This window comes from Mustela erminea, chromosome 16 (genome assembly GCF_009829155.1).
Source record: "Mustela erminea isolate mMusErm1 chromosome 16, mMusErm1.Pri, whole genome shotgun sequence".
NCBI classification, from domain to species: domain Eukaryota; kingdom Metazoa; phylum Chordata; class Mammalia; order Carnivora; family Mustelidae; genus Mustela; species Mustela erminea.
Genome location: NC_045629.1, coordinates 11,374,825 through 11,663,182, shown reverse-complemented (window position 1 = coordinate 11,663,182; position 288,358 = coordinate 11,374,825). Strand labels below are relative to the sequence as shown.

Below are 288,358 nucleotides of genomic sequence, written 5' to 3'. Positions count from 1 at the left end.
CATTCACACATGCAATACCAGGCCTCATATTCTGCTTCTTTCCCCATCAAGATGCCTTTCTAAGTCAAAGTCTTGAGTCATTTTATGTTGCTGATGGAAAATCAATCATAACCTTCTCAAGAGCATCTGGAAAGGGTTGTTTTTAGTTTTTAGCATTCTAGAAGGGAGTCATGATGGGTATCACCACAAACAAGAGTCAGATTCTACCATATGTGCCTGAAAAATCCCTGGCACATTAATAGGTATTCTTGGCTGAATTTCATGTAATTTAAAACAATTGTAAAAGCAATCAGGCAACAAATAGCAATTGGATGCTGACTATGTGCAAAAGATACCCAAAGGAAAAAATCTAAATTAGCACAACCATCTACTACAGAATTACCTATGCTTTCCCAAGCATCCCATGTCCCTTCGTATTTCTAAGATTTTCCATAAGCCCTTCCCCCTGCTTTAGGTGGGCTTCTCTCACTCTCCCGGCTCCAGCTAACTCTCAGGGTCCTTAAAGACAATACTCAAGCTTCACTTCTTTATATCAGTTAGGATGCTTTTGACTCCAAGTTATGAAATAGCTGAAAGAGGCTTAAATAATAAGGACTTATTATCTCATATAACAAAAAGAAAAAAATGATAGATATAGAAGATTCCAGATTTGTTATTCAGCAACACTATGTTATAAGTATATATGTAACAAAGACCCAAATTTCCTATCTCTACTATTCTAGTTTCAGCCTATTAGAGCTCACATTCTCAGGCTGTCCTTGCTTCATCACAACATAGATGTCACCTCTCAGGTATGTTGTCACACAGTTGTGATCAAAGACAGGAAAGAAGTTTCTCTTAGGATGTCTCCTTCTATCAGGAGAAAAGTCTATTTAGAGTCACATCTGTAGAATAATTCTTAAACCTCCCTCTCCAAGGTCATGTCACAGGCCCTCATCCAAACCAGTATTGAAAGTAAGCACTGAAGCGGCCAGATCCACTGGCCAACTAGGGACAACTATGTGGCTCAGTCAGTTAAGCTTCTGACTTCAGCTCAAGTCATGATCTCAAGGTCCTGGGATCAAGCGCCAAGTAGGGCTCTGTGCTCAGCTTGTAGTCTGCTTCTCTCTCTCCCTCTCCTTTTGTCCGTTTCCTTGCTTGTGCTCTCTCTGTCTCTCTCTCAAATAAATAATAAAATCTTTTTTAAAAAGGTAGTAAGCATAAGCACAAAAGTACAATGTTTGACAATGATTGGATTAGACTTGTGAACATTCACTTTCTGTGTCCAGCAAGAGAGAGGGAGAGTAAATACCATCATTAAATCAGGACTCTTCCAGCAAGGAAGAAAGAAAGGAGCAGGTAACCCATTGCATCAGCTCTCCCTTCTCAATCACAACCGACCATTACATCTTCTTGAGCTGTGTGAGTTGCTTCACCTCAGGGTTCTCATGGCAACTCACAATTAGTGTAATTGTAGCACTTATCACATTGTCAACTCACTTATCAGTTCTGCCTCCCTATGAGCTCCTCTAGGGCAGAGGCTATTTATTATTCATCTGTGTCTCTAGAGTTGGCTCAGTGTCTAGCACATAGAATGCACCGAGTAAATGTTGGTTGAACTCAAATAAGTTGAATTATGCAGGTCATAAAATTCTATCTATGTAAATGGGTATTAGCCATTCAGAAGAGTTATTATTTTATTATCTAACTAGATCACACTTAGACAGATGGTCTAAAATGTTTTTGCACAATTAAATCTAGCTATTTCAAAATGCCAGTGAAGCTACTGGTAAAATGGACATAAAAAAGCAAATGGAGCACTACTTTGTGTACCTCAATCCTATTAAATAGCAAATCTTTGTAGTTAATCATTTCATTTTTAGTTCTTTTATTTATGTCACATCTACATGAGGAAAAACATAAGTTTTGTAGCCGAAGTTAAAACAATTCTGGATTAAGTTCAGAAACATGTGAAAAGTCACACTAAATTTCTGTACTAATATGTGGGGCAACCTGAAAGTATAACAAACATTTTATGATCTTTATTTAACACGTGTTGGACTCACACTTAAGCCAAAATATAGGAGCAGGAACCAGACTTAGCCTCCACCTGAAAGAGCCAATAAACAAAGGTAGGTGAAATAGTGATTCATAAGACACTATGATTTTGAGAAAAACAAAAAATGAGGTCAGCCTTACAATGGCCCCAGCATAGGGCCTTGAGAGAGTTTCCAGGCAATAGTGCTGCTTGGGGGTCTGGTAGACCTTAGAGGGCTTGCTTGATTGAGGAGATGAAACTGAAGGTCTAGGGAGACCTAGGCAGTTAGCGTTCACAGAACAATATTGGAGAAGAAACAAAGACAGACTCAGAGAATCCCATTTACAAAGTCAGCTGAGTTCATGAGGGCATGCAAAAAAGGGAAACTCTCAGGGGCTGGGAAAAGAACCATTCAAAGGATCAGAGGTAATAGTGTCCAGCATTTACAGTGTGCCAGAAATAGTGCTTGTTCCCACCACCCAGACAGAAAAACTTTATAATTCATGGGACTTTGAGTGGAATACCCAGAAGAGACTTGCCTCGGTGGTGGGGGAAAAGTATGACTGGACGGAACATAGCTCTAATCCTACCTGACAGGAATTAAAATCAAGATCTGAAAGGATCAAACTGTTTACAAGTAACTTAACAATGATCCAGAAAAAAACAAACAAACACTCCAAGAAAATTTATAAGAATTGAAGAAAACCATACCCAAGAAAGAAAAATTTACAGTAGCATCCATCTAATCAGAAATTACTTGCAGATTCAATGCAATCCCTATCAAAATTCCAATGACTTTTTTTTTTCCATAGAAGTAGAACAAACCTAAAATTTGTTTGGAACCAAAAGAGACCCCAAATAGCCAAAGCAATCTTAAGAAAAAGAGCAAAGCTAGAGGCATCACACTCTAATTTCAACCTATATTACAAAGCTGCAGTAATGAAAACTGTTGGTACTGGCATAAAACAGACACTGAGATCAGTGGAATAGAATAAAGAGACCAGAAACAAACCCATGCATACAAGGTCAATTAATTTACAACAAAAGAACCAATAAACAACGGAAGGAGAAGAGTCTTTTCAATGTTGGAAATGTTGGAAAAACTGGACAGCTACATGCAAAACTATGAAATTGAACCCCTATCTTATATCATACACATAAAACCAACTCAAATTGATTAAAGACTTGAACATGAGATCTGAAACCATAAAACTCCTAGTAAAAATGTACAGGGTAAACTCCTACACATTGGTCATGGCAATGATATTTTGGGACTTGATATTAAAAGCAAAGCTGACAAAAGCAAAAATAAACAAACGGGACTACATCAAACTAAATAGCTTTGGGACAGCAAAGAAAACCAGCAACAAGGTGAAAAGACAACCTGTGGGAAAGGAGAAAATATTTGCAAATCGTATGTATAATTAAATGTTAACATCCCAAATCAATAAAGAACTCAAACAGCTCAATTTAAAAAAATAAAAGAATACAATAGAAAAATGAGCAGAAGACTTGAATAGACATTTTCCGAAGATACACAAATAGCCAACCGATGCACGAAGAGGTGCTCGACATCCTTAGAGAAATGCAAATCCAAACCGCAGTGAGCTATACCACCTCCACATATTATAATGGTTATCATCAAAAAGGCAAGAAATAGCAAGTGTGGGAGAGGATGGAGAAAAGGGAACTCTTATGCACTGCTAATTAGAGTGTAAACTGGTACAACAAGTATGGAAAACAATATAGAATTTCTGCAAAAAATTAAAAAAAAAGCTACCATATGATCCAGTAATTCTATCAATGGGTATTTATCTGAGGAAAATGAAAACACCATCTCAAAAAGATATCTGCACCTCTGTGTTCATTGCAGCATTATTTATGATAGCCAAGACATGGAAACAATCTGCGTGTCCAACGGATGAATGGATAAAGAAATATTATTTGGTCATGAGAAAGAAGGAAATCCTGCCATTAAAAACAGCATCGATGGACCACAGAGGCATTATGTTCAGTGAAAAGGTCAGACAAAGTAAGACAGATACTGTATGGATCCCACGGCATTTATAAAAAAGATGAACTCATATTTGCCAGAAGTGGGGAAGTAAGGGATGGCTGAAGTTGAAACGGTGCACATTTCTAGTTATAAGTAACTTCTGTCGATATAATGTGCAGAATGGTGACTACAGTTAACAATACAGTATCACACATCTGAAAGATTCTAAGAGTGGACTTTCAAAGTTCTCATCAAAAGAAATAATAAACGTAGGTATGTGAAGTGATTGGTGTTAACTAAACTTCCTACGGTAATCACTTTGCAATTTACACATATATGAAATCATTATATTTTATAGTATGCACTAGTACAATGTTATATGTCAATTTTATCTCAATAAAACTGGATAAAAGAAGAAATGATACAAGCAGGAATTCTATAGAACAAAGGTTTTAAAATATTAAAAGAAAAAACTGTAATTTTATTTCTTTCAATTTCACTTTCTTTCCAAAATGAAATAAAAATAAAGACATTTCAGATATGCAGAAGCTGAAATAATCATTACCAGCAGACTCACACTATAAAAAAATATTAAAGGAAATCCTTTAGGCAGAACAAAAAGAATACCAGATGGAACTCTGGATCTACACAAAGGATTGATGAACATAGAAAATATATAAGATTTTTCCATTATTTAAATCTCTTTTAAGAATAATTGACTATTTAAACAAAAATATCAGCAATATAGTATGGGGCTTATAACATACGGAAAAGTAAAATGTATAGTAATAGTGAAGTAAAAGAAAAAGAAAATAGCACTAAAGTTGGGGGGATGGAAAGTTGACTATCATAAATTTCTTATAATATATGTAGGGTGACCAACTGTCTCAGCTTCACTGAGAGGTTTCCTATGACACCAGACTTTCAGTGCTAAATTAAGACAGTTATAGGAAAACTGAGATCATTAGTCATCCTAACACACCAGGTGGTGTAATACCACTTAAATGTGGATACCAATAGCCAAGCTGACTTTAACCTACCAAGCCCACTTCTGTGTGCTTTAGTTTACTCATCTCTAGAATCAGGAAAAATAAAGTCCTCTTATTACTTTTCTTACAAGAATTTCATCATATGATGCATGTAAAGTGATAAGTAGATACAAAGGATTAATAAGTGTTAGCTGTTATTATTATCTAGTTTCAGATTTTAAAAAATCAAGGTTATAGAATAAAGAATGAATAAGAGAAAACATGACTGCAAGCAGAGAGAAAATTTAGAAGGCTCAAAGAGTAAATAGACCAGAGTCGATGAGGACCAGAACCAAGAAAGTGACATTGAAATGGAGACAAATGGAAGGACTCAAGAGAAAGTAGAATCCACAGTGTCCAGTGGTCCTTTCTTTAAATAAATGTTTATTGAACACCTACTGTGTTCCAGGCATTGAGGACACACATCCAAATCAGGATACTTTGGTCTGACTAAATCCAGTGTTTAGAACTTATTCTGTGTTTCAGATTTCATCCAGAATTTCAAATACTCATTACAGATTCAATCAATGAGTACCTTTTTTTCCTCTGTGTATTAAAAAACAATGTGAAGAGAAAGAAACAATATTTAGGTTCAAAATATGAAAACATTTTTTGACACAGTCAGGAAAGACCCATGTGAACCATCAAATCTTAGCAATTCCTCTCTTTTCATATATAATAAAATCATTTTTGATTTTAGATAGTCATTAAAATATATGATTGCAGTATTTGACATTGCCTGTGAAGACTTTTTTCTGTATTAGAAGAGACTGTCATTAAAGATGGGAGATTTTTGATTCAGAGCTTTTAAATTGTATTTTGTTCGATTTTAGGAAATACACCTGATGCTTTCTTATTGTTCTAATATTTCAGAAAATTTGTGGGGACTGCATGAAATACAGATTTGGCTCACATAGCTTATCCTAGCTGAATTAAGGTTAAAATTAATATCCCTCCTACATAATAATATTGCTTTTGGCATTTTGGTAAATGGCTGATGATTCAAGGAACATAAAGACAAAATGAGACCTACATTATAAAAAAGGATCAGATTTTATGTGCTTGGTTTTTTTTTTTTTTTTAGCTTTTTTTAAGATCAGATTTTACTATGTGGATTTTCATGTTTTCTCTTTTTCAAAGTCCAAAAGGTGTCCACTTATTCTATTGTAGTACATTTATTTTTTGTTTCATATGGACAACATTTTAAAACATAACAGACAACTCCAATTGTTTCCTATTGTCAAATAATACTGAAGGAGTGCTCACTTAAACTCTTTCAGTTCTTGAGGGAAATGAGCATTATCTGAATTATGGACAAAGCTGTGCTCCTTTGCAGCAAGAGGAAGGAAGTGGTAAGGAGAGCACAGTGTGGTGCATTATTTTTAAAAGTACAACATTTAGACTTAAAACCCTGTACAAAATGCATTTCATTTCCTAGCCAGTTGTTGACCTTTAAGACATGGTGACCTGAATTTATGTATGGACATACTAGACAACCAAACCCTCACAGGGAGAAAATTTTGGAAGATCGGGTCTTAAATTGAACAGAATGACAACTCATCATCCTCGTGTCATTGAATATCCATCTCTCTAAATCATTGGGTTTTCTGCTGTGAGGAACAGAGAAAATAAAGCACAGTGTCTGCTCTCAGAAAGCTTTCTGTCTCCCCCTGGAAACAGAGTTTCCCTCCTTCTGAGGTCATTGATAGGCAGAAACCACCCTGAAATCCTCACACAGAAGGGGAAACCCTTGCAGGATTTAGTTTAGGAATTTAAATGAAATATCTTACTTGGCGGCAAATCAGGAAAAGAGCCTGTTAAGGTTAATCTAAGAAAAGAGACCCTTGTAGCTTTCTTTTATGACCATTACTGGTACTCTGCGTAACACCAACAGGTTTGTCTATAGTTTTGTGATTCCAAATCCTGATACAATTAAAACAAAATTATTTCACTCAGAGCATGCATAGGACAACTTCTTTCTTTATAGCCGTATGTGATGTGAAGTAGAAGTCAAGGCCGCCTAATTTACTCCTTTTCAGTAAATATACCCAAAAAGAATGGTAGCCTCTTGCATTTCTTCTGTGTACCAGTTATCTTCTGTAGCCAAGAATCACTGCCCGTTGTTTACAGATAAGGAATAAAGCAAAGAGAGCCTTACTCTGCTTTAAGATCTAAGGGAAGATGCTCCTCCAAGAAGGAAAGTATCATCTCCTCCCCCTCCTTTAAATTACAGAACACAAGCGAGTATGACTGTATCCTCATTGCCAGATGGTTCTTCCCCTTTCTGCAGTGCATGAAACATGGCATTATGGACTGAATGTTTGTGTCCTCCCCAACAAAACAAATTCCTATGTTGATATCCTAATCCCTGATGTCAGAGGAAGAGGTAGGGCCTTTGGGACGTGGACAGTCATGAGGGTGGAGCCCTCATGAATGAGATTAGTGCCCTTAAAGAAAAGCCAGGAGAGCCTGTTTCCTCTCTCGACCCTCTGCCATGTGAGGGTACAGGAAGAAGACGTCCATCTGCAAATCAGGAAACACATTCTAACCAGACATTGGATCTGCCACCATCTTGATCTCAGACTTCCGGCCTCCACAACTGTGAGAAATAAAGGTTTGTTTTTTAAGCAGTTCAGCTGGGTTTGACTAAGACACACAGGCAAAATATTCTGCATTTCATTCTCGCCCCAAAAGAATTCAGTTAAAAATCTTGCAGGGCATATCTATAAATATCTATCAAGCCTGATCATCTGAAATCTTAGAGCCAAAGTTATTTTTCTAGGGTTCATAATTTGGAAGAAGCAAGAGGCAAAGGGGCATGAAAAGTTCTATTTGCCCCATAGAGTTTTAATACATCTTTCTTTAATTCTTAAAACCAGCTTTAATTCTTTGGGAATTTTTAATCCTTTTTTTCCCCCCTACAGAATGTATCTAAAACTCTCAGCCAGAAAAGACCTTTAGAATTCACAGGGTCTGAGATTATGAAAACACATTAATGCATCAGACATCTGTGGAAGATTATCCTTCATCTGATGTTAGCGTAGTGCCATCAAGTGGACTAGTGGAAGAAGTTTCATTTTTGAAGCTTTTTATTACAGTCTGACTTGTAGACACTTCAGCCCCCTCTTATGCCTGAAGGCATTTACTGAAAATGGAGTAAATTAAGGAAAATCTTGACTTTTAGTTTCACATTACATATGGTTACAATAAAAGAAATTGGCCCACATTTTCTGCAAAATTTGATAAAACAGATTGTCATTGTCAACAAATTTTGTTAAGACTCTTTTCTGTCTGCAACACTTATGAGAAAAAATATATGACTCTATCAAAGTTCAGAAAAGCCTAAATATGCAGGATTGTAAAAAATTAAGTATTTGGGCACACTGCATCATTTATCAATATTTTTGTGACACTAGGAAATAGTGATTTGCCTAAGAAAGCCTGAATGACTATCATTCTTTCTTTTTTGCGTAAATGTGTAATTTAACAATTATAAAATAGTTATGTAACCAATACCTAAGATATAAAATAGAGCATTCTCAGGACCCCAGAGGGGTCCTGGTTGCCCCTTCCCTCTTGTTTATAATTTAGCTTCAAAGTAAGTATCTCTAAATAAAATATTTTGCTTTTGCCTAAATACAATCACAAAGTATGTGGGGGTATGCATGTGTGTGTTTAAATGACTGGCTTTTTCCACTTAATTGCATGTAGATTCTGAAGATTCATCTACTTTATGGGTGTTTAATGAGTTCATTTTTGTTGCTATATTATCTTCCATTGCATGAATTATTAATCCATCCTGCTGTAGGTGAATATCTTGGCACTTCCTCAAGGATCTTATGAATAATGCTGCTGTGAATGTGTTCATCTGTTTTGGAACATCTACATACAATTCTGAAGGTGCAACTGAAGGATAGAAACATAGGAGCAGAATCACTCTGTCTTGGAGAATGCACGTCTTCAGTTTTACTAGGTTATGCCAGGAAGTTTTCTAAAGCAGTTGTATAAATTTACGCTAGCAATATGAGAACTCCTGGGGGTTCAGATCATGACCAAAGTCACTGTTAGATCTCTTTTTTCATTTATTTGAAAGACTCTGCTGTGTGGTAATGCTATTTCATTTTGGGTTTAGCTGGCATTTCCTTGACTAACAATGTGGTTAAGAATATTTTCACATGCTTCATAACCATTGTGATTTCTCATCTTCTCAATTATCGGTGCAGAGCCCAACATGGGGCTCAATCCCAAGACTCTGAAATCACGACTTGAGCTGAAATCAAGAGTCAGCCACTCAACCAACCAGGCCACCCAGACATCCCTCAACATTCTTCAAAGATTTAGTGATATTTTTTAATGAACTAGATGATTTCTTCCCTCCACTCTTCTATCTAACGCTCTCAATTAGAAAAAAGATGTATCCAAACACAGATAGCAAGGTCTTATTGTCCCATCAAGGAGTGGCTTAAAAAAAAATACTTCTATTAAAAAGAAAGGCTTCAGATAATCTATTTCAAAGTCAATGTTGTGCTTTTCAAAGATACTGTTTCACATTTAATGGGCTAGAAGCCTATTGCCTTATTGAGTAAACTACCACCCACTTACCAGGATATACATTACCCAGCCTGTTAACCTTGAAGGGTACTCTAGGTGATAGTGTTCAAAGATAAAGATTCTATGAGTCTTTTACTGAGAGTGTTTCTTTATGAGGGGTAGATGTTTGCTTAAAATTTCTTTGAGAAATGTTCAAGATAAAATGCTGCCACCACATTCTCTGCAATTCTGATTGTGTTATAGCAGACATCAAATAATTTTGAAGGATTTTTTCCATCATAAACTTGATAGATAGACAGAGATATATGGACATATTCACTGTAGATAGTACCCATAGACAGAGCAAAATTAAAATATTCATAATCCCAGAAACAAGGATAACCATTTTTAATAATTATCCTTACATATATTTTTCTATGTATATAAAAGTATTTTTTAAAGATTTAATTTATTTATTTGTCAGAGAGAGCACAAGCAGGGGGAGCAGCAGGCAGAGGGAGAAGCAGGATCCCTGCTGAGCAGGGAACCAGACCTGGGACTGGATCCCAGGACCCCAAGATCATGACCTAAGCCAAAGGTAGATGCTTAACTGACTGAGCCAGCCAGGTATTCCTAAAAGTATTTTTTTTAAATAGGATCAGGGCATATTGTTTTATATTCTGTCTTTAAACATCAACCAGTATCAGTAAATTATTATCTACAAAGTCTATTCATTTTTTTCCAAAATCTATTCTTTTCAAGATGGCTTTATTAAGATCTCATTCATATGCCACATAATCTATCTAAACTGTACAATTCAGAGGCACCTACATGGCTCAGTCAGTTAAGTGTCCCATTCCTGGTTTCCACTTGGGTCATAATCTCCACTGAGCATGGAGTCTGCCTGAGATTCTCTGCTCTTGCCTCTCCATCTGCCCCCTCCCCCATTCGCGCTCTCTGTCTAAAATAAATAAAATCTTTAAAAAATAAAGTGTACAATTCAATAGTTTTTAATATATTCACTGATATGTGCAACTATCACCACTGTCAATTTTAGAACATCTTCATGACTCGAAAGAGAAACCCTGTAACCTTTAGCTAGTACACTCCCAGCTCCCTAGACTCCCCTCTGTGTCTTACCCCTCAGCAGCCCTAGACAACCACTAATCTACTTGTTGTCTCTACAAATTCCAGTGTTCTAGACATCTCACATGAATGGAATCATGTACTATGTGACCTTTTGTTAGAAATGTCTTTCAGGTTTTGCTTGTTTATATTGTAGCATCTATCAGTACTTCAGTCCCTTTTGTGGCTCAGTAATATTCTATTGTATGGATCTATCATATTTTGTTTTTCCATTCATCAGTTGACAAACATTTGGATTGTTTCCTCTTTGGACTATTATAAATAATGCTAAAAAAAATAATGCTGCTATAAATCTTGTACAAGTTTCACCGTGGATATGTTTTCAATTCTGTTAAGCATATACCTAGGATTGGAATTTCAGAGTCATATGATAACTCTATATTTAATTTAAGGAACCATCAGATCGTTTTCCAATATGGCTGCACCATTTTACATTTCCACCAACAATGAATGAAGGATCTGATTCCTCTACATCCTTGCCAACACTTGTTGCTTTCTCATTTCTGTATTCTAGATATCCTAGTTGGTATGAATTGGTATATCTTTCATCTTTGACTGGCATTTCTCTGAAGACTAATGATATCATGCATTTAAGAAGACTGTCTATTCCATGATTGCTGGGTAGAGGGGTTCTACAGTTGTCTGTTAGGTATTGTTGGTTTATAATGTGTTCAAGTGTTGTCTCTTTTTTGGTTTTCGGTGTAACTGTTCTAACCATTGTTGAAAGTGGGGTATTGATGTCTCTGACTCTTGTTCTTAAGCTAGCTGTATCTGCCTTCATTTCTCTTGGTTTTTACTATTTTGGTGCTCTGTTATTAAATAAATATAAGTTGATAATTCTTATATCTTCTAGATAGATTGAACATTTTATTATTTTCCATCCTTTTATTTTCAATCTATTTGCATCTTTGAATCTACAATGGGTCCCCTACAGACCACTTACACTGGGATCATATTTTTATCCAGTCTAACAACTGTTTTTTTTTTTTGTATTATCTATTCCCTTCACATTTAATCTATATTAATACAGTTATGTTTGTGTTTTCCCTTTTTTCTTTTTTGTTCCTCTATACACTCTTTATTGTTTTCTTTTGCAGTAAATGGAAATTTCAAATGTAGCACTTTAATATCATTACTGATTTTTTTCACTGTATTTTTTTAGAAGTTTTTGGTATATTTATTTGTTTATTGGTTTCAGTGGTTGTCCCAGGGTTTACAGTTTACTGTATCAAAGTCAGTTTCAATGTTATATAAGCTTAATTCCAGTAGTATATAGAAATGTTACTCTATTACCTTTCTACTCTTTTATGGTATTACTGTTATAATGCTACACTCATTAACGGTTCAATCCAAGAATACGTTGTTAATTACTTTTTTTCTGTAGTCATTTCCTTGGCCCAACACAACTCTGCTCCCTCATACCTCCTTTGTGGCTGTTCTTGACAAATATACTACACGTATGTTGCATTTGTATATGTTCTAGGCCCAGCAATATATTATATACGTACTATCCTATGAAATTGTTTTTAAAGTCAGTTAACAGGGAAAAGGAGGAAAATGCGCATTTGTACTATCTTTTATAATAACATAATTATCTTTACCAGTGTTCTTTACTGAGTTGGGATGGGGAAGGATTCAAATTGCCATCTGGAGTCACTTGCTTTCAGCTTGAAGAACTACTTCTAATATTCCTTATAAGTCAGATCTTTCAGCAACAAATCTCTCAGGTTTTGTTTACTTACAAAGTCTTTATTTCACCTTCACTTTTATTTCACATTTGGAAGATAGCTTTGCTGAATACGGTTGATTTTTGTTATTTCTTTCAGCACTTTTAATATGTTATCCTATTGTTTCTGCTGAGAAGTCAACTATTAATCTTATCGGGGTCCCTTGTAAATAATGAGTTGTTTTTCTCTTGCTGATTTTCAGATTTTCCCATGTCTTTGACTCTCAGGATTTTTACTATAATGTGTCTCTTAATAGATCACTTTCAAGTTATCCTACTCGGAGTTTCTTTAGCTTCCTCCATGTGGAGGTTATTGATTTTTAATTAAATTTGGGAACTTTCAGCCATTTCTTTGAACATTTTTCTGCTTCTTTCTCTCCTTCATCTCCTCTCCAATTTTGTATGAATTGGTGCTGTTTATTGTGTCATATTTCTCTGGGGTCTCTTCATTTATGCTCATTCCTTATTCTTTCTGTTCTTCAGCTTAAGCCATCTGTACAGTCTATCTTCAGGTTCATGTATTCTTCTTTCTGCCACTTCAAATGTACTGGCGAGCCCTCTAATGAATACTTTTTAAATAGTAGACTTATTTTAAGAATATTTTTAGGGGGGCACCTGGGTGGCTCAGTGGTTTAAAGCCTCTGCCTTCAGCTCAGGTCATGATCCCGGAGTCCTGGGATCGAGCCCCGCGTTGGGCTCTCTGCTTGGCGGGGACCCTGCTTCCTCCTCTCTCTGCCTGCCTCTCTGCCTACTTGTGATCTCTATATGTCAAATAAATAAATAATTTTTTTTTAAAAAAGAATATTTTTAGGTCTACAGAAAAATTGAACAGGAAGTACAGAGTTCCCAAATGTGCTTTCTCCCTCAGCAGTCTTCTCTACTACAACATGTTGAATTAGTGTGGCACATTGTTGCAATTGATGAGTCAATACTCACACATTACTATTAACTGAAGCTCATAGTGCACATTAAAGTTCATTCTTTGTGCTGTAAACTTCTGTATTTCTGACAAATGTATACTGTAATGGTGGCTACAGTATAGAAGCATATGGCTTCTAGTGAGTTTTTTTATTTCAGTTATTTTCTTTTTCAGCTTCATAATTCTCATGAGGCTCTTTTTAAAATTTCCATTTTGTTATTGCTATTCTCTATTTGATGTGATAGTGTCATCATATCTTCCTTTACTTCTTCAGTCATGATGTCCTTTGAGTCTATGAACATGTTTATAAAGGCTATTTTGAAATCTTTTCCTGCTAAGTCTAACATCTAGTTACTCTCACTGAAAATTTTCGTCACTGTTTTTTTCCCCCGGTATATAGGTCATGCTTTTCTGGTTTTTTAATACTTCATAATTTTCTGTTGCAAATTGGATATTTTAGATAACATAAAATAGTAACTTTGGGTACTAGCCACCCCTACCATGAGACTTGTTGTTGCTATTTGTTTATTTGTTTATTTGTTTAGTGACTGTCTGGATGATTTTAGAGAAGTCTTTTTCACCCTCACACAGTGTAAGTTTCTGCTGTTTCTCCTCAGGGAGGCACAGACTTTAATATATCCATAGTCATCTGGGATGACAGTGGTTGTACGTGGTTCAACTTTTTTCCTTTTCTTTTCTTCACATCCAAATGACAATCTCCACCAATTATCAGCTGATTATCCAATTGTTTTCAATAATGCCCTGGGTCATGACCTGTTTTGAAAACAAATCCGACCAAATTATGGGTTCTCAGAATAGTTTCTGAGTTCTATTTTTTATATTTGCTCTGACCTCAGGAGGAGTCTTAGTTGATTCAGGCTGTATGACAGAATGCCATAAACTGGCTGGCTAAAACAACCGACATTTATTTCTCACCATTCTGGAGGCTGGAAAGTCCACGACCAAGACATAGGTAGATTCACCTTCTGGTTAGGGCCATCTTCCTGGCTTGTAGATAGCTGCCTTCCTACTATATCCTAACATGGTGGAGAGAGAAAGAGGAGGCAAGCACTCTGGTGTTTCCTTTTACAAGGGCACTAAGCCCATCATTGGGTTTTCCACTCTCATGACTTCATCTAAACCTAATTACTTCCCAAAAGCTTAAGCTCCTCATACTGGTGGTTAGAGCTTCAATATATGAATTTTAGGAGAACACAAACATTCAGTCCATAATGAGAGGTTTTCTGCCAGCTGACTTATTCCCTAATTCTCTTCTTCAAACTAGCCAGCCTACAGTTTAGTTTGTATCTTGAATCTCCTCCAATTGTCTTTCATCACAACCTCCACCATTTTTGAGGTCACCCCTAGACTTGACTTTTTCCATAATCTATTGCAAAGGGAGTTAGTTCCTTTGGGAAATGATTCGAAGCTATTTGTTTTATAGCTTGTCTCTCAATGTCAGACAAAACTCTAAGTCAGGGCCCTGGAGCTGAGGGTAAAAATAAAGGCAAGCTTCTCTCTGAGAGAAGAGGCATGTGAGAGATACATGTGTTTCTGAGAGACACATTCACTATAGAAGCTGAGCACTGGGGTAGAGGGAGGCAGGCAGCTGACAAAGGCCCTTTTGGCTTTCCTTTCCCAACATGTAACCACCATCTCATGAGCTGGGGTAAAGATGATCGGCGTCCCAGACTTTAAAGTCTGCTGTACACAAGGTATAGCCTACATTCCATGATGGAAGATAGACAATAGAAGGGAGCTCCTACCTCTCAATCACACTAACTCAGGACTCACCCCAACAACAAATAGTTGTGAGCAGAATGAGAAATGCCAACACCTTGCTCCTCCTTGAAAAAAAAAAGTTCCCTTTTTTAGAAGCATACCCTAACTCTAGTTTCCTGTAGCCTTCCTGTTCACCTAAAGGGAAAGATAACAGGAGGCAGGGCTTCAAAGAGATAGATGGGAATGCTGCAGCAGGGGAGGAAATAGTAAGCAGGGGGCAAAAGATAAGAGAGAAATGGACCTCTTCTAAAACTAAATGCTACTCGTCCCCCCACACACGTATAGCCTGAGTACACTACAGTACATTATAGCTATAAGGGATGAAAGACACAGAGTCTCCAAAGAGGAGTGCATAGGGAAACCCAAAGTCAAGAAAGAAGATAAAATTTGAGACGCTAGGGAAATTTGAACTTTCTGGTATGTATACCAACAACAGACATAAAACACAGTCCAATTCCTAGCCAGGTTAACATAAATCCCCACACCAAAGGAATATATACTCTATTCCTCCTATCTGGTATATCATGTCTTGCTTTTGAAAAGAAATTACAAGCCATGTTAAAAGGCAAAAGGAAAAAAAAAACACAGTCTGAAGAGAGAAGGTAAGTATCAGAACCAGAATAAGATATGGTAGAAACTTTGGAATTACCAGACCTGGAAATTTAAATAACGAGGGTAATATGCTAAGATTTCTGGTGGAAAAGGTGGACAATATGCAAGAACAGATGAGTACTCTAAACAGAGACATGGAAATTCTAAGAAAGAAGCAAAAGGAAATGTTAGGAAGTAAAAACGCTGAAACAAAAATGAAACATGGTTTTCGTGAATTCATTAGTATACAAGGTTGAAGAGAGAATCAGTGAGTTTGAAAATAGGTCACTAGGACCTTCCCAAACTGAAATTCAGAAGAAAAAAGAGTGAGAAAAAAAGCAGATCAGAGCATCCAAGAACCGTAGAAAATTTCACTAGAAGAAAAAGAATAAGGAGTAGAAGAAAAATTTAAAGAAAAAATGACTGAACATTTCTAAAATTACTGACCAACACCAAACTAAAAATCCAGGGAGCCCAAATAACACAAAGCAGGATAAATACTAAACCAAAAAACAAAAACAAAATCACCTCAGTTTAAATATCATAGTCAAACTACAAAACACCAAAAATAGAGGAAACTCTTGGGTACCTGGATGGCTCCATTGGTTTAGCATCTGCCTTTGGCTCAGGTCATGATTCCAGGGTTCTGGGATCCAGTCCTGCATTGGGCTCCCCACTCAGCAGGATGTCTGCTTCTCCCTCTCTTTCTACATTTCCCCCTGCTCCTGCTCTCTCTGTCTCACATGCACTCTCTCTCAAATAAATAAATGAAATCTTCAAAAAAAATAGAGAAAATCTTAAAAGAAGCTTGTTGGGGAGAGGGGAGCATCTTGGCCATAGAGAAGGAAGGATAGGAATTACAAAATCTTTTTCTCAGACCCTGTGCAAACAGAAAGTGGAATAAAATATTGAAAGAAAAAAATATACCAACCTAGAATTCCATATTTAGAGAAATTGTCCCTCAGAAGTGAAGGAGAAATAAAGACTCTCACAGAGAAAAAAACTGAAAAAATTCATGGCTAGCAAGACCTGTCTTTCTTTTTCTTTTCTTTTATTTTTCTTTCTTTCTTTCTTTCTTTTTTTTTAAGATCTTAGAGATCTTAGAGAGAGACACAGCGAGAGAGGAAATGGGAGAGGGAGAAGCAGGCTTCCTTCCAAGCAGGGAGCCACATGCGGGACTTGATCCCAGGACCCTGGGATCATGACCTGAGCCAAAGGCAGATGGTTAACAACTGAGCCACCCAGGTGCCCAAGACCTGTCTTTAAAGAAATGTCAAAAGAAATTCTTCAGACAGGAAGAAAATGAAATAAAGTGGGAAGTTGGAGTAGAAAGTTTGAGCCCCACATTGGATGTAGAGATTACTTTTAAAAAGAAGAAAGGAAGAAAGGAACGAACGAACAAACTTAGACACAAGTAAAGAAAGAAAGAGTGCTAGAGAAGGAATAAATAAGCCAAAATAAAATACTTCATTTTAATTCTTCTTAACTGATCTAAAATAAAACTGTTCAAAGTAATGATAATAACAAAGATTGGGCAATTCTGCCTTATGGATAAGCAAAATGAATGACAGCAAAGTTGAAAAGATGGGAGTTGAATTGGGCATTCTCTGTCATAAAATATCTGTACCACACATGAAACAGAATAGTGTTATTTGAAAGTGGACTCATATTAATTTAAGATCTACATCTTAAACTCTAGGATAACCATTAAGAATATTTTAAAATAAGAGGCTCCTAGATAGCACAGTTGGTTGAGCACCTGACTCTTGGTTTCAGCTCAGGTCGTGATCTTGCGGTCATGAGACCATGAGGACCCAGTGAAGAATTCTGCTTGAATTTCTCTCTCCCTCTCCCTCTGCCCCTAGCCCCACCCCACTCTCTTTCAAATGAATAAATGAATAAATAAATCTTTAAAAAAATATTTTAAAGGAGCACCTGGGTGGCTCAGTGGGTTAAACCTCTGCCTTTGGCTTGGGTCATGATCTCAGGGTCCTGGGATCGAGCTCCACATAGGGCTTTCCACTCAGTGGGGAGCCTGCTCTCTCTCTCTCTCTGCCTTCTTGTGATCTCTGTCTGTCATTAAATAAATAAATAATCTTAAAAAATATTTTAAAAAGAAGTATAATAACATACTGAGGGAGAAGATAAAATGGAAACATAAAATATTTAACACTTGAGAAAGCATAAAAAGAGAGAGAAAAAGGAAACAAACAACAAACACAAAACTTAAGAACAAAGAAATTCATCTTGAATATCAAGAGGCATTACATAATGCTACAGAGGTTACATAATTATCCAAGAATACATAATAATCCTCAACATGTATACACCTAACAACAGAGTATTGAAATATAAAACTACTTTTAAAAATGGAGAAGGAATAGATAAAACCACTGCTGTAGTTGGAAACTTCAACACCCCTCTGTTAGTAATTAATAAATCAAGCAAGCAGAAATCAGTAATGATATAGATGATCTGAATAGCACCATCAATGAAATTACTTTGACATTTGATTGACATCTAGCAACTACAAAATACACATTCTTTTCAAGTTCACAGGTGATATACAGCAACATGGACCACATTCTGGCCATAAAACAGACCTCAACAAAGTTAAAATATAAAAATCATATCAGGGACACCTGGGTGGTTCAGTTGTTAAACATCTGTCTTCAGCTCAGTTCATGATCCCAGGGTCCTGGGACTGAGTCCTGCATCAGGCTCCTGCTCAGTAGGGAGCCTGCCTCTCCCTCTGCCCTATTCCCTGCTGTGTACATTCTCTCTCTCTCTTTCAATTAAATAAATAAAATCTTTTTAAAAAAATCATACCAAATTCATTCTTAGACCATAATAGAATTAAGCTAAATATAAATAACAGAAAGATAGCTAGAAAAATCCCCACATAAACAGCACACTTCAAATTACCTATGACTCAAAGGGAGTTTTTTCTCAAGGGAAATGTTAAAATATTTTGAACTAAAGAAAAGGAAAATATGAAATATCTAAATTTGAAATGAAAGCAATGCCTAGAGGGAAACTTACAGCATTAAATATATCACAGTGTATTTAAGTAAGTCCTTTTGTTTAGATATTTAGATTATTTTTATTACTAATTATTTCAAGCATGCAAACAATGTTATATTAAATAAGTTGAATCTTAATTATTAAGATTATTAAGGAAAATACATAAAAGTATATTTATTGATTAAGGATATTTTTAGGTTCTCAATACATATTATCAAATTGCCCAGGAGAAATAATGTATTGGTTTGTACTCCCACCAGAAATTTCATTCAATTAAGATTGAGTATTAATTTTCTTCATCTGTGCAAATTAAAAAGATGAAACATGGTAACTCATTTTTCTTTGTATTTTCATTTTTTAGGTTACATGTATACTCATTCAAGAAACGCTCTCCAGAAAAATAGGAGTACAAATGAAATCAGGACAATATAGAGTCATCATAGCACAGTCCCAACATTATATATTGGCAATTGTTCTTTTGGTTGCTTAAAATCACATTATCATGACAAGTTTTCTGTAACAACTCTTCCAGCTAACTTCTAGCTAGACAAAAAAACAGACTTCAGATATTTATGAGGACTCTTACAATATTAATGAATTTCTACCAGTCCCTGGCTGCACACTAATTTACTCTTTCTGTGTTAGTCATCGACTGCTGCTTGACAAATTACCCTCAAAATTTAGTAGTTTAGGGACACCAGCCTGGCTCAGTTGGTAGACCATGTGACTCTTGATCTTGGGGTTATGAGTTCAAGCCCTGCATTGAGTATGGAGCCAACTTTATTTTTTATATTTTATTTTTTTAAAGATTTTATTTATTTATTTGACAGACAGAGATCACAAGCAGGCAGAGAGGCAGGCAGAGAGAGAGGAGGAAGCAGGCTCCCTGCTGAGCACACAGCCTGATGTGGGGCTTGATCCCAGGACCCTGCGATCATGACCTGAGCTGAAGGCAGAGGCTTAACCCACTGAGCCACCCAGGCACCCCTGGAGCCAACTTTAAAAAACAGTTAGTGGGGTGCTTGGGTAGCTCGGTTGAGTGGCACACTGGATTTTGGCTCAGGTCATGATCTCAAGGTTATGGGGACAAGCCCCTTCACAGGCTCCACACTCAGGTTGGAGTCTGCTTGGGATTCTTTCCCCTTCCTTTTTCCTCCTCCTCTGTTCCTCCCTCTACCCGCACACACTCTCTCTCAAATAAATAAATAAATAAATAAATAAATAAATAAAAGCTTTTTAGAAATTAGCAGTTTAAAACATTTATTATCTTGTGGTTTCTGAGTGTGAGGAGTGTAAAAGCAGTTTTACTGGGTGGTTCTGACTCAGGGTCTCTCATGACATTGCAGTCATGACATTGGGACTCAGGAGTCTGAAGCCCTAACTGGGGCTGAAGGCTCCATTTCCAAGGAGGCTAACTCAGACTTATTAGCTGTTCCTCCCCAGTTGTGGGCTGGAAGTCTTATTTTCTCACCACTTGGGCTTCTCCAAGGGCTGTCTGATTGTCTTCAGGACATGGCAGCTGGGGTGTCTGGGTGGCTCAGTCAGTTAAGTGACTGCTCAGGTCATGATCCCAGCGTCCTGGGATCAAGTTCCACATCAAGGTCCCTGTTCAGTGGGGAGTCTCCTTCCTTTCCCTTTGTCCCTCCCCCTTGCTTGTGCCCTGTCTCTTTCTCTCTTTCTCTCTCTCAAATAAATAAATAAAATCTTAAAAAAAAAAAAAAAGACATGGAGGCTGGATTCTTCCAAAATGGTAAGTAATGAGGGAAAGAGAGAGCACATAAAATGAAAGCCTCAATCTTTCATAACCTTATCTAAAAAGCATCATACCATCATTTCTACTGTATGCTATTGGTCACATAGACCAACCGTCCCCCCAGTTCAATATGGGAGAGAATGAAGCAAGATTAGGAGAAATGCTAGGAGATAAGGATTATTGGGGCATTGTGGCAGGCATAATCATGTATCTCTTTGATACTGCGGTTTGTAATAAGGATATATATTTTGTCCTTTCCCCATTCCTGACACACAGCTCCTAAAACCCCTAAAATTTCTTAAGGGACAGCCCTAGGTAAACTAAAGCCCTAGATAACATAAAATGGCAACTGGTCACCAGAGAAACCAACTCTGTGATTAGAGGGTTGGAGTTTCTAGTTCCACCCCGACCCCCCAATACATACAAACACATCTGCGAGGACAGAGTCTGGAGATTGAGGTCAATCATGAATGGCCAATGATTTCACCAGTCATGCCAACATAACAAAACCTACATAAAAACCCAAAAAGGCAGGATTTGGAGAACTTCTAGGTTGATAAATGCATGGAGATTTGGGGGACCAGCACACTCAGAAAGCATGCAAGCTTTCTGCCCCTTTCTCTATACCTTGCCCTATGCATCTCTTCCATTTGGCTTTTTGTGAGTTACAGTATATCTTTTTATAATACACCAGTGTAACCCCTTATAATCTAGCAAGTAAAATGATTCTCTGAGTTCTGTGAGCTGCTCCACAAATTAACTGAACCCAAGGAGGTGCTTGTTGGAACCTCTAATCTAAACCTCTAATAGCCCGTTGGTCAGAAACACGGGGAACACAGGGAACAAACCGGACTTGCAATTAACATCTGAAGTGGAAGGTGTGGACAGACTGTGAGACTAAGCTCTTAACCTATGGGATCTGACTCTATCTCCAGGTAGGTAGTGTCTGAATTGAGTTGAATTATAGGACACCTAGTTGGTGTTCAAGAATTGCTTAATGGTATGGCTGGCACGCATGCACACACACACACACACACACACACACACAAACACTCACACACTGTAATTGGTGTTAGAATCATACACCTCTCCCTCCCTTCCACCTCCACTCCCACCAAAAGTTATCAAGTCCTAATTCCTGGAAACTGTGATTGTTACTTTGTCTGACAAAGTCCTTGCATATGTGAATAAGTCAAGGATCCTGAAATAGGGAAACAATTCTGTACATTCCAGGTGAACAGCATTACTAAATGCCATCACAAGTGTCCTTATAAGAGTGATGGAGGGATTTTTCAGAGACTCACAGAGAAGATAATGTAAATGTGGAGCACAGAGAGATTTGGAGATGTGGCCACAAGCCAAAGAATGCTGAGAAACACCAGAAACCAGGAGAGGCAAGGAATGGATTCTCCCCTAGCACCTCCAAAGTAAGTATGGCCTTGCAAATACCTTGATTTTGGCTTACTGGTATATTTCAGACTTCTGCCCTCCAGGATGGTAGACAAATACCTTTCTGTTGTCTTAAGCCTCCACATCTGCAGTACTTTTAAATATATATATAACAGCTACAGTATACAAATACATCCATCCTAAAAGCTGACTATTACACACTCTATATCCTCAAATATTTCCTAAAAGATACATTAAACAACTGCTATGCAGTTGGCATTTTAATACTCAGGAATGCTCCATCTTGATTCTTTGCATAATTCAACACTTTTTTAGCCATTATAGGTAAAAATTATTTTCAAACACAAAATAAGTTGGGAAGCAATAAATATCACATTTAGCAGACTATATTTAATTTGGCATAGCATTCACTGGTTTAGAGCTCAGCATAATATGCCCAAGTTCATGTCTGAGTATATGATCCATTCTGTTTCTAGCTTTTTTTAGCTGAAAGTGTACCACAGACAGTAGCTGTTCTAGAAATACAAACTGAGGGTTTGGGAGGGGAAGGGGGTGGGGGATGGGTGAGCCTGGTGGTGGGTATTAAGGAGGGCACGTATTGCATGGTGTGGTGCATAAACAATGAGTTCTGGAACCCTGGAAAAAATTAAGTTAAATTAAATTTTAAAAAATTCAAATGGCTAGTGAAGAAAAATCCAAGACGAAGAGCATTGTAATCAGTTCTATTCCAGGTGGTATTATTTGGGGTACACGTATACTAAACCAGATAAACTTCTTTTTTTTTTTTTAAGATTTTATTTATTTGACAGACAGAGATCACAAGTAGCAGAGAGGCAGGCAGAGGAGGAAGCAGGCTCCCCGCTGAGCAGAGAACCCAATGCAGGGCTTGATACCAGGACCCTGGGATCACGACCTGAGCGGAAGGCAGAGGCTTTAACCCACTGAGCCACCCAGGTGCCCCACCAGATAAACTTCTTAAGGCTATTTTTGGACATTTGTATTTTCAATTCATGAGTTGCTAATTCTTATCTCTGGTCCAGTTTTCTATTATATTTATCTTTTTCATTTTTAAAAACATTGAGCTCATGTTTCTTAAATATATTGTTCAGATATTTTTCCCTACCTTTTCACCTCTTAAGCTTATTTAAGCTTAAACAAGGAATTTTTACCTTTTTTGGGTTGGGGAGGGGCAAAGGGAAAAGGAGAGAGAGAATCTTAAGCAGACGCCAGGCTCACAACCTGAGGTCATGACCTGAGCCCAAATCAAGAGTCAGAAACTTAACTGATTGAGCCACGCAAGCACCCCTCAATTTGACCTTTTTATGTGGTTATGTTGATCACTTTTCTCCAATTACAGGTTTTGCCTTTAGATAATCCTTAGAAAATCCTTCCCTTTAACTGCAAACTGGGAAGCCGCTCTGGAAAACAGTGTGGAGGTTCCTCAAAATGTTAAAAATAGAACTATCCTATGATCTAGCAATTGTACTACTAAGTATTTACTCAAAGAATACAAAAGTACTAATTCAAAGGGATACACATACCCCAATGTTTATAGCGGCATTATCTACAATAGCCAAATTACAGCCCAAGTGTCCATCAGTTGATAAATGGATAAAGAAGATGTGATATCTATATCTATATCTAGAGAGAGAGAGAATAGAATGTTCCTCAGCCATAAAAAAAATAATGAAATCCTGCCATTTGCAATGATAGGGATGGAGCTAGAGAGCATAATGTTAAGTGAAATAAGTCAGTCAGAGAAAGACAAATACCATGTGATTTCACTCATATGTAGAATTTAAGAAACAAAACAAATGAGCAAAGGCGGGGGGAAAAAGAGAAAGAAGCAAACCAAGAAACAGACTTTCAACTCTAGAGAAAAAAGTGATGGTTACCAGAGGGCAGGTGGGTGGGAAGACGGATGAAATAGGTGATGGGAAATAGGTGATGGGATTTACGCAGCGCTCTTGTTTTGTTGAGCACTGGGTCTTGTATGGAAGTACTGAGTCACTATATTGTGTACCTGAAACTAATATTACACTGCATGTAAACTAACTGGAATTTAAATAAAAACTTAAAAAAGAGAAAAGCCTCCTCACGAATAGTACATATATTCATATAGGCACATGTGTGCACGCACTCACATAGACACAAACACATTCACATACAGCCCAAACTATTCCTAAGAAATATCTGAAGTCAGCGTTAGGGAGTTCCTCAGTCTGCTACCATGTAGAAATATAATGGCCTCCTCTTCCACAAAGCATCCATCTTTCTTAGACTCCTCACTGTCATGGGAATATGTCAGCTGAAATAGGAAGCCCAACATATACCTGGTAATATAGACTCTGTACGATGGGTACTTTTTTTGGAATGTGTATTAATCAGTTTGGGCTGCCATAACAACATACCATAGGCTGGACAGTTTATCCAGAAATGTATTGCTCACTATTCTGGAGGCAAGAAGACCAAGATCAAGGTGTTGTCAGGTTTAATTTCCTTTAGGGCCGCTTTCCTTGGCTTGCAGTCAGCTTCTCACTGTATACTCACATGGTCTTTTCTCCGTGCACAAGCATTTCTGGAATCTCTTCTTCGTCTTATAAGAACACCAGTCTAATAGGATTAGGGCCCCACCCTCATAATCTTATTAAACCTTAATTTCTGTTTTCTTAAAGCTATATCTCCAAATACAGTAGCACTGAGGACTAGTGTTTTAACCTATAAATTCTGGAGGGGACACGATTTAGTCCCTAAGAGGGCATAATCTGAAACTGACTTCCCTTGAACACTTATGAAAAAAAAATCCTTTTTATTCCTTTTGGAACCCAAAGGAATAAAATTAGAGAACTATAGAAAAAAAAATTCTATTATATCAACAGGCATGAGAAGTAGCAAGAGCAAATGAGAAGTTTCAATGAATTGGTCAGACATGGAAAGCAGTTAGAGTGTATTGTGAGACAAAACATGGCAGAGGGACCAACCATCAAGAATATATCCCCAGGGTGCTGCCAGAGAAATGAGAACCAATCTGTCTTGGGAATATAGGACTTTGGACTCTGCATCAAATCTGAGAGAGGTCAGGAGTAAGAAGTGGGACCAAAAAAGGTAATTTATGAAAGGTTTTTGTACACAACGGATATACCCTCTGTGCCCCAGCCTAACAACTCAAAGTATTCAGAAAATTTAGCATTTAGTTCTGAGGAGAAAATGCTTTTGGAGAATTTTTAAATTTCTGGTGTGGGGGTGGCTGTCGAGAGTAATTACCTGATCTCAAGTGAGGATCTGTACTGATGGACCTGTAAGCCTTCTCTTAATACATATTGGTGGACCTGTAAGCCTTCTCTTAAATACAAATGTCAATCAGGGATCACTAAAAATAGGAGAAAACCCTGTAACATAAAAGTCAACTTGAAGAAAGAGAAAACAGATTTTTTAAAAAATGTTTTTAATATATTCAGGAAGAACTGATATTACAACAACAACAACAAAAAGAACACCATGCCATGAAGGGGAATAATCATAAAGCAAAGAAAGAGCCCTTGGGAAAGAGAATCTTGAATGTTAACACCAAAAGCAGAGTTTGTAGAACACAACAAATGGGTAAAGAAATCTTCTGAAAAGTATGGAATGAGAGAAAAGAAGCACAAAGGATCAATCCAACAGAGAAGGTTGGAAGATAAAGTTAAGTAAATATCCCAGGAGGTAGAGCAAAGACGAGAAAATGTGAGAGGAAATACAAGAAAAATAAAGGATCATTTCTTTCAGCTCAACATTTGAATGAATTCAGAAGGACTGGGTCTGAACAAGACCAACTGAACAGGGCCATGGAATGAGTGGGGAGAACATCTCCTCATATTGTTGTGAAATTTGGATCATCACGGGTAAGGAGAAATCCTTAAAAGCTGCCAAAAACAATAAATGGTTCCCTACACAAACTCAAGAGTCAGACTGATATCAGACGTCTCACCTTGAACACCAGATGTGAGAGTCATGGAGCAAGGCCTTCAACGTTTGACATAGAATAAGACTTAACCTGAAATTCTGAACCCTACCAAATTACCAATCACATCTGAGGGCATGATAAAGACATACTGAGACATGCAAGAACTTAAATTATCTCCTTAATGCTCTTCCATAGGAAGCTGCTTGAAGATTGAAGGAAATACCAGAAAGACAAAAACATTGGGTTTGGTTAAACCTTGAGATGTTGAGCAGTGAAGACACACCCGGAGGTGACACAGTTCAGCACATGGCCAGGTGGGAGGAGAAGACAAAGGGCATGGGGAGAGCTCCCCATGGAGAAAGGGGATCCCAGCAGAAGGACAACAGGTAGCATAACTGCAAGAACACGAAAATATAAGGATATTCACACTACCACTATTTTGTGAACAAAGGAATAAAAAAGTTTTAGAAACTCTAAGCAAGGGCGCCTGGGTGGCTCAGTGGGTTAAAGCCACTGCCTTCGGCTCAGGTCATGATCTCAGGGTCCTGGGATCGAGGCCCGCATCGGGCTCTCTGCTCAGCAGGGAGCCTGCTTCCTTCTCTCTCTCTGCCTGCCTCTCTGCCTGCTTGTGATCTCTCTCTGTCAAATAAATAAAATCTTTTAAAAAAAAAAAAAAAGAAACTCTAAGCAAAACCAAAAGCTGTAAGAGAAAATCATGGCCCATTTTAGCAAGTTCAAATGTATGATTTGTAAGTGCTTTGAAGAATGAATTCCAGCAGACTGTGATGTTAAGGACATCTTCCTTCAACTGGCTTATGGATGTGACCCACCAGGAAAGAAATATAATGCTAGCATACCAGTTGGTCTAAAAGTGAATAATAATTTAATAACCATAATAAAGTTAGCTGTTTATTTTTAATTAAATCAGCATATGAAAAAATAGAGGAGGGTCACAGAGCATAATACAGTGATAGCAACCTTCAGCGATATTTACAATGTGAACATAGAAGTATAATTCATAAAAGAAGGTGGATAAAAAGGGAGGAGACATAGAGATGTCAGTATTTCCATGCTAGAGGGGAACTATATAATGATAGAATATGAAATAGTATACACTTTTAGAAGAACTGAAAATAGTTATTAGTAACCTTAAAAATAAAACTGCCAGTTATTTTACCAGTACAAATGGGTTTATTCTGAAATAGCAGAGAATTAGAATCCAGTGCAAGCAAGCCAGAGCAAGAACCATAGGCAAATCGGCTGAACAAAGGGGAGGAACGCTCTTCAACAGAGAAAAGGGAGATTTGGTAGAGGCTGTTATAAACAAAAAGTCCATTGGAGTCAACAGGGACTCGGAAGTATAGCTGCTTCTCATCGGCTGAGTTGTGACTGTCTCTCACTGGCTGAGCTGTTAGCGAGGGGCAGGAAGATGGGAAGATCTCCTGGCAGGATGGTAAAGTGGTATCCACCTGCAGATTCCCTCAATTCCTGTTGGATTTGCAATCGACTATGAGTGGTAGGGCATGAAAGCTCCCCCTGTGGAACCTCCTGATTCGTTTTAGTGGAGGTTTCCCTTCATTCATCTTCATGTTATCAATCAACGAAGAACAGTGTCGCTTAGTTAAATCTACAATTAAAATTTAGACATTGTCTACAATTTATAAATCAAGAAAGATCTTTTTACCTAGTGTTATGAAAGTAACCACTCGAAGAATTTGATACACGGTAATAATTGCTTCTGGGGAATGAGTCTAGAAGGAAGGGAGGCCTAGGAGAAGATTTTTTTTTTTTAGAAGATTGTTGCTTATGTCAAAGCTGTTATCTAGTATTTGATATTTGGCTAGATGCATGTATTATTCTGAGAGATCTTATAAAAATATTTATCAGGAGTTATTAAAGGAAGCTGTTTTTGTGGAAGATTGTCAATCTAACCCTTCCTCCATCCATATTCTTATGGGCATCCTAGAGCTGGCTACATGGGCCATATTGCTTGGGTTCCCCAACCAGAACATTGCTTTTATTGAGCTGGTTAAGCATTATAGTATGAATCTCTGATAAGATCTTCCTCTCCATAAGAAACAGCCCTGAGTAAGTAATCTGTGTTTGCTATATGGATATTTTTAAAGACCTTGTTCAGTCCATTATCCCTGCTCTCCTGATGAGAACCCCCAGAAAAACATTTTCTTTGGACTTGGTGCCAAAAATAAATGTGCCTCTCCTAAGCATTCACTGGCTCGTATCTTATGATCACTGACTCAGTTAATACACACATTTCCTACTGTGTGCTATCTCAGAGTCCAATAAGTGGTCCACATCTAAATTCTCAAAGCAGTGTCAAACATTATTTCAATTCATTTTTCCTCCTTTGAGTCCCTCTTTGTCCAGATCTACTCCTTAATTACCTTTACATTTGCCTCGTTTTACTTGTTGCATGTCCATAAACTGCCTTAAACCCTTCCTGGAAAGACAAGAAGAGAAGGAAGGAGGCAAGGAGGAATATCCAGTGTACGGACTGAATAAAGGTTCTTAAAAAAATCCTAACACATTCAAGAAATTACTGACAAAGAGATGATAAAAAATAATCTCTCTTTATTCTAATATGAATATGTTTTCTGTCTCCAAATAAAAATCTTATTAATTTAACTCCACGATTAAGACATTGTTAGAATTTAATACATGAAAGAATAAACGTCTATAGTAGGAAAAAAGTCTCAGGGTAAAAATAAGTAATGTGTGACCTATAAATGGTATTTATGTAGCCGACAAATTCTCTGAAACTACAGGCAAAATGTTGAGATCATATCCATTTTTCTGGTGAAAGAGTTCATAATTTTCATTAAATTTCAAAAGGTTTTTTTAAAAAACTGATCAAAACTCACCAAAAAGTCCATTCTCACCATATATGTTCTTTAGTAAGAACATTTAGTAAGGCATTTGGAATAATTTCTTCCTGTATATATTTTCAAGAACTTAACCACAGCTAAAAAACAAAACAAAACAGAAGAACTCCTTTATAGCTCTTGAATCAAAGTCTCGATTCTAATATGCTAAAAATGTCTTTAAAGAAACCACAAACTCAGGGAAATGCGAATTAAAACTATGGCGAGGTAATACTAGCCACCTGGTAAAACCCAAAACAATGACAAGCCAAACACTGGGGAGGAACTCTCTTCCATTGCTGGTGAGAATACAAAATGGTACGGCCACTTTGGAAGACAGTTTGGGTGTTTTGTATAAAACTAAACACGCTGTTACCATATGATTCACATTTCTTGGTATTTACTCAAAGAAACAGAAACATAAAAACCTACACACTGATGTTTATAGTAGCTGTATTCATATTTGCCAAAACCTGGAAGCAACCCAAGCTGTCCTTTCGTAAATGAATGGATGAATAAACTGTGGTGTACCAGACAATGGAATATCATGCAACACTAAAAAGAAGTAAGCTTTCCAAACCATCGAAAGACAGGGAGGAAATTTAAATACATATCACTAAGTGAAAAAAGCCAATTTGAAAATGCTACATATGTATGGTAGGATTCCAATGATATGACATTCTGGAAAAGGAAAAACTATGGAGACAGTAAAAAGATCAGTGGTTTCCAGGGGGCTTGGGAGACAAATCGTTAGGGTAACCGAAGATTTGGGTTGGGGGGGACGGTCAGTAAAAATACTCTGTATGATACCAGAATGGTGGATACATGTCATTCATTACACATTTGTCCAAACCCATAGAACATACAATACCAAGAGTGACCCTAATGTAAACTACGGACCTCAGGTGATTATGACGTGTCAGTGTAGGATCATCCACTACGACAAACGTGCTGATGGCTGGTGGGATGTCGATAATGGGAAGGCTATGCATGTGGCATAGGGGATATGTGGGAAATCTCTATACCTTCCCCTTAATTTCACTGTGAACCTTAAACTTCTCTAAGTAAATAAACAAATAACCTCAATAAAAAGGAAAGAAACTACAGTTGTGAACTCAGCAATAAGTTCTTTTGAAATTGATTTTACAGGGGCACCTGGGTGGCTCAGTCAATTAGGTGTGTGCCTTCAGCTCAGGTCATGATCCTGGGGTTCTGAGATCAAGCTGTGGATCAGGTTCCCTGCTCAGCTAGGAGTCTGCGTCTCCCTCTGCCCCTCCCCTGCTTGTGTGCACACTCTCCCTCAAACAAATAAATAAAACCTTTAAAAAATAAAATTTTTTTAAGATTTTATTTATCTTAAGAGCAAGACAGAGAGACAAAGATCACAAGTAGGCAGAAGCAGGCAGAGAGAGAGGAAGGAAAGCAGGCTCGGCTGAGCAGAGAGCCCGATGCGGGGCTCGATTCCAGGACCCTGAGATCATGACCTGGACTGAAGGCAGAGGCTTAACCCACTGAGCCACCCGGGTCCCCCCAAAAATAAAATTGATTTTACAAATGACACCTTTTTCTGATTATCAACACATACCTGTTTGTTGTTTCAAGAAGAAAAGAATCATGTTACCATTCAACTATTAACAATTAGAGAGAAATATTCTTAAAGTCTCTCTTCCCATCCAACACTTTTTGAATGTTATGAGATTTATAGGTTTATGATAGGGGTATCAATATTTTTTTAATAAAGCAAAAATAACATAAGCTCTATCCCAAAGAATATGCCTGGAATGGCCAGTCACTGAAGGGTCATGGGAGTGCTAGAAGATCCCAGCGTTTGGTGTCCTGGGTTCAGATTTACCTCCCTCACAATGAATAGATGCAGCAACTTTAATAAAACACTGTACTTCCTCAGGTCTCCATTTTCTCATCTGTGTGTTGATAATTAATTATAATAATTATAATAATAACTAATATCTCTTTCACATACTTTTTATGGTTTGTTATGATCCTGTGAGAAAATATAAGTTAAAATGTGTTGTAACTTCTAAATAGCTTGCCCACATTTTTCTCTTTATTCCAAAAATGCTACCATTTCCCTAGATACTTTTTAATTTCCTCTTTTGGAATGGCTTGAAAAATCCATTTACAAGTTATGTGGGAAAAAGACATCTCATTAATTAGTAGTTGGGTTTTATTTTTGATCTAAGCACACATTACTCAGCATGACTGTCTATTTTATTAACTATTTCTCCTCTGTCAGTCTCCAAAAGTCAAACCTACTTCCAAAGACACATTATTTTTCAGCAATGAGAATATGACTAACATTTTAACATGCTCTCCAAAGTAAAAACCACAACTCTATTTTACTTTATTTTATTTTTAAGAGGGAGAAGTGGGTAGGGGCAAAAGGGAAATGAGAAAGCAAATCTTAAGCAGGCTCCATGCTCACTCAGCACAGAACCCGATACCAGGCTCGATCTCACAATCCTAAAATCATGAGCTGAACTGAAATCAAGAGTCCAAAGCTTAACTGATGGAGCTAACCAGGCACCCCAAAAGTCACAATTTTAGGTGAAATTTTTCTAAGTGTTTAACTTCCCAATATTGTGACTTTGGAAAGGGAAACACTTGTGTTGATACATATCTAGGCTTATTTTTTCCCTTTTTTTAGTTTTTCACATAGTTTTCTGGTTACATCATAATACAGGCCAATTTATTATTATAATTCTTATACATTTTATTTAATTTAAATATCACTTCTTAAGTTTTATTTTATAACTTGTATGAAATGACAAAAAGAAGGGTGTGAGAGAACAGATGGGCAAAGTCAGAAAGGCACAGAAACTGCACTTTAAAATGGTCAAGATGCTAAATTTTATGTGTTTTTGCCAGAATAGAAGACAAATAAAAAGAAGGGCACAGGCATTTAGATCAGAAGGCAAATGAGTAATTGTGAACACAAGCTACTGAGCTCTTTGTACTAACATTTCATGAAGAAAAATAAAAAATCTTAAAAGGTGCTAATAATCATATTGCCCTATTCTAATATACCTGTTCTGAAAAAGGCATTACTATGAGCAATTAACATGAGTGTTCATATTAATATGAACATAACACGAAACTAAAGCCCTTTCTCTGCCTTCACACCATATTAAAAATGTAGCCAAATTCAGCAAACAATAGGGATACAAAATGCCTCCTTTAGAACGTGTTAGTTCCAGGAGAAAGAATTGCCGTTTGTTAGAACAATTGTAACCTGCCTCCCAGAATCTCTCCTGTCCTTTCTCTGATGGTCACAAGTTGGATGATTATTCTTAATTTGTAAAGCTGAACATCATTCTTTCGAGTTCTATTGCAAATATGACTTCTGCGATTCTGTTTTGATGATTAGGTTTTAGCAATCACGGTGAGATTGAATGGATGCAGCTGCCGCAGATGGATGTGTCATAATAGCTTTCAACCACCAGAAGGAGCTCTAAAACAGACCATTGGGAAGTATTAGACCCGCTGGCAAAGAGGGGGAAATAATATATTGTCTACAGATGGAGAGCTTAAACCACATTAAAACTTAATAAAGGATTACAAAGTGGCTGAGGGAATTATAACACTAAAAAGTCTTCAGAAGACAGAATACAAGTGCCTGAAGGCATTAGGTTGGTACTGTATTTTTGTGGGTTTCTTTTTTTTAGAGAGAGAAAAAAATACACAAAAAATATTGATTCAATTAGAGAAGCCAAACAAGCCATGAGATTGCAAATGAGAGTAAATTGACACAGGGTTTCTCAACTCCTCCATCTGCCAGAATATTCTTTTCGGTGGAGCCAGCCTGATGCATGAGCTTTGGAGGATGTTTCAAAAGATGCCAGAAGTTTTCCTTCGTCAGACACCTCTCTTCTGATTAATCCCTAGTACCTAAAATTCTTGCATCTTACCTTAAGATCTGCAAGCTTTGTTATGTTTTAGCATTCTTACATGTTTAATGGTGCTAAGGCTTCACCTGGATTTGGATTGCTAATATCGATGATAGCAGGATTTAGCTTAAACAACCATGATCTTTTACTATACATCATCATATGGTGGGAAGGTAAGGCTTTGAGGGTTAACATGGTGATGATTTTTAATTATGGGGAGAAGACCAGGTGTGCAAAGCATGGTCTGTAGCCAGCGGAATATTGCCTCAGGAAATCTGCCAAGCCCAACCATGGGCACCTGGGAAAAAAGAACCAAACAGCGAAGAAACATAAAGATAGTAACAAACTCCCTATATTGGCTTGTTCCGGCTGTCACAACAAAGCACCAGAGACTGGAAGGCTTAACTAACAGAAATTTCTCCTCTCACAGTTCTGGAGACCATAAGTTCAAGGTCAAAGTGTCAACAGAGTTGGTTTCTTCTAAGTCCTCTCTCCTGTGCTTGTAGATGGCCATTTTCTCCTTGTATCTCACACGTACATGCCTGTGCCCAAATGTCCTCTTCTTGTAAGGATACCCATCCTGTTGGATTAGGGCCCACCCCGATAACCTCATTTTAACTAAATTACCTCCGGACAGGCCCTATGTCCAACTATGGTCACATTCTGAAGTACTGAGGGTTAGAATCTCAACATGAATTTGCGGGGGGACACAATCCAGTTCACGACACTCTCCTTGCCCATGTTGCCCATCCTTCTTAAAACACCACAGGGCAGGGGCACCTGGGTAGCTCAGTTGATTAAGTGTCCAACTCTTGATTTCAGCTCAGTTTGCTATCTCAGGGTCATGGGTTTGAGCCCCTCATGGAGCTTTTAAAAAAAAAAGACCAGGGCACCTGGGTGGCTCAGTGGGTTAATGCCTCTGCCTTCAGCTCAGGTCATGATTCCAGGGTCCTGGGATCGAGCCCCACATCAGGCTCTCTGCTCAGCAGGGAGCCTGTTTCCTCCTGCCTCTCTGCCTACTTGTGATCTCTGTCAAATAAATAAATAAAATCTTTAAAAAAAAAATTAGAAAAATTTTTTTTAAAAAGACCCAAAAAATCATAAAAACTACACAGTGTAGTGGACTAGCTATGAAGCAGTGGAGAGGGCCTGAGTGTGGGAGTTAGGCCTCTGTTAAGAAGCCAGCTTCACCATTTCCTAGCAATGTGACCTGGGGAAATTATTTAGCCACTTAGCCTTAGTTTCGCCATTTGTAAAATAAAACAAAAAATACCCTCCTCACCAGGCAGTGACAAAGTGGAAAGAGATGACTATTGTGAAAACATGGGCACAGACTCTCTCACATATGAGTGGAAGCCATTATCAGGCATTCATTGCCTTGGAGATATGACCCCCAAATCCTTTGCAAAGCCGACTAGATCCTGTGAGACCTGACTCCCTTCTTTTGTCAGCAGAGCCCTTCTGAGGTAAGAAAGGCCTGAGCCACATAGATTTTTCAATGTCTCTGACAGAAAAGGACCACCCCTTCCAAATGATAAAACAAGGAATCAAAAACCACGGTGTGTTTTTAAATGTTTATTTAATAAACCAATTTAAACCTCCACAAATAGTATGACTGTATGTAAAACCCCAACTGGGGATGAGATCAGAATGCTAAATTGGAAGCTGTTAAGGAACTTTCGTCACACGTCTAAGCACCTCACAGATTCTGGGCCCCTGCAACACCAGCTTCATTCACTTCGTTTGGCCAGGCTCCTGTCTGGGCTCCACGCACTTTCCTCACCACACTAGACAATGGATCACCCCGGTAGAGACTCCAACAGCTGTTCCTGAAGAAAGGCTTCCGTCATGCCTGCAGCCATTTCCCCTGTATGTCAGGGTGTCACCCACACAATCTCAGTCAGGGCACATGATCTCCCAGAAGCTCAGTACTTAATCTTTTCAGCAGTGACCACAATGGCAGTGAAATAATTCACTCCATAATTGGTTGGTTAATCTCTGTCTCTCCTGATAGAATGTAGGCTCCCTGCAAATTGGAACTTCATCCGTCTTGTTCCCCAGAGTCCAGGGAAGGGCCTTTCCTACACAGATACTCAAAAACTCTACCTGAGTCAATCAATAAGTGAATTTAAGGTGAATGTAACTGTTTAGGGCTTCATGCTGTGTATACAGACTTTCGATATTCTCAACTACAAATGTCAAGCTATATCCCTCCCCCCATTTAATCAAAAATAATCCCTGAAAACCTCCAATGTTTGAGATACCCTCATTATATATATTTATCCACATATATCATTTACTGTAAGAACAGGCAGTTGTGATGACTGGAGAGAGGGATAAAATATCACCAACAAGACAGATGGTGTGACTTGGTAGTCACTAATGATGAAGCCTTCTGGAAATTGTATCATTCAAAGCGTGTCATCTTTAGCATCTGTTGGATGATGAAATCTGTTGTTGCAAACATGTTCCTGGTCCTGTTTTCTGTTGATGGTTTCATTTTCACAGTGGTAAACTTGAACATCAGGAAGATATATATCTATCTGTCCATTTTTTAGGAAAAAAATGTATTTAGGAATGAAGAAACAAATACCAAGCTGCTGGAAACATAATTGCCACGGAACAGTGTTTCAGTCTGGTTCTCAGAGCCCACCATCCAGTCTGTAGGCAGAACATGTCCTCCACATTCTTTTTAAAACCGAGATAGCTCGCACAATTGAACTGGGAACCCAACAGGGTCCAAACAAGCAGTTACTCCCATTCTGCACCAGTGGCTCTGTTAATGAGTATCATTTAAAAACCATAATGAAGGGGTGTCTGGACGGCTCAGTGGGTTAAGTCTCTGCCTTCAGCTCAGGTCATGATCTCAGGGTCCTAGGATCGAGACCCACATCGGGCTCTCTGCGCAGCCGAGAGCCTGCTTCCTTCTCTCTCTCTGCCTGCCTCTCTGCCTACTTGTGATCTCTGTCTGTCAGATAGATAAATAAATTAAAAAAAAATAATGGAAACAAAATGCAGGTAATCCCATCATTTTCAACTGCTCAGAGTTAACTCTAGAAACTGGAATATACCAACAGAAGAAAAAGAGAGTCTGGCCTCTGTGGTAACATGACTTAGAGTTATCTGCAGTCAGCCTAGAGAAAGAGGGAAAGAAGGAAGGATTCAAGACATGACCAACTCATTCATTCAGCAAATGCTGACTTTGAGCCCACTAAATGCTGGGTTATGTCCTAGACCTGGCAGTGAAAACATGGCCCCGCTGGCACAGACCACACACCACAGTGAAGAGGGACCAGAGAGTCCCTGGAGCCATCACAGAGCTGTTTCCTAGCTGCCATCCAAGAGAATCAGGTCACCTTAACTCACTCCTTTCCTCCTCCCGCATTGTGGGTAGCTCAGAAGTTTGCTGGGGTAGCAATACCTTCCTGCCCTCAACAGAATCGTTATCTCCTTTCCCCAAACTTGCACATCATCCTGTTCTTTATCTTACTTAGTGGTATCACCACCCACTCCAGCACATTCTGTAGAGATTTTGTCTCCTTTCTAGCTGGTCTCCATTTCCCGTGAGTTACTTTTGTAAACTACAGGATTGGTCATTCTCTTGACTCTCTTTTCCTACCCAAAGCTGCGTCCAGGCTCTCCACAGCCCGTTGCTCAAAATCTAAACTCATCATTACTCCTTCACAGACACCCACAAGCTCTTCTCATGTCCTGCTCTGGACCTTTTCACCTCCCGTACTCATGCCAGCCACTCTGAACTTCTCGTTGTTGCCCAAACAGGCCACACTCTTCCATGGTCTGAATTTTTAATCTCCCTCTGTGTTCCCCCTGACTGAGATACCTCCCTCTCCTTCTTGAGCTCCAGAAATTCAATTTATTTTGAGGACTAGCCCCTTCTGGAACTTGTCAGCAGCAGGAAATTGCTGCTGCTTCTGGGACCCCCACAGTCCTTTGTTCATACCTCTATTGTAGCATTTACCATCCTGGTTCTGTTTAATTGTGTGTGTCTGTTTGCTCTGCTAGGTTATAAGTTCTTTGAAGATGAACCACCATTTTATTCTTATCTCCATATTTCCGTATTTCCAATATCTGACTTTAGGGTAATGTGCGACGCAGAGTAAGTAAACTACAGTGATTCTTGAATTAGGTCCTTTGTGCTCATGGGTACTCGAGGTGTTGGTGTTGACAGAGGTCTGGGGTATTTCAGCCAACACTCTCTCGCACACGATTAATCCTAGTGCTCTTCAGTCAGCATGAAATTACACACGCAGTTTTGAATCGCAGGTTTAACGTAGTAACACATGTATAGACAATTGTTTGCATTGGGGTTCCTTGGTTGCAAGCCCAAAACTGGATGTTTAGAATTTGGTTACCATAAACAAAAAAAAAAAAAAAAAAAAGAAAGAAATTTTCTGGAAATTTATTAGGAGTACTGAGAAGCAATCGGCAGGCTGGAGGAGCAGGGTTTTTATGGGCAAGAACCCATAAAAGAACCCAGGTGCCTCCAGGGACTGGTGCCCAAGAGAAGCAGGAATGAAGTGGCAGCAAGACCAGCTTTTCCTCGTTAGGGCCGCTGGAATCAACTGATTCATCATCTTCAGTCTGTAGTCCACTCGGGATTTAAGTTTCACGGCAGGTGCATCAAGTTTAGGTTATGTGTCCAGCCATTAACTTGGTGAGGAAAGAACATTAGACTAACGAAAAATGCCCCCAGAGTAAACTCAACAAGAGATAAAATAATCCTCATAAGGAATTCTTTTTAAAGATTGTGTTTATTCATTTGACAGAGAGAGAACACAAGTTAGGGGAGCAACAGGCAGAGGGAGAGGGAGAATCAGGGTCCTCCCTGGGCAGGGAGCCTGATGTGGGACTCGATCCCAGGACCCTGGGGTCAGGACCTGAGCCAAAAATGTCTACTTAACCAACTGAGTGACCCAGGGGCCCCCCTCGAAAGGAAATGAATAGTGATCTATGAGAAAGAGGCAGGGGATGCCAGTTGCCAAAAAGCCACCACTGGTCTTCTACGCTTTTATCCTAAAATTAATTTTAGCTCAATGCCGTAATAATTGTTACAATATGATCATCCCTAAACCATATTATTTTTCATCCATAGCCTTTCACTAAGAGAAAATAGACCCTTAACCCAATTTAAAAGCAGGCTTTGTATTTCTTCTAAACTACTAACCTATGAGACGCCACATGTGCCGTGATAGGGCCTAAGTGAATGAATGAGTAGTAAAATAAATGGCCGGTGGTAGGCAACCGCAGTAAGTTCTAGCCATCATCATCCGTCTGGATCCCCATCAAACCGTCATCGCTGCGGCAGAACCGTGTGTCGCCGTGGAATACTTCGACAGCCCTTCCGGGCCAGTCCGATGTCACAGCCCATTTAGCTCCAGCGTGCAGCTTGCGCAGCCTGTGCGCTGAGGGAGTCATTGGCTCAATTAACTGGCATTAAAGTACTGTACCTCTAGAATCATAATCGGGGGAACATGATCACTGACTCCCGAAAATACCGGAAACGTCTTCCCTGCTGGATGGAGAGGGAACATTAAATTACATGCAATAAACTCCCAGTTCTCCGTATGTGAACTCTCCACATTGCAGACTGCGGTTCAAGAACTGCGATTTGTCACCAGGGCCGTGACCATGACCCCGCTGCTCTCTGACATGCAACTGAGAAATTATATGGATCAGAAATAGGTTTTCTCTGCTGATTTGCATTGACAGTATACTTTATAGAAACTACAGGAATAAAGAATGTTTTTTAAACTAGAGGTTTTATTTAAATGGACAGAAGACTCTTGTTTGATGACTTCAACCCCGTTAGAGATTCCAGTCTTTCTATAATCTGTAATCTTGTTTATCACAAGTTTCTTAGTGACTCTTTTCTCTTAAGTGAGTCCCAAAGTCTTACCTTCTTATGTCAATTTCCATTCATCCACCCCCCCTTTCTTTTTCATAAAGTTTCGTTTTCTCTGATAGTGAAGGACCAAAATGTCTTTCATACTTTGCATGTTTTATTACTTACAGGATAAGAAAATCTCTTTGGTATTAATGTAACTCATTTATAATTCAGCTCATCATACCAACCAGAAGTCTTAGTAGTCATGTGGCTAACTGGAACCATCCTTAGAGCTGAGATGTTTTTAACCCTTCCTGAAATGAAAAAGGTACCAAACAAGACATCTCTAGCTAACAGTTTTTGACGTCTCTCTGTCAGAAGTTGCTAGGTTCTAGAACTTCCTGACGGTTTTGGTTTTTTAGTAGTTTTCAAACTTTTTGGTCTACCAACCCATTATGCTTTTCAAAATTATTGAGAATATTTGTTTATGTGGGTTATAGTTGTTGATATCCACCATATTAGAAATTAAGAGAGAAGAGTTTTAAAAACCATCTTAAAATAACAATGACATGCCCATTACTGGTGACTAAAAATAATATAGTCACAAAAAACCATGTTTTGTAAATAAAATTAATTAGAAGAATTGGGGTTTTTTTTTTTTTTTTTGTATTTTGGCTATTCCTTTAATGTCCAGCTTCATAGAGCAAAGTTGGATTCCCACAGTCTGCTTGTGCATTTAATGCATGTGATATGTTGTTTGGTTGAAGTAGATGAAGAAAATCTGATTTCACAGGGATGTGTAGTTAGAAAACGGAAGACTACTTAGGAGTTTCTTGTGTAACTGAATATTCTTCTTTGGTACTACATTAGAACTCAACAACTGGCAGCTTTTAAAAGAATGGTTGAATGTGGAAACCAAACCTAAGTGAGACAAAGTGAGCTTTTCTTCCCTCGTTCCATGAAAATTCATCACTCTCTCTCCCCCTCTGAATGGATCTTTGACACATGTGATTGTGTTACTTCCAAATGCTGACACATTTCATTATTACAATATCAAAAAAAGTCACACTTGCTAATATCCTCACTGATTTCACCAAGAAATTCTTTTGAACATTAGGAAACTATCAAGCTTTTGGTTTTATATGAAGGTTTTTAAAAATTCTAATTTTTGCTTCAGAGATGTGTGTGTGTTGCAAAGTAATTATTTTTTAATTTTAGTTTTTATTTTATTTTTTTTTTTTTTGCAAAGTACTTAAAAAGAGAATTTCTTACTGACTGGAAAACTTTTTCATGAGTTATGATTTTGAGTATGAATGACCTTTGAACCAGATCTTTCTGTAGGCAAATCATTTCTTTTTATGCCCACTTCCATTTTTTGCCAGATACTTTGTTAATATACAAAGTGATGTATATTTATCATAGAAAAATTAAAAATTAAACAAAGGGCACCTGGGTGGCTCAGTTGCTTTGGCATCTGACTCTTGATCTCAGCTCATGTTTTGATCTCGGGGTTGTTAAGTTCAAGCTCCATGTTGGGTTCCACATTAGGCAAGAAGCCTACTCAAAAAAAGAAAAAAATAGCAGGGGCACCTGAGTGGCTCAGTCATTTAAGCATCCAACTCTTAATTTTGGCTTAGGTCATGATCTCAGGGTCCTGGGATCAAGTCCCATGTTGGGCTTCCTACTCAGTGGGGAGTCTGCTTGCCTCACTCCCCCTGCTCTCTCTCTCTCTCATAAATAAATAAATATTTTTTTAAATTAAGGAAATAAAGAAATGGGAAAATAGATAAATAAATAAATATCCATAATCTCACTAACAGATAATGCTGTAAACATTTTAATGTATATTATATATTTGTTTCTATTTTGTCTTAAGCAGTCATTAGATCTACTTAGTAAAAGAATAATCAAAGGTAATTCATGCTCTAAGGCACCTGGGTGGCTCAGTCAGTTAAGTGGCTGCCTTTGCTTCAGCTCATGATCCTAGGGTCCTGAGATCAAGTCCCACATTGGGCTCCCCGCTCAGTGGGAAGCTTGCTTCTCCCTTGCCTTCTTCCCCTCCCCCTGCTCATGTTCTCTCGCATGCATGCTCTTTCTCCCTCTCTCTCTCTCTCAAATAAATAAATAAAATCTTTTTTAAAAAAGATAATTCATGTTCTAAAGCTATTTTCCGTATTTCCATGTAAGTCAGATACAACGCTTAACCAGATTTTCTTTTTTTTTTCTTCCTGGGAAACAGTTCCTCACTTTTTCAAAAAAGTCATATGTTATTTTCCCATAGATGCTATATCAAGTTACCATGAACCTGTGGCTTAAATCAGCACAATTTTTTTATCTTACTGTTATGTAGGGTCTCACTGAACTAAAATCGAAGTGTCAGGAAGTCGATGTTTCTCTCTGGAGACTCCAGGGGAAAATCTGTCTCTTTGCCTTTTCTGATTTATAGGGACCTCCTACATTCCTTGGCTCATGCCCACCCCCCCCAGCCCCCCCACCCCTGTCTCCAAAGCCAACCGGGTGGCTTTAGTTCTTCTCCTACTGCTATCTGTCTAATTCGTTCCCCCCTGGGCACATGTCTCCCTGAACACAGCTAGGAAAGGATTCACGTGATTAGATTGGGTACATCCAGAATATCTAAGATAATGTTGCCATTCTCTGCTCTTTAATTTAATCACATTTTCAAAGTCTCTTTTTCCATGGAAAGTAAATATTCACAGATTTGAAGAATTAAGATGTGGACATCTTTGGGGAGCTATTATTTTGCTTCCCCAATTACTGGTAGCATCTGAGGAGGTTTCATTATTTTCAAAAGCAATTTATATCATTTTAAAGGTAATGTGCCATACATGCATAGTGTTCACTGGATATATTATTCCTAAATCTGTCTTGAAGTAGACTTGTATGTTTTGTTTTGTTCTATGATTATTTTAGGGTTTAAGTTCTAAAGTCCACATTCTTTATGTGTCTAGAGACAGATAAGACACCTTTTATCTTCATCTCCGCCCCCCACCATCTTTTGTCAATACCCTGTAAATAAACGATTGCATTAAATATGGCCAGTGACACAATTCTTAGTGATTTAAGAAAAAAAAAAATCTGGTCTGTTTTGTAACTAAAATCTCTTGAATGTCAAGGCCATGTGTACAATGGTATTTTACATCTCTTTCATATGGACAACTGGGCCTGTTTTCGGTCAGCTTTTCAAGTCAGTCTTAAGGCCCAGGGAAGAAATTAAGAAATAAATGTAGAGTGGAGCAGTTACTACATTTTTACCAACAGCACAAAGGGGTTCTGTACTTAATTGTAGAGAGAAGGGAATTGAAGGGATTGGAATAATGGAAAAGAGAAGCTCCACTGAAAGAACGAGCCACAAAGTGTGGACTCTGGGATTTGCCAGGATAGAGACTGCATAGACACAGAGCACACAGATCTAAGCCCTGTGAGAAAAATAAGATAGATTTGATAGCTAAGTTCAGAATACTATTGTGAGGGGCACTTTGAAACTTGAACGAGACAAATACAGTAAATAAGAGAAAACAGGACAAGACAAAGCAAGTAAAAGACTACAGGAGCTGAATCTCTCCTTATTTCCTCAACTTTCATTGATGAGATACGGACAGGACAGAACTCTACTAATCCCTAGGAATCAGAAAGGAATAAAGTAATTTTGTCCTTGAAGAGATGTGACTGGAATAAGGTAAACAGGCATGTGAACAAATAGTTACATTATAGAATGATCTAAAATTAGACTAGGAACAAGCAGCACTGAGAATGCCGGGCATGCAGTATCTCCAGTGTTGGAGCTGGGGTGTGGCTGGGTAAAATGTGGTTGGCTCAAGGAGGAAGTGAAATTGGACTTGAATAGTGAGTGTGAAGTTGGAGGACAAACAAGTTAAAGAGGCCAAAGCAATTTTGCAAATGCTAGGGTGTGTGAGTAAGTATGCTCATGCTCCCAGGACTTGGGGAGACGCAGAAGTGAGCACTAGCCAGAAGTCAATGAGCCATGTATTCTGGACAAAAGACTACACTTTTTCCACTCATACCTCCCATTTCTCATCTCTTCACTTCTATTATAATAAGAAACCCAAACTCCTCATGTCATTGACTCCAAATCCGATCCCATCTTCCATCCCTTTTTTCTCCCCCAATTCTTAATCCTTTGTGCTGTGTTAATCCTGAGTTCTTACACCCCAACTACCTTTGGATCAAGAGGTAATTTGTAATTCAGCTGTCTTTGTGCAGCTGAATAGTTTCTCAGGAAAAAATTCCTAGGCGTGAATTCAGTGGGTCTTGCCACCTAACTCAGTTGCCCTCCGGAGGAGCTAGCTCTCTTGTGCCCCTCTCTTCCCAACTCTGTCTTCAGTGACATCATGTTGGTAGCTTGAAATTGGCCGTGACCAGGAGTACTTACACTGTGGTTATTGGCAAGCACTACAGATCAGTCTGTTTTCTCCCAGCTTGCTAGTTGCTGAACCTGTACCAACACACACTTGAAACAGGTACAGAATTTTACTATCAGTCGTTTCAGAATATACCCAATGCTTTTTTCACAGATACCCAATGCTATCATTAAAGCACCGATTATTTGCTAATTTGATATATGAAAATGGAATTTCATTTTGTTTTACTTTTCATTAATTTTTAAAATTTTTTTAAAGATTTTATTCATTTATTTGAGATAGAAAGTGAACAAAAAAGAGCACAAGCCAGAGAAGGGGCAGAGGTAGAGGGAGAAGCAGTCTCCTCGCTGAGCAGGGAGCCTGATGTGGGAATCCATCCCAGGACCCTGAGATCATGACCTGAGCCAAAGACCTGAGCACTTAACAAACGGAGCCACCCAGGTGTCCTTTTTCTAAAATTAAAAAATATTTTATTTAGTTATTTATAGAGAGCGTGTGTGAGCAAGAAGCGGGAAGGACAATGGGAAGAGAAGAGAGAGAATCTCAAGCAGACTCTGCACTGAGCACAGAGCTGAACGCAGGGCTCCATCTCAGGACCCGGAGATCATGACCTGAGCCAATATCCCAAGCCAACACTTAACCAAGTGTCACCCAGGTGCCCCTACTTTTTATTTATTTACTAATGAGGTTGACATTTCTGTATTCTGAAGGATATAACATACATCTTAAAGTCACTGTTTCATTTACCATTCGATGCTTGCCTTCTAATCTAATCCACATTACTCTCTAATGGGCAATGTGCCTGGTTAAAAAAAAAAAAAAAAAGTTGCTAGATCGATAAAGTACTCACTCATGCAGGGAAGACGCTCCGTGCAGATGACAGATTACAGGTGCCCTCTGACAAATGTATGCTGCCGGAGGAGAAGAAAACTGATGTAGTGGTGGGGGTATGCAAGTCCTGAGAGCACTGGGATTTTGCAACTGGCCATTGAAATCTGAATTTCAGAAACAATATTAACTGTATTGGGGGAAATCAGTTAAAGGATTTTAAAATCTCACTTATGAGAATGGCCTGGCAAGAATGTAAGGTACTTATTGCTCTACTGACCTCAACACTAACTCCTAGTGTTAGTGCCTAGTAGGCACGAAAGGGAATGGAAGAGGTACACGCCACATTACCAGAGTGGAAAAAGGCAAGTGCTTACGTGTCGTGCTGCTGTGAGTGACAGAGCTGGCATCTCTTCGCTGCCCCACAATCCGGTCTTTCTCCCATCCTTTCCACTTGTTTTTCTTCCCCTTCTTCAGTTAGCCACGCACTTTGGGGAAAACTCACTCCTAATGTTAGCTTTAGAGGTGGCCATGGTCTACATCCCATAGAACTTTCCATTTTCCCAAAGTTTTTGATTCAGAGAAGTCATGTGACCTAGGAGGTCTGATTGAGGGGAATCCCTGGGTTCTTGCTAGGACGCTGGGCTAGTTAGGGTCTCTCACCCAGAAGGAGAAAACCTATGCCACCTGTCAGCCCCGTGGGAAGGGGGAACCAAACTTACTAATTGGCTAATGATGCTGAAGGCCTAACACAGATGTAGAATAACTGTATCTTTGAGGAAAATGTTGAGCCACTGGATCAATAAAGCCCAAAGCCCGCTCTACCTCTGATTTCTGGCTACCCAAGCTGAATCTCTTTGTTATTTAAGGAAGAAACGAAAGAGGAAATAGCCAGTAACTGTACCTATCTAACTTTCAAAGCTGTCTACATAAGGTTCTGAGCTTCTATCAGGCTAGTTACACCATAGGAAAATTTAAACATTTAAATCAGATCAGGTCACTCCCCTGCTCTTAATCCCCCAGTGGCTTCTGCCATGCATTGTTAACAAGGACAATAACAATAGTGATGAATAGTCCAGTGCTCTCCCTGGCTTCATGGCTCTGGCCCCAACTGCCTTAGCACCCCTCCCTTGTGTGCTGGGTTATTTTACCTCGTGTCTCAGTGCTGCTGTGCTTACTGTCCCTTCTGTCTGAAATGCCTTTCCCAGCATCGTCACATTTATGTCTAAATCATTCATTTACTAGCTCAAGGATCAGCCATCCTTGAGGGGGTTTCAATGATGCCCTTACTGAATGCATTACCTCCCCCCCTTTACACTCGATCCCTTGTTCTGCTCTGTCCCTGTCTGTGATTGTCCCTGCCTGAATTTATATTATTTGCTTTTTAAACCTGTCCATGTCTGCAGAATGTAAGCTCCATAAGGGCAACGACTTTATTTTATTTACAACTGTGTTTCCAGCACCTGGAGCATTTCCTGGCACACAGCAAACAGTCAGTACATATTTGTTGTAGAAAAAATAAAGGAGAAAATAATAATCATGAAGAGTGGTGGTTCTTAAGAAGAACTATCAAGGGGCAACTGGGTGGCTCAGTCAGTTAAGCATCTGCCTTTGGCCCGGGTCATGATCCCAGGGTCCTGGGCTCCAGCCCACATTGGGCTTCTTGCTCCGTGGGGAGTCTGCTCTTCCCTCTCTCTCTCTCTGCCTACCCCCCCCCACCACCTGTTTGTGCTCTCTCCCTGTCAAATAAATAAATAAAATCTTTTAAAAAAAGAACTATCAAAGAAATGTCCTTGACTATTTTTTATTTTAGTAATGGGGTACATACTTCTGGTTGGGTGACTCAGGAACCATCCCCGGCCTGTTTCTGTCTGGCTGCCTTCCACGATCTTGCCTTCAAGGTTTAAATACTTCTTTTCTTAGTCTCCATTGCTGCCACAGGCCTGCCTATATAACAGTTCTGGCCAATGAGATATAGGTGCAAGTCTGGAGTATAGTTCTGGGGGTGTGTTTGGTTGCCCTGGTAAAAGGGACAAACAGCACTGGCTCTATCTTTCTTCCTTATTTCTGTTCAGATGCTGGGTATGATCATGGTGATCAAGCAGTGATCTGCGGACCATACAGCTATAAACCCAAGAGAAAAGTCATATCATACCACCGAGCTGTTCAAACAAAGCCAGTAGTGAGAAAAAGAACTTCAACTGTTGACTGGGTTTTCTATTACTCATAGTGCAACAAATCATAGCAGACACAGTGGTGACAAAAACAGTTACTGAGCAACCACTGAGTGCAAGACACTGTGATGAGCAGTGAATGTCGCCGTTCCTGTTTCCAGAGAGTATCCAACCTAAATGGAGAGAGAGACCCTAATACTATGAAGTAGACTGGGTTCACTGTTAAAATCTTCATCTGACCTTGACCTCGAGTAAAGTCACTATCCAGTGCCCACTATGATGTCTGACATATACTGGTATGAAATACACATGTACTGAGTGAATGGAGGTGAGATTAATTCCACCTGCGTGCATTAGGGAAGGCCTCAAAGTCTTTAGTGGCGACTTAAGTAGGTAGGATTTCAACAGGGAGAAATGTTGGGTGAAAGGTAAATTGGCATTTCAGGCAGAGAACAGGAAGCTTCAAATCATAATGGTAGCAAAACATAACAAATACAAGAGAACGATGATTGGGGGTGCCTGGGTGGCTCAGTCAGTCGGGCGTTTGCCTTTGGCTTGGGTCTGATCCCAGGGTCCTTGGATCAAGCCCGCATCAGGCTCCTTGCTCAGCGGGGAGCCTGCTTCTCCCTCTCCCTGCTGCTCCCCCTGCTTGTGTTCTTTCTCTGTCAAATAAATAAATAAAATCTTAATTTGAATCTCCCTGATGGTTAGTGATGATGAACATTTTTTCATGTGTCTGTTAGCCATTTGTATGTCTTCACTGGAGAAGTGTCTGTTCATATCTTCTGCTCATTTTTTGATATGATTGTCTGTTTTGTGTGTGTTGAGTTTGAGGAGTTCTTTATAGATCCTGGATATCAACCTTTTGTCTGTACTGTCATTTGCAAATATCTTCTCCCATTCCGTGGGTTGCCTCTTTTTTTTCTTGACTGTTTCCTGGGCTGTGCAGAAGCTTTTGATTTTGATGAAGTCCCAAAAGTTTATTTTTGCTTTTGTTTCCTTTGCCTTTGGAGACATATCTTGAAAGAAGTTGCTGTGGCTGATATCGAAGAGATTACTGCCTATGTTCTCCTCTAGGATTCTGATGGATTCCTGTCTCACATTGAGGTCTTTTATCCATTTTGAGTTTATCTTTGTGTATGGTGTAAGAGAATGGTCGAGTTTCATTCTTCTACATATAGCTGCCCAGTTTTCCCAGCACCATTTATTGAAGAGACTGTCTTTTTTCCACTATTTATTTTTTCCTGTTTTGCCAAAGATTATTTGACCATAGAGTTGAGGGTCTATATCTGGGCTCTCTACTCTGTTCCACTGGTCTATGTGTCTGTTTTTATGCCAGTGCCATGCTGTCTTGGTGATCACAGCTTTGTAATAAAGCTTGAAATCAGGTAACGTGATGCCCCCCCCCCATTTTATTTTTGTTTTTCAACATTTCCTTAGCGATTCAGGGTCTCTTCTGATTCCATACAAATTTTAGGATTATTTGCTCCAGCTCTTTGAAGAATACCGGTGGAATTTTGATCAGAATGGCATTAAAAGTATAGATTGCTCTAGGCAGTATAGACATTTTAACAATGTTTATTCTTCCGATCCAAGAGCATGGAATGGTCTTCCATCGTTTTGTGTCTTCTTCAATTGCTTTCAGGAGTGTTCTGTAGTTCCTCGAGTATAGATCCTTTACCTGTTTGGTTAGGTTTATTCCCAGGTATCTTATGGTTCTTGGTGCTATAGTAAATGGAATCGATTCTCTAATTTCCCTAACTTTATTTTCATTGTTAGTGTATAAGAAAGCCACTGATTTCTGTACATTGACTTTGTATCCTGCCACGTTGCTGAATTGTTGTATGAGTTCTAATAGTTTGGGGGTGGAGTCTTTTGGGGTTTTCCATATAAAGAATCATGTCATCTGCAAAGAGAGACTTCTTCATTACCAATTTGGATACCTTCTATTTCTGTTGTCTGATTACTATTGCTAGGACTTCTAATACTATGTTGAACAAGAGTGGTGAGAGTGGGCATCCTTGTCGTGTTCCTGATCTCAACGGGAAGGCTGCAAACTTTTTCCCATTGAGGATGATATTTGCTGTGGGTCTTTCATAGATAGATATCACCTTACACCAGTTAGAATGGCCAAAATTAGCAAGACAGGAAACAACATGTGTTGGAGGGGATGTGGAGAAAGGGGAACCCTCTTACACTGTTGGAGGGAATGCAAATTGGTGCAGCCTCTTTGGAGAACAGTGTGGAAATTCCTCAAGAAATTAAAAATAGAACTTCCCTATGACCCTGCAATTGCACTCCTGGGTATTTACCCCAAAGATACAGATGGAGTGAAAAGAAGGGCCATATGAACCCCAAAGTTTATAGCAGCAATGGCCACGGTCGCCAAACTGTGGAAAGAACCAAGATGCCCTTCAACAGACGAATAGATAAGGAAGATGTGGTCCATATACACTATGGAGTATTATGCCTCCATCAGAAAGGACGAATACCCAACTTTTGTAGCAACATGGACGGGACTGGAAGAGATTATGCTGAGTGAAATAAGTCAAGCAGAGAGAGTCAATTATCATATGGTTTCACTTATTTGTGGAGCATAACAAATAGCATGGAGGACATGGAGAGATAGAGAGGAGAAGGGAGTTGGGGGAAATTTGAAGGGGAGGTGAAATGAGAGACTATGGACTCTGAAAAACAATCTGAGGGTTTTGAAGGTGCGGGGGGTGGGAGGTTGGGGTATCAGGTGGTGGGTATTAGAGAGGGCACGGATTGCATGGAGCACTGGGTATGGTGCAAAAATAATGAATACTGTTATGCTGAAAATAAAAAATAAATTTAAAAAAATCTTAAAAAAAAGAATGATGATTGGCCATTTTGTCTGGGTAAAAAAAGTATGTGACCACTTCTAACTTAAGAAGGGGTGATAATTAAATATATATGCCTTCATAAGTTTTTTTAAAAAAATAACTCAAGCAGACATTCTTCAGAAATATGCATTAGTGAAATCTATTTTATAGATAAGGACAATGTTTTTGTTTACGCTGATGATGGATTCCTTGCAAATGGGAGGTACATAAATGTACAAATCTTCATCTGCAACCAAACATAATTTTATTTTTTATTTTTTTAAAAAGATTTTATTTATTTATTTGTCAGAGAGAGTGAGCACAGGCAGACAGAGTGGCAGGCAGAGGCAGAGGGAGAAGCAGGCTCCCCACTGAGCAAGGAACCTGAAGTGGGACTCCATCCCAGGATGCTGGGATCATGACCCGAGCTGAAGGCAGCCGCTCAACCAACTGAGCCACCCAGGCGTCCCCCAAACATAATTTAAAAAAAAAAAAAAAATGTTTTTTTGTTGTTGTTGTTGAGTACAAAGCTCTTTGAAATTTTTAGAGTCTGTAAAATAAAAATAAAAATATTACGCAGAGTTCAAAAATGTGTTTTGTGATTGCAAAATAGCTCTGACTGGAAACTGTTTCCAAAGAAACTCCGAACTGTTTCTGAGTTTTATGAGGATGATAGTGGGGGAAGGGATAGAGAGATGAGGTCTCTCCCAGAGCTTCGCCATATTTCCTGGGATGCAAAATCACCTTCATTTGAGGTGTGCGGCATCACCTCAAACAATAGTTGTAAGCAACTGAAGATCAAGATAAGATGGCCTTAGGGCTTTACTTGGTCTTATTGGAAGTCCAATGTTCTGTCCCAAACTTCCATTTCCTGAGGGACACACATTTCAAAGTAATCTTTCACTCATCCTTCACGGAAGTCGTTTACTGTGCTGCATCTCCTGAAATTTTCCCTCATGTCTTCCGTGGTCAATATTCACATGGTAGAGCCTTGGAAATTTGGTACTCAATTTAATTCACACACACCTGGACCTAAGACTTTGCACTGGTTCCTACTGCCCTTACCCCATCCAGTCATGGCACTGGTTGGAATGACCTGTACAGTGAATGCAGAGAATCAATGTTATGAAGTTAGGCAGAAGAGAAACCAACCAAGGATACTGAGAAAAGGGAAGAAGCAAGGTAAGAGATAAACAGTGAAACTGGGATCTTGGAAGTCATGGAGGGAAGGGCTCCTAGCAAGGATCTCTGTTGAATCCAACATTCAAGGATGCTGAGCTCTGCTGAGAGTTCAGGGGAGTTGAAAGTAGAAAAGTGACCAGTGAAGGCTGTGACTTGACAACACCCTGGTCAAGGGGTGGAAACAGAAGCCCAGCTGGGATGGCTTGAAGGAGAGGAAATGAAGACAACATGTATGGACAGATGTCTCACAAAGGTTTGCTAAGAATGGGGGAGCTGGAGGGAGTTAAAGGAACATTTTTTGAAAAGTATATTTATATTTGGTTGGGATGATTCAAAAGTGAGGGAAAATAGACAAAGCAAGAGAGAGAAAGGGAGAAGAGACAAAGCATAATTACAAAGGCTAAACTGTTGAAAAGGAAGAACAATTTCACAAATTGTTGAAAAGTTGCCTTTTGTAGGAGCAAATTTACCTCAAAATAGCAGTAGTGAAGGTAAGGGAGCAGGGTGGATGATTCAGTGGGTGGGGGGGGGAGTGTGGGAATGCTGAGGAGATTCCCACCTCAGTTCCGTCTTAATTCTCCCAAACACAAACTCTGTGACAGCAGAAACATCTCTCTTCTGAGCTATTGTTCAAAATAATCTCTTTGAGTACGTTTCTTCCCCTCCTCTTGTCAAAGATAAAAACCAGGGAAGTGAAAAATTACAAAGGGTTATTCAGTGTAGACGCTGTATCTCTACCTTCTAGCCGGCAATTATCTTTGGGGACTGGGAGATGGAAGCCGATCCTTCCTGATGACTACATTTCAAAGGAATGGCTTTCAAGTCCTTGAGAAAGGCACTCCTGAGTTGTAGAAGGTACACATATGTCTACCTCAAAGGTACAGAGAAAGAATTTACAACTGTAAGCCCTTTTTAGTAAATGTTCCAAGAAACAGCAGTCCAGGGCTTATGTGAAGTGTTACAAACAGTAAATTCTTTTGGCAGCCTTGAGCTTTCTCAGACAGGGACCTTACAAGGAGGCTAGGCTCATCCCAGGAATGAGGCCTTGAGCTGTTAGAAACTATGTTAGTGTTGGTTTAAGTATTTTAATGTGGTGGTGGCGGGGAGTGTGGACAAAATCATTTGTGCTGGGAGTCTGTAGTTTTTATAGGACACAGTTGAGGCCCAGCCGAGAAAGCTCAGAGAGGCCTGGCTCAAGTTTGGTCAAGAAAAAATAGTCACTCTCCACCTAGCAGAATCACATGACCCTTTATTGTTTAAAAGGAGAAAAGCTTAAACTGCCTGGGTGACTCAGTCAATGAAGCATCTGCCTTTGGCTCAGGCCATGATCCCAGGGTCCTGGGATCAAGTCCTGTGTCAGGATCCCTGCTCAACAGGGAGCCTACTTCTCCCTTTCCCTCACCCCCTCCACCGTTTATGCTATCCCTCTCGAAAATAAATAAAATCTTTTAAAATGACAAGAGGAGAAAATCTGCATGCTGTTTTCTTGCCTTATTCCAGCCAAAGTGATGGCTCTCTTCTGAATTCATACTTATTATAGTACTTCTCATATAGAAAGACATCATGTTGTGCCTCTGTGCAACTTTTATTATCCTGTTTCATTGTGTATCTGTTCATGTATTTTTCTGGATTCCCCAATTAGCCACAATTTCCAATCAGTGCACTGGGCTAATATCTCTGACATGTTTTTACAGTTACAGGTTCTGCACAGCACCTGGGCACATGGAAAGGACTCAATCCAACTTACAGGGTATCTATCCATTCACCTTCACTCATGCCAGAATGGTTGTAGTGGGTGCCCACTTCGTGCATTTCATTTTCCCAATGCTGCTGGGATGAAGCTCAGTAAGATCCATCCCTGGCTTTTAGTCTTGGCTCTCCCTCCTCTCTTCAGAGTCCTGCCATGTTCTATCCAGTAGATATACACATTTACTTGAAGCTTTTAAAAATTAGATTCTGGGGCTGGCTGGGTGGCTCAGTGGGTTAAAGCCGATGCCTTTGGCTCAGGTCATGATCCCAGAGTCCTGGGATCGATCTAGCCCTGCATTGGACTCTCTGCTCAGCAGGGAGCCTGTCTCCCCAGCCCCTCGCCCTGCCTGCCTGCCTCTCTGCCTACTTGTGATCTCTGTCAAATAAATAAATAAAATCTTTTTAAAAAATCGAATTCTGCAGAACCTGATCTGTAAGACAATATTAGATGGGTCAGCATATATACAATTTAGAAGTCTGTTATTCAAGAATCCCTTTCCAACCACAGGCTCGGACTCAGGATATATTAAAGTCATAACCAAGGTGAGATACCACTCATGCCCACTAGGATAGCTATAATGGAGAAATCAGAAAATAACAAGTGTTGCCAACTGAAGAAATTGGGAACCCTTATATACTGCTGGTGGAAATGGTGCAGCCACTTTGGGAAACAGTTTGGCAGTTTCCCAAACATTTCAATACAGAGTTATCACATGACTCTCCTAGGTATGTAATCAGTAGACATGAAAACATCTGTCCATGCAAAAACATGTACAATTTCTTTTGCAGCATGATTCATAATAGCCGAATGATGAATGAATTAACAACATGTGGTATATCCACATACTAGACTACTCTCCAGCAATAAGAATGAAGTACAGATACATGAATGAACCTGAAAAAGTTATGCTAAATGAAAGAAGCCAGGCACAAAAGGCTCCATAAGGTATGATTGCATTTGCGTGATATGTCAGGAATAGGTAAATTCATAGACACAGAAAAGTTCATCAGTGCTTGCTAGGAGCGTGAGGGTGATAACTGAAGGGTATTGGGGGAGCTACAGTGAGGGGTACCTGTGACTATACTAAAAGCCACCGAATGGTACACTGTAATGAGTAAATTGGTTGGCACATGAGTTCTATCTCAAGAAAGCTGTTAGGAAAAGCGAAAAAAGTCATGCGACCGAGTATTTCAGCTACAAGAGATCGAGAGCCCAACAGTTATTTCGAGTCCCCGCAGCCAGCAGAGCGGGGTAGCTCATGGGCAAGCATCTGTCTCCGTGCGTACAACAGTACAAACGCCGCGGTGCCGCGGGTGGCGAAAAGGGAACGCTCGCCGTGCAAGGACAGACCGCAGGCTGGCCCCGGCCCTTCCCCGGCCCCCGGGGGCCCGAGTGCCTCGGGGTCAGCGAGCGCCCCTCCTCCGGCCTGAGTCACGGCGCCGCCGGAGTCCCCACGCGAACATGCTCCGCTGAGCGCGGCCGGGACGCCGCGGGCCCTGGGGCGCAGCGTCGGGCGGTCGGGCTGTGGCGCGCCCAGCGCCGCCACCGCACGCGAAGCCAGGCCCCGGCCCGCGCTCCCCTCCCGGCCGGGACCTTGCAGGCCGGCTCACCGGACCCGCCTCCCAGCCGCGTCCCTGACTCCTCGCGGACGACAGCGGCGCCCGAGCCGTGCGTCCCCGCGCGCCCGCGCGCTGCGCTCCCTCCATGGCGTTTATCCGGAAGAAGCGGCGGGAGCAGCAGCTGCAGCTCTACTCCAAGGAGCGGTGAGCGCCTGCCCGGGACCCGCGGGCGGAGGCGGGGAGGGCGGGAGCGGGGGTCGGGGCCGGGGACCTGCTCGGGGGCGGGAGCGGGGTTGCCGGCGGGGGTCCGAGAGCCCGGCCCGGTGTGGGGGCCCCGGCACAAAGGCCGAGGCCCGGGGCGTGCTGGGCGCCCGGGCGGGGGTCGCGGCCGGAGCCCGGGAGCCGGGGCAGGGTCGGGGCAGCGTCCAGCCGAGCCCAGGCGGAGCGACGCCGGTCCCGGCTCCTGCGGCCCGGCTTACCCGGAAGAGGCCGCGCGGGTCCCGGCGCGGACACCCTCGCGGGCGTCCGGCCCGAGCGCGAGCCCCGGCGTTCTCTAGAGGGGAGCGGCTGGCGGCGCGCGGGCCGGCGGCCTCCCTTGGACCCCGGGTCACCGGCGCCGGGTCCCCGCACTGCGTGGGAGCCACAGCGTTGTTCCGCCCGGGCCGCACCGTGCGGGCACCGATCACCCCGCCCGCACCGGGGAAGACGCGGATGCCTCGCTTCCCTGCGCCTTTTTCTGCCAACTTCTTCGGACGGAAGGCTAAGGCCTGCCCAGCTCCCTGCCCGGCTGGGCCGCGAGGTTGGCAAGAAAGGCCTTCCCCTGAGAAAAGCCAAGAGCGACCTCACAAACTTGTTCTGCCAAGCAATGGGCCTCATTGTATTTAAGTGTATTTGAAGGCTTTGCATTCGAACGCTCCGTGAGGCACAATAGTCATTATCCCCAGATCCCAGTAAGGGGGACCAGTAAGGATTTGGGGTCCCAGGACGAGCCCAAGCTCAGATGATCTCAGAGCAGCACCGTTTTAGTTTCTGATCCTCAGCCTCCAAAGGAAATCGTTTGTAAAAACAAAACAACACACAAAAAAACTCACTTCTGCTCTAAGTGTATTTCTCGTGAATGAAGTAACTTGGCTGATTTTGGGGTCTGTGGTCCCAGGTGCCAAAAGGAACTAGGAATCAATCGTTTTACAGTTATTTTGATTGCAGAGCAAGTTACCCAGGAGTGCTGCTAGCCTGTCACCTTGTTGTGTGATGGATGGTGTAGGGAAGGAAAAAAATCTTTACCCTTGAAGGTCTTCCAGCTGGACTAAATGAAATATATATAAAACAGATTAACAGGAGAAGAAAGCCAAAGTTTTATTACATGTATGCAGAGGCCCAATATTAAAATAGAGGCCTAAAGAAATGACCAAGGCAAGTAGTTTGTATATATTTTAGACAAAGAGACAATACATTTGTGAGACATTGACAGGGTAGAGAAAACAGATGTTTGGAGCTTTAATTAGGAATTCTAAGCAGAATTTAGGCTGAGGTAGTAGATTAGAAAAAAAAAATAGTAACAAGGTTTGTTTCTGCAGCTTTCTTCGCTTCTAAGTCCCTATCTCGGGTGTAAAGATGTCTTTTTACTTCTTAGTACAGGGAGATTTGTTTCCTGCTTTCAAGGGAACAGAGGAGGGTCTGAGTGACCTTGCACTGGCTATTTCTTAAGTAACTTTTATTTCAAAAAAATACGCTAGAGGGGCACGTTTTGGGGCAGCCTGCCTTTGGCTGGCTGCAGTGGACACCAACAAAGCAGATTATATGTGGAAATACAGGTGTAGGCTTTTAAGGTCTGTGTGATCTTGCAGCATCCACACTTATTTTATAGGTATTGACTTGACCCGTTTCGTCCAAACATTCATATCCTTTTCTAATCCCTATTACTGGCCTGGCCAGGATATCCATAGTTTAAGATTTTATTCTTCACTGTAGAGAAGAAGATAAGATGTATCAAAAAAGCATATCTTGGATATGGCTTGTGAGAATGTTTTGGTTTTATGATTAGGTTTTATCCACAGAAAGACTTACTTTTAATGCTAAATAAATAAATAAAGTACCTCACACTCGTGGAGGCTCTTCTGACTTCATTTACAGTGCCTGTTTTTGTGGAAGAACCTGGAGAGAGTTTCGTTGTTCTGTACCAACAACATTAAGAATTGGGGGTATTCTGTATTAAGTAGATGGATGTGCAAATTTGCATCGTAAGAACTTAGAAACACTTGAATTGCCATCGTGTTCTGTGATCAAAGAGTCGTTTGTAACCATTCTGTGGCCCCTTTGATATAGAGAGAAACCTGTTTTCTTTAGATCTGCCAGTTAATTCCATAGCTGTCATTTTTGTTTAATTTGGTTGGTATATATAGCTCGGCAATGTCACACAAATCTTAAAGTCGGCTCTTGGGTTTCAGTGTATAATCTGCTTTGTGTGTATCTATTGGTCAGACAGTGTGACAGGCTAGCAGCGCACCGAGATAACTGTAGCTCTCAAAACCAAAACATTTATTCATCCGTCAGCAGGCAGCCAATATTCCTGAGCATCAGTAATCTGAAGAAGTTGGTGTCGCATAGCTTCGATATATTTGAATCCTCTTTGCTGACTGCTCCAATTTTTTAACTCCCGGCTTTCTAGCTTTGCAACCTTGGGCTGAGGAGCAGACTTCTACCCAGAAGGTTTCTACAGAATACTAGTTGGATGAAAGGACTCTGTCTCACAATTAGGTGTGGGTTGGAACCATGCTGTCCCTATAAACCTTAGAATGCACTCTGAAAGAGAGAAATATTTTAAACCGACTTTGTTTCCACACAGATTTTTCCTGAGTCATCCCTTTGAGGCAATAAACACCAATTAGCACAAGAATTGATAAAGGTCATTGGCACAGGCATACCCATGAGAACTGTTACTTTCTTTGGAACTGCTTCAGGGCTGACCCAGCAAAAGGCCTCACTTATTCAGAGTTGTGAGTTCATTGGTCTCCCTCTCATGCTGCTTGTGAGATTTTAGAGTTCCATAATGACCCCAGGAAATCAGAAACCTGAAGTTAGCTTTTATTTCTTTTAGTATTAAACTGATGCTACTGCATTTAGAGTAAGCAGTATTTCTACAAAGGTAGAAGCAGAGAGACCGGTTGGGAGTTTCTTGGATTGGTGGCTTAGATCCAGATGGGGGCAGAAGAAATGAAGAAAAGTGGATGGGTTTTCGATATTTTGGGGAGGTAGAGTGAACAGGTCTTGGAGTGGTAGATTTCATATAAAAGGTAACAGAGAAAGAATCCCAGCTAGAGCTGTCAGGTAAAATACAGAATGCCCAGTTAAATTTGAATTTCAGATGAATAGTGAAAAATATTTTCATGTAAGTATGTACCATGCAATATTTGGTACACTTATATTAAATTTTTTATAGCTTATCTGAAATTCAGATTTCACTAGGCATCCTGTATTTTCATTTGCTCAACATGGCAGTCCTCTCAGGTTTCTAGCTTAAACAACTGTACAGTGGTGCCACTTACTAGTAATGTTTATAAAGAAATGCTTTGGTAATGTTTGGTATTAGAAAACAAAAGATACTTGGTCATTCAGGTTAAGTACACTAGTATCCTGGTTAAGATACAGATGCCAGAAACTATATTAATTTTACTGGTTTTTAAAAATTCATTGTGTAGGTGTTAATGAAGGTAAATGGAAAAAAATTTCAAAAGACAATTCACATAGCTTTCTTTTGAATTGTTGGAAATAACAAACATGTAGATAAGGAAATAAACATTAGCAGATAAGGATATTTTACAAACGGCTGCTATTTAAGATATTTCTATTTTAAGATTTAGAAGTGGGCTAATAGTTAAATATTTTTTATCTTTACATTTAGAAGTGGTGTGATGGAAGAATAGCTGTTTTTTCTTGGATGACTAGAAATTTAGAGAGTTGAGGCATGCTCCTACTGGGGGAGAGTCAGCTTTTTCTCTTTATAATATTGTACAACAAATTACTTAGGTGTAGCTTGTAAGCTGTCATCCCAGGATAAAACATTAGTAATCATGAATTATATATTGAGCACACATATTTCCTTAATAGTTTCACAGGCACTTGATAGAATTCAACTTTGCTTTCAAACATTCCATGTGTATGTATTCTTTTGGTTATGCTTATATTAAGTTTCTTGGCTGATATTAAATATCTTCTGCTTAATATGTTATTTTTTATTTATTATACTATAAGTACTGGTTGAGAGGGAAAAGTGCTTTTCTATCCTCCTGTTTATTCTCTTATTTCTAAGACTGACCATCCTGTTCTTATAATATCTCATTGAGATATGCCAGGGGTTGAAAATGGAAATAAACTGTAGAGCCACAGTTAGTCAGGAGTGCTGAAGGGTTGAAGGAAATCTACCAAACTTTGACTCAGAAGTACGGTTTATTTTTCTCACATAAAAAATAAAAAACAAAACAAAAATTGTGGGAGGAGAAATAAATATTGCAGATATTTTGATTAACTTAGAATTTACACTGTATTTACTCAAACTGCATTACTAGTCCTTCACCTTATGCACTTACGGCTGCCTAAAAATAGCTTCTTCCAAAATGATTACCATTTAAGAGGACACAAGAAGGGGTGCCTCGGTGGCTCAGTGGGTTAAAGCCTCTGCCTTCAGCTCAGGTCATGATCCCAGGGTCCTGGAATCGGGCCACGCATCGTACTCTCTGCTCAGCAGGGAGCCTGCTTCCCTCTCTCTTCCTGTCTCTCTGCCTACTTATGATCTCTGTCAAATAAATAAATAAATAATCTTTAAAAAAAAGAAGAAGAAGACACAAGAAAACAACCATAAAATTTGAATAGGTTTGCTCTATGATTTTCATTAAAAAATTTTTTAATGTGATATAAAGTTGGGTATGGTCACTTAATGAATTCATTGCTTGTTTTTCTCTTTTTTCTTTTTTTTTTTAAAGATTTTATTTGTTTATTTGACAGACAGAGATGACATGCAGGCAGAGAGGCAGGCAGAGAGAGAGGGGGAAGCAGGCTCCCAGCTGAGCAGAGAGCCAGATTCAGGGCTCTTGATCCCAGGACCCTGGGATCATAACCTGCGCCAAAGGCAGAGGCTTAACCCACTGAGCCACCCAGGCACCCTTTAGATCTTTCATTTTTAATGAATTTTTTTCTGATTGACTTATCAGTAATTGGGAGTTTCTTCATGATGCAAACTGTCAAATTTTTCTGTCAAATTTTGCTATACATATTTTCAGAGGATGTTATTAAGTCTAGGTAAATTTAAAATTGCTATCTTCTTAAAAAATTGAATCTTTTGTTGATATACAGTGACCTCTTCTAGTAATGATTTTTTTCTTCTGTTTTGTCTGATATTAATATAACTATATCAGTTTTCTTTGGGATATATGTATTATATGGAATTTTCATTTATTTGCTTTTCAATTTGCTTTTCCTTAAGTTTTAGGTATATTTCTTATTAATAGGCTAATATAATAGTGGGATATTTTAATAATTCATTTCCCATAATTTTTGTCTTGACAGATTAATTTTAGTCCATTTACATTTATTATATTACAGATATATTTGGATTTTTTAATTTTGTTCTTTAGTTTTGTCTTATTTTTTTCTTATTTTAGATTAAGACCCCCTTGCTCCCTTTTATTTTACCTGGAGATTATGGTACCTGTGTGTTCTGTTTCTGTTTTTCTAGAGCTTACCTAGAAATTTTAACATTATATTTAGCTTAAGATCTGAAACTGATCATTCTCATAACCCTCCTCCCTAACAATATAAGGACCTTGGAGTAATTCCTGTTGTCCCATCCTAAATTATAGTCTCTGTTGTCTAGTATTTTCTATCTAGATTTAAAATCTAGATTTTAAACCTACAAATTAAGCATAGCAATTATCTAGTTAATATATTTTTACATGCATATTTACCATTATCTTAGTTCAGCATTCCTTCTTGACAATCATATGTTCTCTGTGGAATTATTTTCTCTTTCCTGAAGAATATCTTTTAGAGGTTCCCTTAATGGTCATAAACTGTTTTTGTCTGTTTGAACATGTGCTTATGTTCTTGTTTTGGTGATCAGTTTTCCTAGATATATATTTTTGGCCCTTGAACAACATGGGGGTTAGGGGAGCCAATCCCTGTGCAGCCAGAAATCTGTGTATAAATTTTGACTTCTCCAAAACTTAACTACTAGTAGTAGCCTGCTGTTTACTGGAAGCCTTCCAATAACAAACAACCAATTAGCATATATTTTGTATGCTATGTGTATTACATACTGTATTTTTAAAGTAAGCTGGAGGAAAGAAAATGTTATTAAGAAAATCATAAGGAAGACAAAATACATTTACAGTACTGTAGTGTATTTATTGGAAAAAAATTCACATATAAGTGGATCAGCACAGTTCAAACCCATGTTGTTCAAGGGTCAACTGTAATTTTCTCAGCATTTTGGAGATTGTGCAAATCAAGACAGTTAGCCAGGGAATATGCACCCAACTTGTTGGAGCAGTTGTTGGTGGGAGAAAACCCAACTTGAAAACTCCGAGAAAAGGTCAATAACAGGTGTGCTCTGCCTTCCGTGGTGCAGCTCTTAGCTACCTGACAGGGTCATGCTTCAAACTCCAGGAGAATCCTGTATCTCATCAAGTGCCCAGGAGCCAAGATGCCTAGAGCTATGCTGTGATGGAACCTTGGCTCGCCTTGTCCAGCTCGGCATCTTTGGCTGTGCATTGGCCTTGTCTCTTCTCTGGCCTGAGTGGGACTGGCGAGCCTTGAACTTGAGTCTGTATGATGTGGCAGGATTGGGGCAAAACTTGGTTTATCTGTGTTCATGTTTAGAGAGCCACCAGCATGTTCTCTGGCATAGTTAAGACATTGGGGTCCAAGCCTTGCATTTGACTGGGACTGTTTGCCCTTGCCTCGGAAGCACAGCAGTTTTCTGTGGAGCTTTGTAGAAGGCCACTTTCCATTCTGAGGGAGACCAGCCTGCATTTAAGTCTAACAGTTCTTTGTAAGGACTCTGTCTTTTAAAAGCAGGACTCTGGATGCTTTTAAGATCTCCTCTTTTTAGTGCTTTGCTGTTTGTCTCTGTAGAAATTTCTTTTTATTTACCTGTCCTGATTGGTATTCCTAAAGCTGAAACGGTTTCAGAAAATTTGGAGCCGAGCCTTTGGCTCTTAGAATATTGCTTTTATGTCTCATAAAGACTCTTTAACATTTAACTGTACTTTTATATGCTGCATTCTGCATTATTTAAATCCATCTTACAACTTAAAATTTTTTTCTCTAGTGGCCTAATTTGTTGTCTATATCACTCATTTGCTTTAATTTCAATTATTTTTAAATTTCTAATTCTATTTGGGTCATTTATAACTGCCTGATCCATTTTGATAAGAATCTCTGCTATATTTTGATGTCCTTCTATTTCTTTAAATTTATCTCTTGAAGTGATCAGATACAGAAAATAAATTATCTGTAACTTTTACAGATACAACTGAGCAGTTTGTTGCTTATATTGACCCTCATTTGGTAATTTTGTTACTTGTTTGTTTTAGGATTTTTGATTTTGGCTTCTTGTTCTTTGGAAGCTTATCCTTGGGGATTCTTGCAGGCCTGGGTTTCAGCTGGATTTTTCCAGAAAGTGTTTGCATTCATTTCTGCCTGGGATGCTAGGAAAAAAAACACCCTGGTTTGTCTTGAGTTTTACTGGGCTACATTAGTACTGTGAGTTCTAGCCCCAAATGTGTGTCAAGGCAGGCTGGTGGTTTCATATTCTCAAGGGAGACTGACTTTGCCCCCAGCCCAGAGCCCAGGGCTTACCATCTCCCTCTAGGGAAGGGAGGGTAGGTGGTTTTATTTCCAAACTCCAAGGGTGTTGACTCTAGGGATTGTAGCTTTCTCTGGCCCTGCTTCCTGCACCCCTTTCCTCCCCCACCCCCCGCCATCCTCTCAGGGCACACGGCTCTATGAATGCAGGGTCTCTAGTACTCAGAGTTGGGCAAAGCCCCGAGGGGAAAAGACTGCTCCAGTACCTGCTCACTTCTCTCTTCTGTGACTTTCCCTCACTTTCCCCGTGTCCTCAGCCAAGCATTTGAAACAAAAGAGTCTGGCCAAGTGGTAGATTTTAAACTTAGCCCCAAAGGAGAGGATCACAAGGCCAGAGAAATGGTGACATTGGTTACACTGGAAGACAACAGGTAGAAGATGAGATGCGACTCCAGTGGAAAGAGGAGGCAGTAATTTACATGAGAAAACAATCAGTTCTGTACCTAGAAATAACATTCAGTCACTCAGATGTCTCTATGTGAGTACGTATAACTAACAATTTTATCTAACAATTTTAGAGGCTCTGTACCTGTAGTGAGATTGTTGTTCTGGACATGTAATCTGCTATTAATGTTTGAAATGGGATTCCTGCTGATTTGTGTAAGCCTGGATTTATTTAGTGTATCTATAAATCCACTGGTTAATAAGAGACTTTCAAGTTCATCTAATTTGTCTCTCTCGCTTCAATTTTATAGTTGAGGCCTAAATAGATAAAGTGATTGGACTAAAAGTCTAATAGCCAAGTCACAGTTGAACTAAGACCAGAACAGATGTTATCTGATCCAAGGCCATCCCTGGTGCCACCATATGTGTGGCTTCTGTTTTAGATATTCGGACAATACTTATTTTTATGGTATCTCAGAAATTTAGAATGATTGAGGAATGCTGGAAGCCTGGTTTATGTGGATATGAGTTAGAACCTTATTATTCTCACCATGGGCCTGCAGCCTCACCATTGTCTTGGAGCTTGTTAGAAAATGCACAGTCTGGGTGTCTGGGTGGCTCAGTCAGTTAAGCTTCTGCCTTTGGCTCAGGTCGTGATCTCAGGGTCCTGGGATCGAGCCCTGCATAGGGCTCCCTGCTCAGCGGGGATCCTGCCACTCCCCCTGCTTGTGCACTTTCTCTCTGACAAATCAATAAAATCTTTTTAAAAAAGAGAGAAAATGCACAACCTTGGGCTGCACCCTAGATGTGCTCCATCAGAATCTGCATTTTGATGTGATCCCCGCATGTTGTATACACATTCACATCTGAGAAGCACTTTCCGGATAACAGTAATTAAGCATTTCTCTCTCTCTCTCTCTCTTTTTTTTTTTTTTTTTTTGGCTCCTTTGAACTACGCTTCCATGTTTATCTTCTCCATACTTTAGAAAAGACTAGTGGCGTATCCTCCCTCGGACTATGACTCTTGATGAGTAAATTGAAAGATTTTGAAAGCATACATGATCTTTTTGCTATTTGTTCTCAAAGATAGTTGAGACTTGAAAGTAGAGATGACTGGCCTTAGGGATGGTGTCAATGAAAGGGATTTCGATATCTGAACCATCTTGTCCAGGAAGAAACTACAGTTTACATAGTCAGAGGAGAATGTAATTTCCTAGAGTCTGGCCAAGTGGTAGATTTTAAACTTAGCCCCAAAGGAGAGGATCACAAGGCCAGAGGAAATGGTGATATTGGTTACACTGGAGGACAACAGGTAGAAGATGAGATGCAACTCCAGTGGAAAGAGGAGGCAGTAATTTACATGAGAAAACAATTAGTTCTGTACCTAGAAATAACATTCAGTCACTCAGATGTCTCTATGTGAGTATGTATAACATGAATAATAAAATGAGTTACATTTTATTACAGAAGAGGATTAGTGTGTGTCTTAGATGTTATTGAAGCTTATTAGGATGGGGACTCAAGATTGGAACCTAGGGACTCCTGGGTGGCTCAGAAGGTTAAGCGTCTGCCTTTGGCTGAGGTCATGATCCCAGGGTCTGTACACTGAGTCCTGTATCCCACTCCCTGCTCAGTGGGGAGTCTGCTTCTCCTTTGGCCTCTCTCCCATGCTCATGCTCACGCGCCCTCACTCTCTTTGTCTCTCAAAAATAAATAAATAAAATCTTTTAAAAAGAATCTAGTGCTGAAAAGATACAAACCTGCTCAAAAGGAATGACATGACAGAAGGTGAGGCCCTGAATGTCAAGGAGTACAACTGCCAGGGAATCTTTGAATAGAGGGGGGAACCCTAGGGAACTTTCTAGAAAGAGGATCAGAGATAATTGCATTCCTTTGTTACAGGCCACCTAAGTGAGTAGAAAAAATGGCGGGTATGTACCTGATGTAGATTGAAAACAGGAAATAGCAACACAGAAAGTGACGAGAGACCTTACTTAGTCAATGCCTAGTGAGATAGAATTACCGTTTCTTGAGTTCCCTTGTTGAAATTTTGATCTATTTTAAGGCAGAGAACTTGAGAACTTTGCAAAATTCTGAATATTAAAAAGAAACTAATTAAGTAGTAGTGCTGGTAACTCAGGAAAAGCTATCCATATCCAGTTATTTGTCACTGAAGCCCCGGGAGGGGGATCAAGCTAGATTCTGTCTTAACACAGAAGTAGATTTTTTAGAAGCCGGATAATGAAAGTTACAAGGGGAAAAAAAAGAGATAGCTGTTATTACTGGGCAGCTCTGGAATGGATATTGATCCCTTAAGTTTTGAAACTGAAAATTCAGAACGTCCAAGCCAAATGGTCCTTGGCGAAGAGTCATAGAAAATGAGACAAGCAGTTAAACCTAGCATGGTCATACAGGCAGTGTTCCTCTGAGCTTATAATTTTTTTTTAAGTGTAAAGCTGGAAGAACAAAAGCCACGGACAGATGAAGAGGAAGCACAGACCTGCACAATTAGCATCAAGAAAGTTGAAGCCCCAGTGAGCCGTGGCTTTAAAAATGCTACAGATTAAAAAAAAAAGTTTGTTTGTTTGTTTGTTTTAATTTCCTGAAGTTGAATTTAAAAGCAGCTTGCTGCCTCGGGCCCTGGCCGGTAGTGGAAAGTTGATGTATAACAGAGGAAGTGGGTTTTGTACTCTGTTAATGCTACTGACCTTCAGACTGGAAATGACAGGATCAGCGGTCCTAAGATGTGTGCTACCTCCAAGCTGCTGGGAGAATTTGAGTTTGGGACCACAGAATCGTTCAGTGATCCAAGAGCTTGGAAAGGTGGAGAAAGAACATATGAGCATAAGTCAGTTCAGTGCTAACTCTAGCTCAGACAGGTTATTTATAAATCACTAGAAGAGGAAGTTGTTGCCACCAGGCTACAGCGTGAATCCACTATAAAGTCATGTCATGCTAATCTCTTGACAGAATTCTGGCTGGTAAGTCAGGAAAACACAGCAGCTTAATTCATCACAACTTTGTCAGAGAATAAGGGTCAGTTGTTGTTGTTGCTGTTTATGTCTTAATAGTGGAATTGAGAAAGGAGAAATTAATGTTAACATAGGTAGGCGGGATACTATGTGTCTGAATGACTGTATTCAGAGGTTCCTGTCAAATGTATTATGAGGGGAACATTTTCACGTTGAGTCACAGCACTGTGTTCTCACCCTTGTCCATTCAGCATTTCCTTAATGTCTTTATTTCAGAGCCATTTTAAGAAGCTCACAAAAAATGCCCACTTTGGTTACACCAATTCTCTAAGTGGTAGGGTCCCTAGAGTCTAGTATGACCTGAGGATAGTGGTAGGGGATCTAGAGTAGAGGTGGCAAATGCTGGGCTCTCGGGCTTTTCCCATGCCTGTCCCTGCACACATCACCACGGCGTTGGGCCATTTTCTCCCACTGAGCACATAACAGTTCTCCTCAACACAGCGCCACCTCTCCAATCCAGAGAAAGGATGGACTAGCCGAGTCTTCTGGATCCATTATAAATACTGTTCATCAGTAGAGTGTTGGGTGATGGGTGAGTATGGGCACAGATGCAGGGTTACTCTGAGGGCCACCTTGAGTGAACTTGTTTCTGACATGAGGATGTGGCAGCATCTTTTCAGGAAAGTTAAGGTGCTGAATGAGTAAATTTATCAAAGAGGAATCCGAAGAGCCCACCACAGCTCTGTAAAGACAAGACGAATTAAGCTAAGGAGTTCCCAGGAGCAGGGCCAAGAGTCTCCTAAAGAAAACATTTAAAAAGTGATTTTTCAGGCGCCTGGGTGGCTCAGTGGGTTAAGCCGCTGCCTTTGGCTCAGGTCACGATCTCAGGGTCCTGCGATCGAGTCCCGCATAGGTCTCTCTGCTCAGCAGGGAGCCTGTTTCCCTTCCTCTCTCTCTGCATGCCTCTCTGTCTACTTGTGATCTCTGTCTGTCAAATAAATAAATAAATTTTTTTTAAAAAATAGGGATTTCTCAGAACCTTTTCCTCCTGAGGATGTGGTTTGAAAATCATCGTGCAAAATGCCATGAAACTTTATTGTAAGAATTTGTGTATACAAAAATTTTAAATCAGGTGTAACACTTCAGTAGAAAGAAAATGTACACTCTGAAAAATTCCTTAATCCTTTAACTTCAAATAATATTCCACTATTGGTTCTGTCTGTTTACCTTGTATTTTACATTTCTTACAAAATACGCGTCTTGATAAATTAAGGAGGACGTAAGTTACTTGCCAAGATCATTATCCAGTTCTACAATAGTTGATATATTTTTTGATTGTTATAAAAAAACATAACGAAGGCTTACCATCGTAGCCTCTTTTAAATGTGTAGTACAGTAACGTTGTGGATGTTCACTCACACTGTCGTGCAACAGATCTCTAGAGCTTTCTCATCTTTCAAAACGAGCTCTCCCCCCACTGAAAGCAACTCCCTGAAAAGGAGCTCTGCTTTCCCCGTAGGACCAGCTCCTAGCAGCCACCATTCTGTTTTCTCTTGGTAAGAGTTTGATGACTTTAGATACTTTATGTGAGTGGAATTATGTAGTATTTGTTTCAGTGCAACGAGGTTATTTCACTGGCATAATGGTTCATCAGTGTAGTAGCATGAGACAGGACTTCCTTCTTCTTCTTTTTTTTTTTTTAAAGATTTTATTTATTTATTTGACAGACAGAGATCACAAGGAGGCAGAGAGGCAGTGAGAGAGAGAGGAGGAAGTGGGCTCCCTGCTGAGCAGAGACCCTGGGACCATGACCTGAGCCGAAGGCAGAGGCTTTAACCAACCCACTGAGTCACCCAGGTGCCCAGGACTTCCTTCTTTTTTTAAAGCTGGATAATATTCCACCATATGACTATGTGACTATAGTCATATATGACTATTCCACATATGACTATACCACATTTTCTTTAGCCATTCATCGGTGATGGACGTTTAGGTTGCTTCCCCCTCCTGGCTATCATAAATAATGCTGCCCTGAGCACGGTGATGCAAATACCTCTTTTGAGATCCTGTTTTCACTTCTTTTGGATGAATACCCAGAAGTGGGCCTGTGGCTTGTGTGGTAGTTGTATTTTTAATTTTTGAAAGAACCTCTGTACTGTTTTCCACAGCGGTTGCACCATTTTACAGTCCTACCAACAGTGGGCAAGAGTCCCAGTTTCTCCACATCCTCACCAACATTTGTTATTTTCAGGTTTGTTTTGTTTTGTTTAATAAGGTATGAGGTGATCGCCCCCTTGTAGTTTTGGTGTGAGTATTCATGGTGATAAGTGATATTGAGTATCTTTTCAAATACTTTTTGGCCACTTATATATCTTCTTTGGAGAAGTATCAATTCAAGTCTTAGGTCCATTTTTTTAATTGGGTTACATTTTGTTTCTGTTGAGCTGTAGGAGTTGTTGGTTGTTTTTTTTTTTTTTAATATATCCTGCGTAGTAACTCCTCATCAGATATGTGGTCTGCTCATATTCTTTCCCATTATTTAGGCTGTCTTCTCATTCTGTTGATCGTTTTCTTTGCCACACTGAAGTTTTTAAGTTTGATGTGGTCACTTTTTTTTTTTTTTTAAGATTGATTTTATTTATTTGACAGAGAGAGATCACAAGCAGACGGAGAGGCAGGCAGAGAGGGAGATAGAGGGAAGCAGGCTCCCTGCTGAGCAGAGAGCCTGATGCGGGACTCGATCCCAGGATCCCGAGATCATGACCCAAGCCAAAGGCAGCGGCTTAATCCACTGAGCCACCCAGGTGCCCCGATGTGGTCACTTTTATTTTTGCTTTTGTTGCCTGTGTTTTGGTGTCCTGTCCAAAAAATCATTGCCAAACACAGTGTCGTGAAGCTTTCCATCAAGTCGTCTTCTGGAGTTTCATACTTTCAAGTCTTGCATTTAAGTCTTTAATCCATTTTGAATTAATTTTTGTATGTGGTCTTAAAGTAAGGGCCCAACTTCATTCTTTTGCATGTGGAAATCCAGTTTTCCCAGCACCATTTTTTGAAGAGATTGTCCTTTTCTTATTGTGTGGCCTTAGAGCTCATATTTGAGCATATGTGAGGTTATTTCTGACCTCTCTTCTGTTCCATTGGTGTATATGTCTGTCTTTTTGCTGATTTTGATTTTGTGTCGATTACTGTAGCTTTGAAATATGTTTTGAAATCAGGAACTGTGAGGCTGCCAACTTTGTTTTTCTTTCTTAATCGTTTTAGCTATTCAATTTCATATGAATTTTAGGATTTTTTTTTTCTATTTCTATATTAAATGCCATTGATATTTTGAGAGGGATTCCACTGAATCTGCAGATCACTTTGGGTAGTATGGACACTTAATAATAATATATTGTAATGTTATATATGTAATATATAATGTATAATAATAGGAATATATTTTTATTTTTTAAATATATAATTGATATGTCTAAATAAAATTATTAATATACTATTATATATAATAGGATTGCATATTTTTTACTTTTTAAAAAACTTATTTTTAATTCAAGTATCATTAACATCGAGCATTATATCAGTTTCAGTGTATAAAATAATGATTCAACAATCCTGTACATTACTCAGTGCTCATCCCAAGCGTACTCCTAAACCCTTCACCTGTTTCAGCCATCTCCCCACCCACCTGTCCTCTGGCAACCACCAGTTTTCTGTAGATGAATCTTTTTTTTTTTTGGTCTCTTTTTTTCTTTATTCATTTGTTTCTTAAATTCCACATATGAATTAAATCATATGTATTTGTCTTTCTCTGATTTATTTAACTTAGCTTAATACCCTCTAGATCCACTCATGCTATTGCAAGGAATAGGACTTTATTTTATTAATTATGTGGAAGAGCTGGTTGTCTATGAAGGCTACCTGTGCTTCATAGAAATAAAATTATGCCATTGTCTTATTAAAGATACTTATTTTCTTTTACCTTCTCTCTAAGAGGAGGAGTGGGAAGATAGGGTTAAATAGCTCCAGCTCAGGTCATTAAGGCATGACCTAAAAATAAGGGTCAAGGTAATTAAAAAGGATCTCTCTGAGTTAAACCTTCATGGAAATTATCCGATGCATCAAAGGATTGTTCTAGCAATCCTAACTCTTGTGATTGTATTGAAATTCAGAATAAGTATTAATAGTGAGCATTTTACTTTGAGCTCTGGCATTTTAGCCCGTGATTAATTCTTGTTCATGGACTTAAAGACATAAATAGGCTAATAAAAAGTTACCTAGTAGGATGGTAAAGCTGGTTCCTGCTGTCATTAGTCTTTACGAGTTATTTTTCTTTTGGCTCAGCTTTCTTTGTAATGAGCAATGTCTTCTTATTCCATGAATATAGATTCTTCTTTGTAAGGATATTTATTATAGGCTTTTGACCTCCTGTTCTCTAGAGAGAAGTTCTCGAGAACTTCAAGTTGTGTCCTGCTTGTTTTGGTCTAGTTCTTTCATAATAGAGGCTGGTGATCTTGGGTTATCCATTCTTCTTTAAGTGTGAAATATGTAATTCTGTGTCACTGTGGGCAGGCCTTTTCTGTTGGGCTTCAGTATGGGATCATGCTGTAAAGACCTGACTCTTTCAAATATTCCTATCCATGGGTCTTTACAGATATTTTGTGTTTTCTAATAATAGTCTATCAAACTGTTACTTGGAATGGTTATGTCTTCCTACTTTTTACTCCATAGCCTTGCTCTCCATGGGGCTTCTTTGTACCTAATATCTTCGATTTGGGGACTTTTTGGAAGTCCTATGATTTAAGTTGGTTTTCTCCTGATAGGTACCTCCCACTGGAGGTGTGTGCTGTTCTGATTTCTGATTGCTGCTGATTCCTCCCATCTGTTTTCCTTTTCTCACAAATTTGTTGCTCTCATCTTCCTCTGTGACTCTTCAATTTTCTTTAGTCTGTGGTTTTTTAAAAAATATTTTCATTTACTCAAATTTTAGTGGTTCTTCTGGAGGTAACAGAAATAGACACACATGCTCAATCTGCTATGTTTATTGGAGACCCTGTCCCTAACACAGCAGAATTCCAGTCCCACACTCTCCCTGAGAGCTTTTCCTGGAACTCTGGATGCCACTGGTTTCCTGAATGAAAACACTTGTTTCCAGTTATTTGCCACATACTTGTTTCTGTGGCCATACAACTGAATTAATACCTTTTCTTATTACCTTATTTTGGTTGTGTGTGTGTGTGTGTGTTTAAGATTTTATTTATTTATTTGACAGATGGAGATCACAAATAGGCAGAGAGACAGGCAGAGAGAGAGAAGGAAGCAGGCTCCCTGCTGAGCAGAGATTCCGATGCGGGGCTGATCCCAGGATCCTGGGATCATGACCTGAGCCGAAGGCAGAGGCTTTAACCCACTGAGCCACCCAGGTGCTACTTTATTTTGTTTTTAAGAGTTTAAGACACTTGGGCGCCTCAGTCTGTTGAGCATCTGCCTTCAGCTCATGTCATGATCCCAGGGTCCTATGATAGAGCCGCTTATTAGTAGCTGGACTCGCTGCTCAGCGGGGAGTCTGCTTCTCCCTCTCCCTCTGCCTGCTGCTTCCTCTGCTTGTGCTCTCTTTCTCTCAAATAAATAAATAAGATCTTTAAATAGAAAAAGAAAGTTTAAAACACATTAAATTTTAAAAGGAACTATATTTTAATCCTATTCTGTTCAATTTATTTATTTGTTCAATACCAAAGCATTAGACTTGTTATTACAGGGAAATATCTAGAGATCTACCACTCAGAGGCATATGATCTTGTGGAAATAGCAGGAAAAGTGTAACTAACCATGAGGCAGAACACTAGACCAGGAGGGGTGTACAGCCTGGAAGGGGAGGTAGGGAAGTCTAGTGGCCAGCCAGCAGAAACAAAGGATGAAAACTCCAAAGGTTGGAAAGCTCCAGGGTTGGATCAGACGAGAATAAGTTTTATTTCATAAAATCTGGGGTTTCTCTTAAAGGAATTTTAAAAATCCATCTGTAAGTAATTTTATTTATTGTATCTTTGCTCTGCTAGGCAAATCTGTCTGTTGCTTTCTCCCACTGAATAGAGGACAGCATCTAATATATAATACACACCTATAGGTATTTGATAATTTAATGAATAATCACTTCGGGAACAGATGCTTTAAATATTCTGCTTTCTTGTGCTTAAAAAAATAAACACGAGGTTTTATTTTGTTCTGGTTTTTCCAAATTTAGATTTTCCTTGCTCCTACTTAACTTGGAGGAATATTACTTTGAACAACACACAGCTAATCATATTCAGAACAAAGGCGGTCAGTATGAAAGGTAAGGAAGATGTTTGAATCTCTGTGAACAGACATTTCCCTTGTCTGATATTTTAAAAATGAAATGTATGGTCATATAGATTTGTCCCCCTTTTGTACTGGGAGAGTAACGAGAAAGGAGGACTTCAAAGTTGTTGCTATAACTTCAGATATTTTCTAAAGCTGAGAAGCAGTGTGTACGAATTCCTCTAATGTGAATGTCTAACTCAGCTAGACAGGACTGATTCATTCCAGCTCTTTTTTCTTGTATCACTTTTGTACTTACACTCTCAATTATTTGGGTTATGGTGTTATAAAGTCATAATCATAAAACACCAGAGTCGCATAAAAATCAGTACTTTCAAAATGAATAATTTGATTTGAACTGGAAGCAAAGTCAATTTTCTCTATATTGTATTCATTACTGTGTATTGCTATAGAAACACATTTGGTTTCTTTTGCCATACTTTTTGAAAGCTGTGTACTATAACGTGTAATGAAGTATTTAGTTTAAAATGCCAACTTGGAATTAACTAAGATCAGAATTGTTCCCACAAATTTGTATCTGCCAATGATTTCCTTTGGGGATGTCCCTTAACTGTAGGTCATAACTTGATCACACTTTGATATTAGATAAACTCTATAATTTTTAGTGTTCCTCAGCTTTTATCTTGAAAGGACCACCACAGCCATGTGGTATTTGTTTAAATACAACCTAAAGTGAGAATTACTTAGCTTTTTGTTAGGGAACTTATGGCATGTCGTTTCCTTAGCAGTCAAATTAGACAATTCTTGTTCCTTGAGATCAGCACCTTGCTTTCTTCTGGAATTTTGCTCATATTCTTCTCCCTAATTCCATACCTCTGTTTTTCCTCCCAGTACTCCTCTGCTGTATACCATAAAACATCTTGCTTAAAATTAAGTGCATTTATTTATTATTAAAACACAAATATAAGCTAGCAACCCAAAACCTGTTTTTATAATTTTTAAGTTATTAATGGAGTTCAGTGGTACGACCCATGGAAGTGAATTCGGTGATATCTAGCAACATTGCATGTGCATTTACCTATTGATCTAGCAAGTCTACTTGTAGGGAACTATCTCACTATCTTGCCATGGGAAATATAGAAATGTAAATATGTACAAGGTTATTTATCATAGCACTACTTGTAATTGTAGAATACTGAAAATAATCCAGTAGGGGACTGATTGAATAAACAATGGAATGTCCTCATAATGGAGTACTATGCAGCTGTAACAAAGGAATGAAGCAGGTCTGTGTAGTGCTTGGAGTGATCTCCAGCATATATTCTATGTGAAAAATAAGAGGCAGAGTACTGTGGATTGCATGCTAGCTTTCACATAATTATGAAGGGAGAAGAATAATTTTTTGGTTATACTTTTAAAAATTGAAAACATTTTAAATTATATATTTAAAAAACATAAACTAAAAGCTAATGAAAGTGATTATGTACACAGAAGGATCGATGGGGAAATAATATAAAATGACAACTAGACATCTCTGACTGTTCCTTATTTTATAATTTTGCCTTTGGAACTGTAGAAATATTTTACATATATTTTAATATAGACTTAACATTTCAGAAGAAACAGTAAATCTTATAAAATCAAAGAGAAAATGAAACAAGTGAACTTAACTATATGTATGTTGGAAGGTTAACCACAGAGAATTATTGTAATCAGCTTCACAACATAGTAATTTATGTCTGGTGAGATATGGCCTAAGCTGAAAAAGAATTGCAAGAAGAGGTTGTAAATGTTTTAGTTATAATATTGTTATTAGTAATTTGGGTATTATTATTTTGAAACTGGTTTATTCACATGTGCACATAGATTTATATAGTTAAATGAAGCAAATGAGTAATATGTCTATGCAAAGACAGGACTTTCAGGATGAAAGACCTACAAATCTAATCGTAAAGGAGTTAAATTAAAAACCTAATGTTACATTTGAATTGAAAATGTTTGTATGGGTTCATATACTTTTCTTTTAAAAGAAAGTATTTTCGGGGCACCTGAGTGGCTCAGTGGGTTAAAGCCTCTGCCTTCAGCTCGGGTCATGATCCCAGGGTCCTGGGATCGAGCCCCACATTAGGCTCTCTGCTCAGCAGGGAACCTGCTTCCCCCTCTCTCTCTGCCTGCCTCTCTGCCTACTTGTGATCTCTGTCTGCCAAATAAATAAATAAAATCTTTTAAAAAAATAAAAATAAAAGAAAGTATTTTCTAGCTCTCCCCTCTGGAAAGGCCTAGAAACAAGCTGGTAGCCATGAGCACTGAGACTGTGCTATCAGTACCACTTCCCACAAAAAACGAATGAGGGCTGTTTGAGAAGTTGCTGAATCTAGTCTGGGGCAGGAAGGGTGCAAGGTGAGCCTGGCACGTCTTGTCCTACTGGCAAGTAAGGGAGGTGTCAGAAACTACTGCACATTGAATGAAAAGGGCACAAGAGCCCACTGGAAAAATTAGGCAATAAGTGGGACAAACTGAACACCAAAAAAGAGCAATGCCTGTAGTGTTGGAAATGTGTCTGAATCATTAGAATCCACAAGTTCATGAGATGTTTATATTACCTGGCAGGACTCCTAGGACACCAACTCATTATTCTAAAACTTGATGAATGGGAGATAAAGAATCAAGCTATTTTTTCTGCTTTCTTTGTACAAATTGTACTTCAAATCATAGATAAATACTGTACTCCAGATCATTCATATATATATATATATATATATATATATATATAGTAAAGTTGTTCTTTGTCGATGAATTCTGGATAATAAACAGAAGGAATGATAAAAATTTCAATTCCTAATGAATAACAGAATTGGGTTGGCAAACCATCGGCCTGGGGTCAATGTAATTAAAATAATTATATTGTTGTTCTTTCAGTTAATGCTTTAGTTATCTACTTTCTAGTTAAAATATATTATGATTCTTTTTTGACTTTCATTGTGTTCATTAATAATAATCCTTTGTACTTTGATCCCTAGGAAAATCAGAGGCTCCTTAAAAATATGTTCAAAATCAGTTATTTTTGAACCAGATGTAATATCCCAGCCCATCATTAAGGTAAATGCATTTTAAATTTGAATAGAGACATTCCTACTTTTTGTGTATATTTTATCCTTGCTTATTTTTGTAATATTTCTCTCAATTTTATCCAGATTCCTTTGAGAGATTGCATAAAAATAGGAAAACATGGAGAAAATGGATCCAATAGACACTTTGCAAAGTATGTCATTGTCACTAACTGTTTAATTTTACTTCTACCAAAATAAGTTTATATATTAATAACTTTTGTCTGCATTGTAGGGCAAAATCCGGGGAGATTTCACTCATTTTCAGTCAGGTAAGAAACACATAGTAAATATTTTTTCCTAACCTGAGTGAAAGCAGGCACATAGACACAGACACACACACACTTTTTTTTTTTCTTTAGCACTGACATTATTTGTCAAAATCTCAGGTGAAGACTGTTGGCATAGATGTTTACATGTTTTTAAGATTGAACCATTGAGAACTATATTTTTTTAAATATAGTTTATTTAAAACTATGAGATCCTTAATATTTGCGTTTGTTTTTTTCTTTAAGATTTTATTTATTTGAGAGAGTTAGAGTAGCTCAAGCAGAGGGAGCAGCAGACAGAGGTAGAAGCAGGCTCCCCACTAAGCAGGGAGCCCAATGCGGGACCTGGTCCCAGGATCCTGGGATCATGACCTGAGCTGAAGGGAGACACTTAACTGACTGAGCCACCAGGTGCCCCAAGATCTTTAATGTTCATAAAGTTTTGTGATGCCTACAGGTTTATGGCTTTATCCTCAGGAGTCCTGCCAGAGTGTGGGGGTTGAGCTGGAAGCACTGCGGTCTCTCCTGCAACCTCTGAGCCATTCAGAAGGTGGGAGGCCAGCAGCACAGCCCTGAGGGGGATCTCAGGGTGACTGCTGGTGACAACCGAGGCCCCAACTCAGGATGTGCCATCTCGTACAAGTTAGGAGGCTTGGGGTCCTGACCTTTTCTCATCCCAAATTTATTCGGCATACATATATGTTTCCAGTATCATGCTTAATACCAGCAACACAGAGAAAAAACACGGTTTTTCTCCTGTCATACATGTAGTTCATCTATTTTAGTTTAGTTTTGTTTTTTTCTTAACTTACAAATAAGATGGGAGTGGAGGGACTCTCTCTCGTGCTTTTTGCTCTGGATTTTTACCTTGTTCATCTCTAAGGTGAGAGGGTTAGAGATCATGTTGCCCCAACTATGTCCAGAGCCCTAGTTCCATGAAGTGTTCTAAGGAACATCCTTCCGTGCTCAGGTAAGTGTAGGAGAAGCTGTGGGAAGCAAAGATATGGCTTTCTCTACTTCAGGACCTGACTCAGTGCCTCAGCAAACAGAGAGAGGGTCTAGAGGAAGCGCCGTGAGGGTCTCAGGGAGGCAGAAGGCTGGGGGCAGAGGTGCTCCCAGTGGTTTTTGGACCACTTACCTCTTCTTTTCATGGAGCACTTTTTAACGTATCTTGAAAAATATTTTTAAAAAGTTGGGAGATACCACATTAGGTAGTTTTCTAGGTCTGCCTTCCACAGGTCAATGAATCTTAAGGAAGAAAGCATTTCACAGCCTATCTTTGACTTCATGTTGTTTTAACCGGCATAGAGGCAAATGCTTGTAGCCATCTGCTACTCTGGGTTGTGGGGGTGGGGGGAGCAGAACACAATTATTAATAATTCAGGCCTGTACCTGTGCTCTTGTTGTTTCTGAAGTATTTTTCTGCTTCATGGTCTCTTGTTAGAAAGTTCGTATCTGGAAAGGAAGAAGTACTTTTTCAGTTAGAAGTGTGGTTTCCATTATAAAAATTATCCATTTTACTTTATTTACAAACTTAACTAGAAGAGGTGTCGTGCCAGGCAAACTCAAAACCAGCTTCACATCCAGGAGTGACCAGTCATTAGTTACTCTTTCTAGAATTATTTCAGCTTCCTGGATTAAGTATATAATAAAAAAAAAAAAAAAAAAAAAAACCCAAAACTCAACTTTTTACCTTAAGTGGTCACAGTGTTTCAGAAATAATGTTATGGTCCTTTAGGCTTTTAGAGGATTTTGCTTCTTTTGCTTCCAAATTTTCTTTCCAAATTTTAGAAAGTTTTATAAAGTTTTCCAAGTATTAGAGAGTTTTGCTTCCAGATTTGCTTTCCAAATTTTAGAATAAAGAAGGGTGTATGTGTGTAAATAATAGTTTTTGTCATGCATTTTTATATCCAGGAAATATATTTAAGGTTATGAAGCTATGGGAAAAACAAAATACCAAAAGCCCTTCTCCCCAAGGACTTTTCCTTGAGATCAGGGAAGAGACAGTAAGCAGACATCTATAATGAAGACAATGCCGACAGGACAGAAGGCTAGAGGAAGAGGAGCACGTGTGCTGCGGTGGATAGAACCACCAGGGCGGCGTGTGAAGGCTGAGCGAATGAGCCAGGCAGTGCCCTGAGCTGCAGAGGCCCTGAGAGGGAGCATCCTGGTGGGCGGCAGGTGCGGTGAGGAGGAGGGTGCCGGGGGCAAGGCACAAAGGGCAACTGGGCAGAAGGGTCTGAGCGGTGGCAGGGTCCATGTCACAGAGAGCCTGCGGGTCAGAGTTAAGAGTCCAAATAAAGGACAAAAGCAAACCCCCCCTGGAAAACTGAGAAGAGGCGGGGTTCCCCCTGCTTTGTATGTATTTGCACAACTCTTGGAGGCCAGGTAGAGAATATGCTAGGGGCAGGGGGCATGAGCAGAAGCAGGAGGGCCTTTTGGGGTGCTGAGAACTCAGGGGTTTTGGATCAGGATGGTAGTGATGGCAGGGTGAGAGGTGGTCAGCGTCTGCATATATTCTGAAGGAAAACCCCACAGATGCACGGTACAAGGGAAGTTGCAAGGTACAAGGGAAAACCATCAGGAATTATTCCCAGCAGGGTGGACAGCCATGCCCTTTATTGCTGTGAAGAAGCCTGGAGAAGAACAGGCTTTGTTTAGAATGTGGCCTCTGAGAGGAAAAGCCTGGTAGGCATTTGGGAACATTGGTGTGGGGGTCTCCAGGAGGAGACGGAGATGAGAAAGAGAACGGGTTAGCGTGGGTAACACCCTGGGGCTGGATGAGGACTCCCAGGGGCTGGTGTGCACAGAGGGTCTAAGGACAGAGGCCCAGCAGCTCTGTCAGGGGGTGGTTGGGAAGACAGAGGGTCGCAAGGGAGACAGTAGGAGCAGCAGGTGAAGTGGGGAGGGGCAGGAGCCAGCGGCTGGAAACCAACTGGGAAACTGCTTTAGGAGAACGGTGAGCTCTCTCACATGCTCTGAGAAGCAGAATCGAGGAAGTCCTTAGAACAAACTCCTGGGTTTGGTGACATGGAGATCCTCTGCACCTTTTATGACCTTCTCAGGACTGTTTTTCCATAACATGGTGCAGCTGAAAACCTGTCCTAAGCCCAAGACACAGTACAGTCAGCTCTTGCAAAGGGTTTTGCCACGAAGAGGAACAGAAATGGCAAAAGAAGGATATAAGACCAAGGGAGGGTTTGCATCAGTGGTTTGTTTCAAATGGGAGAAAGTGCAGCGAGCATATTACATAACCAAAGTTTTTGAATAACTGACATGTAGAGGGAGGTCTGCATTCTGTGGCCTAGTGACTGGCTTTGAGGACCCAGGCACACCCTTCACCGAAACAGGAGGGAAGGCAGGGCTAACGGGACCAGCTCCATGTTGATGGCTCTGGGGGTGACACTGCTTGTTGGACATGGTTACTGACCTACAATGTAAACAGCTGGTGTGTGTATGAGGCACTGTGTGCCCAGATTACCTCTAGAGAAATTTCTTGATGTTAATAAATGTATTTCATACCATAGTAACTCTGTTTCACCCATTTCTTAGAAAATAGGCACTTAGATTAGCTTCTTTCACCCATCTACTTGGTTACTTGGGACAAGTACAGAATTCATAAAACATCTTAAATATTTTATTTATTCAAAAATTGTTGCTACCGGGGCACCTGGGTGGCTCATTGGGTTAAGCTGCTGCCTTCGGCTCAGGTTATGATCTCAGGGTCCTGGGATTGAGTCCCGCATCGGGCTCTCTGCTCAGCAGGGAACCTGCTTCCTCCTCTCTCTCTCTCTCTGCCTGCCTCTCTGCCTACTTGTGATCTCTCTCTGTCAAATAAATAAATAAAATCTTTAAAAAAAAATTGTTGCTACCTTGTTGCCTTGATGAATCTCTTTTTAACTTAATATTTGTTATTCTTACATCAGTTTAAGATTAATGCAAGTACTTTTGGAAACTGAGATTATGTGACAATGATTTAAATTCCCTTCATAATACACTAATTTATGGTAACTCATTATTATGAAAATTTTTAGTTATTTTACAAGTATTGATTTTTCTGTCTCAGGTGTATTTCATTAAAGAACACAACATTGTTGCCCCTTATAAAATAGAAAGGGTAAGTAAAGCTTTTCATTTATTCCTAGCAATTTGCGTAGTGATTTTAAGCAATAAGTTTTTGTGACTTTATTAACATCTTTAATCAAATATAATAATTATGTGTATTTAGAAGCTTCTTACCAGCAGCTATAACAAAATTACCCAAGGGAGCCACAGACTTTAGTCCAAGAGACTTCAATTAACTCTTTGACTTAAAAACAAATGTGTCTAATAAGGGAGAAAAAAAAAGCTTAAATTATTAGATTAGAAATTGAAATCAGAATATGTATCATTTATAAGATTATTTGCTGGATATTACTGAGAATGTATTTTTTTTAATGCTTGAGAAATACTGATAAGTTATAAAATACCCTTATCTGGGAGCTCAGTCATAATTTATAAATTCTCTTAATTGGGAGAATCTATGAGTAGACTTAAATTCAATGTCTGGTTTTCCAGGACTTATCAAGGAAGTATAGATGTTACATTTAACCATTTTGTGCTTTATTTAATTCTTTTGCTTCAGCTTAATATATAGTAAAGAGTAACTTTGACCAAGAGAGAGTCTTTATAGGACTGACATCAGGCTAGTGCTCTGCATAGTGCCACCTCTGTGAAGAAGAAGAGCCACCCTCTCTGAGCAAAGAGCCCTGCAGGCTGAATGTCTGTCTCTGCAATGCTTAGTCCACGCCGGTGGGACATGTAGACCACACACTGCAGCCTTGGGGCTTTATGCGCAAGAAACACTTGCATGTGCCAGTTAGTCAGAAACCACAAATATGAGATTAACTTACTCTCTGGTGGGGCTGTTGGCATTGGGGAAGGATAGTTCTTAATTGTGGGGGGGGAGGGCATCCCTTTCACTGCAGCCTGCTCCCAGGCTAAACCAGACACCCCTACTATACCTTCACCCCTGCTGTTGGATAGTACCTCCATACATTGACACAAGCTTCATGGAGGTGGGGATGCCTCTCTCCCAAGCTGAGAACCACCGCCTGGAGGGCTCTCCCTCCTAAGGCTCTCCTGATACCCACTGGAAGGGCAAAGCTGTTCTTGGCCCACTGAAAAGTTATGTAAAGGGAAAGGAGGGAGGTTGTCTGAAGCAAAGAAAAGCACTTTTTTTCCAGTGTGAATTAGAACACCCGAGGATTTCCAGATTTAAAAAAGAGGGGAATAGTGACACTGATGGTGACCATGAGAGATGACAGAATAGAAAGTGCTTGTTCCTCTCATGGTGGCCCTGATTCAGTCAACGATACATGGACTGGTCCCTTTTGTGATAAACCTGGAAACCAGTTAAGAGGCTCTGCACCCAGGTTAGCATGAAATGAGCCTCATTGAGGCTGATGGGGATGTTGGTAACATCCTTTCAGTGTGGGCCCTCCCTAGGCAAAATACCACATGATGGGAGGGAACTCCCAGCTCCCAACTTCTGCTGGGGAGGGATAGACAAGACTGGACTGTGTGCCCAGTGTTCTGACTGTTGTGGCGGCTGCCCAAGAGACTGGCTTCTGTCTTGCCTGTCTTGGAGCAGCGACAGGAGCTGGCATATGCCCTAGATGCATGGGGCCATTGAAAACAAGGGGGAGCTGGACATCTGGCTGCTGCTCCAGGGGACCCATAGTCCAGCAGACAGGGGACAGAGCAGCCCAACAGACTCTCCCTCGGGGCAAGGAGAAGAGGACAGTGTGTGACACATCACATTAATCTTCACAGTATATAACCCCCCGCCATCCTCCAAGCACCTAAGTATTTGAAGCAAACGTTGACAGAATTGAAGGGAGAAATTGTTAGCAACCCAGTAATAATAGAAGTCCTCAGTGCCCCACTTAGTAACGGGTAGAACATCCAGACAGAAGGTCATTTAGGAAACAGTGGGTCTGACCAACACTGTAGACCAGATGGACCTAAGGGACATAAAGAACACTCGACCCAACAGCAGCAGAGTCCACATTCTTCTCAAAGGCACACAGAACATTCTCTTGGCTATATCACGTTAGGTCACAAAATGAATAAAAATAAATTCAAGATTAAAATCATATCAAGTATTCCTTTTGCCCACCATGAAATAAAACTAGAAATACATGGAAGGAACATTCACAAGTGTGTGGAAGTTGAACAACACCCTTGAACCACCAGTGGGTCAAAGAAGAAATGAAAAGGGAAATTAAAAAATATCTTGGGACAAACAAAATCGAAACCAGAACATGCCTAAACTTGGAGGATGCAGCTAAAGCAGCACTAAGGGGAAAGTTTGTAGTGATACCTGCCTACATTAAGGAAAATAAATGTCTCAGATTTAAGAACCCAACTGTGCACCTCGAGAGACTAGCACAAGAACCACAAACTAAGCCTGAAGTTAGCAGAAGGGACAAAATAATCCATGTAGCAGGAAGTCTGACAGAATCTACTCTCCCCCTCCAGCGTGGGGTGCGGGCAGATATGCACACAGGTCAGCAGGGGGTTGAAGATGTTCTTAAAGGAATATGGTTTGACTTGCTTCTTCCCCGTCCTTTGATTTTATTTAATTTCCCTTTTTTATTAGGGCAAGATGGAGTATGTCTTCGAACTGGATGTTTCAGGGAAAGTGGAAGACGTGGTAGAGACCTTGCTTCAGGTAAGCCAGCACCTCAGTCGGGCATTCATGGGGCAGAGAATTCAAAGCAAACTTGGGCAGAAACTCAAAAAGAAAGAAATCATATTTATACATCTCACTAAAAACAATTTCTTTTATAAATATGAAGCAGATTTACTTGAGTATGTGGAATTTGAAAACTGCATATTAGGAAGAAGTCATAGATAAAGCAGAAGTGATCTTAACCATTACTAAGTAACAGAATGATTGCTGTTTTTCATTGCTTCTAAGGAAATACCTTTCTACTGTTTTAGCAAAAAAAATAAATTCTTGTTTATTTTTAATATTGTAGCTTCACAGAGCCTCCCGCCTTGACAAACTAGGGGATCAAACTGCCATGGTAAGAGTTTCTAAAGTAAATTGTCTTTACTGTGAATTAAATTGTATTGATATTTTACTCATAAATGCTTATTTTTAAATGGTTTTGTTTTCATAGATAACAGCTATTTTGCAGTCACGTTTGGCTAGGACGTCATTTGACAAAAACAGGTAAGTTGATGATTTCATTCCCTGATTCTTTTCCTTTTCCTTTCTTTCTTTCTTTCTTTCTTTTTTTTAATTTATTCATGTGAGAGAGTGCATGTGCATGTGAGTGAGGGGGCAGAGAGAATTTCAGGCAGACTCCCTGCTGATCGTGGAGCCTGATGTAGGGCTGGATCCCAGGACCTCCAGATCACGACCTGAGCCAAAATCAAGAGTTGGGCGCTTAACCAACTGAGCTAGCCAGGTGCCTCTCTCTCCCTGATTCTAAAAGACTTCTTACACCTGTATGCCTGCTTCAGCTTGTCCCAAACCGCCCATGTGACCATCTGCAGCGTCCAGACCCACGCGTGGTCAGGAATGGCCCTGGCCTCCGCTTCTCCATCCTGACTTTGGTCAGTCAGCCAGGCTGACAGACCGATGCTCCCTAAGATCCTTCTAGTCTGTCACCATCTTTTGCCACTGTTATTGCCTGAGGTCTGGCCACCATCACCTTCAGTCAGAACATCGTAACAGCTGTTAGCTTGTCCAGCTGACCCCGGTCTTCCCTTCTCCTGTCCTCTCTTCCCTTCTACACCGAGTGTACTTTGAAAATGTGGTTTTTCTAAAGAACTTAACTATATCACTTGTCTGTTTAAAACTCCTCAAGATTTTCCATTGCCTTCAGGGTGAAATCTTCACCTTCCACGGCTTAAGATCTAGCCCTTGCACACTACTCTAGTCGCTGGTAGCTTGTCTCGAATTCTGTGTGCCAGCTCTTTGCGTCTGTGCAGACCCCAAGCATGCCCATGGTCTCTTCCCTCGGAGCCTTTGGACGTGTTGCCTGTGCTTACCCAGCTCAGACTCCTTCCTCTTTTGCACCTGGCTGACTCTTACTTACTTACCTGATTTCAGCTTAGCTGTTGGTAGTTCTGCAAAGTCTTTCCTGACCCTTCAGGCTGTGATCAGTATCTTACTAAGTCATCCTGCAGGGACCAGGAGACTACATTCCTACTGGTTTTTTCCATTGATTTTCTTGGTTTTTCTAAATATACAATTTATTTCCTGCAAATAATTTTTTTTAATAATTATGTTTTTATATGAACCTGTTCTCTTATTTCTCTCTTGCTTTATACTAAGTAGCTTTGCATCTCGTCTATAATACCACGTATCAATCATGTAGGTTTGTAACAACTCTTGGCATCTGCAGGTTCTGGGCCTCGCCCCTTGTTTTCCTTTTTAATCTGTGTCTTCACTATTCTCGGCCTTAGGCTGCACTTCCGTATATGTAGAAACAGCTTGTCGAGTTCCATTAAAGAAAGCTCTCTGAGATTTTGACTGTGACCGCAGTGATCTCTCATTTCTTTAGGCCTTCTTTCATGTCTTCCTTATGCTTTTTTCCATAAAGGTCTTTCCTCTCTTGTGCTGGATTTAGTACACGTTTCTGATGGTATTGTAAATGATGTCCTAAAAAGCTCATTTTCTGTTTATTGTTGATCTATAGAATGCAGTGGATGTTTGTGTACTCATATTGTTTTCAGCAACCCTGCTAAACTTTGTGATCAGTTCCATTAACTTTAATATATAACTCTTTAATATGTACAAAATCTTAAGTACAAATTGTTGCAGGCCCTATTCACTAAATATTTTTGTTTTAGATTCTTATCTTAGAGTTCTGCTAAACCTATAGGTCACTACAGCTTAGGACAACGTAGACTGTATTGGTTGAATTGATTCATTTATGGATTATGATGTACTTGGCTTTGGTTAGACGCTTATGTTTTATAAATAAAGTCAGTTTGTAATATTCTGTTTTATTGTTATCTTTGTGAGACTTGTGACCCTCACACTACATTTTAAAGTTTTGAAGAACTTGCCAGTAAAGCCATCTGGCCAATAATGTATTTGTGTTTATATTTGTTCCTTTTTCTGTTTCACCTACATAGCATTAATTTTCTTTCTATTTTAATACTTGCAGGATATATTAGGTGAGTGGATTGCCAGGGGGAAGAAAAGCTTCCATTTAAGGAAGGAAAAGGAGTAAGAGGAATTAGCTTCTTTTGACCTACTTAGAATGCATAATTCTTCTGAGTAGCGATTTTTTCAATCCTGGGCTTCAGCATGACATTAATTTAGAAAATGGCTCACTCTGGAAGTTGTAATTAAATCCAGTCCCTAAAATGTTAGGCTGAAGAATTTGGAGAAGAAACTTTTGCCGTATAAAATAAGATGTTCCAGTGCTATATACTTCCTCTCAAAGAAAAAAAATAAACTTTTGCCAAAATAAGCTTTCATCATAGTTCTGAGGAAATAACTTTCTTATTGAAGAAATGAAGGGTAACTATATTTATTTTTCCCTACTGTTCATTCTGAAAATTTTCAAATCCCCACAATTTGAAAGAGAAACCTAATGAACACAGATACCCTACGGTCACCCGGCATTGGTTTGTTAACATTTTGTCAGATGTGCTTTAATTCGTGCCTGCTCTGTGAGAGGGTGCGTGTGCCTGTCTATGGGTTATACGCACGTATACATATAGGTAATGTGTGCATGTATGTGTGTGTTTGGATTGTGTGTAGAATACGCTCCTTCAGAATCACTCGAGTTACAAGACGCCATGACACTTCACCCATAACTACGTCAACACGCGTCTCTCCGAAGGGCGTTCTCTGGCCTCCTCTCCTCTTATAATACTCGGGTACCGATGATTCTCTCACACCGTGTGATTTCTAGTTTCAGAGTCAAGTTTCTCCCTTTTGTACCCCAAAACATCCCCTTTAAATTACTTTATTTGGGGCGAATTTTAGATGTAGACAGAAGGTGTAAGGAGAGCCCACAGAGGGCTTTCACACTCACCCACTTTCCCCCACTGTTACATGTTTACTCTGTCGACGTGGCCGCATTTGGTTGAACGGATTCCTAGACCGGTGATTTTTTGGATGTTACTTAATTTGATTTTTCCAGTTATTTGTGACTGGCATATAGAAATACAGTGTTTGCTGTTGTTGTTGTTGTTGTTGTTTTTAAACATTCACCTTGTATTCTGTGACATTTCCAGGTTTACTCATTGGTCCTGGTGGGTGTTTTATAGATTGCATAGAGTTTTCTATGTATCTGCTTGTTTAATCGGTGGATAATGACCTTTCCACAGAAATCCTTATGGCTTTTACTTCTGTCTTGCTTCATTGTACTGTTTAATTAATAGATGTGATGGGAGCACATCCTTGCTCTGTTCTTAATCTTACACGAGAAGGGTTTATTTCACAACCAAAGAATGAGGCTGCCGAGGTTTTTCATGAATGCCCTTTATCAGAATGAAGAAACTTTTATCCTGGTTTGCTGAGAGTATTTTCAATAATAGTTTTAAAGTTTTGTTAAATATTTTTTTCTGCACTTACTGAAATGCCCATATTTTTTTCTACTTTATTCTGTTAATGTTGTGAATTACATTGATTGATTTTTTTCAGTGTTAACCAACCTTGTTCATGGGCTAAATCCAACTTGATCATGATATATTCTTTTTACATGATTTGATATTACTGGATTTGCTTTGCTAGTGTTTTGTAAAGGGTTTTTGCATCTGTGCTCAAGAGGTATATTGCTGTGTAAACCTTTAATGTATTTGTCAGGATTTGCTATCAGGGTTAGGTCAGCCTCATCAAATCAGTGTAGCGATGTTCTTTCTTCCTGTTTTCTGAGAGTGTGTTGGATTGTATCTCTTCCTAAAAATTTTAACATAATTTATTGGTGAAGTATACAGCCAGAGTGTTCTTACTTATTTATTTACTAGGCACGAGACTGTGTAGGTTGTTTGTGTCTTCTTGTGCCTGTTTGGTAAGTTGTGGTTTTCAAAAAAATGTTTCCTCTTCCTACCAGGTTTATTGGTATGAAGCTGTTAAGGTCCTTTTGATGTAAGTAGGATCTGTAGTGCTGGTCCCTCTTTATACCAAGGCTTTGTCTTTACTCTTTCTTTATCAGTTTTGCCAGGTGGTTGCCAATTTTATTAACCTTTCAAAGACCCCACTTTCGACTTTACTGAATTTTATCTACTTCTCCATTTTATATAAAATTGGTTTCCACTCTTGGGATTTCCTTCCTTTGGTTTACTTTGGGGTTTAACTTTTCTTTTTCTAGTGTCTTACAAAGATGAGACCACCAGTTTTAGACCTTCTTGTAATATAACTAGTACTTCACTGTAACTTGACCTCTAAACTGCTTCAGAGACATCCCACGCGTTTTGATATGCTGTGTCAGTGCCATTACTGTAAAAGCATTTTGTGATTTCCTGTATCATTTCTTCCTTGATCCGTGGGTTAATTAAGAAGTATGTTACCTTCGCATATTTGGGAATTTTGTGATTATTTTATAGTTACTGACTTTCAGTTGAATAGCATCTCAGTTCAGAGAGTATATGCTCTGTGATTTCAGTCTGCTGCTGCTGAGAGTTGTTCTGGAGGCCCTGTGTATGGTCTGTCATGCTGAATGCTTCCCAATTCCCAGAGGGGAATGTGTACCCTGCAGTTGTTGAATATTGTGTTCAGATCATCTCTACTTTGTTGATATTTTGTGGATTTTTTCCATCAGTTACTGGGAGAAAAGTGTTAGAATTGCCAATAATGATAGTGAAATCATTCCCCCCATTTCTGTTAAATTTATGCCTTGTATATTGTGAAGCTATATTGTTAGGTTCATGTACATTTAAATGTAATGTCTTCTCAATGCATTGAGCCCTTCATCATAGGAAGTATCCCTCCTTAGCCATTTGTCTTGAAGTCTGCTTTGCCTTCTTTTAATCTAGAAATACCAGTATTTTCATGTGGTATGTTTGCACATTAATATCTTTTTCTGTCCCTTTATTTTGTACTTGTGTCCTTATTCTGTTTCTGAAAATCAGATGCTTTATATAGTTGAGTCTTGCTTTTTATAGTCTGACAAGCTCTCCTTTTTAATGGGGATGTTTAATTCATTAATTTTTTTTAATTTATTTTTTAGAGAGAGAGAGAGCAAGTACAGCAGGGGAGAGGGCAGAGGGAGAGAGAGAATCTGAAACAGACTTCATGCTCAATGCAGAACCTGATGCAGAGCTCGATCTCACAACCCTGGTATCGTGATCTGAGCGGAAACCCTAGGAGTCGGATGCTTAACAGTTGAGCCCCCTAGGTGCCCCTGATTCATTTATGATGATGGAGCTATGGTTGATTTTAAACCCAATGTCATAACACTATGTTAACATTCCATTTGTTCTTTGTTTTTCTGACCCTCTTTTCTTGCCATCTTTTGGGTCAGTCTGATATTTTTAAGTATTCCATTTTATCAGCTCTCTTGACTTTTTAAAGCTGTGCCACTCTGTGTCATTTTAGTGGTTCCTCCAGAGATCACAGTACACACCTTGTACCATTGTGTGTGTCCAGTGACATGACTCAACTGTACAGCGCTGTGAGACCCTTACACCAGTGACATGACACAACTGTACAGCGGTGTGAGACCCTTACACCAGTGACATGACACAACTGTACAGCGCTGTAAGACCCTTACACCAGTGACATGACACAACTGTACAGCGCTGTGAGACCCTTACACCAGTGACATGACACAACTGTACAGCGGTGTGAGACCCTTAGACCAGTGGGCTTCCTTACAGCTCTTCCACCCACTCTCATCTTGTGGGCTTATATTAAATTTCTACATGTTGCATAAAACCCACAATACAGTGTTCTTTTTCTTCCAACAGTCATTAGCTCTTTCAAGAATTTAGACACATACACATGTGTCTATGTTAATTAAAAATACTGAAAGATTAATTTTCTTCTGTTTACTGAGACATTTAACCGTGTGCTGATTCTGGTACTCTTCTTTCCTTTCTGCAGCCCCCGTGTGTTTAATCTGGCGTCCTTTCTCCTCAGTTTGAAGAACTTTCTGTAACATTTCCTATAATGCAAATCTGTTCGAGAAGATTTCCCTCGGCTTCCTGGGGAATAGAGCTGTTTCCCCTTTGTCTTTGCTGCCTGTGGGATTCTAGGTTGGCTGGTGTTCCTTTCTCTACAGTGGAGATTCTCCTTCCGTTGTCTGCCTCCGCTGCCAATTTCTCTGTGCTTATCCTGCTTGGGGACCTCTGGGTTTCGGGCTAACAGGCATCTAGGAGTCGGCGTCCCCTCCCTCCCCATTTCCTTTGCCCCATTTTCTGTCTCTTCCCCCACAACTGGAGTCATGCTTGTGTTTTATATATTCTCTCAGGTCTCACATACCCTGTTCTGTATTTTTTGCTTTTATTCTTTTATCTTCTTTTGTTTTGTTTCATTTAGGCCACTTTGTTGTGACCTGTTTTCCGCCTGACTGGACGTCTCTGCTGTCCAGTCTGTTGTTCTGCTTGCTTAAGTAATTCTTCATTTCTCTTCTCTGGACGTGGAGACCCAACTGAACGCTGTTTACCTCCAGAAGTGGTCGCGCGCCCACCCTTTCTTGTGCCCCCTTTCTTGTGCTGGGCGCTCTGAGCGGGCGGAAGCCTTCCTGGCAGCCATAGTTACAGTACCCATCTCTGCTGCCTACAGTTCTTTTGGGGAGCGATGAAGATTTTCTTCCAGAGGGGCTCAGGATCTAAGCGCTTGAAGGACCTTGGAGACACCCTCGTGCCTTGCAGCTGAGCCACAAACCTTCTGATCCCTGGACCATTCCCCCCTGCTCTCCACCTAGTGGCAGCATTTTTGTGCCTCTGCTCTCCCGGCCTGACTGCATTCGGCTTCCCTCTAAACCTCTCTCCATCGGCAGCCCTTCCCCTTCTGTCTGCCACAGGCGGCGCCTCTTGCCATCACCCAGCCGCTGCTCTCTTCATTCCGGTTTCTTTGCATCTGAAGCTTCCTGACAGCTTTTGAAAAGGCTTGTGAAGCTCTTCTAGCCAGTGTGTGTGTCTAGCCGGCTTGGAGGTCCCCTTCACTCCCTAAGGAGGTAGAAGTCTGTCCTGTGGGATGTCATGCCATTGTTACTGCTAACAATGTGGTGATTTATTCTTTACCCGGTTGATGACTTGGTTGTTTCCCCTCTTTTTTTTTTTTTTTTACTAATTAGTAAAGGAAAAAGACAATGGATTTTTTTGACTAGTTAAATAATTTAGGAGGGGTAGTGGAAAAATCACATTTGACTGGTTTTACCACAGTAAAGCCATAAAAGAACATACCTTGGAACTGACGTTCAAGTAATTGTAATTATGGACTCGAGGCCTTACCAATGCTGTGCGAAGTAAATGGCATCTGTGACTCAAAAACTAGGACTGAGAGACCCAACAATAGAGAAATATGTTAATATAAGAATAGTTTCAAGGTCAGTTTATTTGGGGAGGAAGAATAGTTCAGCTGTGGAGGGTTGTTTGGTATTACTTATTTGTGTCTTCTCGTCTGTGATAAACTCATCTGTTGTTGTTTGAGTTTACTCAGCCACTTAAAAGAATGTCAGGTTTTTTGTTTTGTTGTTTTTGTTTTAAGAATGTCAGTTTTATTTAAGCAACCAGTTTATAACACCCATTTTTCTTGTATTAAGTGTAGTGTTCAGACAGATCCCGTGCATAGTCACACTGTAGCTCCCTTTGAGAAAGTGAAACCTAGGAAGTAGATTGATTTATGATTCTTCTTACTTTTGCTGAAAACTGTATGGTCAGATTCCAGAGTGTTTCTGAAAAGCTGCACATGGAATGCAAAGCCGAAATGGTGACACCGCTGGTGACAAATCCCGGACACGTGTGCATCACCGACACAAACTTGTATTTTCAGCCTCTCAATGGGTACCCGGTAAGGAGGGCCACAGGGTCAGATGGGGAGGTGCTCCAGCACCGGAGTAATCCTTTTTCCCGGGAACTTGACCTCACAGTTACAGTGTTCTCATAGTTTGGCGAGGCTCGAAACCCCACCCCTTCTCCTCCAGCAGCTGTGTGTTCAGCAGGCTTCCCTACGTCATCCTACTGCCCCCTTATCCAGATTTGAGCTCTTCTGATCTCTTTCCAGTAATTCTGGGGTCACTTGCTCTCACTGTAAAAAGAAACCGTGTCCCCGCCCCCGATTTTAGTAAAGAGTTGTTTGAGGTTTATACCTTTCTCCTTGGAAGCCATTCTGGAAGAAACCAATGAAATGTACTAAAATTAAAGAGAAATGGGTATTTTCTGTATATCTGAGTTTGCATCCATATATGTGGTATTTCTTGTTTTTCTTTATTGAGGAGCAAAATCAGTAGATCCAAGTCTGTCACAAGCAGTATGACAGTGTCCCCTGCCAGCCAGCACCAACACACCTCTGGAAGAGGTGTGGTGCTTCTACTGTGATGGTGGAAACAGTCTTCTCTTCCACAGTGACTTTAGATTTACTCGCCCAGATAGTTTAAGATAAACTCGGATTGCCACACTAAAATTTGTAAAGATTTGTTGCTGTATCTAGAGCTGAACACTTTTTGGAATGGTTCATTAGAAGAACAGAAATGCTAATACGCTCTGACAGTGCATTGGGCCATTTGGCATGGCAGCTTGAAGAACGTGTTTTCTGTCATAGGAGGCTATGTCCTGGAAATTCTCCGCCTGGTGGGGTCAGTCATTCTGTCACTAAAACCCCTGATTCTTTTCTGTGTGAAAAATGGTGCTATGACAATTTTGTCCACCAGGTGGCGGAACACCCTCACCCAGCCCTCCCACAGACACTACACCTGTACTGGTGTAATAGTTGGCTTGACCACTACTGTTACTATGGCTTGGGTCAAAAACTTTTGGGATGATACTGGAGTATATGCTAGAGCTTCAGGATCCATAGTGTGAGCATGTATCCTCTCCCAAATCTCTGGGCTCGGATCCTTGACCAGCCGTCGGGCAATTTCCACAGTTCCACATGTTGGCTTTTCCTCTCTCTCATGTGGGGCAAGGTGGATGTGTCACCATGTAGCCAATCTCAGTGGCTTTCCTAAACTCATTCTCCTCTTACTAGTGCTTTAAGCCTCTTGAGAAGCAAGAACACTTTTTTCCTCATGAAGAAAAATTTAGAAGCCCTGCTTAATAATCTTAGTTGTTTATGAGTCTTAGTACAATGTAGTCATTACAGAGATAAAGGACAGAATTCTAAAAAAATACATACTGTGTCAGTTCTAAGAAAACCTTTGATCTGTAAAAAGATAGCAAAATTCCTGAGAAGTTATCTGTACCAGCACTTTAATATCCCCTACCACTCAGCAACCTTGCAGGAGTCTGAATGATAGATCAGTGCATTAGCACTATTGGGGTCCTGAGTGACGGTAGGGAGACTCGTCCAAAGTCATAAAGTTAGTGGAAAAGGGTAGGCTAGGACGTAAAACCAGAAATGTCTTCTTCCAAGAGCTGCCTTTCCAACTGTTCACATGTAACATGTCGGGAGGTTAAGATTTGGCCACTTTTTCACCTTTCTGATAGGGCAGGTTCTAATTGTGTCCAAATGTTGATTTTGAGATTGTTTATCTACTTTTAAAGAAACCTGTGGTCCAGATAACACTCCAGGATGTCCGCCGCATTTACAAAAGGAGACACGGCCTCATGCCTTTGGTGAGTTCTTGTGGGATGTCACTTCTCGGTGGATGATTCTTATATCCTCAGTTTAGCCAATGGTGCTGACTTGTAAACACTCAGGGTATGTCTGAAAAGTACAAGTTTTTCGTACTGAAAGCACGTCGTCTGCAAGTCTGTCTTTTGTGTGAACTGTGTACACGCATATACACACTGCACATATTCATACAGACACACACGTGTATGTGCATTGCTGAGTCAAATCTGTATGTGGAGAATGTGAATAAGTAAGACCTGCATGTAAAAAGTAGACATCTTTCATTGAAAAGCTTTTGTACTTATGTAGCTTGTTTTGAGATTGCAAGGTAAATACAGTGCTGTTTATTTTACTGTTTTCTTACTGAATTTATAGGGCTTGGAAGTGTTTTGCACAGAAGATGACCTCTGTTCTGACATCTACCTAAAGTTCTATGAACCTCAAGATAGAGATGACCTCTATTTTTATATTGCCACATATCTAGGTACGGTGCTCACTTTATTCATATGACAGTAGTTCAGCTCCTGAGTCCCTGGGATAGGAAATAGGGGAAGAGAAATGCTATCTAGAATCACCTTTCTGGGTCTCCTTATTTCTTCACATCAGGAACTAAGGTGGGCAAATGGCATTCTAAAAATAAAACCATGAGTTTATATAAGTGAAATTTGGCAGTAGTCCTTTCCAAGTGTATGTTTGAAAAGCTCTTGATAAATATATTTGAATTTTTTTTATATTGTAACACCCCCAAGTTGAATAGATTATAAAGAATCCACCTAATTATTTTTCTGTTCTTCATGTCTAGATTCGTTTATGGAAACCAAGAATTGGTTTCTTAATGTGATGCAGTGAGTTGTCCAGTCATGTGTTTGTGATCGTTAACTGTCATCTTAATCATAAAGCTGGAAAACAGCACAAAAGGAACACATGAGCCTTCTGTACTCAGAGGACTCCATGGGAATTGATTTGCTTTAAATTAATAGTTCCTCAGGCTTCCATAAAAATGTGAATTTTCCCACCTTTATCAGAAAGAACACCTGATTTTTCTTTTTAGATATGAACATGTGAAATTATATGCTTGAATTATTCTTGTTTACAGAGTTGCTAGATAACTAAAATGGGTTGATTTTCAAAAGCAGATGTTGGGATTTTATTATTGCCGTCTTAACTTTGTTTGCTGTTCTTACTCCCTTAGAAATGGAATTTTCTCTCAGAAGAATAGTTTATTTTGAATGAGGAGTATATTTTATTTTACAATAGGCTTAGAATTCAATTTTTTTCTTCTCACAATAAGCTGTTACATTTAATTTAATGCCAAGTATAGCTCTGATACACATTGATTGTTATTTCCTGCCTCCCGATTAATTTTTTTTTCATTTTATTCCTCTAACTATATAACAAGATTACAACAAAAAATTCAGCTTTCATGGTGTGTCCTAAAATTTCAAGTCAAAACTCTTGCCATGACCTAAGAACTTGTTTCTTAAAGCTTTCTTATTCCTGCTGATCTTATTCCTCAGGCTGGTCAGACTTTCTGAGTTATTGTGAGTGTAGGAAATGAGAACAAGCATTTTGAGTTTTTAAGCTCTTTCCTAAGAGCTGTTGAGAGAAGAAGCTTGGTAAAAATAAGTAAGGATAAACACTGAATCAACAGTTGAGTTAGATAAATTGCCTGGCGGAGCCAACCAAACATTGAAAGCAGAATCTTCTGAACAAAATAAAATAGTTGAGTCACTTTATGCCCTCCAGGAGGAAAGCTGTCCTTGGTGCCACCTCCTCTACGTTTGCGTGTTTCCTGAGGGTATTCTCGGAGGCCGGGGGGACTTCCTGGTTCTCCTTTGAGAAATCATGTTTTCCTGCCAGAGACCTTCTTCTCCTAGTTCTTTTCTTTGCCTTGCTTCTCGCCTGCCTACCTCATACATAGGCATTGGCAAATCTGTTTGGTAGACCCTGTCCTGATCTAAAAGAAAACTGTTTTTGTTTTGATTTCATAAAAAGCGGAGGAAATAAGCTTTTGCAAATGGTCATGCCTTGTGAAAGGCGTTAAAACTCAAGCACTTTGTGTACTTGCAGGCTGTGTAGAATATAGTAAATATTATGTGTTACCATGTGATGTGGACATATTGCCCCATACCTTCATGTATGTTTTATGAGACTGACGCGCTAGCTACTGTGCTAATGAGGCACCTCATATATGTTTTATATCGTGTATTTAAATATGTAATAACGTTCCCTCCTGGTGAATGTCCTTGGAGATATTCATACTTAATGCAACAGCTACTTGGTGAAAACCAACCACAGCCTACTTTTCATTTTCTTAAAACGTATTTTTCAAAAATGCACTGACGGGTCTACATTTATCTAGTTTTGGGGGCACCTGGGTGGCTCAGTCATTAAGCGTCTGCCTGCCCCTCAGGTCACGATCCCAGGGTCCTGGGAAAGTCCCACAACAGGCTCCCTGCTCCCTCTCCCTCTGCTGCTCCCCCCGCTTGTGCTCGCTGTCTCTCTCTGTCAGATCAGTAAATAAAATCTTCTAAAAATTTTTCCAAAAAACCCCAAAACATGTAGTTTTACACACTCAGTACAACTTAGCCCACGTTTGCCAAGTTCAGTGGTGACCCGCGGGCCCTGTCCTCCTCAGAGCACCACGTCGCAGAGCGCACGGCCGAGAGCTACACGCTGCAGTGGCAGCGCGGGCACCTCTCCAACTACCAGTACCTCCTGCACCTCAACAACCTGGCGGACCGCAGCTGCAATGACCTCTCGCAGTACCCCGTGTTCCCGTGGATAATCAACGATTACTGCAGCACCGAGCTGGGTAAGTGCCCCAAGGCCCAGTGTGAGAGGGAAGCAGGTGCTGCGATCGTGAGGTGTCAGCAGATTCCAGCCCATCTGGATCTCTGTCCTAAGCGTTGCTCGTTTCCATCTCGCAGCACCAGGTCCGTGTTCCCCTCGTCATGTGCGGTTTGTAGGTGTTTTCTCCACTAGCTCTTAACTTCTTTTAATCCCAAAAGGACTCACACACTTCTTGGAAGGCATGTGCAGAAAGTATGCGTATGTTTTTAAACCATATCATTACCTGTAATGACCACATTTCAAATATTTAATTAAGTTTTTCACTTTGAAAAGTGGTTTGGGGTTATCGTATTATTTTAAAGTTCACAATAAAAAATGTAATCACCAGAAGTAATAATCACTCATTCTAGAACATTTAAAAAGTACTGACATAGTTAAAGAAGGAAAGAAAAATCATCAATGATTACATTAACGAGAATCATCTTAACCTTGTGGTATATGTATTTCTCTCATTATTTCAACAAAAATGTGACTATATTGTAATTTGATTTTGTAATATTCTAAATTATATATTGTGAACAATAAATTCCTCTTGACAGTTCACTAGTTGAACCCTTACACTTGAAAGAAATAACAGACTTTCTGGGAGTTTGAGAATTTATTTCTCTGTTAACATTCAGACTCCAATTCTCAGATTATGTTATTTTTTTTTTTAAAGATTTTATTTATTTATTTGACAGAGAAAGATCACAAGTAGGCAGAGAGAGAGAGAGAGAGAGAGGGAAGCAGGCTCCCCGCTGAGCAGAGAGCCCGATGTGGGACTCGATTCCAGGACCCTGAGATCATGACCTGAGCCGAAGGCAGCAGCTTAACCCACTGAGCCACCAGGCGCCCTCACATTATGTTATTATCACACAATAATAATATTGACTATAATTCAAACTTCAGAAAATCTTGGTAGAAGAATACTGACTTTTCAAATGTGCTTATTTTTTGTTGTTGTTTTCCTTGAAATACAGTTTTTTTTTAAATCAATCATCTTTTTTTTAATAATTTTTTTGATTTTGCTATGTTGTCACCATACAGGACATCATTAGTTTTTGACGTAGTATTCTGTGATTTATCATTTGCATATAACAGCCAGTGCTCCATGCAGTACGTGCACTCTTTGATACGATGATCAGGGTATTTTCAAATTAGAGATGCTACTCTTTAGTGACTTGCTGACTTAAAACTCAAGCCCTCACATTTACAGTTATGTAAGTGACTATCAGAAATACCTTAATTCCAATGGGTCTGTCTCAATTTTTAAAAATTATTTGTGGAAATAAATCTGTGCATGTGTATCCATGGGGGTTAATGTTATTAAGTTTGTTGGCTTTATTTTAATTAATTCATTTCTTAAAAATACATTTATTTTTACAGATTTGTCAAATCCAGGAACTTTCCGGGATCTTAGCAGGCCGGTAGGGGCCCTAAACAAGGAACGGCTGGAGAGACTCCTGGTACGTGGATCTGGGGATGCCTGGCTTCTAAGGAGCTCCCTGAGCCATGGTGGCTTGTTTTTATAGTAAGGGAAACTCATTTCTCCCAAAAATTAGGGGAGGTCTATGCCAAGTGACTAGAGGATCTACATCCTATTTTTTTCCTTACTCCCCTCTCTGCCCTCTACCCTCCCCCTTGAGGTCAGCTACTGCCCCCTTCTCCTTTTTCTCCTTAAAGAGAGAAACTAAGGGATATAATGTTCCCGTGCCACGATTTGGGGTTTGGCTACTTGAGGCGGTTACTGTTTTCCCGGCCGACACCTAGCACGGTCTTTCCCCGTCTGTTGCAGACCCGCTACCAGGAGATGCCAGAGCCAAAGTTCATGTACGGCAGTCACTACTCTTCCCCCGGCTATGTGCTCTTTTATCTTGTGAGGATTGGTAAGATTCTGAATTGGCGCTCCCAGTTCAGTGGGGTTTCTCGTTGATTCACCAGGGATTCTGTTATCTCACCCAACTCTGATTTCTCCTCTAGCGCCCGAGTACATGCTGTGTCTGCAGAATGGAAGATTTGATAACGCGGACAGAATGTTCAACAGGTTTGACCCCATGCTTCACCTACCAGTTCTTAAACTCTCTAATTATAAACGTGCCCTATGTTTGCTTTGAAAAAAAGCGGATTCAAAAATGTCAAGAAATCACTGACTGGTACATCTGTTCCTTTCAGGCTCTTTCTAGTCGTGTGTGTGTGTGTAAGAACATCTTTCAGTTACAGCTTTTGTCCTGCCTAGTGTAGCCCTGTCATATTAGATGTTGAAGTTTTCCCCATATATCAGATGCTCAAAACAGTGACTTTTAAATTATTGTATCACATCCTAATGTATGCTGTAACATAAGTATTTTAACTATTTCTCTATTGTTGGACATTTAGACTCTTTCCAACACCTCCATATTCCAAATAATTCTGCTGTGAATTGAATACAATTTCCTGTGAGTGTTTAAATTACTTTTTTTAAATTATAAAAGTAGTATTCCTTGCAAAAAAAAAAAAAAAAAAAGTCAGAAAATAAGAAGAAAATTAACTTGGCCTCCCACCACGCTGAGATAATATTCATTGTTAATCTTTTAGTCTGTGTCTCTTCAGTCTTTTTCTAAGCTGTGTGCAAGTTAATCGCTTTCTAAAGTGATCTGTTAAAACAGCCATGCTAGGTTTGCTGTGTTTAAGCAGTAGCCTGTGTTGTCCCTTCAATGAGGCAGTGTGTGGCTGGAGGGTCATGGTGTGGGCTCGGAGACAGGGTCCTTGTCCTCACCCCATGTCACTCCCTGCATGAGCTCAGAGAGGGCTTCTCTTCTGTCAAAGGGGAATCCTCATACAGATGTTGAGAATTATGAGTTAATGAGAGAAATGAGTTAACACAGGTGAAGTGTAGGATAACACCTAGGTGCATAGAGAGCACTTTGGTTGCTATTTCCAGACCCAAGACTTCAGTTGATTTTTTTTTTTCTTTGTATCTAGTATTGCAGAAACTTGGAAAAACTGTTTGGATGGTGCAACAGATTTTAAAGAGGTAGGCAGTTAATAAAGCTAATAATTCACTGGGTTTGTTGTTTCTAACTGCTTTATAAAATGTTCATTGCTATTCTTTCCCACCCCCCCCCCAAAAAAACCTTTCAGTTGATTCCAGAATTCTATGGTGATGATGTCAGCTTTTTAGTCAACAGTCTGAAGTTGGATCTGGGAAAGAGACAAGGAGGGCAGATGGTGGACGATGTGGAACTCCCACCCTGGGCACGGAGTGAGTACCACCTTGGAAGTACCGAGTTTCAGCACTTCTTCACCTGGGGGAGGGGCCCTTCAGTATTATGATTTAGCCTTTAACTGCTTTTTAAAATAGCAGTAGAATTCTCTATGTAAATGAGGCGCTGTCAGTTCTGTTCCAGATCAGAACCAGTCTGTGAGTCTGACGTAAAAACATCGATACGCATTTGAAAGATCTAAATGTGAGAGTGATCTTCACCACTCCCTTCCCCCGCCAGGATATATATTTTATCTGATGGGGCCCAAAGCCTCATTAAGAAATATGTGCCTCTTGCGTCTCCTAGAAGCTTTATGTGCATGTGGATAGACAGAAGAGATGGGAGAGAGTAAAGGAAGACAGTGGCGCTCTGACGGGGTCTCACCTAACAGGTCCCGAGGACTTCCTCCAGAAGAGCAAGGACGCGCTGGAGAGCAGTTACGCGTCAGAGCACCTCCACGAGTGGATCGATCTAATATTCGGCTACAAGCAGAAAGGGAGTGATGCCGTAGAGGCCCACAATGGTAAGTGAGCGTCTCAGAAATGTCCTATAGCGTCTGATGAAATCGAGAAAAAAAATGCAGCCAGAGCAGCCCAAGCTCATGCTTGGCAGAAGCATCTTCTGTCAGCAGAGGGCGGCCCCCTGCTCCATGGCCCTGGGTCAGGTACTGAGTAACAGAGGAGGAAGGATTTCTGCCTAAAGGACCCCAACTTTGCCCCAATCCCCAGATCTAAAGTCTTCCAATGTTAACATGTGCTCTCCACCCCACTCATGGATTTCAATTCAAACTCAATCAGAATACGGTAGAAGAGTGCCGCCCACCCCTCCTTCCTCTAAAGGGCCCCAGGGCTTCCTATTAATGGAGCAGAAAGAAACCAGCAGCAGCACACCTCCTCAGCCTCCTTCTTACCTGCCGCCAGGCTGCCAGTGGTGTCAGCTCCTGAAGAGGAGCCAGCAGGTCAGGGTGGACAGGCGCAGGGCAGTGCGGGGTGACTGGCGCTTCCCCTGGGGGCAGAGGTGCTCACCAGCAAACACCTGGAGATAAGAGGCTGTCTCACCTGCCAGCTGGATTTCTGCTCAGCGAAAGATAACTCGGGTTGATATTTATTGCTGATGGTTTTTATTAGTCTTTTCTTGCAAAGTGACCATGAGTTTCTTTAAAACCATGTGTTCAAAGTTCTTGAGTTTTATATAAGAGTCTGTGTGGAATGTCTATTATAACCAAACAGTACTACCCCTTTCAAGAGAGTTTTTCATCTTTTTTTCAGTATTTCATCCCCTGACCTATGAAGGAGGCGTAGACTTGAACAGGTACCTATACATCTAGAAGGAGTTTCTACATGAGTTACGAAAAAACTCTTTGTCTAAATGATGAATGCAGCTCTTTGATCATATGAAGGTGTGGAAATTTTACAGTGAATTATATCTTGCTTTCCCCGTTAGGTAAGTCACCGAGCCTCAGAAAACTCTGTAAAGATCTGTGATGAGGCTTGGACTGTCCTGGCACAGAGTCGCTGTTCCTGTTTGTGGATTAAATCTCTCTCCTGTTGAGCCACATTGTTTGACATTCATGCTCTGGGGGGACTCGAACCTCATGGTTCACTGCATTACTTGTGTTCTGTCCCAAAGCATCGAGGACCCTGACGAGAAAGTGGCCATGCTGACCCAAATCCTGGAGTTTGGCCAGACGCCAAAACAGCTCTTTGTGACCCCACATCCTCGACGAATCACCCCAAAGCTGAAAACTGTCACCCAGGCCTGCAGTCCTGATGATCCCACGGCGGATTCTCCAGGTGAGTGCGGACGGAGAATAAACGGGAGAACCCGCAGCTTTTTTTTTCTGAGTCAGATGTTCCTGAAGGTTCTGAAGAACAGGAGAGCCGTGAGCAGCCGTGTGGCCCAGGGGGGTTGTGCTGGGACACCCGACGGCTGTCCTCCATTCTCCTGAAAAACAGCTCCGACAAGCCTGTTGTTGTTTTTTGTCTGTGTTTTAACTGCTGATTTTAAAGAAAATCGGGTCACTTTTCTTTCCCGGTGGTATTACTCGCATCCCAGGATATGTGGCAGCGTTTTGTCGTTGCTCTTGTTTCTCTCCTTCACCTTTTCTGTGGTTTTCCCAGCCAGCGTTTGATGCTTAGCCCTTCACTTTCACACTGGCCGTCTGGGCCGTGCCGCTCCCGCGGTCACCCCGGCCCGCTCTCCCCCGCTCTCTCCCGCGGTCACCCCGGCCCGCTCTCCCCCGCTCTCTCCCGCGGTCACCCCGGCCCGCTCTCCCCCGCTCTCTCCCGCGGTCACCCCGGCCCGCTCTCCCCCGCTCTCTCCCAGAAACCACTTCACCATCCCTCTCCTCCTCCTCCTCCTTCCCCACATACAGATCTCGAATTCAGGGTGCTTGGTATTCTGCACTTGATTCATTTTCTTAGTCATTTGATGAACAAATGCAGAGTGTGTTGTGTGCCTGGCATGCGCTAGGTTCTACAATGAACTTGACCCCGTTGTGACATCTGGTATTTGGAGAAGGAGGAAAGAGTACTCCCCTTCAGCCAGTTACCTGTGTTTCACATTTCATATAGGATGGCCTCAGGCCCACAGGCTCCCAGGAGGAATCTGACACTATGTGGAACCCTGGGAGCAAAGTCCCTTGATTTTTTATCATCTACACTCCTGTCTGTTCCAGGCACCTGGGGACCTCATAGGTGCCGAGAGTGGAGTGTACTCTCAGGCCGGAGGAACAGCTCGCAGGGCCCCGGGACCCCAGGTAGCCGGCCTTTCTTCTCTAAGAGATAATGGCCCATGGGGTTCAGTCATAAAGACCATGAGATTATCTTGTGATGCCTCTTAAACCCGTGCCCCGCTTAGTCACCAGGCTCACACCAGTGTCTTGTGATCACCCTAGGGAGCAATTGCCCGGCCCTTCAGATGGCAGGAGGGACTGCTTCTCTCATGCTGACCAGGGCACTTGTAGCTTGGAATGCAAGTCTGCTTTCTCCCCCTCCAAACTAAAAGGAAACCGCAGCATTTCTAGGGAACAGTCAGGCTCTTGCAATGATTACTGACAAGGAAATAGTTACTCGGTCTTGTGTTTCCTGAAGTTCCTAAGGCAGGGGCTGAGTGAAAACTTCGAGAACACTGGTAAGAGTATAAAAAGACTTCAGTCTTCAAAGATACTTTTCAGTCTGTCTCCCAAGGATTTTTATGTTATTTAGATTATACATTCTGTCATTTTCCCTTAACAAACGTGGAGCTCCCTAGCACATTTCAGGGTAGTTATGTTTCAGTGGAACACTGTGTTTCCTTGGTCATTTGGTTATAATAGAAAATATTGTGGCCCTGATGCTTGTTGTCTCCGGTGCTTGTTAATAATTCAGCTGACTCACTGGGCAGCAATTCAATGTAGTCTCTCCAGGTGAAGAGTCTTTTGAAGACCTGACCGAAGAAAGTAAAAGCCTGGCCTGGAATAACATCACCAAACTGCAGTTACAGGAGCAATATAAAATCCACAAAGAGTAAGAGAACGCCTCTGCCGTCCTTGCCAAACCGGGGTCTTGACCTGGAGTGACACTGTTTTAAGTGGAGTTAAGAGGGTGGGCACTCTCTTTCTGTGTTGTCTTGATGGGTTTTTTCTCCCCCCAACAATGTCTGTGGTGAACAGCCAAGTGTAGTCAACATGGCAAGGGGAAATTTGACACAGAATGGATTTATGTCAGTCTTCCATGCTGTCATGTCTCCTGCTGGTCCTTCTGGAGCCCAGGAGGGGGTCTGCAGCCAGCAGGTAGTTCTGTGCCTCTCAAACTGGGGTACACAGGGTGCACCGCCCCTCAAGTCTTTGATGGGAGAAACATGGTAGATCTTCTCCAAGTGTTGAACTCACAGATATTGTAGGGGAAGGTGTGTCCTTTTAAAAATTTACAACAAGTATGTGGAGAGGGCGAGAGATCAAAGGGCGAAGTTCACAGGAGTTTTAAAAATAATACCCATACTTTCAAAAAAGGAGCTTGCTGTCAGGCCCAGAGGGGTTATGAGTGTTTAGATTTCTGCCATTAAGGGTATTCGCACATTTTGGTAGGAAGGTTTGAGAAGCACTGAGTTCCCCTGAGCCATCCTGTTATGGATGAGAAAACCCAGCCTCAGAGTCGGGCCTGGGGGTCTGCTCGATGGCACAGATATCCTGACATATTGATACCACAGACACCATGGGTCACGGGTGGGTCTGAATGTCCCAGTGCACTTCAGATCCAAGCCTAGGGACCAGAGCACACCCTCCTGCCAAAAAATACATAGTTCCACCTCATCCGTTCTAACAGTGGCTTTCCTTTTCTCAGAGTCTCTAAGTGACCCACAGAAAGAGGCCCTATCCTCCCGCAGTGTAGACAGGAAGGAACCCGTAAAAGGAAATGGCAGCACCAGACAGAGTATCCTCACTGAACCGAGGCTCGGTAAATTCAATTCAGCAGCAAAGCAAGTGAAGTGCTCGTAAAGGAGAGTTTCAGCAATTTGGGGGACAGTCAGATAAGGTGGAATTGAGGAGAAGCCAATTCACAGCATCGGGAAGATGTTCGACTTTGACTGTGGCAGCTAGGGAAGCCGAGATGGGGAATGGTTTCCGGCCGCAGGTCTCACCAGAAACAAAATTTGAAGCTCCCAACTGATGATTTGGTCATGGCAGGTGTTATGTGTGCAGGACAGATCCAGCAGACAGGCTATGACAAAAATAAATACAGACACTTGCGAAAATGAAATCCAGGACTTGAAAGAGACGAGTGTCCCAGCTCAAGGATGTTGGTAACTTATAAACCTCTGTCTTTAAACAGGGCAGTTACTGGAATAGCGGTCTCTTGTAATGGGTCTTCCGTGTTTACAACCTCACAAGGTGAGTTTTCCTGCCTGAACAGTGGTTTACCTGGAACCGCGAAGAATCCAGGTTTCTTGGTACTGAGTCAAGGATTGCACTTGGGTGTGCTGTCTCCACAGCAAGTGACTTTTGAGCAGTTTGTGGCATTTTGCAGAAAATGTCACTGCAGTTTGCCAGAAACAATCATAAGATTGCATTGCTGACAAGATTTCCAGAAATTTCAGGGACAGGGTGGGCACAAAGAGCTCACTCCCAGCTCCTTGCTAGGTGGGAGGCCCCAGAACAGCCGGGCAGCTGCAGAGTGTAGCCGGGGCGTCCCTGGGCACTGTGCATGGGAGCATGGACAAGTGCACCTTTGCTGTTAGGTGTTTCATTTGTGTCATGGGCTATGCATGGAAATACAAGGCACACATTGTTAATGTTCTACTTTATCAGATTCTTAGTCATCCTGCTTGGGTTTTAAGACAGTTCGCTCTGACAGTACCCGGCTGTTTTGGAGGGGACTTTTCCTTTAGCCTTATTGGAGAAAATTATGTGTTTCGTCGATTAAGTCTGGAAATGGTGCCGTCCATCCAAACCCTCCCAGAGAAGTCAGGCTTACCACTCTCAGAGTCACTCAAGATGGTTCATTATCTGTAGCACGTCCTTCCTCGCTCTCTCTGGGACAACCTCAGGATGCATACAACAGGATTTTGCACAAAGCACAGATAATGGTTCTGCTGTCGGCCAAAGGAAGTGACATGCAGGATGCAGGCCGGGCCCCATTGGGGTCAGCAGGTGCCCTGACAGAGGGAAGCGCTCCGCCTTCTCCCGGGATCCTGTCCCCCGAGTGTGCCAGCACCATCACACGAGACCGAATGCTGTATCGTGAAAGCATTTTCTCACTAAAGCTTTATCAGCAAGCAGAGCCTGTGTTCGTAGCTGGATTTGTCTGCCAGGGTTTAAGTCCCTCAGCCTCCTGTACTTGTATGACCTTGTCAACCATGAGTGGGGACGTTGGGGAGCGTCGAGGCTTGAAACCCCGGATGCTCATTAAGCATGATATCCCTTCTTTGTAAATTTACCAAGTGAAGGGGAAAGAGGGTTTTTTTTGTTTTGTTTTAAGTGAGAAGCCTTTGTTTTTTTCTCTTTGTTTCTTCTGTTAATAACATATAGTACCAATCTATGCATATCCTGATAGTCACCCCCAAGGGACCTTCCTTGCTCATACACACGTGGTCTATGTTTGGCTCTGTGGGCACTCGGGGGGCTCATCAGCTGTGAGGCAGGCTCCCCTCCAGCATGGGCACAGAGTCATCTGTTTTGAGAACAGCATCCTCACATCCTGGGCTGACTTACGGCTTCCTGTAGGATCCCCCAAATTCATAAGCTGCAGTAGACTTTGTGGTGATGACTCAGAAATGCCTGCTAGAAAAGGCATTCTTCAGAGTTAGCAGCATGGTCAGGAAGAGGCTCAGAGTTGAGCGTCACCCAGAGGGTAAAGTTCAGGTAATGCTGTGTTCACTCGCTGGATTTTGTTTCCAAGCTGAATGCTAGAGAGTGTTTCAGCTTGATGAAGTCTCAAGACCTGTGTGTATTGGTATTGCAAAAATGAGGTCGAAATGTTAAATTCTACTATACTGAAGAAATTATTTCAAGCTCATTTTGACCTTTTCTTTATCATGTTTTGAGTTTACAAATTAGGAAATGTGTTTCTTGTTTCAAATATGGGATGTTCAGAGTTCATTGTCATTTTTGCAAGTCTTGGTTCCCAAGAGATTGCCTTTGTACACTTTTTCAGGCTTCTGTTAGGCAAGGACATTTTAATCCCTGCTTTATTATTCTTTAGGAAGTCAGTGGTTCCTTCATAAATGCTAACTCAGTTCAGGGGTAGCATACCATATCTGGGCAATTGGTTAAAAAAAAGAAAAAAAATTTTTTTAAATATATATATATCCATGATTTTTGTTGTCTTTAAAATTGCTATTTTACTCCCCTTTAACTTTTTTTTTAAGATTTTCTTTATTTATTTGCGAGAGAGAACATGAGCTGGGGGAGGAAGAGGGGGAGACAGAGAAGCAGGCTCCCCACTGTGCAGGGAGCCCGATGTGGGACTCAATCCCAGGACCCTGAGATCATGACCTGAGCCAAAGGTAGACGCTTAATTGACTGAGCCACCGAGGCGCTCCTTCTCTTTAACTTTGAGCTTCCATCAGTGACTAGGCCTCTTCCGGGTTTGGTCATGCTGAAATGTAAGCAGTGTGCTGGGCCTGGACTGGGTATGCGTTGGTTTCCTTGTCATGAGGTGACAGGTCACCAGATGGGGCCCCAGATCCTCTGGCCTCACCCCCTGCCCCGCTCCTGCTGCCTCCACTGTTGTTTATCCTCTGTAAGGGTCAGGAAATCTTTCTCATATGTCTGCCTTCTCATCATTAAACCAGATTCCACCCTGAAGATGTTCTCCAAGGAATCCAAAATGCTACAAAGAAGTATATCGTTTTCAAATATGGTGAGTTCATTTTAATTTTAAACCAGTGATATGATGGAAATTCATGTAGCACTTTGTTTTATACACACATGATGGCATTTCGTTTCTCCCCAAGCAGTTGGGTTTTTCCTGTGTGATGTCTATAAGGTACCTCAGTGACATTACTTCTAAATTCAGTTTAAAAATTTTTCAGGGTGCTTCTTTTTCAGAATACAGTGATTTTGCTTGTAGCCTAGAAAACTAGAAGTGCCAACCAGTAGAATTCCCCTTAATAATTCTTTCCTTTTCTGAAACTGTCAAACTAAACATGTCTGTTTTTTAAATAATGTATGCATTTCTGAGTGAATAGGACCCTGAATTCTAGAAAACCCATTCTTCTGAAAAAACACATTTTATTGTTAATGTAAAACATCCAGATGGTTTTGAAAGTCCCTAAAGAATTTTGGAAGTTCTCTCTACCTGTGGAAGCCTGTAATCCAGAGAGGCTCCTTAAGAATAACATGCAGCCCACCCTCTCCTCACGATTTACCCGCGTGAGGAATTCGTCCAGCCCAGGGCTCTGGGGGCCCTCCAGAGCCCCTGAACGCCCGCAGGCTAGATCCACGTGCCCTGGACACACTTACTTGTTTACACTTGGGAAGGAACCTAGCATCTAGAATTAGCCAGTTGAAAAAAAAAACACTTCCCAAATAACGAGGAAAACCAGAATAAACAGAATTTAAGCATTAATTTTGGGGGGAGCTTACAGATAGTTTTAACATGTTAGGGATTTACTAATTATTGTATATAATTAATGTCAAACCATTTGTATTTCAGGCTTTATCATCTTGTTTACTTTTGCCAGGAGATGCCACTGTCATTAGTTCTTCGTGGGATAATAATGTGTATGTATCTGAGTGTGCTCCTGGTGTCATTCCACACATGGAGTAGCTGTCTTTGTGGACAGAAGGAAGGAAAGGACAAGTCTTCCATTGGTGGGACACTGCATTTGTTTAGAAAAGGAGCAGATATTAGATAAGGCTAGTACTGGTGGCTTTGACTGTGATTGTATGAATCTAGTAATTTCTCCCACTGGACTCTGTTTTTCTGTTTTAACCTGAGGTGAAAACACAAATGAGCCAGACCTGGACATTTCTAGTTTCAAAGTCAGATATTGAGTATTTTGGTGTAATAACATTAGAATAGTATTTTGTAATTCTAATGAGTCTTAGTGTAGAATTAAACAACGTAATACTCCTTGAATATGTGTTTAAGAGTCTCCAAATTAAGCCGGAATGCTTCTTAATAGTCCTCCTTTTCTTTTCTGTTAGCTATTTTTACTCTATAGCATTTGCAAGACGCCAGGACACGCTAATGGGACATGACGATGCTGTTAGTAAGATCTGTTGGCACGACAACCGACTGTATTCAGCATCGTGGGACTCCACCGTAAAGGTCTGTATAGATTTTATAACTTAAAATGTTTGGATACTGCAAGTGTTATAAACCGTTATACACCTGTTGTTAGTGTGCTTCCTCACTTCACTCCTTTTCACGAGCGTCAGTGATCTGTAAAGATACTGAATGTTATCGCCTCTGTTTTCCCAACATGTGTACTTCTCAATAGGAAGTTTTCCCTATTTCTGTACTGTGTGCTCAACTGGGGGTTGGAATGATGCAGAATTCACAAAACAGAGTTATAGAGAAATAAAGGTGACTTGTGAACAACACAGGTTTGAACTGCACAGTCTGCTTAGACTGGAGTTTTGCTGATAAATACATACAATACTGTAAATTTATGATTTCTTAACTTTTTTTTCTCTAACTTACTTTACTATAAGACTACAGTATACAGTACATGTAACACAAAATACATTGGTCAACTGTTTATGTTATTGTAAGACTCCCAGTCACCAGTGACATTTGGGGGGAGTCAAAGTTACATGTAGATTTTCAACTGCATGGAGTAGGGGGTAGGAGCTCTTCCCCCCCCATATTGTTCAAGGGCCAACTGTATACAGTAACAGCCGCTCTTATCTCACACAGTCGGAACTAGCAGTTAATCTGTCAATCAGAAAATGTCAAGTTTAAGTGAGGACTCCTGAAAAGGGAATGCATTTTATTTCAAGTCAAAACATATAAATGCACATTCATTCATTATTCTGTTGATATGGGGCCATCCTTGTCCTCTTCTTTGGGACCTTACACAACTGTCTTGCAAAGACCACACCAGTACTCATCATCCTCAGCTTCCAATTTGCATTTATATAAAATGAAATAAAAAACCTAAAACTGTTAGAATTTCTTCAAGAGTTTTTCAGGATTTCCCCCATTCCTATCAATTTTCTTGCCTACACCAAATTTTATTAAGTTTTTTTTAATTTTTTTTTTTTTAATTTTAGTAAGTTTTTTGGTGACTTGCCTTTTTGGGTCTTCTCAAACCCTCAGTAGACACTACAACACTTTTACACTCATGTTTCCTCAGTTTGCACAAAAACCACAGAATACAACAGCAAGTACAGAGGGTAGAAACAGACACACAGGTGCAGTGGACACTCAGTGAGTGCTGTAATGGGAATAAAAACACAAGCACTGCAGGAAAGGAACTGGAAGCATTTCACAGCTTTGTTTTGTTGACAAGTATGTTAACTGGAAATTGGTTGGTCAAGAGTGCTTTTCTTGAATGTGTTAGACATGCTTTCGTTCTAAACGTTTGCATATACCTTCTGCAATATATTCCACCTTAGGTGTGGTCTGGTGTTCCTGCAGAAATGACATGCACCAGGAGACAGCAGTTTGACATGCTGGCTGAGCTGGAGCACGACGTCAGTGTGAGTACCAGCCACAGCACTTCTCAAAAGCTGAGCCTGAGTCCCGGGGAGGGTGGGTGGCGGCAGTTGATTTTACCCATGTTTTGTTTTTGTTTTTTCATTTTAATTTTATTTTGCTTACTGGAGGAGAGCATGGGCTCTCCGTTCTTTTGACTTGACTCTTTGGGTTCCCAAGTCTGCTTTTTTTTTTTCCCCTCCAATTTGCCATTTCCCTGAGAATTAACTACCGTCCCATCCGATTTCCAAAATACCAATTTCTGAGCATGACACTGAATATTTGGATACCCTCAAACTATCTGGGGTATAGATTTTCGTGTTTTCTGACACAGACAGTAAACAGGGCCTTCTGTCCAGCATGATGGCCTCTGACAGTCTTAGGGGGCACACACAGGGACACATGAGCCAGGAGAGCCACACTCGTGCCGGCTGCTCTGGGTTGGGTCCCCCTGCTGCATCTCCCGCTCGAGCTGACAGTACTGCCTTTTCTCCGAGGTACAAATTGATGCCTGACTTGCATGGTCGGCGGATGAGCTGAGGTTGAGAGATATTTATGTAGTCTGTAGCTCCAGGTGGACATGCAAATACAACCGTGAGATCCCCCGATTTTCCCAAATCCCTCACATAAGCATGGGTCTGCTGTGCTTCAGACCGCCTGGCAACATGGTACGGTTTATAACTCATGGAGGCATCATCCCGAAACTTGTCAATTTTAGACTATGTTAAAACAGCAAATGGGGCGCCTGGGTGGCTGCGTCAGTGAAGCATCCGACTCCTGATTCAGGTCCTGGCTCATGTCATGATGTCCTAGTTTGTGGGCTCAAGCCCGGTGCCCAGCTCCACAGTCAGTGGGGAGTTAACCTGAAAATTCTCTCCCTCTGCTGCTCCCCCCATGCACTCTTGCACATGCTCTAAAAATTAAAAAATATTAAAATCCAGAATTGCAGTTACCCTACCAATATTTCCTTTTATTCACTAGCATATGAAGAATTTCATTTTTAAATAATTCAATAGGCAATGTTGAAACACATCTGCAGTAGTCACATCAGTACACCGTACAGTGGAGTTGAACATTTATTGTGTCCCCATAGCGGAGTCAGCCGAGGAAAACCACTAATGACTGTGATTCTAAATGGAATACTTTGTGTTTTCTTCCTTAGGTAGATACAATTAGTCTAAATGCTGCAAGCACATTGTTGGTTTCAGGCACCAAAGAAGGCACAGTGAATATTTGGGACCTCACTACAGCCACCATATTGCATCAGATCCCGTGCCATTCAGGGACTGTATGTGATACTGCTTTTAGCCCAGGTAGTATGATCCTTTTTACTACGGATGGTAACTGGGGGAGTCAGAATTATTACTTTAAAATAGAGAAGAATGTAAAAAGGAAAGCAGTCTGCCAGTAAGTGTCACCTGTATCTGATGCTGTTTCAGGCACAGTAACATCTACTCATGCCGTTTGCACCCACAGAAAACCTGTAGTGGACATTGTTCTTATTTCATCAGCTCCCCAGAGAAATTAAATTTATGCAAATGAACTCACACCAAAGGGTCATCAGCCCAGTGTCTTAGGAGCATTTGAAGGAGAAGAGAGTAGTCATTGGTTAAGTACAAGTAGCTCAAGGAGTCCAAAAGTGAACGTTATGTCAGAGATAAAATGTCAGAGAATCTTCAACACACTTCTGAAGCCGTTTTACCTCGTGTTACAGACAGTCGCCATGTCCTCAGCACAGGAAAAGATGGCTGTCTAAACGTCATAGATGTGCAGACAGGAATGCTCATCTCTTCTCTGACTTCGGACGAGACCCAGAGGTACATTTCCTGAGTTACTAGTAGGGGAAGACATGTACAAACAAGTTCATGATCCTGTCATGTGGGCTTGCTTTGGCAGGGTAATAGAGCCCCTCCTTCATGAGGACTGATCAGATAATCATTTCTAAATCATGCTTGCAGATGCTTTATCTGGGATGGAAATTCTGTTTTATCTGGAAGTCAGTCTGGTGAACTGCTTGTTTGGGACCTGCTCGGAGGAAAAATCAGTGAGAGAATACAGGGCCATGCGGGTAAGGGGTTATACAGCTGACTTCACCTTTCTTCCTAAAACGCTGAACTCAAACTGCTTTTCCCATCAGGAAGCATACTCTTCCCAGGCAGAAAACACACAATTTCCCTCCACACTGTCAGTGTTCCCCTCCAGCACCTTGGTTGGCCAGGTGGACTCCTTTGGGACTGAGATTTCTGTTGACAAGACGTTAAATTCCAAAGTTTTTATATTAACTTCCACATGGAGAATTAAAAACCACAGTAAAAGCTGGAATCGTTGTTTTAAAAATACAGGCATGGAGTTTTAATGAAACCCCAAACACCACAAAAATTACAATGAGAACGATTTTCGCTCCACTACTGACCCCACCCCAACCCCGCTGTTCTCCCTGAACGATGTGTGTCCTGGAGTTGTGCCCTCTTATTATTGAGAGGGTAAGTTATAGGCATATGAACTATTCTGCCCGTTTGGTTTTTTTCCCACGTAGTATCTTGTAGAGATTCACTGCATTTGCTTACATTTGCATGGTTGCCTCCTGATCATCTGGAAGATTTTATGGTTTTTAATCCTAATAACTACAGTTATATGTATCTATTTACTTTTCACTGTGACCAGTAACTGCCCCCCCTCCCCCGTTCAGTCCCTTGCCTCTGTCACTAAGTTATGTGGTTATTTCCTAACATTATAAAGTCATCTGTTTAGGTCATCCTCAACTTACTGGCTTTAAGCAACATTTATTTGACTCCTTCCTGCAGAAATGGAATTAGCCAACTTCCACCAGCTCCCGCCTTCTCTCATCTGTGTCCTAACCACTGCAGTAGGAGTCTGTTTGCATCCGTTATTTTAGCTTTATGTTTAAGTGGTTTTACTGCTCACAAGCTCCCTATACCAAGCAGTTATTTTTAATTTACATACCAATTACAGGATGAGAGAAGACAACATAGTACTTGAGATAACATTTTGGGGGGGCCCTGGGTCAACTTACCACCTAATCACAAGGTCTCTTTCTCTTAGGTGCTGTGACATGTATCTGGATGAATGAACAGTGTAGCAGCATCATCACGGGAGGGGAAGACAGACAAATTATGTTCTGGAAATTGCAGTATTAAGTGCCTTTTCCTCTCTTGAATGTTAAGTTGAACTCTATTTAATGTATTTTTAAACCAGACTTTTAAATGAACTGGTGAATGTGCAATGATAGTAATTAGAAGTTTTACCACATGAGACATTTGTGGTTTTAAACTTCCTAAATCATGGTGACTTCACTGAAAGCCATTAGTTGCTATCCTCTAAGGCAGACAAAGATATGACAGTGTTAGGGAGAAAACATTACATTTGAAAGGTGGATGGTCATCCTAGTATGCTGATGGTCAGAAGGCAGGTTTGGGTGGCAAAGAGAAGTAGCTAAGAGATACTAAACTAAGATGGGAAAACTTTCAGGAAACTGAGCAATTTTGAATTTTCCAAGAAAACGTGCAGTATTCTCTACTACTTCTGAGTCACTCTATTTTGTCTTCCTAATCTAAGAATTGCTGCCCACTGGATTTTTGGGTATGTGTTTTCTTGGAGTGGTTACTTTGTATAACCTACTGTCCTCAGATTCTAAGAACCTGGGGAATGATTAGCAATTAAGTTTACTGTGTATAGGAACGGTTTATTTCATTATAGCTATTAAATGCTCATCTTTTCTACATTAAAAATATTTTTCTGTAATGAAAGCAGTTTTCATTTTCTTATTTAAATGATTACCAAGACTAGTAGTACCTTTTAAGAACTTCAAGTATTGTTCCTTCTAGAAAACCATAAAATGTCACGAATGTCATTCATTCTTACATTTTTGGAACCATCCTGACTCAAATCTAGGAAATTAGGTAGGTAAACCGGGAAACCCTGTTTGGTGTGCTTTTCCAAATTTCAACAAGGTAAGCTGTAAAGCCACGCTACTGACCTCCTTTTATATTATGACAATGCTTTTAAAGGTGTAGGAGTTTTATTTTGTAGGCTGTATGATATGGGGGAAAAATGACCCAGAGTAATAGTTTTCAAAGTCAGTTTTAAGTGTCATTGGACATGACTTGGTCTCAGGTATTGCAGAGAGCACCCATGGCCTCTGTTGAGTTCCTGATGCTCAGCCGTAAGTGTGCAGGCTGGCCAACCGCGGTTCCCAGGTGGAAGCACTCTTCCTGACACACCTGCTCTCTCAGCACAGACGGCTTTTCTCAGGGCCTCTGGATGCTCACTGCTGCAGGAGACGATTCCCACAGGCCCAAGTTGTAAACTTCACGCACCCGTTCTCTAAGTCATGCAAAAGTTTGGTGAAGGGCACTGATGCTTTCAAATGATGCAACAGACTAAAAGTCCACTTTATTTATACATATTTAATTAAGATGAAATAGGCATAAACCATAAAGAAAAAAAATCAGGATAAAGTGTCACTTCCATTTTGTAGGGAGGGGTCAGGAAATGGAACAGATTACCTGGGAAACATCCTAAGACCACCCCAAAGTAGTGAGGTTACAAAGTGTTAAAGACAAAATTAAGTATTATTCCACTTAATCTGCAAATGAATAAAGGGAGTCAAAACTTTATCCTATTTGGTATAAGAATTTTTACATTTATTTTTTTTTATTTTTTTTTTTTTTAAAGATTTTATTTATTTATTTGACAGATCACAAGTAGGGAGAGAGGCAGGCAGAGAGAGAGGGAAAGCAGGCTCCCTGATGAGCAGAGAGCCCGATGTGGGGCTCGATCCCAGGACCCTGAGATCATGACCTGAGCCGAAGGCAGAGGTTTAACCCACTGAGCCACCCAGGTGCCCCAAAAATTTTTACATTTAATATATAGTGAATCATTTCTCAGAAAGTAATACCAGTAAGTTTTAGAAGAAAGAAATTTCCATTACACAACTGACTAGAAAATCTCAAATGCAACTAAGCAGCTATGCTATAGCTCAGTATGTACCATTACATTGTTCTGGGCTAGTGTACATTTCAGTTTAACACAGAACTGCATTTTGGGTTTTAGAAAGGCAGCAATAGTTATATTTTGGCTTTTATTCTAGATGCTTAACACAGTTAAGGCGATAGTTGAAGCATATTAAGTAAAGGTAGTTCTAATTAAATGATGATCAACACAATCTCTAGCAACCTACATACACTGTATAATGCTTACATGGAATGAAACCAGTGTACTTAATTGGTATTTTACACGCACACACACACAGAACTAAAAAAAACATCAAAAGCAGTCATTCTACATGTACTATGGTTACACATTAAAAATGCAATTATACCATAGAACTAAAGTAATATGAACAGCACTACTTGATATGTAAGATAAAGGTGACTGGTTCTAACACAGAGCTAAGCCTGTATCAGTCATTCTAATCATAATGGCTTGTAAAAGCATCGGGTTTCCAGTAGAGAAACTACTCTATGAAAATCAGTTAAAATCTGTCCAAAGTTTCACATCAGTAAAACCAGGATAAGGCTACAATGATCTTGAAGTGTGAACAAGATATCCAATCAGAACAGTATGATTCCCAGCCATAATGTAAGATAGAAAGGTCTTCATGCAGCATATGCTCTCTGGCTCCTAGAAAGCTTCATGTGCATAATATAAAGTTAAGTTGCCCAAGAAGTAAACTGGAGTTCAGTGAAGTTTCCATTGTGCCATGACTTTTAAACCTCAGGAATGGTATGATCCATCAGGCTTTTCATAATGCTTGGTGCCATCCTATGAGAGAATAACTTTATTAAACATGTGGTTTGGGTTTCTTTTTTCAAAAAGGCTATGCTAATCCAAAAAAATGCCCATTCAAATTCAGCACTTGCTAGCATCAAGTGGGGAAAGGGAAGGGTTTTTGTTTTTGTTTTACATGAGTTCAGACCTAGGAGTGTCAAGGGAAATCTAGTCTCAGGGGAAATCCATCTGTTTGCAAATATAGCCAGTGTGAAACACTATCTGCACCTTCGCTAGAAAAGTTAGATAAGATACAAGTAAGTCCTCATATATTAAAGCTGATGACTAAAAACAAGGAAAATGACAACAATGTTATGAACTGGGAGAGACATGGTAAGGGGGAACCTGTCACTGTTTTAAGAGAACTTGAGAACAAGCAGTCTTGACTGTAACACTTCCCTTTCTACCCAGAAACTGAAAAATTTTATTAAGGTATTACGTTTTTAATCTTTTAAATCTTATTTCCACAGGCAAGATAGATTCTGAAAGAAGGATCTAAGTTGGCTTGGCAAAAACAGCTATGATAGAAGCCAGGATTTTAAAAGTTCTAGGGAAGGTAACAACACTTGATGCCTCTCTTCTGTTCCCCACTCAGAGGTGTACAAACCTCCTGTCCTGAGGCCCATCCTAGCACCACACCCACATCCCTGCATGCCTCTACCTACCTCCGCAGATGCTCTCAGAACAAAAGCATTACTCCTAACATCCCACAGACAAGAATTCTCCAACATGAACCACCAGAATAGATTTCTACTGAGCAGAGAAGCTGTAGGCAGAGTGCAACTGCAGTCCATTTTACTGAAAGCTAAAAGGAAAGCCTGCCCACTTTTACTCATATACCTCTTTCCAACTAGAAAATGTCAACATTTCAGAAGTGTATGGTGAATTTTATTCAGTACTTGCAAAGTTGTGAGAGATCGTCCTTACCTACCAATTCCTATGATTTAAATAAGTAACTTAAGATTTCTAGGTAAATACCATGTCATCCCTTAAATAAAAGAGCCAAAGATTTGAGACTTAATATAAGCAATGTACCTTAACTCGGAAAACCGTAAAAATCTAATTGAAGTACTGTATACTTACCGTTTAATAATATGTTCAAAGATAAAAGCAGGCATGATTGTAATAGTAACTACAGTCTCAGATGTTGACAGTATGTCTGCAATTTGAGAATCCTGTTGGAAACATGTAATAAAAATTATTAAGGCTTTATTTCAAAATATGAAAGTATGTTATTCTTGGTAAATATGTATGTCCTCTAACATCTTGCTAAGATCTCTAAAATCTGACCCTTGATATTTGTCATTTTTTCCAGTTTCTTTTACCAAGTTTAATTCTATAGAATCACAATTTTATAGATGGAAACAAAATTGCTATGTAAACTGAGTAAATATTTTAGCTTAAAGAATCATCTTTTCATTACTAAGATGAAGTAATTTTTCTAACAATACTACCCCTCAGTTAAATGGTGCAGTGTTAACCAAGTTTATGACATGAACACATCTTAATGAAAACCTTTATACCTTAAAATAGGAATCTATAGAGGAAAAAAAACAAGGTACGAATACAAACAGAAACTACTACTCATTTTCTACCATTCCTGGGTTGAAAAAGCTGAGCAATCATTCATTCAGAATGTCACCAAAATCTTCAAAGCCTACATCTCTACAGAATTCTAGTTCAAGGGACTTCTAAGCCCTTTGCTATAGGAATGTTAATTCCAAACAGCCTTAAATAATTCCTTTGGCCTGAGAGCGCAGCCAGAGCCCCAGGTTCCCATCACCCATCTCCCCACTGAGTTTCTATTTTGGGGGTCAAGATGAAAATACCATTGAAACAGACAAATGGAAAAGACAGTTGCTAAAATAAAACTTCAGCACAAGACACGAGTTCTATTCCTTACCTTCAGCCCAATGACATTCTGCCCATTGACTTCACAGATGTTATGTTCTGTGAGAAGACCATTTCTGGCTGCAGAACTATCTTTCACTATGGATGTTATCTTTCCATTTTTAAAGATAAAGCCAACATGTCCAGTACTATCCTTATGCATGGTAACTGTCCGTTCAAAGGGCCTGTAAACATAATGGATTAAATTAAAAATGTCCTTCTTCCTATTGGTCCAAGTTACTCTTTTAAAGTTTCCTTAGATATAAGTAAATTCGGTACTCATCTACAAAATGTTTACTAAAAATACCTACCATGTGTGAGAAACTGGAAACAAGGTTATATAAAACCTAAGTTTAACTAAGAAGAATAAAAATCCAAAAGCTAACTGTAACTTAACACTTATTACGGTGCAAGAAAATAAAGGCCCTTATTTCATGCACCTAAATGTTTAGGTTATAAACTGACTGCTAAATAAAATATTCTATCTTCCCACTTTGACAAGTAGAGAGACTATAGTCACCCAAAAAAGCCAGATTTGGTTTTTAGAACTCCTATACCACTTGGGAGTTGTGCAGGAACCCTGGCACTGTATGTGTCCATCCTATGCCGGATGTTTAAGCAGCAAACTGGGAAGCAAGGCCAGAGATACCATTCTGCTAACTTTTCCAAGATTCGTTTTTTATGATCTAGAGAGACAAAGTAACGTCTTAGAGGATGAATTTTGTAAGCTCTGAAATAAGATCTACACAAAACCAGAATGCAAACACACACACACACACACAAACCACAAAAACTATGGGGTGCCTGGGTGGCTCAGTGGCTTAAAGCCTCTGCCTTCGGCTCAGATCATGATCCTGGGGTCCTGGACCAAGCCCCACATCGGGCTCTCTGCTCTGCAGGGAGCCTGCTTCCTCCTCCTCTCTCCCTCTCTCCCTACTCTCTGTCTACTTCTCTCTGCCTACTTGTGATCTCTGTCAAATAAATAAATAAAATCTTTAAAAAGTAAAGTATGTAAGAAGAATTTGCAACACACAAATTGACAGATTATAAGGCTGATCAGTAAGGTGATAATCTTCTGCATCAAAGTATTTATCCACAGAATTTTAAAAGCCCAAGAAAATGGAAAACGAGTCTTAAATCTCCATTTGAACTGTCTCGTCAACTTACCTGTCACGAACAGTCATAGTAATCTTCTCTCCAAAAGCCTGTTTGAGTACCTTGTGTGCTTTATCAGAGCTCCAGCCTGCACAGTTTTCCCCATTGATCTGGAGTACTTGGTCCCCAAATCTCAGACCAACCAATGAGGCTGGAGAATTTGCCTGGACCAGCTGAACAAATATGCCCTAGAGAATAATAAAATAACACTGGTCACTTACCACTGTTATGATATTGTTTAAAAATGCTGTAAAGTTAGGAATCTACTCTAGTAAAGAGAGAGAGAAACTACATAAATATATGTTGTTACTCCCAAAAAGGAAACTGAAAATTTTATCAAGACAGTGACCCCAAGAACTCAGGCAAAAATGTAATACCTCACTAGTAATTCCAACCTCAAATCATGACCCACCACCCACCTGACCAACCTTAATCATCCCCTCCGTCTTGGAATAAAAAGTCTAAGGAAAATAAAGTAGGGTTGCCATAATAAATGTAAGCTTCTATAAGTCTGGTAGAATACAAAAGAGGTACTACCACATGGTTTTTGTTTAGAGGGAAAGTGAGTCTACGGTTAGAAATTTCATGACTTCTTTTAGTTTAAAAAATGACAATTTAGTGTAAGGTCATAAATCTCCTTACAACTGAAGGACTCCTTAACCCATTTGCTAAATTAGATAAATAAGACTAGAGTTTATTTAACAGCCTAAAAATGTGGGTACATTCAATACCACTTGTACTGAGAAGGAATCCACTATGAAATATAGAAAACTCAAGTTCAGTCAACGAAGAACTAAATCCATGTGGATATTTATCCTTCTATAAACTCCCAATCTCAGATGTTGAAGAAAATGTAAAAGTATAAAGAGTAAAGTTGGTAAAATATGAAAGCATCTACAAAGTTGGACCCTTTCTATCCTCCTAGGTTGGGTCAGACATGTCCTATGTCTTACAGTTTACTTTAGGGAAGTACTGAAAACCAGAAGGCACCATGTAAAATGGTCAGAGCAATTGAGTCTTGGCCAAATGGAGAAATCCACTGCAGAGGTAACTGCACTGGAGATAGGGGCCTATGAAGAGTGTCTTGTCTTTTAAGACAAAGGATGGAGCAAAGGAGAAATCCTGGCAGATGGGCAGCATATATTACTCACTGAAAAGGAAGGGAGAGCGGTAAAGTCAGGACCACTGATGCCCTCAGCTCTCTGGGTAGGCAGTCTGGGTTGGGGCTTCCTGCTAAGATCAGCCTCAGCTATTTACCAGTATGGGATACTCACTGTCATTTTCTGTGTGAAAAAGCTGGACACACTGAGCTAACAAGACTTAAGATGAATAAGGAATCCAAGAGGTAATACCTAAAAACCACAAATCAGGATAAAGACTCAGCACATCCCTAACAATCCTAAATGCCTCCTAGGAGAATAACCCTATTTAATTTCTTCAGTATGGTGAGGTTAAGAGGGAGAGTAATTACAAAGGTAAAGGAACAGCTGCCCTAATTAGAAAATCACTTTTACTCAAAAAAAAAAAATGACCCATTAAATCAAAATGAAGGATGGAAATAATAAACCTGCAAACCCACTTCACAAGTTAAATGATCATTATTTAATTTAAAAATACACACCATTAATGGACACCAATTCTCACTGGTCAGTCTCTTAACATCATATACGATGCCCTATTTGAATACCATAATTTTACTTGTAGAAACTATGTTATAATACATGAAGCCCAGTGAACTTTATTCCAGAAGACTCAAAAAAAAATTCATTAAAGGTAATGAAGTACCAACCTGCCTCTTCACAATAAGGCATCTCCAAGTAGAAAATTTTAAGTTAGCAGATTTAAAATGATCTTGATTATAAATTCAGTATTGTAATTCATGAACATTCTCACTGTAAATTATTCTAACAGTGATCACTTAATATCCAAGCTATTTGGACAAACTGAAATAGAATGAAAAACACTTACATTATCTATTGATTTAAGCCTGAGCCCAATTTTTCCATCTTGATCCTTACACAAAATGACTTCACGAATCCCTTGCTTAATTTCTGCTCTACGAATTCCAACATCATTACCAGTTACAGGAGCCACCATATAGTTCATACTAGAAGGTCTTGCCACCAACTGCTAATAAAAACACACACAATGTGTCAATACTTAGAAACATTTTAATTAACTCAAATATACTCAGTTGTGGTTTCCCAAAAAGTAATCTGCATACTGTTAGCCTCAGATAAAGTCTGATTTACCCAAAAAGGACCCTAGTTTTTATTCATTCTTTTTTTTTTTTAAAGATTTTATTTATTCATCTGAGAGAGAGAGCATAAGTAGGGAGGGGAGAGAGGCAGAAGCAGGGAGGGAAGAGAGGCAGAAGCAGGGGGAAAGCAGCAGGTGCTCAACAATCTAAGCCACCCAGACGCCCCTTATTTACTAATTCTTAAGGAAATTTATCACCTCCAATAGATTCAATGACTTACCTTCTGAATTCACTAGTATTTGCTTCCTGTATACTTTGGCTTATCTCCACTCAAATGTATTATCCTTGAGCTTAAAGGCCTTATCAAACTTCTGAAACTCACACAACATTTTCCAGAGGGTTCTTTTATATGTGGTCTGATCTTTATTAGCCATCTACTGACTTTCAGCATTTCTTTAAAGGAGGAACCTTCTTACCTCACAGTGCCACTGTGAGAATTAAAACTGCATGTTTACATGAGTGCTGACACACACAAGACAGGATAACACATTTCTCGTTCTCTGTAATGAACATGTATGGATTAAACCAATTATATGCACAAACCAGACTGACCAAGAACAGCTATATGAGGGAAGCATGGCAGGTACCATGCTGCCAATTTTTCAATTTTCTCAAGTTTTCTTAATCAAAACTGCTTTTTTAAGTGAACCTCTTTTCTCAACCAAAAAGATAGTGAGGGAAGAGCTAATCAAAGACTTCTTCACGGGAATCTGTCAAAAAAACCTCTGACCTACCTAAGAACTGTGATGCTCAAAGCAGCAATAATAGGGAAAGAGGAACCTCAACTACATAATCACTAGAGACGGCAAATTTTTGTTCAGAATTCATTATGATAGCATATTCTAAAGCTGATAGTCTAACAGGAATAATGTACACACACAATTACACTAGAAATCAGAACGCAATGCCAGAAAGTATTACTTGTGAGATTACAAAGTTCAAAATAGAAATGACTACAGCTATAAGAAACAGAGGAAAAACAGGTAATGGGATAGAAACAGAAAAACTTTATTTAGCAAATGAATTATTTAGTTTAGGTGGAATACAGAACAAAGTGTTGAGGGGGCTTTGGAGTGGGTTTTACTTTTGGAAAATATTTTTTCCAGCAGTATTTTTAAGTACCTGACTTACTAGGTGTTCTTCCTTATGACCAGCACCACATTACCACTGTCCCTTTTCCCCATGCAACTATTTCTGGCAAAGGCTACTAAAATAACCTAGATCATCTTCCTGATTCTCCACAGAGCAAGCACAGAAATCTATTAAAAAAGAAAAGAAAAGAAAGAAAGAAAGAAAGGAAGGAAGGAAGGAAATCATTATGATCAGACCACTCTATCCCAATTCCTTACACCATGGTTTACAAGGCCAGAGAGCACCTGGTCCCCACTACCACTCCAATGCCATCTACTGCCATGTCCTGCCTTGTTTCCTCTGCTAGTCACACACATCTAGTCTCAAGTCCACTAAGTTCATTTCTGCCTGAAAGCCTTCAGGTTCTGTCTATACTGTACAGAATGTTTTCCCACTGGACATTCACATGCCTTATTCCCTCGTTTCACTCAGTTCTCTATTCATATGTCAACCCCTCAGGGAGAACATATATGCTCCCTATGTCGAAATATAGCCCTAGCATTTTATTCACTTACTCTTCTTCCACTTGATTCATGTCATAAGCACTGGTTTATTATTTGTCTACAATATGACTTTCACTAGTGTGTGTCCTGGGGAAGGGGGCACTGCTGTGGTTCACTACAGTATCTACCGCATCTGGCACAGTGCCGGGAATGTGTCGGTTCTTAAGCTACTAATTGTCATCTCTACTCATTCACGGTGCCGCGGAAGACAACACAATGAAAGGGGTTTTACCTTAAAGGATAAAAATATATGCTTTGATTGAGCAATGAAATACATGATGCAGTTTCTTCCAAGGCCCAAATAAAAGGTATCAACCAAGGTGTGGCCATGGGAATGGTTCCTCTCACTGTTATATGTAAACACACACAAAACTTTTGCATCCTGTCCCGACAGGAGTGTGAAGGTCTTATTTAAGAGGGAGGAAGGACTCCACTGGGAAACATGCTTCCCCTGAATTAGAAGATCATCAACTGAATGTTTTGGATTTTATATGCCATTGAATAGGCAAGAGGAGATTACTGAACAGGCTAGTGTGATTAATTCTAGTTACCAAGAAGAAACTGGGTCGCTACTAGATAATGGATTCTAGACTATATTTGGAATCCTGGAGGTTCTCTGAGGTGCCCTTAAGGTCTTCCATGTTCAACAGTAAAATTAATTAAAAACAGCAACAGACTTCTGCTTATAGTTGTAATAGAGCCAGGCCTACCCTCCTGCTATAAATAACTAAAAATTTGGAAAAATAGAAGGCAAAAATTTTTGAACATTGGGTATTGGGCAAGGTAGGGCAGTAATCCCTGACAGAAAAGAAACGTGAGGTGAGCCCTTTCATCACCTGGCCTTCTACCCAGACCACTATCTGGACTAGAACACAGAAGTACAAATCTCAAGCAAAGCACTGTGCTCTTCTAAGCTGAGGAGACAAAAATCAGAAAGGCTGAAGCAGCACGTAAAACAGCAAGAATTTTCAGGGATGAGTCCCATAAAAAAGAGAGCTAAGCTATACAGAGAAAAAGCTCCAGAAATCTATGTACAGGTCTCCTGGAACCCTCTGCTAAATACTAATCTCTGTATCTGTGAGGTAAAGCTCCAGAGGCCAGGCAAAGTACATGCAGGAAGCTATAAGCTGAACCTTCCTGCAGATCACACAGGGTTGGGAGATATCCAAGGTCCTATCAGCAAAAGCGGTGTGCTCACTGAACACCCAGGGCCTTCAGCAGAGAACCCAAGGGGACACCCATCTTGAGTAATGGGGGTACGATAACCCTACAATAAAGGCAGCTTCAGACCTACCCTAACGACGTGTAAAATCAAGCCTCGGAAGGACCAAACTGATGTACATGTAACTTAACTCCTTGCCAGAACAAGTGCTGACACTCTTTAAAGACATAATCCAGCACCTAAAAATGTAAAATTCAGTGTCCCAACTGATTTAAAAAGAATTGGTGGCATGCGAACAAACAGGAAAATGTAATCTACAATAAAGAGAAAAATCAATTAACAAAAATTCAGAAATAACAGATCAGAAAATTAGCAAACTGGGATTTTAAAACAGTTACTATAAATTTGTGCAGTATGCTCAAGGACTTAAAGCCAGATGAAACATCTAGAGAAGAAAAATACAGTAGGTGAAATGAAAAATTCACTACATGGAAACAGTTAATAGAACCAGTAACAAAAACTAGAGAAAAAGCAAGATGCTTAAGAAGGAGATAATGATACTTCAAAATGGTTTAGGTCACCCCACGAGGTATTAATTATTCTTTCTTTTTTTTTTTTTTATTTATTAGACAGAGAGAAATCACAACTAGGCAGAGAGGCAGGCAGAGAGAGAGAGGAGGAAGCAGGCTCCCCGCTGAGCGGAGAGCCCGATGCGGGGCTCGATCCCAGGACTCTGGGATCATAACCTGAGCTGAAGGCAGAGGCTTTAACCCACTGAGCCACCCAGGTGCCCCACGAGGTATTAAGAAAAGACCAGCTCAAGGTGGTCTTGAGGGCAAATGGGATAAAGAATGTATAATAACACTGGGGAGGGTATGTACTATGGTGAGTGCTGTGAAGTATGTAAACCTGGCCATTCACAGACCTGTACCCCTGGGGATAAAAAAACATTATATGTTTAGGGGAAAAAAAAATGTGTAATAGACAAAGGGAGTCATAATACTAACTACAGCCTCCTGAACAGTTACCAAAATAAGAATCCCAGTAGCCATAACTTCCTTCTTTGATTGTACCTGTAAATTTTCTGTAAATAACAATTTTTTTGTTCCTCCATACCTCCTTTGCTGTAAATACATGAATTTTTTATAGCAGTCAACTTTATACTTTGTCTTTACATCAAAAATATTCAGCTGGGAATGTGAATACTAAGGGGTAATTAATATTGCACAGTAACTGATACCACAGGCCACTGCCCAGAGACGGCTATGGTAACTGGCACTGCCACATCTTGGCATAAGGGTAGGACTACTCCATTACAGCAGAGGTAATTGGCTTAGTTTTGTATACCCCTGAGTTAAAAATTACTTCTATATTTCTAAAACAATATAAGCAAACAAAAGAAACAAAAACAAGAATATGCAACAGAAACCATGTGTGACCAGCAAAGCTTAAAATGGTTATCATAGGGTCCCCATTAACAGAAAGTGGGCAGAAACCTAAATTTTACCAAGAATTGCATCTTTTTTTTTTTTTAAGATTATTTATTTATTTATTTCTCAGAAAGAGAGAGAGAGCACAAGCAGGCAGAGTCAGAGAGAGAAGCAGGCTCCCTGCTGAGCAAAGAGCCGGATGTAGGACTCGATCCGAGGACCCTGGGATCATGACCTAAGCTGAAGGCAGCAGCTTAACTGACTGAGCCACCCAAGTGTCCCAAGAATTCCATCTTTTAAAGGGAAACTATGCAGTTATTGCTGTCATTTGAACTTAAAAACTGTGTGGATATAGAGTAGTCAAAAGAGTAGGCAGTGCTGTGTATTAAGCTACTTTTTGTCAGCTCCAAACCCACCTAGACTGTACGGGGTGATGATGGGGCTTGTGCAGAAGATATGTGCAATTTACATATACCTTTGTCAGATTTCTGGTTAGCATCCAGCACAGGAGGCTGGAAGGCTGGAGGAGGACAACTGCCTTGTTCTTTCCTCTTTGTTTCCAGACCCTATCAGCTCTGCCTGGGCCTCACCCTTAACCCTGATGGAAGCAGTTGATTCCATTCTCCAGCTTTTACTACCACACTTCCAGAACCAGCCTTGCTTGCAACCTCTCAGAGGTACCAGTACTGACAGCAGTGTCTACTCCTCTAAGGTGTGATGAAGCCCAGCTCCAAGGGGCCCTTCCCCCAAGCTTTTAGGTTCTAAAAACTCTAAATTCTTCCCTATGTCACTCCAGTCCTAGAAGGAGCAGCAACTTTCTGCAATTACATCTGTCTTCCATGCCTGCGTTTTTTAATTCTTCAACCTTTTTGCCTAATTTCTTAAATTATTTCTGTTGACATACCTACTGTCTACCAAATGGGCCCTGACTAATAAAAGCAAGTTTTCAATAATATTTGGTAAGTAATACTAGGTACTGTATTAAGCACCGGGGTTATGGCAAAGAGATAGCTATTGAACCTGACCTTCATGTTTTCATTATATTTATAATAAGTACTATAAAATGTCATGGCCTTCCAACAAGGAGGCTGTTAAGGGATACATTATATTTTAAAGCCTAGAATTTGGGGGTCTTTTATAGGAAGCTTTAGACTTTGGAATGTTAAAAGATTATGAGCAAAAAAAAAGATATGACAGACCTATACTTCAGAAAGATTAACTTAGCAGTAGCTTAGTACTGTTTGCCATTAAGAAGTTACTAGAGAAAATTTAAGAGATGACTGTGATAATCTAGGTTGTAAGTACAGAAATCCAGAAGAGGGTTACAGTAGGACTGGAATGGATAAAGTGAATACAAGAAACATGGGGAGGACAGAATCACTAGGTCTCAGTAACTGACTAAATGCAGAAGACTAAGGAGAATGGACTAGTCATAATAAATCTTTAACTCCTAATAAATTAGAAGAGTGGCAAAAGGTTAAAAGAAAGTAAATCATTAAGAAGTGATATCCAGAAGGCAGTCTAAAATTAGAAAGAGAGAGCAATGCTAAAGTTATAAATCTGTGAGTTGCTCATGAAGAGGAGAGCTTTTGTCTATGTCTAAAATATGATTTTATACAATTCAAAATTAAGTACAGTATACGTACCCCCTGAACTGGTGCTCCAGGGACCACGGCCATATTTGCACGGATTTCTTCTTCATTTAAACTCAGGCCCATGTACTGGGAGAGCTCCGGATACAATTTAGGATACAGATCTAATATGAATGAATTAAAAATTAGAATATTTAAAATGAACACTGTTGTTATTATGGGTTTCTATTTGTGTTAAAAAATTACATGTATTTTATAAAAGCTAGAATGAATCTAAATAAGCAATTTGGAAAATCATCTCCTTATCTCTGTAATGGTAATTAGAAACAGGAAATACTGAAAGTTTAAATAGTCAAGATGGAAATAATTCTTCCAAATAAATTATCTTGCCTTTCTTTTTTCCTAAAATAAACCTATTTTGATTAAGAATTTCATAAGCATACCACTGATTCTCTACCTCAGATCAGACTAAAATGTTTACTGTCAAGTCAGCAACTTTACAACTCATTTAATAAATGCTGCTATGAAATGATTCCTCTGAACTACAATAAAAAAAATGAAGGCTTGTGAAAGTGCATTTATATTTAGTATCTTACCATTTTAAGAAAAGTTAACCACACTCCAATGAAATCTTAGAAACAGTATATTTAAATATTAACAGTACTTAACTTAGTAGCGCAATTATGTAGTATTTCCAAATGTTCTTTTTTACATGATTTGTCACTTAAAATGAATTTTCTAAAAGAATGTTACCAATAGTTATATCTGGCTATAAAACCCTATTTAATGCTTTTTTTTATCTTAAGTCATATTATTTAGGGGCTCTGTCCTAAATCCCTATAAACTTAGAAGGAAAAGGAACCAGAAGTATATGGAGACCTAATAAAGATTCCCGAATTTGGGAAGCTCCCCCAAAGGAGGTGGTTGGAAACGTTAAAACCCACCCCCACCCCCAATGATGGAGGACAGTTCAGAAGTTCAAGAGTAGTAGCATGGGGCACAGTTCACATACACGGTTTCTTCATAAATCAATCAGTCATAAGTTAGGAATTTAGGAGGGTTGGTATTTAACTGATTTACTTAATTCTGATTAAGTTATAAAACTTATCTTCATATTCATAGTTCACTTTCTTGATTAAAGGGTTTTTTTTAAGTAAACATTTTTTTCTATTTATTACTAGAACTTTTAACCACATATTTTATGCTTCAAGTTAAAAAAACCGTGGATTCCCTATTTCAGTAAAAGAAGACTTAAATATTTTCAGTTCAAGAATGAACCCAAAGTATAAACCTACTTCCATCTTGAGAGATGGGAGCAGAAGCTTCAGACAAAATTGCTGGGTTGCCAGGGTTTGCAGAAAAGGCAGTTTGAGCCTGAAAAAGAAAAGAAGAAAATTCTAACAATGCTATATATATACTTACTTAAAAGTCTTATATGATTTGTAAGTTAAGTTTAGTACTTTTTTTTTTAAAGATTTTATTTATTTATCTGATAGCCAGAGATCACAAGTGGACAGAGAGGCAAACAGGGAGAGAGAAGGGGAAGCAGGCTCCCCACTGAGCAGAGAGCCCAATGTAGGGCTATAGCCTAGGACCCTGAGATCATGACCCGAGCTGAAGGCAGAGGCCCAATTCACTGAGCCACCCAGGCGCCCAAGTTTATTACTTCTAAAAAGAAACTTAAACACTGAAGTCTTATTCAGTAACACTTAATTCTGAGGCATCAGGGTGGCTCAGTCAGTTGAGCAAATGACTCCTGATTTCAGCAGAGGTCCTATCTCAGGGTCTGAGATCCAGTCCTGTATCTGTTCCTGCTCAGGGCAGAGTCTGCCTGAAGTTTTCTTTCTCCCTCTCTCTCTCTGCTCCTTCCCCCCAACTGCTTGAACTTGCTCTTTCTCTAAAATAAATAAGTAAAAAAATTTTTTTTTAATTTAAACAACAGTTTAATTTTAAACACTTCAATATGTTTTTCAAAGAAAATCTGCAAATCTAAAGTACATTTCATATTCTAAATATTTTAACACTATGGACATAAAATTTGACTAAGTCCCATATAGCCAGTATTTCATAGTGCTGTTACAAATTAATAAATCAGTATTTTCAAAATGCATTGTGAAATATGACTGCACATCTTACATTTTTCATTATTTTTATTAACTAGTCTAATAGTATTTTATTTGCAAAAGGAAAAAGCTCTACTATATTCATACAAGTCACATAAAACACATAAAAAACACCTAAAATTTAAGTACCTGCTAAGCTGCTAATATTTTGCCATTGTAGCATATCCTACTGAAATAATACTCATCTTCATTTTAGCAACTAAAAGAAGGGAATACACTATACTAAGTAAAAAAAATTACTAAGTAGGAAAAATACCTTATCACTGACATAAAAGAATGATAAAAATAATGTAATTTGTAACTTTTGAACAAATTTCTCAAAATCATCTTGCAATGTATATTTAACAAAATGCTACTCATGAGGCGCCTGGGTAGCTCAGTGGGTAAAGCCTCTGCCTTCGGCCCAGGTCGTGGTCTCAGGGTCCTGGGATCGAGCCCCTCATAGGGCTCTCAGCTCAGCGAGGAGCCTGCTTTTCCCTCTCTCTGCCTGCCTCTCTACTTGGTGTGATCTCTATCAAATAAATAAATAAAATCTTTAAAAAAAATAAAAATGCTACTCATGTTCAAGTATGTCAGGAACTCCCCTCACGCTGCCTTCATAGCCTTTGTCATAGTAAGTATTCCAGGACAAAATCCTTTTTCCTATACGGATATATCTGACTTTCTAAAATAGCCATTATCATTTAGAGACAAGATTGGTTGTATGGCCAATCTCTATTATCACTTTTTACTTAATTGGAAATATGTGGATCACATAATGAAGTTTATACTTACACCTTAGCCTAGCCCTGAAATTAATGACAAAAGTAGTCCCAAACATGCTTGGAGTGTTGTATGCTTAATTTAAGTAAGCAAGCCTATAAATGCATTGGATTCTACTTCCCTCATTGGATTTTAAATGTTCTGATATGCTTGGTATTACATCATACTTAAGTATTTATTGTTTTACAATTTGTCACACTCTAAATTGAAATAAAATGCAATGAAAATCTCTGTAATTTTTTAAATAATAGTTTACAAACTCAAAGTACACTGAATTTTCAAAGTTCTTTCACCAAATATCAACTAAAAGGAGCTAGGAGGCAGTAGATTACTTCTTGGATAATCTCTAAGGAAAAAAAAAAAAAAAAAAATTTCACTCCAAGGAAATAAATATAAAGCCATGAAAAGACATGGAGGAAACTTCTATGTATAATTATTAAGTGAAAGAAACCGATCTGAAAAGCCTGAATATAGTATGATTCCAAATGTATGACATTTTGGAAAAGGCAAACTAGAGAGAGAGTAAAAAGATCAGTGGTTGCCAGAGATGAGTAAAGAGGGAGGGCAAAATAGACAAGAAATTTTAGGGCACTATTCTGTAATAGACTTCTATATGATACTACATTCTATACAGTACTACAATGGTGTCTATATGTCATTACACATTTGTCAAAACAACACCAAGTATGTAACACCAAGAGTGAACCCTAATGTCAACTATCGACTTTGAGTGGTAATAACATGTTAATGTATGTTAATCCGAAGTAACAAATGCACCACTCAGGTGAGACTACTAAGAGTGGAGGAGGATGTACTGTGTGTATATGTTGGGGGAGGGGCAATTAGGATGCAAAGTCTGTGCCTTCCATTCAATTTTGCTATGAACCTAAAACTGCTTTAAAAAATAGAATGTAGGACGCCTGGTGGCTCAGTCATTAAGCATCTGCCTTCGGCTCCAGTCATGATCCTAGGGTCCTGCGAACGAGCCCCATCAGGCTCCCTGCTCAGCGGGAAGCCTGCTTCTCCCCACCCCACTCCCCTTGCTTGTGTTCCCTCCCTTGCTGTCAAATAAATAAATAAAATATTAAAAAAAAAAAAATCAAAAAAACAGAATGTAGTGAGGCACCTGGATAACGCAGTGGGTTAAGTAAGTGCCTGATTCGCTTTCATCTCAGGTTGCACATGACCTCAGGGTTATGAAATCGAGCCCCGAGTCCTGCTCTGCACTCAGTGTATATAGTCTGCTTAAGATTCTCTCTCCTGGGGCGCCTGGGTGGCTCAGTGGGTTAAGCCGCTGCCTTCGGCTCAGGTCATGATCTCAGAGTCCTGGGATCGAGTCCCACATCGGGCTCTCTGCTCAGCAGGGAGCCTGCTTCCCCCTCTCTCTCTGACTGCCTATCTGCCTACTTGTGATTTCTCTCTGTCAAATAAATAAATAAAATCTTTAAAAAAAAAAAAAAAAAAGATTCTCTCTCCTTCTACTTCTGCCTCTCCCCTGCTCACTCTCCTCTCTAGAATAAAAAAATAAAATGTATTAATTTTTTAAACTGTTCCTTTTTACATTGGTTATTATTTTCTATTCTTTCACTCGTTGCTTTTATTCTTGTACAACAATACTGAAGTAAGAATACTATATATAGAAAGCTCTCTAAGAGTCATATTTATTATGTAATCTGTAGTAAAAGTAAAACAGAAAAGAAGATGGTACATCAAGGAATTAAAGACTGTATGTCATTAAATGTAGCATATTATTTCAGAACTACGTGGAATCTCAAAGCACTTTAAAAAAAAAGTAATGAGGTCCCCCAAGAAGCACACAGTTACTGCCAGAGCATGTGTGTGGAGCCATGCTCACGGTCTTAGGAGACTAGTAAAGACTGAGTCTCTGTTACATCACTGTTTCTTTTTAAGATTTTATTATTTATTTGACAGAGAGAGAGGGGGAGTGGCAGACAAAGGAAGAGGAAGAAGCAGGCTCCTCAGAGAGCCAGGAGCCCAATGCAGGACTCAATCTCAGGAATCATAACCTGAGCTGAAGGCAGACGCTTAACCGACTGAGCCAACCAGGTGCCACTACATCACTGTTTCTTAAAAGCTTATTTTATACGGGTGTAACTACCACAGATTTCTGTTAAGGATTCATAATGGATAGAGATTCAGGGATTTTATGATGCTAAAAGCAACAGCCTAATGCCTTTGTAAAATAGTTTACAAAATATGAGAACTGCCAGTTCACTGCTACAACTTTGCTGTGGTGTAACTGGGGCTCAATCCCAGGACCCTGAGATCACAACCTGAGCTGAAGGCAGATGCTTAATAGTTCAATTCTATAAAAACTAACAAAAAAGAATGAAAACAGATTAGTCATTCATTCACATCTGTCTGCAAATCCTTATTATTTATTGCTCTGTGGTCATAATGATGGCTTGTTATTCATGAAGGCAACATACTGTAGTTAAAAGCTTATTTTAAAAACAAAGTATGTGGGTTCAGATGAACACCCCATGAGAAAAATACTGACAAAATACTGAAGAAAGAATAGAGCATTTAAGGTAAATGAACAAACCTCTTAACACTGAAGCATCAAAGCCTTTACCAGAGGAACAGATTTCAGAGGTTTTACAAACCACATTTTAATATCCTCAGTGGATTTATGAGGTAGAATATGTGTTCACCATGATCTCCCCCCATATTTACCCAATCACTGCTATATGTAACAATTCCACTATTATTGCTGGGGGTTTTCACCCTAGAAAAGCCAACATTTTGCCTAAAAGACACGTTTATACTTGACATTGCTTAAGACTTATCACAAGTTTGTAATAAATTTTTATGCTCATTAAATAATTATTAAGAAGTAAATCTTACTTAGAGTACACTAGGGCCAAGGCCCCAAGTAAAAGGATTCTTAGTGTAAGCAGCTTTGAAGTACTACAAATTATCCCCGGCTGAACAGAACAGCCAGACTTGACCCCTATTCCCAAACTTTCTTAAGCAGAAGCACCTATTTTCAAAGCTAATACTTACTCGAAGGACTACAAAAAATTGTAACATCTAACATTTAGACATTAAGAGGATGAATACATGAACTGTCTGCTACTTATACCTAAGAGGAAATAAATTACTTCACTTTCATTGGTGCTTTTATACTTCAAAGAGCATTTTTGTAATTTTTAACTTTAAAGTAAAGGCAAAGAATTATTTTTAAAGATAGGTCCTATCTGAAAGAACAATGTACTAATTTTAAACAAAACTATCACCATCTAAAGAATTGAAGTGTATTTTACCAACTCAAATATATGGTATTTAATTTAAATTTTAGTCTTAAAATCAATCTTTGTTGAAAGAGTTTAAGTATAGTTTTAAAGAAATAATATCCCATGTCCATTAATTCAGTGACAAAAAAAATCTGTAGCTCTTCTGTAATTTTAGTCTGCAATCAATAAACTGAAAAATGTATAACTGTAAAAATGGATACATCTGCTATTTAAGTTCTTTGCTTCACTTCATCTATAAGCACAATGAGGACCCTGTATATATTGAAGAAAAGTACATAAACAACTTGAACATACCTGAATAACTTTGTCTACCTTCAGGTCTTCAAGAGATGGGTACAGAGACATTTTTGCAGGATTTTTCTAAAGGAAAAAAAAAAAAAAATCCTGTAATTCTAATTTCATTGGAAAAAAAAAATTTTTTTTTAAGATTTTATTTGTCAGAGAGCACATGCACACAAGCAGGGAGAGCCCCAGGCAGAGGGAGAAGCAGGCTCCCTGCTGAGCAAGGAGCTAGATGTGGAAATGAATCCCAGGACCTTGGGTCATGACCTGAGCCCAAGACAGACGCTTAACCAACTGAGCCACCAAGGCATCCCTGAAATTTAAATAATATGTGTAAAACAGCAAAACATACAAACATCTATAAATTTTTAACACAATAAGAAACACTTAAATTGCAAAACACGGAAAAATATGAACATCTAGCCTATACTAAAAACTGATTACTGGTTACCAAACTACATCCCCCTTTCCTTACTACTACTATCAAACTATATTCAATGAAGATCTTAAATTTTCCTTCCAGGAAAAGTTCCTTAATTTCAAAAGTTTAAAAAATCAAACAGAACAGTTATGTGACTTGCCTAGCTTACACAAATGCTTGGTAAATGAGAAAGCATTATATCCGAACAAAAACCTATAAGGGCTCCTAGACCACATCTATGAAACAAATACACACACACACACACAGATATATTCTTATACATGTATTTAGAAAAAACAATATACACCAATCACTAACAGTAATTTTATCTTTAGGACACATTAACGATATAGATAATAAAGGACTGAGGAATAAGATGGAAATTATTACATTTTAAACATTTCTATACTGTTCAGTGTTTTTTAATGACCACTGGCTTTTATGTAATAATGCAAGAATTTAAAACAAAGTTCTCTAAAAGTATCACAAGAATATGTATTTGAAAATTTTGAGGTGAGTATCTGGTACTTTCTTTAAACCCAACAAAACAATATATACCAAACTGGCATAGCATAGGTGTATCAGAGGTTCTTGAGCTGGCTATCAATTTACTACCTATCATCTCCAAATCCACGCATTCCTGGGGGCTCTGCAAATGGAAGTGGGCCCTTTAAATAATGCTCTGTCTGGCCAGCTAGCAGGAGGCTGAAGTTCGTCAGTGTAGGGAGCTGGAGATACACTGGAGGAGATAAGGTTTTTCATTCCAGTTTCCAGTATACCACTCCAGCCAGCCTCCTGAAGAACCTGCTTCGCTAGCACCTTGCTCCTGGCAGGAAGTAGCTGCTTAAGCAGCCAACTCCTTCAGTCCACAAAACCAACACCAACCCCAGCACTATTCAGCAGCTTCTCAGCATGGTGCCACCTACAAGGCATCTCCCCATGTGTAGCTTTCCCTAACACTCCCCTCATGTGCAGCAAGTTCCAAGGTGCAGCACCTTCCTGTAACTTCCACAAACACTCCACAGGGAGATTTCTAGTTAAGTGTGGTTTTGAGAAACCAACTTCACTATCCACTGAGCAACAGCTGCACTCTCCAACAAGGCCTGGGCTGTCAGGCATGGGAAGAGGGCAGCCTCTTCTTGGGGCACTCTAACTCACCCCTGAGGTTAACAGATACTTATTAAATCTGCTCTTCCTGTATTCATTAAAGTTCTCTTTACCTACTTTACTTTTTACAATTCTTGTTCCTTTAATCACGTTATAGTTAATAATACTATACATTAAATCTTTTCACTGTTTAAATTACTATGTGGTTTCTGTCTCTTCATTGAATGCTGAATAACAATACTTTTTAAAAAGTTTATGTACATTGGGGCATCTGGGCGGCACAGTAAGTTAAGCATCCAACTCTTGGTTTTGGCTGAGATCATGATCTCAGGGGTCTAGACATCAAGCCCCACATCAGCTCAGAGCTCAGTGCAGGATGCTTGAGATTCTCTCTGCCTCTCCCTCTGCCCTACCCCATCCCCCACTCATGAGCCTGCTCACTCTTTAATAAATAAATCTTTAAGAACTCTTAAGAAATCTTAAGAAAAAAATCTTGGGCGCCTGGGTGGCTCAGTGGGTTAAGCCGCTGCCTTCGGCTCAGGTCATAATCTCAGGGTCCTGGGATTGAGTCCCACATCAGGCTCTCTGCTCAGCAGGGAGCCTGCTTCCTCCTCTCTCTCTCTCTCTGCCTGCCTCTCTGCCTACTTGCGATCTCTCTCTGTCAAATAAATAAATAAAATCTTTAAAAAAAAATCTTAAGGAAAAATGTATATACTTTGCACATCATAAAATTCACTTTTTTAAAGTACACAATTCTACTGTTTTAATAGATCTGCAGTTGTGCAGCCATCCCTACCATCTAGTATTAGAACATTTCCATTACCCTTCCCCCCAAAACTCCATGCCTATCCATTCTCCCCTCCCTCCAGAGCTCCAGACAACTAAAAATCTACTTTCTGCTTCGTGATTTACCTATTCTGGATATTTAATTAAGAATCACAGAATATGCGGAGTTTTGTATCTGTTTCTTTTTCATTTAATGTTAACACCTTCAAAGTTCATCCCATACTATAGCATGTATCAGTACTCCATTCCTTTTTATGACTGACAAACATTCCACACTATGGGACATGCTACATTCTGGGTATCCATTCATCAGTCAGTAACATTTTAGGTTTTCACACTTTTTGACTATTAAGGATAATGCTACTAATGATGCTAATGAACTTTTACACCCAAGCGTTTATGTAAACACATATATGTTTAATTCTCTTGGTATTCAGCTAAGAGCAGAGTTGCTGGGTCACATGGTAACTGTTTCACTTTTTGAGTAGCTGCAAACTGGGTTCCAAAGTAACTGTTCCACTTTACATTCCCACCAGCAGCATGTAAGGGAGAGTTCCAATTTCTCAATATCTTTGCCAATACTTGCTATTATCTTTTCTATTACAGCCACCTTCCCGTGAAGCAGCATCCCACTGCAATTTTGATTCGTATTTCTCTAATAGCCAATGATGTTCAGTACCTTTTCATCTGCTTATTGGCCATCTGTAGATCTTTGGAAAAATGTCAATTCAAATTCATTGTCTGAGTTACTAATTTTTCTTTTCTTTCTTTCTTTTTTTTTGCTTAATTTTCCTGGGCTAGACCCTTGAATAAAAATGCCAAATAAAAATGGCCCGATACAGGGGTGCTTGGGTGTCTCAGTCAGTTAAGTGTCTGCTCAGGTCATGATCACAGGGTCCTGGGATTGTCCCACATCAGGCCTGAATCTACTTCTCCCTCTCCCTGCCCACCCTACTCATGCTCTCACCCTGCCTTTCTCTCTCAAAGAAATAAAGTAAACCTTAAAAAAAAAAAAAAAAAGGCCTGATACAGTTTTTAAGGAAAACATAGGGCTTGTATTTGTGAATAAAATGCAAATTCATGAGAAAGCACAATAAGAAATTGTTTAATTCTATTAATCCAGGGAAACAAAAGGCACCACCTTTTCTGTGTCTCAAAAAAAATCATTAAGCTTCCTTCTTAAACATGTTTTATTTACGTTTCCAATCATTTTATTGACATCATAAAATCATTTAAAATTCACTGGAATAAATGCTGACTTTTAATCTAGTACTATCACTATTTTTGGTTTCTACTTCTAGTTCTGCCACTGGCCACCTATAAGATCCCCTTTTCCTTATGAAAAATGAACTGGCTGAGCGGTAAATTTCAAAACTCAGAAAGCAGTTTTCTCAAACATTTCCTTCACAGAAGCTTTCCCTTAAACAAATATTAACCAAAATTGTCTGAACAACTCTTAGCTCACTCATTCCCCAGAAGTTACTTCATACTCACAAATACTCAAACTTAATCCCAGGAAAGAAATAAGCTTTTCAGACATTCTTTAAATAATAAATATAACCCCACCTTATGATAAGGATTCAGTTTCAGATTTGCTCTAAGTATGTGACCTTAATTAACTCAACATTCTTCTAAAATATAAAGGATTTCTCAATGATTTTACTTCACAAACTATTTTTATGGCCTCATTTCACATCATTTCTTTCTAAGCATTACAACATTCTAGCCCCAAACTACTTGCTATTTCCCACCTGGTTGAGTTCTTCTTTGCCCTATATCTGCAAAAACTTGCTTTCTCTTCCTGGAATGTACTTCGAAGACTTCTCTCAAAATCTCAGTCAAGAGCCACTTTTGTAAGGATACCTCTAATGACATCAGTCTAGGGGCGCCTGGGTGGCTCAGTGGTTTAAGCCTCTGCCTTAGGCTCGGGTCATGATCTCAGGGTCCTGGGATCAAGCCCCACATCGGGCTCTCTGCTCAGTGGGGAACCTGCTTCCCCCTCTCTCTCTGCCTGCCTCTCTGCCTACTTGTGATCTCTCTCTATCAAATAAATAAATAAAAATCTTTAAAAAAAAATAATGACATCAGTCTAACATTGTTTCTCTCACTTCAGAAGTTTCACTCTGCCTTTTATTATATAGTGAGTTTCTCTGTTCTTGAGATCAAGGCCTTAATTTCTTATTTATCTACATGATTCCTTATTCTAAAAGAAGTCAAACGTTTGTTAAATTTTGACCAATATTATCAAAATAGCAGTAAACAAAATATATTCAAACACTCATGGAAAAGTTCAAATTTTTAAAATCTTTCATGTCTATGTCTTTGAACACAAGTTTGTGTGTTCAAAGCTTTCAGGGAGAATAATAAATTTCTTGTATTGTTTTTCTGAAGGGGTCCATTAACTTATATGAGTTCATCTTTGATCTAATGTCAAAAATAATTAGCCCTTTTTGAAGAACTACCAAACTACCTTTGAAAAATCCTTTCAAGTATGATTGGAATTTCAGAATGACCATTAATGAGACTTAAGGGGATTGTGAAAATAATTCTATTAGATCAGTATGTGAATTCCTCATTTTACTTTCACTTAAAACTCCTCTAACATGTTATTGTTGTGCTGACTACAGAATTTTGTTTCTAGGCCTCTCCTTCAGCTGACTAAGAATCAATAACAAGGTATAATCCTACTGACCCTGAGATTAGTAGGCAAAACGTCTTGCCATCTACTCTACCAGAGTTTAGCACAACATTCCTAATAGCTTTGTTTCACTGGTTTAATTCCTGGAAAGAACTGGTGTCTCCACTTACTCCTAGCCCAGGTCTGGCCCCCTCTAAACTCTTTGAAACCTCACAAGACTCTCAATTCTCTCCATGCATAATGAAAGGTCTCTGCACCCAATGCATCCCTAGGCCTTAGAAAATAACCCCCAAGTTAGTTTCTACTAAGGTTTCTCAGGGCTTGGAATATTTATAGGGTTTCTTTAGAACATCTAAAAATAAAAAATACCTGACTATTCTGCCTCAGTATCAACTTTCCCATTTCACTCTCCACCTCCTCAAGGTAATGTCAGAGCAGCTTCTTTGGAGTTTTTAGGTATGTACAGACTAAAGGTCTCTGTAACTCAAATACCGTATGTAATATTTTGGAACATCTAGTTAATTTGCTTTCCAGCTGCAACACTCTGGTTAATGAGGTAGTAAACATACTAATAAATTTTTCCAGATAATATCACCTAGAACGACAATACATATAATTTTCTGAGTTGTTGATCTCACTCCTCAATTAAACCAACTGCTACAACTGGTCTCCAATTTTTTTTAAATGATGAGTGATTAAGTTAAAATGGTATTTATTTAATCCAAGCTGTTAAAAAAAAATCATAGGACGATGAAAATTCGCGACTGTAGAATCCATGATCTTAAACTGTAGTTACAACACTCCTGATACTCTAGCTTTTTTGTAGCTGCTGCCCAGAAGACAATCCTTGTTTGCCTGACTCTGGTGGCCAGCTTGGCTTAAATTCATCAATCCCGACGCTAACAAACAGAACAGCTGTTAATAGGCTATCTTCCCCAGGGCATAAGGCAGACACAGCAGACTGAAATAAATTCCACCCCCTCCCAAGTCTTTCTATGAAGGAAGTTGATTAGCTTATCTTCCTTTATAGCTGTGGACTGAAGTATAGCCTTCTAATTAAACACACATCTAAGGGCTGACTACAATTGTCTCCAGAAATGGGGAGACCCGTGGGCGCCATCTAGGCACTCTCCCTTTGCCCCTTATCAGGTCACTGGTGTCTCCAAGAAAGAAGCTGAAGTCAGGCTGCCCGTAAGGCACATCCCCAGATAAACAGGTTTTAGTAGCCAGGAAGCCTGTATTCACAGGTTCAACAGGACTATAACAACAACAATAACTACAAAAGTGAACTGGCTATCACCCTAGGGCACAAAACAGAATGAGCAGACAGAAATCTTCCCCTGAAAGGGGTATTTTGCATACTTAAAAAGTTGCTGCCTGAAGGTCTAGCTTCCAATCAGTCTGAATCTAGGACCTGAGATTCTCCCTTTTGGAACTTGGATAGATCTCAGCATACCATCAACTACTGGGAGCAACTAAGAATAAAGTAGGCTGCTTGGACAATTAAAAAAGTTTTGAGATACAACCAAGAACTGAGTTAAATGATGAGATCCATCTCTCCTATGGTCTGTGTCACTCAAGAGTAAGAAAGATGGTTTTTTAATCTAATCATTGTAATCAACAGAAAGTCAAGGAAAATGGAGAAACAAAGGAATATTCCAAGAGAACAAGATATAACTTCAGTAAAAGACCTTAATGAAATGAAGATAAACAATACACCTGACAACTCAAAATAACAGAGATAGAGATGCTCACCTAGCTCAAGAGAACAATGGGTGAAAAAAGTGAAAATTTCAAAAGATTATATATGAAAGTACCAAGTAGAAGTCACCGAGCTAAAAAATACAATAACATAACTGAAAATACAACAGAAGGATTCAACAACAGGTTAAATTAAGTAGAACATAGAATTCATGAACTCAAAAACTGAGTAGTACAACTAATCCAATCAGAGCAGCAGCAACAACAACAACAACAAAGGATCGGTGAGGGAATAAAGATAGCTTAAGAGACTAACAGGACATCAACAAAACCAACATTCCCATTATAAGGGTCCCTGAAGAAGGCAGAAAGGGGCAGAAGAACACTTACTTGAAAAAATTAATGGCTAAAACTTCCCCAACCTGAGAAAGGAAACAGATAATACAGATCCAGGAAATCCAAAAAGTTCCAAATAACATGAACCCAAAGAAACCCACATCAAAACACATTATAATGTCAAACGTTTAAAAAAAGAGAGAATCTTAAAAGCAGGAGAAAAAAAAAAAACAGGTTATGTACAAAGGAACCGCCATAAGACACTAAGCACACTTTTCAGCTGAAACTCTGCAGGCCAGAAGACGTGCAATAATATAAAGAAAAAAACTGCCACCAAGAATACTCTACTCGGTAAAACTCTCCTTAAGAACTGAAGGAGTGGATACCTGGGTGGCTCAGTTGGTTAAGCAACTGCCTTCAGCTCAGGTCATGATCCTGGAGTCCCATGATTGAGTCTGCCCGCAGTGGGAAGTCTGCTTCTCTCTCTGACCCTCTCCCCTCTCATGCACTCTCTCATTCTCTCTTAAATAAATAAAATCTTAAAAAAAAAAAAAATTGAAGGAGAGATAAGTTTTCCAGACAAGCAAAAGCTGGGATTCATCACCACTAGATGTGTCTTATAAGGAACCAAAGGGTGCTAATTACAGGAAAACATAAGAAAGTGTGAATCTCACTAGCAAAAATAAATATATTGTAAAATTCAGAATTATCTAGTGCCATAAAGATGCAATCACTTACAAACCTAGTATGAATGCTAGAAAAATAAAGGTAAAAATAACTGTAAGTATAATAACAATTTGCTAAGGAATATACAAAAGAAAAATAAGTGTAACATCAAAAATAAAATGTAGAGATGAGGATGCTCATTCTTGCCACTTTTACTCACTACAGTATTGGAAGTCCTAGCCAGAGCAATTAGGTAAGGAAAAAAAGGCATCAAAACTGGAAATGAAGAAGTTGAAACTGTCTGTATTGTGGGTGATATATTACGTTTGGAAAGCCTAAGGACTCCATCAAAAAACTGAGCTAACATACAAGTTCAGTAGAATTATAGGATTAAAAAAAAATCAATATACAAAAATCACCTGTTTCTACACACTAATAAGCTAAAAGAGAAATTTTTAGAGAAATGCATCCAAAAAATAAGATATTTAGAAATAAATTTAATCAAAGAGATGAAAGACCTGCAAACTGAAACCATAAAACAAGGATGAAAAAAACTGAAGTTAATACAAATAAAAAGATATTCTATGCTCATGGACTGGAGGACTTAATATTGTTAAAAAGTACATATTTCCCCAAGCAATCTACAGATTTAATACAATCTCTACAAAAATTCCAATAGCATTTTCAAAGGACTAAAATTTAAAAAATCCTAAAATTTTATCTTGAAAGAACAGGCTAGAAGCGGCACACTTCCAGATTTCAAATTACCTTATAAAGCTATAGTAATCAAAAGGGTGAGCTATTGGCATTAAAACAGACATACAGATCAATGGAACAAAAAAGCCCAAAATAAACCCCACACATGTGTGGCCAATTAACTTATGACAAAGAAACCAGGAATATACAATGAAGAAAGTGCTGGAAAAATTGGACAAACACATGCAAACAATTAAACTGGACCAGTATCTTATACCATACACAAAAATCAACTCAAAATGGATTAAGGACTTGAACTTGGGCCTAAAAACCCCTAGGAAAAAAATATAGATGACAAGCTCCTTAACACTGGTCTTGGTGACGATTTTTTTTGGATTTAACACCAAAAGTAAATGCAGCAAAAGAAAAATAAACATTGGGGACTATGTCAAACTAAAAAACCTCTGCAGAGCAAAGAAAACAGTCAATAGACTAAAAGGCAACTTACAAAACAAGAGAAAATATTTCCAAGTCATATATTTGATAAGGAGTTAATATCCACAATAATTCAAGACCAAAAAAAAAAAAAAAATTCAAAATTGGACAGAGGAGACAAATAGACATTTTTCCAAACACCTACAGATGGCAAACGTGTATATGAAAAGATGCTGAACTCAACATCATTAATCATTAGGGAAATGTAAATCAAAATGAGAATGAGGTACACCACCTATTAGAATGGCTATTATCAAAATGACAAGAAATAAGTGTTAGTGAAGAAACGGAGAAAAAGGAACTCTTGTACACCACTGGTGGGAATGTAAATTGGTGCAGCCACTGTGGAAAACAGCACAGAGGTTCCTCAAAAATTAAACAGAACCACGATATGATCCAGCAATTCCACTCTGAGGTATTTATCTGAAGGAAAAAAACACCAACTTAAAGAGACCTGCATCTCCATGTTCCAGGCAGCACCATTTAAAATAGCCAAGATGGAAGCAAGCTGTGTCCACAAATGAATGAATAGGTTAAAAAAAAAAAAAAAGTAGTATATATACACAACGGAATATTTTTCAGCCAAAACAAAAGAAAAATCTTGCCATTTATCTGTGGTTGAATGGATAAAGAAAATGTGAACTACACAAACACACACAATGGAGTTTTAAGCCATTAAAACAAAGGGGGGTATCCTGCTATTTGTAACAACATGGGCAGACCTTAAAGATATTATGCTATGTGAAATAAGTCAAAACAGTAACCATAAGACCTCATTTATATGTGAAATCTAAACAACAAAAATACTCATTGACACAGAGAATAGATTAGTGATTCCCAGAGATGGGAGGGAGGTGGGAAAGGAAAAAAGATGGGCAAAATGGGGGAAGGGAGTCAAAAGGCACAAAACTTCCACTTATAAAATAAGTAAGTCTTGAAGATGTAATGTACAGGATGATGACTGGAGTTAATAATGCTGTCCCGTATATTTGAAAGTTGCTAAGAGAGTAAATCTTAGAAGTTTTCACCACAAGGAAAAAAACCGTGTGGTAACAGATGTTAACTAGACTTACTGTGATCATTTCACATTATATACAAATATAGAATCACTATGTTGTATGCCTAAAACTAATATAATGGTTATAGCTTTATTACACCTGAATTTTTACTAATTTAAAAAATTTTAAAAATATCCTGGGTGGAGAAAAAAAAAAAAAAAAAGCCAAGTCTTAGTCTCAGCTCTGTCACAACTATGTTTCTTTCTATCAACTTCACGGATGAAACAGTAAATCAACAAAGTACCTATTCTGTAAGTCAAAAAATTTAGAACACATTCTTCTTTAAATAACTGTCACTAGTGGTATATTCCTGGAACTCTTCAATAGCAAAGGGCTTAAACGTTCTAAGTCCCATAAATTACTTTCATAGGAAAGCAGCATATCAAATTATTCCCTTATTTAAACATAGAAGCAGCCTAATTAGCTTCAGTACAGTACAAAACATTTTTAATTAGCACAAGAAACAACAAATGAACATCAGGAAAGTAACCTAAAACCCCCTTAATCCAAAAGGGACACATTCCAAGACTTAGCGGATATCTGAATTAGGGATAGTCCTGAAGCTATATATACCAGGCTTTTTCCTACACATATATAACTATGATAAAGTTTAAATTACAACTAGGCACAGTAAGAAATTAGTAGCAATAAAACATGCTACAAAAGTTATATGAATGTGCTCGAATGTGCTCTCTCTCTAAAGATATTACTGTACTGTACCTGCCCTTCCTGTGATGATGTTAGATGATATAATGATGAGATGAAGTAAGATGAATGACATAGGCATTGTGACCTCGTGTTAGGCTACTACTGACCTGATGATAGATCAGAAGTGAGGATGATCCTCATTCAGACAGCTGGTGACCATGCAGATACGGGGTGATACTATATTACTATATGATAGCAAATTAAAAATCATCTTAAGGCCCTAAAACAGCATTTCTTCAAATTTCAAGTCCATAAGGATAAACCAGAAATGCTAATAAAGAGTCTACAGTCCTAGCCCAAAAACTGAAACAGTTAAGTCTAGACTAGGGTTCAGAAATCTGCCCCCAACCCTTTGTATTCCATCAGGGTCCCCTGGATTCAATTTTAATTTCTGAGTTCCTTTTCTCAGAAGTTCTATTTAGTGACTTTTAGTCTTTCTTGGAGATCTTACAAAGAAAGAAAAGAAAGAAAAATCTTTAAATGTAGTAAAATCATTCCCTTTTAAATATCATAAGGGTTCAACTGAACTTTTTTATAAATCTAAAATATACTATGGGATTTTAGTGAGGTTGTATTCCTCTATGTTGAAATACCCTTCTATTTCAACAATCCATAAATTATTACATCAGAATTCATCAGTTATTGCCAACTATTCTAAAAAACTAATAATAACAAAAAAATAAGATCACCTAGAATGATGCAATACAGAAATAATCACATTCTTTCATCCTACAGTTTGTATTGCCCAAAGTACTGCATCCTCTTTCAAGAACATATAAACTCTGAAGACACTACATCTGAAGCTTGTTCTCTACAGAAGTGTTCCTTGAACACTTGGAATTTTTCATTTCCACCCATGATGGCAGAGAAAAGGAAAATGGAGGAAAACATTTATTGGACAAATCAGAAGACATGTAGCTACACCCTAGACTCTTACAATAATGACAGAATCAATTATATAAGCAAATCACAGGCCATGAATTTTCAGACCATGATGATATACTAACTGAAATTTTTCCAAATTAAAAAATAAGTAAACAATATACTTGCAATTAATAAAAGACATAAAACTTTTCACTCAGTCATTCAAAAGGAAGAATTTTATGATACAGTATTTTGAAACAAGTCCCTTGATCCTGTTTTACTAATATATTAGTAATATTAGTAAAGAATATAAAAAGAATATAAATATTCTTTTATATTTGTAGACCAAAATTTACTTGATATGGCTTTTAAGTGACCAAATGAAAGTTGGCCTTTAAACAAATATGACTGGAAAAAAACAGTAATATAGTGAAATTTTTAAAACTCATCACATTGATTATTCTAATTGTTATTTACAGTATAAAGTATAAATGAAAATACTCCAAATACAGAACAAAGATGGTCACCCTCTCAATAAAATCATGAGCCATTAAAATTTGCAAAAGTGCTGTATTTTGACAATACAAGTACAAAAATTACCATATGGTGAGTAGAACTAGAGATGTATTTGAGATCTAGAATCAATATTGCATTTTGACAACCAAGTTCATGAAGGAGAACCATAAATAATGATTAGCTGTAACAGAGACATATTTGAAACCTGGGAACGGTATCAGATGGACATGTGCTAATTTCCTGCAGGACAACTGATGAACAATTAGTTGTACTCAAAAAGATGCTACCCATTTCAGCCATATATACTTTCAAATCCAAGAAAATTTAGAATAAAAACATGGGTTTCTTGGCACGCCAGAGTGGCTCAGTCTGTTAAACATCCAACTCTTAATTTCAGCTCAGGTCATGACCTCAGGGTCATGATATCGACCCCCTCATCAGGTTTCACGCTCAGCTCAGCATCTACTTGAGATATTCATTCTCCCTCTCCCTCTGCCCCCACCACCTGCTCATGCTCTCCAATAAAAACAGAAAAACAACAAAAACTCATGGGTTTCTTGTGTTCCACAGTTATTAAAACTGTATTTCTTATAAAACCGTGCTTCAACTATCCCTTTACCCTCACTTCAGCAAATTTTTCTGAAGATAAACTAAAATATAAATAAGTTAGTGTCCACGGGGCTCAGATGGTAAATGGTGACGACCAAGTCTGAAAGTACACAGAGGATTAATTAAGCATTCTAAACGGTTCATAAATGATATCAATAAACTCACTTTGATAAAGTCCTAACAGCCATCTTCCACGATGGTATTCAAACCTGGCTAATCATCAGATCAGAATTATCTGGGCACTACTTAAAAACAGCTTCCTAGGCTGACACAGATTTCATCGAAGGACTTAAGAAATCTTCTTTTAATAATTATCCAGGGAGATTCTCAAAAGCCATCGTGAAATGTGGCCATATAAATCTACCATTAAGTTGAATACTTTCTTCCTACCCTTAAGGTTCCATTTCTGACCTACTGGACTGGCAAAAATCCAAAGTTTGACAAGACTCTACCAGTAAGGTTTTGAGAAACACTCATTCATTACCCATCGAAGTGTACAATTTCCATACAGAGTAAGTTTGCAGTTTCTATCAAAATTATAAACACATATACCCTCCAACCCTGCAATCCAGGTCTTCAGTCCATAAATATATTTACACATAAAAAGTGACATATATAAAAGCTTATTCACTGAAGCATCAACTACAATAGCAAAAGACTTCAAACAAAGGAGGAAGTTCTACATACAATATTGAAAGGGATTTAACATATCATTACATGGAAAAACAAAGCATGCTTTAGAGCAATATATAAACAGGCTAACATTTGTGTTACAAGAAAGAAGGAGCTTAAAGATCTAGAAAAGGAAGTACAAACTAAACCTAAAGCTAGCAGAAGGAAATCATAAAGATTAGAATAGAGAAATGAACTAGAAAATGGGGGAGGGGATCAATGAATCCAAAAGTTGTTTCTTTGGAAAAAAAAAATCAACAAAACTGAGCTAGACCAAGACACAAAGAAGTGAAAACTCAAAATACTAAAGCTAGAAAATGGAAATATTCACACATTCTACAGAAATAAACTGAAAGTACTCTGAATAATTTTACACCAAAACATTGGATAACTTAGATGAAATGAACAAATTCCAAGAAACATAAAACCTACCAAAACTAAATCACAAATAAAGAATCTGAACACAGTGAGAGACTGAATCAGTAATCAAAAATCTCCCAACAAATAAAAACCATAAACCTTAAGCTTCATTGGTGAATTCTATTAAACATTAAAAAAAAAAATACCAATCCTTCTCAAAATTTGAGATAAAGTTGAAGGGAACACTTCCTAACTTATTCTATGCCGACAGCATTAACCTGGTATCAAAGACAGACAGTCACTGCAAGAAAGAAAACTACGAACCAACATCCCTTAAGAACACTGCAAAAATCCTCAAAATACTAGCAAATGAAATTCAACAGCACACTGAAGTATTATACACATTTTAACAAATGGGATTTATTCCTGGAATATAAGGATGGTTCAACACACAAAAAATTAATCAACGTAACAGACCGCATCAACAAAACGAAGGGTAATAGAAAAACATATGATCATCTCAACTGATGCAGAAAAAATATTTCATAAAATTCAGTCGTCTTTTATGATTAAAAAAAAAAGAAATTCAACAAAATAGGAACAGAAGAAAATTACATCTACATAATTTAGAGCCACATATGAAAAACACACCAAACATCATACTCAGTGGTACGTGACTGACTGTTTTTCCTCTAAGATCAGGAACAAGGCAAGGAAACCCACTTTCACCATTTCTATTCAACATAGTACTAGAAGTTCTAGCCAGAACTACTAGGCAAAAATAAGAAATAACAAGCATCCAAACTGAAAATTAAGTAAAATGATCTGTGCAGATTTTTTAATTTATATATCTAAGGTTTAGAAAACTGTAAAGACTCCACAAAAAAAGCTGTTAGAACTAATAAATTCAGCAACACTGCAGGGTACAGTCAATGCACAAAATCAGTTGATTTCTATATATGAAAAATAATCTGAAAATTGTTATTGTCTTACAATAGCATAAAAATACTTAAGAATTAATTAATGCATTTGTTAATTGAATCAAGGAGGTAAAAGGCTTGTATAATGCAAACTACAGGAGTACCTGTGTGTCTCAATCAGTTAAGCATCCAATCTTGATTTTGGCTCAGGTCAGGATCTCAGTATCACAAGACTGAGCCCCAAGTCAGGCTCTGCACTCAGCAGGGAGTCTGCATGAGATTCTCTCCCTCTCCCTCTAACCCTCATCCTGCTTGGGCTCGCACTTGCTCTCTAAATAAATCTTTTAAAAAAAAAAAAAAAGAGAGAGAAAGCTACAAAACACTGCTGAAAGAAATCAAAGAGGATATAAATAAAGTGAAGCACACCCCACATTCATAGACTGGTAGACTTAATACTGTTAAAATGTCAGTATTATCCAAAGTGATCTCAAGATTCAATGGAATCCTTATGAAAATAACAATGACTTTTTTTCAGGAACAGAAAATCTCATCCTAAAATCCATATGAAATCTCCAAGAACTCAAATATCCAAAACAATCTTGAAAAAAAAAAAGTGGAAGGCTCATACTTTCTCATTTCAAAACTTATTATAAAACTAATCAAAACAGTAGGATATTAGCATACTGCCATATAGATCAATGGAAAAGAACAGAAAGCCTAGAAATAAACCCTCACATACATGGTTAAATGATTTTTGACAAGAGTGACAAGACCATTCAATGAGTAAAAGCCTTTTCAACAAATGGCGCTGAGCAAATTGGACATCTATGTGCAAAAGCGTGAAGGTGGACCTTTACCTAACACTACAAAAATTAACTCAAAATGGTAAAGGACCTAAACTTAAGACCCAAAACAATAAAAACTCTTAAAAGAAAACATAGGTCAGAAGATTCATGACTTTGGATTTACCAATGATTTCTCTGGACATGATACCAAAGGTAAAGGTAACAAAAGAAAATCTAGACACAATGGACTTCATGAAATTTTTAAATTTTTGTACATGAAAAGACAGCATCAACAAAGCAAAAAAGCAACCCACAGAATGGGAGAAAATATTTGCAAATCATATATCCAATAAGGGATTAATCCCTTAATATCTAGAGTATTTAGAACTACTAAAACTCAACAAGAAAAAAAAATATTGGCAAAAACAAAACTAAATAGAAATTTCTCCAAAAAAGATACAAGAATGGCCATGAACACATGAAAACAGGCTCAAAATCATGAATCATTACAAAAATAGAAATCAAAACTAGGAGATACCACCTCACACCCCTTAGAATGGCTACTATCAAAAAACAAAAACCAAGTACTAAAGGAAAATTAGTCAGATATATGCAAAAGAATGAAACCGGACCACTTTCTCACACCATACACAAAAAATAAATTCAAAATGAATTAACGACCTAAATGTGAAACCTGAAACCATAAAAATCCTAGAACAGAGCACAGGCAGTAATGACTCTAACACGGGCTATAGCATTTTTCTAGATAAGTCTCCCGAAACAAGAAAACTAAAAGCAAAATTAACTATTGGGACTCCATCAAAATAGTTTCTGCAAAGCAAAAGAAACTATCATCAAAACTAAAAGGCAACCTACTGAATGGGAAAAGAGATTGTCAAATGACATAACTAATAATGGGTTAGTATACAAAATACATAAAGAACTTAACTCAAAGCCCAAAGAACAAATAATCCAATTTTAAAATGGGCAAAACCAGACATTTCTGCAAAAAACACATCCAGATGGTCAACAGACATATGAAAAAATGTTCAGCATCACTCTTCATCATAAAAATGCAAACCAAAACCACAATGAGATATCACTTCACAACTATGAGAATGGCTAAAATAAAAAACAGAAAAAAAAACAAGTGTTGGTCATGATGTGAGAAAAAGGAACCCTCTGCACTGTTGGTCGGAAAGCGAATGGTACAGCCACTTTGGAAAATACGGAAGTTCCACAAAAAATTTAAAATAGAACTACCCTATAATCTGGTAATTGCACTACTGGGTATTTACCCCCAAAGTACAAAAAAATGAATTCAAAGAGATACATGCACCCCTGTGTTTACTGCAGCATTATTTACAATGGCCAAACTATGGAAGCAACCGTGTCCATCAACAGATTAATGAAGATATGGGATATACACACACAGAGGAATATCCAGCCATAAAAAGGAATGACCTCTTGCCATTTACAACAACATGGATAAAGCTAGGGAGCAGACTAAGCAAAATAAGTTAGAGAAAGACAAATACTACATGATTTCACTCATATGTGGAATGTGGGATTTAAGAAACAAATGAGCAAAGGTGAGAAAAAGAGGTAAACCAAAAAACAGACTCTTTACTATAGAGAACAAACTGATGGTAACCAGAAGGGAAGTGGCGGGGGTATCAGTGAAATTCGTGTTGGGGATTAAGGAATATATTTGTCCTAATGAGCAATGGATGATATTCGGTATTGTTTACTCACTATAATGTACACCCGAAACTAATATTACACTGTATGTTGACTATATTGGAATTTTAAAAAAAAGTATCAATTAGCAGGAACATGAATAAATGGGAAACCTCGTGCACTGTTTATGGGAATATAAAATGGTACAGCCACTAGAGAAAAGAGAATGGTGGTTCCACCAAGAAAAAAAATCCAAAAAAAAAAAAATTAATTATATGATCCATCATTCCACTTCTGGGTATACATCCAAAAGAATTAAAATCTATGTCTAAAGAGGTATGTGTACACCCATGTTCACAGCAGCGATATCCACAAAAGCTCCAACATGGAAGTAATCCAAGTGTCATCTATACATGAATGGACAAGCAAAATGTGATATATACATACAATGGAACATTATTCAGCTTTAAACTGGAAGGAATTTCTGCAACATGCTGGGTGAATCTTGAAGACATTATGTTAAGTGAAATAGACCAAATACTGTATGATCCCACTTATATGAGATACTTAGTCAAAATCATAAACATATAATGGTGATTACCAAGGGCTGGGGGAAGGAGAGAACGGGGAGTTATTGTTTAATGGGTATAGAGTTTCCACTTTACAAAATGAAGGTTTTTAAGGACGGATGGTGGTAATGGTTGTACAACATCGTCAATGTATTTAAACCTCTGAACTGCATACTTAAAAATGGTTGATTTAATAAATTTTGTTATGTGTATTTTACCACAATAAAAAAGAAAAAAGGAAAGGGGAGAATATATGTTTGCATAGGTATCAAATATCCCTGGATGGATACCTAAAAAACAAAACAGTTGACTCCTACAAGGAGGAACTGTGGTTGGCTGGAGGACGTTTAAAAGGAAGGAGACTGCACACCTTTTTTATTGCTTACATTCCAAGCCATGTTACTGTTTACTGCCTCAAAAATCAAATAAATGTACAAATTATGTTGGCAGCACTTGGAAAAGAAACTAATAAATGCTAATATAACTATTACTAGATGCAGGACATACTTTAAAGTTGTTTAGTGGAAATTTTTTTTTTTAGAAAAAAATTTTTTTTAGAAAATCTTGGCATTTACTACCTTAAAAAAAGTACCTAAATCTGGCAAAAACAGGAAAAAAAAATAGTTGACTCATGTTTAATTTAAGGAATGGTTTTATTGAAGAGTACATTCAACTGCCAACTATTTGTAAATTCATCCTCTTCTGGTAAAGATTTTTATATCCTTATAATGCTCAAAATAACTAAAACTTAATGCTGTCGAAGTTCAATCTGGATAATGGACTATTTCCTGAACATTTTAAGGGACATTCCACTTAATTATTTTCATTCTATAGCACGAATCACCTGATCTGTAATATTTCTGTACCATTTAAAGGAAAAAATTTACAGAACTGAATTGGAACAAAAAACATGAAAAAACTTTTTTCTTTTTTTTTTCTTTTTTTACCATTTCCCTCAACCTCAAATAGAAAAGGTAAAGAACGGAAAATCTGTATTTTAATCACATACACTGAAGGTAAAGCTAACAGCCTGCAGCTGTTTTCAATTTAATTTTCCTTTTTAATCAATTGTTTTTCTTTTTCTTTCAGACACGTAGATGTTAAGAGTCTGGTAAACCAAGTACTTCTCAAGAAATGTACTTACATAAAGAAAAATATAATCACAATATGTGCTGCCGAAGCGAGCACAAGAAAAAAAAAAAAAAAGCACAATACGTATGCAGATAAAATATACAGACCAGATAACCTAGAAATTCCTTTCAAAACCTGGCACACTGGAAGGCTCCATAATTAAATAATTCCACTTCGGTGAAAAGGAAAACTTTCCACATCCATATGCCTTCACTTTCCCATTATTACAGGGAAATCCTGAAATGAAAACTCTGAGTCATTACATCTCAAGGGATACTTCCTTCTGCACACACCCTGCCGGAACGTTTCTTCACCGTTTCTTCTCCAACTTCTCCAAGAATAGGCGCGCAGCGAACGACCTCTCCCAACCCCCTTCCAGAAAGCCAAGGCTTGGCCCACTCAACAGACACCTCCTTCCCCCCTCCAAATCCAGGGCGGGCCGACTAAGCCACCCAGGAAGGTGACTGGGTACAGTCCAAGGCACGCAGAGCACCGTGACGAGCCACAGCCAGCCGCTCTTCCCCCACGGGTCCCCAGCGATCCCAGCCAAGAGGAACAAAAACGCTCGAGACGGACCCGAACGAGGAGTCCGAGCTGAGGCGGCAGCCGCCGGCGTCGCCGCGGGCCGGGCCGCAGCGCTGCCCCTAACCCCGCCACACCCCCGCCGTCCCCCTCACCGCCCCCTCACCCTTCGCCCCAGTCCCGGGCGGGACCACGAAACGCAGGGGTCGCCGGCAGAGCGAGCGGCTCGCGCAACTTTCGCCCCGGGCTCCGGAGGGCGCAAGGACGGGCGCGGAGACCACTGAGGAGAGGACTTCGCCGCCGCTTCCCGAAAACCGCGGAGACCCAGACGCTCTCCGCTAGGTGACCCGGGGATCCCTCGCCTCCGCCCCTAGTCCCCGCACCCGGGACGCGGCCGGAACACCCCTCTCCCCCACACCGCTGCTCACCTAGGCCACAAGGACCCGCTCGCCGCCGTTGCCGCCCCGCCGCCTCCGGTAACTGGCACAGACTTCCGAGACCCGAAGAGAGAAGAGAAGCGCGCGCCCGAGGACCGCCCGCGAGGCGCGTCACGGTGCCGCCCCCGCCTTCCGCCCGCGCAGGCGCGCGGCTCCAGGTCAGGTGACCCAGTCCCTATGGTAACAGGCTGGGGGTACTGGGGGACGGGGTGGGGGGGAAGGGCGTGGGCTGCTCCTGCTAGTGCTAGGGTCGGGGAAGGTAAAGTTGCCCGCCCGCTGCCCGAGGTTGTGCTCCCCACCTTCTCCACCCTCCCCAGGGGTGGTATGGGAGGACCGGTGCCACCTGCCCTCTGCCGTGTTCCTGTGTGCTCAGGGTCGTTTGGTTCACATCACCTACAATACAAAGAGAATCCGGAGAACCTATCCTTTGGAGATTTCCTTCACAGCCTTGGACTTCCACCACTTTACTCCTACTTATCTGGACCCTCTCACTTTACCTCTCCACTCGCAGGCTCAGAAACATTGCTTCCCCTAAACCTTCTCAACTCCTCGCCTCGTTACAACTTTATGCTTCGGCTTTTATTACTCTTTGTCCAACTGAGCTAAATAAAGTTCACTGGTTGTTCAAGGTTATGTATGGTGCTGCGCAAAAGCAATATCCCATAACCTAAGGCAAACACTAAGAAACTATATTTCTTGAGGGCTGGCTAGGTTCCAGATGCTGTCCTAAGAACTTGATGTATGTAGTCTGAAATCCTTACACCAGTCTGTAAGACAGATAAAACATCCCTGTTAGCAACAGAGAAACTGAGGCACTAAATTGCCCAAGCATTAACTTAGAAGCATTTTATTTCTATTTAGTGCCATAACAATTTAATGTGACAAAGCTAAAAAATCTGAGAATAAAAGAGATGACAAGTGAACAAGATGAAAACTCGCCCTCAGAGAGCTTATGGTCTAGCTGATAAAGTACACATTTAAAAATAGACAGTAGATTGGTAAGGAAGAAATATGCCTGTTTTTTAACAACAAACAAACATGTGACATGATTATTTAGAAAATCCCAAAAGATTAACCAAAAAAACCCCTAAGACAAATAAACAATTATAGCAAAGTTGTAAGATACAAGTTTAACATACACAAAAGTTACTTGCTTATATTTTTCAGCAATGTACAATTGAAATTTGAAATTAAAGACACAATATCACTTATATTGGCACAAAAATATACTTATGTATAAATCTAACGCATGTACAAAATCTATATGGGAGAACTATAAAATTTGGATGAAAGGAATCCAAAATAAATGGAAAGATATTCCATGTTTAAGAGTAGGAAGATTGAATATTGTCAGGATGTCAGTTTTGGGTGCCTGGGTGGCTCAGTTGGTTAAGCAACTGCCTTCTGCTCAGGTCATGATCCTGGAGCCCAGAGATCAATTCCTGCATTGGGCTCCCTGCTCTGAGGGAATCTGTGTCTTCCTCTGACCCGCCCTGTCTTTGCTCTCTCTTTCAAATAATTAATTAAAAATCTTAAAAAGAAAGAAAAAAAGGAAAAGGATGTCAGTTCTTCCCAACTTGATAGATTTGACATAATCTCAATTAAAATCCCGGAAAGTTATTTTTTGAACATCAACAAGCTAATCCTAAAGTCTTTATGGAAAGACAAAAGTCCCAGGAGAGCCAACCAATACTGAAGAAGGTAAACAAAGTCACAGGCCTGACAGTGCCCAATGTTAAACCTTACTATAAAACTACAGTATTTGAAACAGTGTGGTATTATCAAAAGACTAGAAAAGTAGATCATTGGGACAGAATACAGAGCCTAGAAATAGACTCACACAAATGTATTCAATGGATCTTTGACAAACATGCTAGCAAAAAAAAAAAAAAAGTCTAAACATAGATTCTATACCTTTTGCAAAACTTAATTTGAGATGGATCACTTGGGTGCCTGGGTGGTTCAGTCAGCCAAGTGTTTGCCTTCAGCTCAGGTCATGAACCCAGAGTCCTTGGATTGAGCCCCACATTGGGCCCTCTGCTCTGTGGGGAGTCTCCTTCTTCCTCATCCTCTGCCCCTCCTTCCTGCTTGTGTTCTCTCTCCCTGAAATAAATAAATACCGTTAAAAAAAAAAATGAAATGGATCATTGACCTAAATTTAAAACATAAAACTAAACTTCTGAAAGATAACATTGGAGAAAATCTAGGTGGCCTTGGGTTTAGTCATAGTTTTTAGATACAACAAAAACACAGACCATGAAAGAAAAAATTAATAAGTTAGACTTCACTAAAATTTACAACCTCTACTCTGTGAAAGATACTGTTTAGAAAAGGAAAAGACAAGCCACAAACTAGGAGAAAATATTTGCAAAATACATACTTGATAAAGGGTTTGTATTCAAAATATTCAAAGAATTCCAAAACATCAACAATAGGAAAACAACCCAATTTAAAACTGGGCAAAAGAGGGAGCCTGGATGGCTCAGTGGGTTAAGCCTCTGCCTTCAGCTCAGGTCATGATCTCAGCGTCCTGGAATGGAGTCCCACATCGGGCTCTCTGCTCAGCAGGGAGCCTGCTTCCTTCCCCCTCTCTCTCTGCCTGCCTCTCTGCCTACTTGTGATTTCTCTCTCTGTGTGTCAAATAAATAAATAAAATCTTAAAAAAAAAAAAAAAACCAAAACTGGGCAAAAGATCTGTAAAGACACTTCACTAAATAAGATACACAAATGACAAGTAAGTATATGAAAGGAGACTCAACAGCATAGAACATTAGAGAAATACAAATTAAAACAACAATGAAATGCCACTACACACCTGGGAACAAGGCTAAAATCCAAAATACTGGCAACACCAATGCCAGTGAAAATATGGAGCGACCAGAAAGCTTATTCATTGCCGGTGGGAATGTAAATGGTACAGCCATCTTACAAGATAATTTGGAAGTTCTTACACAGATCAACATAGTCTTGCCATAGGAACCAGTTATCACGCTCATGGATATTTACTCGAATGAGTGGATAACTTATGTCCACGCAAAACTCTGCACATAGCGGGGGTCCCTGGGTGACACAGTTGTTTAAGCTTCCAACTTGGTTTCTGCTCAGGTGGTAATCCCTGGATTGTGAAATCAAGCCCCGAGGCGGGCCCCACACTGCACGGAGTCTGCTTGGTATTCTCTCTCCCCCTCCCTCTGCCTCTCCTGCTCATGCTCTTTCTCAAATAAATAGATAAATCTTTAAAAATAAACAAAAAGACTCTGTACGTGAATATTTATAGCTGCTTTATTCATAATTGCCCCAAACTGGAAGCAAACATATCATTCAATACGTGAATGGATAAACAGTGGTACACCCATTCTATGGAATAATATTTAGCAATAAAAAGAAACGAGCTATCAAGTCATGGAAGGACATGGAGGAAACTTAAATGCACATTGCTATGTGAAAGCAGTCTAAAAAAGCTACATATTATACGATTCTAACTATATGACATTATGGAAAAAGTAAAACCATAGAGGCAGTAAAAGATAGTTGCCAGACGTTCGGGGAATAAAGAGAAGGATAAGCAGGTGAAACACAGGGTGGTGAAGATATTTTGCATGATATCATAATGGTAGTCAGTGACATTACCATTTGTCAAAGCCATAACAGTATGTGGTGTGCGTACAGATAGTCTTTGTCCCCAGTTCCTGGATCAGAACTTCAGAAACCCTTTGGTGGGGAGGGTATGTGTTGTGGTGGGCACTGTGTATTGTGTGAGACTGATGAATCACAGACCTGTACCCCTGAAACAAATAATACATTATGTGTTAATAATTTAAAAAAGAGAGAGAGAGAGAAAGAAACACTTTGACTTTCAGGAGTGATAGATGTTTCCTTGTTATGCTAATAAGGTGGCTAATAGCTGGAGGGGGAAGGAGCCCTAGATAGCTTCATGATGGAGGCTGGTTGTCAGGAAGACCAATCATTTGATCAGAGATGGGGTGCCTCGGTGGCTCAATTGGTTAGGTGTCTGCTTTAGGCTCAGGTCATGATCCCGGGGTCCTAAGATCGAGTCCCACACTGGGCTTCCCGCTCAGCCAGGAGCTGACTGCTCCCCCTTCTTGTGCACTCTTTCTCTCTTGTCTGTCAAATAAAAATCTTTAAAAGAAAAATTGATTAGAGAGTTGGTACTTTCAGCCTCGGTTCTTCTTCACTTTCAAGCAGGAGAGGGTACTGGAGACTGAGTTCATGCCCAGGCTCGCAGGTAAAAGAAACAGGTCCTGTGCTCCTGACTGAGAATCAGAATGGATTGGACTTCTCAACAGAAATGCCTGAAACTGGTGAACAATGGAGCTATGCCTTCAAAGTTATAAGAGAAAGTGATTTCTAATGTGGAGGTCTACGTCTGAGGTAGATGAGATCATTCAAATTGGATACATGAAGACATTTTTATAAATACTGCAAAGAACCATAAAGTTTCTCTCTCATGCTCTTCCAGAAAGTAAATGACAACCTAAATGTGCATTTGCTGCACAAAAATAAGAATACAACAAGGAAAAGAAAAAAGGGATGAGGAAATTTCCACAACACAGAGGCTTCAGTCTCAGAAAGGTGAAGATCGTTGAAGAACGTTGTTGTTGTTAAATGACAGCTAGGCAAGAGGCCCAGAAAGGAGCAATCCCACTTACAACTGGATAATAGAGGGCTCTAGGGGGGCTGTCTCCAAGAAAAGTAGCATATTTGAACATAGCAAGAGATTCCTATTTCTCGGAAAGGGAAGGTGAATTAATAAGGAATTCGAGTACAAAGCAGTGGGAAAAAATGAGGCAAATTGACCAAGAAAAGAAATGTAAACATATCCCTTTACATGACTCATCTTTGAATAATATTTATCTAGGCATAGTAAGATCAACATATTATTTATTAGCTTAGACCCAAACCATGATCACAGGTTAGCCACAGATGCTAGCTAATGTTACTTTCCAGAACATGTCACTTTCTTTGGACTTTGAGTGGTCTGACACAAAAACAGACCCACAAATATGAATATACTCTAACAATTACCATGGGAGAATATGCCTAACCAAAGATATTACTACATATTAAAATCTCTTTATATTCCATGCTATGCCTAAAGTACAGTATTCTTATTTTTTAAAAATGCCTCTTAGGTCTCTTCCTGGTTTATAATGTTGTTTATAGTGAGGAGTAAAGATAAGAATGATTAAGATACATTTTTATTCCGTTTTTAGAATGGACAACTTTGTTTTTTTAAGGCCCTGGAAACACTAATAATGCATAGTACTACCATAATTAATGTTGTTGCTATTTCTAAAGATTTAATTTTACCATAAAGACCAAAAATAGCCGATCACTTGCCCGTCACTTGCTCTACCGAATTATGCAATTTCCTCTTCCTTTTTGAAACCCCAGCCACATGACAAACCAGACTGCCCTAAACTCTTTGTAATGCTTGCTTCCATTCCGGAACACATTTCCTTCCTCAGGGTTTTACATCAACAAAATTACAAACAATGTTTTATTGAACAGTAAAACCACCACTTAAAACACACCTCAGCTGACCTTCCTGGAACAAATTTGTTTGTGTGCATTCTAGAAAATCTCACTTAAAAGAGAATATTTTCCTGAAAAACAAATATGTAGATTATATTTTGTTGATTCGGTCACTTTAAATGCACAAGGGGTGCTCCCTATTTCAAAAGAACATTGAAAGTAAAGACACTTGTGGAAAAGTGAGTAATTATTTCTTAGTAAACTGTACTTTAAAAGTTTGGATTTAGTGTAACTGGTTATTTTATAATAGAACATTCATGTGTAAATCTGAATAGCCTCTGTTGTTAAATTACCATTTTCCCAAGTATTCACAATTTTACAAAGTTACTTTTCTTTAGGTTTTTAATTTTAATTCCAGTTAGTTAACATACAGTGTTATATCAGTTTCCGGTGAACAATACAGTGATTCAACATTTCTGTATATCACCCTGTGTTCATCTCCACAAGTACACTCCTTTATCCCCATCTCCTAATTCACCCATCGCCCCAACCATCAGTTTGTTCTGTATAATAAACATCTGTTTCTTGATTTGTCTCTCTCTCCCTCATTTTTTCCCTTTGCTCATTTGCTTTCTTTTGTTTCTTAAATTCCGCATATGTGGGAAAACCTGTTATTTGTCTTTCTCTGACCAACTTACTTTACTAAGCATTATACTCTAGTTCCATCCATGTCTTTGCAAATAGCAAGATTTCGTTCTTTTTTATGGCTGAATAATATTCCATTGTATAAATGCACCACATCTTCTTTATCCATTCATCAATTGATGGACACTTGGACTGCTTCCATATCTTAACTATTGTATATAATGCTGCTATAAACGTAGGGGTGCATGTATCTTTTTGAATTAGTGCTCTTGTGTTCTTTTACAAAGCTGTTTTTAAAGTTCCTTCATCATAGATTCTTTCGCCATAGTGAAGTGATCATCAGTACTAAAAATTCTATCACATTCATGATACACACCTTTCACAGGTAGAAAAAATATGGTTGGATGACATACCAATAAGTTAAACGTAACTTATAAATATACTGAAGTTAACTTAAAATTAACTTAAATTATGGTATTTGACTTCCCTTTCAAAAATATCTGTTGCATTCTGCTTCACTAAAAAATTTAAATTTTACCACATTAAGAGAGTCCTTCCCTCCGCAAAATAGATATATTTTAGGGGTTTGCTGAAAATTTTCAAGCAAAACAAAAGTGAAATATGACTTAAAAAAGAAAGAGTTTCAGTTGTCATTTGGGTCACTTGCATTGTTTCAAGGTTCTATTTTCTATATTCTTTCACTGACCATGATGAATAAGTGTTACAAGGAGTAAAATTTAAATATATTTTAATGTACTTGATACCTAATTCTTATATAGAAAATATAAAGAACAGATCAATACTATAGAAGAATTTATGAGAGCACATTTGAAATAGCCATGTTGGTAAAAGCACAAAGCTCTTTTCCTACATCAGTGTCCAAAACAATCATTAAGGAACACTATAGGATTTTGAGTCTACTTCTATTCGAGTTAATTTTTAATAATATCTGGAATATTTAAGAGCATCTGGGTTCTATTAAGAACGCAAAGTCATTGAAGTCACTAAGTGCATCCACATTCCACAGGAGATGGGCCACATTGACATTTGGGTTAGCCTGAGCTCCATCATTTATTAGTTGAGTGTTCTTCTATCACTCAGGAAAGTACTCATTCAGCATATTAAAAATTGTATTTGCTTTTAACTGTGGAATTCTATCAGTGATTCCTCCCTATATTGTGAAAGCGCACACCCTTTAAAGGATGCCAGATGCTTTGTTCCAAGTTTGACATGACCAAAATGTTCCAGATGTTCACAATCAACCATATTAGTTGCATTTACATGGCTAGGAAAATGCATAATTTCTGAACTGTATTCATAAGGAAAATTTCTATAGTTTCAAACATTTAGTCTCTTGTGTGTGGATATTGAGGCAATTGTATTAATTTGACTTTTGAATGGCACCCTTATTTCTCAGCTCTTGTCATAGAACTTACCATGTAATTTTACATGTAATCAGAAGTGATCTTGTCTTTGCTTTTCTTCCCAGTTGTTTCTTCTGTGTATTCATTACTTCATCTTATAGAAACTTCCTGAGGGCTGGAGCAATGCTTGAAATGGTCTTTGATGCTTGGGGAACAGAAGTTTTCCTATAATTCTAGAATTACTATAGTTTTCTCTTCCTAGGATCCATATTGGTTTTCAGATTTTAACAACTCAGAGCTTAAGATTTCTGTAATAATTGGTGTCAATAGAATTTCAGCTGCCAGGCCAAAGAGTAAATTGAGACGTTTTCTTGGCCTCCTTACGTAGGCATGTCCAGAAGTACCCCTGAACAATTTGTCACCTGGTTGCATTATTTACATTCTTACCACTCCAGCTGTTAAATTTTTAACATAAGTCTGCATTCCCTGTCACCAAAAATGCCTTCAACAAGGTTACACAGTGAAGTAACAAAAGTCTACAAGATAAGGAGCAGATTGCCTAGACAATTAAAGGCAACTTGGGGCACATGGGTGGCTCAGTCAGTTCAAGATCTGACTCAATGTCCACTTAGGTTGTGATCTCAGCGTTATGGGATGGAGCCCCAAGACCAGTTCCACACTGAGCATGGAGTCTGCTTAAGATTCTCTCTCTCCTTACCCCTCTGTGCCTCCACATCTCCACCCTTGCATGTGCTTGTGTGCATGCATTCTCCCTCTCTCTCTCTAAAAAATCAAATAAATAAATAAATAAATAAATAAATAAATGAATAAATGAATAAGAACAATGAAACAAGGCCAGAAAGAGTATTTCATTATCTCACCTACACATATATTTTAAATTATTTTATTTTGTTCATTCATGATAAGTAGACCCTTTAATCCCCAACATCTATTTCACCTATCCTCCCCCCCACCTCCCCTCTGGTAACCATTAGTCTGTTCTCTGTAGTTGAGAGTCTGTTTCTTGGTTTCTCTTTCTCCTTTTTTTCCCCTTTTTTTTTTTTTTCCTTTCTTAAATTCCACATGGGCGAAATCATATGTTATTTGTCTTTTTCAGTTGACTTATTTTATTAGCATTATGTTCTCTAGCTCTATCCATGTCATTGCAAATGACAAGATTATATTTTTACAGTGTTTATAAATATTTTATATATATATATATATATATATATATATATATATATATATATATATATCTCACATCTTCTTCATCCATTCCTCAATTGATGGACACTTGGGCTGCTTCCATAGTTTGGCTATTGTAAATAATGCTGCAGTAAACATAGGGGTTCCATGTATCTCTTTGAATTCATGTTTTTGTATTTTGGGGGTAAATGCTTAGTAGGGCAGTTACTGGGTCATAGGGTAGTTCTATTTTTAATTTTTTGAGGAATTTCCATACTGTTCTCCAGAGTGGTTGCACCAGTTTGCATTCCCACCAACAGTGCATTAGAGTTCCTATCTCTTCACATCCTTACTACACTTGTTTCTTGTATTTTTGATTTAAGCCATTCTGATAGGTTGAAATAGTATCTTGCTGTGGTTTTCATTTTCTTTGCCCTAATGATGAGTGATGTTGAACATCTTTCTATGTGTCTGTGGGCCATCTGGAAGTTTTTGGAGAAATGCCTGTCCATGTCTTCTGCCCATTTTAAAATTGGATTGCTTGTTTTTTGGATTTAAGTTGTATACGTTCTTTATATATTTGGATACTATGCCTTTTAGTTTTGTTGATTGTTTCTTTTGCTGTGCAGAAACTTTTTATTTTGATGTGGTCCGAATAGTTACTTGCTTTCATTTCCCTTGCCTCAGAAGCATACCTAGAAAAATGTTGCTATGGCCAATGTCAGAGCCACTACTGCTTGTGCTATCGTCTAGGATTTTTATGGTTTCAGGTCTCATGTATAAGTTTTTAATCCACTTTGAATTTATTTTTGTGTATGGTGTAAGAAAGTGGTCCAGTTTCGTTCTTTTCCATGTAGCTGTCCAGTTTTCCCAATACCATATATTGAAGAGATTTTTTTCCCCTTTGTATACTCATTCCTTCTTTGTAGAAGATTAACTGACAAAATAATCTTGGGTTTATTTCTGGGTTTTCCTTTCTTTTCTATTGGCCTCTGTGTCTATTTTTATGCCAGTGCCATATTATTTTAATATATATTTTTTGTATTTGTATTATACCCCTTGGTATTATAACTTGAAGACTGAAATTATAATGCCTCTAGTTCTGTTTTTCTTTTTCAAGATTGCTTTGGCTATTTAGGGTCTTTTGTGGTTCCATATAAATTTTAGGATTTTTTTAGTTCTGTGAAAAATGCTGGTGGTGTTTTGATAGAGATTGCATTAAATATGTAGATTGCTTTGGGTAGTATAGCTATTTTAACAATATTTATTCTTCTAATCCACAAGCATGAAATGTCTTTCCATTTCATTGCAGCATCTTGAATTTCTTTCAAGATGTGTTTTATAGTTTTCAGAATACAAGTCTTTTATATCTTGGTTAAGTTAATATCTAGATATGGCATTGTTTTGGTATAATTATAAATAGGATTGTTTTCTTACTTTCACTTTCTTCTGGTTTATTATTAATATATAGGAATGCCACAGATTTCTGTACAATGACACTTTACTGAATTCATTTATTAATTCTAATAGTTTTTTGGTGGAGTCTTTAGAGTTTTATGTATATAGTATCATGTCATCTGCAAATAATGAGAATTTTATTTCCTCCTTATCAATTTGCATGCCTTTTCTTTATGTTATGTAATTGCTATGGCTAGAACTTCAATACCTTGTTGAATAAAAGTGGTGAGAGTTCCAAGACTAAAACGATCTATTTTTATAGGAGGCCTTCAATTTTCCACTTTTCTTTCCCGTGTTCCGTATAAATAGGTATCAAAAGTCAGTTTCAACCCTTCAGCCAACTTATTCTCCAAAGAGATTTCTGTTCCAAGAATATTGTCTGTATTCCATTTCTGGGTGAAAGTAAGCCCATAGTTACAGACTTTATATTTGGTCTCTATGTTGCCTGACACTTTCCCTGTATTAGCATAAGCATGACCAGAAGTAGAAAATTCCACTCCACTATAAGACTTGGTTCTCAGATCTATTTTGACCATTCTGATTCCATATCCTTTATTGAAGACATCCTTGGTGGCCTTTCCTAGGTCACAGTAAGTTGGTGTATTACACATATCTTCAACCAGAGGGTCTGTCTCTGCTCTACCAGGGCAATGCTGAAGGTCTTCCTCAGTAATGTTGATATAGATTTTTCTAGACCAACCATCTATGGCTGGGCTCTGTTAGCCTTTGAAGGTTAGCTTACTGGCTATTAGGTGAGTTTTGACATAGCCAAATGCAAACTATCACAGAATAATTTTGCCCTGTGTTACAAGGCTGCAGACTTCTAGTTGCACACTCATGTGAATCACGACGCTGAATCTGGAGGGTCTACCTAGAAGAAGGTTAATGAGAAGATTGAAAGGTCAATAAAAATTGCTTGGACAGTCAGCAATAACAATACCCATTTTGACATTGCTGCTAAATTTAAGCCGGGCTATAGAACCTCTCTGCTAGAGTAAATAATGCCAGCCTAATTGGACCAGATTATACTCAGACCCTTTGACCAGGCATCAGACTGACCCTATCAGCTTTAATCAAAGGAAAGAATTTCAGTGCAGGAGGTCACAAGTTTGGGTTGGGATTTGAACTAGAAGCTTAATGTGGTTTTGAGTAAGCATCTTATTCGTCCCTGGTAGTGAAGGGAACCCACGATGTTTTGGTCTTAAAATTCTTATGTGAAATTTCTAAAGTGTGAAATTTTTATTCTTCTAAAGAATTGTAATCCTCCGGGCACCTGGGTGGCTCAGTGGGTTAAGCCGCTGCCTTCGGCTCAGGTCATGATCTCAGGGTCCTGGGATCGAGTCCCGCATCGGGCTCTCTGCTCAGCAGGGAGCCTGCTTCACTTCCTCTCTCTCTGCCTGCCTCTCTGCCTACTTGTGATCTCTCTCTGTCAAATAAATAAATAAATATAAAAATAAATCTTTAAAAAAAAAAAAGAATTGTAATCCTCCTCACACTGAAGTCTCTAGATCGCAGGTCCATCCTGAGTGAGGTACTTGAAGGCATGCCTACAAGTCGTCATGTTTGTGCCACATTTCAGCTGAGTTCCACAGGGTTACTTGAAATGTGTGCCTTAAGCGATAATGTTGTGTCATGTTACAAAGGAAAAGACCTGATCCTTCAGCAGGTCCACAGTACTTTCTCACGACCTTTCAATACATTGGTCTCTGTGCTGTAGTAGAATCTTTGGTTTTGCATCAGAGTGGAATAAGATAAACCAATCACATTTGGAACATTAAAAAAAAAAGTGTTGAGAGTGGACATCCTTGTCTTGTTCCTGACCTTAGGGGAAATCTCTCAGTTTTTCACCATTGAGTATGATGTTGGCTGCAGGGTTTTCATATAAGGCCTTTATTACATTGAGGTATGTTCCCTCTAGACCTACTTTGCAGAGGGTTTTTAATCATGCATATATATTGTACTTTATCAAATGCTTTTCCTACATCTACTGAACTGATCATACAGTTTTTATCCTTTTTCTTGTTGACATGCTATATCATGTCAATTGATCTATAAGTATTGAACAACCTTGCATCCCTTGATTGTGGTATATGATTTTTTAAATGTATTGTTGGATCCAGCTTGCTAATATCTTGTTCAGAATTTTTACACCTGTATTCACGAGATATATTGACTTATAATTCTCCCTTTTTGTGTTATCTTTACCTGGTTTTGGTATCTGGGTGACACTGGCCTCATAAAATGAATTTGCGAGTTTTCCTTCCTCTTATATTTTTTGGAACAGTTTGAGAAGAATAGGTATTCACCTGCATGTATTTTAAAAGGTTGTTTCCCTATGAAGGCCCACACATCACAATAAGCGTAATATCTGTCAAAGAGGTATATAAGATAACCAAGGAATTTTTCAGGAGCGAGATCTGGGCTGGGCCTAGGAAAGTGGGACAAGAAGGTGTATATACTGTTGCTCTTTGAAGCCAAAGGTCTGGATAAGGATACTCAGAAAGAGAAAGTGGATATCAGAACTTTACATCTCTGGAGAAGTGCAGGGATGGCGCTTCCTGACCAGGGTTTTGAGAGGTAGAGAAGCCCTCTGAGCTATGCCACAGGCACAAAAGTATGAAGTATTCCATGTGCTTAGGACAAGTAAATCTCCTATTAAAAGTACAGGGTTGTTACTGGAACTCTGGAAATGCAACAGGATGACATCCATTTTTTTTATTCTTTGGTCCTGATGGCCAGTGCAGGATGCGTGGTCCACACTGTACAGTGGGAGCTGCAGGTACAGTCCTATATCTTGTTTTTCAAATCAAGTTAGAACTGTCTGTCTATGGTTTTACAGCTAATTCTTCCTAGCGCCCTCAGTAGAGCTGCAAGACACCTTTAAGTGTTAGCTTTCCATATGCCCAAGCATATCCTCTCATTTGCATTTTCCAGGAACCCCATCTGAGCAATTTGTCTTCTGTCAGTTCCAGGGAGGTTTTCTGGGGACCTTTCATCACTATTGCCCAAGACCTTTTCCCACTGCTCTCCTGTCCCGAGCCCCTGACTCCTGCATCCCACCACTCATGCTCTCATTCTGGAAGAGTATATCTCCTCGTATATAGCCTCCTGAGAATAGGAGTAAAATGTTTAAGGCTTGACATTTTTCAAGACTTTTTTCCTAGATGATTCTAGAAGATGAAATTATAGAAGGTAGCAGGTCGGAAAGCCAACTGTGGCCATAAAATTGGCACTGAGATGTGAAAGAGGAATGTTTTATCAGTTATACTTTGTTCTAGAGCTATTCATACTGTTTTCCCAGCACAGCTAGTTTTTTTGTTAATAAAATCATGTATGCATTCCTTTAAAGCTTTGCGTTCTACAAAAGCATGTGCTTAAGAAAGGGCATATGGGATAAGTAAGGTTAGAGGCAGAACACACTAACTTTATAACTGGAGCGCAAACAAAAACCACAAACATGTATTTGTTTAAAAAACATTTTATTCAACTATTTAGAGAAAGAGAGAGTCTGTGCATGTAAACATGGGGAGTGGCAGAGATAGAGAGAATCTCAAGCCAACTCTGTGCTGAGCACAGAGCCCTATGCTGGACTTGATCTCAAAACCCTGAGACCATGACCTGAGCTGAAACCAAGAGTCAGATGCTCAACAAGCTGAGCCACCTAGGTGCTCCAGGTTTTTTTGTTTTGTTTTGTTTTGTTTTTAATGGCTTAGTTTGTCTCCACTAGCAGCTTGCCCTGTGTAGCCTTTAAATTTGGGGACTTACACTTTCTTTCTTGAAATATAGAAGCATTTGCTTCCAAGAGAGCAGATTTATCAAAATTAAAAATCTGATTCAGGAGGATCCATCATTAAAAAAAATACAGAAGGAAGGCTCCTGGGTGGCTAACTCTGTTAAGCATCTGGCTTCTGCGGGGGTCATGATCTCAGGGTCCTGGGATCAAGCCCCACTTCAGGTTCCCTGCTCTTACTCTCTTACTTCTTACTCTCCTTCTGCCTCTGCACCCCACACATGTTCTCTTGCTCTCTCTCTCTCTCTAATAAATAGATAAATAGTCTTTAAAAAAATTTTTTTAATTTTTTTTTATTTGACAGAGATCACAAGTAGGCAGAGAGGCAGGCAGAGAGAGAGGAGGCTCCCCTTGGAGAAGAGAGCCCAATGTGGGGTTCAATCCCAGGACCCTGGCATCATGACCTGAGCTGAAGACAGAGGCTTTAACCCACTGAGCCACCCAGACACCCCCCAAAATTTCAAAATACAGAAGGAAATATTGCAAGTTTCTTACCTGTCTTCATAGCTTCAGGCAAATAGTTTAGTGTAGGGAAATGTGCAGCAGCTATTGAAACCACTAAACCCACCCTTGCTTTCACTAAAGGAAGTTACCTCTGCAGGATTTCTTTCTTAAGGCATTCATATATTGTTGCTGAAGCTTGCTCTTTAATTGTGGAGGAAGTTTGCTCCTGATTTCTTGGAAATCACATGCTGAGTAAAACTGTTTATGAACCAAAATGACTTGAGCATTATTACATTGACATCATTTCCCTACTTACCGATTGTCCGTGAGCTCATTTGTGTCGCCAAAACACGTGTGATGGCAGAATAGATCGGACATTTTGTTCTTGGAAAGACTTAAGGGAATACACCACCCCTAGACTCTTAACACTGTTTTGTTTTGTTTTGTCTCTTCCCTATTTCCTCAATCTTCTCTCCATGTTTCTTTTCTTCTGTTCTCTACAAACTAGCAAAAACAGGCTTGCTTTAGTTGGGATTATGTTTGGTTGCATACAGAAAGCTAAAATAAAGTGTCTTAAACCATATGGACATTTGTTTTTTCCTACATAAAAATAATCCAGAGGAAAATAATGCCAAATTCCTGCTCTGCTCTAGCTGTCACATTTACATTCCAAACACAGGAAAGAGGAAGAGCAGATGGGCCAAAGGGCACAGTCCCTCTCCTTTTGTGGAGCCTTCTTAGAAACCTCAGAGAATACTTACATTATATCTCACTGGCCACATCTAATTGCAACAGTCTAAGAAATATCTTACAGCCAAGCCTACTTCCTAGGGTTCTGTTACTAAAGAAGAAGAGAGAAGGGATATTATAGGGCAATAAGCATTCTTTGCCACAGCATTACTTCAAAATAATTATATGTATGGAGTGTTTTCAATATGCCATACACTGTGTCACTTGATTTCTATCATTAAAGATACACAGCAGTATGATGGGCAGAGTTAGTCATAAGTCTGAGAACAAGGATCCAAGCGCAATCAGGGGAGGAGGGTGCCTTACCAGAGTACACACCTCAAACTTACTTTAACTTTTATTTGTTTAACCTTTCTCTTTGTAATTGTCACTTGCTTCACAGTCAGCCCAGGACAGAAAAATCAGCTTGAAGCACATTTCTCTGATGTGGGGAGGGGCAAGAAGAGGTTAAGGAATTCAGAAACTTTTTGGATGAAAGGAAGCTGTATTCTTTTCTTTTCTTTTTTTAAAAGATTTATTTATTTTTGAGAGGACAGAGAGCAGGGCTGCGGTCGGGAGAGGGAGTGGAGAGGGAGAGATGTCCTCAAGCAGACTCCCTTCTGAGTGCAGAGCCCTACATAAGGCCGGATCCCAGACCCACAAGATCATGACCTGAGCCGAAATCAAGAGTTGGACGCTTAACTGACTGAACCACCCAAGCACCCCAAGGAAGCTCTACTCTAGTTCTTGCTCTCTCAGATTTGAAGTTATTGGCATCTCCCAGAATCAACCAAGCTAGGTGTGGGGAATGGGGCCCCCATTAAGAGTTATTGTAAAGGTGAGAGTGAGCCAGCTCTGACATTGAAGCAGAGAGAGAAGTGAAGGGATGGCCCATCTGGGTCTTGGGAGGCTGGATCAGGGAACCAGACCTGATCCAGCATCCAGAGGTCACCTGGTGCTTATCAAACACCTACACATCTGTCAGAGCATATTCCTTCTAGATGTAAGCATTGGGGTGCAGAAATATCAGGACCTAATCTGGAGATTTCCTTCCCTTGTAAACTGACAGCCAGGAGCTCCTGGTGGAGCAGTGAGAGCAGAGAACCCAGCCAGTAGGTTCATGCTTTCTACCCAGCTCTCAGGAGGATTCATCTGGGCAGAGGCCTTTCTTTTGCTTGCTTTTCCCTCTCTGCATTCCTGAACAAGATTTCATCTTTCACCAGTCCCAGTGACATTCCTGGGCTCTTTTGCCATTATGGTACCGAACACAGTCTTATAGCATAATTCCACTAAAGTGCAAACTTCCACGGGTTCCCATTTGTGAGGTAACTGGCCCCTGTCCATGATTTTGACTCCAGGGCAGGGAAGAAGAAACAGGTTTCTCTGGAGAGCTTTGGCTGGTTTGGCTGGGGCCACCCTACATTGAAGATAGCATGGGGAAAATAGGAAGCCCACACCTCCCCCACTCCAAAATCGCTGTTGCTAGGGAAAGATGCCACCTGTATTAGTTTCCTATTGCTGCTACATAACAAAGTATAACAAACTTAGTGCCTAAAGACAGCACAAACATCTTACCTCTCAGTTCTGAAGTCAGAAGTCAAAAATGGGTTTTATGGGCTCAACTCAAGGTTTTGGCAGAGTTGTGTCCCTTCTGGAGGGTCACATGTAGAATGCATTTCTTTGCTTTTTAGAAGCTGCCTGCATTCCTTGGCTCAAGTCCCGTCTTCCATCTTCAAACTTAGCTTCTTTACCACATCTATTTTTCTGACTGTAACCCTTTCTCCTATCTCCTGATTACATTGAGCCCCTCTTGTTAATACTGTACAGAATATTCCTCCCAATGTCATGTGATTCTTAGTCACAACTGCAGAGTCCTTTTTGCCATGTAAGTGAACACTTCTGCAAGTTCTGGGCATGAGTACAAAGACATCACAAGAAGGTCATCACTCTGTCTCCTGTAACACCCTTGCATGTATGGCTTCTATGAAAAGAGACTTCTTAGCTTTTCTGCTTTGGACACAGCTCACCAGAGCTGTATCTGTCTCAATGGGCAGGCTACTCTGCTGCTGTGAGCACAGAGAGGCAGGCCCTAGTTACATAGATTCTTCCCGTGGGACACTCAGAAACATCTAAGTAACGGATAGAGGTGCTGAGGTGGCTTCTTCCCTCACCGGAAAATAATACTGAAGAAAATTGTAGCCCAAAAGACATGCAGAAGAGCTCTGGTTTGAAGGCATGGACATTTCACAGCAACTCCAAGCTCACGTGAGTAAACACAAGAAGTAAGAAAGTTGTTAGAATAGTTAGCAGAATTATCCATGAGTAGCTGGGTACAGAGCAGGTACACTTACTCTTCTCCCTGCCCTTCTTCCCAAGTGGACAAAGGGTAGTTGTGGTCACCTCACCGGTAGACACAGGTAGAAAGAATACTGGAGCGGATAAGCCAGACATCGCTTCAGGTAAGTGATTCCAGGAAAACCTGGAGAGCCCTCATAGATAAGCAAGCTAAGGGCATAGCCACACATTCTTCCTGGAAGAATTGTTTGAGGATATATTCTAGTAAATTAAACAGTGTCTCTAAAAATGAGGGATCGGAGGGGAGGGATTGGAGGAATAGGGTAACTGGGGGATGGACATGACGGAGGGCAAGTGACGTAATGAGCACTGGGTATTCTATAAGACTGATGAATCAAGGACCTGTACCTCTGAAACCAATAATACATTATATGTTAATTTTTAAAACAGGAAAAAAAAGCCTCTCTGAGAGGCACCTGGCTGGTTCATTCTGTAAAGCACATGACTCTTGATCTTCAGGTCATGAATTCAAGCCTCATGTTGGGCCTACAGCTTACTTGAAATAAATAAATAAACAAATTTAAAAAAAACAATAAAACTGCTATGCAGTTTAAAGTACAAAAATAAAATAAAATAAAAATGAGGTATATATGTGAGATGTGAAAAATAGTAACACTAGCAAAACATATAAAGTCTAATTATTGGTGTATAATGAATGGGAAAAGAGCCAAAACTTTAAAACAACAAACTGAAAATTATTTCTACATAGGAGATTCTGGGACATTAGAAGGAGAGAAATCAAATCATGTTCCATTTTTATCACGTTTGAGAACATAAAAAGACACTAGATGCTACTAGAAGAATACAAATTAAATACATATATTAAAATTAGTATAATCACAATTAATATTAATTTATTAATATTAATAATTAATAAAATTATTTATGTATATATATTAGGTATTAGAAAGATATATGATATGTATCTATAGCTATTAATAGATAGATATAGCTATCAGTCTCTATATATGTCTATCAGCTATCAGTCTCTATATATGTCACAAGAGAGAATCAAAATTAAGTATAGAGAGAAAAAAAAAACTTTAATCCAACAAAGGTAAGAAGGAGAGAGGAAATAAGAAAGAGTGATAATTGGCAAATAAAGAGTAAGATAGGAATATAGGAGAAAGAAAAATAAACATGAAATAGTTTTATCCTATGAAAAGGTAAAAGCTCTCAAAGGTGCCTAGCTGGTTTAGTCCATAGAGTGTGTGACCCTTGATCTCAGGATTGTGAGTTTGAGGCCCATGTTGGGCATGGTGTCTACTTAGAAAAACAAAAAGGCAGAAGCTCTTATATTGTGAGAGATAAAAACAAATTCTGACTCTTTGGTATTAAAGAAATCATACATTGAAAAGTGACTAGAAAGAATGGGAAAGATTTACAAGGTAAACATTAATATAAAGAAGACAAATGTAGCAATATAAAAACAAAAATAATTAGGCTGTATGGCAAAAGTCTTTATTGGTAAGAAAATCACGAACCTGTAATGTACCTATCGATATACCTTCAAATACATAGCAAGCAAAACTTGACAAAATGACAAGGAGAAAATGAGAACTCCCCCAACCAGCAGGAAAGTCAACTATAAGTCAGAAACAAAAATATCAAAATGGGAATAGTTAAAACTTAAAAATTTTAATGGAATATTAAAATTCTTATTAATAAAAAGATAAAGAGACCTATACTTAACACATAAAAGTATACACTTCATTGTGAAATCCACATGCAATACTTACCAAAACTGAAGATACATTAAACCACGCTGAAAAATTTTAGCGTTCCCAAATCAGAATTCATGTAAGACCACATTCTTAACCATAATGCAGAAAATGTGGAAATGCACAACAAAATAATAAAAAATAAAAATAAAATATATTCCTTCCATTGGAAATTTTTAATCACTCCTTTAAATTACTTTTGGGCAGGGATGCCTGAGTGGCTCAGTGGGTTAAATGTCTGATTCTTGATTTCAGCTCAAGTAATGATCTTAGGGCTGTGAGATTGAGTCCCACTTTAGGCTCCATGCTGAGTGTGGAGTTTGCTTGAGATTCTCTCTCTCTCTCTCTCTTCCCCTGTGCCTCTCCCACTGCTCAAGCTCTCCCTGAATGAATGAATGAATGAATGAATGAATGAATAAGTAAAATCTATAAATTATTCTGGAACAAAGAAGAAATAGAAACAAGGGTTCTGAATTAGCTATCTTAGGGTATTATTTTTTCTCTATCAATTAATTGTTAAAAATGAAACACATACCAGTAATGACAGTTACTAATCATTTTAAACAACATTGATAGGCTTGATTTAATCATTTATATGTGCAAACTTTACTTGTTTTCTTAGTCCTTATAAATTCTTATTTATATAAATTGGGGAAATAATTTGAGAGCAATCTACTGAACAAACCAGAATAAGGATTCACAACTTTATTGACTAACAGAAGATTTAGGTAAAAAAGGAGTATTAATGTTGTCCAAACGAACTATCTAGAAACTAAGCCATAAAGTAGAGACCTAATGGTCAAGTAATGTTGACAAAAGGGTGTGCAGTAAATATAATGTAACCTAAGGTCCATCCATCTTTGAAGTTGATCCTTTAATTTTATTCTCCCTTTTCAGTACATTTTCCCTAATCCTGTTGCTCTTGATGAGAGCAGTTACTCTTCAGAGCTGGCGTTCCTTGCACATATAATATCCAAAATAAGTGACTTTTCCCTCTACTGACAAGTGGCACGACTTACAACTGTCTGATGAACACTTATATTTAGGGAGGACTGAATACATACCAGTGTCCTCTTGTAGAGTGGTCTCTATTCCAAGAACCAACCAAGGACTGCAATGATTAAAAATGCCTAGTAATACCTTTGGGTTTTTAAATCGGGAAGATGCTGAGCTATATGGGAGCAAACCAAACTATAGAGAAGAGATCAAGCTCTTCTGTGTAGTAACTGATGAGAGTAATCAATGTATTGAAACAAACAATAATTGGTGTCTCCACAACAGACTTTAAAGATTTTATTTCTGTATTTTTCTTGAGGGAGGGAGAGAGAGAGAGAGAGAGCGTGCACACAGGAATGGTGGGAGGGACAGAGGAAGAAGATTCCCCGCAGAGCAAAGAAACTGGCAAGGGGCTTGATCCCAGAACGCTTTGATCACGATCCCAGCCAAAGGCAGATGCTCAACCAACTGAGCCACCCAGGTCCCCTACACATCAGGCTTTTAACAATCCCTAGATAACTGCTGGGTGAATGGAATGAGAAAGTATACTTGTATACAAGAATAGACCCAACAATATTCGAGTATAAGTTCAATATTTCTGTCTACAAGGCAAAATCTTCACTAGGTGCTCAAGTGATAAAATCTATACAGAAATCATGACTTTTTGAATCTTATATTTGTGTAACATAAAAGAAATACCGTGTGGAGAGATTTCATTGCCTCCAAGTTAAAAGCCCTGTGGACTAGAGAAACATGCAGACTGGCATAAGGAAGCATAGACAACCATGAACTCTGATCTGGCTGTAGGACTGGATGCAGGGTGGGAGAGGGGCGGGGATCCAGGTAAAGTAGGGGAGGAGAGTGGGCAGGGCCAGTGGGGGTCCCATAGGGACTGTGGGAATTTGGGGGCAGGGTTGCGGCTCACAATGCATGTGTTGGAGCCCTCAATATTTAGCTATCCTTAGGGGTTATCTGACATAACACTTGGGCTCAACCAAAAGACATTCCGAACCAGGTACAGACAACCAGTGACATAATGAAACACATCCAGATAAACTGGGAAGTAATGTTTTATGAGTCATGATATGCTAAATATGTATGTCATACCAGAAGCAGACTTGGTAAAAGCAAGATAATTAATAAGAGATTTAAAAAAAGTATGCCTTATTTCTCAGGTATGACATCACAGACCCATGGTATGCAAAGATGTAAGTTCTGCCCGGAAGTTTTACATCCACAGAAGTACCAGTTTTCTATTTTTCTTCTAGCCAGATGTCAATCTTTAACTTATGCCAGTGATTCACATCATCCTTCTTTACAGTGCTAATCCTACAGGAGATTTCACTGGCTTGGTTTGGGAAGCCTAGTTGCTGTCACTGCAGCTTCTGAAAAATCTCTGCCTTGGTCTTTAGCCTAAGGGACTATGGGTGCCTTGTCGTACAGCTACTTTTTGGGACAATGCAAGGCAGTTCTTACATTGGTTTCAAGAACAATGAATGTGCATTTAATGAAAGCAATTGATGTCATGATCAATACCACTTTGAAGGCCAGAGCCTGTGAGGCTATAGAAAGTATCTCCTTATTAGCTGAAGGAAAACAGAGTACCTCAAGAGGAGAATTGATGTTTGGATTAAGACTTATGAGAGCCAGAAATAACATCATTGGGTCCACTAGCTTAAATTTTGGATTATCTTTATCAGTTCAAAGCCAAAATAAAACAGTGTTATCTAATGCTGTATAATAAGTAAATGCAATATAAAGAAGCCAAAAAGGTATTCATTAAACATGCCTAACAGCAGGGTAAACACATTATCCAATTAGGAACCAGGTTAGAACTCATAATTGGTGATATCTAAGCAGCTGGGTGAAGGCACTCGTGCGTGACAGCCCCACCTCTGTATGTCATTATTTCCTGGTTTGACCTTGCAGCTGAGTCAGACAACTATCTCCACTTTGTCTTGGGTAATGGCCAGATACAAGGATTTATCATGCCCTAAATAGGCACCCATTGATTTCCAATCAGGAAGTATGGAAAGGTATGACACAAGGCAGTGCTCTCTACCTTGCACAAATTAAAGAAATTTCATTTCCCTCTCCCCATTTTGATTTTCCATTCTTACTTTGCTTTCCCCTGAACATTTCATCTCCTTTCACTCTTTTTCTTTAAAGAGTTTATTTATTTATTTGAAGAGAGTGCAAGAGTAGGGGCAGAGAGAAGCAGGCTCTCCGCTGAGCAGGGAGCCCGATGCAGACCCTGGATGGTGATATGAGCCTAAGGCAGGTGCTTAACAGACTGAGACACCCAGGTGCCCCTCCTTTCACTCTTTTAACAAATGTTGCCTGCCTTCTTTTGTGTCAACACTCTTCCAGATATTGGACTATAGTAGTAATTAAAGCACACAGAAATCATTGCCCAAAATATTAAAAATTTTTGAAGAAAATATAAAAGATATGTTATCTATATCTATAGATAAAGATATACCTTTATGACATTGGGATAGGATAGATTCATTTGATCAAGAGGCAAATAGCACAACATATGTTTTAAAAGCCTGAAAATTTTGGCCACATTAAAATTAAAGTCAAATATATTAAATAGTCTAATAGTTCTGTTTCTTTAGCGAACCCTGATATAGATGTTATAGGATTTCTTTTCGTTCAGTGCCCACAGTTCTTGGACACTGCTTTGGAGAATGAAGAGATAGACCAAACAGAGAGGCGGGCAGCAAAGAAAGGTTTGAGTGATAACGAAGTGATAGTACAAATCTCCTGAAGAGGGAGGGAACAAGAGAGGGTTGCCACCAGAGTTTCCAAGTCTAGGGATTGTTATGGGTTTGTTGGCATGCTGTTTAAATCTGATTAACTTGTGTCTGTCATCCAATTGGGTTTTTGTCATCTGTCTGTTATGTGGGAAAGAGTGGGGGGGGGGGTCTCCTTCCAGGGTCGTATAAAATCCTTTTAAGGGTGGTTTCCTTAGAACAGGGCGACCCCTTGTCCCTACCTGCCTTTCTTCCCACTATTCTTCATCACAGATGTACCACAGTTTGTTTATTCATTCACTCATTGAAGTATATCTTGATTGTTTCCAGTTTTTTACAATTATGAATAAAGCTTCTATAAATATTTGTTTTCAGGTTTCTGTATATACATAAATTTTCAGCTCATTTGGGAAAACACCTGGGAGCGTGGCTATTGGATTGTGTGGTAGCTTATATGTTGTAATCAATTGCCAAATGGTTTTCTAGAATGACTATACCATGTTGCATTCCCACCAGCAATTATTGAGAGTTCCTGTTACTCTACATCACTGTCAGCATTTGGTGTTGTCAGTAGGAGCCAGTTTTTAATAGTGCCATAATGTGTGACAACAATATTTTAAAACTAGAATCTTCTGGTGAACAGATGGGATTTCGTATTTGTCTGTCTTTGTGGTGTTTGGGAACAAGACTGATCCTTTTGGATTAAGTGGGTCCTTTGGGTTCTTATGTCTTCTTGATGAGAAGAGCTTACAAGAGTGTATTAGATGTCCTAATTTAGACAGGTGGGTACTTAAGCGATTAGTTGGAGACAGAAAAGTGCCATTGACATAATTGTACCTCAAGCAAGGGAAAGCAGTGGCATTTACTTGGAAAGATACTGTATCTAATCTCCGTAAAATCTTCTTTAAGAGTCTAACTAAAACCTGAAGGCTTAGTCAGCTGACTGCCAAGTGAAACCATGGTTATCTTTCTTTTGCCTTCTGGCTCTCCACTTCCCACCTTTCTCTACCACTGTGGGACAGAAAGAAGTATAAATGTTTTATGTGACTCCAATTCTTAGCTGCTTATGACTATTTGTACATACAGGTTCATCTGAGACCTTGGTGATTTTGCTTAATGTTTTACAAGAATTTTAAACTGGGATTTTAAACTCCTTTTTCCACTTATTCAAAAGAACAACAGGAGAAAATTACCTTAGCAATGTTCTGTACTTTCAGATAAATAACATTTCCAACAAATTGAGTAAATTAATGATGACATTTAAATTTCAAGCTAAGAATAGTCAGATTTGGGTGGTGGGGTAATGGGTATGCAGTGTTTCTTCTTTGTTCTTGACATTTCTGCATATAAGCTGTGTCTCTCCATGTACACTTGCCTAGGGATTCAGTAGGCAAGCAATAATAGTAATAAAACAGTATGTTCCTGGTTCACATTTCACCCTGTGAATTATGGGTTTTCCTGTTCCATTCTGCAACACTCAGCACTCAGTGAACCTCAGCACTACACACACACCTCAGATTCCTCCCATGTCTACCAATTCCATGTTCTAGGCGCTAAATGGAACCATTGGAAGAAACATTGATTATGTACCTGGAAATGAAAATAGAACATGTCCCAGGCAACGATTTACAAAAGTCCCAAGGGATGGGGGCACTGTTGTCATTTGCCTTTAGCTCTTGTCCTGCTCCTATTTGGTCTTGCAAATATTTGTTTTTCATTTTGTCCCCTATGGAAGAGTTTAAATTAGTCTGGTTCTCTGCCTGGGACCAAAAAGTCCGAAGATCTGTAGTCCCAAATTCTAAGGAGAGCTGATGATTTAAGTTCCAGTCTGGGTCCTAAGGCAAGAAAAGACTGATGTTCCAGCTTGAAGACCTCAGACAAACTGACTGAGTTCTCTGTGGCTCGTCTTCTGTTCTATTCTGGCATTCAGTGGATTAGATGAGGCCTGCCCACATTGGGGAAGGCCATCTGCTTTCTCAATCTGTTGATTCAAATGTTATTCTTATCCAGAAGCACTCTCACTGACATACCCAGAATAATATTTAATCTAACATCTGCCCACTATCCCTTCCCCAGCCTCCCTCCACGGCCCAGTCAAATTAAAACAGAAAATTAACCATCACAACATCTATACAATGGAATATCATTCAGAAATATAGAGGCAGGAGCTATCAGGTCATGCAAAGACACAGAGGAATCTTAAACGTATATCGTAAGTGAAAGAAGCCAATCTTAAAAGGCTACAAGTTATATTATTCCAACTCGATGACATTCTGGAAAAGGCAAAGATGTAGAGACCATAAAAAGGTCATGGTTGGAAGAGATTTGGCAAGGAGGAAGTAAAGAATGAATTGGTGGAGCCATGAAATTATTCTATATGATGTTGTAATGGTGACTATATGACATTATGCGTTCATTAAAACTCATAGAACTATACACACAAGGGGTGAATCCCAATGTAAACCAAGGACTTTAGCTAATAATAATTTACCAATATTGGTTTATCAATTTTTTTATAACAAATATACCACATCAATGCAAAATAATAATAGGGGAAACTCAGAGGGCATATAGGTGAACTCTTTGCTTTCTGTGCATTTTTTTGGTAAACCTGAACCTGTCTTAAAAATTGAAATCTATTAGTTAAAAAACAAACAAGCAAACAAACTTTGTTCCATAGAGCCAGATGGATCTCCACTATGATGTTGCTACTTGTCTGGATCCCTGTGCAGGGTGCAAGGTGTCTTAGACTTAATATTTTATTTCATGGCTTTAAAATTTTTTATATTCACACACTTAGTTATTTTTGCCAAAGCCTGGCTGCCTTATGTGGAGGCCTGGTTTCTTTTCAGAGGGCCTTTCTGCCTTAGTCAATATATTCTACCAGAGTCAGCTCTTGACCCAAAATACCCATTTGGATCAGAGTTCCCAGTATGGAGTCTCCCATCTCTCATGGTGAGTTTTTATTTCCCATTAGCTGACATAGATGAATTTAAATCTCATCACAGTAGCTTCTACAAAAATAAGAAAAATCAATCCATCTTCAAGGAATAAAGAATTCAACAGATCTAGACTCAGAGATGATCAAGATGTTGGAATTGACAGGGAATCCAAAGGAATTATGATTAAAATGTTAAAATATCTAATGGAACAAATAGACAATGGGCATTAACAGACAGTTATTATATTAGAAAGACAAAAACTATAAGACAGTCAAATGGAAATGCTAGAAATTAAAAAAAAAACCCATGAGATCAGAGATCAAGAATTTCTTCAATAAGCTTATTAACAGCTTAGAAACTGCAGAAGAAAGAATCAGTGTAGTTGAAAAATAAGTCAGCTGAAATCATACAACTGAAACACAAAGAGGAAGAAGAAGGAGAAACAGGAAAAGGAGGAGGAGAGGAAGGGAACAACTTTGGGTTAATGAACTAACACACATGTAATTGGAGTCCCAGAAGAAAAGAGTGAAAGAGAGGTAAAAGAATATTTGAAGAGACAATGCTCGAAAATTTTCCAAAGTCTGAAAGAATACAAGCCACAATTTGTTAAAGAAAAAACAAACGAACAAACAAACAAACAAACAAAAAAAACACATTAAGAACATCATTGTCAAACTGCTAAGAACCAAAGTTAAAGAAATTTTTTTTTTAGTTTCTTTTTTTATTTTTATTTTTAAAAAAGATTTTCTTTATTTCTTTGAGAGAGAGTGAGAGAGCATGAGAGGGGAGAAGGTCAGAGGGAGAAGCAGACTCTCCATGGAGCTGGAAGCCTGATGCAGGACTCCATCCCAGGACTCTGGGATCATGACCTGAACTGAAGGTAGATGCTTAACCAACTGAGCCATCCAGGAGCCCTCTATTTTTTTTTTTAATTAACATATAATGTGTTATTTGTCTCAGAGAAAAGTTAAAGAAATCTTAAAAACAATCAAGGGAGGGGTGTGCCTGGGTGGCTCAGTGGGCTAAGCCTTTGCCTTTGGCTCAGGTCACGATCTCAGGGTCCTGGGATCAAGCCCCACATTGGGCTCTCTCCTCAGTGGGGAGCCTGGTTCTTCCCTCTCTCTCTGCCTGCTGCTCTACCTACTTGTGATCTCTCTCTGTCAAATAAATAAATAAAATTAAAAAAAAAATAAACAATCAGGGGAGGAAAATCATTAAACCCAGTAAATCATATAAACCCAGTACCATAGCCTGGCAAAACACCCATTTGGTCAGTATGAGTCAACCGGAAGTTGTGACTGGCTACCTGACCCACTGCTGGGTTTCTCTTCTTTGTCCACATGCTTGAAAAAAGGAAAACTCAAATGGATTTATCCTAGGATCCCCGGGTTTTGAGCTTCTCCAGGGTCCTGCTGTCACCAGTTAGACCCCAAGACCTGACCTTTACTGCCCACTTGCTTGTACTCACTAACCTTTGCCCCACACTTTTTCTTAAGCTCTTCTTTCCAGCTTATCTCTAACACCACCCCTCAGGTGATAGCAACTGCCCTGACAAGACCTCCAGCCAGCCCAGACCACTCAGACCAGTTTGAGCTAAATCCTTGACTTGTGCCTCCACAGAGAGGCCCTGGAGTGACCTTTGGAATGACTGACAATTACCTTTACCTCATGATAATACTAAAATCTCCACCCAAGGAGGAGCACCAGGCCTCATTTGCATAATATAATGTATATACAGGCATACTTCCTTGAAGGCACATGCATGACTTCTGCTCACCTCTACATATGTTGACAAGACTTCTCTATCTAAATACGCATCCTAGGGGCCCCTGGGTGGCTCAGTTGGTTAAGCTTCTGATTCTTGGTTTCAGCTCAGGTCATGAACTTGGAATCATGGAATCAATTTCCACATGGGGCTCGTGCTGAGCATGGAAACTGCTTAGGATTCTCTCTCCTGTTCCCTCTGCTCCTCTATCCCTGGCTCTTGCACATGCAGACTTGTATGTGCTCTCTCTCAAAAAAAAATTAGTTAAACAAAAATAAATATTTATCCTAAACCTGAACAAAAGAAATCCATTTACCCTCGCTTGGAGAGTCACACCTTTGGAAGTTATTCCCCGTGATGATCTTACTTGTTGCAAATAACTTTTCCTTTGTGTGACAGCTCACCTGGTATAGTTTCTGTGACTCACCAAAAGACTGAACTCACCTTGTTTCGGTTACATTGCCCCTTTGTGGTCTTATTGTTTTCTTTTGTAAATCCCAGGGCCTTGGCTTTTAACATCAAAATGGAGGCTTCCTCAAGTCCAGGTTTTGTTGGCTTCAAAATGTGGGGTGGGAGACTGGCTCTGTTTCTATGGGTTGGATTAATATAGTACTTTCTAGGATGCTAGTGGTTCCATCAGTGAGTTACAGGTGCTTCCTCAGGTTTCCTTCACTGCAGAGGAAGCGTCTGTGTACATGGTTGTCCACTAGAGAGCGATATGAGCATTAACTTCTTTAAACGTGACACTGGGCCAGATCTCTAGAATAAATGTATTTGTACGCTAGAGAAAAAAAATAATGAACTCTTAAACAACCAATGTTTAAATTATTTTCATATTACTTCCTGGTTTGTGCAATGGTTGCAACATGTTTAATATTTTCTAAAAATGCACATTAGTAGAAAAATCAAGCAAATGTAAGAGAAAAGTATTGCTAGAGACATGCTAGAATGATAAAAGGGTCAAAATCAAGAAATTATAATAATTATGAATCTCTATGCACCTAACAATAGAGTTGTAAAATACATGAAGCGAAACTGACAGAATTTAAGGGAGAAATAGGCAATTCAGCAGTAATAGAGGCTTCAGTACTTAACTTCCAATAATAAATAGATAAGAGGCCAAAAGGGAATTAGAAGATATGAACATTATAGACAAACTAGAGTCAATAGATGTGTAAAGAACACCCACACAACAACAGCAGACAAAATCTTAAATACATGTGGAACATTGTCTAGACAGATATACGTCAGACCACAAAATAAGTCTTAATAAATTTAAAAGATTGATATCATGCAACATATATTCTCTAATAATGATGGAATGAAATTAGAATTCAATAACTGAAAGAAATTTGGGGACTTTGCAGATGTGTACAAATTAAATAATACACTTCTAAATAACCAATGGATCAAAGAAAAAAACACAAAGGAAAGCAGAAAATACTTTGAGATGAATGAAATTAAAAAGCAATATGCCAAGGGGTGCCTGGGTGGCTCAGTGGTTTAAAGCCTCTGCCTTCGGCTCAGGTCATGGGTCCTGGGATCAAGCCCCGCATGGGGCTCTCTGCTTAGCAGGGAGCCTGCTTCCTCCTCTCTCTCCCTGCCTATTTGTGATCTCTGTCTGTCAAATAAATAAATAAAATCTTTTTAAAAATGCCAAAAATTAATGCACTAAAGTAGTGCTTAGAAACTTTTAACTTTCTATTTTTAAAAAAAGGAAGATCTTGGGGCACCCGGGTGTCTTAGTGGGTTAAAGCCTCTGCTTTCTGCTCAGGTCATGGTCTCAGGGTCCTGGGATCCAGCCCCACCTCGGGCTGTCTGCTCAGCAGGGAGCCTGTCTCCTCCTCTCTCTCTGCCTGCCTCTCTGCCTGCTTGTGATCTCTGTCTGTCAAATAAATAAATAAAATCTTTTTTAAAAAAAGGGAGATCTCAAATTAATAACCTAAACTTCCACCTTAAGAACATAGAAAAGTAAGAGCAATATAAACATAAAGCAAGCAGCAGGAAAAAAAAATAATAAAAATCAGAACAGAAATACATCAAATAGAGAATGGAAAAATAATACATACAATCAACAAAACCAAAAGTCAGTTCTTTGAAAAGATTAATGAAATTGACCAAAAAAAGGGAGACTCAAATTTCTAAAATGAAGAATACACAAGGGGTATTACTACCAATATTACAGAAATAAAAAGGAGGAAAGAAATAAGGGCATGCTAAGTAAGAGCAATTATACACAAACAAATTCGATAACCCAGATGAAATGGATGCATTCCAGAAAAACACTGATTATCAAAGGCAACTCAAGAAGGAATAAAAAAATCTAAATAGATCCACAACAAGAAAAAAGAATAACATTAAAAATTTTTTGAATTCCTACAATGAAAATTCCAAAACCAAACATCTTCACTGGTAAATTCTACCAAACATTTGAAGAAGAAATAATACAAACTTTTCACAAATTCTCCAAAAATTAGAAGAGGAGGGGTCATTTTCCCAATACTGGATTCATCCTAGAATCCAGTATTGTCTCATCCCAACATTGGCTAAAGATACTACAGGTAAAATAAACTGCAGACCAGCATTCTTTAAATATATAGACACAAAAGTCCTTAACAAAATACTAGCAAACTGAATACAGCAACATATAAAAAAGATTATACACCATTAACAAATGTGATTTATCCTAGGAATGCAAGGATGGTTCAACCTGAAAATTAATCAATGAAATATAAAATATTAATGCAATAAGGACAAAAATGACATGATTGTCTCAATAGATGCAGAAAAAGTATTTAACAAAAGTCTGACACACCTTCATGATAAAATCACTTCAAAAACCCTAGAAATAAGACACTGTCTCAGTACAATAAATAGTATGTATGGAAAACCACACCTAATGTCATACTTAATGGTGAAAGGCTAAAAGCTTTTCCTCAAAGATAAAGAACAAGACAAAGACATCTGTTCTTGCCACTTCTATTCAATGCTGTATAGGAAATTGTATGCAAGGTACTTGGGCAAGAAAAAGAAATAAGAGACAGACATATGTGAAAAGAAAACTACCTCTATTTTTAGAAGACATGATATTCTATATTGAAAATCCTAAAAAAATCCATAAAAAATTTCTTAAAGCTAATAATCTCAGCAAAGTTATAGAATGCAAAATCGACATCCTCAAATTACTTTATTTCTATACACTAGCAATGAATAATCTGTAAATGAAATTAAGAAACAACCTCTTGTACAACAGCACCAATAAGAATAAAATAACAAGAATAAATTTAACAACAACAAAAACGTATGAAATTTCTATACTAAACTGTAAAACATCATCAAAAGAAATTAAGGACCTAAGTAAATGGGAAAACATCCTGTGCTCATGGACCAAAAGACTTAATATTGTTAAGATGATAATACTCTCTAAATTGATCTACAGAGTGAATGCAATCCCTATCAAAATCCCAGTTACACTTTTTTGGGCAGAAATTTATAACCTGATTCTAAAATTCATATGGAAATGTAAGAGATCCAAAATATCCAAAACAAATATGAACAAAGGATTTGAATTCTCCAAGGAAGATTTCTAAAGGCCAATAATCACATAAAACAATGCTCAACATCATTTGTTACTAAGGAAATGCAAATCAAAACCATAATGAGGTACTACTTCACACCCAATAGGATGGCTATACTTAAAAAAGACAGACTAATAGTAAGTGCTGACCAGGATATGGAAAAATTGGAATTCTCAGACATTCCTATTGGGAATGTAGAATGGTGCAGCCATTTTGGAAACCAGTTTGGTAGTTCAAAAAGTTAAATACAGAGGTACCATATGACCGAGCAAATCCAATCTTAGCTATATACACAGGAAATTTCAAACATAAATTCACACAAAAACTTGAATATGAATGTTCATAGTAGTACTATTCATAGCAAGTAAAAAGTGGGGAAAAAAGTGGAAAAAGTCTCAGCTCCTGTCTTCTCTACCTCTGTATCTTCAGTACTTAACTAGCGCCTTGCACAAAATAGGTGCTGAGTTACTATGAATGAATGCATGAAATAATATTTTGTAAATGATCTGTTCATCTTTCCCTCGTTACCTGATAGCATCTTCTGCATACTGAGTGTTTGAAACATGTTTGATGAATTAATTTTACATCTGAATGGGTAGGTGGCATGCTTACTCTTTCCTAAATGTGTACTCTGGCACGTTCTGATGGCAATGAACTTCTTCTGAGGTTCTGAGCTGTAGGGAAGGAATGCTGAGCTTCAATTCGGAAGAATCTGGGGTTGTCCTAGATTTACCACTTAATAATTACAACAAACATTTTGGAGCTCAGATTGTGCCAAGCGCTGGGCTAAACATTATATGTACATTGCCTTATTTCACTTCGATATCGATATTATGAGTCATGCACTATAACCATCGCTATTTTACAGGTAAGAAAGCAAAGGCTTAGAGAGGAGAGCACCTTGTTCAAAGGTATATACTTAGTCAGTGGCAGTCAGAATGCAAACCTAGATTTAATTTGAGCTTCCACTCCAATATTTGAACTATTTCAAGCTATGCACCATTAGCCACTAAACCCCCAACCCCTCTACTTCCTCATCTTCTTCTTTTTTTTTAATATTTTATTGATTTATTTGACAGAGAGAGAGAGCACAAGCAGAGGGAGAAGTAGGCTCCTGGCTGAGCAAGGGAGCCTGATGAGAGGTTCGACCCTGGGATCATGACCTGAGCTGAAGGCAGACGCTTAATGACTGAACTACCCAGGTGCCCCTCTCATCTTCGTTTTTAATGATTTATTTATTTATTTATCTTAGAGAGAAAGAGAGAGATCAAGCACATGTGAACATGCTTCCTTGGTGAGAAGGGCAGAGTGAGAGGGAGAGAGAGAATCTCAAGCAGATTCTCCATTGAGCACAGAGCCCAACACAGGGTTCAATCTCATGACTCTGAGATCATGATGTGAGCTGAAATTAGGAGGCAGATCCTTAACCAACTGAGCTATCCAGATGTCCCTATCCTCATCTTTATTTTTAATATATTTTTAAAAGATTTTATTTATTTATTTGACAGACAGAGATCACAAGTAGGCAGAGAGGCAGGAAGGGGGTGGGGGAAGCAGGTTCCCTGCCAAGCAGAGAGCCTGATGCGGGGCTCAATCCCAGGACCCTGAGATCATGACCTGAGCTGAAGGCAGAGGATTTAACCCACTGAGCCACCCAGGTGCCCCAATATTTTTATTTGAGAAAGAGAGAGTGAGCACAGGAGAAAGGTGGAGGGGAGAGGCAGAGGAGAATCCAGGAGCCCAGGTGACACTTTTCTCATCTTCAAAATAGTTAAAATACTTGCCATGCCCAACTGAGCTGATTATTCAAGTAGGAAAGTATATGTCAGAAGCTTTTAAAAAGTAAAAACTTTAAAACTAATGTGAAAACATCGTGAATCTCTGTTAAGTCCTCTGAGACAGGACTTAACACCTTCTTATTCTCTAGTCTTGTGAAACTGTATTTGTTCAATGGACACATGTGTATGTATTAGGCATTTGCAACCTCAACACCATGTGTTTAAGATTCAAAACCATATTTGAGAATCAGATACTCTATATCTGCCATAAAATAATTGGGATTTTTATTTTCTAAAAAGAGAATAGATGATATGGGTCAAATGTGAACAGGTATGTTTCCTAAATGCTTATTGAAAAGCCCCAAATTAATCATAACAAAATTTCACCATCTCATTCCATTTTTATCTCCCACTGACGCCCTGAATTAGGAAACTGATGTGCATTTTTAGTCCATGGATGGAGTCCAGCAATGCTCTTGAAAAAAATGCAAAGCATTGCATTAATTGAAGCAATCTTGTCTGACTTGTAAATTCTGGAAAACAACTTATTGAACTCAACTGTTTGGCCACATTCGTAGCTCATTTTATTTAAAGCAATCGTAGTGAAGTGTAAGTTCTATGTAAATGATGTTTACTGCACTTAAATGTGTCATCAGTCTACAGAAGCTGGTAGTTCTAGTTGTTCTTTATTGCTTTCTGCTTGTCTGCTTGTTTTGTATACATCTGTTCATGGTGATGGAGCCTTGGACTCAGGCCCTCCATTCTCTGAGGTTCAGAACAAGGGTTTCCTGCACATCAGTGAGCATGTAGTCTATGCTACTCTCTAAAAGAGGAAATTGACAGGCAATGGGAGGATTAGAGCATTTTATTTATTTATTTATTTATTTATTTATTTTTAGATTTTATTTATTTACTTGAGAGAGAGACAGTGAGAGAGAGCATGAACGAGGAGAAGGTCAGAGGGAGAAGCAGACTCCCCATGGAGCTGGGAGCCCGATGCGGGACTCGATCCCGGGACTCCAGGATCATGACCTGAGCCGAAGGCAGTCGTCCAACCAACTGAGCCACCCAGGCGTCCCAGGATTAGAGCATTTAGATAAAACTCAATTATCCTGCTGGGCCTTCTGGCAAGGAGAACATCCTTCTTTGTGGATCGGGGTACTTACTCTTTCCCCCACTGCAGTGGAAGCCCCACAGGGTCAGGGTTCATGGCTGTCTCATTTACCACTGTGTCCCCAGTATTGCTGCAGTGCCCGACACAAGGAGTAGGTGCTCAGTGTGAGTGTGGGTGTGTATGGGTGTATATGTGTGTGTATGTGAGAGTGAGTGTGTGATTGTGGAGAGAGAGAGAGAGGGGAGCAAGAGAAAACAAATTTCACATTTTGACACGTAATGGAGAATAAACAAGCGAGAAAAGGACCTTCCACCTCAGCTAGCATTTATTTAACACCTGATACTCTCTGAGCACCCTGAGATGTCCTAAAATCCATGCATGAAGATTTACACCCTTGTCTCACCAGGAAATCCTTTACGTACTTCCATGAAGCCTACTAATAGTTTTGACAACTGTAACAAGCATCTATCCACAATCCCACTTATCAGATTAGAAGCATATTAGGAGTGTAATGGATCCTTATGCGGACATGTGACAGCAGTAAGAAGTGACATCCTCAAAAGGAACACATAAACCATATATTACAAGAAAAAAATAGGAACATTGATATTCAAGTCATTGCTTTCCTTCAGCCAGCTGAAGGAAACTGTGTGTGTTTCCTGGGCTTTTGTTGTACAGAAGATGAATAGTAAGTGAAGACGTTAAAGGGATAGATCAGGGTAAGGAAAATAGAGATAAATACTAACCAGGCAGTATTTGAAAGTAGTCTGTAGGGTTCTGACACAAAAACCTAAGGAAGTTTTCCCAGGGTTACAAATGTATTTCTCTTGTACCATTTGAAAATCTTTAATTTTGACATAATTATGGATTCACAGGAGGTTGCAAAATGATATTTAGAGATCCCACGTCCCCTTTCCTTTAGGTGTTTTGTTTGTTTTCATTTGTTTGTTTGAGAGGTGACTCTAAAGGGTTAAATTGTTCAGATATTAGTTTGGTGCTTTCTCCAACTGTGATATCCTGTATGTAAAATTTAGCTTGCAGAGTCATAGAGAAAAACAGTAATTCAAAAAAAGCACATCATTCTAAATATATATAATGTGCACAAAACCCTAAAAAAAACTGTTTATTGAGAAATCTATGTATCGCCATACAATGATATTAATAATTATCATAAATCACAAAACACAAAAAGATTTGTGGTCTCTGCTTAAGGAGGCAAAAAAACCATGAGATTATTCTATGAATTCTATGGCCCAAATCCAGGAACAAACCAAATGTCTATCGGTAGGGAATCAGTTAACTGATTTAGTCAATGGGAGATTATACACATATTAAAAGCAAAGAGACATATACATACATAAAGAATCTCTCTCACACACACAGGAAGTGTCCATAATGTGGCATTTATTTTTTAATGTTATAAAACAAAAAAAGTATCCAATATAACCCATCTCTATGTGTTTGAGACTCACCAACTATATCTATGTTGTCAAATCCAAGTTTCTTTGTTATATTTCTTGACCTCAAAGTAGCATGTGATGCAGTTCATTCTCAACTTCAAGTGCATTCTCCTCTTGCTTCTTATAACACCACATTTTCTTGGGTTTCTTCTTGGTTCTTCCTTACCTATCTCCTCTTTTCCTGCTCTCTGACTGACCTCAATAATTGGAGTACTTTGTGTCCTGGTGTTGGACTCTATTCTTTTCCTGGGATTTATTTTCTTCCTTGGTGATCTTACAAGGTCTTTTGGCTTTCAATACCATCCAAAAACTGAAGACTCGAGATTTCTATTTCCAATCTGATTTTTCTTGCCAGCTTCAGACTCTTTTATGTTCCAGGTCAACTTGACAACACACAGCAATCTACAGACTAAAGCTTATATTTTGACCTGTTGCCTTCCAAAATCTGTCTCTCCTAACTCTAAAGCATCACTGTATCTGAATTAGTTCTTGTCTTTATACCTTAACCAAGTTGCCCCTTAGTGCCTCTGCTCTGATCTCTCTTACTTTCATTCTGGTTCTTAGACACACTAAGCTCATGCTTGACTCGGGACCTTTGCATGTGGTGTTCCCTCTCCCTAGAATTCTCTTACTTCTGATTTTCACTTGATTAATCATTTCTTGTCATTCAGATCTTCAATGTCACCTCCTCAGGGAGCTCTTCCATGAATACCATATCTAAAGTTGCTCTCATCCTCAGTACTCTCTGCACCACATTTTGTTTTAATCATAACACATTTTAATATCTCTCTATTGAAATAGTCTCCATTATAGCAGGAAATCCATCCATTTTGTTAACACCCATAACCAGAATACTTTTGAAGATTTCTTGGCACAGAATAGATGCTCAAGTAATGTATATGAGTACACTGAAATTAAATTCAGAAAGATACATACCATATAGTTAACAGTTATTGCTTCTGAGTGAAGAGTAGTAGTGGAGGTTAATTATAAATTGGCTTTCACTTTCTACCAAGATACGTTTCACTTTGTCCTAAATGATTTGAAAGGACATTGTGTTACTTTAACAATTAGAAAAATTAATAAACATTTTCAATTAGCAAAAATGGTTGATAAAATTGTGATGCTTAAAATAAACACTTTAATTGGAAGATCAACTTACGGGGGATACTTTCTTAAGAGTGTTAGGTAAGTAGTGTGTTACTATATATAGTAAAATATCTATGATTTTGTAAAAGCTCTGAAACATGAAGCAGCAGAAACTTTTCACCCAGTTCTCTTTCCTTTGAACTTGACCGCCATATCTCTTGTTAATCATTTAAATTGATTTCTTCTTCAAAAGGTAACAAGATCCAGCCACTAGCTTGACAATATCATATGCTTATTTTTCTTCAGATTATTATATTTTACATTGCTATTTGATATGTTCACCTTGAACATTTTATGTTTTGTCCTTTTCATAAGCATGAAACTAAACTTGCAAAATTAGCTGTTGTTACCAGATCTGAATGTTAAGTCAGCATCTGTTTGAGAGACCTTCAACTTATCAAGTATTGCAGGTCTCTGATTGTTTTGGAACCTCTTCTGATACCTGTGGACTTAGTTCAAGGCCAGTTATTTTTTTTTTTCTAATAGGATGAACAAATGGTTAATTGTTTGCTTTGGTCACTCAAATGTAGGATCTTACCTTATATAAGTCTAGCTGGAGTCTCTATTCAGTGACATCCTTACCTTTCTAATCACAGACTCTCCTCCTCAGAAGTTTTGCATTAGATTTGCAAAATGATGACCATATCTTTGATCTGGGGGATTGTTGTAGCAGTGTGCTGTTGTTTATGGCTTATTCTTGGAATGAGGAGAAGGTAAGGAAAGTTTTATCTTTAAGCCGCATTTTAGTTCATTCATTTAAAGTTCTTTTACCTTCATTGTTATATAATAAATCGGGTGTTCTGTACTTATGCTCACTAGCATTTTCTTCCTTTTATTAACCAAAAGAACTTTAAATTTAAAATATGATTTAAAAATTCGAAAAGGCATCTTATTACATCTAACAAAAGACTGAATGACCATGCTTCCCTTCTAGTATTGGCATACCCATGGTCATGCAAAAATGTACAAACTTGTTAAACATAGGTGACAGAAATTTTATAAGAAAATTTTATTCTCTGTGTATGTTTCTGGGTGGATATAAAGAAGAAGTCTGGGTTAGTAAGGTTACAAGGGGTAAGTGGGATCTGCATTGGAAAAAGTTTCTTTCCAGCATGAGGATTAAATAGATGCTCTGACTAAATGCATATTCTCTTCTCGGCTAGTTCTTGTGCACTGTATAGACTCAGCCTAGGTTTGGACAAGAGCACAGAGCCTGCATTGGTCATTCTATTACCTTCTTATTAATGATAATCAACTATGGTAAATTGGGCAACTACTAAATTTAGATAACATCACTTCTATTTGTATGTCATTTATTTATAATTGGTTCAAGAAGACAAGAAATACAAATAGGGTAACATACATAGCCATATTTATTTACCCTCTGATTGGCTCAAAGAGTATTTTGGGGAGGGTTATGTCAGTGTTCTGTTATGTCAATCTCCAAAAGATAAAATTACCCACAGCATATCTTCAGCTATGTAGAATTCTATGTATTATCTCTTGTTCACAAGTTGGTGTGTGTATGTGGGGGTGCATGTGTGTGTGTGTGTGTGTGTGAGTATGCATGTGCTTTAAGGTATTTTAATTCAGGCTTAATAATTTCTAGTTTTAGTTAACCTTACTTATCTTTGAACTCATAAAATGAACATAATTATTTTAAGATAAGTAGTTCTGTCAAGAGGGATATCAGTTTATGATGGAAAATTAATATTCTTTAATAAAAACACTTAAAATAGCATGAAAGACTGTGTGTCAACTATACTTCAATAAAAAAAGAGATATAAAATAGCATGAAAGAGTGTTGAATCACAGTTGGTGATCCTGTCAATATTTATCTTACCTAATTTCATTTTAAAATAAACTAATTTCTCAAATAAAATTCTTCTTATCTTCAAGAATCATTACAGAATAATAATATCTTTAAACTATGAAGATTTTGAAAACTTCAATTTTGCCATCTTCTCTGCAATTCAGTATTCTATATCTTTAAAGAAAACAATCAAATAAAACATTTTGAGAGACTCAGGCAAATGATGTTTAGGAAAAATATGAACACTGGAATGTAGCTTCATCTGCACTGAGAGGCAGAATCTTGTTAGTCTTGTTGATCCTTTAACCTCATCACTGGAAAAAGTGACTATCAACACAGTGGACATCCAATAAGTGTTTGTGGAATGCATGGATGGATGGATTTAGCAATCATTTTTACCAACATATCATGTTACTAGGTTAATATAACCCATTATTTTAGTAGAAGAGCAGGGTCCCATCAACAAGAGAACTACCTATAACTGTAGAGTTTTGAAATTTTAAGTCAGTAGTAAAAGTTTAAATCAGGTGTAAATAAAAAAAATTCGTAATTTCCCATTCTCATCATATGTTTGTGTCTTACAGACAAATGGGTGAACCACCTCTGGAGAATGGGCTGATTCCGTACCTGGGATGTGCTCTGAAATTTGGTGCCAATCCTCTTGAGTTCCTGAGAGCAAATCAAAGGAAACATGGTCACGTTTTCACCTGCAGATTGATGGGAAATTATGTTCACTTCATCACAAATCCCTTGTCATACCAGAAGGTGTTGTGCCATGGAAAATACTTGGATTGGAAAAAGTTTCACTTCAGTACTTCTGCAAAGGTAACCAGTTTCCCATTTATACAGCATTCTGCTTGTTTTCTATTTTTTAGTATGTCAGTCTATTTAGCCTTTTGATGTTCTTAGACTTAAAAATAGAGATACTGAAGAGAGTTACCCTTCCATGGAGATTCTTAGAAATACAATGAATCCAATTAGACAGAACCTCTTGGTAATAATCGTTTCAAAAGTCAACATAGGTATAGATTTGTCATTTTTTAATCACCTGGGATGAAATAAAAATGAAATATTTTACTGAGCCAGATGGTGCTGTATCAGTAAGACAGGTACAAACGCCTTAGTGTCAGCCATGTCAGTTATCTCCATAACTGTCATGTTAGTTATCTCCGTGTCAGTTATCTACATAATTCCCAGAGCACATGTGGTGGAAAGTGATCACTGAACAATTGTTTTACCACATTTTTGCCACACAATAGTTTAATTTTGTTAAGCAAGTGACAGGATATTTTGACATCGCTTAGCAAAAAATATAGAAGAGAACTGATGATTCAGACAAATATGGATTAATACCAAATTAACGTGCCAGTAGATTCAGCAGCATAAGAAAAATAAAAAATGGGCAACTTGCATGGTTGAGGGACATTTCTCTGAAGAGCTGGAATTTCAACTTGGCCTTCCAGGAAGGGTAGGATTTGGCCATTTATTTGGAAAGTGCTATGAACTTGTATGTGCAAAGGCCAATTTCCCTCCTGTCCTGTTTTTAACAAGTAGAGAATTATGAAAGTATCTAATCTGTTTTTCAGCCATTTTCTAGCACTGCATCTAGTTTAATCTCTTCTTTTCACACATTTCATTTGTCATCAGGCATTTGGGCACAGAAGCATTGACCCAAGTGATGGAAATACCACTGATAATATAAATAAAACTTTCATCAAAACCCTGCAGGGCGATGGCTTGAATTCCCTCACAGAAGCCATGATGGAGAACCTCCAACTTGTCATGCGACGTCCGCTGGTATCTAAATCAAAGATGTCTGCCTGGGTGACGGAAGGGATGTATTCCTTCTGCTACCAAGTGATGTTTGAAGCTGGGTATTTAACTCTCTTTGGCAAAGATCTTACAGGGCAAGATGCACAAAAAGGACTCATTCTGAATAACCTTGACCACTTCAAGGAATTTGACAAAATCTTTCCGGCTCTGGTAGCAGGCCTCCCTATTCATGTGTTCAAGACCGCACATCACGCTAGGGAAAAGCTGGCAGAGGGCTTGAGGCATGAGAACCTCGGAAAGAGAGACCGTATCTCAGAACTGGTCAGGTTTCTGAATGACATGCTTTCCACCTTAGACGACATGGATAAGGCTAAGACACACCTTGCTCTCCTCTGGGCGTCCCAAGCAAACACCATTCCGGCGACTTTCTGGAGCTTATTTCAAATGATTAGGTAAATAGCAATCTATCCATTTATTTCTTTATTTTAATTGAAAGTAGAAAAGCTGCTATTTTAACTAAAAATAAAAAGTCACGGTATTTTATCATGCTATCGATCAAGAAGGTGACATTTACTTTATAAATGTTTAACAAGTATCAGTTCATCCAGTCCTCACAAAACTATAAGCAACCGTGCCTGGGACACACATCTTGTGAAAGCAGAGACCTTTCTAGGGGGAAAGAATGCACTGCATAGGGTCAGTTCGGGCCACCTGGGCGTGAAATCCCCAGGCTGTTCCTCATGACATGCCTACTTAAATTGATGAATTCTGTCTTCATAATCATAAAAATGTATTTAAGTGATTCTGGCTCATGGACAGAGAGAGAGCAGTGCCTACCCTTAGTTGTTTGTGTATTAACAGTTTGTTTCTACCCCATTAATTCTGTCTTAGTGTTTCTTTGACCAACTATGATAGCTACGGATCAATCCTACTGATTATTATTGATGGGCTTTGGCTCGATTTTACCTTTTAAATGTATGCAACAAAAACTCTGTATGCAGCATTTACTTTACATAACATGATTGTGTTCCAAAGTGTTAATGTTTTGGAAATTTGATGTTCAAATGGTTTATTGGATTATTTTGGTTAAATTGCGTGGTTAGTCTCACATGGAGACAAAATTACTACTCTGTAGCATTGGGAAAGCCAAATTTCCAATGACAGCTGATAGTTTTTATGTCTTTAATGTAACAAGTATTTAGGGGAGCCAGCATCACATCAGGCTCTACCCTGAGCATGGAGCCTGCTCAAGATTCTTCCACTGCCCCTCTCTGCCACTCATGCATTTGTGAGTGTGTGCTCTCTCTCTCTCAAAAAAAAAAAAAATTAGAAACAATATCAGATATAAAAACCCAGTACTAATCTGTCTCAAATTTAAATGTCTTCCCAAGTTTTTACTTGAGAGACCTCCATCCAGAATAAATTCATATATTTTCAGTAAGGCTATGACATCAGTGTAGTATTACAAACAGTAGCCCTTTTATGACAGTCACACATACACCTATCAGTGAACATTTCTGAGACTGAATTTACTACAGTCATGTTATATAAATCCTTCCCCATGGCACTAAGGATCCAGTAAATGTCCGTGCACTAAAACGCACTAAACATTTGTTTTACAAGTTAAAGTGCTAGAACAATATAAGAAAGGAAAAACTGTTGTTCTACATGAAATCATGGTATGGGTTTTAAGAGTAAATTTTGATATCCACTTGCAAGTAAGCTAATCCTTTATAATTGTTATCTCACATGCAATTTTCCTTCTCAATTGCTATGTATATGACTAATTTGACCATTTAATCCTTATTAGGATCATTTATTTATAAAATATGGCCAAAGTTTTACTTTTGTGTTGCAAAATCCTTTTTTCCCCCCCAAAATCTTTTAAGGCAACAATTCTTGCTAATATCCAAGGACTTAACACAATTTTAAAAGGAGTAAAAAGTAATTGGGAACGTCCTTCTCCCACCTTCTCTGGTATCTTGACCGCCTAGTTAAAAGAAGGGGCAAACATCTATCCATTTGCTGATCTTTTGGTGTAGAAAACATTTGTTTTCTGTACATCTCTTCTTTTCTCCACTTTTGCTAGGAGCCCTGAAGCAATGAAAGCTGCTACTGAAGAAGTGAATAAAACACTAGAAAACGCTGGCCAGAAAATCAGCTTTGACGGCAGTCCTATTTGTTTGAATCAAATGCAACTGAATGACATGCCCGTGTTAGGTATGCTTACTATGTTACATTTCATTTCCTGTGTTCCACAAATAGTAATCGTCAATTATCTATTAAGCACTTACCTGTAGGCATTAAGCGAAGTATTTCCTATGCGTTGTCCTGTTTGATCCTCACCACAATCCTATGACTGGTGACTAGTTTCTATAGAACAGATCAGGAAATTGACACAGAAAGGTTAAGTTCATACATGGGATGGAATGGTGAAACCAGATACAGAGTTAATGTGGGCTTCCTGACCTTACCTTCTCAACTGTTTCTCTGCCCTGCCCTACTCTGTCTTCTTTATTATTATTATCCCTACCACGGATGTTATGATTAATAGGGGCATATTACTCATTTTCATGAAATAAAGGAGGAAAAAGTACCATCAAGACACCATGATTTGCTGTATGGGTTGAGTGGTGAGATAGATGGTTATTTTGCATTTCTTATTTTTGCATCTCTATGTTTTACAGAAATACAAAAGTACTCTATTTTTATAGTGATATAGAGTTTTCTTTTTGTTTTGCGACTTCTCTCTTGAGGAAAGAGCCCCATGCATGTTGTTAGAAGCAGCAGGTCTTAGTGGAAGGGACCGTGAGGCCAGAAGCATATGTTCTAGGTTGGGTTCTGCCCACCACGGAAGACCGCAGACATGTCACTCATCTTGGGAGGACTTGCTTTTCTCATTTGTAAAAGAAAGGGCTAACATGTTATGATTTTACACACGGTCATATGATGATCACCTAAAACATGACCGCTAAAATGTTAGAAGCTGGAAGGTCGGGCGAGACCGTCTCATTGTATCTGCTTATTTCAGCTATTTGCAGGGTGGTTCTTTTTGCCCCTTTACATCTTTACCAGACAGTAGGGCATTATCATACACCATCAGGGGGCATAATCATGAAAATGGGGTCTTGGAAACACTGAACTGAAGTGGCGTTAAACATCTGGAAAAACATTTCTGTATGAAAATGATATCAGTATATTAAATCTCAGAAGCAATAAACTTTGAATAATTCACATAGGTGCTTTACTGATTTCTCCAATTGTATTAGATGTCTAGTGTCATGTAGAAATAAGATTATTTTTCCATAAAGTTATAAAAGTCTAGTTGTTATTGATGATCAGAAAGATTATATCTTTATGAAATGATTACTATAAGCTCAGATTGTCGGGTAAAAATGACTTTCAGACACAAGTGAATCACTGATTACAGCGTAGTGGCAACAGAAAAAAAAAAACGGGAAAGTTTTATCTGGCCAGCTTCCCCTAGTTTGTTCACAAGTTTGTTCTTGTGTCATACGCTCTTAGCAGTATTTCAGACTCCATATTAGGAGGTCTTTAAATAATTGATTTGTTCTTCCTTTTCTCCTCCTCCTCGTTTTGTCCTTTAAAAATATTTAGATAGCATCATCAAGGAGTCTCTGAGGCTTTCCAGTGCCTCCCTGAACATCCGGACTGCCAAAGAGGACTTCACTTTGCACCTCCAGGACAGTTCCTATAACATCCGCAAAGATGACATCATAGCTCTTTACCCGCAGTTGATGCATTTCGATCCAGAAATCTACCCAGACCCTTTGGTAAGTGACTGTTCATCAAAACTCAATATCCAGGTGATGTTCACCCAGATGGAAATAAAGAGGAAATTAACCCGGGCACCTGGGTGGCTTAGTCACTTACACATTGGACCCAGGTCATGATCTCACGGGTCATGAGATGGAGCCCCACATGTTGGGCTCTGTGCTCGGTTGGGAGTCTGCTTAAGATTATGTCGCTCCCTCTCCCTCTGCACTTCCCCACCAAAGGTGTACTCTCTCTCTCTCTCTAATAAATAAATAAATAAAATTTTAAAATTATGAGGACATTTACTATTGCAGAATTGATTTTAACCACTGAAGCCGTAGGCATTGTCTATTTACTTTTGTGCAATATTCATAAATTTTGGAAAAATTGGTTGATGGTCTGAACTTTACAATTTCTGATACTTGTCATCGCATCAGCTCTGCTAGATTATGTTTACGATCATGATAACAAAGCTGTTGTCTTTCTTTTCGCTTAATAACTGCCTGCTCCCAAATCCAGGAAATTAGAGGCTAATATATATGTCTCTTCTAGTTTCTAATCTGAACTCTTCCTTCTTGTTTTGCCCTAATGGAGGAAATAGTCCCCCAGGCAGGATGGAAGGTATAATAAAGCCTTTTATGTTCCCCTCAGTTCTTGTTAAGTTCCTATTCCTTATTAATTTCTGAGTTGAAGTGGGGAATTTGCTAAATTGCCATTAGATTGGATTAAAAAGGAAAATTATTCTTTGGAGCATCCAGGTCAAGAAACAGATAAATTCCTTTGGAACTAGCTTATAGTTGTGTTCTCTTTGTATTTTTATTGCAGACCTTTAAATACGATCGATATCTTGATGAAAATGGGAAGACAAAGACCACCTTCTATAGTAATGGAGTAAAGTTAAAGTATTACTACATGCCCTTTGGGTCAGGAGCAACAATTTGTCCGGGAAGAATATTTGCTGTCCAGGAAATCAAACAGTTTTTGATTCTGATGCTTTCCTATTTTGAACTGGAGCTTGTGGACAGCCAGGTTAAATGTCCCCCTTTGGACCAATCCCGTGCAGGCTTGGGCGTTTTACCACCATTAAATGATATTGAGTTTAAATATAAATTCAAACATTTGTGAACATATGGTTGGAAGCAGAGGACATGAGATGATGTTACCAGCCTGCAGAACACCATCATGGACAGTCGCCTTTGGCAATGGTGGCACTGAGTCAGCGTGGTCCAGCTCCATACTTGGATGCTTGCTTCTGAATCTAAACATTTTGGTGGCAGTTTCCAGATGCTATCTCAGACTGTGCTAGTGAAAAACCCTTGTTTCTAGAAGCACAATGATATGTTTTCATTTGAATAAGTCAGTGAATGTTCATCTAGCCAGGCACTGAAATTATTTTCAGAGGAAAATGTCTTTTTTTTTTTTCCACAATGAAGATATTCCAATTGGCAAAAGGTTCTTATCTTTTTTTTTTTCCTAAGGAAACAGCTTTATTTTTATAAAAACAACCCAATAATTATGAAAAAGGTACAAATTCACGTTTTAGTGAAACCACATGATTTTTTGACTAGCTATAGAACATATTTTTCTTTTCTTTTTTAGAACATAAACCTTATATTGTCCAGCACCTGTGATAGTTTCATGCCTCTCTAAAGATAGCAGGAAGTTTAGAGCATTATTTTTTAAAAAAAGGGTGAGTAGGCATAGCCCGAAGTCCGTAACTATCTAACCATATGGGAATGTGCTCTTAGTACAACCAAATCCACACCTGACATGCTCCCCATCACAGTCAAATGTAGATGTATACTATAAAAGATATATTAAATGATTTTATCATGCTTTTTAATGAAAAGAAAACATTTTTTGGCTTTCCCTGTAGGCAGTATTAGGGCTTTCAAAATGGTGACCTTGGTGTCCTGAAAATACTAAAGGCGGTTTTAATATTTTCTCTTCATGCTTTAATGTATTTTTGCTGGAAACTCTAATGTCTGTGTCAGGTTTCAACTATCTCATCTATATTTTCATTAGATTCCATACTAAACAGATTTTTTCAGAGAAGGCAGTTTTTCTGGTACTACTAAGCATGCATCAATGAAGAAATATAGCTCTCCTGTGATAGCTTTTAAAATGAAAACAATGAAAATCACCATTTGAAAGCCTTGGATACAAAACATACAGAGAGTTCATTAAAAAAATAATTGAAGGCTAGATAGTAGTGTTTAACTACTGCTCACAACATTCCTTTGGTAAAATATTTTAAACATTGGACTTACCATTTATGCCACTTTTATTGATACTTTTGTATGTATATATTCTTTTGAGAGAGAGAGAGCACACCCATGCATGGGGTTGTGGGGGAGGGGCAGAAAAGGAGGGAGAGAGAGAATCTCAAGAGCCTCCATACCCAGTAGAGCTGGACCTGCGGCTCCATCTCATGACCCTGAGATCACAATCTGAGCTGAAATCAAGAGTCCGACTGTTGACTGAGCCACTCAGGTGCCTCTTATATATGTATTTATATGTAAATTATATTTCCCTTTTCTCTTGTCTACAAATACTGAGAAAATATTGTAACATTTAGATAATTTTGAAATGATTCACTTTTCAGAAATAAAAGTATGAATGTGTGTAATTTTAAATTCTTAAATCATCAGAATGTTTAAAACATGCACCTAGTAACAAGCTGCAAGTTTTGTTCATTAATCATCTCTTAGAAAAAGTAAAACAGTCATTCACTCAAAAATCTCCTCCATATTTCATACAAGCCATTGAAGATTTTTTAATCTGGCTATTCAATATTACTGTAGGTTATGTAGGTTATGTAGGTTATTTTACATATTAAGAAAAGTAAACTTATTTAGATATGGTACAAGATGAACGAAATTCTGTCTTATAACAAATTGTTTTCAACTAAATTTCTAATTGCAGTTCCCTAATATATCTGATAGCATAGTGGACGGGTCTATACATCTTTCTGCATCTTTTTTCTTGTAGAGCAGGGGTCAGCGATTGGTCACGACTGTGGGCCAGAGGTGCCTCTTCACCTGTTTTTTTTTTTTTTTTTTGATGACTGAAATCTAAGAATGGTTTTTACATCTTTAAAGGGTTGCAAGAAAATCAAAGATTATTTATTTATTTATTTGACAAAGAGAGAGAGATCACAAGTAGGCAGAGAGGCAGGCAGAGAGAAAGAAGCAGGCTCCCTGTCTAGCAGAGCGCCTGATGCAGGGCTTGATCCCAGGACCCTGAGATCATGACCTGAGCCAAAGGCAGACGCTTAACCCACTGAGCCACCCAGGCTTCCCCCTCTTTAAAAAAATTTTTTTTTGATTATTCATTTATTTATTTGACACAGAGAGAGAGAGAGAGAGAGAGAATCGAGAGAGAGATCACAAGTAGGCAGAGATGCAGGCAGAGAGAGAAGAGGAGGTTGCAAGAAAATAAAAAAAATATTTCATGACATATGAAAATTACATGAAATTCAGATTTTCCCCAACCACAAGTGAAGTCTTATGGGGATGTGGAGCCAATGCATTTTGTGTTTGTGTCTGGGGCTGCTCTTGCAATGGAGTTGCAGAGCTGAATAGTTGCTGCAGAGACCATGTGTTTGTAAAGCTTCAAATACACATTAGGTTGTAAAGCCTAAAAGAGATATGTCAAAGGCTAAATGTATCCAAGGGCTACTGTGGTCCAGATCTAAGCTTGAACACTTTCCTTGCACGATTTCTTTGGATCCTCGTAGGAGTTCTGTGGGGTGCTTGTTCTATCACCCCTATATTACAGAGGAGAGAGAGGGAACTCTGGAAAGGTTAGGTCACTTCCCCAAGGTTATAGTGCTGGCAAGTGGCAGAGTATTGGAATCCAAGTTTTTCCTACTCCAGAGCCATCATTTTTTCACTTGGTGGCACGTCAAAGTGACAGTCTGTCTTTTTAAACTCAGGTCATGGAGGGTAAGCCACAGTAAACAAAATCCATGATGTCATTTCTGTCCTAAAACCTCCACTGTTTGGGAGCATCACTTGGCCATGCTCAGTGGATCCAGGGTTGCTAGGATGCTGGGGACCCCTCTTTGCCGACTCCAACTATGAGCCTGTGAGGAGCTACTGTGTCATCACATTCAATGTCCCTATGTTAAAGGATGCTGTCCTCCATGCTGGAAGGCATTCCTTTGCCTCGCCAATAGCTTAGATTTGCTCACTGTGGAGTCTCAGGAAGTTCCTCCCAGGATCAGTGTTAGATGTTTTTGAGGTGGTTGAAATTAAGGCTTCAGCCATCATCTCATTAGCAGGTAAGTGAATGCCAATATCATACTCACCAGCCCTTCTCACATCACCTTGACTTATCCCAATTAAGAGACTTGGGCATAGAAAGTGACACAAAGATAACAGCACTGATGTATCAGAGCATCGCAGACTATTCAGGTTCTTCTATTCTAAGCTCTCATTTTAGTTAGAAACTGGCATCAGGTGAAAGCGAAGCCATTTTGTTAAAAAGGGTGCACAGCAAGGGATAGGGCAGGCTTGGGTCTGGAAATCTCCTGTTTGTACAGCAAATACTGTAGTCACTGAATTAACCAGTATACACTGAACATTAAGGACCTCAGTCTCCAAGCTAGAGGCAGTAGGTTCCATAGACTCCACAAAATCCATTTCTTTATCTATAGAACTATACATAATAGAAAAATAGAGAAAAAGTAGAATAGAAAATCATTTTAAATTAGAATAGAATAAAATTAAAACATTCATAAACTTTAACATTACCATATTTTTATAAAATTCCCACCTTTATCCGAAAAAAAAGTATACAATGGGGCACCTGGGTGGCTCAGTGCGTTAAGCGTCTGCCTTCAGCTCAGGTCATGATTCAAGGGTCCCGGGATTGAGCCCCGCATTTGGCTCACTGCTCAGCAGGGAGCCTGCTGCTGCCCTTGCTCCCCCTGCTCTCTTTTTCTCTCTGAAATACATAAATAAAATCTTAAAAAAAGAAAAAAGAAAAAAGTATATGATTTCTGGTATCCTCAACCCCATTTGCTAAGGAACCACATTATCCAGCCATCTGCTGTCAAGTTAATTGGAAAATAGGTGCCCCTTGGCATCTAGAATTGGCAGTTCTAGAACCAATTAACTCTGGATGAAAGAATGACAGTTTTAAGAATGGTGAGTCGGGGAGGGTGTGTGCTGTGGTGAGTGCTGTGAAGTGTGTAAACCTGGCGATTCACAGACCTGTACCCCTGGGGATAAAAATATATGTTTATAAAAAATAAAAAATTAAAATAAATAAAATAAAAATTTAAAAAAAAAAAAAAAGAATGGTGAGTGTGTGTAAGTGAGTTTCTGAGAGATGGGAGCGCTTACAGGAGAAAAGATGATCCCCTCCCTGATGTGCTATTTTGCAAAATTTCCAGCACCGAGAAACAGGTTAGAGGAGCACAGAGACCAACCTCCACTTTCATCCGGATCCACCAATTGTTCACTTTGCCGCATTTGCCTTTTACCAAGAAAGCTGACTTTAAGAGTGATTTTAATTAGGCCTTTCATTTATAAATATTTTCCTTTTTTTTTTTTAAATTTTATTTATTTATTTGAGGGAGGGAGAGAGCATGAACAGGCAGAAGCAGCAGCGGGAGAGAGGGAAGCAGGCTCCCCACTGAGCAAGGCACCTGATGTGGGGCTTGATCCCAGGACTCCAGGATCATGACCAGAGCCGAAGGGAGAGGCTTGACCCACTGAGCCATGCAGGCGCCCCATATAATTATTTTCCTTTCTAAGTTTCCAATTTGCTGCTTGATCTCTGGTTCCTCTGGACCTTTGGGGAGAAGAAAGGGACTAGGGAACCAGGCGGTCCCAGACAGGATTGATTCTCTTTCCCACTAGGGCCACATCTATATATAGTCTTGTTTTCCTTTTCTGGAGGGAAAATTAGTGAAATTCACTTAAACTCCCCTGGAGACAGAAATTGCTTGTTTAAACATAAAAACATATATACACATGGGAAAATGTGTAAGGAAACTATTTTTCTTCAGAAGTTTACTTAGAATACGCTGGTGAGAATATGATCAGGGAGAAGGTCCAGGTATTGACGTATTCGGTGCTCCAAGTAACTTGCGTCTGTCCAGGGCTGTCCCTGAGGAGTGAGGGCACGTGTCCTGGGGGAAGGGGGAGGCACTGGCGTGAACACAGGAGAATCGGGCAGACTCAGCAATCAGTTTCTCAGAAATACGGACATTAGTGCCTTTACTTTTTCACTTCTTTGGAGTGATTCCAGGGAATGCCGGTTCCCCAGGAGGGTAACTATATTTTCTTCCCCTCTATAGCTCACCAAAGGTCTGATCTGGTCTCTTGCACATGGTAGGAGCTCAAGTGTTTGAAGCCAGGGGCGAAGGGAATGAATGAGGTAAATGTGGGGGGAGGCGCTTTGCTCGGGGGGTGGGGGTGGTGTCCCTGTTTTTCTTAGTCCAGACTCCACAAGCTAAATGCTTTGTTTGGCTGCTTTGCTAAGCAGACCTTTTTGCTTTTCTCTATTGATTTCTCACTCTATTAAAATATTGGGAAAGAGTTACACACAGAATTGACAACACATCTGGCCTGTGCTCAGGCCCAGATTGCGTGACAAGGCGGGTTCACTATTTGCTAAGATCAAGCGGAGGTGGAGAGGATCTCATCCCCGCACACAGCTGAGCGGTCTGCCCCTGGGTCTCAGAGACAGAGAGGTGGCCTGGTCAGCAGTGGCAGAGATAGGAAATGGAGCACAAGCTGTTGCTTTTTAGTGTGTATTAATGTCTTGTTTACCTTCTATTTATATTCTATTTTGTTATGCGTTGAAGTTTCAGAAATTCTCACCCTGCTGAGCGTCTAGGCCGATTTTTGGTTATAATCAGGCCTTTGAAGGGTGCCTCAGTGGGTTAAAGGTCTGCCTTTGGTTCAGGTGAGGATCCCAGAGTCCTGGGACCCAGCCCCACATCGGGCTCTCCACTCGACGGGGAGCCTGCTTCTCCCTCTCCCTCTGTGATCACTCTCGCTGTCACTATTTCTCCAATAAATAAATCAAATCTAAGAAATAATAATCAGTCCTTTGCTCGTGGAACATGAATTAATCCATTCATTTCATAGTTTTCTAGTTCTGGAGGATGCAGTTGTAATGCCCACCACCTCTTAAGATTTCTGCTCAATTACAATTAGGTCAGGCTTCCTGTCTCATAAATAATTAAAGCTTGTTGCCAAAGAAATAGCATTGAAACATAGGACTTCTTTTAATCAAACAGGGTTCAATTCAACTCAGTTTAGATAGTCCAATTCATAAATAGTATGTTCCAAAGATGCACTGTGAATAGAATATTCGGGACTCTGACCGTGTTTTATTGAAAAAAGTTATGTTATAAACGGGATTTAAATTCTCAGAGAAACAAACAAAAGCTAATTTCATCCATAATAACACATGGGTCATTCTGTTTTGAATAATTTTGCAATGCAAAAGGAAAGAGGGGGAAATGTTGTGGAAATGTGAATATTTTAAATTGCAAACAGATGTCTTAGCAGAGGATGGGAGACGGAAAATGAAGAATCTGAAGAGGTCATCTGGGTACTTTCGAAGGAGGCGCTTTTCCAGGAGATCGTTTAGAATCATAGCCTTCAAGTTATGGATGCTGACTTACTTTATAGCTGAGGAAAACAAGAGACAGAAATTTATGTCTTATTTTACCTCAAAGCTTATGCATTTTGTTTACTTATGCTCAGCTGTGTCACTAGTGGTAAGGATGTGGTGGGATCATGGAATGGAAAGAGGGATTTGAGAAAATGGGACGGGTCAGTGTATTTGTTCTCGAAGGTTGCCATACAAAATACCACACACTGGGAGGTTGGCAGTCGTAGATCAAGGTGTTGGCAGGTTTGGTTTCCCTCATGCCTCTCTCCCTGGCTTGCAGATGGCCATTGCTACCCTTTGTTCTCCCATGGTCTTTCTTCTGTGAACACACATCCCTGGTGTCTCTTCCTCTTTTTATAAGGAGCGAGTCATGTTGGATTAGGGCTCCACCCATATGACCTCTTTTAACCCTAATTATCTCCTTAAACTCCCATCTCCAAATAGTCACATTCTAAGGAACTGGGGGTAAGGGCCTCAAGATACAAATTTTGGGGTGAGGGACATAACTGAGTCCATATCAGAATGGAAAGTGAAAGAAAGCAAGAAATAAGTTAAAAGGAATTGTATGTGGCCGATACGACCAGTGAACAAGGCAGGGCATACAGAGCAGTGGTTGGGAAAGGTGGCTGGGAGCTTTGGCATGGGGACATGGAGTGGGGGACAGGGTTCCCGAATCACCCTGACCTGGCCTTCTGTACAAATGTGTGAGGGGGTGGGGTGGGGTGGGGAGGGCAATGACTAAGACACCTCAGTTCTCATTCCCATGAATTTTACTTTTTCCTTAGTGGCCCAAAATACCAATGCCATCACGTACAGGCTCTGTGAAGACTTTTCTCCCAGTTTGAACCCTATGAAACTGAAGTTGTATGAGATGGCCTTGCAGCCCCCCGGGAAGGCATACTTCCAAGGACCCATTTCAGACATGGCGCTCAGATGACAATGGCCATGGGATTCCCTCTCAGTGTGATCCAACACTAATTAAGGAGTTTCCACATTAACACTAGAAAGTCTTCCCGGTGTCTCGCATGGAAATTTCAGAATGGTTGCGACTCTTTCCTGTATGTCTCCCACTCTTTCCTATTCTAAATAGAGGCGTGTTTTCTTGCACTTCCTCTACCCCTACTTCACCCTGGTTCATCAGTCCAGGGTGTGTCCTTTTAGTTCACAGATGTTTAGATCAAAGGGAGGTATCTCCAACGTGATGGAGTCCATGTCAGAGACCCCAGACTTTCAGCTGGAAGTGGACTTACAGTCCTCTAGGGAGCCTCCCTTAGGAAGGGGTCAGTGTGTGCTATGAATGAGAAGAACAAAAGAATTGTTAGAGGTGCTCAGAGGGTAGATTGTTGTAGAGACAATGCTATGGGTCTTAAAATTCCATCTCATCGTTCTCTTTCTAGACACATGGGATATTACCTGGTCTGGCTTCTGTTGTGGTGAGGTTGGGGCCAGGTGACTGGGTTAGCAGAAGGTTAATAGGATGAGGTCACCAGCGCTGTCAGTCACTCCCAGGCTGGATTTAAGGAAACTTCTTCAGGATTGGCCACTTCTCTTTTCCCTCACCGTGGTGACTGCAGATCACTCGTTGAGACCAGTGTGTGATGGACCAGGGCTGCCTGACTCACCTTGGATGTTGCATCAGTGAGAAATAAATGTACATTATTGCATATATGCCACCCAAACACGGGCGTATCCCAGTCTTTTCTAATACTGAAAGTGCCTCACTGTTGTATGTTTTCCTCCTTGTTTACTTCCTTTCCAACCTCCCTTGACACTTGCTTTTATAAAGACTTATCTTAAATTCCAGCCGGTCCCATGTGCTAACTCATTCCAAATAGTTCCCCACATACCTTGTTTCCCAAAAGTTTACAGCAACTTCACGAAGTTCTGTTCTGAGGCTTTGCTTCTCAGTTCTCAGCTGAGGGTAGCTCTGTGCTCCACTCTAGCTCCCCTCAGAATCAAAGTCAAGTGAAGGGATGGTCAGTTGGGCAGGTGCCTTGGTAGGCAACCCATGAGGGCCAGTGGAAAACACTGAAATGCAAAAAAGTGAAGAGAATTGTATTTACCAAAATTCCTCTAATCCTTTGATCAGCTCTTTGTGAAGGGAACAGGAATGAGACCCCCCAAGCAGCACATTCCAGTAATGGCTGGTGTCCGGTCAATTGTTTTCTAGGGAAAGAGGTATGCAACCCTGAGACGAGGAAAGCCGTTAAGAAGCACCAGCAACAACTCTTTCTCAGCCCTTTCTCCCATTCAGCGCTTAGCTCTCCTCTGAGAACATAGGTGGCAGCTTCATGTGATTTGATCCTGACCCTTTCTGCTTTGTGATCCACTTACCCATTTGTTCAGTGCCCCAAGAGTAAGAAAGACAGCATAAATACCTACACATAAGGAGGCCTCTCCTCACTCCTATCCCCCAATGGGTAAGCCAGTATTTGTGGGATTAGTAGGGTCACAGAACAAATCTTTGTCTCATCTGGTACTTCGTATTTACATACGGGCCGTGGGTCTGTTAGCAGCTAATTATAGCAAATATCATAACTACCGAGAACTTATAGCATTCCTGCAATGAGATGCACCCCTGTTGAACTGCTGGACTAAACCAACAGGATGTTAGCCTGACACATGAGAACAAGAAAAGGTGAAACTATGAAGTGAAGTTTATCTTTGGTGGTCCCTTCCTCATTTTCCTATGTCTATCTTTGACTCACGAACGAGTCAAGAGTTGCTGAGAGCTTAGCCTGCCTGGACATGGTGCCGGGAATGGTAATTTATAGAGACAAAAGACCCAATCCTGCTTTCAATGAGTTCAGAGTTGAGCTCAATTGTTTCAGAAGCCCAGACAGATCAAATTCCAACACCGCATATACCTAAGACTGGATTTAAAATAACATGATACATTTTTGGGGGGAGGAGCGGGTATTTAAAATGTAACTTCTGGGCGCCTGGGTGGCTCAGTGGGTTGAGCCTCTGCCTTCAGCTCAGGTCATGATCTCAGGGTCCTGGGATCGAGTCCCGTATAGGGCTCTCTGCTTGGCAGGGAGCCTGCTTTCTCCTCTCTCTCTCTGCCTGCCTCTTTGCCTACTTATGATCTCGCTCTGTCAAATAAATAAATAAAATCTTAAAAAAAATAAAAAATTAAAAAAAAATGTAACTTCTAATTTCCAAGTGAACGGACCCCATCCTATATCAGAGGATTTCAAGTGGCAGATGGATGAGGCTGTCTTCCTAAGGCCCTGCAGTCAGGCCTGGAGACAAATGTCCTTTGGAGGCTGACCCTGTTTCAGGGACACGAAAGTTGCCTCTTCTATTTGACTTCTCACTTACAAAACAAGCTTTTTGCTTTATTCATCAAAAAATTGTTTGCCCTTATCAACCCTCATGTGCCATATAAATCCTGTAAAGCAACCCTAGGCCCTCAGTGCTCCAAACTAACAACTTTCACTGGACGTCTTCCAATGCTGTCTCATGGTGTTTGAAATTTTGGCATCAGATGTAGGGTCAACAGTTGCTTACGAAGTATTCACCTTGGTTACTCTTGGTGAAATGATGTAACCATCGCTCTATCTTTGGTACGTCAGCCTTTTTTTTTTTTTTTGTAAGTAGACTCCACACTGGGCATGAACTCATGACCCTGAGATCAAGATCTGAGCTAAGATCAAGAGTCTAACACCTAACCGACTGAGCCACTCAGGCAACCCTTGGTAAATCAGCTTTTGAATCTAAAGTCATTTGAGGGCAGTGGCAAGGCTGATGGGTAAGAATGTAAAAAACTGAAGCCCTGCCCCAACAAGGCATGGTTAACACACATGCACACACACATATAATTTAAGTAAACTTTTGCATCTTCTATTTAAAAAGAGCAAGGAAAAGGTATTTTCATAGAATGAACAATCTCTAGGCTCGATGGCAAACTAAACATGATCCAAGCCAAAGGACTTTGAGGATAAACAAAAGAACAACAAAACCAAACAGGTTTACTGGCCCCTTGGTACTCAGAGATGTTTCTAAGACCACATCAATTTATAAATACCACTGCCACATAGGATTCCTCTATAAAATATGCCTGCTGCAAAGCATTAACATATTGATGTTGGGCTGATGTTCAGGTGTCCACCCTCTAGGTAAGTGCCTTGCTCCTGCACAAGAGTATCAGTTGGCATAACCACGATTACTAAATGTTCTGGATGGTGGAGGGGCCCTCCTGGATGTCCAAAATTGTGATGGCAAATCCTCAAAGGAGGGGATTCTCTTGTGATTATGGGGCAAAGACTGAAGAAACATAGGCTGATAGCTCATGGTTCATATACATCCTTGGCTTCTATTGATAAATATGTTAACGAGTTTCTTAGCTCAAATTCATTAACAATATGTACAAATCAGATGGACAAGACCATAATAGTCCCTCACCATTTCTAAGCTAACCTGATAAGTACAAAAAAATTTAATGAACCTGAATGAAAATCATTTGATCATTTTGTAGGAATCTAGGGAGAAGTTTCAGGTCAGAATATGTTCATTGTACCAGATGAGAAGATTATAACTAGATAGCCTATACACAGACACACACACAGATTCACACACACACACACACACACACACACACAGATGAAAAAGAAAAAAGAAAGTGGAAAAAAAAAAAAAAAGACACTGAAAACACCAGATGGGAAAGGCAGGCTGGGTCACCCTAACAGTGATTCTTCATACTACACAATCTCATGGAGCCTATACCGTACAGAATGATCACTCCTCAGTAACCAAAAGTTGTCCACATAATCCCAGTGAGTTAGGCATGACAAATGGGTTTCTTTGAGAGAGGAATTCAATATCAGGAAGCAGTGAAGAAATTTAGAATTTCAGAGTCTTTGATACATTTTTAAAAAATCAATCATGAAGTTGTTACAGAAGTAATTCTGTTTAAATAGGAAAAAAAAGACTTGTTTGGAATAAGCCATCACTACAGGCACCACAAATAGCTAAGTGCTGCTGCTAACTACAGGCTTTATTAAGAAAGGCAAATTCTCTTTGTGTATTAAGGAGGACACATGTTGCATGGAGCACTGGCTGTTATGCACAAAAAATGAATCATGGAACACTACATCAAAAACTAATGATGTACTGTATGGTAACTAACATAATACAATAAAAAAATAAAAATTACAAAAGAAAGAAATACAAATTTTCATTGTAATATCTTGTATTATTTAAAATAAACAAAACAAAACAAAACAACCCAGTATAGTTTAGCAGTTGTATTGTTGCAATATAGCAAATTATCCCCAAACTTGGTAGCTTACAATAACAAATATTAACTCACAGTTTCTACTGGCCAGGAGTCCAGACCTCTTAGTGGGGTACTTGTGGCTCAAAGTCTTCCCCAAGTTTGCAGTCATCTCAAGGTCAGACTGGGGCTGAGGAATCTGTTGCCAGGCTCACTCCCATAGCTGTTGGCAGATTTAGAAATTTGTATTCAGTTTACTCCTGTGAGCTTCTTTACAGGGCTCTTGCATGCCATGGAGGCTGGCTTTCATGCGTGAGTCACCCAAGAGAGCAAGAAGGAGTGCCCCAAATGGAACCTGCCATTGTTTTATATCCTAACCTCAGAAATAATATCTTGTCGCTTCTGTTGTTCTATTTATTAGAGGCAAGTCAAAATCTTCAGCTTCCACATAGAAGCCTGAAAGTCAGAAGGCAGGGATCATTGGGGCCATTTTAGGGGCTAAAACAGGGGCTAGCAGTCTGATTCTGGAACCAGGATACCTGCATTTGCTTCTCAGCTTTTCCACTTACTAGCCTCATGATCTAAGTCTCTCTGTGGCTCAATTTCCTTACCTTTGAAAAGGGGATAACAAAGCAGCTACCTCATAGAGGCGCCACGAGTCGTCAGTGAATACTTAAAGCCCTGCACAGCAGCCCTAAATGAGCCTTACAGAAATCGTGATTATTATTACAAGAGATTGCTTAATGCTCCAGGTTTCAGAATATTATGAGGGATAAAAATGAGAACTTCCTAGATGGGTTTACATAGTAGGTAATATCTTTGGTATGTGCATTATCCACAGAGGGGTAGTAGTGAAAGAAAATCAAAATGGCAGAACTATAAATGGCTGCCCAGAGAGAGCATGGCCAGTGTTCCACTCTCGTGGCAGAGGGCCCTGGATGGGATGAACCTGAAATCTCACCATGAAAGTCCCACAAGTTGAAATTCTCAGAACCTGCAGAGCAGCAGCTTTGTCCTGTTTCTGATGGTCCTCTACCTCTATTCCTAAGAGGAGGAGAGGGGATGGGGAACCTCTTGACTTTGCCCTTCAGAAAAAATATATTTGAGAACTGCCCAAGGTTACAGAATTCCAATAGAACTAAAGTCAAAGTAAACATATCTTTGCAAGTCATTATTGATTTTAGGGTACAGGTATGCCTCCCACCAGTCCTGAAAACCATGCAAGTGCCAGCAAAGAAAACAGTCTTGTGATTGACCTGTGAGGCTGGAAAGTGTAGGAACAAGAGAAATCAGAGGTCAATCTCCAACTTCTTAATAAGGATCATCACGTAAGACACAGAGGCATATCTCCTAGAATACATCTTTTCAAGTCATAGCAGGAATGAGGATGCCAAAGAGGTTCCAACCCTTTACTCCCACCCCCAACCCATGAGTATATCCAGGAGAATGGAATCACCTAGAATTACAATTAATGAAATTAGTGACAGGAAGTGACATAGGAATTCTATTAAGATTTTCATAGATCACATCTCTTGATTTATTACATCAGATTGAACTCTCCATTATCTAATTCCACCCAGTATTTTGAACTGGGACTACTACTAATGGTAAATGGATTGCCTGCTTACGATGGGTTAGATAGACACTGCACTGAGGGCTCTCACAGATTGCCTCACCTATCTCTCTCGATTGCTGTATGAGGTTTATACTGTTACTATCTTTTTTTGGTTGTTGTTCTGGATGAGGACACTAAGATTGAGAGAAATTAAGTGACTCATGACCAGGAATTATCTGCGCCCTGAAAGCCTCAGTGCAAAGCCCCTAACACCTGCTACTGTTGGCGAGAAGGGAAAGGCAGATGGAGTTTAGGAACAGCTGGTGGTGGGATGGGAGTGTGCTGAGGATGGATGATTAATTTTGGATGTTCCAGCAGGGCCAGATCACAACAGACCAGCACTCACATGCTAAGGATGTTGGGAAGCCACAAGCTAGTTCTCAGCTCGCTAGCCCTTGATTCGTTGGTGAAGGAACGCTTTCCGAAAAAAGAAGGATCAGAGGCATGCCAGCTGAGTCTGACAAAGCAGGTAAGGGAAGGCCAGTGGAGCACCCCTTTTCCTGCTGTCCCAGCCCTCTGTGAGCAGAAGAAGGGAAGCAGGACAGGGGATGGAGATTGGGACAGAGGAATCAGACACATGGAGCTGTATCATCGGAGATACCGTGAGAAGATGACACCACACAGTGGCTCTGCTTGTGTTATGTTCCGGCTGAGAACGTGGCAAAGCAAGGCTTGGTAACTGCAATAAAAACCCCTACTCAGAAAAAGAGGACACCAAGCAGCCATTGCTTCTCTACAAAGATGGAGTCTCTCAGGGCAGGGGCTGTAAGGATTATGTGTCTGGTGGTGTGTATGCAGCCCCTCAAGAAGGCCTTGATCAGGTTCTCTGTGGGGAATCCTTTGTCCATGTTCTCCAGGCCCTGGGATCCCCTCATGACAGGGTGTTCATTGTCCGCGTGGTTATATCTGAAGTGGGCTCTGGGGAGTCTGAGTTCCTCGAAGACTGCTAAAGTCAATGAGGAGCTGAAAGTTGTTCAGTTATGTCCTGAAGTGACTTTACTTCCTGCCATGTGGAGAAGGCCAGGATACAGAAAGAGAGAAGGATGAGGCTGGCAGACAAGAGAAAAGTAGATATTCAAGAGAGAGTCTTGATGCCATTTGAATTCCTGGTTCAGCTGCTCCTGCAGCTCAGATACGTCCTCCCCTTTCTACTCCTTAGATCCTCTTTAGATTCTCTGAGACGCCCCGAGGCCTTGGCAACCAAGGGTCTTCACTAATATAATCCTAGAATGAAACCAACCATCGAGGTATTCCAACCAATGTCATAGACACTCAAGTTCTTTGGCCTGGACTAGAGTTCTAATAATTTTTGTCCCGTTTTTATTAGATAACACCCATTAACATTATCAAGGCAAGAGCAAAACAAACAAAAAAGCACCCTCTCAGAAAAACCCCCAATATTGTGGCTGACTTTTGAGCAGATGTATTTACTTAAGAGGGATAATAAATGACAGTAAGTCATAATGAAATGGCTCTAGATACCCTGATCTTGCTCCAGAAGGTCAGGTAAATTTGTATCAATAATAAAAACATGCATAAAACATAGGTAGGTTAAACAAATGTGGTAGACACATATGATGGAATACCACTCAATTTTTAAAAGGAAGGGAATTCTGACACATGCTACAACACATATGAATCTTGAGGACATTATGCTAAATGAAATGAGCCAGTCATGAGAAACAGATACTGTTCAATCCCACTCACATGAGGTACTTCGAGAAGTCAAATTCAAATAGTGGCAGAAAAGAGAATTGTGGTTTCTAGGGACTGGAGGAGGGGGTCATAGGGAGTTGTTGTCTAAGGGATACAGAATTTTAGTTTTGTGACATGAAAAGAGTTCTGGAAATTGGTTGCCCAAAAATATAAATGTACTTAACACTACTAACTGTGCACTTAAAAATGGTTAAGATGGTAAATTTTATTGTGTATTTTACAAAAATTACAAAAAAAAAATCAACTGGTGAGACAAGTGTTCTAGAACCTTGCTGTTGTTAGAAAACAAATACATTTGTTGATAAATTAGTCTAGATATTAGACTAGGTGACCTTCTAACCTGGATGCTTAAAAATGTGATGATAGCTATTAGCCAGGCTGGTCATTCTTAATTTTTTCCCTTAACTTGGTACACATAGAAAAATTATTCTATTTTAGACACATGGGGGTAACTGGAAGGGCCTGCTTGAAGCTGGAGGTCATTGGTCGGGGAGTTGGGCTGAGGGCTCTAACTATTCCAGCACTTAGCCAGCTTGCCCAGTCCTGTCTGTCTCTGCACTCTAGTTACCTATTCGTGGTACACCTGCTGGGAAGCTCCCATTTGCAGGGCCTGGTCACAGAACAATTACCTCTGTCAATGGCTAGATTCCAAAGGTGACGAATCAAGTTTGTGTAACCTGTAGCTCTGAAAAGATGGAGCAGTTCTGCACTGGTTGTTGTTGTTTTGTAGCCTGCTGATTTTATCTGCAAAGCCTTGAACATCAAGGCAATGTCCTCAGATGCTACTCTAGACTGAAAATAAGAAGGCACCTTAGTTGCTTATTAAACTACCAGACTCTGAGACATGATTTTTCACATTCAGTGTGACTGTTGGATACAAACATAAACATTAGTTCTTTTTGGAAGAATTTTTATTTCTTCTCCCTATCCAACCACCCACAATATTGATGAAATAACTTATCCTAACCTGGAGTGGGAATTTTCTGAAGCCACATTAACAAGGAAGGTGGATCCTTAAAATAGGGCATTCACATTGTGCTATGTTATTCCACATTATATTACATTAGGGTATGCTTAACTCCAAAACAAAGATACAATTTCTCTGTATCAAATCCTGCCTATGTTACTCTTCCAATCCATTATGGCTTTCTGAAATGTCATTTGAGGTAAAAAGGTTTGAGAGTGTTGTTTCTGGAAAATGAACTTGTGGCCAACTAAAGATGATACTCTTCTCTTTGAGAGGTGGAGTCAGTTCCCCTCCCCTTGAGTCTGGGTGGGCCATGATTTGTTTGGCCAGAAGTGAAACTGGGTTATAAAATGCTGGGCTAGAAGCAGCGTTGCCCTCACAGAAAGCCTGCTTTCTGCATACAACAGGTTACGTCCATCTACGAGCTTGGATATGCCCAAACAGTTTTAAGATAACCCATTGAAAGAAAAATTCAACTAATTCTTTTTTTAAAAAAGATTTTATTTACTTATTTGACAGACAGAGATCACAAGTAGGCAGAGATCGAGTGGGGAAAGCAGATTCCCTGCTGAGCAGAGAGCTCAATGTGGGGCTCGATCCCAGGACCGTGAGATCATGACCTGAGCCGAAGGCAGAGGCTTAACCCACTGAGCCACCCAGGCACCCCTCAAATAATTCTTAATTAAGGATAGAAAGGACTAACATGTTGTCTCTATATTTGTTTTCTCTCTTGCCATTCTGATCACAATCCTCAAGAAATCATCAAAAGATTTCAAAGTTGGAAGAATCTTCAGGAGGACTGATCTACATTGATTTCCTATTTTGGGAGAAATCAGTAGGCTTCTAAGTCAGCATGTTGTTATTATGGTCGAATGTCGACAGGAGCTTTGGAGATGACTCGAAGATCATGACAGTTATCAACAGAATAGTTTTATTTTTCATCGAATTCCACTTATTTAAAAAGTACTAGACCCCTTAAGATGTAAACAAATTTTAGAAAAACTGAAAAGAATGGTCCTTGTTTCACAGAGAGTGGTCAGGAAAGCAAGAAAGGTCTCAAATCAATAGACAGCAGAGGCATAATCATTTCTTATGTTATTTAACTCTTTAGAGGGATGAAGTGATTTGCCCAGTGTCCCACTGATGGTAAGTGGTGGAAAAAAGACGAGGTTGCGGGTTATAGTCATTTCCTTCCTCTAAGCCATGCTGTGTCTATATACCACATTGCTTCTACAGAAACCCATATGAGACGTGAACATTTGAGAAATAGATAACTTTTTAACAGTTTTTTAAAAATTTAATTTTCTTTATTTGACAGACAGAGATCACAAGCAGGCAGAGAGACAGGCAAAGAGAGAGGAGGAAATAGGCTCCCTGCTGAGCAGGGAGCCTGATGTGGAGCTTGATCCCAGGACCTTGGGATCATGACTTGAGCTGAAGGCAGAGGCTTAACCCACTGAGCATCCAGGCGCCCCCGAGAAATAGATAACTTTAAATTTTAAACACGTAACCCAACAATGTGGATCGAGCCCCACATTGAGCTCTCTGCTCATCAGGGAATCTGCTTCCCCCACTCACTCTCTGCCTACTTGTGATCTCTGTCTGTCAAATAAATAAATAAAATCTTTTTTTAAAAAAGAATTAGTTGAATTTTTCTTCGAATGAGTTATCTTAGAACTGTTTGGGCATATCCAAGCTTGTAGATGGACGTAATCTCTTTCATTGCCATGGTGTTAATCTCCCAAAACTTAATTGAAAAACTGGTTCAAGCATCTGAAGTCACAGGACATGCTATTTTTGTTGGTTGCTTAACTGAAGTTCAAAGAAAGATAGCAAGAACTTTCTCCACACCCCAGCCTCCAGTTCACCTTGGGTTCACCTGATATTGGCCACACATTAGGTACTATGTGTTTAATATGTCTCAAAGGAGGGCCCAAAGGTGGTTCTATTGAGATGATATTATTTGAATTGATATTATTTCCCTCTCCTTGTTCTGTTCACCTTGAAATGGCATACTTTTCAAAGCTTATAAATAATAGGCTTAAACAAAAGGGTAGTTAAACTCAACTCTCTCTTGAGACAAAGAATCAATAGAAGTAAAGTGTGCATTGTATGTATATTAGAAAATTTGGAAATGGCAAGCATTTTGTCACTGAAGAGGTATAAAGCTTCCAAAGTCAACCTAAGCCAGGGGTTATATACATAGCCTGTTCAACTCTGGACCCAATAGCCAAGATCAAGGCCATTTACTGATAAGAGTAGACCTTGAACAGTATTTATCAAGGTCTCTCTCTCTCTCTCCCTCTTTTTAAATCACTACAGCTATTTGGGAACATTGAAACCAAACTGCACTTGCACATAACCTTGATCCTGTGTGTTCTACTTCTTGTGTTTATTTTGAGGTAGTTCTCTATTCTTCGGTCTATAAACTCTAGGTAAATGGCATTTTTTTAAAAAAAACCTGATTCTGTAGCCACACTTGCATTAAGAACTCAAACCATTATGTAATGTATGGGGAAAATGTTATCTACAACTTCCAAGGAAAACAAATCCTATGGAATGAACTCCTCACCTTTTTCTACTAAGGACCTCAGTTGCCTTGGTTAAGGGGCTAAATATGTAATTAGACAAAGAAAAGAGGGAACTAGCTCTACCTGGAGAGAAAATTTGGAGTCATAGGGAGCGCTAACTTCCTACCCAGGAGAAGAAAGCTGGCATGATGGCATAAGCCTGGAGGTGTAGCACGGGACAAGAGGGCCAAAGAACCTAGGGATGGATGGTGTGGGACTTGCTGAGTGCTCGACTGAAGTTGTTGCATTGTTGTGATATTTCTCTCCTCTCCCTCTGCAATCCTCTTTTATTCAAGTTGGCTGCCGAAGGAAAGCTTGCATGCAGGGTTTTGTTTTTCCTGGGCTTTGGTTTTGGGTGAGGGTAGGGCGATGAAATCCTGGGAAGTATCCAGGTTCGACATCTGTGTCAATGTTGTGTAGAATAGGAACCACTTATGAGGACCAGTGGGGTGGCTGTTCATAAATCGATCTGATTAATTAGAAGTAAGGAGCTTCAAGTAAGTATGCTCAAGAAGATAAAACCAATGTGGAGAAATGTTGGGAAGGGGTTTTGGCTTCCATAGGACATGAAATAGAAGTTAGAAACAATCTCATGTAGAAGTTAGAAGGATGGGAAATCACAGTTACTCCTGGTAGAAGGACTTTACGTGTGTCTCTTGCTTGCGCTCTCTTTCTCTCTCTGAGAGAGATACATAAGTATCTTTACATAACTTTTAATTATCTTTCCCTTCGGAGGTACTATTTGCTTCTTTTTGATTTTATAGATGAAGATACTAGAGCTCTGAGTCTCTTTTCTGGGGCCACTTAGGAAAAGCAGGAGTGCAAGGGATGAAGCTGAGACCTGACCCCTTGCGGATGATGAAGACACAGGAAACCAGAAGCACAATAACGTGCCCCCACCCCCCAATCAATAAACAGCTGACTTTCTTACACTGGAGGTACGGAGGATCTCTGGTGGCTTGTGATCTAAACAGCTCAGTTTGCCACGTATTAGTGACTCTAACTATATACTGATCTATATATTCAGATCCTTAAAGAAACAAGTAGGAGCTTTTAAAGGAATGAACTTCCTTTACCATATCATCATTTTCATTTACTCTCTCAAAGTGGGTTCGTCATCAGAATTGGTTTTCTTGGGTGAATGTGCTCCAGAAAATAGAATGTTTCTGTTCTTTGCACAGAAATTGCAGGAACAGAAAAAATAAGTGTGATGAAAGAACGGGAAGGAATTCCTCCTCTGCAAATGCGGGACAGGTGGGAGAGGAGGGCAAGTAGCTGCAACCAAATGAGATAGTTAAATACATCACTGGAAGAGCAAGCAAGCCGGTTATATGCAAATTAAGATCCATTCATCACAACCTCCAGAGACTGAAAAGTCTGAAAATTAGAGATCACAACAAGTATTTTCGATTTAGTTAAGAAAGGAGAGGTTGGGGTTCCTGGGTGGCTCAATCGGTTAAGTATCTGCCTTCAGCTCAGATCAAGATCCCAGGGTCCTGGACTGGAGCCCCTTAGTGGGCTCCTTGCTTGGAGCGGGGTCTGCTTCTCTCCCTCTGCTGCTCCCCCTGCTGGCACTCTGTTTCTCTGTCAAATGAATACATAAAATCTAAAGAAAGAGAAAAAGAAAAGGAATAAAGAGAAAGGAAGGAAGAAAAAAGAAAGAAGAGGTTAAGGAAGACCTTATCATGGCTGCTTCTGATCATTAAGGGTAATAAAAGTCAGGGCCCATGCTTGGGAGAGAATTGGAGAGTGGACAGCAAGGTAGTTCAAGGTTTACACAAAGCACACTTGATTCAGTTTCCCCTGAAGAGCAAGGTAAAGGAGTCAGGAAGACAAGAGAAGTAGAGGAATGTTCAAGGAGAAAAACTGTTCTTCCTTACATCTCTTTCATGGACAGAAAGAAACAGAATGAGAAGCAGTGGGAAGGGGAGGAAGGGAGAGATTGAACAAATGGATGGGAATACGTCAGGCAGGACTATTTGAGGAAATAAACAGCTGAGGGACATTATGAAGAGTCAGTAAGAAAAAAGATATTGTCCTAAATGAACAGTCACCAAGTGACACAGTGGCAGGGACTGTTGAATTCTTCAGTGACAAAAAGTCCTAAGAGAAGTGAGTGATTATGTAATCAGAATACTCAGTGGTGCAGAGATAACAAAAGATAATTTCAGAGACCTCACAGTGCAGAGGGAACAAAAGAATCTTGAGTGGAAATCAGAATGAAGTCAAGTGAAAGCTTACAACAAAGGAACAAAGAAGAGATTTTTGAAAATTTAGGATAGAAAAATAGATGAGCCATCTGGAAGTTAATGGGGAAATTGCAGTAGATAGTTGTTAAACTATGCATCATCTCATCTCATATAATTGCCATTATAACATAACGAGGTAACTCAGGCATAGAGTTTGCCTGCCTCGACCAGCTGGTAAATGGTGAAGCCAGGGATCAAACCAAAGCCTATACTCCACTACCATTACCATTTTTGTAATTAACAAGCATTAACATTTTGAATACCTTAGTATGGATTAAAAAGTTTTTTCTTCATAGCTAAAAATATTAAACATATTTCACAAAACTAATAATTTTCAATATGCCAAGTCCATATTTCACAGGTTGCCCTCAAAAAAGCCCATTTAGAGTGGGTTTTTTCAAATCAGAATCTACTCCAGTGCACATTACCATAGCTGTATACTTTACCCCTTCTTTACTCTAGAAGAATCTCTTCTTTTCATGATATGGATCTGTCATGTAATACTTTTCATCTTCTAGATTTGTCTGATTCCTTTTTTTTTTTTGGACAACTTTTAACTTATTCTTTTATATATTTTCTGTTAAGTGAAAGTTACATATAAAGACTTGACAGATTCAAGTCAAATATTTTAGTTGAGAGTACACCATGTATACACATATATTTACGCCACAGCCAACCCATTAGAAGATGTATAGTTCCTAGTTGTTCCACCACTGGGGGTGCTAAGTTTGGTCAATGAATTAGGGTGATGATGGCCTTATTCTCCATTGTGCAATCATGGTTTCTCCCTTGTGATGAGAGCATATTTTGTGATGTGCCCTGGGCAAACAACATAGATCAATCATTTGATAATTTTAATACCAGCTGATAATCCTTGTCTGAGATAATAATTTCATTAGGGACTTCAAATGGTGAAAAATTTTATATTTCTATCATTATCAACATTTATTAGCTGGCATTCTTCTGTAAAGCACAGCTTTCACTTATTGCTAGGACTACTGGTTATTAGAAATAAAGGTCTATGTGAAAGGCAGAGTAAAAGTGTATTGCTTTCCTTTACTTACCAGTTTTCAAACTGAGGAGTTGGTTTAATGGCTTCCTCAAATGGTGACAAAGAAGTTTTAATGGCTCACGTGGTAGTCATGAAGAACTTAGGAAATCTTTGTAGACCCAATGTCTTTTGGTTAACTAAAATCCACCCCCTTTTTTTTTTTTTAAAGATTTTGTTTGTTTATTTGACACGGAGAGAGAGCACAAGCAAGGAGAGCTGCAGAAGGAGAGGGAGAAACAGACACAGGACTCAATCCCAGGAGCCCAGGATCATGACCCAGCCCAAAGGCAGATGCTTAACTGACTGAGCCACCCAGGTGTCCTCAGTTAACTAAAATCTTGATGCCGATATGGTGTCACATGGAATCACATCAGCCCGGCTCTTAAATCCATTGGTCATTGAAAACTTCTTTATTTTTAGTCACAAGATACCCTGGACTCACCATGTACTTCCCTTTCCTGACTTTTTAGTGAGGAATAATATTAGAAACTGAAATGTGGATAAGAGATGATAAGAAAGTTTGTTGGTTTGTTTAGTATTTCCTAAGTAAATTCTATGATATTTCCTGTCATCCTATGGTAAATCTTTTCTAATTTGACGTTGTTCTTATCATGACTTGTTCCACATCATTAAATATTCTACATTTAAAAAATGACATTTAAAAAATGTTTTATGAAGACACCATCATTCTTGTTGACTAGATCTGTACAGTTAGACACTAACATAATTTTTTTTAAAAAAGCTATTAAACTAGGAACATTGTATTGACATATAAAATTATCTTTAACCTATTTGTTAACACTATACTTTACCAGCTGGTCTATAAATATTACTAGACTAAAAAATGCTTTTAGTTATAATTCTCAAATTCTTTTACCAGTAGGGTAGTGCCAGAAAACCATTCCAAAAGGAAGAGGATAAACAACACAAGTTATATTTGCTATGGATTTACCACTGGTTTCCACTGAGTTGTATCATTTGACCATCTTTACCTCCATGATACCATCTTTGTTGGTCAACATGTTATGTTGGTCAGCACTTACTTCCATGGAAAGAATCAGAATTAAGAACTGGAGGACCACGTTCTAATCTCTGTTCTGGAGATAAGAAAATTGGGACTTAGAGAGTTGGTTGTGGAGGCATGATGAGAAGTTCAGGACATCCAACTCTTACACAAATCCTCTCCATTTTAATTTTATAATTCTGCCACTTCTGTTTCTATTTGTGGGCTTGGTGATCATAAAGTTGCACACACAATTCTGGAAGAACTGGTGACTGTAAGAATTGAAATTTAAGTAATCAGTATTTAGTCAAGGAAAACAGGAAGGAATATGATGTGGGTAAAAAAAAAAAAAAAGGACAAACCTTGTAGGGCAATGCATTAAAATGGAAAATGCATTATCAAGGGAGCTAAAACACTTGGGCATTTTAAATATTTTCCAGGGAGGATGGCCTATGGACATATGACAAACATATGTTATAAATCTGGGCACTATCACACTGAAAAAACCCCAAGACCTATTATATGACATTATCAATATCAGTATTTTTCATTTCATATCATTACATTTCTGAAAATGTGAATTATATTTAGCCCTGTATTCCTTATGTATACTACAGGTCAGAAAAAGCAGTGCTACATAATATTAATGTTTGGGTAATTCCCAGTTCTTATTTTAGTAAATAAATTTTATATTCTTCTTTCACTTTATTTGAACAGCTAAGGGAGAAAGAATGTTGTAAATTTCTTCCCAGGGCCTACACACCCTCTGGTGGAGACAATAAGTAACCAAATTCCCACATACTGATGTAGTATCAACTTGTCAAGGGTACTATAAGATACTGTTTTAACAGCAGCACTATGATCACTGTGAAGATCAATGGGGACTGTGGCCTTACAAGTTTCTTTGTCAAACAATGACATATGGAAAAAAAAAAATTCTTCACTCCCTTTTCTACTTCACATGGCTCCTCCTCCAGACATATGTGTTGGTGGGTAAAAATGCATTTTCTTCCATCTTCCATGCTGAGTTGTTTTGTAAGATTGGAGTCATTTTGTGTAAGTTAAACTGTAATCAACAATAGCATTTTTGATATTGTTAGTTGCTGCCAGGCAATGATAGGTGCTATAGTAATCACAATTTTTTTCTTATATAGACGGTAACCATCTACCGGCACCCAATCCCCACCTTCCTGCCATGTTTTTTGTTTTTGTTTTTTTAGTACCTATGATTTTTAAAAGACTGTATGAAGAACTTTTCAGATTTCTAGGTTTATCAACTTTTTGGCTTTCAAGATATTCTGGCTTAAAGCTGAGTAAGAATACCAGTATTCATTCACTAGATCAAAATAAAAAAGAATTTAATATTCTTATCTTCAGTTAAAAAAAAACAACATATTTTTATAGTAATAGAGTCAGAGCCCTTCAAATACTTTGCTTTTCTGCCTTATGATTCTTTTTTAAAAGATTTTTGTTTATTTGTTTATTTATTTGTCAGAGAGAGAGAAAGCACAAGCACAAGGGGGAGTGTCAGGCAGAGGGAGAGGGAGAAGCAGGTTTTCTGCTGAGCAAGGAGCCTGATGCAGGACTCGATCCCAAGACCCTGGGATCAGGATCTGAGACAAAGGCAGATGCTTAACTGAGCCACCCAGGCATCCCTATGCCTCATTGAGTCTTGATGAATAAAATTGCTAGGGAGACAGCAAGCACTGAAAAAAAAAAATAACAAAACTTTGAACTTTATTTGAATATTCCACACAAAAACTTACATAGCACAAAAATTACCAAATCATTGTAGATTAACATTTTATCTGAGGATGGTTTTGGTGGTGAAGTTAAGAGTTACCGTATTTGCAGAGTATCTTTCAGAGTCTTACTTAACATGCTGAAAATTCTTTCAAGTGCTGAATAGTTGCCACATTTGCTAAATATCCTTTAGAAAATGACTTAATCTTTTATCAGTCATCTATAAAATGAGTGTCCTGCTATCTCTGTCTCTACACTGTAGATAATTAGTAAGAAATGGCGACAACGTGTGTTGCCGACACTGCTGGACATTGGAAACAGAAGCACACCAAGAGGAAGGAGACACTCACTGGCTTCATCTGTGCTCACAGGGTGATCCTCCCAAGTCATTTCGCTTCTTTGCCCATGACGATGGTGGGGATAACATTGATCTGCTTGTCTCCCACAGTGCTCATGAAGGCTTGCCCCAACTCATCTTCCCTGCACTTGACTCTTCTCCCATTTGAGGATGGAGAACTTCTTGCTCCAAGGAAAGCTCCCAGTAAGACAGAAAGTTTAGGAAGTATTATTTCAAAGTATGTGGAGAAAAAAGAGAAAAACTGACAAGAGAATGGCAAGAGAAATAAGAATGGAAGTGAAAGTCTGTGTGTTGGTTGGAAAACACACACCACCATTATTCCCCACCTCCCCATATGTTTAATATGAGAATTTTTTAGATGTTTTGGTAGATCCTCTGAGTCAAAGTAAGCATTGACTATTGTTTATAAAGGAAGAACAATGAGGAAAAAACCAAACATGCTTTTGCAATTAAATGCAGTTATTTGGGGGTGCCTGGGTGGCTCAGTGGGTTAAAGCCTCTGCCTTCGGCTCAGGTCATGATCCCAGGGTCCTGGGATCTAGCCCCACATCGAGCTCTCTGCTTGGCAAGGAGCCTGCTTCCTCCTCTCTCTCTGCCTGCCTCTCTGCCTCCTTGTGATCTCTGTCTGTCAAATAAATAAATAAATAAAATCTTTAAAAAACAATGCAGTTATTTGAATAAAAATCTTAGCCTTGATTGGAGAACCATCCAGAAGTGGAATTAGGGGACATATCTGCAGGTATAAAATGAAAAACTTTAAGTCATAAACTTTACAACTTCTAAAAATGCAAACATCTTTCATAACTTTTTTCATTAATAGATTAAGGTAGATCATCTTATTTAAAATAATCATTTAGAGAAAGAAAAAAATAAGTACAGTTTGTGAATCATCTAGTGGTCCTTCATGTTTGAGGAGATAAGATCAAATGAATATATGCCACACACCGAGTCTGTGTGTGACTTGGAATCAAATCTAGTCTCTTTGCTATTTTTATTACATCTAAAACAAAATGATTAAGATTCCTAGGGATACAATTCTATGTTACAAGTCATTTATTTCAAGGGCTGCACATAGAGAACCCTTGATCACTTATAACTATGAGCTCTAGTGCCATTTTAAATGTCAAGCATACTAAGATTTGTATTTATATTATGTTAAAAAATCTATGCCAATTAAATTACTAGGTACTTTAATATACATAAAATGGTGAAATTAAAGAATATCAAAATTAGAATTTTAAACATCATTTTCTCTCTGAAAAATAAATTCAAGAACATTGAAACTCATACATGTTTATTGATATACCTGTCTGTTTATAAAGGTTATTTGGAAATCTGTAACTCCAGGTCATTTCTGCTTTCTTTGCTTGCGTGGAAGATTGGGTAATGGGAGTTAATTTAGAGAACAAGAAGAATATAAAGTGACTAGTGAGAATTATCTTTGCAAGTTCAGCCAAATTGAGAGTCAAGCCAAAGTCAACAGTTCCTCAAACTAGTTTCATTTCAAAGGCATGAGGGATGTTTAAGTGAAGTCTCTAGTATCATCTGACTTTCTGCAACTTTTCAGTTAACTAGCTTACATGTATTTAAGCATATTCCCAGTTGATTGATTAAATTTCATTTAAGTCAACTTCCATCTTTGAGTAACCAGTATTAAAGTGATAAATGAAGAGGTGTCACATTCTAAAATAAAACATTAATGGCTAAAATGTTTAAATAAATGATTTGAAAGTCATATGATTAAATAATAGCTACTAGGAGGCTGGTGGTGTTTTCTCTGATAGAAAGATAAAATCCATAAAGGAAATCATATTATAAACATCAGATCATGTGACAAGTAAGCAGCATACCTTTCTGAGTAATAGAACAGAACATAATGGGTTGACGGGTCTCTACCATGTCTCTAGAACAAAGTTCTTTCTTATCCTTAAATTTGTAGAATCACAACACCTAGTAGTGGGATTCAGACAATCTTGGGTGTTTTTCATAGTTGGGAGGGCATTCTTTCCCTCTCTTTACCCCAGTTCTACCATGGGAACTATCAGAACCTTTCACTTATAGGGATAGGTGTTACCACTCCTGGAAATGAATCAACTCTGCCTCCTATAGAACACTTTTTCTTCTCCCTCCTTTAAAACCCAAACAAGGATAAAAATGTTTTCTATCACCAGTATCAACCCTGTTAGCATTTTGGTATCTCTCAATTTTAAAACATTAATGCATATATTCTTCCAACATTCATAGGGTCCCATTCTTAATTCACTGATTTATTAATGATTTATTCACCAACCAAGGATCCAGCAGTGGATAAGAAAAATCTCTGCTCTCACAAATGCACATTCTGAGGATCTGGGGAGTTAAAGTTAACTGATGGCTTGGGAGCCACAAAATGTAGGATGGCCCAGTGGCCTGGCCTGTCACACTCTGAAACCTTTATGGGAAATACCTGTCAAGGAAACAACACATACCAATCCCAATGCTCCAGCTCAGCTTTAGCTTGGTTACCTCACCCTGGGAAGTAGGCCCTGCTAGCCTTATAAGGAAACCCTCGTACCTCCTGGCAATCATGCACTTCCAAAGTTGCCTCTTCTATCAGCTATAAAGCTTGCTCTTGCCCCAGATCCCTTGGCATCAGTGCTCCAGTGCTCGTGAGGCACTGTACTCCCCCAATCCCTGGATTGTTTTCCTTGGATAAAGGATGTCAAGCTGTTACTAAATAGTTTTACTTTTATCATTTGACAGGGGGAACAGGAAAGACTGTCTCCATGTTAGATGTTGACAAAAGTCGAACAAATTCACAAGAAAGTATCAGGCATTGCTAACGTCGTAATAAGCAGAGTAATGTGACAAAGAGACAAGGTCATGATTTTGGATTGAAGCCTCATGAACGTCCTCTCTAAACTCACACTTACACTGAGGTCAGGGTGACAAACTAACAAAGGGACGTTGACCGTGAGTAACATGCTGCCTATCAAGATAGGATCTTGCTCTTGATAAGCCCTCAATAAATGTTCAACCCAAGTAGTTATTATCTAAGATACATAGTCCTAATTACAAATGAATCACACACATGCTTAATTAAAGAATATAAAGTCAGATTCATTTGAGTTGCCATAGAAAACCTATGTACACAATGTTTCAAACAGTAACATCTACTTACATTATGGACATTTATGTTTTCAAGGGGAAAAAAAGACCTAGCCTTCATGTCATCGTGTATTTTATTATTATTATTTTTTAAAGATTTTATTTATTTGACAGACAGAGATCACAAGGAGGTAGAGAGGCAGGTGGGAGAGAGGAGGAAGCAGGCTCCCCAAAGAGCAGAGAGCCTGATGTGGGGCTCGATCCCAGGACCCTGGGATCATGACCTGAGCCTAAGGCAGAGGCTTTAACCCGCTGAGCCACCCACACGCCCCCATCGTGTATTTTATAATAGGCATATATAAACCATTGATTTGCATATAATTTTGCTGTATTAATAAAACCAACTCCCTCACCTCAGGGAATGTTAAATCTGACTGCACAGGATGAACATTTCTTTCTTTCTTTCTTTCTTTCTTTTTTTTTTTTTAAGATTTTATTTATTTGAGAGAGAGAACACAAGCAGAGGAGGGGCATAGGGAGCAGCAGACTCCCTACTGAGCAGGAAGCCCAATGTAGGGCTCGATCCTGAGACTCCAGGATCATGACCTCAGTCGAAGGCAGACGCTTAACCAACTGAGCTGCCCAGAAGCCCCGAATGTTTCTTTTTAAAAGGTGTTACTCCACCTTACTTCCTTATATGCTCAGAAGCTCAGAGCTGGCTAAAAATCCAAGGCTACTGGGAACAAGACCTCTGCTTGTACTCAACTACATTCATGCTTTCACTATCAAGCCTACCAATGTTCTGACTATTTGTAGTGTTTATAGTTGCTACTTTTTAATCAACATAGATTCTGATAGGAAACTAAAAATCATATTTTTTACCATTCCTGATCCTAGGGTTAAAAATGGTAAAAACTGTTAACATTAGAAGAAACAGGCCTTTCCCACAAAGACAAAAATGAAGAACAAAGAGGGGAAGCTGTTAAATGGGGGAACATGGGACACTTCATAATTAACAATGTTCTAAAAAGAACACTGAAAGGTACAATACGTAGATAAGGGAAATACGAACCAAAAAGCAAATACAAAGGACACATACTCATTTTAAATACTGTTCTATTCCCAATCTTAAGGCAAGAAAAGCCACTGTCTTAAATATGATTATGTTGCTACCCATACTAATTTTTGTGTGCTGTGTGGGGAGACACACACACACACACAGTTAGTTATACATATGCACCGAGGCTCCTTTTATAAATCATTTCCTTGGAGTTAAAAGACAGTTTAACTTAAAATTGTACAGAAGATGACAGAAAGTATTTCTTAGCCTTTATGACAACGTTGGACACATACATGATATATTAATTTGTATCACTGAATGGGGACAAAAAACTCCTTAAGGGGAAAATAATGACGTACTTTACCAACACATGTTGAGACAAGGTTTTCAGAAATCCACTGTGGCAAAAACTTAAGAAAAATTTGCACCTTTATTTTGGTGGAATTAAAAAGAGCAAGAGTAACAGGAAATAGAGATAACATTGCTACAATTCAGTTCTTTTCAAAAAGATGCATCACAAGAAATTAAACCACAGGTAATGTTATTCATGCTTTAAAATAATCCATTAAGTCCTTCAAATAAAACTGCAAATCAAGGAAATTTTGAAAAGGATTTTCAATGACTTTCAGTGAACATGTTCTTATTGGTAAAGCAGACACTTAAGACTTTTTGATTACATAGGTCATGCAAAACAATCGACCTCACACATGGTTGTCTACCTGCTCATTGTAACATAATCTTTTTGGGATGATTATAAATTTCATAAGTTACAGTGACTGCAAGAGTAGAAAGAATTCAGGAGAATGACTCTAATGAAGCAAAACACTATGTAGTACATGTGAAAGTGTTATTCTGAATGTTTAATTCTCCCTCCTAATATAAATTTCTACATTTGGAAGACTATCATATACAAAAATGGCAGTCGTTTTTGTATGTGCATCTATAGGCACTCCATCTAAATGATAAAAAGAAACTACAGGAGTAACATTTCAAATACTTTTAAAGGGTGTGGTTAATCCCTTCACCACATTTTGTTAATCCAAAATAGGGCACTGCCCTTTTATTTAAAATGTTCGTTTGTTTGAATAGTGTATTTCCTAAGGAAGATGATTTTGCTCCTAAGAAAATGTAGTTTATCCCTGGTAACATTTTAAACTGTTATTATTTATATAATCTCCAAGTTGTCAATTGGTGGAGAGGCGCATGGCTTCCTGTTATTAGGAATAATCTTCTCACTCTGCATTGTGACACTGAGAACAAGTTTCTCTGCGGTGGTGAGATCAACACTTCCATCCTGTGGGAGTTCTGAGAGCATTGCCAGTAGGAAAACCTCTACCACGGGCCAGTTCACCTCCTTGAAATAAGCAGAGCCCCCAGAGAAAGTGAACTCCAAATCTCCTATTGGCACATTCAAGTTCAGTGGCAGTGAATAGGCATAGTAGACTTTCCCAGATACCTGGATATGGGGCGCTGCTGGAACAAACACCTAAAAATGAGGGGATAGCTTTGGGATGAGACAGTGGGTAGAGGTTGGAAGAATTTTTAGGATGGCAGAAAGAGGCAGGACTGCCTTGAACACTCCTAGCAGATCTATGGATGTTAATGCTAGTGAGGGCTGGAGAAAGAAAGGAGCATGCGAGAGAGCACCTAAATTGCCACGGAGATTATGCAAATTGTCGGAAACAGACTGTAAGAAGAAAATGGGACATTAGAGGTGCTGCCAACGAGGACTTGGTAGAAATGAGGACTTAGTCGGCAACGAGGTACGTGCTGTTGGAAAGTGAAGGAAAAGAGATTCTGGTTATATAGTGGCAAGAAGCTTAGCTGCGATGTGTCGGCAGTTGTGTGGAAAGCAAGTTGTCAGGGATAAACTTAAGACATTCTGTTGAAGAGACTCCTAAGCAAAGTGTGCAAGGTGCAGACTGGTTTCTTCTTGCTGGTTATAGTACAACGTGAGTAGAGATAGACAAATTGAGGAAAGAACTGTTTTAAATATAAAGAAAGCAGGACTCAATGACTTGGAAATTCTTGGGCTATCCAAAGGACAAAAGACATTCCAATTAAGGGATTTGCTGTCGGGGACGTCGGCCCTAGGGAGAGATGAGGGTGCTGCTATACAACCTTTGGCTAACACCTGAGGAAGGCCCGAGTTTTCTGTCACACCACAGATCCTTGAAGAGACACAAGGTGTGACTCAAAGATCCTCCCAGCCTTCGCAGAAGAAGCCAAAAAGAGAGATGAGATTACCTATGAATGCTTTGCTCCAGGGCCTCTGGTTTAAGAGCTGAATCCCCCTAATAGGCACACAAGATCCCCAAGTTTCTGGAGAATGTTAAACCAGCAGACCCTGCTATCTTAAATTGACAAGGATGGAGATGATTTGAAATGAAAGACAGCGGGACTTCCCACAAGTCCATAGTTAAGAAACAAGCTGATAAAACTACTCAGCGGGGAACCACTGCTGCCTGTCATGAAAGAGGAAGGACTCTGAGAGGCCTTCACAAGCCCAGGAGATAGTGCTCCAGACCACAGAGATGTGACACCTGATGGAGTGTGCATAGCTCCTTTTCTCATTCCACTGTTTGAACAGGAATGTCTATAAACCCCATTCTATGCCAGTCCTACCATTATATTTGGGAGGAGATAACTGTTTTTCTAGGTTCACAGGTACAGAGATGGAGAGGAATTGTGTCCCAGGAATCGTATTCAGACCCTCACTCATACTTGATTTAGATGATTTACATGAAGTTTGGGACTTTTGAGCTGGTGAGATTCAGATAAGGTTTTGCACTTTGATGCTATAACGGGTTGACACTTTTGAGCACCTTTGGATGGGGTGACCTTATGTCAATCTTTAGGGCAGCAGTGGACTGCGGTAGTCAGAAAGGCCTCCAAAATACTCATGTTCTAATCACCATACCTGTAAATTTGTGACCTTACACAGGAAAAGGATTTTGCCAATGTGATTAAGTTAAGCATTTTGAGATGAGATTTTTCTATAATTATCACAAGGGTCCTTGTAAGAGGAAGGCAGGAGAAGTACAGTAGGTGGTAAAAGATGTAAGGACAGAAGCAGAGCTTGGAGGAATGAGCTCAAGTGAAGAGATGAGGAGAGCCTTGGAAGAGGCCAGGAACGGAGTCACCCCTGGAGCCTCCAGAAACCTGTGGTATGTCACTTTGCATGGTAAAAGGGACATTAAAGAGGCAGCTAAGATTACTACAGACCTGATGACAGGCAGATAATCTGGAACTAATGGTGGGCCCAATCCAATAACGAGTCCTAAAAAGCAGAGAACTTTTCCTGGCTGTTGTCAAAGAGATGTGATGACAGAGAAGGGTCAGAATGTAATATTACTGGCTTTGAAGATGGGAAGGGGGCCACAGGCCAAGGAACGCAGGTGGCCCCTAGGAGCTGGAAACACGAGGAAAAGATTCTCCCCTAGGGCCTCTCAGAGGGAATACAGCATTGTCAATGCCTTATTTTAGCCAGTGAGACCCATGTGGACATACAGAATTACAAAATAATAAATTTCTGCTATTTTAAGCCACTAAGTTTAGAGTAATTTGTTACAGCAGCTACAGAAACCCCACCAGGTGTGGTGACCAAAGGTGAAATGGTATCTGGGAAGAAGAAAAAGCCTTTCTATCATTCCTGATATAGCCTACTTCATATAGGAAATACCTGGCTTTGGCAGAAATGCAAATATTTTTGCTGGTAATTCTTTAGATCCAGTCTGGCTGACAGAATTTACATTTCTGAATTTGTACACTCATTTTGCCCTGGAGTAGAGTACATTCTGGATTGAACACTTAGAACAGTGTTCAGTATAAATAGTGGGTCCCTTAGAAAAATGTGTTGCATAAATAAATGAATGTGATCAAGGCAGGCTCTGGGACGGATTGTAATTACTCTATTTTAAAGTGCTCTTTAACGGATGTTCTCAAGAACTGCTGACCTTTCTGTCCTTGTTTCTGGCTTATGATGGTCATAGTTCTGTAAAATACAAGGCCAAACCGTATTTTTTGACACTAGTACAAGGCCAAACCGTATTTTTTGACACTAGTAATACAGCTAAATCAGTAAGTAAAAAGGACGCATACAATCTTAATAGGAGAAATAATTATATGATCAACATATTTCAGAATCAGAATATAGATAGTTTTCGGTATATATCACAGAAAAAAATTCCAATTTGATCAGAGGATTTCTTGATGGCTGTTGATCGATGCACCATCAAGAAACTTCAGTACAAATTTTACCAAACACATTTATCAAAATGGGGTTCTGTTCATTTCCTCTGCAAACAAATATTGTTACATTAACCCAGAGCACGTAACAAATTGGTTTGCCTGAATATTTACAAGCTATCAACATAAACCAGCTCTGCAACTAAAAATTCAAACATGTTTATCTCAAAACCTATTCCTGGTTCAAATTCATCTAGGCTATGGCTGGAAGACAGGATAAGAATAAAACTGAAATTTATCTGTATAAATAATAAAAATAGTTTGTTTTCTTAATGCTCTAAGTATTTTCCTTATTATTATGGCACATTATCTTTCCTACATGCTACTGCATGGATAGGAGCAGTATTATTTTAGTTGCTGGAGTATCACAGTGTTAAGAATATCTGCTTCTTGTAGTGTCAGGCTTTCATCTGTTAGCTCTTTATTTGGAAATGAAGTCACAAGAATAAAGTCAAGAGTCGCAAATTCAGGACGGGACTGTATAATAAAGTCCCGGACATCCAGGATCCTGAAGAAATAAGATAAAAATAATTTGTGATATGAAAGTTTTATTTTCATGTAAGCCTTTAGCTAACATTAGATGATAGCAATATAAATCATAATTCTAATCCTTATTTAAATGTGTTGTAATTTTTAAAATTTACATTATTTCAATGGATGGATTTATATTAGATTACAGATAAAATGTGAGCTTTAACTCTGGAGTGTAGCTTATATTTACTTTTTCTGTAAACAGAGACAATCTTTAGGTGAGTTATGCATAAAATAAATGTCAACAATGTTATTATACTAAAAGTGCAGGTTCTACTTCTTTCAGAGTATAAAATATCTTGGCAGCAGGTGACCCAAAAAAAGGTACCCCAGAATGGCCTGTGTCAAGGTCAGTCTATAACTATGAAAGGTTTAAGTCATAAAGACAATTTTTAAAAATTATCCTTTTTTTAAAGACCTTCACATATGCCTAGCAATTCAACTCAGATTTTAAATACATCCCTTAAGGAGAAAATGAAATTGGTACATTATTAGTACAACAAATGTATAAATGAATGTTAAAATGACATTTTAAAAAGTTTAAGTACCTGACAAAAAAAAATAAAGTACTTGACAATAGTACAATTATACTTTATCTACATTACAAATTTATATTGTGAAGAGTAAGCTAAGGTAGAAAATTCCAATCAGAATTATCTGATTAAAGTCCAAATAAGGTTTCACTATATTTTGAGTTTGGAACTGAGGACTTAAGCCAAGTTTGATCCCACTTCACATGGTTTTAGCAACAGTGCAAAAGTGCAACTTTTAACAATCTAATTTTTGAATAACTTAATTTGCATTAGTATGTTCAAATGCTAAGTATTTCACACAGCTATTATGCTTTTGAAGTATTTTTTTTCTCTCAAAAACTTAAGAAGTGTATGTAAAGAATTTCTCATTCTTCATTACTCACTCACATAGTTTTATAAAGATAAGTGACCATGTGCGAAATCACAAATGAGCTTACCTGTGTGTACTATTGAATCTTTGTATCAAACGACTCCCATCTGCTAATCTGATTTGAATTTTTGTTGTTGGCACAGAATCATCAATAAGAACAACTGCATTAAGTATTGACTTATCCTCCTCTTCTGGGGATGAAGGCGTACTGACTATTTCAGGGGTAAGGCTAAAAAAGAAGAACTGAAGGATTAGAACACGAATCTGAATACATCAGATGCATACACATCTGAATACATAAGATTCAACAAACTGAAGATGATGGAGTAACCACTGAAATCCATCGCTGATTCTCAAGTGTTCCTACCTATGACTTCTGGACCAGGAAAAACATGGCTTCCTTTGAGTCTCCCATACTTCTTCTAACTTCTTTTGTTATATTAAAATTCTTTTGTAGTCTATGATTCTATTTAGCTTATCCAATCTCTTTCAAAAGCTTAACTTTGTGTTCTTTCCTCCCTTATCCCTTTGAAATTCCATGAAGCTGTTTAACACAACAATCTTTACTCAGAAATCTGTGCAACTCTGAGTTAATGTCAAAGAATGATTATGAGGACAGGCAGGCTTGGTTTCAAATCCCAGCTATGTCATCTGCATAAACTTGAAGTAAATTAATCTCTCTGAATTCCAATTTTATCATGTATAAAATGCGGAGGGGAAATAATACGATGTTATGTAGGTTTGTTATTATCAGTAAGTCCCACAGTGCCTACAACAATATTTCAACAGGTGCCAGCTATTTTTGTACATATCAACACTAAACTACTGGCTTAAACTTACCTAATATTACTTAAAAACATCTGATGCATGTAGTTACTGCTTTATAAAAGAGAAGTAATTTCTATGTGCTAGTGAGGAATGAAGTTTTATATATGGTGACAGATTTATTTATTTTTTAAAAGGTTTTATCTTAGAGAGTGCGCACAAGTTGGGGAGTAAGGGAGGGACAAGCAAACTCTACAGTGAGCACAGAGTCCAACACAGGGCTTGATCCCAGGACCCTGAGATCACGACTTGAGCCAAAATCAAGAGCTGGACGCTTAACCAACTGAGCCAACCAGATGCCCCTACGGTAACTAGTTTATCATGAAACTTATTTGATAGGGCATCTTACCATTGGAACTTGATTACTAATGACCTTAGCACCACTTTATCTTAGTGACTTCTAATACTAGCAGAATGAACTGTAATTGTAAACTGAAAGTCAGTGTCAAAAAAAAAAAATCCTTTTGGATTAAGAAACGAGAACAGGGCGCCTGGGTGGCTCAGTAGGTTAAAGCCTCTGCTTTCGGCTCAGGTCATGTTCTCAGGGTCCTGGGATCGAGCCCCGCATCGGGCTTTCTGCTCAGCAGGGAGCCTGCTTCCTCCTCTCTCTCTCTCTGCCTGCCTCTCTGCCTACTTGTGATCTGTCTGTCAAATAAATAAATAAAATCTTTAAAAAAAAAAAAAAAAAAGAAACGAGAACAAATTAAAAAACAAATTTAGCCAAATTCTTTATAGACATTTGTCAAATCTTAATCTTCTCTAAGTTACCTAAAAGGATTATTTAATAGTCTTAATGTCTATTTTCTCAAATACTGAGTTTCAGATGGCATCCTACAAATTATTTTCTTTTGAAAAAAGTAAGAACATATTTATTAGCATATAAGTTCTAGGAGCATTCTTTGCTCATCTTGACTCTTATTCCCACCAATATATTCTCAAAATATACAGTAAGGTAGAAAAATTAACTTGTACTTATTGCTAACACTCCCCCTTTCTTCAGTTTTTTCTTAATACATATTTTAGAATCAGCTTCAGAATATATATGATAAAAACATAAAAAAGAAAATGATGATTTGCAATCATTGATCAGGTAGTCTTAAGGAATTTTCTTTCGAGTTTGGAACTGAGGACTTAAACCCTTGACCAGCAAGATGATTCACTATGCCAAGGGTCCGTGTCCCTTACACAGGGAGAGGTACAAAAACCAAAGGGAAGGTACACTAAATGCAAAGGACTTCAATCTTCCTCTGCCTCACTGAAACTAGGTGTATACATCATCATCACCATCATTATCATCCTCATCACTACCACCATCACAGCCACCACCATGTTTATCAGTTCATTTAAATCATGGTATGAATGAGGGAATCATGACTTAATAATTAACAGCAAGGATCCAGAAGCCTGATTCCAGGATTCTGACTCAGCCACTTGCTAGATGTGTGACCCTGGGCAAGTCACTTAACACTGAGGTTCTTCATCTGCAAAACAGACAACTTGGCAACACAGTTGTAAAGATTAAGTTAATGAGGACATAGAAGCATTTCAAACAATGCTTTTATATAGTTGAAACTTCCTAAAAGGCAGCTATTAGCATTGTAATTCCTATCCTAACAACAACTAGGGAGGGAAAAGTTATCTCTATTAGATGAGATGAGTCAGATGCGGTTTCTGTACTTTAATGCTTTCTATTTAAAACAGATTCTGACAAAAAGAAAGTACCAAGTAAGGATACTAAGTAAGGAAAGCTCTTTCATGTGTTTCTTTATAAGATGTGTGTATGTCAAAATGAAATTATATGGAATAATAACATTTGAGGTCAGGAATATATTTTCAAGATAGTTTAGGCCAACCGTATCATTTTATAGGAAAAGAACAGAGTCAGAGAGATTGAAAGACAGGCTCAGAGCCACAGGGATAGGCGGCTGAGCAAGTTGGTTAGTGAGCAATGTATAAAAACACATTTTAAAAAGTTATAATAACTTTACTATTTAGCCTTCAAAGTTATACCTGCTTACTACTTAAAACTTTCTCCTTAACTGATCAAAATACAATGACATTTTCAAAATACCGTTTGTATGTTTCAAGTATCATATTAAAAGAATTTTTAAAAAGAGGGAATTGATAAACCAAACTTTCTAGGCAGACTGGAAGACAGGACGTAGGGTGGTTGTAAGAAGAGTGAGTCCCTTGGTCAGGAAGATAAACATCTTCTAATTTAAGAGAGGCCAGTAAAGATAGATTTAATAAACTTCGAGGCTAAGAGGAATATATTGGAAAAGTAATTCTTGTCAGGCTCCATTTTCTCAGGAAAGCTGGAAGCAAAAAGAAATCTGCTGAGATGAGGGCAGGGAACATTTGGGATCAGCCCTTCGAGAGTGGGAGAGGCACAGTTCGCATTCTTAGCTGGGGTGCGAACATCCCCAACAGCACTGAACAGCACAGGGGCAGACAAATCCAATGGCTGAACAGTAAGGTAAGGAGCTGCAGAACTGTTGGGATAAGAAAATGAAGCAAATGCAAGAAGGAATGGGTTAGGCTTTAGAGGAGAGGACCGTTAAGAGTCCAGGGATCAAGATGAAGTCAAAACTCAGGCTTAGTGGCCAGAATGGGTGAGTGGCAGACGGAATCTTTTGGACTGCACAGTGTGAGAAACAGGAAGCGACTGTTCTTAAACAGAGACATTTGCTTCCTCTCACGATCTGTATCATCATATGCACAAGCTCAAAGCCTACAGCAACAGTCTACTCGTTAGCCCTGCTTATCAAAAATGATTCTGTAATTTTCTAAGTATGTTGGGCTCTATTCCAGCTCCCTGAGCTCATTTTTATGCAGTTGTACCATTTATTGTGCCACTGTACATCTGCAGTTTTGTCCCTATGATTTGCTTGTTCCTATGATACTACATGAAAGATCTGGGTAGAATTTTTATTGCATTTAGGTTTACCCCACAATTATTTGTAATATTGCAGTAAAAAATTAAGTTAGTTTCTATCTGTGTAATGTTCTGTTTGCAATAAGATTGCCAGCTATGGAAGACAATGGAATTATTTCCATTTCTGTTCTGTTTGCTTTTTTTAAATTACTTTTCTGTTCAGTAGGTGCCTGGAAATCTTGGTAAATGAGCCATTTCAGTAAGTTACTTTCTGAACACATGAAGGTTTTGTTAAGTGTTTTATGTGCTGGTTTTCTCTAACTTGATATTCTGATATTCTGATTTCCCTAACTTAAGTATTCTGAAAACAACCAACTTCACATTGCTCTTGCTGCAATTACTTATGACAGACAGGCATGCTTATAGCTGTGATCAAAGATGCCTATTGTTCAGTCTAATCAAGAACCTTTAACAATTTCCCCTTTTGAACCCATGTAATCAGAAAGAGCCAGGATGGCACAATGGTAAAAAGCAGTGTATGAATCTGAATCCCACAAAATAACTGCTCGCTAGTTCAGTCACCTAGGGCACAGTACTGCATTAGCGAATGAAGTAATCACAGGATCTACATCCAAGAATTGTGAAGATTAAGTGAGTTAGTATATGTTTAAAGTACCTACAGGGCCAGGAATGTGATAACTGCTACTGAAGTATTCGGTACTAACATTATCACTAGATTTGCATATCTAATTCCATCAGCAAGGTCTTCAGGGTTCCTGTTTTAATTTTTACTTTCTAGGTTATTTTGCTTTTTTGATTCTCAAAGAAAAGTCACACTGAGTAAAGACAAGTATTTTTCTCACTTTAGGGTTTTACCTTCCAAGTTTTTGTCCTTCTCCACTAAAAGCCTTGAACCTCAATCTAGGTTTTATGTACTCTTGATCCTGATGGTCCTCCATATCCAAATTCACGTGGCCACCATGAACAAGCCGCTGAAGCTCCAAGGGAATCTCTCTTTTAAAAAGGGGAAAAGGTTTTAGTTAATGTAAAAAAAATTAATCTACACTACTGACATTACTATAATCAAGTTGTGAGCTATACTGGAAAACAGCACCTTTTGCTTAAATTTTAATTTGAAAACTTCCATGATGATTGATTAGTCCCTATAGATATTTTCTTCTTCAAGTTGCATCAAATTATGATACCTCTAACTTTGCTTTCCTTTTTCAAAATTGCTTTGGCTATTTAAGGTCTTTTGTCATTCCATACAATTCTAGGATTATCTGTTGTAGTTCTGTGAAAAATGCTGTTGGTATTTTGATAGGGACTGCATGGTAGTACAGATATTTTCACAAAATTTGTTCTTCCAACCCATGAGCATGGAATGTCTTTCCATTTCTTTGTGTCATCTGAGGTATCACCTCATACCTGTCAGAATGGCTAAAATCAAAAACACAGGAGGTAAGTGTTGATGAGGATGAGGAGAAAAAGGAACCCTCTTGCATTGTTGGTGGGCATGCAGACAGGTACAGTCACTGTAGAAAATAGTACGGAGGTTCCTCAAAAAGTTAAAGTCACTACCTTATGATCCAGCAATTACACTCCTGGGTATTTACACAAAGAATACGAGAACACTAATGCAAAGGGATGACATGCATCCCTGTATTTATAGCAGCATTATTTACAACAGCCAAAATATGAAAGCAGCCCAAGTGTCTGTTTGATGAATGGAAAAGATGTGCCACACACACACACACACGCACACACACACAAGAATATTATTCAGCCATAAAAAAGAATGAAATCTTGCCATTTGCAATGACATGGATGGAACCAGTGTATAATACTAAGCAAAATAAATCAGTCAGTCAAAGAAAGACAAATACCATATGATTTCACTCATATGTGGAATTTAAGAAACAAATGAGCAAAGGAAAAAAAAGAGAGACAGTCAAGAAACAGACTCTTAACTACAGAGAACAAACTCATGGTTATCTTAGGGATGGGTGTGGGGGAATGGGTTAAATAGGTGAGGGGATTAAGGACTGCCCTTGTCCTGATGATCACTCAGTGATGCACAGAATCACTAAATCACTATATTGTATATCTAAAATGAATATAACACTGTATGTTAACTATACTGGAATTATAATTTTAAAAAAAAGTTGCATCACCTCATTCCTAGTGATTCTCACTATAGGGACTTTTTGCTGTCACAATGATCTTGGGAGGGCTTTTAGCATTTAGAAAGCCAAATTGCAAGATAGCAATTTATACCTAAATAAGCACTAGAAAATTCCTATAAGGACATAATAGTTAATACTGATATTTATTTCTAAACTCTGTGGAAGAAGTTTTGAAAATGGATAGGTGGTCTTTGATGGTTGTGAGATTCATGAGAGCTGCTGTCATTCAGGGTTGTGATCCAGATACAGGAAGTGCTGCCACTGGGATTCATCCTGCCTAATTAAGTCTTGTCTTGGGTTCCACAGAACCACCGAATGCCCTGCCAGAGTTGTGCCTGGATGACACCAGTGTCTGTAATGTCTGATCCTAAAACTTAAAGCTTAGAGTCTGTTTTCCAAAGAAGCAAAAAACCCTTTTTTTGGTGGGGGGGGCATTTTATTAATACACTATAAAATTTTCAGGAATACGTGTACCATATAAACTGAGAGAAGACTGCACTTTGTTTGGAACATTATCAACATTATCAAGTCCCTGACTGCAACACCACCGACAGTAATTACGTTGCCAACCTCACATACCTCATTTTTTATGTTTTTATGTTTGTCACATTTTCTTGAGAAATGCTGGACTGCACATAGGTGCAAACTATCTTATTACTTTTATTATGCTCTGGTGTGGCCAGACCAAAGCATTTATAAACTGAAATACATAAAATTTTATGATAAATTATTTTATTTCAATATATTTAAGATGAAATTTTTATCTTTTTTGGGGAAAATACTACTCATGGACAGATTATATTATCTATGAGTTCTTCAAGGACAGTGAAGATGGTGTTACTCAATATTTGTCATAAGTACAGGGCAGTGATTCTACAGTTGACAACCACTGTCTGACTTCAATCATTTTTTCAAGGAATCTTTTCAAAAATTGTTCTTGATCATAATTTATACTTCAGGATATAGTAAAAAAACAAATCCTCTTTTAGGACACCAGGACTGCTTGGACACTGCCCACAAAGATTATGGCTTATTTTCATTTAAGAATAAATGAGTTTTGATCTACATTATAATACAACCATCATCAATACGCTCTTGTCTACTAACATCTTGAAATAAGCATCAATTCCAACAGCAATGCTGATCTTCCCTTAGCAGATGAACAAACACCTCCCTTAACCAGTCTCTCCCAGCTCTTCCCAGTGACTGCAGGTTTCCAAGTCCACACATCAACTTAAACTATTATTTCCTTATATTTACCACCACAGCATACTGCCTCCTAGGACAGCTTCCCACCTTTCTCAAATGACTTCAGCATATTGCTTACAGCATTTCTTGCCATTTTTTGGTATCTTGACCTTATCTTTGTAGAATTCAAATCCAGATTTTATGCTACTGTTTCACCTCCACTCCACTTCAGCTACTCTCCTTGGATATATTTGCATCACATGGAAATGTCCCAGCGTCAGTTCCTGAATGGAGTATAACCTTCTACTCCGGTCCCTTCACTGCTTCTTAAAATCTCCAGTTCATCATCAACCTTCTGTTTGGTTGTATTTCTACTTAGGAATGATTGCATTGTCAGCCAGTGAAAGCATGATGCAGAAAAGCTTTTATAATCCTAACAAAATCACTGGATTTTTCATCCTCTAGCAAGAAGAGCTGAGCTATTATGTTCTTTCCATCGGTCAGAGCACTGTAAATCTAGTTGACTTTCACAAATCATAACTTCAAAATAACCTGAAATCTTCAGCCAGCAGTCATGCCACTTTAAAAAATTTCTAATATAATGTGCTGAATTTCAGGCACACACACAATGAAAGTCATCCTGTTAACAGTGAGCAGGACAGTGGCTCAGTGGGGAGGCAGCTACAGGCTAATCAACTGTATTGATTTATTACATGAAGATGTTTCTTCTCAGAATGGACCATCGCTTGATCATATTTTGAAAGTAACCAGTGTCTACTGCCCCCTCCATCAAATTAAGAACCAAAGACTTATGAATAGCAACATGTCCTTTAGATACTTAAAAATACTCTTTACCCCCAGCAATCACTTATAAAATACATTCCAGTATCTTAAGAAAAAAAGTCCCCCCCTAAGTAACAAATAGAATACAAGTAAAATATCTTACCCTCTTTTAACAGACTCCAGAAATTGAGCATTTGGTGGGTCATTATAAGGTCTCAGTTCTCCATCATCTAAACTGAAACCATTGCTCCATAGTTTAAGCAAAATCTGAACCTTTTGAAGATAGGAAAAAAGTTAAAGAAATAAAAGAATCCACCTGCATCAAGTAATTTTAAGCTTCAAATCTTGTGTGGTATTTCACAACATATTCACAACATAAACCACTTACTTTATTTAAAATGCAGTGTTATTCATATTACTTTAGTTACTGTTAAAATAAGGACTCAAATGAAAGCAAGTGTATTTGTTCAGCAGATTTGTATGTGGCTTAACAAATCGACAATGGCTGAAATGCCAAAGCTAGATCCTGGCCTTCATGTACAATTATTCTGGTTCATTGAGAAAAATGAAAGCAATGAGAGCATCCAGGTGCTACTCCACATCAATTTTTCTCTTTCAACTGTACCTATATTCTTTTCTGCTACACAGGGCTTAAATATTTATGTCAAGGGGTAAGCCAGAATTTCAGTGACCCCCTAAGGCGAAAGTAAACATGTTTAAATGAAATTATAATTCCAAATTTTAAAACACAAAAACAAAGAATGATCTTAGGAGTTTCCTTGTTTACAACTCAGCTAATTCTCTGACAGTACACTACTTATAATAATTACTACTGTATATAAATAAAGCTCATTCTGACAGTGAATCATATATTCTTTCAACATATAGAAGATATTTACAATTTAAGTGCAAGGCACAACTGAGGTGCAAAATATAAAACCTGAGACTAAAGCTTACACATTAGTCATTTTAAAATCCATATTTCAAAAAATAACAGAAAAATATATACAGATTATATTTATATCACTAATTTCTAAATTTAAAAACAGTAATAACTAGAGGCAAATATCTAAAGCTTTTCATTTTGGTTACTGTACCTACATCTTGCAATTGATTTTCTCCATAGATGTATTCAGATCGTTTACAAAAGGAATTACCCAATCTGTATCCTCCACCTGTAAATGACTGAAATACACAGCAAATGAGTTAAAAATTCACTATGGTTTATAGGGCAAAATGTTATGATAATGTGTGATATATTTGAAAACCAGATCAACTACAATTAGCCAAACTAGCTTATACTTTCCAGGAAAATTTTATATTAAAATGAAGGTTTTATGTTACAGAGGGGTATACGTAAGGAAGAAACTATGTTTCTCCCCACAAAAACATTAGGGACTCCAAAGTTGAAATAATTTAGGCCATTCTTAAATTTAAAGATACAATCATATACCAAAATATATATTTTAAAGTATAAAGAGATTTTAAAAAGCTACCACTAATATTTTATGATGTTTTATAATAAATTTTATAATATTTTATGATGTTTTATCATAAAAATTATGTTTAAAACATATTTCACAAAGTAAGTAACAGTTAAACAGTATAAAGGAAGAATTTTGTAAATAGGTATAAAGTACCCTGAAGTTATCTTTGGATGTGAGAAAATGACAGAACTGTAAACATACATGGTATCAGTGTCAAACCCTGGTAAGAGGATGAAAAGACAAGCTACAATCTAGAAGAAAATATCTGTAATCCATATATTTGATAAAGGACTCAAAACTATTAAAATATATAAAGAATTCTCAAAATTCAACAGAACAATCCAATCTGAAAATAGGCCGAAGTCATTTTACTGAAAGGGATATGAAAGATAATGGAAAATAAACACAAGAAAAGATGTTCAATATCACTAGACATTAGGAACATGCAAATTAACATCACTGGCCATTAGGAAAATGCAAATTAAAACCGCAATGATTTATAACTACACACTTATCACAATAGCTAAAATTTAAAATAGTGACAATACCAAATGCTGGCAAGAATGGAGAAATTGGATCTGTCACTCGCTACGGAAAAGAGATTGGCACTTTCTAAGAAACCAACATATACTTAGCAAATGACCCAGCAACTGGACTGTTGGGCATTTATCCCAGAGGAATGAAAACTAATATCCATACAAGAACCTGTATACGGTTGCTCATAGTGGCTTTATTTGTAAAAGTTCCAAACCGGAAACACCTCTAATATCCCTCAATAAGCAAATGGTTAAACCAATTGTGTGGTTCATCCATACCATGGAGTGCTATCAGGAATACAAAGAATGAACTACTGAGACACTCAGTAATTCTGATGACCTCCAGGGCATTAAGCTGAGTGGAAAAAGCCAATCCCAAAGGTCACATACTATATGATTCTATTTGTATAACATTCTTAATATTACAAAATCACAGAGATAGAGAACAGATTAGGGTAGCAAGAGGTTAGGGATGATGGGGAGAGGGCTGAGGGTGTGACTAAAATGGGGTACAACATGAAGGAGATCTTTGTGATGACAGAACTGCATCTTGATTGAGTTGACAATTATACAAATCTTTGGATGTGAGAAAATGACAGAACTGTAAACATACACGGTATCAATGTCAAATCTTGGCTTTGATACTGTACTACAATTATGTTAGCTATAACTGTTAGAGGAAACTGGGTGAAAAATACACAGGACCTGTGTTCTTTCTGTAATTTCACATGAATCTGTAATTATTAAAAAAAAAAAAAGTAAATAGAAAGGTTTCACAGAGATGTAAAAAACTGCTGCAACTTTCAATCATTAATAGAAATGCTGTAATCTTATAAAAACAGAGTAAATGCTTAAAATAGACATATATAGTTAGAAAAACAATGTCTACAAATAATATAAAAATCTATAGAGAATACATCTATATATCTATACCTATATATATAAAATTTAGTTTTTAAATTTAGCACTTACCTTAGATTTGTTATCACCAGAGGCTCTTGTGGCTTCATTCAGAGGGACAGCCCCATGTTCTCTTGCCTCTCTGAAAAGTTCATTCACAATTTTTCCAGTTGAAGGTCGAACTATATGTAATCCACTGTATTCATGTTCACTTGAATAGAACCTTTAAGCATTAAAGTTCACGAACAGAAACTTAGAAAACATACATAACTCCTTTAAATTAAAAGGCTACAGAGTCTTAGGGAGTAACTTTATTTAAAAAGAGCCATGTGAATCATGAGAGATTATGGACTCTGAAAAACAATCTGAGGGGATTGAAGTGGCGGGGGCGGGGGCGGGAGGTTGGGGTACCAGGTGGTGGGTATTATAGAGGGCACGGATTACATGGAGCACTGGGTGTGGTGAAAAAATAATGAATACTGTTTTTCTGAAAATAAATAAATAAATTAAAAAAAAAAAAAGCCAATGTGGTAGGCAGTAGATGATCTGACATTTGATGAGAAGCTGCTAAGGTGGCACATGGATTTTGGAAAGTTCTGAGGATATGATTAGGTGAAAGTGGAGAAAAAAATAAGTGCCTTTTAACATAGACACAAAATTTAAGTAGTAATAAACTATTGTTTCTTACATTGTTTCTTTAGTGAGACTAAAATTGAATGCTCAAGTTCTTCTTAATAAAAAAATTCTTTATTCTTTTTTGTACATGACATAAAAATGAATTAATAAAGTTAAAAGTTTGATGCAAAAAAAAAAAAAAAAAAAAGCCATATGGGGGCGCCTGGGTGGCTCAGTGGGTTAAAGCCTCTTCCGTAGGCTCAGGTCGTGGTCCCACCGTCCTAGGGTCGAGCCCCTGCATCGGGCTCCCTGCTCGGTGGGAGGCCTGCTTCTCCTTCCCCTACTCCCCTTGCTTGTGCTCCCTCTCTCCCTATGTCTCTCTCTGTCACATAAATAAATAAAATCTTTAAAAAAAAAAAAAAGAACAGAGATGTATCTATGTCTAGAATCAAAGCTTTATCACTATATAGTTTTTATCACAAAATTTACATTTAAAAACACATAGTGGTGTTCCAGTGCCTTCTACACAAATACAACTCCCCTTGGCTTTCAAGGTTGTCCATAATGTGGCTGCATCTAGGACTGGCTACATAATTTGTGGGGCCCACTGCCAAATGAAAATGAATGTCAATTAATAAATTTTATTTTATTTTTAAAAATTATTTATGTATTTTAGAGAGAGAGAAAGAGCAGGGGGAGCAACAGTGGGGGAGAGAGAGAAAGAGAGAGAATTTCAAGCAGATTCTGCACTTAGCCCAGACTCCGACAGGAGCTCAATCCCACAACCTTGATATCATGACTTGTGATGAATTCAAGAGCCTGTGGCTCAACTGACTGAGCCATCCAGGTACCTCTCAATTTAATAAATTTTAGATTATATAAGAAGCTAAGAGCAAACAACAAAAAGGTGGTAAGAATGCTCTGGATTGAGATTTAAAACAGGCATAATCAAGAGGAATGCATGGCCCTTGGTTAGATACCAAATCCAAAAAAGGCTTGAAGACATATCTGACTATGGACTACATATTAAATGATTTTATGAAATTACTGTTCATTTTCTAAGGTGTAATATGTTATCAGGGTTAAAAAGGGTATGTGCTTCTTCTTAGGAGATGCAAGCTGAAGTATTTAAGGATGAAGTATTATGATGGCTGCAATTTGCATTCAAATAATTGAGTAAAAGAGCACTTGCATGAATGTAATGTTGTAACATGCTAACAACTGGTGAATACAGGTGAAGCATATATAGCATATATTCATTGTACTAATCTTTTGATTACCTATGGGTCTGAAAACAAAAAGTTTGGGAAAAAATTAATATTCTTTCTTCTCATTCGGGTCCAAAGAGGTATGTCATTTTTATCTCCCCTACAGAAAAAAGGAAGTGGAAAGTGACACACAAAAAAGAAGGATGATTTCTAGTGAATTTTTAAATTTCTGGTAAAAATGATAGACTTTCTGTGAATACAACGTAATGGAAAAACTCGAAATTTCTCCCCAGTAAGGAGATTTGCAGTATTAAAAAGACATTAATAGGGTGCCTGGGTGGCTCAGTTGGTTAAGCTACTGCCTTTGGCTCAGGTCATGATCCTAGAGTCCCGGGACTGAGTCCCGCATCAGGGTCCCAGCTCCGTGGGGAGTCTGCTTCTCCCTCTGACCTTCCCTCTCACACTCTCTCTCACTTTCTCTCTCTCAAATAAATAAAATCTTAAAAAAAAAGACATTAATGAAAATATTCCTAAAAACAAGAAAATTCATTTTAATAAAGTATACCTGGCTCTTGAATCCTCATTGCTGGTTCTTTTACTAGTTCGGGTATTTCAACAATAGCAAATACTATACAGAGATCACTTATTAGATGTGTCATCATTTAGTGAAAACATAGACAGGTTCCTGAAGTTCTAGATTCCTCTTTTTTTTTTTTCCCCCCCAGATTTTATTTATTTATTTGAGAGAGTGAGAGAGAGAGCCTGAGTCAGGGTGGGGGTTGGGGGATGGGCAGAAAAAGAGGGAGAAACAGGCTCCCCACCAAGGAGGGAGATGGATGCGGGGCTCAACCCCAGGACCCTGAGATCATGAATTTAGCAAAGATAGAGGCTTAACCGACTGAATCACCCAGGTGCCCCAGGTTCTAGAGATTCTTAAATGGAGGGCAAAAGGTACATAGGGGCTCCATGAGTGGGTTTTCAGAAACACAAATCCTTAAAAACAATTGACAAAATTGTGCATAAATGCGGTTTTGTGGGGAGAGGGGCTGTAACTTTTGTCAGATCCTCAATGCATCCTATGACGCAAAAAGAACCACTGTGTCTAAGAAAAGTACTATTCAGTGAATGTGTCTTTATGATGTCTACCGAAGTATTAGGTATTTAAGATAACTTTTCTGTTTTTTTCTTTCTTTTTCTTCTTCTTCTTCTTCTTCTTTTTTTTTTAAGATCCTACTTATTTGTCAGAGAAAGAGAGCACAAGCAGAGTGAGTGGCAGGGCAGAGGGAGAAGGAGGCTCCCCACTGAGCAAGGAGTCTGTTGTGAAACTCAAACCCAAGACCCTGAGCTAAAGTCAGATGCTTAACTAAGCCACCCAGGCATCCCAACTTTTCCATTTCTTTTAGCTTTCTGACTACTACCATTTTAGGAGTACTATCTAAATAATATTTATTTTAGAAATCATAGTTTTAAAGAAAATTCCCAAGACCATTTAAAATAATTTAGAATTGGTGAACTAAAAAGAAATACAGTGTTTACAACCAAAACAAAACTTACCTTTGAGGTGGTGTTCGTGGGCTTTTAAAGACTGTAGCTTTAGGTCTATCAGATTTGGAAGATTTGCATTTCACTTCATCTTCATATAATTCTGCCAAGGCCAACTATAAAACAACAAATTTGTTATAAAGTGTAATAGTAGGACTAAACTATTCTACAAAAGTAGATATTATGACTAGAACATTTGATTGTGTAGTATAAATTGCTAATGAGAAATAAAGGGTGCTGTTTCAGATGACCCTCTTCCAAAATAAAACCAATGTATCTCTCACTTGATAAAATTAACCAAAATACTGGAATATATTGAAGTTACAATAACTGCTTAATTATTTTCAATTAATTATTTAACTGTTTCAAAAACTGTATTTGGTAACAGATCATTTTGAAAATTGAGCCTACGATTTTCCTAGAATTAAAAAAAAAAACAGTTGAAGATGTTTCACACTAATGTCAGCCTGCTCTCATCAAATCTCATAAAATTTTTTTCATTTAGCTGTTCAAGTTTTCAAAACCAAGCACATAAAATAATTTCAAAATTATTCTATTTAAAAGTCTACATGACACATAAATTTCATCAAGTATGGGAACATGAACTTTTAAAAATATAAGACAATGTGTTACATATATGGTTTACATAAGTTTTAGAAAGTAATATTACCAAATTATGCATTCTAAATATATGGCTGGGTACCTTTAAAATGAAATAAATACAATACAGTTCTTGAAACTGGACTTTTGAAAAGCCATCCAAATATTTCAGCACTAAATTATTTTGTTCCATCTTAGACAATTCAAAAACTTCTCTCAATGCTCCCATAATTGGCATGATCATAATTTCCAGAAAATCTTTTGAGAAAAAAAAAATAACAAAAAACAAAATCTCCCCTAATAAACAGATAAAGTGCTCCTTCTAGAAATTCAAGAGATATGAAAACTACATCCAGGGCTTCTTTGCTTAGAAGGAAAAGAAGAATTGGGACAAAGTCAATTCTTTGAAGATTCTATTAGACAACTTTTAAAACATCCACACATGAAAAACAAAAACAAAAGAATTAATTTTCCTCCCTATCCCATTCCTATACACCTCCATCAACTTTTCATATTTCTCACATGGCAATTTTGTTAGAAATCCCAATTATGAAAGTGCTTTGTAATCTAAAAGAACTGAATTAAAATCCTAACTTGGGCTCCTATGGTGTGTCTTGGACATGTTATTTAACTTCTCTGAGCCATGGTTCCCTCATCTTTAAATGTCTGTTTAAAAAAATTATCCTAAAGTATCACTTTAAAGATCACAGAATGCATGTAAAGCACAAGGCAAGTGCTCTATTACTAGAAGATATTAAAAAATGTTTAACAATGACTATTATCAGTGTTTCATTTGCCTCAAGATTTCCTTCTTCAGTGTTATCTACATATTATAGTCTCTTCCCCACCCTAACCCCTCGAAAATAAAACAAAACAAAACAAATGAGACGGAGACGGACATTCTGCCTGACTACCTGAGTTCAACGTTTTCAGAAATTTTACCTCCTTGAAATCTGTTACAAACAGTATTCCTTTATGGAAGTTCCTCCTGAGCTGATTACTTCAGCTCTATGACTTACTTTTACGTGATTTCTAATCCCATCAATGGAAATGGTACCTATATTGCAAAGGCACTTCAGCCATCCTTCACAAAGCCTTTTCTAGTTTTCTTAACTAGATGATATTTCTTTCCTAACTCCTCATAGTATATGCTAGTCTATTATTAACATTTATATTAAACATTATATTATCATTGCTTACGTACTTTTCTCATTATTTTATCCCTCCTATTATAATTATATAGGTTTCCTAGACTGTTTCTAATATAATACTTCATGGATACGCAACAAATTCATGATGAATTATGTAGATAATAAATAAACCTGCAGATTTTTAAAAATTTATTTGACAGCATGAGAGAGCATAAACACAGGGAAGGGGAGGGGCAGAGGGAGAAGCAGACTCTCAGATGAACAGGGAACTGGACTGACGTGAGGTTTGGTTGATCTGAAAGCAGATACTTAACCAGCTGAGCCACTCAGGCACCCCAAGCTGTAGATTTTAAAGCTGAGATTACATCTTCTATATAGTTTATACCTTGTTTGTTTTTTGTTCAAGACTTGTACAAATCCTGTCAATCAAGTAATTTTCTTCTGTAAAATAAATTAATAAAGCAAACAATGTGTTTTGATTGTATGAAATATATATTAACAAAATATTAATATATATTCACAAATTAGGAATATGGAGAAAACTGTAATTGAGCAGGGAGTCCACCTAGTTGAAAAGGTCTTAGTTTTTAATGGTGCATTACTAAGATGAAAATGAATGATATTTAGAGGGAATGAATGCTGGGATTCATGATGTCCCTGCAGCATCATATGGTATAAATTCATCAGTAACTATTACAAAGAAATTCAATTTATATTAGTTGACACAGCAAAGATACCACAGAAGAGGAAACGATTATTTAAACTGATCAAAATAAACTAAAGTACTGGTTAAAATGTACAGAACAACAACTAAGTATTAGTCAAATAAAGAGACAAGAATATGAGCACCGTGAAGTAATGAATCACTGTGAATTATCAGGACAGTGTGTCCTTTAGGTTAAACAGTTAGATTATGAAGCTATTTTGATTATGCAGGAGGAATAAAATACATAAGTACTGATGACCTTTGCTCTAGAATTCGAAATGTGAAGAACATGAAAAGAAACCTGAAAGCAAAGTAACTGAGAAGGAGAAAATCAAGTATATAGCAAAAGATTAAAACTACGGAATTCGCATTCCTAGAGTGACACCTGCCCACAAGGTATTATACGGATTTTTAAAAAAATATAGAATAGCAACATCCGCATCATCTGGGAACCTCTGAAAATGCAAATGCGCCAGCCTCACCCCAGACCAAATGAATGAAAACTCGGGTAGGGCCCTGCAATCTGTGCTGCATCAAGCCTTTCAGATGATTCTGATGCACGCTAAAATTGAAAACCAAGACTGTGGACTACTGATGTCCAGCAGGATTAGGATACTCGTGGCAATTGTAACACAGTATCAGACATTCTTATTCTTTTCTCACTTACAAAATGCCACTGTTTATCTCACCCCATCCTAACCCTAATAAGTACTGAAGTCTATCACTAATTACCTACCAACGCCAACTTGCATGGAAATACAGAATTAAGAACAGAAATCTTTTCCTTTTCATATTATTCTGGAGGAAAACTGGGACAGAAGCATACACTAAATATGTTAACCAACTACTAAACCCTTGAGTATAGATGGACTGAGGACAACCAGGAGAGAGAAAGGTCTCCGAAAACATTCAGAAAGACTGAAGAACACTTAGGTTTTTAGGGTGATCACTGTCACTGTCACTAACAATACCATCCTAAACCTTCCCATTGAATAATTACCAATTTGGGGGGATGAAGCGAGCTATGATCTGCTCTTGGTTTGATACCCATAGGAGATTTGTGCAGTTTGTAAGTCAGAGGCTCACAGTGCTGGGAGGCTTTCTGGGAGACAACCATCCATGTTCCTCCTGTGCTAAATGAGGAAACGTCTCCTGATTTAGATGCTGAAAAACCCTACACTGCCTAGCAGCAAAGATATACATACTCAGGGGGTATCTTTTGCTTGTTCCAATTAGTAAAATATCGCCCTTTTCCTCTATAATACTGTGAATGACTGAGTCTTAGAGCAAGCTGTCCAGATAGAAGTACTTACTGAAAAGTATACTTACACATGGCTAGATAAAACAGTAACAAGATAATCAAAGAGTAATCACTATTCAAAAAACTAGTCAGGGAGAAGAATATTATTCATTTCCTTTAAACCTACTCTATTTCTTTTAAACATACTTCATTTCTTCACACATCATCACTTTGGTTGTTTCCAGGTTTCTTAGCAAGTTCTTCAGATTCTTTTTAAATTCCAAAGGAAACATTACCAACTCTTAAAGTATCTGATATCCAAAATCACATCTATAAGAAATTAGTTGTCTATCTACCAACCTAACTACCAGAAGTAGATAAGTAATTAAAAAAAAAAAATCCCCAGGGCACCTGGGTGGCTCAGTCAGTTAAACGTCTGCCTTTAGCTCAGCTCATGATCCTGGGGTCCTGGGATCGAACCCCACAATGGGGTCCCTGGTCAGCAGGGAGCCTGCTTCTCCCTCTGCCATTAAATCTGCCTGTGCTTTCTCTCTCTCTGTCAAATAAATAAATAATATGAAAAAAAAAATCTCCATCCTCTGATAGTGAAGAGGAAGGCATTCTTTCAAGGGACATTTACCAAAATATCTCCAACCATTAATCATATATTAATTTGCTGGATTAAGTCTGTAAATTTGCCAAGCATTAGGCAATCACTAGCTAAGCTGTTCTCATTTCTCACTTGAATAGAATGAAATTAGACAAAGAATATGAAGTTACATAGTTTTAACAGATGAATTAGAATGGGCCTACCAGTTTAAAGTTACAGTATTTTTCTCCTTTAAAGAAAAGGAACCAAATATTTACCAAGCAACTACAGAGCCAGGATAATATGGGAGTGCATGGGTACTTTATGGACATTTCATCCTTGACACTACCAAGATCACCCCTAGTTTACAAATAAAGACACTGAGGATCAGAGAGGTTAAGACACTTCTCTTACATTCACAAGCCTACAAAGTGACAGGACCAAGATGCAAACAGAAGTTGAGTCTAACCAGAAACTCCATTTCTTCCCAACCTGCCATGTTCCCTCGTAGTGATGGTAGTCTTCCATAGAAAAGATGAGGCAGATGGTAACTTCCTATTTCTTGAATCTGTTTACTACTACTGAATTGACTTAAAAGCACTGGAATTATTCTGCATTCGATTCATCTTTTAACTGCCACTGAGCTCTCTATTCTTGACTTCTTCATTTTATGTACTGCTTAATTTGGTATTCAATCATACTCCACCTTAAGATGTTATGGTCAGTATCGTCATATATTATTTCTGCAAAAAACAGAAATGCCTTTACACTTCAATCCCCTTCCACAGTGTCCAGCACCAACTATAGATTTGATGTCCTATTCATCTCTGCACTCCTGGAGTTTAGCAGTATTTTGCATGGCAGGTGGTCAAATCTTGTTCAGAGAAGTAGAATTAAAGGTGTAACTGTAACAGAACTTTTCTATCAGGACAGATTCGGTGTCATTTACTTTTAATTAATTACCCAGTTCCTTATGATTGTTTACTTGTTGATTTTATCAATGGTCTTATGAGACAGGGGAAAAAAGCCTCAGTGAGCGAAGCAGTGTTAAGCATCTGAAAAAGCGAGATTTGCTGCATCCGTATTTAGCTCACTAATGTCACCAAGAAATTTTATTTCGCTGTTTCTTCTGTGCAATGTTTCATAGACGGTAGCTTTGACAACTAGGCATGCAGCTGTAGGATGGAATACTTTAGCTCACACTTTTAAAAGGGAAAAGCTATCTGATAAAAAGGAACCATTTTTATATAAAAGCAATCCAGACAGAAACAGCATCCAAGACAAGAAAGAGCAAACCAGCACACATTACTGCTTATAAAGTGATCCTCATTTCTTACGGGCACGGTAAAGCTTTCTTCTACAGTAAGTCTCCTAAGGAAGTACCAACCAGTGAACCATTCAACTGACCCCAACACAATGCCATTCTAAACGAACAGTTGCTTCTTAAAATGCAAATCGGGTGGAGGGGAAATGAGACCGGGGCAAAAGAGAGTTGGGCTTTGGCACTTGTCTCCTCGAGAAGCACTGTTCGATGCACCGCCCTGAAAAGACCTGCGATGCCGGAGTCACAACAGACCCAGGTGGGGTCTGGCAAAGGCTCAGCCGAGGCCAGCAGCGGACTCCGACACGCACCCCTCCGCGCAGTCACCCGCCGCCGCGCCCCGCCCTCGGCCGCTCGTCGCACCTGCAGATCCCGCGCGCTCGGGGGCCGCGGCCCAGAAGACCTCTCCTGCTCCCCCGGTTCGGGGCCGCCACCTTCCGCCATCTTTCACCGGCTCGCCGGCGCCTGCGCCGACGCATCCTCCGCGCCTTCCGGGGTCGGTTGCCTAGCAACCGCGGGAGGGGTGGTGCCTACGTTGCCCCACTTCCCCACTTAAGGGGCGCGCGTCCCCGTCTTCCGGCGCCTGCCGTCCAGTTCTGTATCTCTCTTTTCCTTAAAGGAAACTGGCTCAGAGAATTTCACCTCAGGGACCGTCTACGTAAACCTTGTGCTCTCTTTTCAGCACGCCTGAAGGCACTGTAGGCCGCTCTAGAGGGCAGCGCAGAATTACAGGTTCTTAAAACTCAACAATGAAAGCATCTTCCGGATGCATCGTCTGATACAAATTGCAAACTTATTTTTGGCCAAATTCTCTCATCTTCCCTTCCAAAGACTGGGTGGGTGGTACGTCGCCGTCAATGCGTGAACTGGTGTTGAGGATGGAAAACATCGTTAAAGCTCTTTGTAATCAGAGCTGGAGACTGGTTAAGCCATTAATCTGAGATTTGTTTAAACTCCTGCCTTATTCCAGGCATTTTTATGTCTCTGGGATGTAAAGGTTGAAAGAGGAGCCCTGGTCACTACAAAGCTCACAATCTAGTGGGGAAAAGAGAGATGTAAAAGATAATAAAATTCAATTTGCAAGAGAGCTTTGCATTAAATGTTATGAATGAGATGTGGGGTGTGAAAGAGGATATTCTTTTGGTGCCTGCTGGGTGCAGGATGCTAGGTGCATTCCTTGTGTGATCTCATCTATCTCCCTGTTAGTTAAGCATTGCTATTACCGTGTTATACCCAAGGAAATCAGATGATAAGTAACAGCTAGATTCACCTGTTGTGAATGGCAGTACCAGATACGAAGCCTGGCATTTGTTGTCCCAGGCTTCTTCTTCTTCTTTTTTTTTTTTTTTTTTTAAGATTTTATTTATTTATTTGACAGAGAGAGATCACAAGTAGGCAGAGAGGCAGGCAGAGAGAGAGGAGGAAGCAGGCTCCCTGCTGAGCAGAGAGCCCGATGCGGGACTCGATCCCAAGACCCTGAGATCATCATGACCTGAGCTGAAGGCAGAGGCTTAACCCACTGAGCCACCCAGGCGCCCCCAGGATTCTTTTTAATACAACTATCTGCCCTAGAAATCCCTGGTTCTTCTTTAAGTCCCATAGAGCCAAGACATTTTGACTGACCTTAAAGGAAAAGTGTTTTCTTTTTTCCTTTCTTTTCTTCCTTCCTTTCTTTTTTTAAAAACGGTATTATTTATTTGTCAGCGGAAGAGAGAGAACACAGCAGGGGAAGCAGGAGGCAGAGGGAGAAGCAAGTCCCTGCTGAGCAAGGAGCCTGTTGTGGGACTCCAGCCCAGGACCTGGGAATCATGACCTGAGCTTCATGAAGCAGACCTACTGAGCCACCCAGGTGCCCCAGATAAGTGTTTTCAGCAGACTTTGAACCAAAAGGGACCATAGGGAATGACATTGGGTTGAGATACCATGTCCTTGTTGATGAAGTACTACGTGGTTGAAGCTTAGAAGAAATGACAAAAGATAACAATGGGCTGTAGGGTACAGACCTAGATAGGAGATGTAGGCTTAGGATAGATTCTGAAAGATCCTGCCTTAGTGAAGAGATTGAACATTACCTCTGAGCCAGTAATTCTCAAATGCTGCTGCACATCAGAGCCCACATTAGAACTCCCTCCTCACCCTCCTCACCTAACCCCAGAAATTCAGATTTAATTTGTGTGGGGTAGGACTCAAGTTCATACTTTTTGTTTTAATTTTCTGTCTTTTTGTTTTTTTTTAAGATTATTTATTTATTTATGTGACAGATTGAGAGAGAAGGAGAGAGAGAGCATGTGCACACAGGCAGGGAAGAAGCAGAGGGAGAGGAAGGATTGATATGGGGCTTGATCCCAGGACTCTGGGATCATGACCTGAGCTACAGGCAGATGTTTAACTTACTGAACCACTCATGTGCCCCAAGCTCATATTTTTTAAGATGCTCGGCAAGTAGACTTTGCTTCTAGCCATGACAGTGTATCTGGTACTGGACTTGTCTTCCCTCTCCCAACAATTAAAAAATTAGACAAAGTACATGAAACTATTTTTTTTGGATATTGAGTAACAGGAAGTACAGGTCTGTGATATCCCAAAGAAGGGAAATAAGCAAGGTAAGCTGTGTTTGCTCTGGCTTTCTGCCTAGAACACTCACACAGTGCTGGTAGGAATGGAGAATAGCACAGCCCCTTTGGGAGATAGTTTCTTCTAAAGTTGAAAATTTGATTATAAGACTTAGCATTTCCACTCCTAAGATTTACGCTAAAGGAATGAAAACATGCTTACAAAAATATTTGCACCCAAATGATCACAGAAGCTTCATTCATAATAGCCCCAAACAGGAGACAGTCCAAATGTTTGTCAAAATGGATAGCATTTTGATAATGCACACAATGGAATACTACTCAACAGAAAAAAGGAAGATATTATGGATTCACACACCATGGTTAAATCCCAAAGAATCTTGGGTAAAAGAAGCCAGATGCAGAAGAGTAAATATTGTCTGATTCAATGTATACGAAATTCCAGCACAGACAAAACTAATCTTTATGGATAGAAAGCTGGTAGTTGCTTAAAGCTGTCTCTTCAGGGAAGGATAACCTTGGGGAATTTGTCGGGAAAAGGTCATATGGGAGCTGTCTGAGGTGATGGAAATGTTTTATATTTTGTGCTGGTTACACAGGTATACACATTTGTTAAAAACACACTGAATTATATATTAACAATAGGTATCTTTTTTATGTGTAAATTATACACTTATAAAGTTGGTTGAAAAAAAAAATCATCCCAGATAATTCTTTTGTGCAGCTATGGTTGAGAACTACTGATCTAAGCCACCTGGAAGCCATTAAAGGATCTGTGATTTAGAAAGATCACAGAGGCATCAGTGTATAGGATGGATCATTGTTAGGAAATTAGAAGGTTATTACAACATGGAGACATGATTAGACTAAAATTTCATCAGTAGCAGTGAGTACAAAGGGAAGCAATAGTTGGTAGAGATATTAGGGTCAGACCCAATAACTGGAATATGCTGGAATCTACTGGAAAGAAGGAATAAAGAATGACATTCAGGGTTTTAGTTAGGTGGTTTGGTAAATGGCACTACCCTCAAGTCACTGAGTTAAAAGGGAGAAACAGACTTCAAAAGAAAGAAACAAATCTGTTATGGACATTTTGAATTTGAAATTTATGTGAAACTCTAGGGCAAAAAAGGCATCATGGATCAATCGCAAACGTGGGTGTGGACTTTAAGAGATTAGGAGAGAATTGTGGTGTGGAAATAGATTTGGTGTTGACTCTCAGAGATAGGAGAGTAGATGAGACTTCCAGCAGCAGTGTGAAATATGAGAAGGTATGAGGACTGACAGTACACAGAAAAGCCAACATTGAAGGATTTGATGGACAAAGGAGAGCATTCAAAGTAGACCTAAGGAATCCTCAGACAGGATGAAGGATGAAGACAAAGAGATTGGAAAAACTAGTGATGAGGAGGTTTCAAGGTTTCAAGGAGAAGACCAATTCTATCTATCTATCTATCTATCTATCTATCTATCTATCTATCAATAAGATAACCAAGTAAGATTAGGACCAGAAGGTATCCACTGGATTAAAGGAAGAGGAGACTGGTGTACCAAAGATCACTACTAATTTCATACAGAGGAAAATCCATATTTTCGTAGCTTGAGAGTGGCAGCTAGGAGAGTGAAACCCTTGTTTTCAATGTACTTAAAGTCAATGGTGCGCAAGAGGTGGCTTATACTGGCTTGTGAGAGCCCATTGTTACTTTTTCAGGAATTTTATAAGAAGTTATTAATCATAGCCATTATTGAAAAGGAAATTACATAAACCTACAATGAAATCATATGAGGAACCAACGTAATAAATACTGAAAAATCATCATTGCCTTATTATTTAAATACATTTTATTATTACCCAGGCTGTTGAGGTTATTTACATGTCTTACATCCATATGGTAGAGATACTATGTAATGACATGCTACTGCATACCTCTTCTGAACTCCAGTTGCATTCATCCACAGCATGTGGTAGCTTGAAATTTACCATGATGGCAGTATTTACACCTCAGAAATTGGCAATGCCACAAATAAAAATTTGATTTATTGCTTTATTCAGTGTCTACTCTAGGTTTAAAAATGTGATGGAAAAACTGTTTACAATTTGGTTAAGATTTAAAAGTTTCCTGTGTCCATAGCAGTTTTATTATGAAAAGAAAAAAAAAGAAAGTAGAAAGAAAAGACATATTCTTGCAGTATTTGAAAACTATTAGCTGACTCAGAAAAGAAGTCGCTCATGTCCTGTCATTGAGTTACTCCAGGTGTTTGTGTTGTTTCCTATCTTGTTAATGTGAATAGAAGTAACAACTGACATTCACATGATCACTTTGAAGTTTCCTCTCTTTTAGCTTGTGATGAAAATATAGTATCTCTAACCATTCTTCTCCAAATATGCTTACAAATACCTCACTACCCCTCCATTCTCTATTCTCTATTTTCTATTCTCTCTCTCTCTCTTTTTAAAGATTTTATTTATTTATTTGAGAAAGAGACAGCGATGTGACACAGAGCACAAGCAGGAGGAGAGGGAGAAGCAGACTCCCTGCTGAGCAGGAAGCTCCATTAGGGGCTCAATCCCAGGACCCTGGGATCATGACCTGGGGGGAAGGCAGATGCTTAATGGACTGAGCCATCCAGGTGCCCCTATTTTATATTCTCGAAGTGGTTGAGGGGGGTCAAGAATCACAGCATTTATTCTAGAGGATATAAAAATCCAGGAGTTTCTCTCTCCTGGAGGAGCTTATACATATTATATTGCTTCCGCATATAATATGTATTGTTTTTTGGGGTGCTTAAACTGGAAACTTATTTTTTAATACCTTCTTACACTTAGTTTTTCTTTCCATTAGACTGTAAGATCATGGCAGCTACAGGCCTCTTTATCTCTAGTGCCTTAATGTAAAACTTGGAACATAATGTGAATCTTCATTTTATTTTTTTAATTTTTAAAAAGGTTTTATTTATTTGCAAGAGCGTATGAGCAGGAGGGAAATGTAGAGGCAGAGGGAGAAGCAGACTCCCCACTGAGCAGGGAGCTGGATGCAGAACTCGATCCCAGGACCCTGGCAAAGGCAGACACTAAAATGACTGAGCCACCCAGGAACCCAATATGTATCTTTAAAAAGTGTATAACTGAGTGAGTGAATGAAGGAAGGACATAGGGATCCATAACTCAGACTGAGGTTTGACTATCTCCAAAGGCCATTTTCCATTCATGAAAAGTCAAGAAATAACAAGATCTATCAACAAAGATCATCATGTATGGATAGGAGAGACAGAATAAAATGCAGGCCTCTCTATCTTGTACTAATAAACTGTATCCAACTGCAACTCAGCAACCTAAATGAAACATACACTTGTGTAATTTTACTCATTTGGAACATAACTGAGGCCAAGATCTGAGGTCACTATAGTATACAGCCCCTTAAAACATTTAATCTTGGCTTTTTAAAGTTTACAAGGGGGGCCTGGTTGGCTTAGTTGGTTAAGCGGCTGCCTTTGGCTCAGGTCATGATCCCAGGGTCCTGGGATCCAGCTCTGCATTGAGCTCTCCTCTCAGTGGAGAGTCTGTTTCTCCCTCTCTCTCTGCCTGCCGCTCTGCCTACTGTGCTCTTTCTCTCTGCCACATAAACAAATAAAATCTTTATAAAAAACTAAAGTTTACAAAATGCGCAACATTCACAGTTGCTCTTTAAGCAATGGACACTGACCTTCTGTGTTAGTATTTGTCTTCATTCAACAGAATTAATTAAGGACCAGAGAAATAAGAATTTCTTTGTATCACCTAGCTATTAGGTAGCAGATCTAGGTTTTAAATTCAGGTCTTTAGACTCAAAAGTATATGCATTTCCTTTATACCATCTGTGTGTCTCCTGGGAGGTTGTTTTGTTTGTTTTTGCAGATTGTTCTCTTAGGAAATAACCCCAGGGTACTTCTTGGCACTCTCTGCTTTCCTACCATTCCTTTTGAGCTTCCCCTAACATTTTACCTTCTGTTCACCATCTAAATACTGGTGTTCCCTCAAGTTCTATCATCAGCTCTCTTACTTTCTTGGTGTTTATGCTTTCATTATTCAATGTCACAGTCTCATACATATGATTATACACAGAAAATCCTCATTATTTGCAATAGTTATGTTCTATAACATTGCCAAGAACATGGGATTGTTTTATTGCTCCTAGAGGAAACTCAAGATCAGGTCCTGTAAGCTTCTGATTACATTTTCTTCAACCAATTGATACTTAACCTTGTTTTCTGTTACTGTTAAAAGACACCTTATTTATTTATTTATTTGACAGAGGGAGATCACAAGCAGGCAGAGAAGCAGGCAGAGAGAGAGGAGGAAGCAGGCTTCCTGCTGAGCAGAGAGCCCGATGCGGGGCTCAATCCCAGGACCCTGGGATCATGACCTGAGCTGAAGGCAGAGGCTTTAACCCACTGAGCCACCCAGGTGCCCCAAAAGACACCTTATTTAATATATATTGTTGACTCTTTTACATTGAACTCACAGACAACAACACCATAACTCATGCCTGAATGAAGCTCATCTAACTCATGTTATTTCTTCCATAAGGCAGATTATATAACCTTATTGTACTTCTGAACTTGGACTTAGGAATAGCAGTTCTGCATTACGGTTGGGGTCCTTTTCAACAGCAAAATCACCAATAAAATGCACAAAAATGCAAAAAATGTGGCACTGAAGAGGCCATGCAAAAGACATTTGTTTACAGTGTAAGAGCTGAAACAAGAAGGCAGAGCATTGCCTTGTTTGTCCTCAGCTGGGAACATGCTCATTGGGCAGTTCAAATATTTTGCTTCTGTGTGCATGTCTGCCAATGACCACAAAAGCCCCATGTGTATTGATTTTTACCAAGTAGGTAAATTTATAAATATGGAAATATGAATAGAGGATTGCTTATATTTAAACTTTTTAAGTCTACTTTTCCAATATCTAATTCTTTCCATTACCCTAGACCTGCATTTCCAATTATCAACTGTAATTTTCATTTGGAAGTCTCAAAAACATTGCATCTCAGACCAAAACCTCTCTTATTTCCCTCTTTTAAAGATTCCTTACTATTTTAGCATTTACTATATTACCATTTAGCAAAAGCTACAAATGGGAGTCATTTTAATTCTTCTTTGTTTTACTCACACCATTTATTGTTTACCAAATCTTTTGATTTCACCTCCAGAATATCCTTTAAGCATGTCTTCTCCTTTTCACCCTTACTTCCATTGAAATGATTCAAATTTTTCCTTTTTATTGAGGGATAACTGACAAATAAAATTGTAAGATATTTAAAGTGTACAATGTAATGACTTGATGTATGTATACATTGTGAACAGATTACCCACATTGGGTTAATTAACACACCCATTACCTCAGATATTTACATATATACATATATGTATTTTATATATATGGCAAGAATGTTTAAGTTCTACTTTCTTAGCAAATTTTAATTATACAAATTTATCAACAATAGTCAGTAAGTTATGCATTCAAGCCTCAGACCTTATTTATCTTATGGCTCTAAGTTTGTACCTTTTACCAATCTCTGTATGACAACCACTTTTCTACTTCCTATTTCTATAAGTTTAACTTTTGTTTTTAGAGTCTACATATAAGTGATAACATGCAATATTGTCTTTCTCTATTTTATTTGGCATAATGCCCTCAAGGTCCATCCATGTTGTGAATGGCAGAATTTCCTTTTCTTTTAAGAGTAAAGAAAGGTCCGTGAACGCCAAAACAGGACAGTAGAACTCATCCAATGAAAAGAATAAAAAGAAAAAAGAATGAAAAAGGGTGAAGATAGCATAAGGGAATTTTGGGACACCATCCTACTGACCAATATATGTAATTATACAGGCCCCTCGAAGAATCATTATTTCTTTGAATAGGCCTATTTCCTTGGCCAAAGCAAATCATCTGACCATGCCCAACTCAAAGAATTGGGGAAGCACAATCCTACAGTGTACTTTGAAAGACGAGAGCTAGAATCTCAGTGAGTAGCACTGACTAATTCAATGTGATTTACAAATTAAGAACAGGGGAGTATTAAGGATGTTTCCTGCACTGGTCCTAGCACTGAATAGTCTCTTTCATCTAACTCTAACATTGTGACAAAGATACTATAGAGCTGTTGGTTCTTCACCCTCCCAGAAGCTTCCTAAATGAAATTTGAAACTAGCCACCATATGTAGAGGACAGGCAGAGACCAAAGAGAAGGGTCCCTCCAGGCACTTTTAATAAACAAAGGGAACTTACATAAAAGGCTTGTGCTGGGCGGTAGCAAGAGGAGTGGATTCCAGCACCCACCATCCAAATCTTGGAAGTTTGTAAAAAGGCCTTAACTGGTTTCATGCAGGTGTTATCAATACCGTCATTATCTCAAGTCCGTGTCCTTGGAGCAGCCTATGGGACCAGGAGGGGCAAGCAGAACTATTTCCTAGTACAGGGAATGGGTGAGGAGGAGCTGAGTGCATGGGAGACCTGCTCTCAGGTCAATTGGTGGTCACATCTTTTTTTTTTTTTTAAACTCCAGTGCAATTAACACACAGTGTGATATTCATTTTAGGTGTACAATATAGTGATTCAACAATTCCATATATTACTCCGTGCTTTTTAAGATAAGCATATTCTTCTTAATTCCCTTCACCTATTTCATTCATCCTTCCATCCATCTCCCCTCTGACAAACATCAGGTTGTTCTCTATAGCTCAGTTTATTTTTTTGTTTGTGTCTCTCTCTCCCTTTTTTCCCTTTGTTCATTTTGTTTTGTTTCTTGAATTCCACAGATGAATGATATCATATGCTATTTGTCTTTCTCTGACTTATTTCACTTAGCCTTATACTCTCTAGCTCCATCCATGTTGTTGCAAATGACAAGATTTTATTCTTTTTAAGTCTGAATAATATTCCATTGTGTATATATATATCTATATATCTATATCTCAATGGACACAGGTTGCTTCCATAATTTGGCTATCGTAAATGAGGCTGCAATAAATAAAGGAGTGCATATATCCCTTTGAATTAATGTTCTTGTATTCTTTGGGTAAATACCAGGAGTGTGATTGCTGAATCATAGTATAGTTCCATTTTAAATTTTTTGATGAGACTCCATACTCTTTTCCAGAGTTGGCTGCGCCAGTTTGCATTCCCACCAACAGAGGAAGAGCGTTATTTTTTCTCCACATCCTAGCCGATGCTTATTGTTTCTTATGTTTTTCATTTTTGCCATTTTGGTAGGTGTGAGGTGATATCTCATTGTGGTTTTGATCTGGATTTCGCTCATGATGAATGATGTTGAGCATCATGTCCATTGGCCATCTGGTTGTCTTCTATGGAGAAATGTCTGTTCATGTCTTCTGCCCATTTTAAAATTGGATTGTGTGTGTGTGTGTGTGTTGAGCTGTATAAGTTCTTCATATATTTTGGATACTAACCCTTTATTGGATGTATCACTTGCAAATATCTGCCAGTTGTCATGTTCTTTGGATGACCTCTCCTAACAATAATCAACTAGGAAATGTAACTAAGAAAAAGATACTTAGTAAATTGGGGTAACCATCACTGCAAGTTTCCCAGAAAACTGTTCTCTTTTACTTCTAAAAGCCCTGAGGTTTTCCCTTCATCACAGCAGTGAAAGATGTTAGAACTGTTCTCAGTTAGTGGTTTCAGGATTATGCAAACATTACATCAGTCTTACATATGGACTTTGCAGTATCTATTTTGTCTGTTCAGAGGTATTTTCTCCATTTTTTGCTTACCTCCCTGTTCTCACTTGCGTAATATGTTACCATCTTTGTTTGTTAGTGAAGTGTTCAGACAGAGAAAAGTGACCTTATAGAGGGAGCATAAGAATAAAGGAAGAGGAGCAGCCATCAAAATTGTAGCAGCATATTTCTATCCACCTATGACTAAAAACAGAGTTATTGAGTAAATGCACACAGGATTTAAATGCCTGGTTGAAACTAGGCAGGTAGCCTTCAATAAAGGAAGTCATTCTAATATGACAAGATGACACAGAAAAGGATGACCCAGAGAGATCAGTGTCAGAATTGTGTAAGACCAGGGGAGGTCTCAGACCTTAGCCTTGACTGGAGGTTTATTGTCAGTCCTATTGATCAAGCCCCTGACATTTTAGCATCCCATGTGCAGTCCACCTACTAAAGGGGGACCTTCAGTAGTGTGGAGCGACTTTGGTGCCCCCTGAGTCATGGAAAGCAACACAAGGTCTGAAGTCACCCTGAACACCCGGAACCTCTGTCAGCAAGCTACACATATGTCTTCATTTCCTGTGCTGGGAAAACACTGACTTAACAGCATTGCTTTTGACTCTTTCAACCACTTCAGCAGTGTTGACTCAGAGGCCTTTGAGCATTATAGATTTCTGTAGCTCTCTAACAAAGGACCAGCGTGGTAATGTTGGGTTCCTCCATTCAGTCACCTCCAGAACCCCCAATTACCCAGCAGATAGAATTCAGCATCTTCACCATTTTCTGCAATAGGACCTACAAATCTGCTCTCCAGGGAAGGGTTCTGCATTTCAGATTGCCCCAAATGAACACTTTACTTAACATGTATTTTCTGTGGTCCCTACTTTTTACCATCTTTCACCATCCTCAGGGGGAGGATGGAATTTCTTTCTTTCCAATTCCCAAATGAAAACTCCCCATCCCTCATCAATCAGAACAAATATTTGGAAAACAATTATTAATGAGCGGTCTCTTGGGGTTCAATCTGCCACTCCAAAGTCTTACAGAGCTCTTTCTTTTAACAAGGGCCCTGCAAATTCTGGTGAATACAATCAGCTTCATCTTCTTGGATTATGCATTTTTGGTCATGCAAGGATCTTTTGAGATTATATTCTGATTATTCTTGGCTTTATGAGATGTTTCTTGGCCTATGAAGAAGTGCTCCTGGGGTACCTGGGTAGCTCAGTTGGTTAAGTGACTGCCTTTGGCGCAGGTCATGATGCTGGAGTCCCAGAATCTAGTCCCGAATCAGAGTCCCTGCTCTGTGGGGAGTCTGCTTCTCCCTCTGACCTTCTCCCTCTCGTACTCTCTTTTTGTCATTCTCTCCCTCGCGAATAAATAAATAAAATCTTTAAAAAGAGAAAAAAAAAAAAGGTTTTGCTTTAAAAAAAAACCCCCAAAACAAGCACATGCAATGCAAAAAAATGTCCACTAGAGGGAGCACCAGCACACAAGCTTGCCTGTAATTTGAGACACTCAATTGTGGCTTCCTGTTCCTCCCTATCTGGACTGAACTGAGAAGGTGAAATTTTCAGGGATACGGTGTTATATAAAATATACATAAGAGAAGATTAAACACATTGCTGTGATTGTTTTTCTATAGAAATGTAAAGCTGAATTTGGTGGGGAGAGAGAGTTGAATTGGTGATGTTAAATTTGCAGTCATTGTTTCCATTCATTGAAAAATAACCTGGGGAAAAAAGTTTAAAAACAATTATTTAAGAGGTTCCTTAAAAGATGAAGTGTAGAAATACCATATGACTCAATAATTCCATTACTGATTGTTTGCGTGAAGAAAATGAAAACACTAATTAAAAAAGACATATGTACTCCTGTGTTTATTACAGTGTTATTAACGATAGTCAAGATATGGAGAAAAGATTTCTATATGTAAGAAATATACATATATATGAATATTACTCAGCCATGAGAAAGGAATAGATCCTTTTTTTCTTCAAAAAGGATGAGATTTTGACATTTGCAACAACATGGATGGAACTAGACGGCATCCTAAGTGAATCAAGTCAGACAAAGACAAATACCATCTGATTTCACTCATATGTAGAATCTAAAAAAAAAATAAAAAACCAAAAAAATCACAAATGAATAAACAAATAAACAAAATGCAGAAGAAGACCCATAAATACAAAGAATACACTAGTGATTGTCAGAGGGGGTGTGGAGGGGGGAAGGGCAAAATGGGTGAAGGGGAGAGGAAGATATGGGCTTCCAGCTATGGAATGAATAAATCAACAAATCATAGGAATAAAAGGTACAACATAGGGAATACAGTCAATGATATTGCAATAGCGTTACATGGTGACAGATGGTAGCTACACTTGTGAGCATAGCATAACGCAGAGGAGTTGAATCACTATGTCATATACTTGAAACTAGTGTGTCTGTTATATTCAAAGAAATTGAAAAACTATTTAAAGCATCTAGGGTAACCAAATTTTATTAACTGATTTTATTGCAAACTTTAGCCAAGCTATTCTTTAAACCTTCGTCTTTTGTAGAAAGCACTCCCTCTAGAGATTTAACACCTATCCAATGGTTTTTCTTTCCCATTGCCTCAAGCTCTTCCCAGCTCCTGCCCTTCACCTCTCTTCCTTGGCCCCATGACAAATATGTCAACTCACCGCTATCAGCAATTAGGACCAGAATTAGGGCAGTAAGTGTGAAAAACAAGAATGCAATAAATAAAATTTCACCCTAAATTCCTACGACAACACCAAGGATCCTCCCAAACTAGAGAAGTAAATCTGATCTGAGTATGCATTTCGTAGAATCCCATAAATCATTCTTCATTCTTCATAACTGGGGAGCTCAGGGGTTAGTAATTACTTCATGCCATTATGCTAAGTGAAATAATCCAGAGAAAGACAAATACTGCATGGTATCATTTATATAAAGAATCTTAAAAAAAAAAAGTCAGACTCCTAGAAACAGAGAGTAGATGGTGGTTGCCAGGTGCTGGGGTAGGGGAAATGGATAGAAGGTATAAAGGGTACAAACTGAGTTGCACGCTGAGTAAGGTCTGAGGCTCTAATGCATTGCATGGTGACTTTAGTTGATAATACTACATTGCATAACTGAAATTTACTAGGAGAGTAGTTGTTAAATGTCCTCTGTCTCCTTAAAGAGGAAAATATGGGAGGTGATGAGTGTGTTAAGTTAATTGTGGGAATCCTTTTACTATATATATCACATACACTTTAAATATATCACTTTTTTTGTCAATTACATCTCAATGAAGATTTAGAATCAAACAAAAATTCATGTCAGAACACAAACTCTGAGAGTTCTGAACCTTAAAGATACCTGAGTACCTTATAAACTAAAGAGAAGCATAAGGAAATAACTATTTTTGTTTCAGGAGGTTCTTTCACTTTCCAAAAGGGTATTTTCTGTGCATCTTTTAAATAAAAATGTTTTCTAGAATGTTTATACATGTATAGAATGTTTATAAACTTTGTGCAATTTATTACGAATTTAAATGCTAAATTGGAGATACTGTGTAAGTATTTTTGTATTGTAAATATCATATTCCTTTTAAGGCACTTATCTAGCTTGTTCTAAGTCTGCATGAATACATCATGAATGTTAGATTGATGCGTCCTGAACCCCACCCATCAAAACACTGAAGACCTGGAGGATACACATCTGCTCATACCCTACGTCCAAGACAATTTGGATCCTTAACCAAATGTGCTTCAGTTTGTTTGTTTTCGAAGGAGACCAGAAGAAGACCAACTTTACCTGCAGATAGATTAGAGTGGCTTGTCATTCAAGGAAGGCATTTACTGACTCTGACCCCGGAACAGAGGTCACCGGATTGACAGCTGTTGCCCAAGCTTGTCCTCTCTGGTTCTCTTTCTTGGGATACGGAGTCGGATTCGGATCTGCAGGTTAGACTGCCCCAGGGCTGGAATTAAAACGAGCAAAGCATGGGGCAGCCATTTTCTGCCGGGGGATAAGGAGTCAGGAGAAACGGCTGCGCAGAGAGAAATAAAAGAAAAAAACCAGACCTCCACAGAGAAGCAGAGGTGACGAGGACGCACCTTCTGGCTTTCTGATGTCTGTCACTGCCTGTCCTCTGACTGGCTAGTAACTTCCCAACTTCACGTCAGGACCTTTGCGTTTATCATGCTATCACATTCTCACAGCCTTGTGAGGTAGGGCACCCACTAACAAACGTGCTCAGAGAGGGTGAAATACGTGGCCACGTTTGCCCAGTTGAAGAGACAGATTTGACCGGAAGTCTCCTGGCGGCTGACACCCGCTGTCTTCCGGCTCCTGTATTCACACGGCGCGGCCTGTATTCCTCTAGTTATAGTCACACAGCGCAGGGCCTGTATTCCTCAAGTTGCGCCGGCTTCCCTGCAGCACAGCCGGGGTCCTGAGCGGATCTGAGAGGAGCCAGAGCAGGAAATGGTGAGGGTGCAGGGGCCAGCGAAGGAAGGCCAGAGCCGGGGCGGGGTGGGGGTGGGGGTGGTGGTGGTGGTGGTGGGGGTGGTGGTGGTGAGAACATGGAGGGAGGCCTGAGGAAAATGCTCTCCTATTTGATCCGTCTATTTTTTTCATTATGTATCAACCCTCCTTCTCCATAGGGGACATCCCAAGCATACATCCCTGAGATAATTTCTGGGACAGAAGAGGCACAGATGTCCCGCCAGGTTACTACTCCCTCAGCATGAGGGGACCTGGGGCTCCCAGATGGTCTCTTTTTCAAGGGTGCCTGACCAGAGTGGGGCCTGATACAGGCCCAGCAAAGAAGCAGCAGGCCAGATTGATGAAGGAGCAAGAAGGATGGCATGGTGGCATTATGCTGTCTGTCTGTCTGTCTGTCTGCTTCTGTAGGCTGACCACGAAATCTCCGGTGGGCGTGGAGGGGGAGCTTGGCCCGAGCTGGCGTTCCAGATGCCCAAAGCACCCGAGGCGGGACAAGCGGAGCAGATTGGGGGCTGGGATAGGCAAAGGCTTTTGGTTTGTGCCAGGATCCCCAATTTTTATCTCCATAACGTTATTATGATTATTGTAAAATTTTGGACATAGGAGCTTCATTACCTGCTAGACCATCTAGACAGAAATATGTGGTAAATGAATGGAAACAAAAGTCACAAACTTAGGAGAGAGGCAGGCATTTTTAGACCAGTTTAGTGTAGACATTCACCAGACTGGACTGCTGCTGTTTTTTTAACAGTCAACATAAAACTTTTTGCCATGAGCAAAATAATATAATTGACTTTCAGAACTGTCCAAATTATTTTTTTAAACACGATTTTATTTTTTTCACATTACTTTAGGTATCAGATTTTCTTTGGCAAATTTACCCCGCATACCAGATTTTCATCTTAGAGCCTTGTTTATATTTACATAAGTGATGTTCACCTATACCTTTCTCTAATTCCTCATGGTTTATATCTTCTTTTTCAAATGTGTATCTTTTAAGTTGTCCTTCTCGAAGACATTTGGAGGAAAAATTATGAATGAAACACCTATACCTTCTTCATTTCCATCATAGGGTGGCATCTTAACTGTCTAACCCACAGCGGCCCATCAGCTGAGGGAAGCTGGATTTCTTGTTCTCCTCAGACACAGTTGGCTGCATGTCATAAAGCAACAGCTGGCTAAAGCTTCTCCACTTCCTTATTAGCAGCTGTAACCCGGTCACGGTCTGAGCCATATATTTTGACAAGTTTTAACCTCTGAAGAAGGTCTTTTTTTTGAATAAGCTCACCAATTTTGCTTTTTCTTCATTTAATCTTTGTTTGAGAAGATTCTCTTTTGCAAAATCCTTTTGGGGGCCGCTGCATGACCTAGTATCAAGTGACTGATATACACATGCATTAATATTCGTAAAGGTGTTTTGAAATATGTCCTTTCATCAAATTCATCGTACGTTTAAAATTTTCTGGATATTCCAACAGTTTTCTCTGGTTGGAGATGCTGCTTCCTCTGAAGAAGGCTGATCATTTTCTTCATCCTCTATTGATGACATTTTGCCACACTGTAGCAGGAATTAGACCAAGATCTTATTTTCCTGAGTTGTTCTTGAAGTGTTGCCCTCACAGGTGGTTTCCTCGAACAGTTTGTGTGAGGGGGAGGTGGATTGGCACAGGCTGTGGAATGCTGGGGAAAGTGCTGAGTCTGATGGATTTTTCTATCTTGAAAATGAAATCTTGGTTTACCTCATGTAAAGAGAGCTCTACTGGATTCCACAGCCACTCCCTAGGTCCCTGCCCCATGCCAGGCATCCAGGGGCAGGACCTCAAGAAGGCATCTATGAATATTAGTTTCCTGGCCTGCCATGACAAAGTACCACAAACTAAGTGACTTTAAAGTAACAGAAATACATTCTTTCACAATTCTGGAGGCCAGCAGTCTGAAATCTAAGGTATCCCAAGGGTTGGTTTCTTCTGCTGGCTGTGAGGGAGAACACATTTCCTGTTTCTCTCCAGCTTCTGGTGATAGAATATTGTGGACCTTTGGCATTCCTTGGTCTGAGGATGCAACACTTCAACCCCTGCCTCTATATTCACATCACATTCTTCTCTGCATCCTTGGGCCTTTCTCTTTTCTGTCTCTTTTAAGGATACTATCATTGGATTTTTGAGCCCACCCTGATTCAAGAGGATCTTATCTTAAACCTTGCCTTGATTACATGTGCATCAAATCAGGTCATATTCCGAGCTTCTGGATGGACATGAATTTGGCGGGGGCACTACTCAACCCAGTACACTGCATATTTTATACAGTTCTGCCTAATTGGGGCTGACATGCCTTTTTAGGACCATCCAAACCACTTTGAGGTTGACTGCTTTAGCAAGGCCCATGACTTTTTGCAAATAAAAGACTATTTAGGTTGTGAAATACTTGTTATGGAAGTGTTTGGTTAACTTGGAAATCCAGTCACATCACCAAAGAAGTTTTAACTTTACATTTATTGATGAAAGAAAAGAAGACGACGTTCCTCTGAAAACATAGACTCTCAACTATGTTAAAATTTTCACGTGGTTATTAAGTAACTAAAATTTTTTGTATTGTATTCTAGTGAAAATAAAGTTTTTCATCAAACGTGCCCATCAAGAGTTAGACTAAATCATTTCTTAAAAGTCTTGATCAAAAACTACATGTAGCCATTTCAAGAATGAAAATCATATACTAGAAGTTATATTCATAACAAACTGAGAAACACATTAAATATTTAAAAACAATTTTTGAAGCTTAAATTTAATATTTAATATTTTTCTAAATACTGGAAATTGTGTGGGTTTTTTTAAAAGATTTTATTTATTTATCTGAGCGAGAGAGAGAGAAAGAGAAAGAGAGAAAGTGCACGAATGAGAGGAGAGACAGAGGGGGAGAGAAAGGGACAAGCAGCCGCCCTGATGAGCGCAGAGCCCAGCCCAGTGTGGGGCTCCATCTCAGGACCCTGAGATCAGGATCTGAGCCAAAATCAAAAGTCAGGCACTTAACTGACTGAGCCACCAGCTACCCCTACAATTCTGTATTTTTACACAGATGGAATGATAATACACATGTAATGCAAAAACTGGCTCTTTCTCTTTAAGTATAATGTTTAGTCTTCTTTTAAGTATGCACAGAACCATGTTCTTTTAAAAAATGGCTGAACAGTACTTCATATTGTATGGCTGTGTCAATGTTCTCTAATTTATTGGTATCCTTTTAGAGCATTTAATTTTCAGATTTGTTTTGTTTTGCTCTGAGGAATAATATGACGATGAATATTTGGGCAAAAATATCTGTGAAATAAATTCCTAGAGGCAGAACTGTGGTGTCAAAAGTGATGTGATTTACCCTTTAGATAGATATTGTGAAATTGCTAACAAACTTTAACACCAGTTTATTCTCTCCCGGTTTGAGAGGGAGCCTGTTTTCCTATATAGTTTCCAACGGTCTTTTAATTTGTAGTCTGAGAGTTGGAAAGTGCTATCTTCTTCTTCTTCTTTTTTTAATTATGGGTGAGAAAATAAAAGGGAGATAATGAGAAACTAGATACTTATCCTAAATAATTTGATCAGCAGTCATCTGTTGGAGAAAACCTAAGAACTCAGTAGAAATTTATTCTGAGGCAGTAGAAGAAAAATGGGAAATTGTGATAAACAATTTTGGTAGAAAAACCAACTTTGTTTTCACTTTAAGAGTGTTTTTAGCCTTTATTATAATGGACACTGACAATGAACATGGGGACTGTTGCCCTAGAAGACAAGTTACAGAACACGGATCATGGGACTGAGGACTTGTAGAAATGGAGTAGAGTCTTATATATAATTCATCTTATATTATCCTCTTATATAGAACTAGTAATGATTTTAGGCAGGTCATTAGCCCTTATGTGTCTGTTTTCACATGTGTGTAAAGTAAGGGGTTAAGACCTCAGCATCTTAACAAACCTTATGAATCTAAGAAGGGTCTTAATTCAGTAAGTATTACCATTTGATGAGGATTTCCAAAATGAAAATGTTCCAGTTCTAATTCTCCAGTAGATGGTGATATCACAACACTCAAAACAGTTATTAATCTAACTGACTGCAATTCTCCTCTCAAAAGGAGAGACATTCTGAAATGTCAGAAATATTCTTTGCCATTGTAGTAGAATTTTAATTTTACACAAAACGTACATTTATAAAATGTATCATGTTACATTTAATGTTATACAAAAAGTGCATTCGTAAATTTTTTTATGTTACATTTAATATATTTACTTAGGGTATCAGTGGATTGTTAATTGGTTCCTTTAATGTGTAAAGAAATAGAATTCCAAATACAGTTACTTCAGATGATGTGATTTGCTATCTGTCACAATTTCATATTTCAGTTAATTTTATAAATATTTTGGATTCAGTTAGTAGATTTATTTAATTAGAAGACTGAGGGGATGCAGATTGAGCTTTGTATATCTTAATAAAACTTTATGGACATCCAGTTGGCTCAGTCAGTTCAGTGTTCGACTCTTGGTTTTGGCTCAGGTCATGATCTCAGGGTTGTGGGTTCTGGGCTAAGCGTGGAGCCTGCTTGAGATTCTCTCTCTCTCTCTCCCTCTCTTTTACTGCCCCTTTCCCCACTCACTCTCTAAATAAGTAAATAAAATTAAAAAAAAACTTAAAAATATTTCATAAGAAGATAGTTAAAGGAAAGCCTCAAATAAGGTCTCTGGATATCTAGTCAGAAAGAAAGTCAACTTCTGCTAATTGTATAATTATACAAGGATATCAACCAAAAACTTAGTTCACAGAATGGCAAGATTTTAATATATTCTTCAAAAAATCAATTGCACACTTACATTAATGACACATAGTTAGAAGATAAAATTAAAAAAGAAATAAATGTAATGACTTAGCAACAAAAGCCTTGCAAAAGTGGATAGTGATTTATCTTGGAACGTAAAATATATATTGAGGGAATATAAGAAAATCTTAGTAGGAAAAATAAAGGAAGACACTCATAATTATGTAATTAAATTCACTGCACATGAAAATACTATTCAAGGTAAACATAGATGAAATGTAAATAGATGTTAAGAGCCTATATGGAATATTTTACACAAATTGTCAAGTTAATAGTAAAAATATGCAAAAACCAGAAAGTAAGTACATAAAATTTTTTAAGATATTAGTATTCAACATACTCTATAAAATTTTCAAACAGTTTGCAAAACATTTGTCAAAATTAAAAGGTAACTGGAGAACAATGTTAAATGTACATTGAAATAGAAAAAAATTAAAAATGGGTAATTATACAAAGATGTTCTCCCCAAATATAGCATGTTTACAGGTCTTTTTAGCATATAAAGAAAGGTATGTTAACATGAGTTATTTCTACAAGAATTGATCCTGATGAATGTTATCAATGCATGACCATGTACTAGTTCTTAATATGCAGAGAAGAAAATCTTAGAAATTTTTCTTTATCTTAAAAAATAAAACAAAACAAAAATGTAGGTTAGGAACAAAGAACCACAGAAAAGATTTTTACATATTGTTTCCTTGGGAAGACATGTAATCTGATATATAATTTTTAAATAGGACAAAAAAATACTCTGGGTTAATTTAGGAGTATTTCCTGAAAAGAAGGCTAGTGGATGAATTCAGAGCCTGCAAATTTCATTTTTTTTTTTTTAAGGAAAGAATGAATTCATCTTAGCTATCAAAACTCTCCCAGTCTGAACACAGGAACCAAATAGACTTGGATAAGTGGTGTAAGTGCTATCTAAACTCTCATAATCTGGACTCAAGAAAAAAGTGGATTAAGATAATAAGGGATACTTCTATATTATTACAGAGTTAAGCAAAATTGAAAAGAGAAAGGAATCTAAGAAAACCAGCTGTCAATTTTGTCAAGTGCAGGTTATGAAGGCACAAAAGTATTTTTCTGTCTCTAGGGCACACAGTTAGAGCACTTCTCCCAGCCTGCCTTCAAGGTAGATGTAGCCACGTGTGTGCAAATGAGTTCAGTCTTCTAAACCAGACCCATTAAAAACCTCCTGTGTGATCCCTCAAACTCTTCTCTATTTCCCAGCCAAATGCAGAGGAAGGAATGGCCAACAGCTCCACAGCCCAGGTGATGGTAGAGCCACAGATGGAAGGAGTGTGGGTCCCTTAGCTGATGTTTACCTGAAATGTTTGTATTCAGCTTTGTATGAGCAAAAATTAAACTTCTACCATGAAAATTTGGAATTGTATTACAGCAACTAGTGCTACTTATTCTAATACATGATACTGGGTTTTAATTTCTATTTGAAATTTACTTTCAAATAGAAAAAAACTAGTTAGAAAGTTTTTCTTATACTTCTTATATTTCGTATAAGAAAAAAATCACGTTTAATTAAGGTATACATAATATTTTATGTGCTACTTTCTTCACTTAACAGTTCCATGAACTTATATTTGTATGCAAGGAATGCTGACATGCCAGCAATCTTTAACAGCATATTAATATTTTAACTAATTAATGAATTTTGAAAGAGAGAGAGTGCGTGAACAAGAGGGTGGGGGTAGGCTGAGTGAGGCAGAGGGAGAGAGAGAAAATCGTAAGCAAACTCCATGCCCAACTCGGAGCTGGATGTGGGGCTGGATCCCACGACCCTGAGATCATGACGTAAGCTGAAATCAAGAAGTAGACGCTTAACCAACTGAACCACCCAGGTGCCCCTAGTATTTTGCATTGTTAATATTCTCTATTATTAATTATTCATTCTCATCTGTTTGGCATTAAGTTTCCAATTTTTCACCTAAGTTGCGCTGTTCAGTACCTCTGCACCAATTGTTTTGGGGACTTTATTCAAAATGGAATTATCTGGTCAAATAAATGAATGGCTGAAAAGGGTAAATGTGGTCAGTGCCTCCTATATACTCTACAAATTCCTAAAAATCACTGAGATGTGCAAAATTCTGCAATAAAAAATCATGACCCACAAAAGAAAAAAATGGTAAGTTGGACTTCATGGAAATTAAAAACTTCTGTTCCATGAAAGACACTGTTTAGAAAATGAAAAGACAAGCCAGATTTTGAGAAAACCTTTGCAAAACACACATTTGATAAAAATCTGGTATCCAAAATATACAAGGAGTTCTTAACACTCAACGGTAAGGAAAGAACCTAATTAAAAATAAAAAATGGGAAAATCTGAAGAGACACCTTATCAAACAAGATATACAGATGGAAAATAAGGATGTGAAAAGATGCTCTGCATCATATGTCATTAAGGAATTGCAATTAAAAAAATGAGGTACTATTATACACCTATTACAATGTCTATAATCCAAAACACTGACAACATACAATGCTGGTGAGGATATGGAGAAACTGGAGCTCTCATTTATTGCTGGGGGGAATGCAAACTGTTACAGCCACTTTGGAAGACAGTTGGGTAGTTTTTACAAAATTAAACATACTCTTAACACGACGAAGCAGAAACTATGCTCCTTGAGTTAAAAACTCAATTGCCCTTAAATGACTTGAAAATGTATGTTCACACAAAAACCAGCACACAAATAGCTATAGTAATTTTATTCATAATTGCCAAGCTTGGAAGTCACCAAGCTTCCAAGCTTTGGAAGTCTTGGAAGCCTTTCAGGAGATGAATGGATAAATAAACGATGGTACATCCAAACTGGGATATTATTCAGCATTAAAATGAAATAAGCTACCTAGTCAACAAAAACACATGCTAAAATCTTAAATATATTACTAAGGGACAGAAGTCAGTCTGGAGAAGCTCAGTACTATATGATTGCAATCTTATGATATTTAGTAAAAAGCAAACCTATGGACAGTAAAAAGATTAGCAGTTGCCAGGTGTTAGTGGCATGGAGGGAACAAGTAAGTGGAGTACAGGGGATTTTTAGAGCAGTGGAACTATTGCACAAGATGCTGTAATGGTAGATACATGTTATTATACATTTGTCAGAGCGCAAGGAACGTAGAACACAAAGACTGAAGTATGGACTTCAGTTAATCATGATGGATCAATATTGGCCCATCAATGGTAACAAATGTACCCCACTAGTACAAGATGTTAATAATAGAAGAAACTGTTTTGGGGAATTCTGTGCTTCCCAATCATTTTTTCTATACACATAAAACTGCTCTAAAAAATAAACTCTATTAATTAAACAAACAAACAAACAAACAAACCAGACCACAGGACAAAAATGGAGTTAAGGGCATGACACTCAAACACTTCATCAGTGACATAAATTGACCTGACACAGAGTGATCAGAGAAAATATAATATTTTAAAAATACTTTAGTTAAGGGGAGCCTGGGTGGCTCAGTTGGTTAAGCGGCTGCCTTTTGGCTCAGGTTATGATCTCAGCGGTCACGGAATCAAGCCCTGCATCGGGCTCCCTGCTCAGCAGGGAATCTGCTTCTCCCTTTCCCGATTTCCCCCACTTGTGTACTCTCTATCTCTGTCAAATAAATACATAGAATCTTTAAAAAAAATGATAAAAGAATAAAAATATTTCAGTTAAGGGCAAACTTTAAAAAAAACCCTCAAATTGTCAATGCTGGTGTGACTAAAAAGAAACCGTCATACTTACTTATTGACTTATAGCTGCTCATCTTTATGAGTGATACAAATGCATAATAGGGCCTGTGGATGGGTGTGGTTCCACTGAGGGGTGCATGGAGGTAGCTGGTACATATCTGAGGGGTGTGTGTGTGTGTGTGTGTTTTGTGTATTCCAACCGGTTCAGCTGGGTGCAATATTGCTAGTGTTTCTTGCAGACAAATTTTCACATAAGGAAGCAAAATTTGCATTATGTTCAAATTGTTCTCAAATTAATGAATTAATTAATTGTGCCAGAAAAAAATTCAAAGCAAGCATTATCACGAAACTGAATGATACTCTAAGGCTTATTATAAACAGCAGTCTTCCACTTCACCATTTCTCCTTCACAAGTCTGTCCTCCAGAGCCACAGCTTTCAAATTTTTTTTAAAAGATTTTATTTATTTATTTGACAGAGAGAGGTCACAAGTAGGCAAGAGAGGCAGGTAGGGAGAGAGAGGAGGAAGCAGGCTCTCTGCAGAGCAGAGAGCTAGGTGTGGAACTCGATCCCAGGACCCTGGGATCATCACCTGAGCCAAAACCAGAGGCTTTAACCCACTGAACCACTCAGGTGCCTCCATTTTTTTTTTTTTTTTTTTTTTTGTCTGTTTCTTCTTCCTCTTCTCCTCCTCCTTCCTCTTCTTTAAGATTTTTATTTATTTATTTGTTAGAGAGAGCACAAGCAGGAGGAGCAGCAGGCAGAGGGAGAAGCAGGCTCCCTGCTGAGCAAGGAGCTGATTACAGATTCAATCCCAGGACCTAGGATTGTGACTTCAGCCAAAGGCAGATGCTTAACTGACTGAGCCCCCCACGCATCCTGCTGCACTCATTTTTTGATGTTTACAAGTGAACTACTGCGCCCACCAAGCTTTTTTTGACCTTCTTACACCAACCCCCATATTCTCCCATGGCTATATCAGTAGACACTCCATGTTGTTATGGGTTTGTTTTTTTTTTTTTTTTAGATTTTATTTATTTATTTGACAGAGAGATCACAAGTAGGCAGAGAGGCAGACAAAGAGAGGGGGGAAGCAGGCACCCTGCTGAGCAGAGAGCCTGATGCGGGGCTTGATCCCAGGACCCTGAGATCATGACCCGAGTGGAAGGCAGAGGTTTAACCCACTGAGCCACCCAGGCACCCCTTGTTATGGATTTGGTAAATATTATTTGACAGTGTCAGGTAGTTTACTGGGAATACCTTTCCTTTCCTGCATTTCTTTTTTAAGATTTATTTACTTTACGGGCGCCTGGGTGGCTCAGTGGGTTAAAGCTTCTGTCTTCCGCTGGGGTCATGATCTCAGGGTCCTGGGATCGAGCCCCACATCGGGCTCTCTGCTCAGCGGGGAGTCTGCTTCCCTTCCTCTCTCTCTGCCTGCCTCTCTGCCTACTTGTGATCTCTGTCAAATAATAAATAAAATCTTAAAAAAAAGATTTATTTATTTTAGAGAGAGAAAAAGAGAAAGAAATGTGAGTGGGGGAGGGGAGAGAGGGGAAAGGGAGAGAAATTCTCAAACAGACTCCCCACTGAACATGGAGCCCCATGAGGGGCTTGATCTCATTACCCTGAGGATCAAAAACTGAGAAGAAACCAAGAGTCAGACACTTAACTGACTGAGTCACCCAGGCGCCCTTGCTTTTCTACAGGATTTTGTCTTTCACATTGACTTGTATCATTTGTATTTATTATGATTGGTTTCATAGATGTGTAGTGGCAACTGAAATTTATTTTATATTTCTTTCCTAACTCCAGTGGAATGTGACTATTGATGTTTTTGTATCAGTTCTTTATATGATCAGAATATGAAACATTTTTTAGTGATGTTGTCAGTTTGGGAATTTCATTGCTTTCTTGTTAAAATATTTTAGTCATGTCATTTTACAAATGTGTTTTTAATTTTTTTCTGACTTATCAGTAGTATAGTGTGTGTTTTACACTTTAACTCATTTAGAATTTATTGTGGTGTATGATGCTACAATTTGCATCTTATTCTCCAGACATTTTGTTGCCAGTAATTTTGTTTTTTCCTTATTGGTCTTGCTTTATTTGTTTGTTTTTAGAATTATGTGCTGCTAGTTGTTGATGTCATCTGTTTTCCTAAGGCCCGAACTATTCTTGTAGAAATGGGTGCTTCTATGGTTGCTACACTGGGATTCTCTTTCTATCCATTTGCACTTTATTCTTTGAGTATTATTTTAGTATTGCTTGCTTCATCTCCTTGTATTTCTATTATTTTCCTCTCTCAGTCTCTCCCTCACATTGCCACCAAGATGTGGCATCACTGTCTTGTGTCATTTAGCTGAAAGTCGATTTGGTTGTGCTAGTATATCTTAAGCAATACTCTACTAACAAGAGTATCTTTACTCACTTCCTGGATGGCAAACATTTTAATGAGCCCTTGTTGTTGTTACTGTTTTATATTTGATTTTTTTTCAACTAAAATTTTGTTACTTTTATTATAATTTTTGTTAGATCTAGCCCAGAATAGGCGTGGTGATGATTATTTCAACATCTGTTCAGAAGTATCGACACTGTATGTTATTGAATGGGGTTTTCATGTGGCCCTTGCAAAGGTATGGGGGCGGACACTGAAGTCATGTGAAGAGAGTACTGTATTAATTGACTTTTAAAGAATATTCACAATCAAAGAAGTCATCCAAGGGGCAATACTAGAATGTGAAGTATTAGTTCTGACTGACAAGGCTTGGGTCATTTCTATCTACCTTTTGGGGGGAAATATCTACTGAGCTGCCTGACCCCGAGTGATCCCTAAAAGCATAATATTGACTGTCTCTGTCACTTTTTGGTCATTACCTTCTGCCTCTTAGAGTTGTCATCTTTCTGTGTATTGGTCTCTTTGGTCCAACTATGTGATAAGCTCCGTGAAGGTGGGTCCCTCATAAGTGTCTTCTCCTACACGTCTTATGGGGCCTAGATCAGTTCTTCATATGAGGTGGGTGCTCAAAAACATTCATTGTTTGAAACTTAGTCAATAGCGTTTGACAGTAAAATTTCTTAACATAAAAATTTATCAGTTTATTTTCTCTCTCTCTCTCTCTCACACACACACACATGCACACACACACAAGCCTTAAGCCTTCTTGTTTTCTTGTCAGATATCTTTGCTGACACGATCGATTTTGTGACTCCTTATTTTGGTAGATCATATGTGACACAATATTGGTAACTGCCACCTAAAAGGAAATCTCAGAGGGTCGTGAATAGCAATGCGGGCAGCTCTCAGGTCTCTTGCCTATTTTCTGTTTTGCAGGTTTATACTTTTAGGGATGCTTGTCTTCTCATAGCAAGACACACAGGAAGCTCAAAAATACATTTATACACATATTTCTCAGAAAATGTTTTGGCATATAGGATTAGTGATTGGAAACAGCCGACTCTACCAACTTCGAGAATATCCTGATTAGATGTCATTATTTCCTCTGTGGCTTAAATAGCCTTATATTAATCTGAATTTGAAACCATCGGTTCCAACCTCTTTTTAAGTTGTTAGAAATTGCTAACCACTAGCTTAGTCACAAGAGTGAAGCTAAATTCGTCATTCATTTTTTGAGGTTGCAGAGTAAATGAAACTTCAGAAACAAAAGATGAATTTGGCTCATGTTGCACTGACTGACAGAAATTGCTCAACCCAGTGATATCAGCAAAATACACAGGTAATAAAGATGGTTAACTGAGGCTATAACTGAATGCATAACTTCACAGCAGAGAAAAACTTCACAGGTCAGACCCAGGCCATAAGCATGCAGAGCAGGGTTATGTTTATGGGAGCCTCTATCCATTGTTATTTAAAAAACAAAGATCTGTTTGCTTAAAAAAATCTAATTATTTAACAAGGTCTTTGACATTATGAAAGCAAGATTTTATCACATCTTAAAGAAATAGATTTTTCCAAAACCACTCTTGTAAGGGAATTTTGTGACTTCTTTGAAATAAACAGCCTGCACTTAGTGTGAAGTGTGTATTCTAATGGATTAAATCATTCTAAGTTAGATTAATAATTTTTAAGGTCTAATGCTATGGCTTTAAAACAGCTGTCCCATTTGACAAAAAAAAAAAAAAAGAAAAGACAGCAATACTATTGTGAAGTGCTTCATATGTTTTAAATGAAGCAGGATTGTCTATTGTTTAGTAATTTATTCTTTTGATGGTGATCAGAAAAGAGAAAGAGCTGCCTGCTTCGCTGCTTGAGAAACCTCAGGAAGCACGGAGGAGCTTATTGGTTCTTGGGTCTGGGCTCTTGCCAATTTACAGGGTCGACTGTGTTAAGCTTGAAATGCGAGCACTAAAAATGTTTTAATGGGAAGCATTATAATGACCCCACTTTCATAAAACGCTCCTTCCTCTCCATTCTCCAATAACAGACTGATCCCTTCAGGCTTTCTCTGGCCAAGCTCTCACTGGCACCAGTGTAAAGCTTGCACAAAAGAGGCAGAAGGACTGGGATTCATTTAAATGGAGTCGTTTTGTACATATGTAAAAATTACATCCATTAATTTTGTGACTAAGATGGCTGGTGAGTGAAACAGTAGAGATATAAGAAGTAGGAATCGTGTGAGGCTGAATTTTGGCATTTACAGAGGACTCAGCATCTGTTAAGACTATATGAGCAGCTTCATCTTGGTGGAGGGTTAGCCATGGAGCTGAGAGGGAAATGCTTTCATGTGGGTGAACAGAAACAAAGGAAAACTCTAGGAACTAAGAAGTACTTTAAATTTTTATATAATGAGAGTGGTCGTGGATAGCTGGAGTGAATAGAAATAGAGGCTTGTACACAATTAAACAAGTTGGTTCAACACACGTCTCTTGAGTGCCTATCAGGAGATAGCACAGTGCTCGGTGCTGGGGTCGAAGACCAATTAAACAGACTTCCTCTCCTAAGAGGCAGGGGACAAATATCATCAGGACACCATCTTCCAGTTCTTACACAATCTTTCTTCAAATCTGGAATTCCAGATCACCCCTTGGACACACCTCTATGTATTTGTAGCAGTTTCTACACATTCATATTATGCATTTTTCCATTCAGAACTGAATGAGTAAATGGCCCCTTGAAGACAAAGGAGCATCTGATAGAAGTTTTATATGTTTTAATTTTCGTGAGATGGTAATTTCACTCCAAAGATCTTTTCCTTAGTATCAACACTCTTATTTTCTCCACTGTCACCTATTTTTATACACTTTCATGCAAGATTCTAGCAATTGCATCCCAGACTGCTGACTGATCAAGGTGGTAATTGGGCAGAAGTGCATACTTTGCCTGAGACAGTCTGCACTGCATTGTAGATTATGTATGCATTTAGAAACTGACGTATGAGAACTCCCATGGGTGCCAAAAAAGCGTCCTAGACACCATGATGTTTGATCACAAAAATTCTAGTTGTAGGAAAGACTAGTAATTTGAAGTCAAAGGCGGCCTACAAACCAGATCATTTTAATTTGGTAGAACTTCCTAAGCTGGATGTTAGAAATGTACCTAACTCATGGGAATGGGGGTTATTAGATAAATAATAAGATCCCTAATCCCAAAGAATTTAACATTTGAGCAACTTAATGGGTTGACAGGATAAAAGCAGATATGCACATAAAACCTGTCAATAAGCTAAAATCACCTGATGGTGAGCTTTGTGAATTTCCCATTTGGCAGGAATTTGAAATTTTCAAATCTAGGGAAGCACTTGAAAATCCATCTTTCCTGGTACTTGTCATTTAGTTTGGTAGCTCCCAGACTTTTGAGTATGAGGACTGCCCAGCTGCTAGGGATGGTACCATCAACCTTTCCGTTGGTGTAAGATATAGTAGATTGGAGGCTTTTGTGGACTAGTCTTATGGCTCATCCATATGGATTGTGGCTCCGTGAGTAGGGTCTTGGTGGGGCAAGAAAGGCCTGACAGTCAGTATATTCTCCTACCCTAAGTCTTGACTGTAAGTTTAAATTGGATTCACCCCAAATCCAAGAGTATGTAGAGAAAACCATGATTCAGAGGGAGATAATTTAGGGTACAAGAATTAGCAGATATTTTCTGGGGAGGGAATAAATGAAGAGGTCATTATAACGTACAGGATAAAACATCTCAAGGCAAGAATACTAAGTGTCCTTGGTTGTCGTGGAAGTTATCAATTCTTAAAGCTTCTAGATTTGACATAAATATGACAAGGGAATAAGGGATTTCCATTTTAGTAGGTTGTAAGTATGGTTAATAGTAACCTGTGCTGCCAGCTCTTCCTTCATCTCTCCCCACTTTGGGTTTCTGAGAAGGACCACTTATAAAAATTAGTGCTAATTCCTCTCTTCCTCCCTTCCTTTCTTCCTTCTGTGAATACTTTTTGAGTGCCTACTGGCTCCAGAACTTCCAGCTAGGTACTCAGAATAAAGGGAAGGAAAAAGCAGAGTGAAAAGTATGCGTGGTCTAAATGTGAAAAACTCTAAAACTACAAAAAAAAAATACAGTTGTGTATCTCCCCATCTTTTGGATTTGGGAACTATTTCTTCAATAAACAACCATAAAAAAAGCCTACATCAAAACCAAGAACTTCCATAGAGCAATGTAATAACAACAACAAGAACTGTTAGTTACTGACATACCTATCTATATACACGTATTGACACAACCGACAAGGTGGTTTCAATGACAGCTCATTTCATAGATGAGAAATATGAGATACATAGATGTTAAGTCACTTTCTTAAGGTCACATAGCTAATATGCAACAAACACCATAAACGAGGTTAAAAGGTAAGCATCAAATTGACAAAAAATATTTGTAAGTTATTTAGCAGAAAAAGGTGAATTTTCCAGAATATGTAAAGAACTCCTATAATTCAATAAGAAAAAAGATTGGCCAATTTAAAGATGTGCAAAGCAATTTAAAGGCAAGGAAATGCACATATCTCCTATGCATATGAAAATATGCTCCATCTCATTGGTTAGTTGGAAACTGTAAATGCAGCCAGTAATGGGATGCCACCTTCTATCTATCATGTAGGCATAAATTAATCTTGCAATATTAGGCTTTTGTAAAGATAAGTCAATGGCAGTACTTTCATACACTGTCTAGTGGGAGTGCAAGCTAGACAAGCAATTTTGGGTGCATCTGGAAAAAAATGCAAATGAACTTACTCTAATATTTAGCAGTTCTGTTCCAGAGAATACACATCTAGTGCTGGGCTGGAAAATGTCAGTGGTTTGCTGGTAAATGTTTCACTGGATTTCTGTGGAGGGTTTGGTTTGTAGGTCTGCCATTTTTCATGGTATAAATGCTCTCACGATGGTCATATTCAGGCTATCAATGTCACATCACTTCAGGCAAAGCAGGAAAGGGATGTACTTCATCTCTCATGGGTCACCTGAGCTGGGTCCAGACACCCACTGTGAGACATTCTGACTGAGCACAAGAGATATGAGCAAGCGTTTTCTCTGAAGTTTGATGGTAGTGCTAAAAAATGTAAAGCAAACTAAATATCAATCAATAGAGGAATGAGTTTATAAACCATCGTAAGTTACAGGAAGGTCATACGTCAGTTATAAGTGGACAACTGTTTCTGCATATATTCCTACAGAACTGTATATGTATTGATTCGTTCTCAAAACATAATGTGGAATGAGACACACAGATTGCCCAACAATGTTATATCATTCTGCAATATAAAACACATAAAATAAGAGTAGATAATTTATATTATATATGTAATGAGAGGCTACATACCCAAATAGAAAAATGGAATGGAAGCCTATATTTCAAAATTATACATGCCTTTCGGGTGTGGGGGGAAATAATGATATAGGAATAAGATGCGATGATGATTAAAGCTGTACTAGTAATATCTGTAATATTACTTCTTCTTTCATGGTCTTTACTCACCTCTTTGAATTTGTGTGGAAAAACCCTAAAAAGGTTCCTGTTTCTTTCATCTACAACTTTGTTAGTTGAAGATGTATAATTCTTCATAGCAGCTTTGCTAGAATCAAAGGAACATTATCAGGTTAAATACACCATTAATTGTAAGACTTATCTCAATTTAAAAAAGAGTAAAATGTTTATTCAGGCGTGCTCAACATGAAGGAATATGGTAATTCAGCTGACTGCTTTAGCAGCTGTCAGGCATAAAATTTCATTACTTTTTGATAAAGGATGATTTCAAAAAACAATACGGGAGTTGTTCATGTATCAGGAGGTATATTAACCATTCAACATTTGAGATGAAGATCAATGATTGTTAAATATATTTTGTTTACACAGGACCTAGGGGTGACACTAAGATATATAACAGAGTCTTCCAGAAACTGCCAATCTTAAACACTTGGACTATAGGCAGCTTTTGCTGCTAGGGGCCTCTAAGGGGCAAATTCCACGTGCTTTGTTATAGGATGTGTGCCTCTTCCAATACAAATGCATGCAAAGTAAGGGAGGAGATGGGAAACAGTATGGAGAAATGATGGCTGGTGACAGCCGTGAGAAATGACAGCAGCTGAGAGACAGCACAGTAAATCCCAGCAGCCGGGGCCATTTAGCACAAGGATAAATGATCCTCCATGTTGCCATGCACAAAATCGACTCAAGTGTCTGTTTCTTGTTTACTTGCTTCACCTAGCATAGCACACTAGCCAATGTTTTTAATGTTGCCCTCGAATCATCAAGAAAATGCAATTCTTGTTGCAGGATGCTTACAGATGCAAGATTTAGACACATTTTTCTAAAATCTTAAATTACTATGGAACGCTGTTGGAAAAAGCCAGGGAAATGAGATATCATTTTATTTTAAAAGAGAGTTCATATTGAAACACAGTTTATCCCATTCTGAGACCTTCCGAGAAGTAGGCATTTTCTAAAACAAGTGATGTTATGTTGTCCCACAAAATTTCACTTTTTTCAAAGAATTTTCATCTTTGTCTTGTAGCACTCTTTTCAGGTAGGAGATGCTGGCAGGATCAGCCCCCAAATGATGAAATGCTGGGTGGCCATAAAAATCTTGAAATGACTTGCCTGATGTCTACATGGAAAGTAACTGCAAGACATCCAGAATGTCTGCACAGAAAGTCACTGCAAGATCCAGAGATGAAGTCCACATTTCCTGAAGACCAGCCACTTTTCTTCCTTCTATACTCTACGTCAAAAGGCAACAAAGCTATGCAGACTTCTTTTAGGGGAAGGAGGTCTGTTTGATCAAGTCCCCCCAATTTGTCAACAGGGTTTCCCTTTATGTCAATATTTGGGAAGTTGATGCTGCTGTAGAGAGCTCACAGGAAGAGGGTACTGGTTGGTGAATGGACTCCTCTTTTTCTCTGGAAAAACTGAGAAGTTATCATGACATACAAATACAATATCTAGAGAAAAATTTTAAGAAATCTCCAATGTAATTAATCATTCAGCCCTTAGAGAGTCAAAATATGACAGGTATAGCATAAAAAGAAAGAAATGGAACTTTAGGAAGCCCAGAATTGGAAATTTCCTTCTTGGGAAGTATTGTAGATGTGGGGTAGGATTGCTAGATTCCTAAATGGAACAGCTCAGACATATATTTCAAAATTATTCCTTGTTCGTCTAAATCTCAAATTTGTCTGCTATTGGGGTATAAAATTCAAATTTATCCAGACATCTCCTACTGTTATTTGCCAAATCTGGCTATCTTAAGTTAGGGACTTACCCCTCTTCCTGCATCAGCAATAACACTAGCATGCTTAATTGGCAAAATAAAGAGGTTTGCGTGAGAAAAACCTGTTGTTCCCTGATGAAAGATGGTAGGAAAGACAAAACCACCTGTGTCTTCTTCTTTATCCCATGATGCAGAAAGTTCTTGTGCCAACTGAATTCTGGAAAACACTGGCTTTAGCTTGCTCTATGTTCCTTCCCTGCTCTGGTATGTCCGAATTTCTCTTTGTTAATCATTCTACCTTTAATGAAACAATCTGTTCTTTTTGGATGTCTGAGAATCTTCCACAACCTTGTCAAACAGTGAAAGGTTTCAAAATGTGTGAGATTGTCATTTGCTTTTCTTAGCAGAACAATAACAACCATTCTGTCTTCCATAATACATGTATAAATATGCAATTATATATAATATATATATATATAAAGTAGTATATGTATTTATATTTGTGTCTTCATATACCCTTTACTCAGAATTATGCTTCAATATAAATTAAGAATATGTTCATCTTGAGACATAAATTTACTTGGCAGCTACTATATGGCCAGCATTGGAGAGGTTTGGGGCCTGGAGACAACATAGGCACATTGCCTGCCATCATAGAATTTATAGTCTCCTGGACTGGGGTCGGGCAATTTACAAACTTTAATGTGTGATTAATAAGATGATGGGGGAGTCGAAGATGTTTTTGGTTCAAAAGCCATTTGGACTTTCCATGTGATTAAAATACATTTTTCAAGGATTTATTTTGACTAGCAGTTAATGAGCTTTTAAACATTCATTCTTGGCACCTCTAGGAAGAATTATCTCACACAGGGCAGTGGGAATTCGAAGTACAAGATATCATACAGCCATATAGGGGTCCTATCTGGGTGCTTTTGTTTGAGCTGAAAATCTTCTATTAGATTATTAATAAAATTATTATCATTTTTAAAGATTTTATTTATTTATTTGCCAGAGAGAGAGAGAGAGATAGAGAGAGCATAAGCAGAGGGAGCAGTGGGCAGAGGAGAAGCAGGCTTTCCACTGAGCAGAGAGGCGGATGTGGGGCTCTATCTGAGGCTCCTGGGATCATGACCTGAGTGAAAGGCAGACACTTAAGTCACTGATCCACCCAGGTGTCCTTCTTAATATAATTATTTTAGGAATTAAGACAAATATAGTGCCAAGTTACTTTTTTTCTTTGTAATTTAGCAAAAGGAAAACAAAGCCAGAGATGAAAATCCAGTTAAAATTTTGAAGAAAGCAATTTTGCTAACAACGCTTAGTTAAGCTATAGGGCTCCAATGGTGAAGCGTATGTCTCCATGAATGTCTTAATGGGATAAAGAGATGCTTGAAAATTATAGGATGCTCATGGTATTTACACTGCTTGGTAGGCTTGACCCCGCCTGGAGATGGTCTTCCCTCACAAGAGAGTGATCTCTTAGAGTGGAGAGGGAAGTAAGATTAAGGAATTTTTATATTGGCACTAGAGTTAAGTAAAATACATCTGTAACCAAAATTCTGAATAGCGTTTGGTATATTCGTGAACAATTCCTTGGGAGTCCAGCTCACATTAGCATGTATAACTTTGAATCATTCTATCCAAGAATCCCTTTTCTTTTAATCAATAAAATAAGAGTTTGTCTGTGATTGCTGAAAAACTGGGTCACATTACTGAATATACCTCCAATAGCTCCCTCTTTGTTGATCTGCTGGAGAGAAACTAGCGGTCTGCATGACTCACCATACTCAGAAATGTGTACTGAGGGCTGTAGCTTAGTTTTCATGTGACCTTGTTAGGCTGAAACTATTTTTAGCTCCTTTCCAATTATTATAAAGAATTATGTTGTCATTTCTGTACTAGAACCTTATAAAATGTGAAAATACCATTATAATAAAATGGATTTCTTTATTCCTTTTCCTAAAGACACCATTCCAACAACAGAGCAATATTATCTTTGTGGCAGCTTTTAACTGCAAAAGTTGAGGAAGATCTGATTAACCGGAAAAATATTTTAGTATCTCGTAACTGAAAACTAGTAAAATCCTTTGATACAGACACGCACAAGGGCACGTGCACATGCACACACATACACATTGTTTAATTGAAAAAAAGCTCATTACAGGAGATCATATTCTGCTGCGATGAAAAAGATCCCATTTCCGAGTGTGAATATTAGAAAATATTTCATGAGGGCAAACAGTTTTTGTCCATTTTGATCTCTGCTACATTCCCAGCATGTAGAACAGTGACTAGCCCATAAAAGGCTTTCAATAAATATTTGTTGAATGAAGATGAAAAGATGTATTTGAGAAAAGGAAAGGGAGGGTTTGTGGTCTTTCCTTCCTTCCCTTCCTTTTTCTCTTTTTCATCTGTGTATTCAATAAGTATCAATTGAGTGACTATAGAAATTCAAATCCTAGCTCTAGGGATATAATGGTGAAGTAGACAAAGATCATCTCTGGCTTCTAGAACACCAACTAGTTTAAATTACTTAAAAAAAAGATTTTATGTATATTTATTTGAGGGGGAGGGAGAGCGAATCTGAAGCAGACTCCACACTGAGCATGGAGCCTGATGGGGGGCTCAATCCCATAACTCCGAGATCATGAACTTGAGGTCATGACTTGACTGGAGACCAAGAATCAGATGCTTAACTGACCAAGCCGTCCAGGCAATCCATAAAGAACTTTGTTTATTAGACAGTTATATGTCTACAAGATTTAGGTACCTGGCATTGATTAAGGGCACATAAATATGTCACAACACATGAATAGAGTGTCCACGTTAAGGACCACTTAGTGGGCACTGCCAGCAACCACTATGTGGACAAGAACCAGGGAAATATGTAAGATTATCTAGGATTATTAATTAAATAAAATTTGCTGCAATCAGTGAACAAAGAAGTGTTTTCATGTTTGCAAAGGTATTATAATAACTTCATTACATGGAACTTTTAATGCTTCCCAATGGAATTCATTATCCTTAACTATTAATTGTTTCCTGTTGTATTCAAGTCAGTTCTCATTTTGACCTTAATTCATCTGTCAGATCACCTTCTCTTCTCCTCAGATTGTAGGCCCTGGATGCCCAGAAGGTTCTATTAATTGTTTCCTGAATACACTTCACTAAATCTGCTCAAGTTTTATTGTGTAATGATTGTATGCAAAATAATATATGTAACATATGTATGTATGTTTTGAAGTATAACAATCAAATGAACACTATGATTCTCCTTCTCTCTCCCAATTTTGGGCCAGTGCATTATCACTGTGTCTACCTGTGTGATGCTTTTTCATTCTTGCTTCTCAAGTTTTTGCTTGTGCCCTTTGTCCCTGTCTGGAATGTCTCCTGTGCTCCTCCATGTCCTTTCAAAATTTTGGTCAGGTCCTAATTCTTGCATGAATCTTTTTTTCACCGCAACCCAAAATTTCCCTTTCCTTGAGTTCTCACTGCCCCTGTGGGGTCATACTGCTCATTGGGTATTTCAGTAACGCTGCCTTTATCATATGGTGCCTCTTGTGTGCTTTGCCTGTCAACTGGATGGCAAGGGCACCATAGGTAAGGACATATCCTACCATGTCCTTGCATTGCATTTAGTAGATACTTAAGAGTTGCCACTACCCTAGAAAATTCTGTTGTCAAGATGACGATGAAGTGGATAGAACAATGAGTGGGATCTCAAAATCTGTGTTTAATTCTGGATCTCTGATTCCTACTAGATGTGACCTTGGGCAGTGTAATTAATTTCTTTGTTAACTTCTTAATAATACACAGACACACACATGCACACATCATTTCATAGGGTTGTTGTGAAAATTAAAAGAGATAAGGTGTCTGAAAGTCCTGCAGGTGAGTGTATATGCATATATGTGTGGATACATATGTGTGTATGAGTGTGTGTGTGTGCGTGAGTCTGTGTGTGTGTGTGTTTTGTGGTTGTACCTATGGTTTTATTCAGAGAGAAAAAAAGATTCTGCTGCTAGAAAATTGGAAAGCATTGTTCTGTTTAGTGACTCATCTCAAGACGTGTGTGTGTGTTTTAATGCTTGTTTATCTTAGGTAATATATCCAAGGAAGTCAAATGTATTATCACTTAGCAGTATATTCAAGATTTTATTAGCAACATAGAGAAATATTTGCTGTGATATATGAAATGGCCCTGAGCTCCTGGGCTCAATCATATCTTTATAATGTTTGAATTATGGATTAGATCTCATATTCTCTTAATCACCTTGGGGTGCTAGGGGTCTCCATTTCTGTTTAATTGAACCACATAATTTAAATAATTAATAAGTTGAGCAAATTGAATAGGAGGTCTGGTTCAGACAGTTGCAGTTTTCAAACAGGCAACCAAAAACAACAGGGACAGAATTTTAAGGAAGCATTGAGATTAAGCACCAATTATGAGAAACAGCATCTAAAGATAGATGACTCCCACACATTACATTTATTATACAGAATGTCATTGCATTAAAAAATAAAATTTCTTTCAAAACATCTGAAACAGACATTGTGTTTACCTACCCACAAGTGATCATTAATATTCTTCAACAATTTTCATTTGCATTTAAGAATCTTTGAGCTGAAACTATAGATTCTTCTTATTTGTTGCGTCAGTTTTCAGATGAGGAAAGACAGATCCAGACAGTTTCTGTGGTTTGTCTAATTAGCATTGATCTGATTAGTGCTGGAACTCTGATCCTCTAAATCTGAGCCCTGGGTCCTTTTCATAAGATTCTGTTGCCTTAAATTATTATTGTTTTTTAGTAGAGTGATTTTCAGGTTTTTTGAAGTCATAGACTCTCTTTTGCAGATAGTCAATGTGTGAAGCACCTAAAAGTAACTTGCTGTACTGGGTGAGGTTTCACAGGTTAGAGCCTCTCACACCCTCTTCTCCCACAGCTAGTGGCAACCAAAGATACTTCCACGTAAGCTACATAACCACATCAAAGTTGTAGTCTTTCCTTTAATAGTAGCATATATATTTGCATATATTTAAGGATATATTGAAGTTTAAGGTTAATGGATAAAGATAATTTTTTTCAATATCTGGGTAATTTTGGTCACGTAGGAATGTGAAAATTATTGACTGAAAACTAGATACAGCGAATCAGCGTTGTATACGCTTTCTCCGTGCACTTATGTCAGTGCCTCTCTTTTGTTATTTAAACACTTCTAATGTTGGATTGGATTCTTGCAAGTTATGGCAAATTGGGTCCACAACAGAAATATTTTCGAACAGCAATTGAAACTTTGAAGAAATATCTACAGTAACGGAAGGGCTGGAAGGTTTCTTTAATCTTCATTATACATTGCTACCATGCCCTTCCCACGAAATGAATTGTAACATTTTTATGCAGTTGAAAGTGCAGCCCTTCACTTGCTACTTGACAGAGCCATTTCTTAATG

General features: G+C 38.8%; 4 protein-coding genes, 1 long non-coding RNA gene and 2 pseudogenes across 10 annotated transcripts; 3 read left to right on the top strand and 4 right to left on the bottom strand.

Moving 5' to 3' along the window:
• Window positions 1–53,262: 53,262 nt before the first annotated feature.
• Window positions 53,263–110,813, top strand: NSMAF (neutral sphingomyelinase activation associated factor). Its single transcript, XM_032316917.1, has 31 exons — window positions 53,263–53,437; window positions 70,685–70,774; window positions 73,761–73,839; window positions 73,935–74,002; window positions 74,083–74,119; window positions 78,183–78,233; window positions 80,760–80,831; window positions 81,142–81,189; window positions 81,286–81,338; window positions 88,958–89,087; window positions 90,779–90,850; window positions 91,224–91,332; window positions 93,487–93,663; window positions 95,067–95,146; window positions 95,476–95,566; window positions 95,661–95,724; window positions 96,642–96,693; window positions 96,801–96,921; window positions 97,314–97,445; window positions 98,191–98,233; window positions 98,552–98,715; window positions 100,329–100,428; window positions 101,734–101,792; window positions 104,195–104,262; window positions 105,058–105,125; window positions 105,552–105,675; window positions 106,968–107,051; window positions 108,209–108,359; window positions 108,761–108,863; window positions 109,005–109,114; window positions 110,110–110,813. Exons 1-31 carry the CDS (start codon window positions 53,379–53,381, stop codon window positions 110,202–110,204), a joined length of 2,754 nt encoding a protein of 917 aa, XP_032172808.1. The 5' UTR covers window positions 53,263–53,378; the 3' UTR covers window positions 110,205–110,813.
• Window positions 110,814–112,039: 1,226 nt separating this feature from the next.
• SDCBP (syndecan binding protein) lies at window positions 112,040–150,185 on the bottom strand. 2 transcript variants are annotated; one of them, XM_032316927.1, is made up of 9 exons: window positions 150,073–150,185; window positions 130,417–130,482; window positions 125,255–125,333; window positions 124,014–124,123; window positions 117,850–118,011; window positions 115,894–116,069; window positions 114,740–114,911; window positions 113,920–114,011; window positions 112,040–112,830 (listed from the first exon to the last, which is right to left on the bottom strand). In XM_032316927.1, the coding sequence occupies exons 2-9, from the start codon at window positions 130,465–130,467 to the stop codon at window positions 112,776–112,778; spliced, it is 897 nt and encodes a 298-aa protein (XP_032172818.1). In that variant the 5' UTR covers window positions 130,468–130,482; window positions 150,073–150,185; the 3' UTR covers window positions 112,040–112,775. The 2 variants fall into 2 exon arrangements, with proteins under 2 accessions (XP_032172818.1, XP_032172819.1); XM_032316928.1 differs by having other exon boundaries at window positions 117,850–118,008.
• On the top strand, window positions 150,156–195,667 carry LOC116575549 (cytochrome P450 7A1). Of its 3 annotated transcripts, XM_032316922.1 has the most exons (7): window positions 150,156–150,239; window positions 187,406–187,522; window positions 189,207–189,447; window positions 190,270–190,847; window positions 192,485–192,615; window positions 194,014–194,189; window positions 194,998–195,667. In XM_032316922.1, the coding sequence occupies exons 2-7, from the start codon at window positions 187,443–187,445 to the stop codon at window positions 195,295–195,297; spliced, it is 1,506 nt and encodes a 501-aa protein (XP_032172813.1). In that variant the 5' UTR covers window positions 150,156–150,239; window positions 187,406–187,442; the 3' UTR covers window positions 195,298–195,667. The 3 variants fall into 3 exon arrangements, with proteins under 3 accessions (XP_032172813.1, XP_032172814.1, XP_032172812.1); XM_032316923.1 differs by lacking the exon at window positions 187,406–187,522 and having other exon boundaries at window positions 150,162–150,239; XM_032316921.1 differs by lacking the exon at window positions 150,156–150,239 and having other exon boundaries at window positions 187,099–187,522.
• Window positions 160,320–161,513, top strand: LOC116575552 (annotated as a pseudogene).
• Window positions 195,668–201,740: 6,073 nt separating the features above from the next.
• LOC116575554 lies at window positions 201,741–208,329 on the bottom strand. 2 transcript variants are annotated; one of them, XR_004279829.1, is made up of 5 exons: window positions 207,990–208,329; window positions 207,125–207,251; window positions 203,658–203,838; window positions 203,224–203,432; window positions 201,741–201,827 (listed from the first exon to the last, which is right to left on the bottom strand). It is a non-coding gene; the product is annotated as an uncharacterized LOC116575554 (long non-coding RNA). The 2 variants fall into 2 exon arrangements; XR_004279828.1 differs by having other exon boundaries at window positions 207,125–208,329.
• Window positions 208,330–224,858: 16,529 nt separating this feature from the next.
• UBXN2B (UBX domain protein 2B) lies at window positions 224,859–250,377 on the bottom strand. 2 transcript variants are annotated; one of them, XM_032316925.1, is made up of 8 exons: window positions 250,245–250,377; window positions 244,287–244,390; window positions 240,982–241,132; window positions 239,088–239,171; window positions 238,150–238,259; window positions 234,706–234,843; window positions 230,197–230,358; window positions 224,859–229,203 (listed from the first exon to the last, which is right to left on the bottom strand). In XM_032316925.1, exons 1-8 carry the CDS (start codon window positions 250,323–250,325, stop codon window positions 229,041–229,043), a joined length of 993 nt encoding a protein of 330 aa, XP_032172816.1. In that variant the 5' UTR covers window positions 250,326–250,377; the 3' UTR covers window positions 224,859–229,040. The 2 variants fall into 2 exon arrangements, with proteins under 2 accessions (XP_032172816.1, XP_032172817.1); XM_032316926.1 differs by lacking the exon at window positions 234,706–234,843.
• A 15,377-nt stretch (window positions 250,378–265,754) lies between these two features.
• On the bottom strand, window positions 265,755–266,469 carry LOC116575514 (annotated as a pseudogene).
• Window positions 266,470–288,358: the final 21,889 nt, after the last annotated feature.

Excerpts from the sequence above, each read along its gene's own strand:
- NSMAF (XM_032316917.1), top strand. The coding sequence starts at position 53,379 with ATGGCGTTTATCCGGAAGAAGCGGCGGGAGCAGCAGCTGCAGCTCTAC. Across the intron at positions 53,438-70,684 it reads CAGCTCTACTCCAAGGAGCG|ATTTTCCTTGCTCCTACTTA; the intron begins GTGAGCGCCTGC and ends TTCCAAATTTAG. Across the intron at positions 107,052-108,208 it reads AGCTGGAGCACGACGTCAGT|GTAGATACAATTAGTCTAAA; the intron begins GTGAGTACCAGC and ends TTTCTTCCTTAG.
- SDCBP (XM_032316927.1), bottom strand. The coding sequence starts at position 130,467 with ATGTCTCTGTACCCATCTCTTGAAGACCTGAAGGTAGACAAAGTTATT. Across the intron at positions 114,012-114,739 it reads AGAATGTCATTGGGCTGAAG|GATTCTCAAATTGCAGACAT; the intron begins GTAAGGAATAGA and ends TGTTTCCAACAG. Across the intron at positions 112,831-113,919 it reads TTTGAACATATTATTAAACG|GATGGCACCAAGCATTATGA; the intron begins GTAAGTATACAG and ends ATTCTCTCATAG.
- LOC116575549 (XM_032316922.1), top strand. The coding sequence starts at position 187,443 with ATGATGACCATATCTTTGATCTGGGGGATTGTTGTAGCAGTGTGCTGT. Across the intron at positions 189,448-190,269 it reads ACTTCAGTACTTCTGCAAAG|GCATTTGGGCACAGAAGCAT; the intron begins GTAACCAGTTTC and ends ATTTGTCATCAG. Across the intron at positions 192,616-194,013 it reads GAATGACATGCCCGTGTTAG|ATAGCATCATCAAGGAGTCT; the intron begins GTATGCTTACTA and ends AAAAATATTTAG.
- UBXN2B (XM_032316925.1), bottom strand. The coding sequence starts at position 250,325 with ATGGCGGAAGGTGGCGGCCCCGAACCGGGGGAGCAGGAGAGGTCTTCT. Across the intron at positions 239,172-240,981 it reads CTGGTGATAACAAATCTAAG|TCATTTACAGGTGGAGGATA; the intron begins GTAAGTGCTAAA and ends TGTGTATTTCAG. Across the intron at positions 234,844-238,149 it reads CTGGAGTCTGTTAAAAGAGG|AGAGATTCCCTTGGAGCTTC; the intron begins GTAAGATATTTT and ends CCTTTTTAAAAG.